At 45.6% G+C, this 266866-nt stretch overlaps 3 protein-coding genes and 1 non-coding gene across 8 annotated transcripts; 3 read left to right on the top strand and 1 right to left on the bottom strand.

The window, feature by feature from the left end:
* Positions 1–8301: 8301 nt before the first annotated feature.
* Positions 8302–25814, top strand: Mettl2a (methyltransferase 2A, methylcytidine). Its single transcript, XM_038326394.1, has 9 exons — positions 8302–8417; positions 8595–8686; positions 10523–10872; positions 12930–12979; positions 15624–15684; positions 16372–16511; positions 19499–19605; positions 24807–24872; positions 25455–25814. Exons 1-9 carry the CDS (start codon positions 8308–8310, stop codon positions 25634–25636), a joined length of 1158 nt encoding a protein of 385 aa, XP_038182322.1. The 5' UTR covers positions 8302–8307; the 3' UTR covers positions 25637–25814.
* A 34401-nt stretch (positions 25815–60215) lies between these two features.
* Tlk2 (tousled like kinase 2) lies at positions 60216–162476 on the top strand. The gene is given in 26 exon segments (XM_038328175.1): positions 60216–60378; positions 62238–62320; positions 85551–85622; positions 86471–86540; positions 87485–87528; positions 88252–88347; positions 99617–99784; positions 115839–115934; positions 117160–117252; positions 122623–122733; positions 123129–123265; positions 129422–129574; positions 132721–132787; positions 134252–134349; positions 136120–136201; positions 138419–138427; positions 138429–138511; positions 146470–146559; positions 149639–149808; positions 150883–151021; positions 156530–156641; positions 159500–159521; positions 159524–159606; positions 161391–161459; positions 161461–161487; positions 161489–162476. Coding segments are annotated over 25 exon segments (2250 nt in total). The 5' UTR covers positions 60216–60378; positions 62238–62239; the 3' UTR covers positions 161567–162476.
* Positions 137227–137346, bottom strand: LOC119813869. The gene has a single exon (XR_005285312.1). It is a non-coding gene; the product is annotated as a U6atac minor spliceosomal RNA (small nuclear RNA).
* A 13370-nt stretch (positions 162477–175846) lies between the features above and the next one.
* Mrc2 (mannose receptor C type 2) lies at positions 175847–234253 on the top strand. 5 transcript variants are annotated; one of them, XM_038326319.1, is made up of 30 exons: positions 175847–176078; positions 208082–208483; positions 210567–210740; positions 210925–211089; positions 211263–211376; positions 211854–212003; positions 214532–214720; positions 214892–215046; positions 216668–216775; positions 218717–218832; positions 219155–219303; positions 219936–220153; positions 221201–221343; positions 222488–222590; positions 222802–222940; positions 223058–223093; positions 223352–223512; positions 223605–223672; positions 225339–225439; positions 225828–225970; positions 229287–229386; positions 229514–229677; positions 229826–229934; positions 230479–230717; positions 230862–231030; positions 231124–231273; positions 231516–231635; positions 231805–231984; positions 232811–232837; positions 232943–234253. In XM_038326319.1, the coding sequence occupies exons 1-30, from the start codon at positions 175955–175957 to the stop codon at positions 233164–233166; spliced, it is 4440 nt and encodes a 1479-aa protein (XP_038182247.1). In that variant the 5' UTR covers positions 175847–175954; the 3' UTR covers positions 233167–234253. The 5 variants fall into 5 exon arrangements, with proteins under 5 accessions (XP_038182247.1, XP_038182246.1, XP_038182245.1 ...); XM_038326318.1 differs by having other exon boundaries at positions 229272–229386; positions 232814–232837; positions 232946–234253; XM_038326317.1 differs by having other exon boundaries at positions 229272–229386; positions 232814–232837.
* The last annotated feature ends 32613 nt before the right edge of the window (positions 234254–266866 follow it).

Raw genomic sequence — 266866 nt, 5'->3', positions numbered from 1 at the left:
GCTCATACATTACATTAAAGATGCACATAGCTGGGCAGTGGTGGCACACGCCTTTAATCCTAGCACTCGGGAGGCAGGGGCAGTTGGATCTCTGAGTTCGAGGCCAGCCTGATCTACAGAGTGAGTTCCAGGACAGTCAAGGCTACAGAGAGAAACCCTGTCTCAAGAAAAAAAAGCAAACACATAACTATAGTTCAAATTTGTGGTGGTATCATGATATTTTGTATTGTGCATGTGTGTGAGCTGTACATGCACATGTGTGAGTTGACCAGGTAGTGTTAACCATGCTGGTGTGTGCAGAGGGGGGTGTCAAGGCATCTTCTGAAATCACTTCTCCATCTTTTTCTGAGTCAGGGTCTCTCACTGAACCTGGAGCTCAACATCTCTGCTAGACTCCAGAATCTACCTGTCACTATCTCTACCTCCATGCTAAAAGCCACCACACTCAAATGTCTGCGTGATGCCAAGGGTTGGAAGTCAGGTCCTCGTGCTTACACAGCAAACATTTTACCTGCTGAGTCATCTCTTCATGCTGGGGTGTCATGACTTTTGTTGTAATAAAACTTAACTGTATAGAACTTATTTAAAATTTATTTAAAAATATTTAAGTGGGAAAGCTGGAGAAATGGCTCAATGGTTAACAGCACTAGATGTTCTTCAGAGGACCTGGGTTCAATTCCCAGCACCCACATGGCAGCTCACAACTGTCTTTAACTCCCAAGATCTGACACTCTCATATAGACATACGTGCAGGCAAAACACCAATGCACATAAAATAAAAATTAAAAAATTATTAAAAATATTTCTGTATCATTATTCTTCTTAGTTTCATTTTTGTAGTTCTTCCAGCATTCTGTGGGTTTTGACAGTTTATCCAAGGGAGGCACATAACTTTGGGATTCTGCAAACACTGAATCTACATTAACCTTTTGATTTATTATCAGGATGGCAAAAATGTTTTATTTGCTCTGCAGATTCTCCCTCCCCTCTGGGGTGAGAGCTACCCTCAGGCTTGATAAATAGGCAATGACAGCCTTGGATTTCTTGATCCCCTTGTCTTCAATTCCTGAGTGCCCGGAGTGTGGAGATCACAAGCGTACTCCACCATGCCCGGTTTATGTGGCATTGGGTATCAAAACCAGGGTGCCATGCACGCTGAGCAAGCACTCTGCCAACTGAGTGCCATCTGAAATCTTGCTCATTCATATTGATCCTCTTTCCCTCCCCCTGCCCCCTGTCCCTCTGTAGCCCTGGCTGACCTGGAACTCTCTTGATCACACTAGTGAAGAATTTGCAGCAGTCCTCATGTGTCTGACCCCCAAGAACTTGTGGCACCTTCATTAACTATGACTGTGGAGCCTACTGACTTGTCAGGGTCTGTGCTGGCCACTAGGTTCCCTCAGTCACTGCTCTCAAGCCCCCTTTTTTCTCCTTTCCATTTAACTCTGAAACTCTTTCCCCTTGGCAGTTTGGAATAAACCTTTCCCTTTTCACCCATGACACAGCTCCTTTGGTTTCTTTACTGGGCCCATTTTCATTCATAGTGTACTGTAAAAGGATCGGTAAGGTCACCAGGCTCTCTATGGACTGTATCTATGATTAAAAGTTTCATTTTGACACTAGAAGAGATTCAAATAAAAAAGGGGGGTTTAAGACTGGGTTTCTCTGTGTAACCCAGGCTGTTCTGGAACTTGCTCTATAAAACAGGCTGGTCTTAAACTCAGAGATCTGCCTGCCTCTGCCTCCCAAGATCTGGAATTAAAGGTGTACGCACCACCGCCTGGCCAAAATCATTATTTTTAAATTAAACCTAACAGGGATGTAACATAAAATCCTAGTCTTATGAAAACTACTAACTTACTGTGAATTGTTAAGACTAATTAAGAAATACAAACTAATGGTTAATCACCTTATAAATGATCAAATTCTTCAATGTCTTCAGAACTACACTTGTAGTCATGATGAGTATTAAGGGGATTACAAAATAAGCCTTACCTAGTCCCCTGTATATGTTTTCAAATTGAGCCTAAAACAAGTAAGTAGAAACAAGCAAAGTTGATCTATTTAGATATACCTAATAGAGTTCCTCAAATACTTCAGAGATCTGAGGAATATGGCATTTAAAATGTTTAAGCTTCCCATAATAGACTGCCCCCTCCTAGTGGAAACCTTTAAGGTATTCAAAAAGATAGCTACGGTACAAGAATCTTCCACATGGATTGTGGTAATGCTAACCACTGGTCAAAACTACCCCATGCCTTGCCTGCTGCCAGGGCTCTGCTTGTGGATACTTTTGGGTTGATTTCCTACTTTAACTGGTCAAAGTAAGGTCAGTCCTCCAAGTTATGCTGTTGCTGGGTCCTAACAGCTTCCTTGAGGCAGGGGGTGAGAAGGCACGGCATCAGTGACACAGATATCAGAAGTCAGGTGAAAGGGAAACACCATGCTCGTTTATTCAGCAATGGAAGGAACCTTATATACCCTCCAAGCACCCAGGTGTTCCAATCTGTTGACATGGAGTGGTAACCCACCCCTCATTGGCTAGGCATGATCGGGACCTCTAACAGCACCAGGCAGGCTCCAGGTTGGCTCATCTCTTGGCCTGGTAGGCCTTAACTTCCTACATTACTCCACTACAAGAAAAATCTCAGACCTGGGTCTAGCAGCCAAAGGCCTATGCTGCTCTGTATGACAGCTAAAGATCTACAACTACTGTCCCCAGTGAAACTATGGAGATCACCAGAGCCTCGGGTAACCTGTCTAAGCAATGGGTCTCTGTCTGATCATTTAGACTATATCACTAATAGGTTTTCTGCACTGCCCCCCATAATAAATTTCTCCGCTGACTCAGTAAGCCAGCTAAGGCAAATTGAAAGAGTATAGCAGCAGGTATATTGAGGACAAAGCAGCTTCCAGGTGGAGTCACTGAGATGGAAGCCAGAGAAGTCACATGCCTGAGCTAAATCAGAGAGTTTTATGGATTGTAGGGGAGTGGTGATGACCTGTCTGCTGCAAGCTGGGTTTGTGCCCAAGTGTGATCAAAAGCTGGGGGATTATGTGGGGACTTGGGCAGCTGCTGGAATCAAAGGAAAAAACTTCAGTGGCTGCCACGAATGTGGAACTGGGTTTTTGGCATCTTTCCTTTGTTCAGAGACTCTCTGAGTGGGTGGGGTTTGGAGAGAGAGAGAGAGAGAGAGAGAGAGAGAGAGAGAGAGAGAGAGAGAGAGAGGAATAGGGCATCCCATGCAGGGGAGAGTCGGAGGCTCCAACCAAACAATTTCCAGTTATTATCTATCCTTCTCAGTTCTCTAAGGATATTGGTTGACTGTGGCTTTAACTACAACCTGAGTTCAACCCCCAGAATCCATATGGTAGGACAAAACCAACTCCTGCAAGTGGTCTTCTGGCCTCCTGAATGCCCAGTAAGTAAATTAAAAGTAATTATGTAAATAAACACAATTTAAAATTAAAAATAAATTTAGCTATTCTTTATAGTTATAATTTTGGGGAAGACATCAATAAGGAACCATATTTTCTAACCAAAGGGTAAGATTAGTAGCTTTGAGAAAATATTTTTATATAACTGTGTGTCTAGGAATATAGAATGTGGATGCCAAGTTAGAAGCTAGTGGTACAGTCCTGTAATCCCCACACTTTGGAAGTGGAGACAAAAAGATAGAGTTCAGGATCATGCTGCAATGTGACAAATCCAGGACTAGCCTAGGCTACATAAGGTCCTGTCTGCAAAGACAGCACCCAGAATATTACAATTACTGCAATGTTTCTTTGGATCAGTGAGATAACAAGACCCTTTTAAATACCTCCGATGGGAAGTGTAAACTGCACAGGAATCCCATCTCCAGGTTACAGTGTTGCACCCTACTGATGGCAGCACCAGCTGACACCCCTTTGCTGTGATACATGCAGGGACAGACATCTCATTCACTCACCAGCTTGCTGAGTTGCATGCTGTCCTACGATCTAGATCTGTAGCAGATAGAATTCCTGAATTCCTCTCTTCAGCCCAGACAGGAAAATGATCAAAGGTATCCAAGTCTAGCCTGATGAATCAGTGAATTTATTGGAGCTACTTACAGGAGTGTGAGAGAGGAATTGCAGACACATGCCGACTAAGCAATTGCATCCCTGAAAAGCCCACCCAGCATGGGTAAGGACTCACAAAAGCTACATCCTAGAGCTCCCGGCCCAACTTTTAGACAGCCTTACCAGAGATGACTCCTCTCTCTCAGGGGCTGTTTGGAGCTCTAACCCACGAGAAGTGGTGTGTGCGTTTTCTGTTTCCTAAGCTTCCTATGTCTTAGCAGCTTCCTTCCTCCCTCCAGGAAGGAAACTTCCACTTCAGAGAAAATAATTACATCAATGTCATTTCCAGATATTAATCCTAAAGAAATAATCATGAATATACAAAATTAAATTACAAAGATTTTATTATGTTGAATTAGGGTCTCATTGTGTTGCCCAGGCTAGCCTTTCATTCCAGGTTCAAGCAATCATCCTACTTTGGCTTCCTAAGTAGATGTACTAATTGTACCATAGCCAGACTTTTTTGCTTGTTTTTTGGTTTTTGAGACAAGGATTCTCTGAGTGTAGTCATGGCTGTACTGGAACTCACTTTGTAAACCAGGCTGGCCTTAAACTCCTGGTTTTTATTGATAAAATTAATTAGATTTTGCTTCAGGCTGGCCTTGAACTCACAGATCTGTAGTGGCACTTCATTTGTATTTTAATAAATAAAATTTGCCTGATGACCAGAGAGTAAAACAGCCCCAATGGTCAGCCTTACAGACCAGGCAGTGGTAACACACACCTTTAATTCCAGTAGCCACACTACTTGCCATAGAAACTAGGTAGTGCATGCCTTTAATCCCAGTGGTTCGTGCCTTTAATCCCAGCCCTAGAAAGGATTATAGAATGGGAGGAGATAGCTCTCAGACACAGTCTCATTCTGAGATTCCTGGAGGCAGGATCACCATTTCAGACTGAGGCAGAGGTAAGAGCCAATGGCTGCCTATTTTGCTTCTCTGACCTTCAGGTTGAACCCCAATTTCTCTCTGGCTTTTTATTACTTGTGCTTCACAGATCTACCTGCCTCTGCCTCCCAAGAATAGGGATTAAAGGCCACCACATGTGCCATCACGCCCGGCTATATTTATTTTTTAATAAGGAAAAATGAAGATGAATCTAGGAATGGTAACACATGCCCAACACATAGGAGGCAGATGATAGGAATCTCAACTCTGTGGTGGGGGAGTAGGAGGAGAGGCAGAAGGGGGAACTGTGGTTGGTATGTGAAATGAATAAAATATTTAAAATTAAAAAAAAATCTCAAGTCTCAGGCCACACAGTGTAGTAAGGAGGCCACTTGTTTGTCCTGGCCACCCAGAACCAAAATAATCACACAGAAACCATATTAACTAAATCACTACTTAGCCCATTAGCTCTAGCTTCTTATTGGCTGACTCTTACACATTAATTTAACCCATTTCTATTAATCTGTGTATTGCCACGTGGCTATGGCTTACTGGCTAAAGGCTCCGGTGGGGCTACATGGCTTCTCTGTGACTCCGCCTCCTTTTTCCCAGCATTCAGCTTAGTTTTCTCTGCCTGCTCTTCCAGAGGTCTTGAGTTCAATTCCCAGCAACCACGTGGTGGCTCACAACCACCTGTAATGAGATCTGGTGCCATCTTCTGGTCTGCAGGAACACATGCAGGCAGAACGCTGTATACATAATAAATATAAATCTTGCCAAAACAAACAAACAGGGCTAGGGCATTAGCTCAGTGGAAAACACTTGCTAGCATACAAGAAACTTTTTTTAAAAAGGCAGTTATGGTGGCACACACCTTTAATCTCAGCACTCAGGAGGCTGGCAGCAGAGGCTGGTGGATTTCTGTGAGTTCAAAGCCAGCCTGGTCTAACAAACGCGTGGTTTTCTGGTCTTCTCTGTCTCCTCTCTGGGGGCTGGAATGTCACCTAGGAGTGCTGATATCCATTAAACCTGGGCTTTTTCTAATTTGCTTTGATTTGGTCTGATTCAGATTATTGCGTCAGCAGAGAGGTTTATCGGGGTGCAGAAACTTTTCACATAGTAACACTCTGTCTCAAAAAAAAAAAAACGAAACTAGAAAAAATGAAAAAAAAAACAGGAAAAACAAAAAGTTGTTAAATCTTCAGCAGCTCAAAGGCTATTGATGGTCTGTGGGACACCAGGACCATTTCCTGGAAGCTCTTATTCCACAGGCCATGCCCCAGTGGCCCAGAATTCACACTGCCTGAAGCTGGGGGCAGAGGAAGCATGGAATGATTGACTGCCCTGTCCAGAGTAACTCAGGGCAGTCTCCTTTAGCCCTCCATCTTTACAAGCATTGGATGCATCCACTGAGTAAGAGTATTCTTTGCTCTCCACTCAGAAGAGTTGGTGAGATGGCTCAGTGGGTAAAGGTACTTCCACCAAGCCTGACAAGGTTAATCCCCTGAACTCACATGGTGGTAGAACAACCCCAGCTAGCTCTTCTCTTCTCTCTCTCTCTCTCTCTCTCTTTCTCTCTCTCTCTCTCTCTCTCTCTCTCTCTCTCTCTCTCTCTCTCTCTCTCTCTCTCTCTCTCCTCTATCCCTTTCTCTCTCACACGCACTAAATAAATATAATATGAAGTACATGTTCTTGGCTGTCTTTTTCATTCTCATGTCTTTGTCTTCATGAGGGGAGGGCTTGGAGCTTGTTCCCATGTCTGTGATGGGAAGATGCAGTCTAGAAACCACTGTGGAATACCAGTGGGCTATGTCTACACTTCACTGACTACAATCTCCTTCCTTGAAGTCTTCCTAACCAAGCATACTTGTCATACTTTATGTTGACAGCATACTTTCTAGTAAATCCTTTTAAGAGTCAGTTTGCTCCTGTGTGTATGTACGACATGAATGGAAATAAGGCTACCTAGGAAAACAAAGGAGACCAATGGGAGTGACGAGGACCAAGAAAAGGGAGGGGGGAAGGATATGGGGGAATATGTCCGATCTACAACACATAATTATTCCAAACTTTAAGATAAATTACTTATAAGAACCAGTTTCCTTGCATATAGTGGTTCACTCCTGTAGTCGTAGCACTTGAGAAACTAAAGTAAGATCATCATGACTTAAAGACCAGCCTGGGCTACAAAGTAAATTCTAGATTATCCTGGGGTAGAAAAAAAAAGTTGTAGCTTGGTACAGTAGCACAAGCCTTTAATCCCAGCACTGGGGAGGCAGAGGCAGGAAGACCTGAGCTCGAAGTCAGCCTGGTCCACAGAGTTTCAAGAAAAACAAAAACAAAAAACAAAATAAAACAAAAAACAAAAAAAATCAAATTGTAGTAATTTAGGAATAAAAATTATAGAGGCTGGAGAGATGGCTCAGCGGTTACGGCCACTTGCTGCTCTTCCAGAGGACCTAGGTTATGATTCCCAGCACCCACATGGTGGCTCACAAGCATCTGTAATTCAGTTCCAGGGAATGCAGTGCCACCTTCTGGCCTCCATGGGCACTGCATGCACGTAGCCCACATTGCACTGCATGCGTGTGGTGCAGACATACATGCAGGCAAAACACCCACACACATAAGTGAAGGGAGAAAAAATTTAAATAGAAAATATAAAGCTGAAAATGCACATTTATTGACTATATGCCATGATCTATCATTGTATAAAAACTATTGATACGTATAATATGTAAATGTACATTATACATTAAAACAGACTATTATATACATATATATTGTATATATATATATACATACATACAAACTATGTGTATGCATGAATTACGATCTTTATTGTACCAGTTAAACCTGCCGATTCTAAAAGGTGTGGCCGTGTCATTTTGCTCGGAAGCTTCATGCTCTCGGAACCCACTGTGCACGCACGCGCTGCCGCCCGGCCGACGGAGGCCTCGCTGGCTGTCAGCACCGGCGGTCTGGTACCGTCTCTTCAGTCAAGGCTCTCCTGGAGGGAAACGGGGGACCTGCTGGGGCTGGAGCCCAGCCTGAACCGGGCTCAAGGAGACGGCTTCTCACTTGCTCCCGGTCCTGCAGGCCCATCACCGCCTCCACGGAGTGATGACTCCTGAGAACTCCACAACTCGGCTCGCCGGCGCCCCAGCTCCGCAGCGAGCATCACGGCAAATGACACTACACGACCCGATCCGCCCCCCCCCCCCTTTTCCCGCGCAGACACCGGTGCTTCCGGAAGGGGCGTGGCCCACAGGAAGTACTGGAGTTTTGGAAAACAGATGCTTCCGTCTCCGGTGTCATGGCGGCCTCCTGCCCTGAAGGCGTGCCGGAGACCCAGGACGGGAAAAGACGGCAGTTCGGGAACCGGTTCCTGAGCGATCCGGCGCGCGTCTTCCACTACAATGCATGGTAACTGCCTTGTCCTCGGAGGCCCGGCCCTCGTCACCCCGAAGGGTTTCGAGAAAGCCCAGCCCGCCGGCCCCTTACCCGCGGCGACAGCCGAGGTGCCCGCCTCCCGGGGACAGCCACTCACTCTGCCCGCAGCCGGCACACGAGGACCCTAAGCTGCCCGTTTGGTTTTCACAGGGACAATGTGGAGTGGTCAGAGGAGCAGGCGGCGGCGGCGGAGAGGAAAGTGCAGGAGAACAGCTCCCAGCGGGTGTGCCCGGAGAAGCAAGGTGCGCTCGGTTCTTCCCTAGTTTGTATCCACAGCCGGCAGTGCAGGGCGCGTCTCCAGGAGAAGACAAAAGAACTGCAGCAACCAGGATCCTTTGATATTGGCATAGAACGGGACCGGGAAGGGACGAGCTAGGAGACAAAGGGGCTGCCTTCTAACAAAGCCTTGGTGAACGTAGTTTTCTACGTCTTTGCAGATTGTTTTTTGAGGTGAACCTTTCTTGTTTTATTTTCTAGTGGCCACCGCCTTAGATCATGTTGGCTAGTGTCATGTTGCTGTGGCGGGCCTGTGACAGCCATGCAGTCGTTCGTTCAGTTTAGTGTAGCGTCTGCAATTCACGCTTTGCTGGAGAGCTTCTGTCAGAGCTAGGCTGGTGTGGTCAGATCGCAAATACTGTGGGAGGAGAGGATTATTGGATGATGTATATGTTCCCGAAGTGACACGTTTGGAAATGTAAGACTTCTACCAAAGAAAGATGGGGGTAGCAGGGTGGAAATGAGTGGTCAAGAAGAGGCCCTTCCTGAAGACAAGAATAATTGCATTATAAAATATCTCTAAAACTAAAGCTGGTCGACCCTATTTCTAAGAGGCATTTAAAAGTCAAACTAGAAGTGTAAGGTAAAAGGCACTGAAGGAGTTTCTGTATAGGAGTAAGGTCCTGGTACAGACCAGGCGGGTACCTCCTAGGATGTAGAAGTGGCTGATGTCTCCTAGGATGTAGAAGTGGCGAGGTCGAAGAAGGAAGACCAGTGGGGTAAAGATCAACCTTGCTACTTCCAATCTGATCTGGGCTACGTGAGTCCTTGCCTCAGAACTAAATATGTTTGTATGTATTCTGGTTGCAAAATGGGCATCCTGCATTGTTTGACAAAGTCTAGATAAAGCAACATAGCGTTGAGAGGGATTTTGAAAATCATGTAGCCCAATATCCTCTTTTTACAGTTAAAGAACCGGTTAGCCAAGTGCAGTGATGCATCCCTATAGGCTCAGCTGCGTGGGAGGCTGAGGCAGAAGGATCACTGAATTGGAGGCCATCCTGGGCAACATAGGGTGATCTTGTCTTCAAAAAAAATTAATCTTGGACCACAGGGCATTAAGTGCTTTGCCTTGAGGTAAGCAGTGAGGCAGAATCCCATTTCTCAGATTTTAATTCTTTCATTAATTCAGGTCAGGTTTTTCATGTTGGCAAAAAGCAGAATATACCCACACTTGCTGGTCTCTCCTCCAGCTCATCGAAACTCTGACGTCAGGAAGGGAGTTTCGCACTGCCTAGTTTCCTTTTAGCCGTACTTTAGTATTTACTAATAATCTTGATTTGTGCCTGGCCTCCACATTCTAAAGAAGCAAGAACATACCTTCTGAAGAGCTGCATGGATGGCAGTCATTGAATCTATACAAACGTCAAAGAACCTGAGACATTTAGCTTGTAAATTATTAAAGATATACCACAGATACCAAAGGATCTGTCTGTCCCTGACAAGGAGAACCTTGCAACTAAGAGTAATTATATTTTTATGTAGTATGTGTGCTTAATTTTACAATTTTCCTATAGTTAAGGGCCATCGAAAGATGTAGAAGGAAAATGACTGGTAGCTAAACTCCCTGTGTGGTGGTTCTGGCAGAAGCTGGGGGGCTCTGGGGATGATATGCAGTTGACATTAATGTATGATAGCTAAGTAGCAAGATGATACCCGAGAAGGCATTCGGTTCTAAGACTGACTCTTAAAGGATATTTTTAGGACAAAGTGACATTTGGTGAAGCAGGACAATTGACATTAGATGTAAATAAAATATTTGACGCTGATTCTTAAAATTCTTTCTTAAATAATATTTACAGTTGATTATGAAGTCAATGCCCATAAATACTGGAATGACTTCTACAAAATTCATGAAAATGGATTTTTCAAGGATCGACACTGGCTTTTTACCGAATTCCCTGAACTGGCACCCAGTCACAATCCCCTGACAGACTTACCCCTGGACAGCCAGAAGAGTGAGGTCTCTAAAGACAGAAGCGGTGAGGATAGACCTGGCTTAACAACAGAGCCCCACGGGTGTTCTTGGACCAGCCATGGATGTGACACTCAGGGGCCTCCTGTGGAAGATACTGTGACTCGGGAGCTCAGTCACCTAGAAATCTGTGCTGATGAATTTCCTGGATCCTCGGCCACCTACCGAATCCTTGAGGTAACTTTTATTTTCCTAATTATGGAATTACTAAAGATGCCCATTTAAATGCAAGGTAAGAGTAGAAAGGCCAGAGTGTCCTGTCTGATGACACTAGATTTGATCCTCAAAACAGCCTGGATCATCTCCATGTTCCTTCTCTTTCTTTCTACTTTTTTTTTTTTTTTTTAAACTGGGAAATTGTCTAGGCGGCTACTATAAGGGAAATTCACAAATAGGGTCTACCAACTTCACTGGAAGCTGATTTTACAGCTGGTAAAATTTGGAATTAAGTTTAATGCCATGGGGCTTGAAGGGGTGGCAATGCTGGCAATTGAACCCAAGTTCTGAAACAGATTAGATAAGCCCTTTACCCCTTAGCTAATCCTATTACCGCCTGTGAGATATTCCATCAACCCATGTCCCATCTAGAGGATTGGGAGCCTCTTGTGTATAGTAATAAGAAGCAGGCAGGCCTGCTTTTTGTCCCGCCCAGCTCCTGCATGGCTAGCTTTACACCCGAAATAACAACACACAAATTGTATTCATTTAAACACTGCTTGGCCCATTAGCTCTAGCCTCTTACTGGCTAATTCTCACATCTTGATTAACCCATTTCTAATAATGTATGTAGCACCACAAGGTGGTAGCTTACAGGGAAAGATTCAGCATGTCTGACCTGGCGGCTGGCTTCATGGCATCTGACCCAGAGAGGAGAGTCATGGCGATTGCCTCACTTCCCTCTTCCTCCCAGCATTCTGTTCTGTCTACTCCACCCACCTAAGGGCTGGCCTATCAGATGGCCAGGGCAGTTTCTTTATTAACCAATGAAACCAACACAAAACAGAAGACCCTCCCACATCACTTGTGTATAAGGAACTTTGAGGTGGTATATGTAAAATGGCTAAGTATGTCTGCCGCATAGCCCTCGGTAAATGTTTACAGGTTTTTTTTTAAGATTTATTTATTAATTATGTATCCAGTATTCTCAGTATTCTGTTTGCATGTATGCCTGCAAACCAGAAGAGGGCACCAGACGTTATTACAGATGGTTGTGAGCCACCATGTGGTTGCTGGGAATTGAACTCAGGACCTTTGGAAGAGCAAGCAGTGCTCTTAACCACTGAGCCATCTCTCCAGCCCCCAAATGTTTACAGTTTTTATTGCTGCGGAAAGAGCTATATTTAGCCCGGTGTTACTATGCAAATATTTCATCCCAGCCTATTGTAGTGACAAGGAGGGCCATGTGCTCACAGAGGAGCACTAGAGGAGCCTGGAATGTTGGCATTCAGGGTTGTTCCTTCAAGGGAAGGGACACAATGCCTGTTACCTGCCCAGAAGGTTGGGAGCAGAAGTGGTTAATAGATTGGCGACCACACCAGATCCTCCCCCTGACCCTGATCGTGAGCTTGTTTTTCTCAGTCTGTAGAATTTATCTTTATAGAAGTTGTCACATATATTTTACAAAGAGTTGCAGGGTACTCATGTTGGATCTTTATTTAGTTTACTTTGTTCCTCAGAGAGATTCATGTATTCATTATTGTGCATGTGGGGCTGTCACCAGAAAAGTTTCCACCAAATTGCGCTATGCTTAAATATGCCTAAAACAAACCACTTGGGGTTAGACCCCAAAGTGTGAGGCAGCACCGGCTATTGAGTTGTGCTGCACTGAGCAGCCTTCTTGCCCGCAGATTGTCTCTGCTGGCCATGGAGGTCACAGACCCTTCAGTCTACCTTTCTAATAATGGTAAAGGAAGTTCATAGGAAGTTGTCTGCTGGTACTCAGAAAGTAAAACTAGCCTCTGCCAGTGAGAGCCCGGGCTCTTGGCTTTTGCTAACCTCTTTAGTTATAGTCCATGAGGATAAGGAAATGTCATGGGTCCTATTTAGTTCTGGTCACTAGACTTCTCCTAGTACAGTTCTTAAAAGCTGGGTGTGATGCCTGTGTCCCAGTACTTGGGAGGCTGAGGCAGAAAAACCGTAAGGTATAGACCAGTCTGGACTCTGTTTAAAAAAGAAGGTGGAAAGGGGGGTTAATTAACAACTTTTGGGACTAATGATTTCACTTCTGTCTGCAGGTTGGTTGTGGTGTAGGAAACACAGTCTTTCCAATTCTACAGACTAACAAGTAAGTATGCTGTCAGGTTTACAGGACGGCAATGAGGAAAACTGAGAGTTTGCTCCTAGAAGCATGAGTTGTTTGGGGTGTAGATGGCTTTGTCACCCTCTTAGGGTGGCTTTAGTTTAGCATTAGTGAAATTAGACTTAACATTAGATGTTCTGTGAGCTGTGAGGAGTGGTCGTTAGGTTGTCACTTCCTGCCCGAGGTCAAGGTGGGATGGCTGGCCTACGTGAAGTTATCTGATTCTGTACCCTCGCACACACAGCACTGTGACACCAGGAATGTGGGGTTTCTCCAAACTAACAAGACCTGCACCTGAAATCGAGGTGTCCTGTGGTTCAATTCCAATACTGTCACCCACTCTGGGGTTAACATCAAATCCCATAGGTTAAAGGCTCAGTCTTAAAGACTATTCCCCCACTTCAGATTCTAGCTGCTAACACAGGCTCACACTTCCAGTATGCTGTGAGCCAGGACAGTCCACAGTGCTCTCCTAGGTTTGGCTGGCTTTACTCTTCATTATCAGGGGTATTGAAAGGGTACAGGGAACAGCCAGATGAAGAGACATACAGGGTGAGGAATAAATCCTTTGGAACTCTCTAATCATGGCATCTGTAAGTGCTGGCCCTCCTGAGGCTACATAGGCCCTAGACACTTCTGCCATTCAGGAAGTCCCTGGTGTTTAGGAGCCTTGCCTGTAAAGTGTGTGTGTGTGTGTGTGTGTGTGTGTGTGTGTGTGTGTGTGTGGTGTTTCTTACCACATTTCAAGGTGCCCTGTTTGCCACTTAAGCCGTGGCCTGGCGGGGCCTCTGGTCCTATGGAGGTTTAAATTAAGTCTCTGTCATTCTACTTATCAGTAAGATTTGGGAGTCAGAGGCTGGGGTGAAAACCTGCTAGCTCAGAGAGATTGAGTAGCTCAGAGAGATTGAGAGAGATTGAGTAGAAGAGACTCACTGGTTATACAAACCACACTTGGGGGAGACTCATGCTCAGCAATACAGAATTAAAACAATATAAATTCAATGGTGCTTTTGGAGTGTTTTGTCTCATAGTGCTTTGTCTGGGCATTCTTTTTAATCTTGTAGGTCTTTTGCTTGTATAATATGTCTCCTAGTGCTGTATTTTAATGGAATTTCTGTGTATACAATGTATACAAATTTCTCTCTACATCTCTATGTGTTTCTTGTGCTTTCTTTTTGATGCTTTTGGTTTTTTTTCTTTTGCTTGCTTGTTTTGTCTTGTTGTTTGTGGTGGTAATGTATGTGTTTTCTAATGAGAGAGAGAAAGAAAGGGTGGGTGTTTAGGTGTGTAGAGAGGTGGTGAGGATCTGAGAGTTATGGTATGGGAAACTGTGATTAGAATATGTTGTAAGAAAAATGTCTATAAAGAAAAAAATAAAAATAAATAAAAATAAAAAATTAAAAAAAAAAAAAGACAGGATTCTTCTCTCATTCCAGAACCCAAAAGAGAAGTTCAGACTCTAGTCCTGCCCTTTCCTTCCTGTGTGTCTTCTCTGTCCAAATTGTTGGCTTCTCTGTGACCAATTCTGGGCCACTTAAATGCTGGCTCTGCTCCCTGATTCAAAGTTTAGCTTTATTGACAAGTCTCGGAAGTGTCAGTATAGTCAAAATATCACACAGTGCAGATGCTCTAAAGAACCCACTGTTTCTCAAAAGTTTCATCTAGATGGTTTTGCCAGTTTAGTTCACAATATTTAATTGCAGCAGAGACAAGCAGATCTCTGAGCCAACCTGGTCTACCTAGTAAGTTCCAGACCAGGAGGATGGCCCGGGAGTGCTTGCTGCCAAGCCTAACAACATGGGTTCAATTCCCAGAGCACAGTGGAAGGAGAGAACTGACCCCTAAGTTATCGCCTGACCTCCGTGCATACAGACACACGCATAACTAGATGTAATTTCTTATGCCGTTTTATTGGCCTGTGGATTTCACACAATTGATGGAGTGCTTGCCTAGCATTTAGGAAGCTCTGGGTTCATAAACTGAACAGGGTGGCACACACCTGTAACCCCAGTACTCAAGAGGCTGAAGTGGGAGGATCATTAAGTTCAAGGTCATCCTTGGCTGCACAACAAGTTCAAGGCCAATCGGGGATGCGAGACCCTGTCTCAGAAACAAAAGACCCAAGATTATTGTCAGAAGCTAACAAAGAATATGCAAGTCTTGGGGCTTTGAGTATAGGAAGAGATTGTCTTGTTCTTGTCTTGTCTCATTCACATTCTCAGTAATTCAAACGAGAGTGTGTCTTAACCTCTCCAGAATTATGTGGGTGCTGGGGTCTGAGCCCTGATCTTCATGAAGGTGCAGCAAGCACCTCTAACCACGGTGGCTGTGCCATTTAACTAAGATTACTGGAACCCACTTGTTGATGTGATATTTGCTTAGAGGTGACAAGATTTCTTACTTTCTTACTGATGGTTTGATAAACTTGGTATTAACCATATCCACGTGACCTAAAAAAGGACAAGGGTCACAAAATTTTAGCCAGAATGCGGGATGTTGTGACTGATAGGTACAGTTGATTTGGATGAGTGATATCCTTTGTCATTTGACTTTGCTACTCTACATAGAGAACAGACATAATGCAGTTTGTGTCCTAATTGTTGTGTTGGTTTTTTTCTGCCCATTTCAGCAACCCAAACCTCTTTGTTTACTGTTGTGATTTTTCTGCCACTGCTATTGAACTGGTCAAGGTAAGTAGGTGACTCCTGCATTGAGCGCCACTGACTGAAGGGAAAGGGGTCTCTTAAAACTCAGAGCATTAACTCGGTGACTGTGGCCTGAAAGTGTAGAAAGTTCGTGAAGCACCTAGACCAGAGAGTTAGGGAAGAATGCCTAATCTCACTTAGCTAGAACTTGAGCACCTAGAGCTCTGCAGACTTTTAAAATTGTGTATATATAAATTATGTGTGTGGGTATGTATGTATGAATGTGTGCTTAGGAGTGTCAGCAGGATCGGAGGCGTTGGAGTCTCTGGAGCTGGAGATACAGGCAGGTGTGAGCTCCCTGGTGTGAGTGCTGGGAATCAGACTCAGGTCCTCTGCAGTAGCAGTAAGCTGTGCTCTTAGCTGGACCATCTCTCCAGCCCTGTCACCAAACATTTTTGTCCTTTCTTTTTGAGACAGGGTCTCACGTACCTCATGATGACCTTGAACTTGCTGTGTAAACCTTGATCCTTCTGCCTCCACCTCCCAAGTGCTAGAATTGCAGGCACGCACCCTGACTAATTCTGACTCTCACACTCTGGGTGCCCCTGGAGAACCTCGCCATGGTGACTAGGAGTAAATTCCTTTTCTGGGAGCAACAGTAGTGGCATCTAAAGCAAGGTCTCTCTGTGCTGTGTTCACATTTCTGACCCATTTGTCTCTCCACCCCTGCAGACAAATTCAGAATATGATCCTTCTCGATGTTTTGCCTTTGTTCATGATCTGTGCGATGAGGATCAGAGTTACCCAGTGCCCGAGGACAGTCTTGATGTCATTGTCCTTATATTTGTCCTCTCGGCAATTGTTCCAGACAAGTAAGTGTTAGGTCCCTTAGCCTAAAAAGCTTTAATGAAGACCTTAAACTCCGATTATAGCCTAAATAAAAATGGTATCTTGTTTCTGATAGACATAAGGACCATGTAACTGTACTGTTGACCCACCTGTTTCAGCCTTTAACGCTCTGCCTGCTGGCTGCGGGCTGCCTGCTGCTCACCATTGAGCTAAGTCTGTGAGCAGTGTGTGGACAGATTCCCACTTCGTCCACTTCACACGTGCTGCTCCGCTGTTGAAATAACACAAAGTTGTGAAATTTACACAGCTAGACTGCTGTGTTCTCTGGTGCTTGCTTTTTTTGTTTTTGATTTTTGTCTTTTGCTTTTTTGAGACGGTTTCTCTTTGTAGTCCCGGCTGTCCTGGACTTGCTCTGTAGACCAGGCTGGACTCAAACTCCCAGAGATCCTGCCTCTGCCTCCCAAGTACTGGGATTAAAATCATGGGCCACCACTGTCCAGCTTTGGCGCTTACATTTTTAGGAAAGCTGAAATACAGCTTTCCATAAAGTAAACTGGAAAGATAAGATACCCTTTAAAGAGTCTGGCGAGGCGGCTCAGTGGTTAAGAGCACTGGCTGCTCTGCCGACAACTCGGGTTTCTTTCCTACACCCACACGGTGATTCGCAGCCATCCAGAACTCCAGGTCCAATGATACAGCATCTACTTGTGACTTCCATGGTGTAGTGATGGGCTGTGGGCAGGCCTGCTTTTCATCCTGCCCAGCTCCCAGCCACCGGCTGGCTTATGCTCCGAAAAAACAACACACAAACTGTATTCATTTAAACACTGCCTGACCCATTAGTTTCAGCCTCTTACTCACATCTTGACTAACCCATATCTAATAATCTGTGTAACACCGTGAGTGGTGTCTTACCGGGAAAGATTCAGCATGTCTGACCTGGTGGCTGGCTTCATCGCATCTGTCTCCCTGAGGAGAGGCATGGTGGTCTGCCCCAGAGAGGCAAGGCATGGCGATTTATCTCACTTAGGAGAGGTGTGGCATCTGACTGAGCCATCTACCTCACTTCCTTCTTCCTATTCTGTCTACTCCACCCACCTAAGGGCTGGCCAAGGCAGTTAGTTTATTAGCCAATGAGAATCCTCCATCACCATGGACACTGTATATAGAAGGTGTATATGCGTGTAAATATCTGTGTACATAAAAGAATGAATTTTTGTTTTTTTGAAAATACTACTTTTAAACTTCATGTAGTATCAGTAAGATGGTTCAGCAGGTAAAGAAACTTGCCACCAGCATGAGTTCAGTCCCCAGGGCTCAGTGGAAGGAGAGAACTGACTATCCCACATTCTTCTCTGATTTCTACATGTGATGTGTGCTTGTGCACACACGTGCTGGGTGGGCAACAGTAAATAAATGTAATACATCTTTGTAAATTCATGTGCAGGTACCTGGCGGTACCGTTCAGTACAAAGCACGTGTTAACATGGGTCCTGAGGGTGTGTGCTCAGTGGTAGAGTCTGTTCTTTCCATTCACAGAGCCTGGGTTCAGATCCCAAACCAAGAAAACAAAAGAACGGAGCATAGTAGCCTGTGCCTGTGGTCTGGGTGATGATACAGAGGCTGAGGCAGGAGTTAACCCTGGAGTTCAGGGGCTACCTGGGCAACATAGCAAGAGCCAAGTCTAAAACCCAAACCCTGTGCATCAGGCAGTCAGTGGCCCTCTGAAACTGTCCGCGGGAGGAGGTGGAGTCGGTTATGAAGGTGATGGCTAGGATGGTGGCACCGTTAACTGACAGCAGAGAAGCTTTGACGTTGCCTGAGCTAGCCCAGTTTTCCTCTAGGTTAGCAGTAAAGCTCTCTGCCTCACAGGAGCAGGATGAGGCTTTGAAATGTTTCATATAGTGTGTGTGCTTCAGTTGCTGCAAATGCTTAATCCTGTACCAGACTTCTGGAAATGCCAGGTGAGCTTTCCACATATTTATATATATATAAAAAAAAAAAAAGGCCCAGCTATGATGGTGCACACCCTTAATCCCAGCTCTTATGAGGCAGGGGCAGGCTGATCTCTGTGAGTTAGAAACCAGCCTATTGTATAGCGTGAGTTCCAGGACAGCCAGGGCTACCCAGAGAAAACATGTCTTCAAAAACAAGATCTCCTGAATAAATTGGGAGCATGGGGACCTTGGGAGAAGGTTGAAGGGGAGATGGGAGCGGCAGGGAGGGGAGCAGAGAAAAATATAGAGCTCAATAAAAATAATAAAAAATAAAGAAAAGAAGCTTATTTTGGCTTCTGTTTTGGAGGTTGGTGGACTTTCAGGCCCTCAGCAAGGTGGCACAACATCACCAATGAAAAATCTCTCATCCCATGGTCGGGGTAAGAAGAGAGGAGGAGGAAGGGGACAGAACCCCACGGTCCTTCCAGAGCACCCACACATGCTTCCTGAGTATCTGCCACCTAGCAGTTCAGAGAAGAGGCCATGCTTTTAGTGTGGGGGCCCCTGAGGAGAAGCACAGTAACAAATGAGAAGCCCTCCCACAGCGCTCATTTGCCGGCTGCTTACAGCACCGTGGCAGTTGGAAGGCTTTCTGTGTGTATAGTTTTTAGGACATTTTCTAAAGCAGGTCTTACTAAGTGGCCTGAGCTGTCCTCTGACTCGGTCCTCCTGCCTCAGCCTCCCAAGAGCATGCAGCATCACACCAGCAACTTTAAACTCTAAAGGGGAGTTTTTCATTTAACAGGAAGAGGTGGTGGTTGATAAGAGTTTGAGACAGATGAGTCATGGGTATTCCCTATGCGATATGGTCAGGCTCCCAGAGAGCTGCAAGAGCACGTGGGGTGGGGGTGAGGGGATCACAGGGCCAGGAGGAAGTAAGCCTGTTTAGTAGTGACACATAGGGACTGGCTTTTTGTTGCCAGAGTTAGGAAGTGTGTTGGTTTGGGGTTTGTGCTATAGGAGGGTGACCTTCTCCCTAGGGAACTTACACTTCACTCCCTGCCACCCTGCAGGATGCAGAAGGCTATCAGTAGGCTCAGCCGGCTCTTGAAGCCTGGAGGGGTGATGCTTCTTCGAGACTATGGCCGCTACGACATGGCTCAGCTTCGATTTAAAAAAGGTACGTGGGGATCCGGAGAGCTGGATCAGGGGTTGAGAGCACTGGCTGTTCTTTGAGAAAGCCCAGCTTCAATTTCTAGCACCCCATGGCGTGTCTCAACTAACTCCAGTTCCAAGGGATCTGAGGCTTTCTTCTGTCTTCAGCAGACACCAGGCATGCATGTGATGCAGAGACATGCGTGTAAGCAAAATACACAAAAGTAATTTTTCTTTAAATATAGAAGAATGCTGGGCAGTGATGACAAATGCCTTTAATCTCTCTCAACACTCAGGAGACAGGGGCAGGTGGATCTCTGTGAGTTCGAGGCCAGGCTAGTCTACAAAGCAAGTTCCAGGACAGCCAGAGCTGTTACACAGAGAAATCCTGTCTCCAAAGACCAACCAGTATATACACATATGACTAGGTATGGTGGCCAAGCACTCAGGAGGTATTGGCAGGAAGATCTTCTGAGTTCAAGTCCAGCCTGGTGGTTTATCTAGTAAGTTTCAAGTCAGCCAGGACTACCATACTCCTTTCAAAAGAGTATAAGTGAGTGTATATAAAGATAATTTGGGGTTGTTGGAGTCCAATCACCGAGGAGGAGTCGCCCCAAGAGACCATCTCTCACACCACAGCTGATGTAAATTCAGCATTAGAGGCCAGAAAGACCCTGAATAGCTGGTATAGGCTACTTTTAAAGGAAAAAGCCACAGAAGCAAGGGGGTTTCTGGGAGTTGTTCTTTGACTATTATGATTGGCTTATTCAAAAGGGCTATTACCAATAATTGGCTGGAGAGTGGTTGCCAGGTAAGAGGAAACATCTGAGGGTCATTTTGACTCCTTTCCCAGGGGCTGAGTCAAATCAAGTCTCTGGGAGGCCTCCCACCTGGCACATACATCAGGAACTTAATCAACATCTTAAAGGTTATCTTGCCCCAAATTCTGGAGAACATTCACAAAGACTCAGGGAAATGGAAAGTTCCTAACATCTCAGTACGTGCATGTGCAGCTGTTAGGTCCTTAGTTCCCAAGTGGGAGGAGCACTAAGGCACAGAGGCTGAGAGGGTTCAGAAATGGCTTCAGAATTGTCTTAAGTTTTACAGGGCTAAGGCTGTAATTTGGTTGGGTGCTGTCTTAGTTAGGGTCTCCATTGCTGCGGCTAAGTTGGGAAAGAAGGAGTTTATCTGTCTTACACTTCAGCATTGCTGTTCATCATGGCAGTCAAGGCAGGAACCTGGAGGCTGGAGCTGATGTAGAGGCCATGGAGAGGTGCTGCTTTCTCCTGCTGGCTTGTTCAGTCTGCTTTCTAATAGAACCCAGGACCACAAGTCCAGGGACGGCCCCACCCACAATGGGCTGGCCCCTCCCCCATCAATCACTAATTAAGAAGATCCCTGAAATCAAAGGTGTGTACCATCACAGCCTGATCTTGAGGGTTTTCTCTGTTGACATTCCTTCCTGTCAGATGTGTATAGCTTGTGTCAAATTGACATAAAACTAGACAGCCCAGTGCCTACTTAGATACATAAAGCCCTGGTTTTGATCCCTCGAATGACATTAAACCAGGTGTGTATACACTTGTCATCCCAGGACTTAGGTGGTAGAGGAAGGAGGGTCAGTAGTTCAAGGTCATTCTCAGCTACAGGACCCTGTCTCAAATAAAAAGTTTATTTTTCCAAAGATATTTTTGCCACTTACGTGAAAACTGGGTTTGCCAGTCAAACTAGACATACTACAGAAAGGTGGGTGTTTTGTTTGTTTGTTTGAAGAGGTGTATGTTTTTTGGTTGGTTGGTTGATTTTTCAAGACAGGGTTTCTCTATGTGCGTAGACCTTACTGGCCTTGAACTCACAGGGATCCACCTACCTCTGCCTCCCGAGTGCTGGGGTTAAAGAGGCTGCATCACCACACCTGGCAGAAGGGTGGTGGTTTTGTTTGTTTCACAAAATAACCAGGGTGGTGGTCCAAGCTCTTAATCAGCAGGCGGATCTCTGTGGGGTCAAGGTCAGCCTGGTCTACAGCACTAGTTCCAGGACAACCAGGGCTACACAAAGAAAGACTGTCTCAGAGGGGGCGGGGGGCGGGAGGGAGGGAAAGAGAGAGGGGGGGGGGGGGGGGGGAGGGAGGAGGAGGAGAGGAGATTGGTTTAATCTAGAAATTATGGCCGGGCGGTGGTGGCACACGCCTTTAATCCCAGCACTCAGGAGGCAGAGGCAGGAGGATCTCTGAGTTCGAGGCCAGCCTGGTCTACAAGAGCTAGTTCCAGGACAGGCTCCAAAGCCACAGAGAAACCCTGTCTCGAAAAATAAAAAAAAAAAAATAATTATGGTCTTTTAAACCATAACAGCCACTTTAGAAAAGTTAATATTTGAAGTACTTGATTACATAAATCATTTTAAATGTGGAACAGGTGGGAAGGTTTGTATGCGCTTGTAATCTCAGTATTTGGGAGGCAGAAGTACAGGGATCAGAAGTTCCAGGCCCTCAGCTACACACTGAGTTCCAGCCCAGTATATGTGTTGATATTATGTCTTAAGAAACAAAAGGGCTGGGAGATGGCGTAGCAGTAAAGAACACTTGTTTTTGCGGAGGACCTGTACCAGTACCCACATGGCAGTTCCAGGGGGCCGGGTGCCCTCTTCTCGTCTCCACAAGGCCCTGCATGGACTTGGTACCCATACATACAGTCAGGTGTGTGCACACATGCACATAAAATAAATACATATTTTTTCATGAAACAGGGCTGGAGAATTGGTTCAGTGGTTATGTATGGGCTGCTCTTGCAGAGGACCCAGGTTTGATTCCCAACACCCATGTGGTAGCTAACAGCTGTGTGTAACTCCAGTTCCCAGAGATGTGATGTCCAGTTCTGGTCTCCAGGGGCACTGCATGCACATTGCACAGACACACTGCAGGCAAAACACCCATGCACAATAAGTAAAAAAATAAATATTTTTAAATTTTTAAAACATAAAATGAAAAGAAAGGTGAGTTCAAAGACACAATCAGACTTGGTGGTGCGTGCTTTTAATCCTAGCATTTGGACAGCTAAAAAACAGTATTTTCATGAGTTGGGGGCCTTATCAGAAGTTACAGGACAGTAAACTCATGAGGGTTAGGTACACAGCTCAGTAGCAGAACACTGAGCATGATCCCAGGACAGCAAGTTAAGTTAGAGAGTTTAGCCATGGAGTTTAGCTCATATGGAGTCCTTCCTAGTGTGTGCAGTGCCCTCAGCACCACAAAACAAGATAGGTAGCAGGTGGCACGGTGAGAAGACATTTCAGTGTTTACGGCAGATAAAGTCTTAATATTTGTGTTTGTCAGGGGGCTATTATGAACTCAATAAGGAAAATATCCATGACCCACCCAAAACGCTAACAGTTCGCAGAAGAGGTATTTAAATGGCCAGTAAGCAAGAGTTCAAGGATGTAAAAGTAAAAGGATAATTCTTCTCAACCCTGTTGCAGCCAGTTCCAGAAAAGAGCTAGATGCCTCTGTTTATGATAAAAATACAAATTGCAGCCAGGTGGTGGTGGTGCACGCCTTTAATCCCAGCACTCGGAGACAGAGGCAGGCGGATCTCTATGAGTTCAAGGCCAACCTGGTCGGTCTATAGATCAAATTCTAGGACAGATAGGGCTTTACAAACAAAACAAAGAATAAATTGCTGGACCTTTTTTAAGCATTCTAATAGTTATTCAGTTCGTCAGTTTTTGAAGAAACTCTGCCAGCATAAAGTAGGTATAAACAAAACTTTGGAAATTGAATGTTTGTGGATAGGGGATGCTGAATCTCAGGTGGTTCCCACAATGGTTTTGGAGAGGTCCCTAGTCTGTATTTCTAGGTGATAGGACCAATGTATAGATGATCATTTTAAGCCTGATTGTTAGAATAAAAGTTCACCAGGAGGAAATAAATGTTGTTATACATAAACGGTTAAGAATGTGTAGCAAGGTCGGGCAGTGGTGGTGCACACCTTTATTTCCCAGCACTTGAGAGGCAGAGGCAGGAGGATCTCTGTGAGTTCGAGGCCAGCCTGGTCTACAGAGCTAATTCCAGGCAGGTTCCAAAGCTACACAGAGGAAACCCTGTCTATATATATATATATATATATATATATATATATATACATATATATATATATACATATATATATACATATATATATATTTTTTTTTAAAGTGTGTGGGGAGGGGGAATGGCTCCAAGGTTAAGAGCACTGGCTGCTGTTCCAGAGGTCCTGAGTTCAATTCCCAGCAACCACATGGTGGCTCACAACCATCTGTAATGAGATCTGGTGCCCTCTTCTGGTCTGCAGGCATACATGGAGTCAGAATATTGTATACATAATAAATAAATAAATTTTCTATTTAAAAAAAAAAGCATGTAGGGAATTACATGCAGGTTGTAAGACTAAACGGATGAGCAGAACGAAGGGAAGGGTTGGCCACGTGAAAACAGTGAGTTCTCACTAGTGTGTGTTTGTGGACACAAGAGCAGAGCCCAGGCAAGTTTAGTCAAGAGTCAGTTACATTTATTGATGTTTTCTTATAACAGGATTTCCAGGCCGAGCTTGGGGGGTTTGGGGTGGGGGTGGCAGTGGCGCACTCTAGAGCTCAGCTAGGAATCACATTATTATCTGATCCTGAAGTTTTGGTTTTTTCCCATGTGCTGCTCTTTGCTGAAGCTTTGTGCCTTTGTAGGGAATTGCAAGTTCTGTGGTGTGTCATGTGTCACCGGAATGCACCTCTGCTTTCTGAATGCCTGTTGTTGTCAGGAAGGTGCTGGGAGTTGAGGTGGCCTGGGACTCTGCCAGTCGTCCTGCCTGAGCCTCCTAAGTACTGCGGTTCTAAGCACGAACCACCACACTCAGCCTGTTGTATATTGCTAAGCCATGAGATTCAAAGTGCTTTAGAGACTGAAGAGAGGTCTCAGCTGTTAAGAGCACTTACTGCTCTTGCATAGGACCTGGGTTCAGTTCCCAGCACCCACATCAGACATCTCACAACCTCCCATCACTCAGAATTCCAGGGAATCTGACACCCCGGGCTCTCTCAGCTCCTGTCTGCGTATACTCTCATTCAGGCACAAGCCTGAGATAAGAAATCTTTTTCTTTTCTTTTCTTTCTTTCTTTCTTTCTTTCTTTCTTTCTTTCTTTCTTTCTTTCATTCATTCTTTCTTTCTGTGTATAATGTATCTGTTTTGTCGTGTAATGCAGGTCAGTGTCTCTCTGGAAATTTCTATGTGAGAGGTGATGGCACCAGAGTTTACTTCTTCACACAAGGTATGACAAAGCTGTTCTTCATTAGCTCTTCCAAACGTCCTGAGTTCAATTCCCAGCAACCACATGGTGGCTCACAACCATCTGTAATGAGGCCTGGTACCCTCTTCAGGCATGCACGTAGACAGAATATTGTATACATAATAAATAAATAAATAAATATTTTTTAAGAAACTGGTCTAGTGTCATGGAGCCATGTGCTCGCAATCCCGACACTGGGAAAGGAGAGACAGGGATCCCTGGAGCTTGCTAACAAGTCCCCTAACCTGCTTGGTGAGTTCCAGGTCAGAGAGGCCTAGAGAATGGCATCCGAGAGTGCCCCCTGACCTCCGCATGCACATGCACCCCCATGTACATGAACACTAAGAGCACATCCATAGCGTTTACCTCAAAACTCCTCCAGGGTTTGGCACCCAAACCTTGACCTGCCATTGCCACATTGTTGGCCTGGAGTGAGTCGCCAGTGCTGTCAGGGCCTCTTTAAAGCATACTGATTGCATTGTCTGGGGCTCCAGTTAGCATGGACAGCCATCAGCAAACCCCTTTCCCCAGAGGAAACCATGCACATCTGCTCTCTCCACACAGATGAGCTGCATGCGCTCTTCACCGCCGCAGGTCTGGAGAAGGTGCAGAACCTGGTGGATCGCCGCTTGCAGGTGAACAGAGGCAAACAGCTGACCATGTACCGAGTCTGGATACAGTGCAAATACAGCAAGCCTCTCCTGCCAGGTGTCAACAGGGAGGTGCCTGTGCCCCACACCACATGACGTCATTGTGTGTCAGGGCTTTTATAAGGAGATATCCATAAATTTTGGCGACTTGATGTTGGACAGTCTGGGAATCCAAGGCACTTGGAACCTTGAACCTGGGAACAACTACTTTCTAGTAACATTGACAATTGTGGTTTTTATTTGTGAAGTCCAATAATATATTTTCTCAAGTTCATTTTTGATTACTGTCGTTTAGTGGAGGCGATGCTGCGATAAATGTGGGGTTCAGCTGCTGCTGCTGTCGATTCTCTCCTTATGTTGGTCCTCAGGTTCAAACTCAGGCTTGGCTGCAAACACCTATGAGCTTTCTCACCAGCCCTCAATTTTATTTTATTTTATTTTTTTAGAATTATTCCATATACAGTATTCTGTCTGCACATGTGCCTGCAGGCCATAAGAGGGCACCAGATCTCATTACTGATGGCTGTGAGCCACCATGTGGTTGCTGGGAATTGAATTTAGGTCCTCTGGAGGAGCAGCCAGAACTGTTAACCTCTGAGCCATCCCTCTGGCCCTAGGCTCTCAGAATTTTAACACCTAGAATTTTACATAATTTTACACTCTGCAATCAAAATGACCTTGAACTTTAGATCCTGAGTGCTAAGGTATTTGCCAGCATGTGTGTTTTATGAGTTAAGAATAACCACCCCCTCCTCCCAAAAAATAAGAATAAAAACCAAGGGGCTGGAGAGGTGACCTGATGGTGAAGAGCACTGGCAGCTCTTCCGGAAGACCTGGATTCAATTCCCAGCACCCTGGCAGCTCACAACTGCCTGTGGCTCCAGTTCCAGGGGAACCGACACTCATGGCAAACACCAGTGCACATAAAATAAAAATAAATAAAATTTACTTTTTTTTTTTTGCAGTTTTTTGAGACAGGGTTTCTCTGTAGCTTTGGAGCCTGTCCTAAAACTACTCTGTAGACCATACTGACCCCAAACTCACAGAGATCTGCCTGCCTCTGCCTCCCGAGTCCTGGAATAAAAATGAATTTAAAAAAAAAAGAATAAAACCAAGGTCGGGCAAGAGTGATGGCTCACAGCGGTAATCCCCGAAGGTGGAAAGCTTGCATAGGGGTCCCCAGAAGATCAAGGCAGCTTGGACTACAGTGTGAAACTGTGCCACAGAAGGCTCAGGAATATGGCTCACTGGTAAAACGTGTGTTTACCTGCACAGACCCTGCTGCCTGTAGTGCTCATCCCAGAACCTGGGAGTCTGAGACAGGAGAATTGCCTTTAGTTCAAGGCCGACCCAGGCTACCTAGTGAAATCCTATCTCAGCACACACACCATGGGACAGTACTGTAGATTAATACTCAAAAGTTGTGTTACTATAAAATGCATTCCAAGTTTTTGGGAACGCCAGTGTCTGTCGGAGCAGCTGTAGTTGATATATAAGGGTCTCTGCTGAGTCATAAGGGAATAGACAACATGATAAGTCACTATTTTAAGAGGTTTTTCTTAGAATTCAAAACGGTGGCGCACACCAGAACTCGTAGCGCTCAGAGCTGGTGCAGGAAGAGCTCCGGAAGTGCCAGCCTGGGCTACGCGGCAAGACCCTGTCTCAAAAGAATGCTACAACCGTGGTAAGTAATACGTCTAGGCCCTTGACGGCTTGCATCCCTTGGATTTATGCGCTTCACCTTCCAGACTGTCTTAGTTGGGGTTTCCATTACTGTGAAGAGACACCATGACTGTGGCAGCTATTACTTGGGGTGACTCACTTACACTTGCAGAGGTCCAGCCCATTATCATGATGATGGTTAGCGTACAGGCAGAAGAGGTGCCGGAGTAGTAGCTGAGAGTCCTGCGTCTTGCAGGCAATGGGAAGTCAACTGAGACACTGGGCAGTATCCTGAAAATAGAAAATCTCAAAACCCACCTCCAGTGGCACACTTCCAGCAAGGCCACACCTCCTAATAGCGCCACTCCCTATAAGATTATGGGGGCCAAATGCATTCAACTACCACACAGACAGCCTAAAGGATTAAGAAGATCCTTTGCTTTTAGCAGAGTGTTTCCTTTTCACTGTGCCCTTAAATACTGCTCAGTAGCAGCTGAGAGAGCAGCTTCCTTGTACTGTTTCCCTTCCCTTGAATGTGGTCCTCATCCCTGTGGCTTCAGTGCTCCCATTTTCCCTTTTGCTTGTGTGTGCATCGCTGGGATGTGTTTGTAATTTTAACAGGGAATTTTCAGATTTTAAACTAAAATGTCCCCTTAATGGCCTCACTGCTGTTTCCAAGAAAATAAGGCAAGGCAGGCACCTTTTCAGGAATCTAAGTGTTTGGAAAATGGGGGTATTTTCCATAAGGTGGAACAGAAAGGTTGAAAGGCAGGAGTAGCTGGAGACGTCTGTGCCCTGTCCGGCCCCCTGGACTGGTTTCTCTCCCACCTGCCAGTACCCGCAGCTGCTTATGAAATAATCATTTGGGGACTTAATATTAATTATAATTGTTTAGCCGATGGCTCAGGCTTCTTACTGGCTAGCTCTACATATAAATTAACCCATTTCTAATAATCTGTGTATCACCATGTGCCCTGTGGCTTACTGGTAATGCTCTGGCATCTCCCCAACTCCGCCTTCTTTCTCCCTGTATTTCTGATTGGCTTTCCTGCCTAGCTGTATTCTGCCCTGCTTTATTCATCAACCAATAAAAGCAAGACATACAGCATACAGAAGTACATCCCACATCAGACAGGCTAAATGTGGTGGTGCACACCTCTAATTCTAGCATTTGGGAAATTGAGGCAGGAGGATTAAATCAAGGCCATCCTTTGCTATACTTAAAAAAAATTAGTCTACTGGTGGTGGTGCATGCCTTTAATCCCAGCACTGGGTGGGGGGTGGGGGGGGGGGGTTCAGAGGTAGGCGGCTCTCTGAGTTTGAGGCCAGCCTAGTCTACAGAGCAAGTTCCAAGATTGCTATAGCTGTTACACAGAAAAACCCTGTCTACAAAAAAAAAAAAAAAAAAAAAAAAGATTAGGCTGAGAATATAGCTCAGAGTGCATTAAATCCTTCCAAACGCGCAGGAAAGTATAGTGCAAGAACACTGGGCATGGTAGCACAGACTCATTCCAACAACTCCCTCTAAAAGCTAAGGCGGGGCGGCGGTGGTGCACACCTTTAATCCCAGCACTCAGGAGGCAGAGGCAGGCGGATCTCTGAGTTCAAGGCCAGCCTGGTCTACAAGAGCTAGTTCCTGGACAGGCTCTAGAAACTACAGGGAAACCCTGTCTCAAAAAACAAAAACAAAAAAAAAGCTAAGGCAGGAGGATTGCTTCCTGGGTTACTGAGTGAGTTCAAAGGCAGCTGAACAGCCTAGACCCTCTCTCAGATAGGAGATCTGGTGATGCAGTCAGTGCTAGTGTGTATGAGGCAGGTCACAGAGAGATGCCGCAGCCCTGGATAATTTGCCCACCTGAAAACATGTCTCTCCAGAGAAGCACATGGTGGCATTCCTGCCACCTCTAGACCGTTCAAGCCTTTCTGACGTCCTCTACACACAAAAACTTTTCCTGTGTGCAGCGAAGTCACTGTGCATGGTTCCCCTACAGCCTGGAACGGTTGTCGCTTCCGTAACCTTGGTGTTGTAAGATTGCAGGCCGACTTTGCTGTTGTTTCCCTAAGAGCTGGTTCAGTTAACCCTGTGGGCAGGAAGTGATGTGTGTTCTGTTGAATTGTATTGGGTCATAAGTACTTTTTAATGTCTTTGTTATTGGAGTTGGCAAGAAGGCTTAGCAGGTTAAGGCACTTCCACCAAGCATGGCAACCTGAGTTTAGTCCCTAGGACCCACATGTGCAAGGAGAGAACCAATGTGTGGTATGGCATGTATGTGCCCTTGGATGTACGCACCAAAGAAATAAATGTAATTTAAAAAATCTCCATTATAGGTGATGTTGCTTAATCAAAATGGTTTTGTTAGGTCCTTGTGCTGTTACGTCTAAATAAGGTGTGAGGGAAACCTGACTGTGCCATCTGCCACCCTATTGACCACCAGGGTGTATTGGGCTAATCTAGCAAGCTAAGCAGGTGTCCCCTTCCTCCTTCACCGTCAAGAGAACAACCTTCCCCAAATAGAGGAGGACTGGTCTTCTGTCTCCTGCCGGAACCTCCAGACAAGCTCTCAGGTTATCACTAAGTATTGTGTAGGCGTGTTCCTTGACATGTCTACTCATACATGTTTCCCATGGTCTCTGGCTGTTGATAGGTTTTTAGCTGAATCATTCTAATAGATGCCGAGTGTGTGTGCTGTGCATATTTGTACATGTGCGGCTGTAAATGTACGTGTGTACACATACATGTGGAAGCCAGAGGTTGATGTCTTTATCATCGCCTTCCACATTTTTTGTAGACAGGTTCTCTTTAGACCTGTGGCTTGCCATTTCGGCTAGACTAGCTGGCTGACAGGCCCTAGGGGCCCTCCTGGCAGCTCTTCAAGCCCAGCGCTAGGACTGCTACACACTGTGCCCTGGCACCTGTTTTTACGCGTGTGCGGGGTTTCAGACTTTGTCTGCCGAGTTGTCTTCTGTCACCCACACTCAACCATCGCTGGTCATTCCCTGCTGTCCTTGCCCTCCTGGTTCCCACCCCTACCTCCTCTCTACTCCCTTGCTAACATCGCCTTGGATTGGCTCCATCACCTGCATTTTAAAAGGTAGAGAGAAGAGAGCTTCTTCCTCAATTGCTAATTTATTTAAAACTGAAAACGCCTGGGTCTCTGAAATGCTTTCTGCCCTAATTCTGAAATGAATGGGTAGCTAGCTGTGTGAGCCACTAACGACCGTCCTTTGGCCTCCTAAGCCTTTCGGAGCAGCAGAAACAGTTTTGATTCCTACTCTGGCACTGTCTTGGGCTTTGAGCTTAGAAGGGGAGCCCTGTCTATTCCCCTCCATCCTCTGGCCTTTCATCTGCAAACCAGGAAAGGACTTTGCACAGTGTTTTAGCCTCAGAATCTCTAATGGTGGACAGAGGAGGATGGCATGTTCAGGGTGACCGCAGTGCCTGGCTCAGCCCAGTGCCTAGGACTGACCCTCAGGGCGTCACACGAGCTGTGCAAGGGCAGGCCAGACCCCCTGCCCTGGCTGACTTGTGTGAAAAGGTCTGTGTCAGGCTGACAAGGTAGCTCCAGGTATGCAGCTGCCCAGAAAGCAGAGTGGGCTAGATGTCTAACAGAAACGCTTCTGAAACCGACTTATCTTCCTCTGTCAAGTGCCTGCCGTTTGGCTGTGGAGATAAAGTCAGTGTTCTTTGAAACCCGAAAGGCGGTTTGATGTGAAGCAGGTACAGTGAGCTGCTGGGGTGGGGCCAGTGTTCTGAAAGACACACCGGGTCAGGGTGTAACGTGGGTCTTCCCCAGAGTGTGGCCTCTATGAGGCAAAGGTCATGACCTTTGATCTTGCATGGCTCACCGAGCCTGCCCTCTCAGTCTTTGGGTGGGCTGGGGGGTCTCCTGTCCTCCTAATGTAGTAGTGTCACACTCTCTTGGTCTCTGTTTGGAAAAGCAGGGCCCTGGAAATTTAACAAGAAAAATAAAGTCTAGTACTGAGACATCTGATATTCGTATAATTGATTCCTATCCATGGAGATGCTAGCAACAGTAGGGGATTCTCCGTGGCTTAAAAGATGAGCATAGTACAAACAGTTTCTTTGACGCTGTTCACAAAGGCCTGTTCTTCGGTTTGTGGCCACAGCTGCTGTTTTCTGGGCCTTGCTGCATGGCGGCATTGCAGGTTTCCGGAGACTGCTGCATCGCAGCATTGCCGGTTTCTCTGCTGATGTAGGTGTGTCTTCTATCTATCTGATGATTTCATTGGATAATTAATAAAGAAACTGCCTGGCCCATCTGATAGACCGGCCCTTAGGTGGGTGGAGTAGACAGAACAGGAAGAAGGAAGTGAGGTAGATGGCTCAGTCAGATTCCATGCCTCTCTTAAGTTAGGCAGACCACCGTGCCTCTCCTCAGAGAGAAGCCAGATGCGATGAAGCTCCAGCCCAAGTTGGACGTATGCTAGAAACTAAACGGTAAGGCACCACTTCATGGTGCTACACAGATTATTAGATATGGGTTAATCAAGATGTGAGTAAGAGGCTGAAAATAATGGGCCAGGCAGTGTTTAAAAGAATACAATTTGTGTGTTGTTATTTTGGGGCATAAGCTAGTCAGGAGGCCGGGAACTGGGCCGCAGGAACGCAACCTGCAGCTCCTCACTACACTCTGCTTCTACATTTGGTCTCAGGTTGTGATTTGGAAGCCTTGGTGACAAGTTTTCCAGGTAGAACCTCAACATGGCACCCTACTGCCTCTCTCTGGGACAGTGAGCATCGAGGCTCACAACTCAGAGGGCTTTTGGCTGTAGTCAGTGGAACCCTACACAGTGGAACATGACAGAGTTAGGGACAAAAAGCCACAGTCTGATGACTTGTTCTACTGGGGGTTTTAAGATCCAGTAGCCAGGACATTCACACTGAGATCAGTCATCCACTTTCCTTTGATCCCAGTGAACAGGGGGCAGTGACAGGCAGATCCCTGTGACTTTGAAGCCACTCCCATCTGCATAGTGAGTTATATTCCATCCAGGGCTAATCAGTGAGACCTATACTCAAAAACTTTAAAAAGATACATGTACATACGTACACATATACATACATATACACATACACACAAGCACACTCAATCTCCAGGGCAGTCTCAGGAGGTAAAGACACTTCTTGCCCTGCTGCCAAGCCTGTCAACCTGAATACCTAAGTTCAGTCACCAGGATGATATAGTGGCAGGAGACACCTCACTCCTAAAAACTGTCTTTTGATCGCACATGTATATGCTGTGATACATGCATGTACACGCACACACACAACCCAAATAAACATAATTTAAAATTAATATATACCCAGGCTGGAATGTAGCCCTCTGGTAAAGAGAATGCCTTGTATTCATGAGATTCCATGTTCAGCCTCTAGCACTGCAGAATAAATGAATAAATAAATTGTCTAAGCAGCCATGGGACTGAGGTTGGAGGGTCCTATAAGCCCCAGAGTTTAAAGCTAGCTTATACAAAACAGTGGAGATTACATTTAAAAAAAAAAGAAAGGAAGGAAGGAAAGAAAGAAAGAGAGAGAAAGAGAGAGAGAGAGAGAGAAAGAAAAAGAAAGAAAGAAAGAAAATGGCAGCCTTCAGTAGCACAAGCCTTTATTCTAGCACTCAGGAGGCAGAGACCTCTGAGTTCAAGGCCAGCCACAGAGCAAGTTCCAGGACAGTTAGAGCTGTTACACAGAGAAGCTCTTGTCTCAAAAAAAATAAAGCAAAAAAAAAACAAAGCTGGGTGCAGAGGTACTTGCCCACAATCTCAGCACTCGAGAGCTTGAGGCAGGAGATTCTTGTTTAGATGGAGCCATACTTCAGACATTCATCAGCAGTAACCTGTTAGAGAAAGACCTAGACAAGGTGTGCAGGGTGGAGACCAAAGCTGACCCTTCCTTGGGGTAACTAAACACCAGCGGAGCAGCAGAACTCCTGACCCAAGGTCCCTGGGCCGCAATAGGACATTCCCTCTCAGGACATTTTCCCTCTCTGGACATTTTCCAGTCAGTGCAAAAGCCTGAGGCTCACAGGCTCCCCGCACTCCCTTGGCAGGGGAAGCCTACATCATGTGCGAACACGTGACCCTTGCTTGCTCTTGATGGATGCATATGCCTTTAGCATGTTTTAATAGAGTGTCGCCCGAGAGCACTGAATGTTACAGATGACTGAGAACAGTTGCCCGGTTCCCGTTGGCCTTAGCATCCAGAGCACGGGTTCCTAGTTCAGCTGGGTACTCTTAACCCTGGTAGCTGCGCAGCTTGAAGCTGCACCTACTTTACAAAGGATTGTTGATCTGGGATCTGAGAGGTGACAGAGTGGAGGGGAACTCCCTGGGAGGAGTCATTGTTGAACTTAGATCAGAAGTTAATGGTTAACACATCAGAGTCCAGGGGGTTGGGTGGGGCCAGAGAAGGTTTGTCAAGCTAAGGCTGTTCCCAAATCTCTTATCTAAAGAAGCAGAGCCCCTACTGAACAATCTACATGTGCTAACACTGCTTAGCATTTTTGCTAGCCTTCATGCACACACATACACGCACAAGCATACGCATACACATGCATGTTAAGCATCAGCCCCAGGGTCCTGCGGCACAAGCTAGGCAAATGCATCCCTAACCCTGATTTTAAGTCTAAAATATAGAGCCAAACTTGGTAACACATTCCTTTAATTCCAGCCCTCAGGAGGCAAAGACAGGTGGATCTTTGAATTCAAGGCTAGTCTGGTCTACGTATTGAGTTCTAGGATACCCAGAGCTACGTAGTGAAATCCTGTCTCAAAAAAACCCAAAAAGACTAAAATGTACGGTGGTACACACCTTTAATCCCAGCACTCTGTGAGTTCGAGGCCAGCCTGATCTGCATAAGAAGTTCCAGATCAGCCTACATAGACCCTTTTTCCTTAAAATAAATAAACAAGCACTTAAAAAAAATCTTCTTAAAGACAAATGCCTTTCAGCCAGGTGTGATGGTGCCTGCCTGTAGTCCCAGTACTCAGGAGACAGAATGGGGGGGGGGGGAGGAAGGAGGGGGGGAGGGAGGGACAGCGCACTTTCCATGTGCTGGAGGTGCAGCTTAGGAATAGCGCTCTGCCTAGCGTGTATAAGACCCTAGTTTTGATCTCTTAGGCCATGCACCAAAAGTCCTTCGTATTTAATCCTTAGAGTTTGCCTGTGCCGTCTGATTGCCTCCCTTGCACAGACGGCAGCACTTGCTCTGCCGAGAGCAAGCAGTTTGCTAGGGTTGGGCAGACAGTGTTAACTGTAAGGAAACCAGCTTAAAGAAGGTGACTGGGGGCTGGAGAGATGACTCAGCAGTTCATAGTGCATGTGGCAGCTCATAGCCACCGGTGACTTTAGCTCCAGGGAAGTAAATGCCCTCTTCTGGCCCCGTGGGGACCCACACACAGACACACACACATATAAATAGAAAAATATTTTTTAAAAAGGCACCTTGCTTGATATGAATACTACCTGACATAATATATGGGCTTCAACATTCTGGGGACCAACCAAGTGTTTTGTATCCAGTATTGGATGAGGACTGACTCCGCCCAGCTGTAACGCTGTTGCCTGGGGCTAAGAAAGGAGGAAATAGCACTGTCTCTCACCAAAAGTCAAACTTCTCTTGTGAGAAGCGGAGACAGTAGCCCGGCAGTGGTGGCATGCCTTTAATTACAGCACTTGGAAGGCAGAGGCTGGCCGATCTCTGTGAGTTTGAGGCCAGCCTGGTCTACAGAGTGAGTTCCAGGATAACCAGGATTGTTAAACAGAGAAACCCTATTTCAAAAAAAACAAGCAAAAGAGGGGACAGCGATTTGAAGTGTAAGAAAACTATCAGAACCTCCATGGAGTCAAACACTGTGGCACACACTTGCAATCTTAGCCCCGGGAGGCAGAGACAAGATCACCTTAAGTCCAAAGCCAGTCTGGTCTTCAGAATGAGTTCCAGGCCAACCAGAGTTCACACACACACATGTGGGCTGATGAGATAGCCCGGCAAGTAAAGTCTCTTGCTGTCAAGGCTGACGACCTAAATTCAGTCCCCAGAACCCACATGGCGGAGGTTGTCCTTTGACCTCTCCACACATGCACACACTCGTATGCACACACACACACACAATCATGTCACACGTATAAAAAGAACTTGGCTAAATTGTGTTTATTTTGCAAGAACCGAACTGTAGCACACCGATGAAAACAGAACAAGGAAAGCATCCCTTGAGCCTGCCCAGGGCCATCTGGGTAAGTCCACTGCAGGAGTCTGAGCCACCTCTTTATGGGCGACAGGCACATGGCTCTAGCTGTGGCCTGCCAGCTGCTCTGATGTCACTGTCCTGTGCCCAGCCCACCAGACTAGTGGCTTTTTACTGAGTAGTCTGAGTTCTCCTTGCTCCTTCTCCCTCTCGCCGCTCCCTTAGGCAAGAGCTATTTTCCCTTTCTAAATTATTTATTTCTATAAGTATGTGTGTGTGTAGCATGTATGTGCACATGGAGGGATGCTCAAGCTGAAGATGTAGCCATCCTCTCTGCCCTTGCGACAGCCTCTCTCATGACTGGAGCTAGACTGGCAGCCATAGGGCCCCATGATCTCCTGTCTCTTCCCTCACAGTGCTGGAGTCTGGGCCAGCACATTACCTCCTGACTTGCTCTCTTCTTCACATAGGTGCTAAATTCTGATCTCAGGTCTTCACTCTTACACAGCAAGGCCCATTACCCATGGAGCCATCTCTCCTGCCCCAGCAGCTAGCTTCTCTTAAGGGTTTGTTGTTGTTTTGTCCTATGTAGCTCAGGCTAGCCTGGAACCTTTTGATCTTCCTGCGTCTGTCTCTTGACTGTTGGGGTTATAAGCCTACACCACAACACCAACACTGTTGCCTTCTTGCTGGATTTTCCCTTTTCAGCAATCTACTGCCTCGTGGCTACCCAGCCACCCAGGAGGTCATCTGACGCCACCCTGTAGATCTCTTCTGTCCCGCTCCTCCTGCCTTGCCTACTCCTTGGCACCCATCACCTGGAGCCTAAACCTCTCCCAACTGGCCCCTCTAAGTCTTGTCTGACCTCCGATTAGTGGCCAGTCTTCTCCAGGTCCTTGGGGCACCATGTTTACAGCTCTGTCTTCCTCGTGACAGCTGCGCCCTGACCTATGCCAAGGCTCGTGACCTCTGACCTATGCCAAGGTTCGTGACCTCTGCCATCGGTTCTCTAGACCATCCTACACCTCCTTTGCACACAGCTGTAGATGGAAGTTTCTGTCCCAACCAGTCCCGCAGCCTTTCGGTTCCAAAGAAACACAGAAACTATTAATTACAACACTGTTTGGCCAATGGTTTAAGCATATGCCAAACTAGTTCTTACATCTTTAACTAACTGATTTCTATTAATCTATGTATCACCACGAGGCCGTGGCTTACCAGTAATGTCTGGCATCTTTCTCCTTCGGATGCTCCATGCCATCTCCTCGACTCTGCCTACTCTCTCCCAGGATCTTTGTTTGGACTTCCCGCCTAGTTTTACTCTGCTAAGCCACTGGCTGAAACAGCTTTAGTCTTTAAAATTACATATTGTTGGGGGCTGGAGAGATGGCTCAGTGGTTAAGAGAATTGTCTGCTCTTCCAAAGGTCCTGAGTTCAATTCCCAGCAACCACATGATGGCTCACAACCATCTGTAATGAGGTCTGGCGCCCACTTCTGGCCTGCAGGCATCCACACAAACAGAACATTGTGTACATAATAAAATAAATACGAAAAAAAAATTACATATTGTTGGCAGATGCCGCTAGTTCATTTTCCGACCACCCTGACGTGAAATAATATTGTTTGGCCAATAGCTTAAGTGTATTGCTTGCTAGCTCTTATATCCTAAACTATATCCATTAATCTGTGCATCACGAGGCCTAACAGCAAAGTTTCAGCTGACTCCAGCAGAGGCCTCTGTCTTCAGCGGCAGTGGCTACATGGCTTCTCCCTGACCCCGCCTACTTTCTCCCAGCATTCAGTTTAGTTTTCCCGCCTTGCTTTATTCTGTTAAACCATTGGCCAAAAGCAGCTTCTTTATTAACTAATGGCAATAAAACATATTCACAGCTTACAGAAGGGAATCCCACATCAACATATACAAAACAGTTACCCAGCAAGAATAATAGTAATAGTTATAGTATTTAGTCTATTCATATCCTGCAAAAGTAAAGAAAATACTCTATCACCTATCTCATCTTTGTGAGTCTAAGGTTTTATATGTAGTTTACCTTCTATCATAACTAAGGAAAACTATAATTCTAACTATCTGTTTTCAACTCCATCAAAGACCCCAGAAGGATATAATATTATCTAAGTAAACAGGAAATGTATTGTAATCAACTTCCAAAACTCTAGAATTGACAGAAACATCTCACTACCTAGACAGTCACCCAAAGTTCTTCTGTAATGTTGGGACATCCATCTTTAGCCTTTAGGCCTAGCATATCTGACAGGCTTTTCTGTGAAGCAGGACATCTGGAGATCTGTCCTGCCTTTTTTTGGCACAGTTCATCAGTTGCTTTTTTTTTTCTGTGTCCTGAAGGATGTCTGGCAGGTTTTTCTGTGAAGCAGGAAGCCTAAAGGACCAATTTGTAGATGGAAGTTTCTGTCCCACCTGGTCCCACAGCCATTCAGTCCCAAATAAACACACAGAAGATATTGATTATAAACTGTTTGGCCTGTCAGCTCAGGCTTATTATTAACTAGCTCTTACAGTTTAAATTAACCCATAATTCTTATCTATGTTTAGCCACATGGCTTGGTATCTTTTCTCAGTAAGACATTCTCATCTTGCTTCCTCTACTTCTGAATGATGGCTGCATCTCTGCCTTTCCTCTTCCCAGAATTCTCCTAGTCTGATCGCCCCGCCTATACTTCCTGTCTGGCTGCTGGCCAATCAGTGTTTTATTAAACTAAATACAAGTGTGACAAATCTTTATAGTGTACAAGAGCATTATCTCACAGCACACAGCCATACTCTAGAGTGGCATCTACCACACAGAAAGGACTTGATAAATATTTATTACCCAGGGGAATGCTTAGAATGTCACCTAGGAGCCGGGTATCTAGAGAATATCAGGAAGTGAAGTTCTTTGAAACAACCCAGTGAGAAGAGTGGGGGTGACAGTAGCAGCCCAGGCTGTGCCTAGGAGGGGTTCCCAGAGTGTCCCAGCAGCCAGGCACACCTGGACAAGGGATTGAGGCCATCAGCTGAAGGGAAGAGGTCAAATAAGTGCAGGGTGCAGTGTGCAGTCCCAGGCAATGGCAAGAGCAAAGAGCAAGGCACTTTAGAACGCTCAGCATCACCAGACAGTGTATAATTCCCAGGTGGGAACTGAGTCCTTGTCTTGGGCCTCTGGTTTATCCAAATAGCTCCTAGACATTTTCCCCCACCCCGACCCCAAGGCCCTCTGGCGCCTCAAATTCAGTCCGTCTGGAAAGCCGTGAGAGCAGAAACTCCACTGAAATCTTGACGTCACCATTTATTCTCCAAGTGGGCTTTGTCAGGTCACTGAGCTCCCATGGCTGGTTTCCTCAGTGGCCAGTCAGGTATCAGCAATGGCCTATAGCAAACCCAACCGCCTGCGAGGCCTCATCTCCAGGGCTGCCTCTGCAGACAGTGGTGCTGGTTCCAGTGTCTGGATCAGCAGGAACCCATAGCCCCATCCGTCCTGGGTACTTCATTTTATGTCCGTGTTCAGCAGTTAGGGCAGCGCCTATCCCTTGGGAACTCAGGCCTGGAGAGAGTAACCAGGCCCAGAGCCTGAGAGTCCAGCAGGTTCTGTTCTGCATTTGCTCAGCCTTTCAAAGAATCTCCGGGTTTGCTCTCAGGCAGGGAGAATACCCGTTAAGCACAGGGCCCGTGTACTTTTAGGACACTCAAGAAATTGTTTTGATCCTCATTTATGTCTATAATTCAGACCTGGGGGCGTGTAGCTCAACTAGTAGAGCGTATGCTTCCCACTTGGAAGACTGTATTCAACCCCAAGCCTAAAGAAAATTAGGATAAAAATGCATAGTAATGAATATATTAATATGTCTAGACAAGATTAGGGACTGCAGGGGGAGGAAGGTGTTTCAATTCTTTTCAGTGAGCCCCAGAGCACAATGCTAAGGGGACATTCTCTACCACTGAGCTGCACCCAGGTCCTCCAGCCTATTTGTCTTAATATCAACAAAGTTGTAAGATACGATCTTCTTCATTTTGTTAACTAATGGAGAGGCCCATGGAAGCAAAGCCTCCCAGGGTCACAGTGTGGCCTGGCCCCCAGTTGGCATCGCCTCTTCCCTGATGGAGTTGATGGAGAGATATCCGGATAAACCCTTCACTCTGTCTCCTCTGCCCAGCTCTTGCCTCCTCAGGAACGTGTGTACTTGTGGGAAGAACAACAGTGGTCTCAGCATAGAGGGTTGGGCTGGTGAGAGGGTGGCTTTGATTGCGGGCATCTAGGGTACTGAGGGACACAGTGAGGACTTTCTGTATTTACTATCTCTCTCTTTTGGTTGTTTGAGACAGGGTTTCTCTGTGTAACAGTCCTGGAACTTGCTTTGTAGACCAGGCTGGCCTCTAACTCACAGAGATCCACCTGCCTCAGCCTCCTAAATGCTGGGATTAAAAATGTTCACCACTACCACCCAGGCTTAGATTTACTCTTAAGGAAATGAACTTCTATCTCTTGGTACTCAGTGTTTTCTTGTTGTCTGTGTGTAAATGTCCTTGTGTATGATCATACACACACTACATACACGTGTATATGGAGACCAGAAAACAACTTGCAGGAGTGGATTCTCTCATTCCACCATGCAAGTTCCAGAGCCTGAACTCCAGCTGTCCATCTTGATGTAAACGTCTTTTCCCATTTTACTTGTGTTTCCTGCCCCAGACCTTGGTTTTTGAAGCAGGGTCTCTCACTGGAGCGCACTGATCTGGCTAGACGGATAGGTCAGCGAGCTCCAGGGATCCTCCTCGTTAGTGTTGGATTACAGATATGCACTGTCATATCCAACTTTCTGTGTCAGTGCTAGGGATCCAAACTAAAGCCTCAGGCTTCCATGGCAAGCACTTTACTAACTGAGCCTTGTCCCCAGCCCAGTTTTTTATTTTGTTTTGTTGGTTTTTTTTTTTTTTTTTTTTTTTTTTGACAGGGTCTCTGTAACCCAGGCTGGAACTCACCATGTAGCCTAGGCTGACCTCAGACTTGGGCAGCCCTCCTGCTCCAGTCTCCCAGGTGCTGTGTAAACTGGCTTTCTTGGTACTGTAAATTGTATCTTCCATCTTCTGTCTCACAGAGAAGAGTGACTTAGGCTGTCGCTGACAGGCAACCCTCAGGCAGATTTGTGGAGGACAGAGACGTCCCTATGTGACAGCACTCGGCTGATGAAATGTGGTTTTGCAAAAATCCACTTCCATGGTGGAGTGGCACGTGCGTGCCAAAGAACAGTACTCAGGGTGTTTGGAATATTAATTGAAGATGCGTTGCATTTGTTTATGCTGTAGCATATGTGTTTAAAGATGCAAAGAGGTACTGCGTTATGTTCGCATTTGTTTAGCTCTGTGACCTTGTCTTACTTCGCCTGCCTAAAATACCTGACTGGTCTAACAAAGAGCTGAACAGCCAATAGCAAGGCAGAGGAAAGGACAGGTGGGGCTGCCAGGCAGAGAGAATAAAAGGAGAAATCTGGGAAGGGAAGATCAAGGAGAGCAAAAGGAGGAGGAGAGGAGGACGTCTGGGACCAGCTACACAGCAAGCCGTGGATTCAGAAGGAAAGAAAGGTATATGGAAATAGAGATAAAAGCCCAGAGGCAAAAGGTAGATGGGATAATTTAATAAAAGCTAGCTATAAACAAGCAAACTAAGGCCAGGCAATCATAAGTAAGAATAAGCTTCCATGTAATTATTGGGGAGCTGGGTGGTGGGCCCCCAAAGAGTAAAGAGTAAAAGAAGAAAAAAGAACTGCAATAGGTCCATTTTAGAAATGCATTCCTGGAGCCAGCCGGGGCGTGGTGACACACGCCTTTAATTGAGCACTCCAGAGGCAGAGGCGGGCGGATCTCGAGGCCAGCGTGGTCTACAAAGCCAGGGGCTGGGAAGAATTCTGGCCTAGCAAAGAGGAAGCCCTGGATTTGACCACCTCCGGCACAATATAAAGCTGGCACGGTGGAGCATGCCTGGAATTCCAGCACTGGGGAGGTGGAAGCAAGGGGAACAGAAAGTCATAGTCATCTTTGACTGGATGTTTGAGGACAGCCTGGGCTTTAAGACCCCTTCTCAAAAAGGATGAAAGAAAAAAAAACGAAAAAAAAAACCCCAAAAAACAAAAACCTCTTTGGAAAGCTTTGGAAAGAGAATGGAAAGGGGAGGGGGGATGAAGAGAGTGGGGGGACAGGGATAAAGGAGGGGGCGGGAGTGAAGGAGAGTGGGGAGGATGGGGGGTGAAGAGAGTGGGGGTAGGGGTAAAGGAAGGGGGCAGGGAGTGGTGGAGAGTTGGGGTCAGAGGTGATGGAGGGGGACAGGAGGCCGTAAAGAGGGCAGGGGGCAAATGAGGAGGGCAGGAAGTGAAGAAGAGAGGGCAAAGGGGTGAAAAGGAGTGGGGACAGGGGGTGAAGGGGGCAGGGGGTGAAGGAGAGGGGGCCAGGGGTGAAGGAGGCAGGGGGTGAAGGAGAGGGGGCCAGGGGTGAAGGGGGCAGGGGGTGAAGGAGAGTGGGCAGAGACCAGCCACAGGACAGGAGGGACAGTGCTGAGGAACTGGAAAGGCAGACAGGAAGAGGACACACCTAACCAGTACAACAGGTAAGACCAGTGCTGGCCACGTGTGAGGAGAGGGTGAGAAAGACTGAGAATACCCTCAGGCTTTCTAGCTTTAGTCAGGGCAAGAAATGCCCAGTTATGGCGTCACCTAGAGGACGGAGTTCTGAGGGCTCTGAGAAAGAATGTGCAGGCTCCAGCCACCCTCGGACATCATGTGGAGACAGAGCCTGGAACTAAGTCAGCCAGCAGGAGGGTTTCAGTGAGGGAGTCGCCAGCATGGTGTCCAAACCATGGAGCAAGGAGCAGGACAAGAGCTGAGGCTGGGGGTTGTCCAGAGAAAGAACACCAAAACCAGATCAACCGTGGTTATGATCCTCCAGTAGTAGAACTGAGGGGGAGAAATATGTATGTCTCCTTCTCTCAGCCCCTCCCCTCGCCTTCTGCTCTTCTCCCTCCCTCTGCTCCTTTAAATAATTTGTTTATTTTTATTTTATGTGCACTGGTGTTTTGCCTGCACGTACGTCTGTGTGAGGATGCCGGATCCTCCGTAACTGGAGTTAGAGACAGTTGTGAACTTCAAGTGGGTCCCCTGGAGGAACAGTCAGTGTTCTTAACCACCCAGTCATCTCTCCAGCCCCCTCTCTTTTTCTCGTCATGGATGGAACCCAGGGCCTTGCTTATATTTGACAAGTGTCCTACTGCTGAGTGGGTCTCCCAGCTCCTATTTTCAGTATGTTTGACTTTTATAGTAATGATATATTGCCATTTTAATAAAAAATAAATCCATCCTATACTGAAAAATTAGAATAGTTCCAAATTGGTTAAGCGCTGCTAAAAAAAGCCAAGGCCATTGAAGACTGGGATTCACAGCCTGCACACCCTTCCTCCAACCCCCAGGTTCTACCCCTAAAGGAACAAGGGCTGTTCTGGTGTTCTAGTTTCTGCCTCTGACTTGTTTTCTGGCTAATCAAGCCCTTTCCAAGGATTCTAATAAACTGGGAGGAACCCATTTCGGGATGTCGGGCTCCCTGCAGTGTGAGCCAGGAAGCTGGTGGCTGCCTAGAGGCCGAGGAGAGGGCAGCAGGGTACAAACTGCAAGTTGAGGTAGAAGCTCGTGCTCAAACAGCCCCCAGGTGGGCTAATGGCAGCCAGCCTGAGCTGGCCAGAACAGCTGAGCGAATTTGGAGAGAAAGGGCAAGGCTGAACTAACTGGGTCCTCTGAGCGCTTGGACACAACCATTACCGTGAGAAGCTTAAGGGGCTTTGCGAAGTGTCCTGATAACACGTGATGATTAATTGTGCGGGCGGGGGGGGGGGGAGGATGCAGGATGAGGAGCAAGGTGGTGGAGGACCCCGGAGGATCCAGAATTGGATCGTGATGGTGGGGCTCTGGGTGAGCAGCAGGTCCTGCTGCTGCTGCTGCTGCTGCTGCTCTTAGGATGGGAACAGCATTGATCGCTTCTGTTCTGACGCACTGAGGGCCAGGTGCACCTCCAGATGGAAATGCCTTAAAGTCCGGAGGCTGGCGGTGCTGGAGGCTCCTGCACACTAGAAGCGTGCCTGTCCTCAGTGCCACTGGCGGTGTTCAAAGCCGCAGGCTTCGCTGACTGCACCTGGGAGGAAGTGAGAATGGGCTTCCACCCAGAAGCCCGGTGGAAACTGTCCTCGTTAGCGCCCTCCAGCTCCCCAGCCTGCCCCACGTTCCACCCCTCGCCATCAAGGATTGGCTGGTCGACCAGTCAGAACGGTCTGAAAGTGGGTGGATCTGGAAGTCAAACTGAGGCTTGTCCTAGGAGCCTAGCCCTTGGCTGAAGTCTGGAGTGAAAAAATAGCCGAGAGGCTGGAGGTGCAGCTCAGGGCAGCGGGCCTCCTTTGCGTGTGCTATGATAGGAGAACCCCGGTCCTTAGAAGAAACCCTTTTCTGCATCATAGACACGGACGGGAAAGTCAAATGTTCCGGCTTTACTTGCTTTTGTCTTAACTTTCGAGGTTGCTCTCACTAGCTCTGCTGTAGACAACACCTCTGGTGTGTGCGTCACGATGGTCATGAAACGCAGATAGCTCAAATGACTTGCCAACACCACCCCCTCACTTGGGCCCAAGTGCCAGCTGGATGCCCCCTTTCATCAGAGAACCTATGGAGCCCCCAGAGGACAAGGACACCACCCTTCTGTCCTAGAACGATGAGGTTTGCACGTGCACAGTGCACAGCGTGGTCCACTGGCAACTCTGCCTAACCTTGACACACCTATAAGCGGAGACTGCTTGTTCGTTTCCCAGCCACCCAGACCCGAAATAATCACACAAAAACTATATTAATTACAACACTCCTTGGCCAATGGCTTAGGGTTCTTATTAAGTAACTCTTACATCTTAAATTAACATTCCTATTTTATATTTTACCTTGAGGCTTATCTCCCTAACCCTGCCTTCTTTTCCTCTATCTCTGCATGGAATTCCCACCTTACCCTATTCTGCCCTGCCATAGGCCAAAACAGCTTTATCATTAACCAATAAAAGCCACACATATACAGAAGGACTTCCCACACCATTCGCCCTTCTTCTCTCAGACTGCCTTGCTTCTCTCCACAGAAGGGCCCTTAAACCCTGTCCTCAGGGAGAGGATTTAAGACAGGACTCCGGCTCCTCACCCTTGGCTGCCTCTAGAAGCCTCTAGAATAAACTCATGCCAGGCGTTGGTGGACTCGAGGCCAGCCTGCTCTACAGAGCGAATTCCAGGACAGGCCCTAAGCTACAGAAAAACTCTGTCTCAGAAAAAAAAAAAAAAAAAAGAATAAACTCAGTTTCAGGGACCGGCACAGTGAGCCAAATAGGCTGTTTCAGTAGCTAATGTTTAAGAATGGAAGAGCAACGTTTCTGAAACTTCTCAGTGGTTCAACAATGCTAAACCTGTACATGTGTATTTACACACAATACATGAGGCATATTATATACACTTAATGGAGACAGGGAGAGAGTGCAAAGGTGGCAAAATTCTGATTAAGAAAAAAAACCTAGACAGAGACTAGTAATTTTTTTCAATTTTCTCTAGGCTTAATTTTTTTCCTGAAAAAAAAAATGAGGATAAAAATGAAGATAGAATTGAATGTGCCCGGGCTTCAGTAGTGGTGCATACCTTTAATCCCAGCATTTAGGAGGCAGTCAGATCTCTGTGAGTTCGAGGCCAGACTGGTCTACAGAGCGAGTTCCAGGACAGCCAGGACTACACAGAGAAACTGTTTCAAAGCAAACAATAGCCAGATGTTCCTGCACACCCCTTTAGTCCTAACAGTCAATAAGGGGAGGCAGACAGATGTCTCTGAGTTCTAAGTCAGCCTGAGTTACATAGTGAGTTTCAGGCTAGTTACATAGTGAGACCCTATCTCAAAACAATAAATACAGAAGGACACTTGAAAGGTGGGTTGCAGTGAGCTTCAGGATATCCTCCAGAGAACAGCCCAGGTGGCCCAGAAGCCCCTGAGGCTTTGGAGAGCCTTGAAAAGGTGTCAAGGTGTGGGTTGAGCATGTGATAGATAGGGTCCTCCTGGCTTTTCCTAGTGACTGCCTCACACAAATGCTTAGCAGTGTGATTAATGCTAACTCGACCTGCATGCACCGGCAACTCTAACATGAAGAACATTCAGGAAATTAAAGACATAGTTACCGAAGACCCCTGTGACATCTGATGGCAAGCCAGTAGCAGATGCTTTAAGGTGAGACCCATGGTCCTTTCCTCAGGGAGAGCTTCTCACTGGCTTCACTACTGATGATGCTCTTCTTAGAGCCGTGGCCACCCATCTTATAGCTGGAGAAACAGCACTGTCGGTGGGTGACAGTGGGTGACGGTGACGGAGCTCAGCACGACTGAGGGCAGAGACTGAGTCTTCCTATGGCTCCCCGTGGCTGTCAGAGTGCCAGGGGAAAGGGACAGGGAGGGAGAGGGGGTTGGGCCAGCCCTATGGTGGCTGCGTGCTGGCTCGCTGAATGTTGTACTCAGATGGTCTCACTTGCTGAAACCTCTGGAGGGTGGGATTATTAACCCCTAGAGGAAACTGAGGGCCGAGAGGTTAACTAGTGTGCCAAAGGTCACACAACCAAAATGAGCTGGAACGTCTGTGAAATAAAAGCATGAGCCCTTGACTGCCTGCCTGTCTGTCCACTGTTTTCTGACAGAGAATGAGTGGGCTTTGGGAATTCTTGAAGCCACCTCCTTTAAAAGCACTTAGCACCGTGGTGAGCACAGATAATTGTGCACGGATGGCTGTCAATGCTAGTGATGAATGAATGAATGAATGAATGAATGAAGTGGAAACTTCTCAGCTTTACTTCAGATGGAAGATTTTCCCCAGAGGTCTTTGAATGCTGGATCTAATTAAAGCAGAAGGGCATTGGCGAATCACTGGGTCTGCCCCTTATTAACTGACAAGTGCAATCTGTAGGCTGTTTATGTGTCAAGGTCAGAGATTGGTCCTCAGCTGCTGTCCTCTCATGTGGCAGAGTGAAGAACCTGAAGTCTATGGGTGTGAAAGCCATCGAGCTGTGACAGGCAGGGCTGTGCAGTGGTGGGGCCAGGGACTATCGAAGCTCTGAGAGCTGCTGTCACCTAGCCTGCTCCTGGCTGGTCAGGCTTCTGGGTGTTCCAGGCTTCCAGGCCACAGACTACAATCGCGTGAGTGGCAGATGCTGGCTTGCCCTGGGCAGCTCTCATGGAGGCCATCAAAATGCCGATGGCGGTGTGTGCCTACCTGGCAGATAAAGCTGCTGTGATCGCCAAGATGATTTTGTAGAGTGAGCCCCATCCACTGTGCTCCCTATTGCGGACTCCCATGATTTCCCAAAATGTGGAAAACCCGGCTGTCATTTGGGGTGGGGGACTGCATCCCCGCTTTCCCCTTTTGGAAGGAGCAACAGAAACAAACAAGCGGCAATGGAGGGCTTTGGAGTTGTCTGTTAATCTGGAAAGAGTGAGGTGGGGAGGTTAAAGAGGGACGGTTTTGAGTCCTCACCAAGCAGCCCCTGCAATTCCCCACTCAGGCAGACTCAGGAAGTGTTTGTTGTCTCTGCTGAGCCCGTGTGTCTATCACACACTTGGCTTATTTTGTGGAGTCTTCAGGATAAAACATAACAAGACCACACAAAACTCAGGAGGCTGCCTGGGAAGTTGAGGCAAGAAAATCAAGATTAGTTTTGGCTACATAGCAAGTTAGAGGCCAACTTAGGCCACATGAAACTATTGCAAACAAACAAACGAACAAACAAACAAACAAACAAACAAGCTCCATGACATTGGCAGGTAGTTCCAGAGGAGGGAGGAGGACCCAGTATCTCAAATCCTTGGGATGGGACAGGACTCAAACATGATTCTTTTCCCTCAGGGAAACCCTGATTCTGCATGATCTAAGAAAGGCATTTGAGGTAATTTTCAATGCTTTCTTTATCCTTGTAACTCAGAAATAATGTTTTCCACAACAGACAACTCTCTGGGTTTAAACCCCTAAATAGTCAGGGATGGTGGTTCCTGTGTTTAATCCCAGCTCTTGGGAGGCTGAAGCAAGAGGATCACAAATTTGAGGTCAACTGGGCTCATACTGAGATCCTGTCTCAAAAAAAAAAAAAAAAAAAAAAAAAAAAAAAAAAAAAAAAAAAAAACAAAACCCAAAAACAAAATAAAAAATTCTAAGTAAACAGCCTGTTTCAAAAACAAATATAACAAAATTAAACAGAACAAACCCCCAACCTACCCCCATTGTATTTTATTGGGAATAGCCCAGGTTCGAGGTTTAGTTGGAACAGGGACTGTCTCCTCTCCAGGTATGTTTCTAGACAGGCAGGGAGTAAAGTCCCTTTGCTCTTAACTGGTGGCCAGGCTGGACTCGGGTTACACGGAACTCCAGAGAGAGCCAGCCTCTGCAGCATCTGGTGGGATCCAGTCTAAGCTCTATCCTCATGATCCCCATGAACTTGAGTGGTTTCTTCTTAAAGGGTACCATGATCCTCCCCCAGAGTTCTGTGAATAAGTCCTAGGCTACAGAGGTGACAGAGCAAGGATCCTGGATGCCCCCACACCAACCAGGCACTGGGTAGCATAACACGATAAATGTGTTCATTGTGGCAGGGAAGAGCAGTCTGACTGCAGAGAAAGGAAGCTGAGAAAGTAGTTCCTGGGATGGGGGTGGAGCTCAGTGATGCCGACGTGGAGGTACCATGTTGGTCAAGTATTCACACAGTCCTGGGTCAGTCCCCCACCACAAGAAAAATGAAAGCTGCTGGGTGGTGGTGGCGCTCGCTTTAATCCCAGCACTCAGGAGGCAGAGGCAGGTGGATCTCTGTGAGTTCGAGACCAGCTTGGCAAAGTACCTGCCTATGACACCCAAGGCCTGGGTTCCATCCCAGTACCACAGAAACAAATCAGCACAGCCAGGTGTAATGATGGGCTCCTGTAATCCGAACACTCGGGAGGTAGAGGCAGGAGGATCAGAAGATACTTAAGGCCAGCCTCAGGTACTTAGTGAGTTTGAGGGCAGCCTTGGTTATATGAAACTCTGTCTCAAAACAGCAAAGCCAAAGCAAACAAAACAACAACAACAAGACATCAATAGCTTTTGGGTTTGGTGTTATAGGCCTTTAATCCCAGGATTTGGGAGGTTAAAACAGGATTGTTATGAGTTTGAGACCAGCCTCGGCTACATAGTTTGTTCCAGGTTAGTCTATGCTATGAAGTAGAAGGTACTGTCTCAGCGACCCAATCACAAAAGAAAAAGACAGGCAAAAATCTCTATTACAGGCTGGAGAGATGGCTAGTGGTGAGGAGGGCTTCCTGGTCCTGCAGAGGACCAGATTTCACTGTCCCGCGCTTACACGGCAGCTCACAACCACCTGTAACCTAAGTTGTAGGGGATCTGCCCTCCTCCGGCTCTCCAGTGCACACAGTGCACATAAACTTGTGCAAACAAACACAAATAAGCCTTAAACACATTAATATCTCCTGGCAGTGGTGGCGCACGCCTTTTATCCCAGCACTCACTCGCAGGCAGATCTCTGAGTTCGAGGACAGCCTGGTCTGCAGAACAAGTTCCAGGTTAGCAGCTCAGGAAGCCTGGGCCTGTTGTTTGCGGAGCTCAAAGACACCTGGTCTGAAACGAGCTATCCAGGTCACAGGCTGGCTGTGACCTGAAATCTCAAAGACCATCCGTCTTTGAAAAGATGAGATGAAATGTCTATACTGGCCAATGATGGTCAGCTAAGTACTTTGGTTCCAGTCTCTGCCCTCTGGGATTGAGGCACTAAATCTTGACTCTCAGCTGATAACTGAACATTGGGCACAGTTCCTTGCTGCCTCACAGCCACAGGAAAGCTGCTCTGCCTCAGGGAGGGCCTGGCTTTTTCCGAGGGTGATCCTGCTCGCATCCAGATGACTCCTGGTCCTCATCGCACCCCACCACAGGCCTCATTATCACAGAAAACTTGTCCCTGCCCCCCTCCTCTGCCGCCCCTGGGGTCTAACACTCTGCACAAGTACCCGGATTTCTATTCCTGCAGAGCACTTACTCCACCTGACACATGACTAGCTGCTTATTGCCCTGGGGGATCTTCTCTTTCTGTGACGGCAAGGCTCTACCTTTGTCTCATGCACACAGGTAGGGAGGGCACGTTCCCTCTGGGGTACCTAGTGCACGGCTTTGTCAGCTAGGGGTTTGGTAGCCAGGCAAAGGGCGGAAAGTGCAAAGGCCCCAAGGTGGGAGCAGGTAGGTGGGGCTCAGGTGCTGGAGTTGGGGGCAGTGGGAGAGAGAATAATTGAAAAGTTTTTTTTAATCTAAGTTATGAAAGAAAAGAATGAACATTTGCTAAACTGAGCCAGCGATGGAAGAGCAGGTTTGCGGACATCAAGGTGGAAGCCCCTCCCACCGGTCAGGCAGTATCCTAAATACTGTATCTACACTACACAGTGAAGAGATTGGGGCATGAGGGGGTGGTGTCATTAAGTCTCAGAGTTCTCTTAAGGGTCCTCCTGAGAAGCACCGGTCACTGAATAAAGAGCAGAGAGGACTTGCTTAACCCTGGAAAGTCAGGAACGATTTGAATAAAATAAACTCCAGTGTCTTCTCCAGGTTTTGGGATGCTGGGACAAAGGCGGCCCTTGCTTTGCCCCAGTTAGGAAAAGCAAAGGCTGCCCACTGTGCATGCGGGAGTGGTATGGGATTGCAGTTGCTCTGTCTTAGTCAGGTCACTGGAGAAACCATCTCCAGATTCATGGAGGCTGCCACAGCAGGGACTTGATTTGTGGAAAGCATTTTGAGGTTACAATCAAGGGGTTACACCCCAGGCATTTGCATTTCCTCAGAAGCACTCACTAAAAGTCCCTTGGCACTCTGCTGTTTTTGGGTGGCAGTAGGTGGCAGCAGTGGTGTAATAGGCTAGGCAGAAATGAAGATCTTTTTTTCTCGAGACAGGGTTTCTCTGTAGCTTTGAAGCCTGTCCTGGAAATTAGCTCTTATAGACCAGACTGGCCTCAAACTCACAGAGATCCGCCTGCCTCTGCCTCCCTAGTGTTGGGACTAAAGGCGTGCGCCACCACTGCCCAGCTCCATTTTTTTTTTTTTCTGTCTACCAGAGAATTGAAACAACAGATCCCAAAGAAATAGGGATTTCCCCAGGCATCCCGTGCTAGGAGAAGTAAAAGGCACCAGTCAGATGTGGGGTGGGGACTGGGTAATATAGCCAGAGGTAGGGTGGAGGGTGGGGGTATGGGAAGCACTTGTCTTTCAGAGAGAGACTTCACACTGTCTCAAAAGTCTTGCCAGACCACCTCGCGGGATGGGACTGAAGCTCAGACAAGGATGGGTCAGTGGTGAGCAGAACCACACATTGACCAGGACTGCTAGGATGTGTGCTGTGGGATAATGCTCTTGTACATTGTAAAGACTTGTCATTCATTTTGGTTTAATAAAACGCTGACTGGCCAGTAGCCAGGCAGGAAGTATAGGTGGAGCAGACAGACTAGGAGAATTCTGGGAAGAGGAAAGGCAGTGAGGAAGTTACCAGCCAGATGCAGAGGAAGCAAGATGAGAATGCCTTATGGAGAAAAGGTACCAGGCCATATGGCTAAACATAGATAAGAATTATGGGTTAATTTAAGTTGTAAGGGGTAGTTAGTAATAAGCCTGAACAATAGGTCCAATAGTTTATAATTAACATAAGCCTCTGTGTGTTTTTTTGGGACTGAACAACTGCGGGGCCGGGTGGGATAGAAACTTCAGCCTACAGATGTGCAAACCTCTGGCCTTCCATTTAAACTTTAGCCTCACTTCAGGGCCCCTAAAATGGACTTGGAGTTCTCTGGAGCCTTTGCCATTGAATAACTCTCCTCTGTCTGCTCCCCACTTTTAGTTGGACTCTGCTTGGCTTGTTGAGGGTGGATGGCTGGACTTGACGTGGGGCTCAGGTTGTGACCTCTACCACCTGAACAGGGAGCTGCAGAAAAGGGACTTACTGACTCGGAACCTGTGTTCCATTACATACCCAAAGGGCAAGTTGTCATTGCGGAGCTTCAGGCCACCGAGAGTGGGATTTTCTTATTTTTTGAGACAGGATCTTACTATATAGCCTTGGCTAGCCTGGAACTATGTAGACCAGGCTGGCCTCCAATTCTCAGAGATCCTCTTGCCTCTGCCTCCCAAGTGCTGGGATCAAAGGCTTCTTTTCCAGTGAGCTGGTGTGAAAAGGAATATGTGACTGTTATAAAAGAATCAAGCTTGAGCTTGGATAATTTTTATATACTTTTCTTATGTCATAAAACATATCTTTTTTCAACCGTTTAAAAATGTAAGCTAGGAATGGGCCTGTTGTCCCAGTTGCTTGGGAGGCTGCAGGAGTTCTGCATCAGTCTGGGCCAAGTAGTGCAACCGTATAAAAACATAATCATTCTTAGCTCAAAATTCATACAAGGACAGGTAGGGCAAAAAGAGCTTGGGGGTTGTAGTTTCCTGACCCTTGGTTCGCATCCCAGCCATTATCATCACCTTATCGTGAGGCAAACAGGTTTCTGCATAATGTCTGGTCCTCCCACTAAAGGTGGAATAGTTTAAACATGATTATGGTTTCTTGTCTATCATAATGTGCACACCCAAGTGTTCCTACAGGTTCAGTTTGGTGTTAGTGGAGACCCCACAACTGTGTAGTTTATAACCGGCCCCCTGCTGTGTGGATAATTAGGAGTCACTGTAGAGCACAGAAGCCAGCTGCTGTTGATAGTGCCATTCACAAGTTACTCTCTGATCACATCAATTGCCCCAATTATTTTTTACAGTACTATTAAAAATTTACAGACCTTGGAGTCTTCCAGGAACAGTTTAGAGTTGCTCTCATCTGCATCACATGATCAATTCTGTTTGTTTCTGAGACAGGGTTTCTCTGTGTAGCCTTGGCTGCCTGGAACTCACTCTGCAGACCAGGCTATCCTTGAACTCACAGAGATCTGCCTGCCTCTGCCTCTTGAGTGCTGGGATTAAAGGCTTGCTCCAGCACCACCCAGCACAAGATCAATTCTTAAAGGGCTTTACTCACACCCATCTAGTGGGGACCTACCTGCCACCGATTGAGGATCTTTCTTCTCTGTGGACATCTCTGCTCTCCTGTGAGCTGTGTTGTGCATGGAGAATGATTGCTTAGCTTAGGATTTAGCTCAGTGGTAGAGTGGTTGTTTAGCATATGCAAGGCTCTGGGCCTGATCTCCAGATGTTTCAGTCTGTGGAGGCCCAAAAATGTGAGCCTATTGCTACCTTGTCTTTGTATTCTTTACTAGTATTTCTAAATCCCCATGCCAGTCTCATCCCCTCTCAGTTTCCGCATCTGAAAACTGTGACTGTGATTCCATGAGCAGTGTTGAAGTTAACACAATATTAGGAACCATCAAATAACTATGTCTGACCGAGAATAGACATGCCATCAATCATCTGCTTGCAGGAAAGTACACGTAGATTAAAATCCCACGTCAGCCTCCCTGAGATTCCAGAAAGAAAAAAAGGTTAATGTAAAGATCTGAGGTGATTTGTGTTTTTCTACTTTGTCGGCTTTTTTTTTTTTTACTTTCAGGGTTTTTAAGACCAAATAAGCCTCTGTTCGGAGCCCTCACTGGCACGGAACTCACTGTCCATCGGCTGGCCCCGAACACAGTTCCTGCCTGTGTCCTGAGTGCTGGAATCACAGATGTGAGCTACACATCCAGCTACACAGGGCTCTTGTCATTGTTTCTCTTGTCCGTTTTGCTGAGAAAGACTAATATGGGCTGGGTATGGTGGCACAGGCCAGTAATCCTGCTACTAGGGAGGTAGAGATAGGAGGATGGGGAGTTCAAGGTCATCCTTACTAGTTAGTGTGTTTTAGGCCAGCCTAGGCTTCAGAAGACCCTGTCTCAGAAAATTGGAGTGTGGGGGATGGGCACAAAGGCCAATATGGATGAGTCAGTAGCTTAGGGACTTACTACCACAGAGTCTGTGCTCTCTGGCATTTCAGCTACTGGGAAGAGGGAACATGACAATGATTTTTAAAATGGGGAGCGGTTAAAAGAGGACATTAGGGCAGGGAGGCTGGCATCACTGGACTGTGGGAGAGTTTGTGCCTTGATAAGTCACACAGCTCTGTCAAGATAATTAGTAAAACAGTTTAAAACCAAATTGCTTAGGGTGTCAGGGGGTTGAGTTCAATGGTAGAATGCTTGCCTAGCAAACACAAGGCCCTGGTTTTGGTTTCTAGCATGGGTGTGGAAAATATGTGTTCAACTCACTTAAGCAAGAGATAGGAAAAAACCCAGAGACCAGAGATGACGGGCAGTGAATCTTAGGGAGCTGAGATCAAGGGTTTTAATCTATAGTGTACTTTCCTGCAAGCAGTTCTCCATTTTGCTAGAAATGGGAAGAAGAGAGGAAATAAAATTTAGTCCCAGTACTTGGGAGGCACAGGCAGGCGGATCTTTGTGAGTTCGAGGCCAGCCCAGTCTACAAAGCAAGTTCCAGGACAGCCAGGGCTACATAGAGAAACCCTCTCTCAAAAAACCAAACAAAAATTGATAGCAAACCCACTGTCAGCCATAGTCACGTGATGGTTGCTGATACTGTGTTAACACTGCTCATGGAACCGCCGTCAGGTTGCAGATGAGGAAGCAGACGAGACTGGAACAGTGTTCTGTCACACCCCAAACACCGCCTCTTCTGCACCCACCCTGAGAACAGTTCCTGTTATCTTTACTGTGTTACACCCTTGGCTGGAGGAGGTATAAGCCCTGGATTCAATACCCAACAACACAAAAGTCTGAGCCTTCTAAATTTACAGGATAGGGGATGACCATAAATGAAGAGATTTTATTTTTTACTGTTTGGATATGTAGTGTTCTTCCAAAGGGCTCTTGTATTTGAGGGTTGGTCTCACTTTGGTGGCACTGTTGGGTGACTGACTTCATCAACAATCGGTCCATATATTAGTTCATAAACAAATGGCTCTTAGGGCCTTGGAAGGAAAAACAGGTCACTGAGGGTAGACCTTTGAAGCATATCTTGTCTCAGGCCACTTCCTGTCACTCCTTGTTCCTATACAAGATGAACACTTCTGCTCCATCCTGCCCTTCTGACATGAAGCATTGGAGCCTAGGACCATGAACCCAATAAGCCCTAGCTTGTGTAAGTTTTCTCAGGTATTTGTTACAGTGACCAAAAATCTGAATAACCACCCTCCAAAATGTAATGCTTTTACAACATGCAATCCCTCTCCTGCTGCAAATGCTCAGTCTGCCGGCAGCCTGTTTTTCCAAACCAAACTATGGAGAAGTGCATGGATCCTCAGCAGAAATGTGAAGTTGTGCTGGGGTCCGTTTATCCAGGGATCACTGTCAGGCATAGAACCTTTCTCACTTAGCCCTCCAGCATTCCCGTGAGGTCGCAACACCATTTCACGGATAGAAAAGCTGAGGCTTAGAGCTTCAGGATACACACCTGTAAGAGCCTGGGCCAGGATCAGAATCAAGGGCTTTTTGGAGGGTAAAGTCTATGCTCCAGGTTATTACACCACAGCCTCTTAGAGGACAGAGGTGGCAGCCGTGCCAGCACACAGGTACAGGGGCACCATCAGCCCACTCTGCCTGATGCTTTCACTTCTGGAGACAGGCTATCGCTCTGTATCTCAGGATGGCCCTGATAACCCTCAGCCTCTCGGGTGCGGGATGTTAAGGGTGTGAGCCACCAGGAACTGGAAGTGCTACAGCCATGGCCAGTGCTAGCTGTTCTGCTTAGTGGCAGCAGTGCCCATCAAACCACCTCTTACCCTTCTGGTTGTGAGCATGGCCTGTAACAGCTGAGCCATCTCTCTGGCTCTGTATCACCATCTCTTGATGAAGATAGGGTGACCATTATGGAAGATTCCAGAACACGTGTGCCAGAGACGGGTGTGGCGACTCTCACCTGTAATTCTAGCACATGGTAGGCACAAGAAGGAGGACCGCTGCATGTTTCTGTCAGCTTAGGGCGGAGTGAGCCTTTGTTTCAAAAACAAAAACACGAAAACAAAACAAAACAAAAAACTAGAAAAATCTGTAGTACTCAGGGGTCTAAGAGGACACATATACAGTAAAAAGGGCTTAACGTACCCTGGTTTTTCCTCAAGGTACTTTTTCTACAAGTTAATTCTTCAACAACTAACCAGATTGCTGTCCACGCTTCCCAAAGCAAATGTCAGGGAAGCATACGAGGAATGAAAATTCTCGGGGGCAGTCCGATACAGAACACATACAACAGACTCCTGTAAGGTGTACAGCAAAGCATTCTGCTGAAGTTTAGCCCATATTTCCCCAATTCTTGGGCAAAGTAACCTTCACTGCCTTTGAAATCTGCACACCAAACCTTGGAGAAAACCATAGCTACTCTCACATATGTCCAGCCAGATGTATGGGTACCCTCTGTGACTTTTATTCAATCTGGAAGACCTTTCCTTCATTCCTCTAAATTTCAGAGTCTAAAGCCAAGGACCAATGAGCCACATGACCACCATGTTTAGGGTTTCCACTCATGGGAACTAGATTCTTTTTTGTCTGTTTAAGACAGGGTTACTCTGTGTAGCCCTAGCTATTCTGGAGATCAGGCTAGCTTTGAACTCACCCGAGTGCTGAGATTAAAGGTGTGTGCCACCCTGTGCACCTAGATTCTTCCACATGGGATAGCATCACTTGCCATTCCCACATGACCAAACACAGTTTATATAAACTGACACATGAACCCTTGGTTAAATTATAATGACAGAATGTTTCAATTTTTTTGAGGTATATTTTCTTGTCTTAGTCGGTTTTATTTATTCATATTTATTTATTTGGGTTTTTTAAAGACAGGGTTTCACTGTAGTTTTAGAGCCTGACCTGGAACTAGCTCTTGTAGACCAGGCCTGCCTCTGCCTCTCGAGTACTGGGATTAGAGGTGTTCACCATCATGCTTGGCTAGTATTGTATTGATATTTTGAATTATATGATGCTTAATATAAAGAAGCACTCAGGGCCAGGCGGTGGTGGCACACGCCTTTAATCCTAGCACTCGGGAGGCAGAGGCAGGCGGATCTCTGAGTTCGAGGCCAGCCTGCTCTACAAGAGCTAGTTCCAGGACAGGCTCTAGAAACTACAGGGAAACCCTGCCTTGAAAAACAAAAAAAAAAAAAAAAAAAGCACTCAATTACTCTAAGCAATTCCTGTAAGCAGTTCCTGTTGGAATGGCTGTTGAGTCTCGGGTAAGGAGACCTGGGATGGTATTAGGTTCTTTGACATGTACAGAAAATTAAGAAGAGTAAAAAAAAATCTCATCTCTGTGTTCTAGTGATTCCTTAAAAAATATACTCAGGGGACTGGAGAGATGGCTCAGAGGTTAAGAGCATTGCCTGCTCTTCCAAAGGTCCTGAGTTCAACTCCCAGCAACCACATGGTGGCTCACAACAATCTGTAATGGGGTCTGGTGCCCTTTTCTGGCCTGCAGAAATACAGACAGACAGCATATTGTATACATAATAAATAAATATTTAAAAAATCAGCAACAGTATCAAAACAGAAATAAAAAAATATACTCAGGCTGCATGGTGGTGGCACCCACCTTTAATCCCGTACTCAGGAGGCAGAGACAGGTGGATCTCTGTGAGTTCGAGGCCAGCCTGGTCTACAGAGCGAGTTCCAGGATAGCTAGTTAGAACTGTTACACAGAGAAATTCTGTCTCAAAAAAAAAAAAAAAAAAAAAAAAACCAAAACCAAAACCAAAAACACACAAAAAATTTGCACTTAGGGGCTGAAGATGGCTCAGAGGTTAAGAGCATTGCCTGTTCTTCCAAAGGTCCTGAGTTCAATTCCCAGCATCCACATGGTGGCTCACAACCATCTGTAATGGGGTCTGGTGCCCTCTTCTGGCCTTCAGGCATAGACACAGACAGAATATTGTATAGATAATAAATGTTTTTTAAAAATTTGCATTTAGGAGACAGGTGTCAGGCCACATGCCTATAACTCTTATCTCCTAGAGGGCTGAAGCAGGAAGATTGAGAATTGAGGCCATTCTTGGCTACATAGACTCTAAAAAAAAACTAATAAGGGTGTGTCTGTGTGCTGGGAATGTAGCTCAGTTGGTAAAACTGCCTAGCTTGTAGCCTGTACTTAATCCTAGCTCTTGGAAGATAGAAGCAGGTGGATCAGAAGTTCAAGGTCATCCTCAGCTATACTGAGAGATCTAGGTTAGCCTCAGGTATATTAGACCTTCTAACAAAACAAAAAGCTCCAAAGGGACCTTTCCATCTAGAAAGGGCACTGGGAATCCTCTATCTTCAGCACGAGGTTGGTGAAACTTGAAACTATTTGATAATTGGCCCAGACAACTTGTATGGAGACCAGCTGGAGAAGAATCCAGCTTCAGCTCTCTCCACTCCTTTCTCTTATGTTCTCCTCTCCTGATTTATGACATCCAGTGTCATCTTAAGGAGTTATTTTTAGGCTGTGCATGGTGGCTGCATGCCTGTAAGCCCAGCACTCTGCCTTGAGGCCAGCCCGTGTTGCACAGTTAAGATGCAGGGCGTGTTCTTCTTGGATTTATTTTTCTTTTTTTTTTTTTTTTTTTTTTCTTTTTTTTGTTTTTTGAGACAGGGTTTCTCTGCAGCTTTAGAGCCTGTCCTGGAGCTAGCTTTAGTAGACCAGGCTGCCCTCGAACTCACAGAGATCCGCCTGCCTCTGCCTCCCGAGTGCTGGGATTAAAGGCGTGCGCCACCACCGCCCAGCTAGATTTATTTTTAATTATGTGACTGTGTGTGCACATGTAAGCGGCTGGAGTTACACACAGTTGTGACCTGCCTCTCATGAATGCTGGTCTCACTCTGGCTGCCCTGGAACTCAATATGTAGACCAGGCTGGACTGGAACTCACAGAGATCCTCCCCCTGCCTCCTGAGTGCTTGGATTAAAAGCACGCATCACTCTGTCCAACTGCTGAATTATTTCCTTGGTCCTCCTACAATGAAGAACGGCCCATTTGTGGAACCAGTGCACCACTATCTTTTCCATGCTTCAGGACACATGCTCCACCTTGCCCCCTTTCCCTACCCTCCGCCCTTCAAAAAGCTATCTTTCCAGGCAGTCTGGGATGTGGAAGCCTTCCGATTTGAGTCTTTCTATAGTGCCTGAATTCTGAAGGGCCGAGAAGGAATTTCCCAAAGTTTGCCCGTTTGGCAGGTCTTTGTCCAGTCGGGATGTTGAAATATTAAGAATAAGGAAGAAATACGAACTCCGTTTGCAGTAGTTGCCAACTGGAAAAGTTCGAGTGGCCGTTCAAAAGCCTGACTTTCTCCTGTGAGTCGCTTGTCGTCCTTCAGTCTCGTTCAGATATCTGGTCAAGGAAGCCTCAGAGGAAAACACAAAGCCGAGCAGTTACTTTGAAGTCAGTGTCCTGGCTTGTGAGACTAGGTGAAGAAAGTGACTTTTTCCCTTCGGCGCTGGGGTCAGAGGGGGAGCCCTTTCCCATGCAGGAAGCCCTCCCATCGCAGCTCACCGTCTCAGCAGACACTGTGGGGGGCAGGCCTGTTTTTCCACGCTGCCATTTACCCTCAGACCCCCCGAGCACCCCGGGAGGCCCGTTCGTCACCAGAGGTTGCAATGGAACCTCCCTCTCGGTGCTCGGAGAGAGTCCCCCGGAGGTAGCCCTCCGCTGCGGAGGGGGGCACACTGGTGAGGGCTCGGCTCCGCTCCCAGGACACCTTTGTCCCTGGAGAACGCGGCCGGTCAGGTACGTGGAAGGAAGGCGGATGCGCTCGGCGAGATTTCCGCGCCTGTGGCGTGGGGTCTGGGGAACTGGACGGTGGCTGCGGGGAATGGCGGGCCCGGCGGCCATCGGGTGGGCACCGCGAACTCCGTGACTCCCCCAACTCGCGCCGGCGCCCCCTTTCTCTCCGATCCGTCCCCGGGCAGAGCAGCCTCACTCCTCACCCAGATGTGTGCAGATCAGGGCCCGCGCGGCGGCGGCAGGCGAGCCGCTCCGACGCTGCTCCGCGACCCGGGACGCAGCCCGATCGCCGGGTACACAAAGGTGGCTCCCGAGGCTCCGGCCCGGCCGCTGCCCCGGCGCCCCCGGGCCGACTAACCGCCCCTCGTGTCGCAGTCGGGCCGCCCGCGCAGCCAGCCGCCCGCCCTCGGCAGCCCCGTCGGGCGCGGCCTCCTCCGCCGGCCGGCGCGGGGTCCCCCGGCTAACCCCTGCCCGCCAGCCCGGCCGCTGATTGGAGGAGGCGGAGCGCCGGGGCAGCGCCCCCCCAACAACACCTTCGCGTCCCCTCCCCCACCGGCGGCCTAACCCCCCCACCTCAGAACCCCCCCCCCGCCTCCCAGCCGTGCAAATCTCGCGAGGAAACACGCGGTTTCACTAGTGTGTTTACACCGATCACTACTAATCCGGACCGAACCGATCCGGATTAAGGGGCCGGAGGCGGGTCCTGGGCACCAGCGGTTCCGACCCCCCCACCCCCGCCCTCGGCGCCGCACCCGAGTGGCCCCCGGCCGAGCGGGCCCCCACTCCCCGGCCCGACCCGGGCCCCTCTGCGCCTCCCTTGGCCTTTGTCCGGCGCCAGGAGGCCGGTCCCGCGCCCCCCGCGGCCGCCCGGGCCCGGGCCCGCGTCAGGCGCCTGGCTCCGTACGCGAGCTCGGGGATCTGCGGCCTCCGCGGCCCCCCTCCCCCGCCCGCCCTCTCGTGGAGCCCGGCGCCGGCGGCGGCTGCCCGGGCAGGGGGGTTGCGGGGCGCTCAGGAGAGGCCCCGGCTCCGCCCCGGGCCTGCCCAGGGGGAGAGCGGAGCGGTCAGCAGCCGGGTCGGGTCGGGGCCCCTCCCGAGAGGAGCGTGGAGCGGCAGCGGCGGCAGGTGAGGAGCCGAGCCCGGGCCGGCGGAGGGCGCCGGGCCTGGGAGAGTAACCGTCCCGGGGACCCCTCGGCCTGAGGAGGCTGCCACCCGGGCCGGCGTCGGGCCGCAGCTCCTTGGCACCGAGGCGGGAGGCGCTCCCCGAGGGCTGCGGGTCGCGGAGGGGCTGTGTCGAAGATGGGCCAGGCCCAGGCCTGGGAATGGGGCGGTCGGCCTGGCGAGAGAGGGGACTCCGGGGAGCCGGAGGCCTCCGCAGCCTCCCGGGCGCCCCCGACACTGTCCCCCGCTCCCTCCTTGACAGGTGGGCCCAGAGTTAGGGGAAAGTTTGGAGCCGGCGAGGGGCGTCGGGACCAGGCCCCTTCGGTCCTGCTTCCCGGGTTGGGGCTGCTGGGAGGATCCCGGTCCCAAGGCTCGCCGGAAAGAGATGGGATGGAGATTTTTCTCAACATGAGTTGACATTAAATGGGATAACTGCTGGGGCCTCCTTTTCCGGACCAGGCCTGGGGATGGAGGTTTGGGAAATGTTTCCAGGGACCTTGGGATTGGGGAGAGACTGCAACCTCTGCCATTCCGACCTCGATTAGGCAGGGCGAGTGGCGAGCAAGGCCACTTACCCACTTAGGGAAAACTCAGTTTTCTTCCCAGTCTTTTTTATTTTAGAGATGCCTTTCTGCCCTTCTAACAATGTCCTAATTCCTTCTCCAACTAGTACTTGCTATGTGTGAGTGAAACTTTGTCACCCTTTGCCCCGGGCTCTCTCAGTCCAGGAAGGGAAATGAAAGTTAGGACTTGTGGAGGGGATGTTACTGGAAATCGTGGAGTTATTAGATTGCAGAGGAGGTTTGATTCATGTTTTCGGTGAACTTTAAAAATTAAGCCAGTCTAACACAGTCGGTGATGTGGTCCAAGGGTTTCTATGACATGATGTTTCCCCACGTTTTACATTGAAGAGCTTTGCTGTGCATGGTGCAAGTGTTCGCTCTTCCAAAGGTTGGCCGGACTGGCTCCGAGTGTCTGCATTATTGGTCGGGGAAGGAGTTTAAAAATGGTGTCGTCCTGCCCCTCCCTGCCTGGGAGTGCTAAAAGCAGACCTCCAGAGTGGAGGGAAACCTACTGCTTCAAGGAGTGGTCAGAAAAAAGATTTTGCGAAGGAATTGTTGCAGCGTTAATATTAATTTCCTGAGTGAATGTAGGTTGACGGTTTATCTTGGGTTCTTCATTAACTTTAAAATGAGCGAATTCCAGTTCATTAGCTCCTATGAGCTGTCAGGGAGAGGGGCTATGCAGTAGGGTTACTTGAAGTTATTTGCAGCTTCTGATTCATTCTGTATTCATTTGAAATTATTAATGAATTATAATTTTAGCTTAAGAACTAGTTCTTATGTGTTTGGGAGAGAAACGTCTGAAAGCACTTAGATGGAAAGGCGGATGGAAAGAGCGGCTGTGTCCAGGTTTGCCCTTCTTTCCCCTCCGCTTACCTTTTGCAGAGATAGTTTGCTGTTTCTTCTTATTTACTTAGTTTTTATTTATGAGACAGGGTCTCATTGTGAAGTTCTGGCAGACTAGGCTGCCCTCAAATTTATGGCTGTATGCTGCTTATATGGGATTACAAGGGTGGGAATGGGTCTCTCTTCCCCAGTAAAGATCAAACTAGAAATTCAGGAAAAAGACCCTCCTAGAAGAGAGCTTGAGCTGCTATGTAATCTAAAATAGCTATTGATAACGTCAGATAACTTTAATGAATATAACACTTGAATGTCTATTTTCTTGGAGGTTTACTAATTCCTGTGAGCTTTCTTACACATGAAACTTTTTCTACCATTTAGTTGTTCATGGCTTCTTGACCCTCTTTCCTCCTGTAGAAATGATGGAAGAATTGCATAGCCTGGACCCACGAAGGCAGGAATTACTGGAAGCCAGGTTCACTGGAGTCGGCGTTAGTAAGGTGAGTACTGGCAAAGACGGATATTCACAGTACGGCTTGGACACATTTAGGAATGGAATAGAAGGTTTGGGTGGCAGGACATGCTGGTTACAGAGGAGATTTGTTTCGTGGACCAGTAAACTTTGAAATCTTGCCAGTCATTCCTATATGTTTAAGGGTTAGTTTGGGAGAGTATGCGTCTTTCCCCTTTGAATAGAGCGGAAGCTTCCTGAGGGACTTGTTGCAAGGATACTGGTTGGATGTGGGTCTAGAGTCTCTTCTGTGTTTTGTTAAAATTTCTCAGTTATTCAGGAAGAAAGTCATTGTAAATCTTTCACCCACTGGGTCTGTTGGGGTTACATACAGAGCACTGTGGGATCTTCACACACGGGGTCTGTCGACGTTACCTACAGAGTGCTGTTGGCTCTGGTGAAATCTGTCAGTTCTCCAAGTCTGCAACTAGCAGATTTCTCCCGGTTCTTTCCTTAGACTGCTTTTTCACTCTCCTTAATTACTACTAGTAAAGTGTTTTCATCCTTTTAATTTGTTTTTTATCTATATGAGTGCTTGCTTGCATGCATGTGCATGCATGTTTAGCGCCTGTAGAGGCCAAAAGAGGGCATCACATGTGCTGAAATTAGGTTTAGAGGGGTGTGAACTGCCATGTGGTCCTGGTACCTGAACCTGGTCCTCTGGAAGAACAGTGTTACCTGATGCACTGTCTGTCTGGTTCCTACTACTTTCGTTCTTGTGGAAGTGTAAACTGAGATCAAGCCCACATCATTGGGCAGGTGGAATGTCGCTCACACTGTTCTGGCTTTCTGTGTGTCTTTCTGTACCTGCTTATTTACCCTCTCTTCTCAAGGGATGGATTTAGTGCGTTATATATGTCTGTTTGTAATGTTTTCTTTAAAAGCTTCGCTCCACCCAAGGTTGTCATTTTACTTGAGCTTGAGATAAGTGATATGTGCATGTTAATCTCTGATTTGTGTAATTGATTTCCGTCTTTTTAAAGTAATGCTGTGTCTTACAGACTTGTTAACTTTCATTCTCTGGCCAGCTGTTTCTTCAACAAGAAGGTGTATGTTAGGTTTATACTTGGAAAATCTTAACTTTGATGGATCACAATTTTAGTGAGCTGGGATAGTTTGGTAGTTTTTACTTATTTGAAAAGCACATAGTACCTGTTGTCTACTGGGCATTGTACAGGTGTTGTGGACGATATCTCAGTGCAGTGCCTTTAAACCTGCAGAAAAGGGAAGAGAAATAAGAAATACTACAATGAGAACTATATTAGAGCTCTGATAAGAAAACACAAGATTTGTTACCTTAATAGCTAATAAGTCTTGGTTTTTGAGATAAGGTCTCATGTAGTTTAGCCTGGCCTGGAACTTGCTATGTAGCCCAGGCTAGCCTTGAACTCTTTGATTTTTTTGCTTCCATCTCTCAAGTACTGGGAGCCTCCCAAGGGTGAGCTGCCACTTCCAGCTTTAGTGGTCCTTTTAGTTTTTGTTTTGTTTTTGAGATGGGTAGGCAAGGTTTGCCTGTGATTGATTACAGGCCACCCCAGGCTGGTAAGCACTGGGATACAGGCATGTACCCTTCTACCTGGCTGGAATTAGGTGCTTGAATACTTAGTCTTCAGATACTCTAGTAACTGACTTTTGGTGGCACTTTGGAGTGGCTAAACCCCTGATTGTTACATACTGAAGATGAACTTGCAGACTTAAATTATTTGTTCAAAGGGAAGTGGCCTCAGAAAGAAGTGCACAGTATTATTTGAATATTAAGTTTATATCTGGGCCAATGATGACACACTTATTTTTCCTGCCCTAGAACTCTTATTGATCTTCCTATCTCAGTTTTCTGGGTGCTGGTACTACATGAGTGACCATACTAGGACTTGTTTCTAATTGTTGATGGATTGATTGATTTTTGTGGTATAAAGGATCAAACCTAGGGCCTTGTATATGCTAGGGAAGCACCTTACCATTGAGTTGTGTCTCTAGTCCTTTGGGTTTTTTTGGTGGTGGTGTTTTTTGAGATGGTCTCGTTTTGCAGCCCTGCTTTCCAGGTGCAGGATTAAAGGCATGTGTCAGTACACCTAGCCAGCTGTTTTTAACTTACTATGTAGCTCAGGCTTGAACCAGTGATCTTCCTGCCTTAGCTTCTTGAGGTCTGGGATTACACTGTTGTATGTGCCTCCCTCTTTCTCTCTCTCTCTCTCTCTCTCTCTCTCTCTCTCTCTCTCTCTCTCTCTCTCTCTTTCTTTCTTCTTTAATATACATTGGTATCTTGCCTACATGTATGTCTGGATGAGGGTGTTGGATCCCCTGTAAGTAGAATTACAGACATTTGTGAGCTGCCATGTGAGTGCTGAGAATTGAACCTGGATCTTCTGGAAAAGCAGCAAGTGTTCTTACCCACTGAGTCATCTCTCCAGACCCTCTCTGTTTTGTCTTTTAACTTATGTCATTTATTTATTTATCTATCATATTTATTTTTATTTTTTTGGAAACAGGATCTTACTGTACAACCTAGACTGTCCTGAAACTTGGTTTGGGCTAGTCTCAAATTCATGGTCCTCTTGTCTCTCTTCAGGTGCTGGGATTATAGTTGTGTTCAGTTAAGGCTCATAATTAAATCTATTCACATGGTTTCCTACTAAGAAAATTTGTATTTAAACTTTGTGTAGTTTTTACTAATCTTTGTTGGGATGGTTTCTTCCCCCCCGCCCCCCCTTTTTTTTTTTGGTTTTTCAAGACAGGGTTTCTCTGTAGCTGTGGAGCCTGTCCTGGAACTAGCGCTTGTAGACCAGGCTGGCCTCGAACTCACAGAGATCTGCCTGCCTCTACCTCTTGAGTGCTGGGATTAAAGGCATGCACTACCACCACCCAGCTGGCTTCTTTCCTTTTATGTGTAGCTGCATAATGGTTATATCAAAGTTTACCTTTGAAATAGGTCCTGGTGATGGGAATGAATGACATCGTGATTTTACTTCCCAGACTTCAACTTAAAATCATGTAAACAAGTTGTGGGGAAACTTTTATGTACACATGGGAAACTGAGGTAGTAAGATCACAAGTTTGAAGCCAGCCTGGAGTACATGGTAAGACCCTGTCCTAGAGAACAGACAAAAACCCAAAACCTCAAAAAATACTTTCCCATATAGTGTCTGTTTGATAGGAAGTTCATCAGTACTCAGTTGCTTTTATGCCATTAATTGTATATTTTGACATGTCTATCATGGTGAGTACACTTATTTCAATAAATGTATTATTTAGTGATCAGCATAAAACAGTTGATTTTTGTCAAGAGACTTGAAAGAAAAGTTACTGCATTGTTTACAGAGACAGGAAGAGGAAAAGATAACTTTTTTTATATAGAACATTTTTTGAGAGAGTCTCATGTAGTTGAGGGTGGCCTTAAACTCACCAAGTAGTTAAGGATGACCTTGAACTCCTGATTCTCTTGCCCTTGCTGCCTTCAAGTGCTGGGATTACAAGAGGGGGCCCCCACATCCAGCAAAGATAGCACTTTCCTTTACTGCTTCTCTTCCTATGAGGGTTAGGGCTAGGCATTATATCTCTTAGGTCATTGATTGAAATGAGGCCGTGGGATTGGGTAAAAAGGAGGCTTTTGGTGAGACTTCTCTTCGTGGTTTTACACAACTTGTTATGGGTCATGCTTTCCCAGTGAGGATGTCACTGTTGTTCATAGCTTTCAGTTTGTTAAGATCAAGAAAGGTTTCCGCCCTTGCTGCTCCAGAGAGAGCAGAGTGATAGCCTGTGATGGTGCCATCTAGTGGGATCTTTGCAGTCTCTTGAGTTCTTCTAAGTGCTCAGGATACTTTGAATACTTCCTGATGCCCATAGTAGGACGACAGTCAGTGCCATTGTAGACTGTTTCCAAATGGCCAAGCAGGCTATAAATTGTTGCAGTATTTGAGCTTTCTGGTTATTGTAGATCTTCTATCATATTGCTTTCACTCCTTTACACCTGAAAGTCAGTATGAGTTATAGAATTTTGGTTAAAACAAAATGGCCAAATTGCCATATTTCTTTCTTATATTCAAGTGCTTCTTGTTTGTATTTTGACATTTAATTTTACAGTTTTTTGGGTTCTTGCACAGCACTCTAATGCATTAATTTTGTCAAAATTATTAGATTTATTTAATAATAGTTAATAAGCCAGAATTAATTTGTTTAGGGTTTGGTATACATTGTGTAGTTTTGGTTTGAGAGATTGATGTTTTCTGTCAGTTGGTAATCAGGAAAAGAAGTGTTACCTACTCCAAGAAGCCTATAGGGCACGTCCTTTCCATGTGACTGCTGCCTTTTTTGGTTGAGACAGGTTTTCCCTGTGTAGCCCTGGCTGTCCTGGAACTCACTCTGTAGACCAGGCTGACCTCAAACTCAGAGATCCACCTGCCTCTGCCTCCCGAGTGCTGGGATTAAAGGTGTGTGCTACCATGCCTAGTTCAAGATCTCTTTCTTTAAGCACTGGATAATTCACTTTTCATAATGTAAAACTGACTATATCTTTTTTCAATTAAGACTTGTCACAGTTTTTATTAATTATTCTGCTCCTGGTTAGCAATTTAAATGTGTGTTGTCTCTGATTCTGGAGATGGAAGGGTAGGTGGATTCCAACCTTTCTTGTACTATTGCTTGTACCTGGTTGAATATACTTAAAATATTTTTCATTACATTTATTTATGTGTACAGAATTGGTGCATGTGCCATTTCACACTTGTAGAGATCAGAGGACAACTTGTGGGAATTGGTTCTCTCCTTCTACCATGTGAATCCCCGAACTAAACTGAGGGCAGTACTTTCATCTGCTGAGCCATCTCCTGACCCCCTTGCTGTATATATTTGTAAGATATATAGAGGTTAATTTATATCTTTAAAAGAGAGATGTTGTTTAACAGATCTGTACTTAACTCAGTGATTTAGTAGATACTCTCCATTCTCTTTTTACAAGCTGTGTTGTCAAACATGGAATTGCTCCCATCAGTTGAGTTATAGACTCGCTAAGGATTACTTTATTACAGTGTGCTTTGTAATTGCATAATATCGATTTGTATAAACAATGAAATATGATTGTAAAGTCAAAGATTTTTTTATTTCTTTGCAAACTAGGTTAACTGCCCCAGAAAGCCTAATTAAGGTATCAATAAGGAGATATGTACACATCTGTAAATATATTTGTATATACATACATACAAGTTGGTTTATGAAGTGATGGGTTCCATTATAGCGATTTCATGCGTGGACACCATTATACTTTGCTTGTTTTCATCTTCTTCTCCAGCTGTAACTTTTTTGATACTTTGAGACAGGCTTTCTCTGTGTAGCCCTGGCTGTCCTGGAACTTCTTATGTAGACCAACCAGGCTGGCCTTGAACGCACAGAGTTCCAGCTGCCTCTGGATTAAAAGTGTGCGTTAGCTCCCACCGCCAGCCTACTGCAGTTTTTTTTTTCATATGGGAGAATCTTCGTTAGGTCTTTGGCAATTATCTTTTACGCTTTCACTTTGCTTTTTAAAGAAATCAAAACTGGAAATTGTAGATAAATTATGGGTGTAGTTTTATTAAGATTACACTTCATGGTTTTTTTTTTTTAAAGATTTTATTATGTATACATTGTTCTGTCTGCATGTGCACCTGCAGGCCAGAAGAGGGCACCAGATCTCATAGATGGTTGTGAGCCACCATGTGGTTGCTGGGTCTTGACTCAGGACCTCTGGAAGAGCAGACACTGCTCTGTTACCCTGAGCATCGCTCCAGCCCACTTCATGTATTTGTAACTCCAAAGGCCTTTCTCAAAAAATTGATAAAAGAATAAACATTTAAGGAGCTTGAAATGAAGCTGAATTGGTAGAGAGCTTGCCTATTGTTTGTGAGGCCCTACATTTAACCTCCAGCACCCCATAAACCAGACATGGTGATACAGGCCCGAGGTCCTAAGCAGTCCAGAGGTGGAGGCAAGAGGATCAGAAAGTTAGGGTCATCTTTGGCTACATAGCAAGTTCAGAACCAACTTGGGCCGTGTATCAAAGAAAGAAAAAAATGTATATTTAAGGTTAGGGATGTAGCTCAGTGGTAGAGTACTTTGCTATCATTTGCCTAAGCCCTGGGTTTAATTATGTTTGTTTTCCATTGTGGTAGCAGAATTACCTGTGAAAAATCGACAGAGAGGAAATATTGATTTCTGTTTACTGTTTCAGTCTGATTTTTTGACTCTGTTGTTTCTTGGCTTATATAGTGCGACAGAACATCATTGTAGAGAAGGCTTGGAGCACAGCTGCTTACCTCATGATGGCAGGAAGCAGAGCAAGAAAGGATGCAGAGACAAGAAACTTGACCTTATTAGCCTAAGTCCCCCATGTTTCTATCACCTTCCAAGAGCCTGTCAGGAAACCATCAGTGATTAAAATCCCCATCCAAGATGACCCAGTGGGTCAAGGTGCTTGCCACCGAGCATGATGGCCTGAGTTTGTTTCTTGAGACTCAGATGGTAGAAGAAGAGAAACAGTTCCCACAGCTTGTTGTCTGACTGCCACACACCCACCATAGCGCATGTGTACCGCCCCACACATGTACACACAGCCTCGTGTGTACATATATATAAATACAGGTAATACATTAAAACAAATAAAAAATAAAACAGCCAAGTAGTGGTGGCGCACACTTTTAATCCTAGCACTTGGGAGGCAGATGCAGGTGGATCTCTGAGTTTGAGGCCAACCTGACTTTATACACACAAACACACACACACACACACACACGTATATGGTTCCAGGATAGCCAGGTCTATACAGAGAAACCCCATCTTGGAAAAAGAAAAACCAAACCAAAACTACCCCTGTCGATGAGGTCAGAGCTCTTTCGATCCACTCTCCAAATCCCCACCTTTGAACATGGCTGAAATGGGTACCAAGTTGTCAATACACTGTTTGGGAAATCTTTTTGGTTCAAATTATTATGAATTCTTAGTATTACCAAAATTTTTTCTTTTGCTACTTTTTATAAAACTTATTTTGCTTAATGTGTTTTAGTGTTTTCCTGCATATGTTGTGAACGGTGTGCATACCTGGTGCCCTCAGGTCAGAAGAAGGCATCTGGTCCCCTGGACCTGTGAGCCACCATGTGGGTGCTAGGGACTGAACCTGGGCTCTCTGCAAGAGCAACAAGTGCTCTTAACTGATGAGCCATCCCTCCAGTCCCTACTTACATTATTTATAGCACAAGGTTCAAAGCAGGATTTCCTGTCACTTAGCAAAATCAAAGGTGGAAGTGTTGAAGAGTTCCTCCCAAGCACCTGGAGGTCGTAAGAACACCCCTTCCTCAGGATGTCAGCTGGGAAATGGCCCCTGACAGAGGCTCCACAGACACTCAGATGCCATTATTCCCCTTGAGGAGAACAGTGAGAAGGGACCACACCCAGCTCTGGTTAGACATTCTAAAAATGCCGGTATTACAGTACTCTTGCTTTAGTGGTTCCCAATGTCCTTTCTGCTTTAAAGGTCTTCTATCCTTTCTGCTCTTATTGCTGATTTTTTTTTTTAGATTTATTTATTTATTATGTATACAAAATTCCTTCCATGTATGTTTGTATGCCAGAAGAGGGCACCAGATCTCATTATAGATGGCTTTGAGCCAACATGTAGTTGCTGGGAATTGAACTCAGGACCTCTGGAAGAGCTGTCAGTGCTCTTAACCTCTGAGCCATCTCTTCAGTCCTTATTGCTGATTTTTACAGTAGTTCCAATATGTGTCTTTATCAAAGTCTGATGTGGTAACACCTTTGCCCACATTTAGACCAGTCTACAACCTTGAAGAGACAGTAAGACCCTGTCTCAACCCATGCTGTACAGCACTCATTGTTGTAGAAAACCAGTGTTCATTTTCTTTAATTAAAAGAAAGTTATGTGTATATGTATGTGTATGTGAGTGCAGCTGCCCGCAGGTGTCCCTAGTGTTATAGTTGGCGTGCCTGACGTGGGTGTTGGGAACTGAACTTGGGTCCTCTGTAAGAGTAGTGCATACTCTAAACCTTTAAGCTGTTTCTCCAGCCTCTGAGTATTTTTATAACCCAGTGTCTGAGAGACAGGAGAATAATTGAGTTCAGGATTGCCATGCCCACTTGTATTTACGTGGGCTAGAGGATCTTGACTCTGTCCATACCCTTAAGTGCTTTAACCTGTGAGCTGTCTCTCTAGCCCCGTGGTTCTCAATTTTACTAATGCAACCCTTTAATACAGTTCCTTATGTTGTGGTGACCCCATTTTATTACGGGGGCTGGAGAGATGGCTCAGAGGTTAAGAACGCTGGTTGCTCTTCCAGAGGTCCTGAATTAATTCCCAGCAACCATATGTTGATTTCTAACCATCTGTAATGAGATCTGGAGCCCTCTTCTGACGTGTAGGTGTGCATACAGACAGAACATTGTATACATAATAAATAAATCTTTTAAAAAATCATTTTTTTGCTACTCTAGTGAGTCATATTGTAACTATCTATTTTCCGATGGTTTTAGTTTCCCCCTGTGAAAGAGTCGTTCAGCTCCCAAAGGGTTGTGCCTCACAGGTTGAGAACTGCTGCTCTAGTCCTTCTTCAGTTTGCAGTGCTGGGGGTGAAAACCATTGAGTTACATCCCTAGCCGTGAAAGTTTCCCAAAATAAAAAATTTTAAACAGGACATGTGGCTAGCAGGCTGGCCCAGCAGCAAGGTCCTCAGCCTGATTCGTTCGTTTCATTTGTTTTCTGTAGTCCACACTAGGGTTTCAGTGTGCTTCAGGCTTCAGGAGAGCCTTCAGTAGCTATGCTGTCTAAAATTTTACAAACAACAAAATTCATTCTTTTCTTGTTATGTAGCCTAGGCTGGCTTTCAACGTAAACCAAACTTTGGCTTCAGACTAAGAGATATCCACCTGCCTGCATAGCTTGAAGGCACAGGCTACCACACCTGACCCAAAATTCATTCTTAATTTTTGAATATTCCACAGCAGGAATATCACCTGTATAACTGGTCTATTTGATCCGTTGTTAAACAGTAGAGATAACATCCTAGAAAATTAGTCTACAGCAGTCCCACCTTAACACACAGGGACAAATGCCCTGGTGGATACCTGAAACCCTTTCTAGCTTACCTGACCACTGTGACTGTTAGTTCTTGTTGTTAAGGTGTGAGAGCAAAACCAGTACCTTTTCCCCCCTTTTTTATAGCTTCATAGGAGACCCATCTTGGCAACCTCAGCATAACAAATTTTAGCAAATTCAGTGTACAAGTTTTTTTCTTCTTTCTGTATTAACTTATGAACTTCACCTTTTCACTTAGAGGATACACTTTACAGCTTCTCCTTGTACCCCAGTTGGCTGACATCATTCCTCTTGGGTTTGGAGCCAGTAAGTAAAATGAGTGAGGAAGCCAGAGCACTGCAGTGCCGCCAGCAGTCAGTGCTCACCGAGAGGACTGCTGAGTAACAGGTGTCGGTGTGAGGGAGGACACAGCTGCTCACGTGCAAGGTAGGACAGACTCCACGGGATGAGATTTCATCAGCTTACTTAGAACAACATGCAGTTTAAAACTTTAAGAATTACTTCTTCCTGGACTTTTCCACTGAATAATTTAGACTATAGTTGAATGAAAGTAACTACGTCTGTGGAAAGCAAAATCATAACTAAAAATAGAAGGTAAGGGGGCTGGAGAGATGGCTCAGAGGTTAAGAGCACTGGCTGCTCTTCCAGAGGACCTGAGTTCAATTCCCATGGTGGCTTACATCCATCTATGATGAAATCTGATGCCCTCTTCTGGACTGGAGGCATATGTACAGGTGGAACACTGTTTATGTAATAAATAAATTCAGAGAGAGAGAGAGAGAGAGAGAGAGAGAGAGAGAAGGTGACTGTGTGCAGGAAGAAAGCAAAAAGCTACTTAGCAATGAGAACCTTGGTAACATGCAAAGTTAATACACCAAACTGAGAAGAAAGCCTTTCTCTGACTCCTAGATTCTGTGACTGCTATAAAATGCAAGAAGTGTGTCCCAGGAGGATCCCATGGCTTGTGTCAGTTCTGTCAGCAAAGGTATACGGTATAGCAGCATGGGTGTGGGCACTATTGCACACTTGGTTGTTGAAAGGGCTTGGGCTGGCTGAATTAGCTCTGCTTCTGTAGGGCTTCATTTCACCCAGTCCCCCAAATCTGCTTACAGTTTGCAGTGGCAGACGAAGCTTTCCAGTAGAGGGGCATAAGGAGTGTCCCACAGTGTGTCCATACCTAGTATACTTGCTTGCTTGTTTTATTGTTTGTCTTGGTTTTTTTGAGACAGGGTCTTTCTATGTAGTCTGTCTTGGACCTAAGTGTGTCATTTTCACTAAGGCCCAAGTGTTTCACACGTTAGTATAATACCAACAGATCTGCTTTTTTTTCTTTTGAGATAGGGTCTCACTATATATCCTCAGCTGGCCTAGAGCATACTGGCCTCTTAACTCACAGATATCCTCCTGCCTCTGCTTTCTAAGTGCTGGATTAAAGGCATGTGCCACCATGCTTGGTACAAATCTATGTTATCATGTGAAATAGTCAGCCTTGGCCTTGGCCATTCTGTTAGGGGAGCAGCTAGGATGGTTTAACCCCCTCCGTTAATCACTTCAACAGCAGCGGTGGAGATTTGTCATAGAGATGACCTGCCTCTGGTTGTCATTCACCTCTCCATGAACTGTTTAGGTTTTTATAACTTTCTAGAAGTTCAGAAGCCTAGATCTGACTTTCCCTAAGAATTCTGGCTGTATATAAATCATTTCCCCCTACTTTTGACACAAATTTTGACTCTTTTGCTATTGAATGACCGGGATACAGATTCCTTGTCTCGTTTCCCTTGTGCAATAATAATAATAATAATAATAATAATAATAATAATAATAAAGTCAAGCCGGAGCCAGGCGGTGGTGGCGCACGCCTTTAATCCCAGCACTCGGGAGGCAGAGGCAGCCGGATCTCTGTGAGTTCGAGGCCAGCCTGGTCTACAAGAGCTAGTTCCAGGACAGGCTCTAAAAAAGCTGCAGAGAAACCCTGTCTCGAAAAACCAAAAAAAGAAAAAAAAAAAGTCAAGCCGGGGTGAGAGAGATGGCTCATTGGTTAAAAGTGCTTACTGTTCTTACAGAAGAACCGGAGCCCACATGGAAGCTTCCATCTACCTGGAACTAACTCCAGTGCCAGAGGGTCCCGTGTTCTCTAGCTTTAAGAGCTCCTGAACATGGTGCACAGGTATTCACGCAAGCTTATAGCCATACACATTCCTTTTAGAAATCTAGAAATAAAGAAATGACAAGCCAGCACCTCAATTTCCTCCTTCCCGTTAGTCACTTTTCCTTTCAAATCGGGCTAGGACGGAAGAAGCCTGCCATGTGTCTGTTCCTCATTGTAATTCCTCCCCTACACAGGCAAGTTTCCTTTAGCCCAGTGACTTTTTTTTTCCAAGACAGGGCTTCTCGGTGTATCCCGGGTTGTCCTTGAACTTGCTCTATAGACCGGGCTGGCCTCGAACTTACATAGATCTGTCTTCCTCTGCTTCCTGAGTGCTGGGACTAAAGGTGTGCACCACCATGCCTGGCTTAGCTCAGTGGCTTTCAACCTTAATGCTACGATTCTTTAATACAGTTCCTCATGTTGTGGTGACTCCCTTAGCCCTAAAATTATTTTCATTGCTACTTCATAGCTGTAATTGTGCTGTTGTTAAGAATTTTAATGTAAATATTTTTGGAGATACAGGTTTGCCATGGGTTGAGAATTGCTGCTCTAGGCAGACAGCTCAGCCTCAGTTGTGTATGTGATCACTAATAGTATGGGCCACACAAGTACTGCCACAGCTTCCTTACAATTTCAGAGGTGCAGTATTTTTTCTAGTCCTTAGGCCATTTTCAGGACATACTTGCACTCATGGTAGACCATGTCACCTCATGCCACTGTTTTTTTTTTTTTTTTTTTTTTTTTTTGGTTTTTCGAGACAGGGTTTCTCTGTGGCTTTGGAGCCTGTCCTGGAACTAGTTCTTGTAGACCAGGCTGGTCTCGAACTCACAGAGATCCGCCTGCCTCTGCCTCCCGAGTGCTGGGATTAAAGGCGTGCGCCACCACCGCCCGGCTCATGCCACTGTTAAGGAAGATGACAGTCCTTGGGATTGACATCCTGACTCCTCTTTGATTCTGTCAGGTTCCTGTTAAGATGCAGGTATTGCCATATTTCTGTTTTGTGACAGCAGAGGTCATGGCAAGCCTAGAGGAAATCGTTATATTACATGTTTAATGAGACGGTGCCAGGGAGCTGGAGAGATAGCTTGGTGGTTAAGAGCACTTGCTGTTCTTGTAGAGGACCTCTGTTTCATTCCTGGCACTTAACAGTTTGTAACTCCAACTCCAGGGGATCCAATGTTCTCCCCTGGCTTCCTGGGCACTGGGTACGCACATGGTGCGTGGACATTCATGCAAGTGAAACGCTCATATACATAGAATAAAATTTAAATGGTGGAATGAAAAGACAGTGCCAGTAGGGACTGGAGCTTTGCTCGTGTGGTAGAGCACTGCCTGTGATGCGGGAAGTGCCTAGAGGCCCAGCACCACAGAGACTGGGCGTCGTGGCCGGTGACTCACAAGTGTAAAGTCATCCTCAGCTATGTAGGGAGTTCAAGACCATTCTGGGCTTCCTGATACCCTGTCTTAAGAAGAAAGTGTCAGGAGTGGTGGAATTCCCCCGTGTTTGTAGCATATGATAGGCTGAGATAGGATTGTGAGTTCTAAGGCCAGCCTAGGCCGCATAGTAAGACCCTGTTTAAAAACAAACAAACAAACAAACAAAAGATTGCCAGACTAGACCATACAGCTCCAGTTGCAGGTTTTTTAATGGAAACCCACATTTTTAGAAATATACTTAAATTTAGATATAAATTTGTTTTATGTTGCTTTTACTTAAGCAGAAAATATAACAAACAGTACTTAATGTAGCAACTACTCTTTTTGTTGTTGTGTTTGTTTTGTTTTGTTTTTGTGTTTTGAGACAAGGTTTCTCTGTATAACTTTGGAGCCTGTTCTGGAACTCGCTCTATAGACCAGGCTGGGCTTGAACTCACAGAGATCCGCCTGCCTCTGCCTCCCCAATGCTGGGATTAAAGGTGTGCGCCACCACCGCCCAGTATTTGGAATAAAATAACATATTGCAAATAACTGTTGGGCCAAAGGGAATAGAACTGAATGAAAACAAAAGGATATTATATCAGAATTTGTGGCTCACAGTGCTATAGAGGGCATTTCACAGTTTCAAAAAAAGGTCTAAAATCACTGATCCAAGACTTTGCCCAGAGCTAGGGATAGAACAGTCTAAACAGAGACATTATAGAGTTGGGCATGGTGACACACTCAGGAGGCAGAGGCCAACCTGGTCTACATAGTGAATTCCAGGCCAGCTAGGATTGTATTGTGAAATGTTGTCTCAATTTAAAAAAAGAAAGAGAAAAGCAAAAGATAAAGTAGTTGGTATAAATGAAACAGAAACCAAGTATGCATAATAACCCTATTTATAGCCAGACCCTATCTCAAAACACAAAGCATGGCCCCTTGAGACCAAGCCTGGGTCTCACTCACATGGTGGGACAAGTTGTCCTCCGACCTTCATCTGTGTTCAGTCTTACACATATGCCCACACCTACAAATAATGCACAAAATAAACACAGTGGAGAAAAGATTTTTATTTTTACCTATGTGTATTTCTTTTTTTTTAAGATTTTATTTATTTATTATGTATACAACATTCTGCCTCCATGTATGCCCGCACACCAGAGGAGGGCGCCAGATCTCATTACAGATGGCTGTGAGCCACCATGTGGTTGCTGGGAATTGAACTCAGGACCTCTGGAAGAGCAGCCAGGTCTCTTAACCACTGAGCCATCTCTCCAGCCCCTATGTGTATGTCTTATGTGTTGGTATGTGCATGTGAATGCAGGGTCCCTTGGAAGCAAGGAGAAGGGTTACACATCTCCTGGAGCTGGAGTTAGCAAGCGGTAGTGAGCCACCTGCAGTGAGTGCTGGAACCAATTTCTGGGTATGGTGTTGAATGTCTCGTGACCCCAGCCCAGGCTGAGGCAGGACGGTCTAGAATTTAAGTCTAGGCCTAGGCTAACATAATGAAACTCTCTATAATCATAGTAATGATAATAATAAAATAATAAATTCTGTGTTTTAAGAGTTTGTACCAGGAGGACTCCTTTATATATGAATGTAATAATTAGATGCTGTCATAAAAAGACCTGACAGGACTGGAGAGCTGGCTCAGCCGGTAGAGTGCTTACTGCTTTTACAGGGGACCTCCAGCACAGTCAGCAGAATTGTTTCAGAGTATAGATTACTCAGGTGTCATTTGTGTGCGCACATGTATACTTACAAAGGCATGTTGGCATGCTTCTAAACAGTTACTTTGTTTTAGTAGCATTTGTGACCATGCAAATCAAAATGCAGCACTGTGGTGACCACAGCTTCCTGCCACCTCTTTGTAGTCATAACTATACCTCTCCTTCAGAGCCAAGCCCTGACCCACTCAGCTGTTTTCTGTCTTCAGTGATTGTGTTGGAGTTAATGTTTAAAATACCATGTGAGGTTTAAATTAAGGCTAACTCTTGCTTTTGGATATCTAAATATTTAAGGACTGTTTACTGCAAGACTTTTATTCTCAATTTCTATAATTAGTCTGTTGAATTGCTTTGCGCTTTTGTCAGAAATCAAATGGTTGCCTTAATATGGGTTTGTTTTTTATCAACTGTGCAAATTAAATAAAGAGCTAAAAGTGGAATGTTGTGTTTATGCAAATGCTGCATGAATGTTGATTGTTAGTGTTATTACAGTAAATGAATGAATGATGGCTTGTTGCTATGCTAAGACTCAGAGTCAGGCCTCATATAGTCTACTATTGCCCTATCCAATAACTTTATATTTTTTTGAGCTTTTACTAGTGTGTATTTGTGCCCATGTGAACGTATGATGCAAGCTTGTGGGTGCCTGTAGAGGGCAGAGAGGGCATTAGAGTCACAGGTGGTTGGTTGTAAGCAGCTCCTCCTCCTCCCCTTCTTCTTTTTCTTCTTGACAAGGTTTCTCTGTCTCAAACCCTAACTTCCTAACTGTCCTGGAACTTGCTTTGTAGACCTGGCTGGCCTTGAACTCACAGAGATCTGCCTACTTCTGTCTCCTGAGTGCTCAGATTAAGGGCATGTGCCACCACTTCCTGGCTATACTTTTAAGTTTGTTGTTTTTTTTTTTTAAGATTTATTTATTTATTATGTGTACGTTATTCTGTCTGCATGTATGCCTGCAGGCCAGAAGAGGGCACCAGATCTCATTACAGATGGTTGTGAGCCACCATGTGGTTGCTGATTCAGGACCTTTGAAGAGCAAAGCCAACTTTCCAGCCCTACTTTTAAGATCTTAAGTAAAAGTTTGAAAAAAAAATTGTGTGTACCCATTAGTGCATATGGTTATGTGTGTCACAGCACATATGTAGAGGTCAGAGGGCAGTTTTGGAATTAGTTTTCTCCTTCCTTTACATCGGATCCACTCTGCTTACCAGACTTGCACTGCAAGTGCCTTTACTTACTGAGCCATCTCCTTGCCCAGCTGTGTAATTCTAGAAGCATTGTAGTTAAAACACACATAGTATAAAATTCTGTGCTTTGGTTTTATTTGTTTATTTTGTTTCTTGGTTCTCTGAAGTAGGGTTTTGTTATTTAGTGCAGTTTGCTTAGAAACTCACAAATAGGCCAAGTTAGCCTTGAGTGAATGGTAGTCCTAATTCTTCAGCCACCTAAGTGCTGCGATTTCAGATGTTCATCACCACACCTAGCATATCGTAGTAGTTTTAAGTACATTAACATTGTTTGCTTTTGAGACAGGGTCTCACTATGTAGACCAGGCTGGTCGCAAACTCACAAAGATCTGCCTGTTTCTACCTTCTAAGTGATGGAATTAAAGGCATGTACCACTAGACCTAGTGTGTTCCAGTTTGTTCTTGCTCTCTGTCTCTCTCTTTCTCCCTCTCACACACGTTTATTTATGCATTTTATGTATATGAGTGCTCTCTGGATGTGTGCCTGCACACCAAAAGAGGGCATCAGCTCCCATTATAGTTGTGGTCAGCCATGTAATTGCTGGGATCTGAACTCAGAATCTCTCTAAGAGCAGCTGAGACATCTCTTCAGGTACACCCCACCCCATAGACGTAATTAAAGAAGTTCATGAGAGCCTGGAATAAAGGATAACATATTATTTGGGGAAAAGCTCACTGTGGGTGCTGGAAGGTGTGAACAGAACTCCGACCATCACCCAAGAGAGAGAGTGAGACACTTCCCATCTATGCTTATCAGTCCAGATGTAGTACCTCAGATCACACCCTAAGTGGCTGGTATCCAAAAGACTATTGGTTGAAAGAATTCCCACAACACTTCTCCCTTTTGTCTAAGTAAGAGGGTTCTAAACATAATATAAAACTATATACAGTAAGAAAAACTTTTGTCTGGGAGAAAGGGCAAAAACATACACAAATAGAACTACAACCAACATGAACAACATCAGGTAAGAAACAGATGCTAAATTTCCAGTCTAAGATAATTAGTAGATAACAGAAATTATTTTAATATTTATTTTATCCTAAGAAGTCTAAGTCTTATACTAAAAATGTCTTGGCTGAGTTATGAGAGGAAAGTAGACATGACCAACTAGTCTTTAACCCCATCAAAGACCTGAGAAGGAAACTAATATTACCTGAGTAAGCAGGAAGTACAAGCAAGTGACTTCCAAAAGGTGCAAGAAATGACAGATAGCTAGCTGCCTGAACAATCACCCAGAGTCTCTTTTGCAATGTTGGGGCAACCAACTTTGGCTAAGGCCTAGAGTATCTGGCCATTTTCAGAAGCAGGAAAATTTGCAAGATTGTCCTACTCTGCCTTGGCAAGGTTTGGCAGGTTTTTTTTTAATATTAATTTATTTATTATGTATACAACATTCTGTCTGTGTGTATGCCTGTATGCCAGAAGAGGGCACCAGACCCCATTACAGATTGTTGTGAGCCACCATGTGGTTGCTGGGAATTGAACTCAGGACCTTTGGAAGAGCAGGCAATGCTCTTAACCTCTGAGCCATCTCTCCAGCTCCATGGCAGTTGTTTTTGCTTGTATCCTGCTTGTCTAGTCTGGACAGCAAGCATATTATCAGTAGTTGAGACAAAGGCAGTTCTTTGCTGAAAAGCCAGTTTTGCCAAGAAGACAAGCTCCAAGTGGAGTGCCTTTGGTGCCTAACATTCTCTCTGGAATAGATTGGTGCTGTCAGGAGTAATCGTGTCTCATGTCAACAGGATCCTAAGTTATTTAAATGCCATATTCTACAGTTCTTTGAAGTGCTTGAAGATTACCTATGTATGTGGAGTACATCTCATTACATAGAGAACCTGACTAACAATGAAAAATATGACAAATATGTGACTATTAACCCATAATTTTTAATGCCTATATAACCTAAAGACTAAAGCTTTACATTATAAAAAATAAAGTCTTTAAACAGATGTACAGCAATGAGGACAATGACCTCTAATTGTAACAATACATATAAATATTTTGATCAGAGGTAGAAATGTATAATGTAATATGATAAAAATATCCTAAAATTGCATTAATATACAAATATCCTAAGCAGTGGTAGAAACATACATACATACAACTTGACGAAATAACTTTTCATTTGTATACAAATATTGTAAACAGAAATAGGAGCATACTCAGTGTAACATATAATTTGAATTTGTATTGATATGCGAATTATCTTAGAAAGTACTAAAAGATAATTTTACATGTGTATCAGTATATAAGAATCTATACCAATGTAAATTGTCTATAACTAATAGTTCTAAAAAGAGTACTGTCTGTAACAATTGTAGACAGTCTCTGAGTAATAGGTTGTGTTTTTCTGAAGTTCTTATTTAAAGTTTTGGCTGGAGTTTGTAAGAAGGTGGACCATCTCAGCTAGCCAAGTTGGAATCATCTTGAGCAGTTGGTAGTCCAAAGCTGATCTTTGGGTGGTATTTATTGGCTCAATGGCATATGAGGTCTAATTGTTGAGGGACCAGGTGGTTAAGTTTGGGTTCTGGCCACGTTGGGTGCCAAAATTTAGGTGTAATGAAGGAAGTACATGAGACCCCAGAATAAAGGATAATAAATATTTATTTGGGGAAAAATTCACAATAAGGGTAAAGCTCTGTGCGTGCTGGAAGGTGTGAACAGAACTCTGACCATCACCCAAGATTAGAGAGCACACATCCCATTTGCACTTAACAATCCATACATAGTATCTCAGACCACATCCTAATTAGCCTGTACCCAAAAAGCTATTGGCTGAGAGAATTCCCACAATGCTCCCCCCACTTTTTTATTTTGTAGACTAAACACTAGGGGTTGTAGCTCAGTTGGTAGAATGCTTGCCTAATATGCACAAAGTCCAGGTTTCAGTGTAAGCACCTGATGTGTGTCTATTGGATTCCCCAGATTGGGTTTATGGATAGCTGTGAAATACCATGTGGGCACTGGGAATCGAAGTTGGGTCCTCTGCAAGAATAACAAGTACTCTTAATCATGAAGCCATTTCTTCATTGGCAGGAATACACTTTTAATAGGAGGGTGTACTATACCTAAGTAATATTCCAGGATGGATAGCTTCCAGAGCATTCATCTTTAGGTATCATTGAACATTCATGCTCATTTTCTGTTCTTTCCATCACAAAGTTTACTGGCAATCTCTTTGTATACAGTCCATATGTAGTTTGTGTATAGGTCAGGGGACAACTCTGGAGTCAGCTTTTTCTATATTACATGTGGATTTGGGGGATCCAAGTCAGATCACTGTGCCTGCACAACAGGTCCCTTAACCCATCAGGCTATCTCACTGGTCCTCAATAATGTTGCTTGTTTTCCCCTTCATTTCTATTTTATGTGTCTTTGCCTGCATGTATGTCTGTGCACTCTGCAGTGTCTGCAGAGGGCAGAAGAGGGCATCAGATTCCCTGACACTGAAGTTACAGGAGATTGTGAGCCACCTAGTATAGAGCTGGGTCCTCTATAAGAACAGCAAGGGCTTGTAACTGCTGAGCCATCTCTCTAACCCTAATAATGTCATTTATAACTTTAATTTTGCTTTTGTGGAGGTGAGACAGTACAGGGGACTAAACTCTGGGTTTTGTGTAGCCTAAGCAAATGTACAAGGTCAAAACAAAGTCCATGCATTGAAACTTAGCTTGCCTTTAGAGTCCTTTAATCTAGTTCAGTTTTCCTTTTTGTTACTGTTTGTTTTAACGTCAGAGACACTTTTAAAACTTAGTACATGTTTTGCCTATAAGCCTTTGGTTAGTTTTTACTAGACAGTAAGCTGCTTTAGGACAGGAGGTGTATCTCAGTGGTTCTTGTTAATTAAATCTAATCTGGTGGCTTTATAATAATATGAGATGATGTACTTGAGAAGAGGATTAACTAATTCTTAATCTTGTTAAACTTTTGGTTATGTACACAGGCCTAAGGGACATTAAGTCGTCTTGTCCCTCTTCAATGTTATTTCAAACAGTACAGTGTCTGCCACTATATATCTATAGTATTTTCTTTTTTTAAAAGATTTATTTATTAAGCATAATAATGTACTGCTGGCAAGGAAGGCACCAGGTCTCATTACATTACAGATGGTTGTGAGCCACCATGTGGTTGCTGGGAATTGAACTCGGGACCTCTAGAAGAGCAGCTAGTGCCCTACCCTCTGAGCTATCTCTCTAGCCCCCTATCTATAGTATTTTCATTGTAATTGCTGAAAACAAATTTTTAGTCCTCTCATCTGTTATTCACCACTTTTGCCGTTGTTGTGTCCTGTCGTGTCCCAGTACCGGTCCCCCCTTTCCTCCCCCGCACTTCCCCTAATCATAGTCAGTGTTCTGTTGCTGGGAAGAGACACCATAACCACATGAACTCTATAAGAAAGCATTTAGTTGGGCTTGCTTACAGTTTAGAGGGTCTGTCCATTATCATGATGGTGGGGAGAATGGTGCTGGAACAGCAGCAGGTAAGAGTTGCATCTTGATCAGCAAGCAGAGAGTGAGGTACTGGGCTTGGCATAAGCTTTTAAAAGCCCACCCCCAATGACACACTTCCTCCAACAAGACCACACCTCCCAATCCTTTTAATCCTTTCAAATAGTACCACTCCCTGGTGACTAAGCAGTCAAATAATGAGTCAGTATGTGTGTGTGTGTGGGGGGGGGGTGATTCTTTTTATTTCTTTAACATTTTATTGATTCTTTATGAATTTTCACATCCTGCATCCCAATCCCACTCATCTCCCCATCCTTCCATATCTGCCTTCTGCCGTTGTAACTCCCCTCTAAAACAGGACAAAATCTTGTCTTAGAAGCTATACTGTGACACAGTGAGTCACACAGTACACCCTTTAGTTCATACGTCTTTACTTGCAAGTGTGTATTGTAGTGAGTCATTGATCTGGTTTCAGGCCTCACTGGGACTCCTCTCAGCTATCCTGTTGTCCTGTGTCATGGAGGTCCTGCAGCTTTGCTTCTTATTCAGACCACAACACTTCCTTTCTTCCTTCCCTTCTGTCTTTTGTTTACCTATCTGTCCCCACCTACCTTGAAGATCTTGCTGTGCAGTCAAGCCTAGATTAGTTATAAGTCATTGTAATCCAAGCTCATCTTGTACTCATTGCCCTTCTGTGGCTGCTTCTTGAGATTGAGATTGCAGGAGTCACTGCACCTGGCTTTACCATTTCCTTTAGAAAATGAGGAATAGTTGGTGATGAAGTAGATAGGATTTTATTGCAGTCTTGGGGGAAATTGAATTTGCAATAGTTATATTAAATGTACATCATGGTGGGGGTGTGGTTCAGTTTTAAAGCACTTGCCTAACATGAGTGCTTTTACATGTGACATGCAGGACCCAGTTCTACTGGTCGGCCCTCACCTAGCCAACTTCCTGACACTGTTAGCTGAAAAAGACTTTCTTCATTGAATGGTTCGAATACCTTTCTAAAAATGATTTGATTACAGTTACAGTTGTTTCCCTAGAGTCGTCAGCTCCACCCACTGATCTGCTCACACTGACTGGTGCTATCGTGTTGCTACCATTGCTTTGTGGAAAGTCTTGGTGTCAGGGAATGTGGTCCCTCTTGCTGTGTTCCTTCACAGATTGTTTTGTCTAGTCTGGCCCCTTGTGATCTCATGTGAAACGTGTGTATTGTCTCATTTACATCAAGTTCTGGAAGTTGAATGTAGGGCTTCAACCTTTACTGCTAAGCCCTCCATACACATTTTAGAATCAACTTAATCATCTCTGTGTGAGAACGTGAGCGTGATGAGTACGGACATGCATGTGTATGGGATTCAAGAAGACAACCTCTAGGACTCATTTCCTCCTTCTGTCCTGCACTCTGGGCATTGAACTTAGGTTGTCGGGCTTGTGCAGCAAAGGATTTTACTCACTGAGCCATCTTGCTGTCCTCAGATTGTTAATATAAGGAAGTTAGTAGAATATTAGGTAGGAGGGGCTCAAAATTGGTGAATCAGTTAGAGGTAGATATTAACATCATAGCAATATTAAGTCTTCTAACCCAAAATCGTATGGGGGGGGGGCAGAGAGAAGTTTCTTTTTCTTTTTTTAATAATTTTTTTAAAGATTTATTTATTTTGTATACAGCGTTCTGCCTGCATGTGTGCCTGCAGGCCCGAAGAGGACACCAGATGGTTGTGAGCCCCCATGTGGTTGCTGGAAATTGAACTCAGGACTTATGGAAGAGCAACCAGTGCTATTAACTGCTGAACCATCTCTCCAGACCCTTGTTTTTGTTTTTCAAGACAAGGTTACTATGTAATAGCCCTGACAGTCCTGGAACTCACTCTGTAGATCAGGCTGGCATCAAACTCACAGGGACTTGCCTGCCTCTGCCTCCGGTTGCTAGAATCCAGGGCATGTGCACAGCCATCACCCATCTATTTGTTTGTTTGTTTTGAGACAGAGTCTCACTCTCTTCTAGCCTGGTTGGCCTGGAACTCTCTACATAGACAAGGCTGCCTGTCTCTGCCTTTCAAGTGCTGGGATTAAAGGTGTGCAATACCACACCTAGCACTTATTTATATTTTAAATTGTTGACTGAGGTTTTATGTCCTGCCCAGTTCCCGCAATCATTATTAAGTCCCAGAGAAATCACACAGAGGTCTACATTAGTTATAAACTGATTGCCTCATTAGCTCAGGCTTCTTATTAACTCTTATAACTTATATTAGCCCATTATTCTAGTATATGTTAGCCACATGGCTCGGTACCTTTTTCAGCGAGGCAGTCACATCTTGCTTCTTCTGTGGTGGGCTCACAACTGCAGAAAGAGCTTCTTTCTTCCCAGAATACTCTTGTTCTCCTTGACCCATCTCTACTTCCTGTCTGGTTGTCCTGCCTATACTTCCTTCCTGGCTACTGGCCAATTAGCATTTATTTAAAATATAATTGACAGAATACAGACCATTCTCCCACACCATTAAATGTCTTTGAATACTTGCTTGTAGTTTTCAGGGTTTATTTTTTTCTTTTTTTGGTTTTTCAAGACAAGGTTTCTCTGTGTATCTCCAGCTGTTCTGGAACTTACTCTGTAGACCAGGCTGGCCTCAAATTCAAAAAGATCTGCCTGCTTCTGCCTCTCTGAGTGCTGGGATTAAAGGCATGTACCACCACCGCCCAACATTTGTTAATCAATCTTCCTTCCTTCCTTCCTTCCTTTCTTCCTTTTTCTTTCTTTCCAATCCCAGTTCCCCTCCCACTTCTCCCTCCCACTCCTCTCTCTTTTCCTTATCCCATTCCCCATCTGCTCCTCAGAGAGGTTCAGACCTCTCCTGGGAAGTCAATTAAGTATTCATTGTTCTTAAAGAATGACTTCAGAACACATGAGCATGCTCTTTAAGGGAAGACCTGTACATGTATGAGGCACATGAAGTTATCAGTAAGTAGAGAGTTCGAACATGGAGGACACAGTGCTGTAGTTGAGTACCTTTCATCTTGGCTTGGAGGGGTTGTAAAGCTGCCTCTTTACTCCTAATCTGACTTAGACATTATAATCAACAGGCCTCAGCATACTTTTGCTGCCATCTTAAATGAAAACTTCTATTTAAAAATCATTTTCATTCCAGGGGCCACTCAACAGTGAGTCTTCCAACCAGAGTTTATGCAGCGTGGGGTCCTTGAGTGATAAAGAAGTAGAGGTAAGGAGCTGTACCTAAACAACGCTGTTCTCGTGTTTATACCTATTGTGTGGACTCAGGTTAGCACATAGAAATCCAGGCATGTTGGTGGAGTTGTGTGCTCTCGTCTTGTGCAGCTTTGACGCGGCCTTGTCGCAGGTTTATTATCATAACCATACCTAGGTCTTGTCTTTGTCCATTTTACTTCTAGTTTTTTTGGGGGGGCGGGAGTTGGTTAGGAGGGTTTAGTTTTTCAATAAAGGTGAGAGATTTGTAGTTCTATGGGTTGACATGTGTCCTTTAAAAATTCTTTTTTTGTTGTTAATTTGAGACAGGTCTTTTTGTTTGTTTGTTTTATTTTTTGTTTTTTTGTTTTTTTGTTTTTTCACTGTAGCTTTGGAGCCTGTCCTGGAACCAGCTCTAGACCAGGCTGGCTTCAAACTCACAGAGATCTGCCTGCCTCTACCTCCCGAGCCCTGTGATTAAAAGATCAAACTGCCCAGTTTGAGATGGGTCTTTTGTATATTCACACAGGCCTTGAATTTGAGGCCTTGCCACTGTTCCTGCTTGTGGGATCACAAGCATGGGCCATGGTACTGCCAAAATATCTTATTTAAATTTTGTGACAATTTTAAATTATTATTGAGTACATTGAAAAGCTGATAATTTAAATAATTTTTAAAGAGTCATTTAGGTTTGACTAAAGGCCCTATATTTTGTCTGTTTCTCTGTTCCAAGAGCAGTACACTGCTTAAAGTTTTGTCTGTGCCAGTCATATCTCTTTTGTATCTTTGATATTTTGTATATACTCTGTTATCCTAATGTGAAAATTTGCCAACATTCTAATTGTGATATATATGGTATTTCAGACTCCTGAGAAAAAGCAGAATGACCAGCGAAATCGGAAAAGAAAAGCTGAACCATATGAAACTAGCCAAGGTAGTAATCATTTCACACTGAAACACAGGGTTCTTGTGCACTTGGAATTGTCTAACTCCCAGCAAGTAATTAGTGTTTATAGAGGGATCCCTGACAACAGAGGTTTATATATCTTAGGGAGTATCTGGCTATTGCAGACTTGCTTTTTGATACATACCTAACAAAACAGAATCAAGTCTTTGGGGACTTTTGTTTTCCCTATGTACTTGAGTGGTTTTTCTCACCACAGGTTTTTCCTCAGACCAGACAAGAATTATGTGGGAAAGAGGGTGCATTGGAGTTTAACTATGAAATTTGTTAGTTGTAGTAGTAGAAGTAGTAGTACTTGTAGTAGTAGCAGCAGCTAGAAATGGTTTCATCTGCAGGACTGCTCTTCCATTGGAGCCCACTGGGATGAAATTTGTAGCAGTGATAGTTCTATCATCAAATATATAATTAAGGAAAGTGTTAGATTTTCCCTGTCTTGTCTAAGGACTGGGATTCCCGATCTTTTTCTTCCCTTTTAAAAATGTATAGGTAAGTCATTCTGTCTTGTGTAAGGGAAGTCTCCCAAAGTGATACAATTATGTGAAGTGGGATCAGCTCTATAGTTCTAATGAATTTGTTTTGAATTTTGTTCTCTTAAATTGGGATGTGGATTATAGAAGAATTTTGTTTCCTGATTTTGTTATGGATAAATATGTATAAAAGAAAGTTTATTGCATTTAAAACAAGCTGAAAAATTCTTCCCATCTGTGCACATTCAGTTACTTTGTATATGGAGGAGGAGGTAGAGTAACCTTAGCGTACAGGTTTTATATGTTTGTTAAAAGTAAAAGTAAATCTGATTCTGGAGTTGACAGCACTGTGGTCAGTTACTGAGCTTTTACTACTTAACGCATTTCAGTGATGATGGCTTACGTGTGCATTGGAAAAACTGTACTTAACTGTGGTTTCATTTTCAGGGAAAGGCACTCCTAGGGGACATAAAATTAGTGATTACTTTGAGGTAAGTTAAATTTTGGGGTAAATAAACAACCTCCAGTGACTTTAAACAACTTAATAATCCTCTTGTTCATTTAAGGCTTTAGAGAGCAGTATTTGCCTTTACTGTGATCTTGCCCTTTCTGTTTCCATCTTCATCAAACTAATGCTGCCCATCTCGTAATATGAAGAAACTGCTGCTGATTTGCTAGGTGTACACTTTGTATCATGTGTCTTGTCTGTGATGATAGAAGAATTCATATATGAAGTGCACTTTCTCTTGGCCAGATTAGGATTTGTGTCTTAGTGACTAAGGTATAATGGCGTGAATATCCTTTGGTCCTTTCCCTTAGCCTAGTGGCATATGTCATGAGCTCAGCAACTCATTGTTAAGTGGTTACTAAAGATGACTAACATCCTCTGCACTACTCTATTTCTGCTTCATGTATTTTGAGATCAAGAAAAAAATAAAGGCATTCTTCTCTCATATCTGTCCAAAACCATGCTTACTTTCAGCTTTCTACCCATGTTTTCTGTATATCTTGTTACATTTCTTTGGGAGCTCTTTCTCAAAAACCTCATTGAAAAGATAGATTTGGCTTACATGGCATTTTCTCTCTAGAATGAGATGTATTGACTTAAAGGGGCCATGTATAATTAAAATCTGTTTGTATATTAATCTTTTACTCTCCTTCTGAAGCATGGTACTGTTTTGAATTATTCATATCCATTTTTCCCTGTTGGCCAGTTTGCTGGGGGAAGCGGGCCAGGAACCAGCCCTGGCAGAAGTGTTCCACCAGTTGCACGATCCTCACCGCAACATTCCTTATCCAATCCCTTACCGGTAAGCACTCACCTGGAGAAATTTGGCACTGTTATATAGGGACCAGCAGCCCAGGAACACTGCAGCCGTCTGTCTTCCATTAATTACCCATGGGGAATGAAGCATGAGGGAGTAAACTTCATACTATTACCTATAAACCACTTACTAGATTCACGTCTTTTATTAGTAAGTCAATTCTGTATAAGAGCTAATCTATTCTTTGATTCTTAAATTGCCTTTAAGCCTGTCTAGTTCACTAGTCTGTCAAGGAAGTCATTTCAAGCCAAACATTGGGTTCTAAACCATTGCTGAATTTGAATTTCTTTTCTTCCTTTAAAAAATTTAATCAGATTCTTATATTCAGATCTTCTAGGCTTACTCACTCATGTGGTAGAAAACCTGATGCTGTGATGTATGTGAGATAGGTTTGTTTTCATCCTTTGAGATTTCAGGGTTTTAAAAGCGTTATACATTAGTTGGTAGTTTTCAGCCAGAGGCAGTTAATGCTCCCTCAGGGGACTTTTGTCGATATCTGGAATCGTTTTGGTTGTCACAACTAGGGCATGGGAAGCATAGGAGGATAGAGGCTAGGGGTGCTGTAAGCATTCCTGTAAAGTCAAGTTAGCACAGCCCTGAGGCAAAGTATTAGATCACCTAAAAATCAGTAGTAGTGTTGATGCTGGTATTTGCTGAACTAGCTAATGTAGGCTTTTGTATTAATTTATTCTAGCACCTTTTGATAATTTGTTGACACTTAACTGTCCATAATGTGACTAGTGTGTTTTTATCAGGGATCTTAGGAGTTGGGGTAAAAGGAAACATAAAGTTGTGGAGGTTTTTTTTTTGTTTTTGTTTTTGTTTTTTTTAAAGAAGTTGGAATGCAACTTTATAGTAGAGCGCTTACCTAGAATTTTCAAGGCCCTGGGTTCAGTCTACAGTATGGCTTTAACTTTACCTAATGTAGTTTTGTAGCTAAAGCAGTTTAATAAGTAAAGGTTTACTCTGCCAAATCCTCGGCAAAACTGAATGGTTTTCTGTAATAAAGTTGCTACATGGCCTAATAGCTCCTGCCTGCTCTTTGTTCCTGCCTACCTGTCTCACCTGCAACTGCAGTCGTGCAGGTTTTCTTGAGCACTGTGAAGCATTCTTCTACACAGGGCCTTTGTATCATTATTCTCTTTTCTAGAACTATTCTTTGGCAGATACCAGCAACTTCTTCAACAGGATGTTGCTCAAAAATGACCTTAACAGAGTAGTCTCCCCTGCCCAGCTTCTCTAAAATAGCATTTCCTCACACATGGTCACTCTGTCTCCAATCTTGCTTTAATTTCTGTGTATGTGTGTGCGCGCGTGTGTGTGTGATATGCATGTATACATGTATGTGTGCATGCATACGTGTACACATGCATGTACTCATGAATGTAGGTGTGCAGTTGCCACAGACTGCAGGTTGTTTGAGATAGGATCTCACCAGCACTACATGTACAGGTTATCTGACCTGAGCTTCTGGATAGTCTGTCCCTGCTTTTCATCTCTATAGGAGTACTGGGATGACAGAAGCTCCTTAGCCATGCACAGCATTTTTGAGGGTATTGGGATTTGAATTCAGGTCATCACACTTGCGTGGCAAGTCCTTCTGCCCATTTAGCCATTGCTCCACCCTGTCTCTGTTGCTCTGTCTCTCAGTTTCTCTCCCTCTACTTCCTTCTTTCACCTCCATCCACAAAGTTTGTTATATCCTTAATTTTTTTAACTGATTTCTATTTTTATAAGAGTACAAATGCAGTAGTCCATAGTTTTGACAAATTGTAGCAGCATAAGGAACCAACCATTACTAGTCTTAAAATATCACCATTGTGTTCCTTTCTCTCCACAGGCATAGCTGTTCTCCGTAAGAGGAGTCATACAATATGAATTGTTGTGTTTGCCTACTTTTTTCAGTATTACCTTTGTGAGATTTATTCATCTTGTCTTGCTTATTGTAGATCATTCATTGTTTTTAGTGTGTAGTAGTACAGTTTTCTATTTTCTCTCTGTGTGTGAGGGTACACCTACTTTTCCGTGTGTGTACATACATGTGAAGGCCAGGAGGCAGTCTTGGATGTATGTCATTCCTCATGTGCCATTCATCTGTTTTGAGACATGATCACTCACTGGGCTGGAACTTGCCAAGTATGCTAGACTGGTTGACAGCGATCCCTCTGTCCCCATATATCCAGTGTTGGAATTACACGTGTGTGCCGCCATGGCCATTTTTACACACACAGGCATGCACGCTCAGCTGTGCACACATGCAGGCACATCACAGAACGTGAGGACAACTTGTGGGAGTTGGTTCTGTCCTTCTCTCCGATGGCTTCAGAAGGTGAAGCTTGGCTTCAAGTGTCTTATGCCTTTCTCTCCCTGCCCCTTCACTTTTGTCTTTTGTGTTCCTTTCTTTCTCTTTAGGGAGCTGGTGAGACACTGTCTCATTATATGGACCAGGCTGGCCTCACACACACTTTTGCCTCCTGAATCCTGGGATTAAAAGCATGTGCCATCATGCCTGGCTGTTTTTGAAGTGGGATCTGGAGATCCACCTCAGGTCTTCATGCTTGCGGCTCAAGCATTTTACCAACTGGGCCTTCTCCTCGGCCTTAATATTAGTATATTTTTATTTGACAGTTTCTGTGTTCTAATTTTTAACCATTAGCTCATTACCCACCTCCTCCTGCTAAAATATTAACCTTGTGAGAGAAGACACCTTGCTGTATTATCTTGTTCATTGCTATTTCCATCTGTTAGTGTTTTATTATATAAAACTAAAGTTATTTTAAACCATTCCTTTTACTTGACATACAAGAGATATCTTGTTCAATTTTTCAGTCTCTAGCATCCAAAAATACATGGGACCCAATGGCTTCTCAAAATTGTTGAAAAGGAAGAGTTGATAAATAAAGTGTCATTTTGTGTTTCCCCCTTTCAATAAATAATTCTTTTGTCTTGATTTTTTTAAATTTGTTTGGGTTTTTTTATTCTCTCCCTCCCTCCCTCCCTCCCTCCCTCCCTCCCTCCCTCTCTCTCTCTCTCCCTTCCTTCCTTCCTTCCTTCCTTCCTTCCTTCCTTCCTTCCTTCCTTCCTTCCTTCCTTCCTTCCTTCCTTCCTTCCTTCCTTTCTGTGTGTGCCCCAGCACCACCCAATTAGATACCCATATTTCAGGATACTCTCCCATAGCCATTGCAGTTGTATACCCAGAGAGTTCCAACACAGCCAGGGCTACTCAGAGAAATCCTGTCCCAGAAAAAAAAAGGAAAGGAAAAAGAACATTGCTTGGTATGCACCAGGCTCTAAATTTGATTCTTTATTTTATCAGTTAAGTATAGGTATTTCTCATTATGATTGTAGTTGTCTGTTTCTTCATGTATTTATGTTAAACTTTGCCTATGTATTAGATATCTTTATTTCCTTGCAGCTATTCAAAAACAGTTTTATTTGTATGGGTGTTTGGCCTGTGTTTATTTTTGTATACCACTGTGTGCTGTTCTGCAGAGTCTAGAAGAGGGTGTCTGATTCCTTGGCCTGGAGTTACAGATAGTTGTGAACTGCTGTGTATTGCTTGGAATCAAACTCAGGTCCTCTGGAAGAGCAGCCAGTACTCTTCACTCCTGAACCAATTCAAGGCTCTTTTCTGTAAATGTGGTCTGTCTGATTTTAGCATATCCAAACCATTATGTGGTCTAAATATTTCTGCTTATATACAATCAACTTTTTGTTAATATATTTCTTGGCCAGTATAATGTGGTTGGAGTTTTTCTTCATGTATTATATAAATCTTTCTTTTAAAGAAACCACTATATTTCATTTGTTTGTTCATTCATTTATTTATTTATGTGGCTATTGATTAATTGATTGAAACAGTATGTCATGTGGCCCAGGCTGACCTTGAACTAGCTATATAGTCTTAGGATGAACTTCAATTGCTGATCCTCCTGCTTCTCCCATATTCTAGGATTCTAGCTATTTGCCACCATGCTTGGCTCTGTGCCTGCCTTTTATTCACTTTTATTTTTCATTATGCTGGGATTGAACCCACGATCTCATGCATGCTAGGCAAGTGCTCTACCACGGAGCTATATCCCCAGCTCTCTGTGGCTGTGCTTTTGGTTTTTTGAAGTTTCAACATGTGTTTTCTTACATTTTTTTCTTCTTGGTCTTGACTCTGGGGTTTTGGAATCTGTGGGTTGGTGTGCTTCTTTAGTTGTGAATAGTTATTGTCTATCATCCCTGCTCTGTGCTGTTCTGCATTATCTCTCTTGCCACTTGACTTCATACTGTTTATTCTTTTGTCTGTTTATGCATCTTTGTAGATTATTTCTTTTTGCTGCTCAGTTCCAGATTGTTTCATTGTCTCTCTTTTGCTGTTAGCTGTATTGAATTCTTAATTTTTGTTACTGCTTCTGTTTGTCTCTTTGAGGTCTTGGGCTCAGCACCAGGACCATGCTGCACACTAAGCAAATGCTCTACTGTGAACTATCTCTATCCTGAGCATGCTACTGCTTTTTTTTTTTTAAGGCTCTGCTGTTTTTTTTTTTTTCTTTCAAGCTTTCTTTAGTCATTCTTTTTATTTATTAAAGATTTAATTTTTAAAAAATATTTATTTATTATGTATACAATATTCTGTCTGTGTGTATTTCTGCAGGCCAGAAGAGGGCACCAGACCCCATTACAGATGGTTGTGAGCCACCATGTGGTTGCTGGGAGTTGAACTCAGGACCTTTGGAAGAGCAGGCAGTGCTCTTAACCTCTGAGCCATCTCTCCAGCCCCCAAGATTTAAAATTTTTATGTGTATGAATGTTTTGCCCATGTATATGTGTGTGAACCCTGTGTGTACCTTGTGGCCCATGTCAGAAGAGGTTGTCCAGTCCCTTGGCACTCGGGTTATGGATGGTGGTAAGCCATAATGTAGGTACTGGAAACTGACTCTGAGTCCTCTGCAAGAGCAACAAATGCTCTTAACTGCTGAGACGTCTCTCCAGCCCCTTTTATTTTTGAAAATCTTTACTGTGATTCTGGGGGTTGAACCACAGGCCTTTCTCAGCAAGTATTTTACCATGAACTCTTATTTTCTCTATATCTTGTACATGATTTTATAGTCTGTTAACTTATACTAGCATTTGAGGTTTTCATCAATTTGTTTCTGCCATTGATTTTCTTACTTTTTGTGGTTTTCTTTCATTTTACTTAGTTTTCTTGTGAGGTACTCAGTGTTAATGAAAATTATTTATGGCTGTGAAGATACAGTTGTTCTTTGAGGAAGAATTTTTTAAGAATTATTTATTTAGTTTTAATAGGTTAGTTTTCCTTTTTCTCTTTGGTTCTTTTTTTTAATTGATTTTTATTGAGCTCTACATTTTTCTCTGCTCCCTTCCTTACCTCTCCCCTCCATTTTTCTGCAAAATTCAAGATGTCGTTATTTTTTTCTGCCGTGTAATACTCCATTGTTTAAATGTACCATATTTTCTTTATCCATTTTTTGGTCGAGGGGCATTTAGGTTGTTCCAGGTTCTGGCTCTGACAAACAAAGCTGCTATGAACATAGTCGAGCACATGTCCTTGTAGCACTATTGAGCATCCTTTGGATATTTACCCAAAAGTGTTATTACTGGGTCTTGAGGAAGGTTGTTTCCTAATTTTCTGAAAAATCGCCACACTGACATCTAAAGGGGTTGTACCAGCTTGCATTCCCACCAGCAATGCAGAAGTGTTCCCTTTTCCCTACAACCTCTCCAGCATTTGTCAGTGTTACTGATTTTGGCCATTCTTACAGGTATAAGATGGAATCTCAGAGTTGTTTTGGTTTGCATTTCTCTGATGACTAAGGATGTTGAACATTTCCTTAAGTGTCTTTTAGTCATTTTAGATTCCTCTTTTGAGAGTTCTCTGTTTAGGTCTGTACTCCTTTTTTTTTTTTTTTTTATTGTATTATGTGATCTTTTGGTGTCCAATTTCTTGAGTTCTTTGTATATTTTGGAGATCAGACCTCTGTCTGATGTGGGGTTAGTGTAGGCTGTCGTTTTGTCTTGTTGACCATGTCCTTTGCTTTACAGAGCTTTTCAGTTTCAGGAAGTCCCATTTATTAATTGTTTCTCTCAGTGTCTGGCTGCTGGGGTTATACTTAGGAAATGGTTCCCTGTGCAAATGCGTTCAAGTGTACTTCCCACTTTATCTTCTATAAAGTTTAGTGTGGCTGGCTTTATCTTGAGGTCTTGATCCATTTAGACTTGAGTTTTGTGCATGGTGATAGATAATGGGTTTATTTTTATTCTTCTACATGTTGATATCCAGTTATGCCAGCACCACTTGTTAAATATGCTTTCTTTTTTTCCATTTGATATTTTTTGCTTCTTTATCAAAGATCATGTGTTCTAAGATGTGTGGATTGATATCCGGGTCTTCTATTCGGTTCCATTGGTCCTCCTGTCTGTTCTTATGCCAATACAGGCTGTTTTCAGTACTGTAGCTCTGTAGTAGTTTGAAGTCAGGGATTGTGATGCCTCCAGAAGTTCTTTTATTGTTCAGGATTGTTTTGGCTATCCTGGGTCTTTTGCTTTTCCATATGAAGTTGAGTACTGTTCTTTTGAGGTCTTAGAAGAATTTTGCTGGGATTTTTATGGGCATTGCATTGAATCTGTAGATTGCTTAGATTTATTTATTTATTATGTATACAGTGTTCTGCCTACAGGCCAGAAGAGGGCACCAGATCTCAGTACAGATGGTTGTGAGCCACCATGTGGTTGCTGGGAATTGAACTCAGGACTTCTGGAAGAGCAGCCAGCGCTTTTAACCCCTCCCTGAGCCATCTTTCCATTCCCAAGGAAGAATTTTTATTTGCTTCTTAGTTCTTAGAAAGTTTACCTTTCTGATTCAACTTTTATCAAATTTAAGGCCTATATTTGTTTGGTTGGTTTATTCTGGTTTGTTTTGTTGTTTCAGCTTTCAAAAAATTGATTTGGATTGTCTTAACATTTCTAAGTCCTGATCTCCTGCATTGCTAAGGCAACTTCCTTGCAGCCACTTGAGGGTGAAGGGAAGAAAGTTTTCTCTTGGTTCACTCTTAAGACCGTAGTTGAGTGCATTGGAGGCCACCTTGCCATGGAAATGGAGAGTGTGCTTCTTGTTGTGTTTTCTGCCTGGGTGAGCTTTGGTTCAGTGGCTGCTTGATATCATGGCGCTTTGGAGATGGGAAATGAGTGTCTGCAAGGATCCTTGAGGCCGCATATGACTTTGTTATTACTCGTGATGTGCTCTTAGATTTTGTCCTAGCAGATTGTATATGTTTTATCAAATCTTTGAAGTTTTTATGTTATTTATCTTGCCCTCTTAAAAAATCTCTGTTTTGATACAAGGTCTCACTATTCATCCCTTACTGGTCTGGCCAGGACCTTGGTGTGGATGAAATGTGCACCCATAGCCTTGTCTGTGTGCGTTTCTATAGCGCACTTAGCTGTGCCCATTGTCTGTGGCGTGTCTTTAAATTTGCTTTCTGAAGGAAGATTTATCCAAGCATTTTAGCCTGCCTTTATCCAGAACGCTTTAAAGACTTTAGACCCTGGCAAGTCTTTTTTGAGTGGAGGGCAGGATGGTTGACTTGGTAAGCATGCTATAGTGACACCCATATCACAGTATTCAAGAGCACCAGCCCAAGCTGCTGTAGTGGTAGGGTAGGAGTGTTGTTGGTCTTGAGGAGGACTAGTTACTTACAGATTAGAAGGCTAAATTTATTTGTCATTAGCATTTGATAAATTTGTTTACTTTTACTTTCTATAAGGAATAGTTAAATAGCCAGGCATTGTGTGCAGCTGTGGTCGCCAGTACTTGTGAAGTTGAAGCAAAGAGGGTCAGTGTTTGAGGTTAAATAACCAGACCCTGTCATAAAAATTAAAGGACTGGAGAGATGATGCAGCAGTTAAGAGTACTTGTTGCTCTTACAGAAAACCCAGGTTTAATTTCTAGCCCTCACACGGGCTCACAATCATCTGTAGCCCTATAACTCCAGGGGACCCAACAGGCATGTATTTATGCACATACAAGTATGCAGACAAAAAACATTCATATATATATATATACACAATAAATCTAAAAATTTGTTTAAAAGTCGGAGTAAGATAAAATTAGATGTGGATTAAAATACATGCTATTATAACTTAGAAATTGTTCCTGGTAAAGCGTGCGTGCGTGCGTGTGTGCGTGCGTGCGTGTGTGTGTGTGTACGTACACACACAAATTGTATTGTAAAGTCCCTTACCAAAACAACCCTTTCTAGAACTGGGGCCTGGCAGTTCAGCTTCTCTGGGGGCCGAGACAACATTGTAAGTTCCAGGCCCACTCTGGCTATAGAGCAAGCTGATGACCTGTGTACCCCATTTAGTGAAACTCTGTCTCAAAGAAAACATAAAAGTGATCTGGGGTGCTGGTGCACTCGGTAGACAGAGGCAGGTGGATCTTTGAATTAGAGGCCAGCCTGGACCATATAGTAAACACCAGGACAGACAAAGTTGTAGCAGTTAGTCCTTGTCTAAGACCCCACCACAAAAAAAAACCCAACAACTGGAGATATACTTAAACATGTGCAGCACCATCCCCCCAAAAGGCAGTTGGTGTTTTTAGACTCTACAATACTCTACGATATATGAATACTAGTTTTTCTTATTCCAGTTGTATTTATTCAATGTCCTATAACTATTTGTATTTTATAAGAAATGTTGCATTTAATTTCTTTTAACAGGTAAGTTTCGAGATAGGATTTCTCTGTGTAACAACCCTGACTGTCCTGCAACTCTCTGTAGACCAGACTGACATTGAACTCACAAAAATCCACCTGCCTCTGCTTTCCAAGTATTGGAATTAAAAAGATCAGGCATTGGTGGTGCATTCCTGTAGTCCTAGCACTTGGGAAGCAGAGATCCAGGAGATCTCTGAGAATTTGTGACCAACTTGGTTTTTATAGCAAGTTCTAGGATAGCCAGGACTATATAAGGAGATCGTGTGTGTGTGTGTGTGTGTGTGTGTGTGTGTGTGTGTGTGTGTGTGTGTGTGTGTGTGTGTAAATATATATTTATGTAAAGTTCTAGAGGAATATTAGCAGTTTGAGTTTCTTAATTTTGGCATAGCCATCTACTGTTGAATTTTGTTACTACAGTCTTTCCAGTGAGAAAAAAATACCTTGATTTAACTTTGATTTTTTTAACTAGGGATATTAAACATTTTTCATATGTTGAATGGCTGTTTCAGTTACTCTCATAATGAGTTTCTGTGTCTTTTGCTGATCTATAGGACTATTTGCTTTTTCTTATTCTTAGGTAGGAGGATATTAAAAGATTCCTACCTCAGTGTCATGTATGTTGTAAATGTGTTTGCAAATTTGTAATATAAGTTTATGTTGTCTTTCCATTCAACAATGTGTCTTTTCTCTTATTATTTTATACATTCTAAATTATTCATTGATACTTTTGTAAAAGCACACATGCATGCTGTGTCCTCTGATGTAAAAGTCTTTTTCACTGCTTACAGCAGCATTTGCTATGTTTCTTGTTACAGTTTTTATATGTAATAGAAAATAGGAAGTTACTGTCTCTCTTTTCCAGATAACTTCAAAAATAGTGTGCCAGTCCTACAAATACATTCCCTTTACTGTGAAATATGCTTTAATCACAAATTATGTATCCATATTATGTGGATTTGTTTCTGAGTTCATTGTTTTTGCTGATGAAACTTTAAAAAATATTATAAATGAGTAGTAAATAGGTAATTTTTTTGAGACAAGTCATCACCCGTATAACTCAAGCTAACTGAATTCAAGCTAACTGAATTCAATGATCCTTATGCTGTATTGTTACAAGTGTTGGGATTACAGGAATGTCGCTAGGAAACAGGTTTTGTTGTAAATTTTGGTATCTAGTGAGGTTTTCCTAATATTCTTTATTAAAAATTATGTGACTTATTTTTATGTAAGCCCTTAATATAACCTAAAAGCCAGTGAGAATTTATCCCTCCCCTCCAAGGCATAGAGCAAGATAAATAAAAACTCTACTGTTTTTAGAGAAAATTGGAATTGGTGCATTGTGAATTCAGGAACTAGGACACCATCATTTAGATTGTCTTTTGCTTGTTTTTTGAGACAGGATCCATATACCTTGGCTAACCTGGAACTTACTATATAGACCAGACTGGCTGTGAACTCACAGAGATTTGCTTGCCTCAGCTTCCCAGTGCTGAGATTAAAGGCATGGGTCATTGGACCAGCTTAGATTGTTTTATATTCATCTGTGAAACTGTTTCCTTTTTTCAGAGTCAGTATTTTACATGTTTTTTTGATGTTTTATTATTTTGAATGTGGTTTTCTTCTATTACTTGCTGATGGTAATTGACAATTGATGTGTAGCTATGCTGTTGCCTTTTTTTTTGAACCGTCTTTTATTTGTCTCTCTTACTGAAGTTTTTTGACTGATTTGTTTGGTTTCCTTTGTGAATAATTATGTCATCCAAAATGACACTTTTAAATATCTTCCAGTGTTTATATCATATTGACTAAATTTTCTGTATTATGTGTGTTACTCTTCCCTTTTCCCAACTTTAATGAAGGGTCTCTACTAATATTTTTAGTGATTTTCAAGAAAATATTCGTTTAGGTATTAAAATGGGATACTTCTGGTTTTTTTTTTTTTAAACATTGCCTGACAATGTACAGATTGATTTTATGATCCAAAAGAATCTATTTTTTTCTTCTATCATCAGTGTAATGAATGAATTAGTTAAGATTTGCTAATGTTTAACCATGAATTTCTGGCATAAACCATATATACTTGTGGCATGTTTCTCCTTTACTATCCTATGCTTGCTCTGCTTGCATTTAGCTTAGATCCTGAGAATAGAATTCAGAGTGCAATAAAGTGTAATAAAGTGTCTACAAAGCCACGCAGCAGTTATTTTAGTTCTTTGTTTACTTATAGGATGGGAAAAACATATCCTGTGTAAGGTTTGAGAGTATTGTGAAGGTGGCTTACTGAACAATACAAAGTCATCTTCATTGTTATGTAAATTGAATTATTAGAATATTTTTTCATCGTCTGAGTAAGGTGTCTGCTCAGGTTTGAACAGTGCAGTGGCCACGTTGTTTTAGTCTGTTTTCAGAGCTGTTTTGTGTTTTGAATCATCCATCTTTATGATACCCATTCTAACTTGTTGCATGTTTTGTAAGCATTCTGGTCATCTTTCTCACGTCATTTGTGTGTTTTCTTTACTGTTTTCCAGCGTCGAGTAGAACAGCCCCTGTATGGTTTAGATGGCAGTGCTGTGAAGGAGGCCTCAGAAGAGCAGTCTGCTCTGCCAACCCTCATGTCAGTGATGCTAGCAAAACCTCGCCTTGACACAGAGCAGTTAGCACCACGGGGAGCTGGCCTCTGCTTCACCTTCGTCTCTGTGAGTAGAAGGCTGCATGTTTAAAAATGTTTACTCTTTGGGATTTCTTGATGAAGCTGGATTATTTTAATAGAGAAGATGATGTTTTTTGTTCTTTAATTGTTTAAAATACTTTCAATTTAATTTTTTTTTAGATATGCTTTTTAAATTATGTGTGTGCCTGTTGGTGGGTATACATCTGTGAGCGAGTACCCAGAGTCCAGAGAGAATGTCAGATCCCCTGGAATTTGAGTTCTAGGTGGTTGTGAGCCGTCCATCATGAGGACTAAGAACTACATTTGAGTCCTCTAAAGAGCAGTCCAGCTCTTCAGCTGCTGAGCAGTCTCCAGCTCTTCTTCATCACTTCTTAAAGCAGTACTTCACCTAGTCCCTGTGGCTGAAGCTCTCAGGAGAGGCTGCTCTTATCAAAGGCTTGAGTGTACAGTGGGAAGGAAAATGTGATTTTAGGTTGACAAAAAAGTAAAGAGAATGCAGATTCCATTCAGACAAAATTTCATCTAACTAGAAAGCACCAATCTCCACCTAACACTTGTGCAAACTAGTATTTGAGTATTTTATTCTGTAGGCAGGCACTCTTCTGAAGAGGGCATCCCTGTATATGTGGGCTGTCTACTCACCCGCCTTCTCACTTTGTAAAAGGAATGTTCTATTTACTCATTTCAACTTCGCCTATGAATATATGTGTGTGTCTCCATATGTGTATGTGTACATGTGTTCTGGTGTACACAGAGCCCAACAGGGAGGGATGCATCAGATCCCTTGCAGCCTATCTGGTGTGTGTCCTGGGAATTAAACTCAGGTCTTCTAAAGAGCATCAAGTGCTCTTAACTGCTTAGCCATCTATCCAGCCCCTTTTTCTCTTTTTAAAGAATATGTATTTAGACTGATATTAAGTTGATAGAGTGTTTGTCTGGCATCCATGATGCCCAGGTTTAGTTCCCAGCACCATATAAAATTGGGCATAGTCACAGTGCCAGAGAGGTAGAAGCAAGAGAACCACAAGTTGAAGGTTACCCTTGACTGTATAGTAAGTTTGAGGCTAGCCTGGGCTACATGAGAACCCTGTCTCTAGAAGAGAGAAAAAGAGACATAAAGAGGAATTCAAATGCTATAAAATCTTGGTTTCTTGTAATTTGCCATAATGTAATTTGAATCAAAACTTTCTATTTTTCTTAGTTTCTGTGTCTTGTCAACTGCCTGTTTTTTGCCAAGGAAGGTATAAATGTACAAAATGACCCTATTTTCTCCTTCCTTCCTTTTTTTTTTTTTTTTTTTTTTTTTTAGACAGGCTCTCACATAGTAGCCCTGGCTGGCCTCAAACTTGAGGCAATCCTGCTTTAGCCTTTTGTGTGCTGAAGTTACAGGTGTGTGCTTCCTGTGGAATATTGAGCAAGACCACCCTGTCTCTCAAAAGAAGTTACCATCAATCCCATTTTTGCCTCATGTCCGTTTTCTGTAGTAAAAATCCCTGATTCTCTGTTTTGTGGAGTATATATATATCACAGCTGTTAACCCACATGCAACTTTATTTGGAAAGGTAGTGGAAGTGTACAGTATCTTTTGTTTGTTTGTTTTTGTTTTAAGTTATAAATGTTTTGCCTCTGTGTTATTTGTGTACCATGTGAATGCTACGTGTATATACCACATACATGCCTGGTAATCATGGGGCCAGAAATAAGTATTGCAGATGGTTGTGACCTACTCAGTGTGGGTGCAGCCAGTGAGTGCTCTTAACCATAGAGCCATCTCTGCAGCCCTGTTGAGTGTCTTAAGGAAAGGAAATAAAAATAATTTAAAAATTTGGATCAGGGAATCATAAATTACATAAATGATAAACTACTTCTTGAAAGCTTGCTTGGAAGTTCTAGGAGAGGAAAGGAATACAATATCTTATGAGTCATTGTTCCAATCTTTAGCTTATCCGATCTTTAGGTCACATGTGTTTCCTAAGTCTCCCTAGGATAAGCTATACTGTCTCTACAGAAAAGGGTTCTCATTCCTTGGATGATTAAACAACTCTGAAAAAAAAAATTAGTATTTTTCTATTCTTGAGGCAAAGTTCCAATAGTGCTAAGAAAGTATTCCATATCATCAAGGCAGTCTGATTAAGAAGTCTGTCATGCAGCTGATGGCCAGGGCTGTAGAGGGCTAGAGGGTAACATAAAATCCTTGCTGTGAGAATGCAGTCACTCGGTGGTAGTGTGTGTGTGTGTAATTCAATTCCACTGTCTATCATTCAAAGATCTCTATTAGATTTTTATTGTAGATCTGACTTTCCTGTCCTTTTTTCTTTTGTATGTGTGGGACATATGTTCATGTATGGATGCATATATAGAGACCAGAGGTCAACCTTAGAGTAGCTCCACTCTACTAAGTGAGATAAAAACTTTCACTGAATTTATCAATTGGGTAGACTTGTTGGCTAGTGAGATGTCCGTCTCCACTTACCCCTCACTGCTTGGATTATAAATACCAATGTGTGCTACTATGCCGGCTTTTTACATGTGAGCTCATCTAGTTTGTCATTAAAACCTGTCACCTGTATACAGAAGATTTTTAAGTTTCTGTCTGTAGATCTCTGCCCTGAATTCCAGACCTGTACAGTCAGCTGCTCCAGTCGTCTCCTTTTTCTGTCCAGTGAGTGTATCAGATGTCAGTGTCCACAGCTGAACTCATCATTCTGATTCTCCACCCAGCACTTATCTCTTCTACAGTTTGACAAATCTCAGAATTGTCTGCTTTTTCCTCTATTACTGGCTAAAAATGTTTATTTTTATCTCTTTATATTTTACCTGACATCCAGAGCACTAAATCGTACTGATTTTACTTGCAGAATATGCTCTGAATTCCTCTACTTAATTCTGTCCACACTTCCACTGTAGCTGAAGTCTGTATCTCCCACTGAGACTTTGTCCTGACTCCTGTTTCTGTGTGTTCCTTTTAATTTTTCTCAGTGGCAAATAGAGGTAGTATTGAAATCCAAGTCCATATGTGGTATCTCTGTTTTAAAAGTCCTTAAAATGGCCCTGCATGGCTTGCTTGCCCCCTCCCCCATCTCTTGCTATTCTCTGCTTTTCTAGCCAGGTCATGTGTATTTTTATAAGACTTTATTAATGCTTTTTTATTGCATTATTTTTCAAGTACTACTGGCTTTGTTCTTTAAAGCTTTTGCACTTTGGGGTGGAGTATGGTTGTAAAACAGTCTTACATATCTCAGGTTGCTGTAGGAAAAACCTTCAGCTAGGAGCCTTTAAGTTACCCACCCACTTGGGCGTGGCCTTTTATACTATAAATGCCATTGTAAAGCGTGCTCCCTCTCTTCAGGCTGCTGGATTCCCCGTTCAAACAGAGGACTGTGATCTGTGAGTCTATTCCTAAATAAATAGCCCTTTATTTATTCAATTCTGAGATAGTGTGGGATTTCTTTTTAGTGTCTCTTTTCAACAGGTTAGCTTTAAACTTACTATGTAGCCAAGACTAGCTTTGAATTCCTGATCCTCCTGCCTCCACCTCTGGAGTGATAGATTTTTAGTTCTGCACCACTATACCTGGCTTATACTTGCTCTTGCTTTAACATTCTTTCCTAAGACATAGGTGTGTCTCCTGTTCTCTTAGTTTTCTGATCTCTGTTTAAATGAACTCTTCTAGAGAGACCCAGCCTGACTACAACTCTTGGGCCCTGCGTTGGTTTACTCCTTAGGCACATCATTACCTTAGCTGTAGTGTAATATACTCTGAATAACTCATTCTTCCCTAGAATGTAAGCTGTCAGGTCAGAACTGTTGATTCTTCATAACAGATTGGTTAAATGAATTATAATACATTCATATGTTGGGATGCTATACAGTTAATAAGAGAAATTGTATTTATCCTAACAGTGAAAACTACATGTTTGTAAAAATAACAGATGACAGAAAATCAAGAGTTCATCTTTTGTTTTTTGTGTTGCTTGGAATTGAATCATGCCTCATCTTTTTGGGTGACATTTTGGGGGGCTGTTGACATAGGGTTTATCATATAGTTCTTGCTGTTTTGAAACTCACTAAATAGACCAGTCTGGTTTCTCACAGAGATCCACCTGCTTCTCCCTCTTGGACTTAAGGTCTGTACTGCCATACCTGTCTATGCCTCATCTTGTTAGGCAAACACTTGTTCACTGAACAATATTCCAAACCCAAAGAGGGATTTTTTTTAAACTTTATTTTATGTGCATTGATGGGAAGGTGTCAATCTCCTGGAACTGGAATTACAGTTGTGAGCTGCCATGTAGGCGCTGGGAATTCAACTTGGATCCTCTGGAAGTATATAATCTTCTAAATTGTAAAAATACTACATTTGCACAATTCACAAGACTTAAATTAGTGGGGGAAATGCAAGTCTTTCTTTTAAGCTCCCTGAGGAGGTAGCCACTGCTGACAGATTGTATTTTTTATTTTCTGGATTGTGTTTAGATTTTCACTTCTGCTTCAAATAATGTGTCTTATATAATCAATCTTTATTTACTTACTTATTTTGGTTCTTTTTCAAGACAAGTTTCTGTCCTGGAGCCCACTCTATACACCAGGCTGGCCTCAGACTCAAAGAGCTACCTGCTACTGTCTCCCAAGTGCTGGGATTAAAGGTGTGTGCCACTACCTCCAAGTAAAGATGTATTTATATTTCGTGTGTTTTGCCTGCATGTATATCTGTGTACCACATACATGCAGTGCCTGCAGCAGACATAAGAGGGCATTGGTTCCTCTGGAAATGGAGTTTAAGATGATTGTGGGCTGCCATCTGGGTGCTAGGAATTGAACCCAGGTCCTGTGGAAGAGCAGAGGACTTAACCAACAAGCCAGCTCTCCAGCCCTGTAATGAGTCTTTAAAAAGGTCCATTTTCCCTGTTATGAAGAATACATTTAATATAATCATATCATTCGCTCAGCCTTTTCAGATGCTCTTACATTATTTGTATAACTTTGTCATTTTAGCTTTAGCTGAGTCTCTTCTGTTGTATAGTAAGACTTGAAACAACTAGGGAATATACAATATTGCGATGTTTCATTGTTGGGCATTGCAGAAGTCTAATGATTTTATTGACTTCACCTAGAGAAACAGTTTTAGTTGATGGATATGTTTCCGTTGATTAAATACTACTTTATTCTTTGTCTGTATATGTATGCATGTCCATATGAGTATATGAAAGGCTGAGGTTGATGTGGGAAAGTCTTTCTTGACTACTTTGTTTTTTTAATTTTTGTTTGTTTTTGAGGCAGGGTCTCTCACAAGACTGATCCTGTGAGCCTCCAGTATCCACCTGTTTCTGCCCCTAGCAATGGGGTTGCAGACATGTTCCACTTAACTTCATCTTCATGCTTGCTATGCAAGCACTCTCTCCTTTTAAAATTCTTAACACCAAGCTATTGTTTATTTGAAAGCTCTTTTAAGACTATGTATGTGTTTGCTCTGTAAAAAAATTTGTTCATGTGTAGACGTGCTTGTATGTGTGTGTGCAGACATGGAGTACAACTGCTGCACCTAGGTGGTTTTTTTTCCTCTCTCCCTCCTCATTTTTTTATGCCACACACGTCACTGAGGAATCCAATACCACACTACCCTTCTCCTTCTTGCCATTTTTGTTATTTCCTTTGAGACAGGGTTTCTCTGTGTGGCCCTGGCTGTCCTGAAACTCGCTCTCTAGACCAGACTGGCCTCAAACTCATAGAGCCAGCCATCTGCCTCTGCCTCCAGTGCTGGGATTAGAGGCATGCACCACCACCACCTGGTATCATTTTAAATTTTAATAAAACAGGGGACTTGGAGAGATGACTCAAGGGTTAAGAGTACTGGCTGCTATTCCAGAGGTCCTTGAGTTCAGTTCCCAGAAAGCACAATAGTGATTCACAGCCATCTATAGGATCTGATGCTGTCTTTTGGCATGCAGGTAATACATGCAGAATACATAGATATAAATTTTAATAAAATAGATAATTTCCTATTATAAAGTACAAAATATAACTTCTTATTATTGATTTTTTGGAAATATTTCCTATAGAAATCAACAGCAAACTTCTGTAACATTTCTGTACATGCAGAATTTCCATCTTTACTACCATTTCTGGAAAATTCACTCCGAGAAATTGTAAAAATAGCAAAAAGTGCAAAACAATAAGACAAGATAACCATATGTCACAACTGAGAATCAGCCAGTAGCATCAAATATTTATTTCTAGTTTTCAAGAGATATTAATGTGGTCCCCCAACTGACCCATACCTGGGCCAGAGAAGGAGCTGCTACATCTCAGGATGTACCATTTGACATCATCCATACTGCCCCAGGCCTTGGCCCAGTCCATGGCCACAGGCTGTCTCAATGGCTGAAGCCTCCATAGCAGTTCAGTGGCAGCCACCTACAAGTATGTGAATGTACAGAAGCTTGACATGGACATGAAGTCTATGACTGACCATGAAGCTCGGACTCTGATGTGGACAGAACTCATCAGAGGACTGGAGCCTGCCTCCATCACCTGTTTATTTGAGGAGGGTGCACTGAGTCCACGCTTCTCTGGAGGAACACTGTATTGCCTGTAAGCTCTGTGAGGCCACTTGTCCTGCATAGGCCGTCATCATTGAGGCTGAGCTGACTACAGCTCATTCTAATGTGTCTCGTCATCATACATATGTGTGTGTATCCATCACCAACGAAGTCCATTAATGAACATTTAACTCACGAAAGTTGTGCTGTACTCTTCATTCTTCAACCCGAGGGTTCCCCTGCCCATTGTTTCTGGTGTCTTTTGTTTTTAGATGTGGATCTCATGTATTACACTTTACAGATGAATATGTAGTATTCCACTTCAAGAACTTTCTATTGTGGTCTTGGCAAGCAGTACAGTATTTTCAATATTTGTCTACACTTAATCAATGCTGGGTGAGTTTCCTGGTATCTATATGCTTATACTCACAAGCTAATCGAATGTTTCAAGGAATGTTGCTCTGCTTTCAGTGTCAAAACTAGTCCAGTGCCGGGCGGTGGTGGCGCACGCCTTTAATCCCAGCACTCGGGAGGCAGAGGCAGGCGGATCTCTGTGAGTTCAAGGCCAGCCTGGTCTACAAGAGCTAGTTCCAGGACAGGCTCTAAAAAAAGCTGCAGAGAAACCCTGTCTCGAAAAACAAAAACAAAAAACAAAAAAACCAAAAAAAAAAAAACTAGTCCAGTGTTGTATTCCCACATCCACCGTGCTTTCGTTGGTCTGTGCTCCCTCATGCCTTGTCATTTTCCCAGGCTCCAAGGGCAGACTTCCTGTTCACGTGTTTCACTGTTGTCTTTCGTCTTCTTGCTTCAGTGCAGTTTGAGCAGTTTGGTCTCTTGATAACCTTGAATCTAATATAGAAATGCTGGTGGCTGGGGATGTGGCCGTGTTCAGACCTAGCATACACGAGGCTTGGGTCAGTCTTCAGCTCTCAACATAATCTCGCTTGGAGTGATTTACTTTAGTTTACCTCCCCCCCCCCCCCCCCACCGCCCTTCCTGCGTTGGTGCTACATGCACCTAGAGCTGTAGTCGACCTTTGGGCAAAGACCAAAATGTATTTTCTTAAATTTTTTTGAAAAGGTTATCGTGTAGCTCAGGCTCATGAGCTTAGACCTTGGAACTCACTACACAGCCAAAGGTGACCTTGAACTCCCAATCTTCCCCTTCCTAAGTGCTGCATTTATAGGTGTGCAGCACTATTCCTGGCTTACCCAGATATCCTTAAAGTTCAATTTTTTTTAATACTAGGAATCTAAATTAGGGTTTTATATGTACTCAACAAGTTTTAGTTGCCAATTTTATTTTTTAAATTGTATAGTTTTGTGTATGTGGTATATGTATATGTTTGTGCATATGTATAAAAAGTATAAGTGCATATGGAGGCCAGAAGTAAACATTGGATGTTTTACTATTTAACTTTCCACTTTATTTTTTTGAGACAGGGTCTCTGAACATAGAGTTTTGCAATTGGCTAGACTGGCTGTTTAGTGATTTCTAGGCATCTGAATTAAGTGAGCACTTTACCAATTGAACCAAACCCTTCAGTGCTCCATTTTAGTTTTTGTAAAGATTTATCTTTATTTTGAATTATATATATGTGTATATGTGGGGTATGTATGTATGCGTACAGGTCCCTGGAGGCTAGAGGTGTCAAGTGTCCTGAAGCTGGAGTTACAAGTGGTAATAAGTTGCCCAATGTGGGTGCTGAGAACCCAGTTCTCACTCTCTGGAAGAGCATACTGCTGAACCATCTCTTAAGCTTTAATTTTTAAAATAAACATTTAATTTTTTAAGGTAGGAAATTGGCTTAGTATTCCCTTCTATAACTATAAATTTAGATCAAGCTGGTCTGGAATTCATGGCCTCTTGCCTCAGCATACTGAGGAATTGTAATAGCCTAGTGAATTTATTTTTATTGTATTATCATGTGTGCATGTATGTGTGTGCTGGGATTAACCCCAAGTCTTGGCACATGCTAAGCATATGCTATACAGTTGAACTCTATTTCCAGTCCTGGCTTTATGACTTTTCATGGATGACCATTAGTAATTGTAACTATCATTTTTGGTGTCCTGTTGACATTAGCTTATTTATTCTTTGAGTAGCTGATGTGGATTTGGATTGTTTCTAGTTTTTGGCTCTTAGAAATTATATTGTTATAAGCATTCATTTAGAAGTTGCTTCTGTATAGGTAGCTTGTTTTCATTTCCTTAAGTATATGCTAAGGGGTGAGATCACTGGGTCATTTGGTAAATACTTTGGAGGAACTGACAGACTTTCCCACAACAGGTGGACCATTTCACATTCCTGTCAGTAAGATATTTTACTTTTCTACGTACTTGTTATCAGTACTTGTTAACTTTTTTTCTTAGCTATCCTTCTAAGTGTAAAATATTTCATTGAGGTTTTCGTTTACATCTCATAAATAACAAATACTGTGCTTTATTTGGTTATTAGTCATTTATGCATCTTTGGACAAATATGTATTGGATTCCATTGCTCTTTAAAAATATTTATTTGTGGGGGTGTGTGGGAGTTTGTACACGTGGGAGACAGTTTAGGGAATTCTAGTCTCTTCTACTGTGTTTATTTTGAGGATGGAACTTACATATTCAGCCTTGGTGGCAAGCACCTTTGCCCAATGAAACATCCCACCAGCCCTCCATTGCTCCCCTTCCCTTTAAAATTAGGTTATCTTTATTGTTGAAATACAAGGGTTCTGGGGCTGGAGAGATGGTTCAGAGGTTAAAAGCACTGCTGTTTTCCCAGAGGTCCTGAGTAACTCCCAACAGCCACATGGTGAGATCTGGTGCCCTCTTCTGGCTTATAGGCATACATGCAGGCAGAAAAATGCATACATAATAAACAAACAAACAAACAAACAAAATATTTTTTAAAAAAGAAACATAAGGGTTCTGTACATAATCTAGTTGGAGACTCTTATCAGAGACCTGTCTTTTCTCTGGGCTGTCACGCTGCCTTCTCACCAGTGTCCTCTTCTTTCTTTGGTGCTCTTAACTGAACCCAGAACTCCCTCATGCATACAGGTCATACTGCTCAGTCCACCTCTGGCCCACATGGCGTCTTCTGGAGTACAGAAATTCTTAATTTAGAACAAAAAGTCCAATACCCATTTTCCCTTTTCCCTTCTGTCACTTATCCGTTTGGTTATTGTTGACGGAGTTTCTCTGTGTCCTGGCAGCCACTCCCCAAATAACCACACAGAGACTTAATTATGTTGACCAAGCTTAAGCTTGCTTTTAGCTAGCTCCTATAACTTAAATTGGCCCGTTTCTATTAATCTACGTGCTTCCCTGAGGCTTGTTTGCCTCCTGTACGTACTTCCTATCCTGCCTACTTCATGGTGTCTCCTCTAACTCCACCTTCTTCCCAGCATTCTTCTGCCCTGAAAATCCTGCCTAGCTACCAGCAAGTCAGATCTTTATTAACCAATGGGAGTAATGCATATTCATATTGTGCAAAAAGATTGTTCCATAGCAATTCCCTTTTTTCTTACTAAAGAGGGAGGTTTTAACTCTAACATAGTAAAAGTATATACAACAAAATAAGTTATCAAGAATTACAGTTTCAATATCCATTCCATTTGTATTTAACAAATATAAAGAAAATGTGCTATTATTTATCTTTGTCAATCTAAAATTTTATACCTAATTTACCTTTTATCATAACTAAGGAAAACTTTAAGTCTAATTATTTAGTCTTTAACTCCATCAAAGACCCCCAGAAGAGTGAAATATTACCTAATGACAGGGACATCAGACTGCCTAGACAGGCTCAAAGTTCTTTTGTAATGTTGGGGCATCCAACTTGGCCTATAGGCCTATTATATCTGGCAGATTTTTCTGAAAAGCAGGGAATTTTGAAGGATTGTCCTACCTTGTGTTGGCAAAGTTTGGCAGTTGTTTATTTTACATCCTACTAGTCCAGTTTGGAGAGTATACTGTCAGCAATTTAGGCAAGGGCAGTTTTTTACCCAGATGCCTAGCTTTTGCCATAAAGAAAGGAAACTCCAAACAGAGGTTCTTCAGTGCCCATCTTCTTTTGAAGTAAATTGGTGCTGCCAAGAGCACACGTGTCTCACTGTCATGAAAAGATTTAGGTTATTAAACAGATTAAATGTCATATTTTGTAGGTCCTTGAAGTGTTTGAAGACACCTATTTAAATCTATCTTTTTTACCTTGAAAACATACCTAATATGACTACAAGTTTGATTATTATATATGACTTACTAACCTGTACTTTTAAATTATAAATTACATTATTAAATGAGTTGCATAAGCATAATACCCCACAAGAATACAAAACACAAGAATAGAAACATACATTCAGTATGGCAAAAATAATTTTAATTTGTATCAATAAACCAAAATTCATACTAATGTAAAATATTTTGAGATTAATAGTTTTTTGGGGGGATTAAAGTCAGTTCAGTGATCTAGGTTTTATCTCATCATTTCTATATCATATCCCCCTTTTTCCTTTAGAAAGAGATCTTTGAACTTGACTCCTTCGTCTAGTTTTTTTTCTGACTATGACCAATAACAATTTGTAACCAAATCCCTTAGATGATAACAAACATTCATAACCATCTTTTGGGAGTGTGGGCATTTTTTTTCCTAAACTGCTTCCTATTGCTTGGGGGCACCTGAGAAAATTTAGGATAATGGTTAAGTCTTGGCTTAATAGTTTATGAGGCTGAACCATCTCAGTCAGCAGTCTTGAAGCTGTTCTTGGTGCGGTAACTGTAATGGAAGTATTCTGAGATGTTGAATCATCTGGGCCTTATCTTTTTATTGGTCAACTTTATCTGAAAATATATAAACATTTAAAGGTAACTTACGTATCTGTATTATAACAAGTATAGACTATTGTTTACAGGGTTGCTGAAGATGATTTTTCATTTTATGTTTGTGAGGATTTTTCAGGGGGTTCTTCCCTGATCAAGCCTGAGCCATATAAACCTCGAATGAATCCACAGACTCTCCTGTGGAAATAAAACCTTAATCTTTACCCCAAAGCAATACATCTTTTGACTTCTGTTTTGAAGTTAAGATATTTTTTAAATATTTAGGTTGGATTCATCTATCAGTTTTTGTAATCAAATGTCTCAGCAGTTATCACCCACTCATTAGCAGTCAAAAAATTTAAATACAACATAATAACATAACATAGGATCCAGACTCCCTGTGGTTTTCTATCTCTGTGTGGTGGCATGAGTGTGTGTGTGTGTGTGTGTGTGCATGTGCGTTTGCGCGTGCAGTACTCCTTTTTAAGGACTTCATTATTTTTAAACTATTTTCAAATCTATGACTACATACACCTTTTTCTTCTTTTCTCTCCCAAGCCTGTGTATATTTTTAAACACACTGTAGTCCGTTTAGAGTTTTTTTCTGTCTAGATCTGTCTTTACTGAACATCTGTATTAGTTTTTTAATTGCATAAATTGAATCTTGAGCTGCTATATCAGCCTCTGCCAGTGCAGCTTACCTTAGTGCATGACACCTGGCTCCTCCCACAGGGGGCTGCTGGGAGATGTGCCTTGGCACTGCAGCCTGCATGGGAGACATGAGAGTAGGAAGCTGTGTTTGGCTCAGTTTTTGTGTGTTTAAGACCTTTTTTAAAAAAGGTTTTACAGGTTTTATGTGGCTGTAGGTGCCTAATGTTTGGGTGCCACATGTAAGCAGAGTTTCTCTGTGTCTCAGCAGCCACTCCAGAATAATTACTCAGAGACTTACTTGCTGTTAATTTTAAATGCTCAGCCAATAGCCCAGGGTTGTTACTAGCTAACTCTTACATTTTAAGTTAACCGTATTTCTTATCTACTCTCTGCCACATGGCAGAGCATGTTTATCTCTCGTTTCATCTGCCTCTCAATCAAAACTTCTCAGACTTAACCCTTCTTCCCAGTGTTCTCTGTGTCTTGCCTCCTAGTTACCAGCCAGTCAGTTATTTTCTTTTCTCTTTTTTCTTCCTTCCTTCCTTCCTTCCTTCCTTCCTTCCTTCCTTCCTTCCTTCCTTCCTTCTTTCCTTTCTTTTTTGGTCAATTCTTTTCTTAAACCAGTTAGAAGGTGAAAGGTGCCTGGGCAAAAATCGCATCTTCACAGTATACAAAATGATTATTTGATGACATTTCCCACATTGGGTGCCATATGTAGAGGGACTTTTCTGTCCTGCCAGCTGCTGGCCTCAAACTCACTGAGATCTGGCTGCCTCTGCTTCCCAAGTTTTAAAAACTGTTTAAGCCAGGCGTTGGTGGCACATACTTTAATCCTGGCAATCTGGAGGCAGAAACAGGTGGATATCTGTGAGTTCAAGGCCAGCCTGTTCTACAGAGCAAGTTCTAGGATAGGCTCCAGAGCTACAGAGAAACCCTGTCTCGAAAAAGCCAAAACAAACAAAAAACCCACTTTGTCTAAAATGGGATTTTGTTACATTCAGTGTGTCTGTGAATTAGAACTAATCAAACTTTTATTTTATTTTATTTATTTTGTTTTTTTAAGACAGGGTTTCTCTGCATAGCTCTGAATGCTCTGGAAGCCCTGGAACTCACTCACTCACCAGGCTGGTCTTGAACTTGAGAGATCTGCCTGCCTTTGCCACCTAAGTGCTGGGATTAAAGGTGTGCACCACCACTGTCTACTCTTGTTATTGAGAGCAATTAGTGTGGATGCACACATCCCCCAGTTCTTTTTTTTTTTATATTTATTTATTTTTATTATGTATACAATATTCTGTCTGCGTGAATGCCTGAAGGCCAGAAGAGGGCACCAGACCTCATTACAGATGGTTGTGAGCCACCATGTGGTTGCTGGGAATTGAACTCAGGACCTTTGGAAAAGCAGGCAATGCTCTTAACCACTGAGCCATCTCTCCAGCCCCACATCCCCCAGTTCTAATGGCTTTATTAATAGCTTGGTAACCTAGGTTTCCTTGTCTGTAAAATAAAAATAACAGTCACCAATTTATAGGAATTTGTGTGTATGTTTGTATGTGTACACATGTACATGTGTGGGTGCTTGTGGAGGCCAAAAATTGACATTGGATATTGTTCCTCAATTGCTTCTCTACCTTAATTTTTTGTTTTTTAATGTAAAAGGAGTAGGAGGCTGAGAAAGATGAGGAGGAGGAAGAAAATATCAATTTCTTTCCATAATTTCTTGTTTTGTTTTTTTTCTCTTTTGGTATTTTTGAGATAAGGTTTCTCTGTATAGCCCTGACTGTCCTTGATCTCACTTTGTAGACCAAACTGGCTTCAAACCAAGAGATCCTCCTACCTCTCTCTCCTAGCTGCTGGGATTAAAGGCATGTGCTACCACTGCCCACCTCTTCCCATAATTTCTATATTTTTATTACTGTTCCTAATACTGTGTTAGATATGACTATCATCTACTGAGCAAACACTTTAAGCTAAATGATTCACCGAACCTAGAACTTACTAACTGGCTAGACTAATGTCTCTTTCCCTGCCCCTTAGTGCTAGGATCACATACTACCAACATGTTCGCTCAGCTTTTCTATAGGGAGATGTGATCTGAACCGTAGTCCTTATATGCTTGCATGGCAGGCACACGTACTTCACCAACTGAGTCATCTTCTGAGCTTTTTGTATTTTTGAGACAGGGTTTTCCTATGTAGTTCTGGCCAATCTGGTAATTGTTCTGTAGATCAGGCTGGCCTTGAACTCAGAGATCTGCCAGTCTCTGCCTTCCAGAGTGCTGGGATTAAAGGTGTGTATGTCACCACACTCAGCCTCAGCCTTTTTTAAAATAAGGATTACATGTTAAATTGGCATTGCGATTGTTCAGTAGATGATATGTATCCAATACTAGTAGCAGCAGTAATAAAAGAGTACGTAGAAACTGTGGGAAGAAATTGGTATTTTCTTCTTCCCTACCTGCCTACTTTCCTTCTCTTCTTCTTGTGGTACTTGACATTGAACTGCAGGCCTTGTATATCCTAACTCTCTATTCTAGCACTAAGTGAACCTCCAAGACTCTTAAGTTTACATGCTTGGAAACACTGCATTCTGAGCTTGTAGAACTGTATTTATCTTGTAATTCTAAGGATATCTAATATTTCCTGGTTTTATATGTGATGAGTTATGTTTTAGCTGTACCTTGATTTAAAGAGTACTGTGAATAAATTCCTGAATTGTTGGGTTATATTACATCTAAAAATTTAAAAATTGCTTTGGACTAGGTTTGTGTGTCAATGGTAAAATACCTATCTACCTAGCACATGTAAGATAGGTTTGGTTTCTAGTATCACCAGTGCACTTCAAAAGACCCCTTTATATGTACACATGCGTGCACGTGCGCGCGCACGCGCGCGCACACACACACACACACACAGTCATTTAAAATTGAATCTGGGGAGGTAGCTCAGTTGATAAACAATGTTCAAGTATGAGTATAGATGTTCAGTACCTATGTAAAAAGCTAGGTATGTGGTACACCTAGAATCACAAAATGGGGAGGCATAAATAGGAGGACCTTCTGAAGCATGCAGGACATCTAGCCTCAGAAAAATGTGTTGGAGAGTGATAGAGGAAGACGGTCCATACTGGCCTGGTGCACACACAGGAACATGTTATACACACATATACCACACATGTACACATAGAAACATGTTATATACATATATACCACACACAAATAAAAATGTATTTGCATGTCAAGTCAGCAAGTAGAAATATCACAGAGCAGCCCAGAGTTTTATATACTTCTTTTTTATGTGTGTTTGTTTGTTTTTGTTGTTTTATTTTTCGAGACAGAGTTTCTCTGTATAGCTTTGGAGCCTGTCCTAGAACTTGCTATGTAGGTTAGGCTGGCCTTGAATTCACAGATCCACTTGCCTCTGCCTCCCAAGTGCTTGGATTAAAGGTGTTTGCCAGCACTGCTCAACTGAGTTTTATATATTTCTGTGCTAATGAATAATATTTGAATTTAAGAGAATTTTATGAATATTTTGCAGTCCTTTTGTGGGGGAGCTTTTTATGACAGGGTTTCTCTGTGTAACAGTTCTGGCTGTCGTGGACAGTCTCACTCTAGTTACAAATGTTAATGAGCCACTTGGTGTGACTGCTGGGAATTGAACCAAGGTCCTGTGTAAGAGCAGCAAATGCTCTTGATAACAGAGCCATCTCCAGCACCACTTCCATCCTTTCTGCTTGGACTGTATGTCTTCTGCATTGTTTACATTACTGACCTTTTTTGACAAAGGCACATTGAAACATAAATGAAAAAAGAAAATAATAGGAATAACTAACCACTCTCTAATTTACATATAAAATAATTTATAAACATTTGATTCTTTAAAGCCTATCTTCAGAAACGTGAAGGTACCACATCTAGTTTTTGGCTCTCATATTTACCTTGTTTTATTTTCCTCTTGGTCATGACTTCTGGCTTGAATTTTAGAAAGGTTTGTTTTATAAAGAGGTAATTGTTTCTGTTCATACACGTTTGTGGAGAAAGATGCAAAACCTTCCTGTGATTGGTGATGTACTTTTATTATAGGCTCAGCAAAACAGTCCTTCTTCTACGGGTTCTGGCAATACAGAACATTCTTGCAGCTCCCAAAAACAGATCTCCATCCAGCACAGACAGACCCAGGTAGGTTGGGGACCAACACACTGCAAAGCTGTCCTCAGGAATAGGCCAAACTACATAGAAAGTCTGTAACTCTTCTCTTGGTCTTCCCTTTACCTTTGACTATACCCCTTTGTGTAGTCTCTTCAGAATTTGTATTACGAGTATTTCAGGTTCTTTGGAAGGTGTTTTAACAGGTCTTTCTTCACCTTTCTGGTCATTAGTAAGATGCGTGCTTGTACTGACTGCAGCGTGGAATGGGAACAAGAACATACATTTTGAAGGTTTCTGGGCCTAGGTTCAAATTCTGTCTCTATTGTTTACTTTTAATATATTGTAAAATTAGGATGATTCCAATTGCCTCAGGCAGTGGTGACAGTGGGCTTTCAATAAATGTTAATTTCCTACTTTAAGAAAGTAGTTTATTTCCTAAACTTGCTTACTTACTCACAAGACCTACTTATATTTCAAAATGTGTTATACCAACCAAATTCCTTCCTTAAGCAATTTTCAGAAGTTTTTTTTTTTTTTAATTTAGAGACTGTTGTAAACTTTAACTGAATGTGTCTGAGAGATTTTCCTATGGCTGTAAATCCCAGCAATGGGAAGACTAAGGCAGGAGAATCTTGGTTTCAAGGCCAGCTCAGGCTGTCTGAAGAAAAGAAAAGGAAAGGAAAAAAGAAGTTATATTTGAAAAGGGTAGTAGATCTTTGCTCCAGCCGTCATGATAAGTTAGTTTATTGGGTGTTCTTGTCTGTGTTCCCCTCAACACAGGATGCTTGTCAGTCAAGAACAGTATAACATCTTAATTTTATTGGAACCACACCAATGTTTGGATATTGAAGAGATAGTTGAGTGCTCAGAACGTTTCTGCCTTTCTACTTTCTCTCTGTTTCCACTAGAGGGCACGCTTGTTCCTAGAGACTTGTGTCCTGTCCTGAAATCCCTTTCTAGTCAAAGCTGGTTTTAGTTCTACAGTGTTACATATTTTTTATTCAATGTACAGTATTGTGAGGATTTGTATAGTTAATTCCAGATCTAATATTTTTGCAGTATGGGTTTAGTGGATATTGCTAAGGTTTGAAGAATGGCATGAGTAAAACAGATTTAATTTCCTGCGTTATCTATCCAGCTATTGATAATAGCAAATGCATCTTCAAAAAGAAAAAAAAAAAGAAAGAAAAGAAAAATGTTATGGCATGTAATGTTTTGTGACTAATTCTAAATTTGTTTGCTTTTGTCTTTGTAGTCTGACCTCACAATAGAAAAAATATCTGCACTAGAAAACAGTAAGAACTCTGACTTAGAGAAGAAGGAAGGAAGAATAGATGATTTGTTAAGAGTAAGTATGAGAGTACTAAGAGACTCTATAAGAACTTCTACATATCTGGGTCCTGTGCATATTGTGGATAAGTACTATAGACAGATAACACAGCAAACAGTGAGCACCTGAGGAGGAACTAGAATCATATCTGCATTCTAAATGACTTATGTTGGAAAATTTATGATACAGCATTTTGATACTTGAATTTATGTTAGGGAAGCAGGTATGTGGAGTTGTAGTCCATGTAGAACTATTGAATTAGGTTTCCCATTTTTACCATTTGAAAATACTCATTTTTATATTCTTGCTTTTTTTCCTTTTCTTTCCTTTTATTTTGAGACATAGTCTTTCTATGGAACTTGGCTGGCCTAGAACTCAGTATCTAGATTAAGCTGACTTTGAGCTGTTAGTGATCTGCCTGTTTCTGCTTCTGCCCCCTCTAACTTTTGTAGTTAACTGTTAAATGATTTACTGGTTGTTTATATATGTATGTGTGTGAGCTTGTGTGAATATATGTGCACCACATATGTGCAGGAGACCATGGAGGTCAGGAGTGGGCATTGGATCCCCAGAACCAGGAATTAAGTGAACCACCATGTAGATGCTGGGAATTGAATCTGGGTCTTCTGTAAGAGTAGTAAGTGCTTTTAACTACTGAGCCATCTCTCCAATCCTATTTTTTGCATTTTAAAAACTTTGTTTACAAGAACCATTCATCTCATTTTGTTGTTGTTTTTTTACCTTCTGTACGTGTGTATGCGTGCACATGTGCACTCGCACATGCAAGCATGCACGTGCAGCATGCATGTACATAACTGAGTCCTATTGTGTAACCTTGACTGACTTTCAGTTTATAATCCTCTTGCCACTGCTTCTGCCTAGCACCCTAGGATATATATGCACATTTACCTTTCTCTCTCTTCTTTCCCTCATCCTCCCCACTTTTCCTTGATTTAGGATCTGATCATTTTTACCTGTTTTTAACTTTTTTCAACTTTATGTATGTGTGTTTTGCCTATTTACATATACTAGCACCACATATATGCCTGGTGCCTTTGGAGGCCAGAAGAGGGCATTGAATCCTCTGAAACTGGATGGTTGTGAGCTGCCATGTGGTTGCTGGGAAGGGAAACTGGATCCTCTGTAAGAGCTCTTAACTGCTGAGCCATCTCTTTAGCCCTTAGTATTACTTTTTTAAGGACAGGGTCTCATGTATCCCAGGCCACATTTGTTACTTTAATAAAAAACAAACCAAAAAACAAAAACGTATTTTGTGTGTGGGTAAACTTTTTGCCTTGTTCTGTGTATAGAGGTCAGAGTACAGCCTGATACTCTTTCCTTCCATGTGAGTCCCAGGGATTGAATAAACTCAGGTCTGAAGACTTGGCATCAGGATTTTTAACCCATTGTACCTTCCTGCTCTTAAAAATTTGTGTTGCTTTTAAAAATTTGCTTTTGTTTTTTGTTTGTTTGTTTTTGGTTTTTTGTTAGTTTTCCAAGACAGGGTTTCTCTGTATAACCCTGGCTGTCCTGAAACTTACTCTATAGATCAAGCTGGCCTGGAACTCACAGAGATCCACCTGCCTCTGCCATCCAGGTGCTGGGATTAAAGGCAAGCGCCACCACTGCCTGGCAAAAATTTGTATTTTTGAGAAGACTCAGAAATAGAAGTTTTAGTGAGGTGCCTGGAAGTTTTCTTTGGCTTCCTTCATTCTCTTGGCCAAAAGTTTAACATATTCTGCATCTTCTTATTTTTCCTAGTTCATTGTTTCTTAAGAATCAGTGTGCTAGTTTGTATGTTTCAGGACACCTAGGGTACCAAGACACTCAATCTTGGGTGCTTTGTCCTGGGCTTCCTACCTTCTCTGTTTTAAAGACTTTCAAACATTATATTAAGAGATATCATCTTCTTTTATCTATCTATCTATTGTCTGTCTGTCTGTCTGTCTGTCTTATCTACCTGTTTATTATTTATATACATTCTGACTCCATGTATGCCTGCAAGCCGGAAGAGGGCACCAAATCTCTATTACAGATGGTTGTGAGCCACCATGTGGTTGCTGGGAATTGAACTCAAGACCTCTGAAAGAGCAACCAGTGCTCTTACCTTCTGTGGCATCTCTCCAGCCCCCATTATCTTCATTTGAGATACAGAATATTTGTAGATTTTGCTAGATCATTCGGGCCCTACAATGAGGCAGGACAGTATCTGTCAGTTCCCAAATGTATATGTTCTTTTTATATAATATCAATAATAATATTAATAACAACAACCAAGCTGAGAACACTCAGCTTGGCATCCACAGTACAACCCAAGCAGATTTGCACTTCCTTTCTTCAGTTCTCCATTTTCTATAACGCATATGTCCCTTAGATCAAGATGCCCTGCTCTATAGGAACTTCTCTGTTGTTCGTCCCAGTGTGAGTTTGAGCTATGTAACCCTTCCATTCTTCCTCCAGAGGTACTTGGCCACACACTTACAGACAGTATGGCATGTCTGGGAAGGAGATGACACCTAGCTTCATCTTGATGAAGCTCAAAATGTACTTTGAGTATGCAATTCGTCATCACTGATCCACATTTTTTTTTAATTGAATGATTGGGCCTCCCTAGTGCTGGGATGAAAGGTGTGTGTCACCACGCCCAGCATTTTGTGCATTTCAAACTGATGGTCCCATACCTCATTCAGAATTAACATTTCTTAGACCTTTTTTTTTTTTGGTTAAGTTTTCCCATAGTTGAAGGAGAAGAGCCATTTATTCTTAATAACAATTTTACTTATATTTTGATAGTTTGCTTGAAGTGTTTTGTGTTTGTGTGTGTCTGTATGTCTTATATGCACATGTGAGGAGGGGATCAGGTCCATGCATGCTTGTTGTATGAGACGGCATCCCCTTTCACTTGAGCTAGGCTCAGGGTTCTTCCTCTGCCCCTCAGTGCTGTTTTCCATAGCTGTGTCTGGTTTTTATGTGGGTGTTAGGATTTGAACTCCATTGTCCTGCTCTTCTACTGGATTCCCTGCTTGTTGCCTTCTGTGGATTGAACTCGCAGCTGCTTCTAGTTCCTTTTTTTGTTGTTATGAAACAATTTGACCAAAAACAACTTAAAGGAGGAAAAGAAAAATATTTTCCTTGTATTCCCATGCCAGTCTAGCATTGAGGGAGTCAGGACAGAAACTTGCAAAACCATAAAGACATGCTGCTTGCTGTATGGCTCTTTGGCACATGATTAGTTATCCTTCTTATATAGCTCAGGACCATCTGTAGGGATGGTGGGGCCCACAGTGGGCTGGGCCTCCTCCATCAAGACAGTCACCCATAGACATGTGTACAGGCCAGTCTCATCTGGGCAGTTCCTCAGTCAAGTCAACTGTCTTTCAGACTTTTTTAGCTGTGTTAAGTTGACAGTTAAGATTAACCAGAACTGGGCCTCTTGCATGCTAATTACATGGGGTCTGCCATTGATCTGCACCCCTAAGCTTTTCTCCTCCCCTTACACACACTCCATCTTTCTTTGAATATAAAGCTATGCCAAAGGAATGGATCCATCAACAAAGAAAACCCAGAAGGGAAACTGCAATTTTTTAAAAAATAGACTAGAAATTGTGGATTTGATTGAAAACACCCCTCTCCCCTTTCTTCAGACATTTTTTGCTTTAGAGCTCAAGCTAGCCTCTGACTCACCCTTCTGCCTCAGCCTCTTAAATGCTGAGGTTATAGGTGTATGCCTGGCAGATTTTGTGTTTCTGTGCTGGAGAATGTTATGGGGTGAAACCACAGGTTTTGTTTTGTTTTGTTTCAATTTCCTTTCAGGCATTAGTCCATTGTTGGGTTTTTCTGTTTTAGTGAAGTGTTGGGTGACTGCATTGGGTATGTCAGCCAACTTCTACTCATAGACTCCTAGAAATGATTGTTAAAAACCATGCTTTAAACTGCCAGAGACTGATTCTGTTCATTCCTCCAGAAACTTTGAGAGAATGCTCACCTTCTAGAAATGTGTTAGATTTAAATACACACTACTTGGTCTTTTCCTTATAGGTTCTTCAGTATGAACTAGATAGTCACACTTCTCTTCCTTTGATAACATGGTCTGAAGGACTCTGCAGTAACAACTAGCAGGAATAATTATGTCTGTGTAGAGACTAGAGGCAGAGACAGGTAGATTTTTTTTTTGTTTTTAAGGCTGTCCTGATCTATAATAGTTCCAGTACATCCTACATGGTGAGCTACTGTCTTAAAAACCAAAAACAATAAAAGACATTGAAGAGATGGCTCAACGTTAAGAGTGGTTAAGGACAGTTGCTATTCTTTAAGAGGACCCAGGTATACTTCCTAACTCCTACCTGGTAGCTCACAAGCATCTAGAACTCCAGTTCCAGGGAGCCTAATACTTCCTTCTGGTTTCAGAAGGCATGCACACAGCACACAGATGTACATGCAGGCAAAATACCCATACATTAAAAAAAAAGCTGAAAAGTTTCAGCATTTTTTTTGTTTGTTTGTTTTAAAAAGTCTTACATCAGGGCTGGAGAGATGGCTCAGAGGTTAAGAGCACTGACTGTTCTTCCAGAAGCCCTGAGTTCAATTCTCAGCAACCACATAGTGGCTTACAGCTAGCTATAATGAGATCTGATGCCCTCTTCTGGCATGAAGGCAGACATGGAAACTAACACTGCATACCAAATAAGTAAGAAAGTAAATAAATAAATAAATAAATAAATGTCTTACATCATTTAGTTGATAAACAAGATTTCCCCACTGTTCAAGAAAGTGATGTTATTTGGCAAGAGTAGAGGTTTTTTGTTTTGTTTTTCTTTTGTTTGTTTTGTTTTGTTTTTAAACAACTGAGGGATAAATTCGGGATTTACAAAGACAGATTTGACCTTGGGTTAGTGGTTCTTCCCTTCTGTGTTATTTTAGGAGCCTTGAATTTTTCAAAGTATCTAACCCATCCTGTAGGCTTCTGACCACAGCTAAATTAACTTAGACTCTCATATTCTTGAAGCGGGATCTTATTTTTGTCTCTTGTAGGCATGGGTGTCCTGGCTGCTCTGGGGACAATCATCCGCGAGAGCTCATGTTCTTTTTCTCTTTAGAAATAAGCTGAGGACATGGCTCCTTGGTGAGCTCACGGCTAGCTGACTTACTCAGGGGCTCGGAGTGGCTCTATAGCACTGCCGAAACAACTTGAAAAACAAGTTGAAAAACAGAAGAGCTTTAACATAAACAGCACTCATATGGTAACACAAAGAATGGTTAAAGGGTTGAATTACTACCTTTATAGAGACATGCTTACTGCAGATAGTAATGATTTTTCTCTCTTCCTAGAAAGTACTTTTTACTAATCTACCTTCCTTAAAACTAATTAAAAATATTTTTCTGTCAAAGGCCAATTGTGATTTGAGAAGGCAGATAGATGAACAGCAGAAGATGCTAGAGAAATATAAGGAACGATTAAACAGATGTGTCACCATGAGCAAGAAGCTTCTTATAGAAAAGGTTAGTGATAATGTAGCCTGAAGTCTGTATCCTAAGATTGAATGTGTGTCATTGTGTAACACCTTAACTGAGATGAAAACATTGAAATAGAGGATTTCTGAGGAATAAAGTTCTAATAACTTGATAGCATGTACAGCACCAGACCAAGACTTCCCAGGTCATAATATGGACATGCTTTCTGGCTATTTATTGCTTTGACTGGGAGGGTGACAACTTGTCCCTGTCGAGTTTATTTTAGGTGTTGGTTGTCTCCTCCACTCCCTTCTTCCTCCTCCCCCGTTCCCTTTTGAAATGGTGTATGATTATCAACAGTATTTTCCTTGATAGTCCTATCGTTTTCAGTTTGTAAAAATTGCTAATTAAAGTGTTGTTTTTGTTGGTGCTTTTACCCTCAGTCAAAACAAGAGAAGATGGCGTGTAGAGATAAGAGCATGCAGGACCGCTTGCGATTGGGCCACTTTACTACTGTCCGGCATGGAGCCTCTTTTACTGAACAGTGGACAGATGGCTATGCTTTCCAAAACCTCATTAAGTAAGTCAACTGTCAGGGTCGAATAGGGAACTTTTAAATGTACTTGAATTTTTAAAGTTTTCTCTAATTATGATCAGTAAAGAAATATAGGATCGGGGCTGGAGAGATGGCTCGGGTTAAGAGCATTGACTGCTCTTCTAAAGGTCCTGAGTTCAATTCCCAGCAACCACATGGTGGCTCTCAACCACCTATAATAGGATCTGATGACCTTTTCTGGTATGCAGAACATTCATATATAAAATATAAATAAATAAAATTTTAAAAAAAGAAATCTAGGATCAGTGTGGTAGTACACACTTGTAATCCTGATACTTAAGAGGCTGAGCCAGGAGAATCCTGAGAATCATGCTTCCATAATGTTTTAAAAAACTGACATAGAAGCCGGGCGGTGGTGGCGCACGCCTTTAATCCCACCACTCGGGAGGCAGAGGCAGGCGGATCTCTGAGTTCGAGGCCAGCCTGGTCTACAAGAGCTAGTTCCAGGACAGGCTCTAGAAACTACAGGGAAACCCTGTCTCGAAAATAGACATAGAAAATCAGAAGGACAAAAACCTGAGTTTTAAGTGAGTTCTCCATTGAACCTAAAAGATTCAAAATTACTGAAGCTAAGGAAGACAGAATCAGGGTTTTACTTGATTGCTTTTTAATTAATAGTGATTTTTTTTTTTTTAAATACTGGTCTCAAACCCAGTGTCTCATGTGGACCTCACATTATAGGCCAGTGTTCTGTTAGACCCTCAGTCTCTGGGTGGTACACTTTGATAAGAAGCCAACTGGACAAAAAGCAGTCTGGCAAGGACCCAGGATAGAAACTCTGGGACTGAGCATCAGTCAAAACTATAAGGAACTTTGTGAAACATGTTCATGGAGTTCTTCACACAGATGGTGGCTAATTATCAGCAATAGTCACTTCCTTGAGGCCAGGGCTCCACCAGTGGTCAGGCTAGTGACCAGCCCTACTGCCCACCTGTCTGCACCTTGGAATCCTGAATACTTCTCAGAACTTTTGGTTTTAAACACATAAGCATTTATTCCAAATTGGGAATTCATGTTTAAATCACCAAATTTGAACTGTGAGTAACTGTTAGCTCAAGATTTGAAAAAGAAAATATGTGGACATATTCTCATATATCTGTGAGTCTTTGTTCCTAAAGTGGTAATATATATCTGTAATTCAGCACTTGGGAAATGGAGGCAGAAGAATTGCCATTAGTTCAAGGCCAGTCTGGGCTACAAAGTAAATTTGGACCTGGCTTACCTATATGATGAGAACCCTGCATCAAAAACAAAACAGACAGTGTGTGTGTATGTTTGGTTGTATATCTATAATGTTACCTTGACTTTATTTATTTTGATTTGTTAGATTAATTTTATCTAAGACTAGAAGATGGGTGAAAACATTGTATTTTTTATTAGTAATTTACTTATTTCCTGTACTTAGGATTGAAACTAGGACCTCATGTCTGCTAGACACTCTTCCATTGAGCTAAATCAACTATTTTTAATCAAAACACTCTCCAACTTTTGATCTCTAGATCTTTCCCATTTTTTCTTTGTTGAAATAGATCGTTTAATGTGAATTGGAAAGCATGTTATTACTTTTAAGCAATAATGAATTATAAATAACAGATTGATCCCTGAAAGAAAACTACAAATATCAATGCTATATATAATTAAATACTTCATTTTAACTAACCTGAATTATACATTAGTAGTAATTGTTTGGTATACAAAGTATCAACCTCAAACTTAGTTCAAGTGTGTTTTTGCTTCGCAAATGTACCAAATGGGTGTTTTGGTTTGTTTTTTAATAAGAGGCTGTCAAATCAGAGAATATCCTGAAAGTAAAGCAGACTTGTGCATCATACCCGGTATTAGGGGTACAGAGTATCGTCTTCGTCTTCTCTATTAGCTAGGCATACCTCTGTAGTTCAAGTGCACTAAGGCAGTTTCACCAAGGCATGCTATCCATGGCACCTTTTCCAAGAAGAACAAATTGCCCATTCAACATTTGTTGTAGTGAAGATCTGCAGGCTGCGTTCCTGCTGCCCAGCTCTTGGCCGCCTGGCTAGCTTATGCCCCAAAATAACAACACACAAACTGTATTCATTTAAACACTGCCTAGCCCATTAGTTTCAGCCTCTTACTCACATCTTGACTAACCCATATCTAATAATCTGTGTAACACCACGAGTGGTGTCTTACCGGGAAAGATTCAGCACATCTGACCTGGTGGCTGGCTCCATGGCGACTGTCCCAGAGAGGAGAGGTGGGGCAATTGTCTGAGCCATCTACCTCAGTTCCTTCTTCCTGTTCTATCTACTCCATCCACCTATGTTCTAACCTATCAGGCCAGGCAGTTTCTTTATTAATTAACCAATGAAACAGCAGATAGATAGAAACACTCCTACATTAATTTGTGGGTGGGGAGATCAGCTGATATTGCTACTTAAAACTTCAGTAGCCTAAGTTGTACAGTATACTCAGACTGAATCCCAGGTAGGATAGTTGTTCTTGACAATGGCTACTTATTAGATGGTAGTAATTTTTGGCTTTGATGCAAAAAACTGGTTGCCATGTATAAGGAAATGAAATAAATTTTGTTTTAAGAAAGAAATATAGCTTTTCCTGATAGCAGCATTTTTTTGTGTCAGCAACCTAATACCTAGAAGGTTCTGATAATTTTATATTGGGTAAAGAGCATAAAAATGATGATTTTGCTATAAGAGCAAAGTGAGATTTAACAATAAAGATTCCAAACTTATATTGGTCCCTTGAGTGGGTAGGTTTTTTTTTTTTTTTTGGATTTAAGTCAACATAAATAGTGGGCTGTTCTTCCAGTCTCTTGGGAAGCTGTTTCTGGCTGATACCCAGTAGTTGTAGGTATTTTATTTCCTAATGTTCTGCTCTGATTGGCCTAGAACTTAGGATCCTCCCACCTCGACCTCTACGGTACTGCTAGTACAGGCGTGTGCCACCACACTGCTCTCACTTTCAGTACAGAGTTGAGATTCTTTAGGTGTAAGGGAGTATGTATGATTGCTTGACAAATGGTGTTTGTATGCATAAGAAACCACATGACTAGCCAGGTGTTCATACCTGTAATTCCAGCAGTTAGAGTCTAAAACAGGAGGATTGCCAAGAGTTCTGGGTCAGCATGGACTACATAGTTTCAGGCCAGTCTTTTTCTTTCTTTATTTTTTTAAATAAAATAAAATAAAAAAGGTAAAGAGTAAGGAAAAGAAAGTAGATAAAGAAATATATACCTTTAATCACAGTGCTTGGAGGCTATGAGGGAAGAGATTTATGAGTTCTAGACCAGCCTGGCTTTATAGCAATACTTGTCCAAAAATGAAAGAAATGTATGTAGCCAGGTGGTGGTAGCACACACCTATAATCCCAGCACTTGAGAGGCAGAGACAGGTGGATCTCTGAGTTTGAGGTCAGCCTGATCTACAAGAGCTAGTTCTAGGACAGCTAGGGCTACACAGAGAAACCCTGTCTCAACCCTCCATCACCAACAACAAAAAGGAATGTCAACTGTGACATATACAGTAGTTTGTGGGTGAAGAAGCTAAATACCACATACCATAACTAGGTTTTATGGGAAGATCTAAACTCCAAAATCATTAGATCTTAAACCTAGAGCATACAGACAGCCTCTACAGAAACTTCAACATAATGTTGACTTACTTTTTTTTTCCTTGTCTCATATTTGAGAGATCTTTTAATTCTCTAAAAGAAAGCTTTACTGTATCAGTCTCATAATATTTTTGGCTAGAATATACTTTTTTGCTTTTTAAAATGTTCCACTCGTTGAAAGAGCATTTTATAGCTCTGAGAAAGATGTTAAATATTATTATTCAGAGTACTGTTTTATTTAAATAAGTCCCAAACAGTCAATGGCAAGACAGTAAAATTTTTTGTGTTGAAATAACATTAAATAAGTATAATTTGACACGAGTGTAAAATTGTGGTCATTTAAGAAGCAGAATGCCAGTGAAGCTGAGCTAAGTTACAGTATTGCCATGCTTGTCTAGGCTTTGCTAGATGTGGAAGGATGTCAGAGCATCTTCTACGGTATCATCTAATTCTCAGGCAGATCCATGCTAAGACAGTTTGTTCTGTTGCTTGAGTGTCATGCTCAGGTGGTCCAGACTCTTCCATGGTTGTGTCTGTGCAGAATATATGAAATCCTGAGAGTATTTTAAGAATCATTTTTGGAGATGTTAATGTGCTATTTGCTATTTGTAGATAATTTTTTTAATGGAAGAAGTTAAAATAATATCTAAAAATTGTTTTTTCAGCTACATCGCCTACTAGTTATTTAGAGTCTGGTTGGGTCTGGAATGTACTTTGCTATTGAAGGTGCTAGTTTCAAAACATCAAGCTTCATGGTTTAAAACAAAAGAGAAATTTTCTTTTTCATACTTCAGGAGGCAAGAAAGTCCCAAATTAAGGTGTAGTAGGCCTAAGCTCCAGAGGTCAGTCAACCTTGGCCCTTCCCTAGACTAGGTGTCCAAGGGCTATAGTTTGTGACTTATAGCTTCCGGTTCTACCTCTGTCTTCACATGGGATGCTCTTGATGTGGCTCTGTTTGCTTCCTCCTGTGTGATGGCATCGGTCATTGAATTTCAGGCTCACTGTGCCAGTATGCCTTGTAAACTACTTCAGTGACCCTGTTTCCAGATAAAGTATTATTCTGGAGTTATTCTGGTGGTACGGCGTATTTGTTACTTTTCTCATTTCCTGTGAACAAATACCTAACAGGTAACACTTGAAGAAGGACAGACTTGTTTTTAGTTCCCTGTCAAGAGGGTATGTAGTTCGTGGTAGTGGGGAAGGCATGGCCACTGTAGCAGCTGGGTTCATTCATGATGGTTATCACACAAACACATATACGCACACACATACACATGTGGTAGAGTGTGTGAATACACTAGCAGGAGGAGATGATACATTAAAAATAGTTGGTAAGGGGCTGGAGAGATGGCTCAGTGGTTAAGAGCACTGGCTGCTCTTCGAGAGCTGCACTCAGGTTCAATTCCCAGCATCCACATGGCAGATCAAAACTGTCTGTAACTCCATTTCCAGAGGATCTGACACCAATACATATACAATAAAGTATATTTAAAAATATATTTAAATATATTTTAAAAATAGTTGGTAATGTCCATTTCCTGTTACAAGACATATTACGATGTGCTGGGATTTTGTATTCCCAAAGTAAATCTAAGTGAAGGACAATGCTTAATTGACCTTATTATTCATATACACAGCTAAACAGTTTGAAGAACATCTAAGGCTGATTATTGCTGTGTCTGCTTTCATGCCTAGGCAAGAGTTCTCAGAATATGTAGTCTACAATTTCTCCGAATATGTTTTGGAATTTATGTACCCTGTGTTTATGGTATATGTATATATAGATGGAAAGTCATGAAAATATGGTGGTCATAAGCCTTCTTTTTTGTTGAGTCTGAATAGATTAAATGTGTGCATTCATAATACTGTATTCTTTTTTTTCTTTTTCTTTTTTTTTTTTTTTTTTTTTGGTTTTGCGGGACAGGGTTTCTCTGTAGCTTTGGTGCCTGTCTTGGAGCTCTGTAGACCAGGCTGGCCTCGAACTCACAGAGATCCATCTGTCTCTGCCTCCCAAGTGCTGGGATTAAAGGTGTGCACCACCACTGCCCAGCATAATACTGTATTCTTTAAAGACATAATGTTGTACGCTGCACTAGGCCACCCTCTGTAGTTTGAGCATTATCTTGTATGGTAATTGCCAGAGTTAGAATGCATGACACTCATGACTTCTGAGAGGCTGGGTGTTTTGTACCAACAATTCCTAATTAAATGCCGATTTAATTTCTTTGCTGGAAAAAAACGAGGGAATCTGAAGGTTGTTCATTTCAAGTCTATAATGTCCTAACAGATACTTATCCACTTTCCCTCACCTTTAAACCATAAGTAGTGCCTTAAAGTACAGGCTCATTCTGAAAACACTCTTCCTGACTGTTTGGCTTTTACATCCTGAAGGTTAACTACAGACTTCTGTCCATGAAGTTGTCAGACATGGAGGTGAAAGTTGTTTATGTTCATTCCACAGCAGTGACAACTAAATTACTTACCTTTTCTGTGCCATATCTTTTATATTTCTAGGCAACAGGAAAGGATAAATTCTCAGAGAGAAGAGATAGAAAGACAACGAAAAATGTTAGCAAAACGGAAACCCCCTGCCATGGGTCAGGTCCCTCCAGCAACCAATGAACAGAAACAACGAAAAAGCAAGACCAATGGAGCTGAAAATGAAACGTATGTTCTTGATGATGCAAAATGAAATGTCCTTTATCCCCCGAATACAGATGTCTTGTTGAATACCCTTGGAAACACCTATAATTTAAAGGGGCCCCTAGAATTTGCACATTTATTTTTGCAGATATATTAATGGATTTGTTTAACTCATATTAAAAACTATATAAAATATATTAGCTGATTTTCCTAGCTATTCACTCGTTATTCAGAAAGTGTGAAATGAGAGAGAAAAGTACTGTTGCTTATAGATAGCATATATTTTGTTTTGTCTGTTCAAAATAAGTTTATCATTATTAATTTTTACTTATGTGTAGCTCTAGGTTAGGATAAATTGGTATCATTTTATGGGAATTGGTGTTATCTTGTGAAAATTATCTGGCTAATAGTATAGAATGTTCTTTACTGTTTAAGAAAAGTACATCGGCCGGGCGGTGGTGGCGCATGCCTGTAATCCCAGCACTCGGGAGGCAGAGGCAGGCGGATCTCTGAGTTCGAGGCCAGCCTGGTCTACAAGAGCTAGCTCCAGGACAGGCTCTAGAAACTACAGGGAAACCCTGTCTCGGAAAAAAAAAAAAAAAGTACATCGTTAACACAAGCTTAGGAGTAAGCCAAAGGTCTGAAGATGACTCCGTGCTTAAGAGCACTGACTGCTCTTGTAGAGGACCAGAGTTCAATTTCCATCTCCCACATGGCAGCTCACAACTCTCTGTAACTCTAGTTCCAGGAGATCTGACGCCCTCTTCTTACTTCCAAGGGCACCAGGCATGTACATGTTACACAGGCGTACATATAGTTAAAACACCTATATATATAAATTTTTTAAAAAAGTAAGCCAAGAAAATAGTAGCTTTTATTTTAGAAAAAGAACATTTTATGATACGACAATTCTTGACCTTATAAGCATTTCCTCACCCCATTACCCCCATGCCCCTGTATCCCATTCTGGAAACTTAAGGAAACCACTAGTCAGCACTTCTCAACCTGTGGGGTCTTGACCCCTTTGGGGGTCAAATGATCCTTTCAGAGGTGTTGCCTAAGAGCATCAGAAAACACAGATATTTACATTACGATTCATAATAGCAAAATTACAGTTATATAGCAGCAACAAAAATAATTTTACGGGTTGAAGGTCAGCACAGCAGGAGGAGCTGTACTAAAGGCTGCAGCATTGGGAAGGTTAAGAACCACTGCTCTAGCATCTTGAGGGATAGTCATTTTTTTCCTGTCAGTCAACAGTTATTACATAGCCGTCCTGCACCAGAGTATAGAAAATCCTGGACTTCATACCTTCCCTCTCCATTCTTTTCTTCCTTTGTCTTTAATTGAAAGTAAATTTCTTGTCCGAAATTAGTACAGACAAACATGGACACAGACAATTATATAACTTATTAATATACGTTTTTTCTTTGTGTGTGTCAGTACACAGAAACACATCCTATAATCTGTGCCAAGTATGCTACTGACATTACATGACAAACGTGTTAAAAGTTGAGGGACTGTATCTGATTAACCATTCCTCACCCCGTGTTAGGAAGTCTGTCCTTTGACATGTGTGTAGTGCAGAACTTGTAGGAAACAGCCCTGTTTTATGTGTTTATATAGGAGAAATGAACATCTGAATAAATATTAAGTATAGTGATAAAATATTCGTAGTAAACAAAGTTTGAGAAACACTTTTTCTCATATAACAGTATTTTTAGAACTAGAATGTTTTCTGTCACAAAGTCCTTGTATTAGATTTAAAGATTTTCTAGACAACCCAAGCCATTTTTTTTCATGAATCCTGTGGTTATTTGCAGAGGGATACCTTCTAGTATTACTTGAAAATTACTTAATGCTGGGGCATTAAACCATTGGATTAAGAATGATAAAGAAGGGGCTGGAGAGAGGGCCCAGTGGTTAAGAGTACTAACTGCTCTTCCAGAGGACCCAGGTTCAATTCCCAGCACCCACATGACAGCTAGCAACTATCTGTAACTCCAGTTCCAGGGGATCTGATACCTTCACACCAATATACATAAGATAAAGTTAAATAAATCATAAGAAAAAAAACTGATAATGAAGGTGTGGAGTGTGTGAGCATGCATGCCACGAGTACACACCACAGAACAATAATTAGAATTTAATCCAGACCAGTAGTGTGTTCATGAGTGGTTACCATCTGGAGTCTTGTGTAAAATCCAAGCTGGAAGGCTTTCAGTCCACTCTGTAATTAAAATGTCTGTGACTTGGCTCTTTCCACTGACCAGAAGCCAAACAAAAACAGGCCTCTAGCATGCATCATTATCCCTTCCTGGTATGGAACCTGTTAAAGGCATGGAGAATTCTTAGCTATCATTTACCTCTTTCTTGTCTGTCTCTCTCTCTCTCTCTCTCTCTCTCTCTCTCTCTCTCTCTCTCTCTCTCTCTCTCTCACCTCCCTCCCTCCTTCCTTCTCTTTCTCTCTTTCTATTTCTCCCTTTTTCACTGGAGTGAAATGGAGTACTAGATACAGTTATTCCTGCAGTTGTGGACTAATTGCAGTAGCCCTAGCAAATGTGCTGTTACTTTTTTACTCTTGTATTTTCTTATAGTTGAATCTCAGAGGTTCGGTTTTATGGCTTTTTATGCTAAAATGATAGTTGTGTTCTCTCTGTCCCAGTAATTTAGTATGCATGCAAATAGTGAAACTTAAAGCTTTGAAGTAGATGAATGTGAGAGAGGTAGAAATGGAGAAAATTCACTTCTTTATTCTTAGGATACAGGATGTGTGCTTGGAGTAGGTGGAACTAAGAATGAGTGTTTGTCCATCAAGTCAGCCCTCTCTTCTGTCTTCTTTTTACATTTTCATTAAATAGTTAAAACATTTTGTTGGTTTTTGTTAGGTGAGTATTATGGCTTATGTAATGTGTTGCCAAATATTTCATAAATAATGTAAAAATATGGCTCATATGTTTTTCTTTTTTCTTTCCTTAAGTTAAACTTACGGGTTTTGAGTCTTCTTCGCATCTTATCTGAAATTTTAATCAGAGGACTTCTAAATAACCTAGGTCTTAATCGTATTGAATATGAAAACCACATATGCCCTAGTAGCATACTTTGAGCATTTTTGTTCAAATAAGCATGTTATTCATATAATTTGCTGAAATTGTGCCATTGTTTTTCAGGTTAACCTTAGCAGAATACCATGAACAAGAAGAAATCTTCAAACTAAGATTAGGTCATCTTAAGAAAGTAAGTATAGTGGAAAAATGTTTTTCAAAAGGTGTAATTTCCACTTTACATTTGATATAGAAATGATTTGGCTGTTTGGATAAATAGAATTGTAGCTTTGTATGATGCAAGAATTCTGCATTGCTACTCTTATTTTCATGGCTTGCAGTCTAGTAGGATTTTTATTTTCAAGTTAATGCAAGCCACTAAGTAAGAGTATGCTTTACCCCAGTGACCTATCTGCTGAAAATGTTTCAATTAATAGAGCTACCCAAGTGACAGTCCTTAAAGCAGAAATTAAATATACAGGACTACTATGTCTGAAATTGATAGAAGGATCCTGTGTTAGTCGAAGTAACAGCAGCTCTTCTTGCCTAAAATAATTAAAGAGAATATATTCCACCATCCATATTCTAACACCTAAAAGTTTTTTTTGGCGATAGTCACTGAGATAGCTTTTCATTGAGGGTCAGAGACATGGTGTCTCTTTGTTTTTTGGGTTTTTTTTTGGGGTGGGGGTTGTTCGGTGTTTTTTTTTTTTTTTTTTTTTTTGAGACAGTCTTGTTACATAGCCCAGGCTGGCCTTGAACTCAGGATCATCCTGTCTCAGCTTCCTAAATACTGGGATTACAGGAACGGGGCAGTGTGTACCGTGCTTATCATTTTCATGTGTGTGATACGAGGTGTTTTTTGTTGGTGGTGGGTTAGGGTGCGTGTGTTCATATGAACCCAAGATACTAAGGATGCTTGACAAGTGTTTTACCATAGATTTAACATCTCTAGCTCCAAATATCATAAATGCAGAATGTAAAAGTTCTTTTTAAAGCTCTTCTATTGACCAACCCAGGTGCTGATGAAATGGCTTAGCTGTTAAGAGTGCTTGCTGCTGTTTTAGAGGACCTGAGTTTGGTTCCCAGCATGCCTGGCTGCTCATTACTGCCTGTAACTTCAGTTCCAGAGATCTGACATCCCTGGCTATCACCTGTACACATGGCATGCATATATGGAGAGATCCATACACCTAAATGAAAAACAAAAACTTAAAACTTTCAGTAGCTCATACATTATTGGTGGATGCTATTTATGATGATGGTGATCAATAAGCATCTAGTAAATTGTTAGTGGTGGTGACTTTTTAATGTCACGTTAGTTTTCATATGTAATACACGAACATATATATGAGTTCTTAGATATTAAATTAGTGGAATTTAAGGTATCGAGCATAATCTATACTAAAAGTAGAGAATCAGACTACATACCAGACTTTTATAAGGGTTTTGCAAAGCCTGTATATATATGCATAAAACATTCCTGGAAAGTTCCCAGAGGTTACATCTAAGGAGTGGGTGATGGAGTAGCAGACTGACTAATCTTTTCAATACAACGTGTCTTCGGTTTGTTTTTTACAAGTGAAACAGATGTCATTTTTAAATGAAAAGGTAAAGTTCGCTGGATTCTGAGCTTTTTTTTTCCCCCCCTTTTCAGGAAGAAGCAGAAATCCAGGCAGAGCTGGAAAGGCTAGAAAGGGTTAGAAATCTACATATCAGGGAATTAAAAAGGATACATAATGAAGATAATTCACAGTAAGCAACTTGGGTTATAATGGGCTGGAGGTTGCTGAGTATTTTATGACTTGTATGGTCCAGAGCAACGTTTTCACTTCTAAGTTTGCCAAATGAATCTAAATTCTATTTAGTTCCTTTTGAACAAAATTATGATGTTTGTATTAAAAAGTAAGCTTATATATGTATCTGTACAGCATTTTACATGAGTAAAGTTTACACAGTAGAGCTTGGCAGCTATCAGGGTGGACGGGGTATGGCATATAGACATAGTCATGGAGCCTTGAGGAATGGGAAGCATTGGCCACAGTGTTGCTGTAGAAGGGTGAGATGACTTCCATTTTCTGAGTAAACTAGTACGACTCTTAAATTTAGCACAGTAATTATAGACCCACACTCACCTTTGCTCATAAGCCATTTATATGACTAAAATTCAGGAAAAGTAGCTTACATGTGGGAAATGGCTCTCATCACTGATTAGTTCTTTCCTTGTGTTGCTGAAGCTGTAACTTTTTTTTTCATGTAGCTACGGCTTGAATATTTTTGTTTGACCATGTGAACCATGACCATTATTCTGTCAAGTGGAAGGTACCAGCACCTACCATTTCTTGTGAACTTGATGTATCAGGAAGGAGTCGTCTAAGTGCCCTTTTGATCTCACACTTAATCCTCATAACAAGTCAGCGATCTTGCACATATCAATCAGGAAACAAGTTAGAGAAATGAAATTAATTTGAATAGAAGCCCAAATGAAGAGTCAAATTTAGAGCTATTTAATTTAAACTTTCATGTAATAATATTACACAGGCACACTGCTTTCTTAAATACAAAATAAAGGAATTTTAGGATTAATAGGGAGATTGTTTTAATTTTTTTTTTTAAAGTACTGGAGTTGGAGTGTAAGGCCTCATGCAAACTAAGCATGCAGTCCACTAGCAAACTGTGTCCCTAGCTGTCTTTGTACTTCTGGTTTTGAGAGAGGGTCTCACTATATAGCCCTGGCTGGCCTTGAGCTTTCTTTCACTTTCCCTCTGCCTCCAGAGCACTGAGATTATAGGAAGAATCTCTTTTGGGAATACACTGTATCCTAGTTTTAGATTTACCATAGACTTATCTAAAGAGGGAAAAAATGAGTTGGGTTGGTTCGTACAAATCTATATGTATTCCAAGCACTTGGGAGGCTAAAGCCAGAGTATTAACGAGACCCTGTCTCAAAACCAATAAAGGTGGGCCATTATGGTGCATACCTGTTACCCCAGTGCTTGGCAGGCTGAGGCAGGAGGATTGGGATTTCTAGGCCAAAGTATGTCCGGTCTCCGAAAACTCAATTAGCTGGGTATGGTGATACACAACTTTAATCCCAGCATTTGGGAGCTAGAGGCAAGTAGATCTCTGTGAGTTCAAAGCCAGCTTGGTCTACATAGTGAGTTCCAGGCCAACCAGGACTACATAGTAAGAACCTGTCTCAGAATGGGGGGGCGGGGAGGATTCACATGAAACACATGAAATGCTTTATTTTTAAGGCAATATAAAAATACCTTGGAACTTGATATAGTTTTAAAACGGTGAGAAAAAGGAATGGGATCAAAAACGGCCCCAAGTTGAGATGTGGCTGCTAAGACTAGAACCAGTATCAGGCTTTAGTAACTTTTACTGTTTATTATAATTGCGCTGTGTAACTTTGTGCTTATAGTTTATTGTATTGGTATCAGTTGTCAAACTCTCAGCAGTGGCTTTATGTGGAAGACTATAGTCTTTGACTTCAGGATGTTACATATTCCGTTTCCACAGATTTAAGGATCATCCAACGCTAAATGACAGATATTTGTTGTTACATCTTTTGGGTAGAGGAGGTTTCAGTGAAGTTTACAAGGTAAGTAGAAACAACTGGGTACAAAGAGAGGGCAATACTGATTTGTAGAAATTTTTAATATTAAGGACTATGTATTTATATCTGTAGGTTTAAATTGAAAAGCTTTATGACTGAGACCTTTAGGAAAATTGCTTCCAGTAAATTTTGTATTTTGTTTTTAAGACATTTTCACACTTTAGCCCAGACTGGCTCTAAATTCACAGTGTGATTCAGGGTGGCTCCAAATCTTGGCAGTTCTCCTGCCTCAGCCTTCCAATTACAGTACCACATCATTTTGAAGTGTATATATCAGTGGCAATAAGGACATTCACAGATGTGTACCTGTCAGCACTGTGGACCATGGCTGTGCCTTTAGGGCCCGGCTGATTAGATTTTCAGTACGTTCTTCATACTTAGTTATACTTTAAAGTCTGTGCTGGTAAATCTTACTGACAGGCACATGGCCACCTTTTGTTTGCAAGTACCATGCTTGAGCTTTGATGACATAGTTATCCTAGCTCCCTAGAAAGAGTTGAGATTAGGGAGGGCATTGCTAGCTTGTTGAAGGTTTTATGTACCTGACTTAGCAAATCACGTGTGTAGTAGCCACTTTGGAAGAAAACTTTTGTCTTTTTTTTTTCTTTCTTCTTTTAAAACAATCTTCTCTCATTTTACATACCAATCCCAGTTCCTACTCCCTCCCTTCCTCTCACTCCTCCTCCTTCCTCCCACCCTACCCCACTCCCATCCACTCCTCAGAGAGGGTAAGGCTTCCCATGGGTAGTCAAGAACGTCAGGCACCCACTTTAAGGCAGGACCAAGACCCACTCCTCTATATCTAGGCTGAGCAAAGCCTTTCTTTTTAAAATCAAACATTTAAAAATGAGTAGTGGTGGCACATGCCTTTAACCCCAGCACTTGGGAGGGAGAGGCAGGCAGATCTCTGTGAGTTTCATGCCAGTCTGGTCTACAGAACAAATTCCAGGACATCCAGGGCACCAGAGCTACACAAAGAAGCCCTGTCTTGAAAAACTAAAAACAAACAAGCAAAACAGTAATTGACACCTACAAAATAGATGACCGTGCCTTGACCAACGCCTGTTACTAGACCTGAGGCTTTTCCATCCTTGTCAAGGGGCCATGCTAACCTTTTCTTTCATAAACATTGTTCCTCCCACAGATAAGTTTGTTCACAGTTTTCTACCGTTTTTCTACCCTTTTTGTTGGCTTTGATAAGCATTAGTGCTCTCACAGACTGTGTGTAGTATAACCTAGTTTTTAATATCTTGAAGTGGTTTTTAGAGTAAAGCCATAATGGTATATCCTTTAGAGCATGAGAGAAGTATATTTGTTTCATTTCTGTGAAGCATGTTTTTTCTACTATATATTCACTTTGCGTTAGCCTGGGTGACAAGTCCCTTATTTCTAATAACAGCCCCCCCTGATTTGGGCATTGCTTTCCTAGAGAAACATTGGGAAGACCTGTGGAACAGTGATAGTCTCGTTCCTGGTGGGCGAACTGTGCAGCTGTGTGTTCATTTGTAAGAACTTGATAGAGAAGCATTGCTTGCTAGGCCCGCCAGCACTGCTGCTCTTCAGGAAAGCCTGTCCCTGTGCAATACTGTTGGGATTCAGATTTTGATTTTACTCAAGTACATAGATGTGGACCTAAATAATAAGGTTGGGATTTTTTATTTTGTTTTGTTTTTGTTTCTGTTATTTTAGTAAACTCAACATACCGAGTTATGGGATACTTTGTGATGGTCATACCAATGATCATATCCATCTGGGTTGTTTTCTGTAGGAAGCCATTAGTGTATGTTTCAAGATTTCAAAAGTAGGGAGATAGTGTTGACACATGTGAGCTCCCTAGGCTCACTGAGGGTGAGAGACAACCTCAGGAGGAAGGTCCTAGATGGGGAGGGATGACGTCCAAAGTGAACATTGTTGGGAGGAAGTGTCAGGGCATGGGCTGGCTTCTGCTTGTGGTGTATTCTTAAGTTTGTCTTATAAATCCCACGGTGCCAGTGTGTCTAGAGACTTGTGAATTATCTAATCACAAGTTTCAAGAGGATGGTTACAAACACTGGAGCAAACATGACATGCTGTCATTGCTGCCTGCTTTCATTTCATAATGTAATTTGTACTTTGTGTTGATCTGTTAAATAAAGCTTCAAGTCAGTTCCCTGTAATTCTTGTTAGTACTTATGTAAAATATAAATATTCCTTTTTTAATAGGCATTTGATTCTAACAGAGCAAAGATACGTAGCTGTGAAAATTCACCAGTTAAATAAAAACTGGAGAGATGAGAAAAAGGAGAATTACCACAAGTAAGTGATGCTGAAGTGCTTGATTTCTCCACCCATTGATGAATAGCTATGATTCGTGCATCATGAAAGAGATTTGGATGAATTGTTGGTTTCTTTCATCTTCCTAACGTCCCAGCAAAGGAAATATTACTCCGCATCTTACCAATGAGAAAACTGTTAGAAAACCAAGACCATTAGAAGCTAAATTTAAATGCAACCATCCCTCAATCTGAAGCCCATATTTCTAACTCCCCTTCTATTGTCTGTAAAGACAGAGCTATATTGAGCAAGGAAGGCACCAGAAGCCATTGTTTGTCTTCAGAAAGTCAATGAGAATGCCCAGTGGTCTGGGAAGGAGACAGTGGGGCTAAAAGGATGGAGTCCTGCTGTGCCTCAGTGTTAGATGCTTGACTTTAGCCCCTTAGTATGGTGTTCTTTCTTTTCCCTGACTTGTCTGTTTGCCCACCTCAAAATTCTCTAATTTGCCAGGCGGTGGGTGGTGGCAAACACCTTTAATCTCAGCACTTGGGAGACAAAGGCAGATGGATCTTTGTGAGTTCGAGACCAGCCTGGTCTACAGAGTGAGTTCTAGGACTGGCTCAATAGCTACTGAGAAACCCTGTCTCAAACAACAACAACAAAAAAAAAACAAACTCAAAAACAACAAAAATCTTCTGTGATTTTCGTGCTCTACTTCCTATGGTTGCCTCTCTTGAGAACATCAGTAAAGTGGTAGTCCTCCTTTGTCCTAGACTGAAGAGGATAAGGGGGCAGTGTCCTCAGGTTAGTACATATGCAGGTTATGCAGTAGCTCAGGTTACTGTGTAGTTACTGCATATGCAGCTGTGTTTTCTTTGATCCACTAATGTTGGGTTTTGCCATAGTCCCTCCCGAGCTTCCGAACATTGGAATTCATGGCTCATTTGCTTTGGAAGCTCCAGACTTAATTTGCTTATTAGATTCCCTACTGAGCAGTTTTGTCTCCTTGTGGTAGATGGAAGTGTTGAATGAGACAGGTTCTGTCCCTAAAAGGAGGAGACAAGCCCCTTTGATAGTAACAAATGGTTCCTGTTATGGAGACAGCCTTCGTGTTTTTGCTGTTTTTTCTTCATAAGACTTTGGAAGACAAAAAAAAAAAAGAAAAAAAAAAATAAGGATTGAAGAAGCCTTTTTCTTAACTTCTGAGTCTTAAAAAGAAAATCAAGTAGTTTCTCAACAAACAGTTCTTTATGTCTGGACTGGGGCAACTCTTGCTTTAGACCTGTTGTTCACCAGGGGCCTGCTAAGTCTTTCTGTTCCACACTGATTGGTAGCAGAGCTCAGTGCTGCGTGAGGAGAAGCCGACTTTACGGAGAGAGAGGACAAGGGGTGATATACGCCTTATGCACAATACCCTACAAGCAGCTGCAGCCCAGATGTTCCTGAGGGAGCCAGATACAATTATTAAAAGTGCATTCCAGTCACTTGACATCAGGGATGAATGGCATGCGTTAGTGAATGCCATAAACACTTCAGAGAAGGAAACTACATGTTCTGGCCAGTTATTAATGAAAATTTTCCTCGCTGTATTGAGACTTGCAGGAGTGGTTAAGGGTGTTGAACCAGAACATGGCACCTTTACAGGTACCCTATAGGTGTTCCTTGGAGCCCGTTCTGTAGCTTACCTGTACATTGGCCTCTGTAAAATAGTTGGTTCTAGGACCAAGTTTGATCAACCTTGAGAACATAATTCTGTGCTGGGACCTGTACATATTTTGCCAAGTTGTAGACTCTAGCTTTTAGGTTGACTCTGACTTTGGAAGGTCATTCAGCTCATCTGGCCATTTGAAATGGATCAATCCGGGGATCCTGGTCTCTCCTTGGCATACTAAGCAGTTTGAGCCCTGGGTGGTTATTGATTGAGATGTTGTTGTTTCAGTTTTACTTTTAGTTCTTTGAGACAGGGTCTCAGACATAGACTAAGTTGCCCTCAAACTCAAAGCGATTCTCCTGCCTCTGTCTCCTGTAAGTGTTAGGACTCTAAACATGTGCTATCATGCCCAGCCAACTGATTGTCTTTCTCTTATCTCTCTGCTGGAAATAGATCAAGTGAGGGGCTGAGAGATGCCTCTGGTTCAGAGCACTTACTCTTCCAGAGATCCTGAGTTCAGTTTCCATCACCATATTGGGTGGCTTACAACCAACTAAGTCCAGTTCCAGGGCATCTGATACTTTCCTCTGACCTCTACAAATGCACACACACATGGAACCACCCCACCCCCATGCACAGACTATCATTCATACATCTAAATAAAAATGAGTCAGGGAGAAGGAGATAGACCGATAAACTGACATTGCTTCCTATGTGTAAACTTTGCTCTATGTCTAACCAGAGCTGGGTGTGGTCCCTTCTCACTGTTCTCCTCAAGGGGAATAATGGCATCTGAGTGTCTGTGGAGCCTCTGTCAGGGGCCATTTCCCAGCTGACATCCTGAGGAAGGGGTGTTCTTACGACCTCCAGGTGCTTGGGAGGAACTCTTCAACACTTCCACCTTTGATTTTGCTAAGTGACAGGAAATCCTGCTTTGAACCTTGTGCTATAAATAATGTAAGTAGGGACTGGAGGGATGGCTCATCAGTTAAGAGCACTTGTTGCTCTTGCAGAGAGCCCAGGTTCAGTCCCTAGCACCCACATGGTGGCTCACAACTACCGGTAACTCAATAAGTAAATCTAATTTTTAAAAATGTGAATTGGTTAAGTGCCATTAGCATCTCTGAACTTGACATAGATCAAGTATATAATAGATTCTGAAGAATGCTTTGATAATATAACATTACGTTAACGCTGAAGAGAAAATATACCACCATGTTGGTAACATCACCTAACCTAGTAAGCCCTTATAAATTCTTCTTCCATTGGGGAGGTCGTTCCCACTTTTGTTTGGAGTAAGATCATTTATTTGACTCAGAAGAACCTCGAAGAAAATAAAATCTTATTTTGTTGAGTTTTGAGATATATTCCTGTCTTTCCCTTTTGGAGTTGAGGGAGGGTGATTGAGGCAGGGTCTTATGTAACCCAGGCTATGTAGCTAAGGATGACCTTCAACTTCTCTTGCTTCCACTTCCCAAGTAAGAATATGATTGTACACAATCACACCCAATTCCTTTCCTTCTTCTATAAGCAAAATATAAACTTGCTATATTATTCTTGCCATATGAACATGACAGATTACTAGATTTCTTTAGTTTGTGTAGGAGTGGGTGAGGTGGAGTTGGGATGGTGGTGGATGTGTGCACATTCGTATGGAAGCCAAGCAGTAGACATCAAGTGAGTGTCTTCTCAGTCATTGTCCATCTGAGGGCTTGTTTTTAATCCAAAAAATCTTAAAATTATGATTGTGAGAGTTTACATGCACACATTAAGCATGACATGATGTGAAATGTTATAAAACAGGCCTTGGGAATAATTTCTCCCTAAGCATGTAGACTGTAGAGACAGAACTCAAGATTAGCAGGTAGCAAATGCTTTTAGTGTTGAGCCATTTCACCACATTCTCTCTCTCCCTCTCTCTCTCTCTCTTTCCCCCCCTCTCCTACTCCCTCCCTCCCACTCTCCCTCCTTCTCCCCCCCCCTCTCTCCCCCTCTCTGTGTCTCTCTCTTTTCCCCCTTCCCTCTCTCTCTCGGAGACAGTATATCTCACTCTATCTGGAGTTTTTGGACTACTGGCTTGCCCACCCTGCCAAGTTCTCCATGTCTCTATCTCCCAGCACTAAAACTCTTGTGTGCTGTGTCTGACTTTTTTTCATAGGTACTGGAGGGTCCCAACCTGGGTACTTGAGCCTGCACAACAGACACTTTACCCACTGAATCATTTCTTCTTCCCTGCTAGATTTCTTTAATTTCCCAAAACATAATAAATTTTACGTTAGGAAAAGTTACATATAAAGCAATCTGTAAATATAATATATATCTGAATTCATGTGCTCTTATTTAATACTCTTCAAAATTTCTAATATAAAAGCAAGCATTCCAGAAATCTAAATTTGCATCATTCTTTAAGAAGACAAAAGATACACTTTAGTGTATAAATTTCTCCTGATTTCTTGTTTAAATAAGTCCTTTAATCTATTGGATGCTAAATAGAATATTGAGTATGAAGGATGCAAGTCAGTCGTGCCTTGCTGAAAGACAAGCAGTGGCTTGTAAGCCTGGCAGACTCTGTTGGGGCTGTTGTTTTAGGTGCTTCTGGAGTTGGTGAGGACTTAGGGTTATTTGTTGGACACAGGATCTTATTCTGTATCCCAGATGATCTTGAACTCATGGCATTCCTCCTGCTCAGCCTCCTGTGTGCTCCTATGATGTGGTTCACTACCACACTTGGCTGAGAGAGAGAGATGATAAAGACTGAACGACGCTTTTCTTTCATTCTTAACTTTCTCTGCCATTTAGTTCCTTGGTTTTCTGTACATTTATGAAGAAATTAGTCTATACTTTGAAATTACTAAATGGAAAAGTTATTCAAAGAGGCACATAATTATTGTTTAAAAGTATGTTCATCCAGAAATTATTTGAACAGTGATCTCTCTCTCTCTCTTTTCTTTTTTTTTTTTTTTTTGTTTTTTTTTTTTGTTTTGTTTTGTTTTGTTTTTCGAGACAGGGTTTCCCTGTAGTTTCTAGAGCCTGTCCTGGAGCTAGCTCTTGTAGACCAGGCTGGCCTTGAACTCACAGAGATCCGCCTGCCTCTGCCTCCCGAGTGCTGGGATTAAAGGCGTGCGCCACCACCGCCCGGCCTTGAACAGTGATCTCTTTAGTCCACAGATTTGTAAGTTTATTTTTTTTGTGTTTTAATAAACATTTTGCCAAAGGTAATATTGCATTGAATCCTGAGTGGAGCTATTTTGGTGAAGTGGGGTTTGAGCCAAAGCTGTTTGTGTTCAGTGCCCACGGGAACACATCTCTATACTTCCCATTCGTGATTAGAAAGCCAGAGTTCAGGGAGCTAGGTCTCCAGTTCCTTACATAGTAGTGTGTGTCTGCTATTCCTTTGCCTTGGTATGGGCCTGTCATTTCTGTGTAGGAGACAGAATGATGAATTAAAGCATTAGAAACAGCAGTGGAGCCAAAAGCACCTTGAAATTAGCCCAAAGTTTCCATTAGGGAAAAACCTTTTGTAATTACTTGGAGGCTTCTGTTCCTCTCTCTTTCCTTTAAATTTTCCTTAAATTTTAATTTAATTTTTTCTCCTTTGAGACAGGGATTCTCTGTAGCTTTGAAGCCTATCCTGGATATAGCTCTTATATACCAGACTGGCCTCGAACTCACAGAGATCTGCCTACTCTACCTCTCAAGCGTTGGTATAAAGGCATGCGCAACTCCCGCCTGGCTTAAATTTTAATTTAATTTTTTTAAAAATAAATCTTTATTTATTTATTACATGTACAGTGTTCTGCTTGCATGTAGCTTGCAGGGCAGAGAGGGCACCAGATATCATTACAGATAGTTATGAACCACTCTATGGTTGCTGGGAATTGAACTCAGGACCTCTGGAAGAGCAGTCAGTGCTCTTAACCTCTGAGCCATCTCTCCAGCCCCCTTAATTTATTTTTTTTTAAGTTAAGTGTTTAATATATACTTTTTGGTATCAGAACATACCAGCTTCAGAAACCATCACTGTTTTTTGTTTTCATTTATTCTATAGAAAATTTCTCTTTTCTGACTTTTGCCTTAAACAAAACATCTCAAATGTACTAAATTACTTAGTTTCTAGTTACTGTCTCTCTAAGTAAGAACCACTTTTAAAACTTTTTGGTATGAGCCGGGCGGTGGTGGCACACGCCTTTAATCCCAGCACTCGGGAGGCAGAGGCAGGCGGATCTCTGTGAGTTCAAGGCCAGCCTGGTCTACAAGAGCTAGCTCCAGGACAGGCTCTAAAAATAAAGCTGCAGAGAAACCCTGTCTCGAAAAACCAAAAAAAAGAAAAAAGGAAAACTGTTTGGTATGTATGTGATATGACCATATTCGTGTGTGTCGGTACTCTGTGTATGTGGTCTGTTTGTCTGTCTGTATATGGATGCACACCTCTTACTCTGTGTGCAGGTGTTCTTGTGCATATAGATATATATGCATGTGTGTGAGCCTACATGTGAAGACTCGAAGATAGCCTCATGTGTTTCCCAGGAGCCATCACTTTGGTCTTTTGTTTGACTTCAAACTCAACGAAGTGGACTAGGCTGATTGACCAGAGAACCCCAGGGAACTACCTGTCTCCATTTCTCCAGCAGTAGGGCCACAACCCTGTGTCATCACACCCAGTTTTTTTTAGCTTGGGTCCTTCTTACTAGCAAGGCAAGTTGACTAAGCCGTCTCCCCCATTATGTGGCTGATACATATTTCACATGTTATATATAGTGCAGTTTGTTCATAGCTTTATTATTTTAATCTAGAAAGGTACTTTTTTTTTCTTTTTTTGAGACAAAGTTTCTTCGTGTATCTGACTGTCCTGGCACTCTGTAGACTAGGCTGCCTTGAACTCACAGATATCTGCCTGCCTCTGCCTCCCGAGTGTTGAGATTAAAAGCATGTGCGACCACTATCCAACTGAAAGATGCTTTATAAAGCTGCTTTTACTCCATTTATTTAAGTACTTATTCACTTATCTGTCTGTCTGTCTGTCTGTCTATCTATCTATCTATCTATCTATCTATCTATCTATCTATCTATCTATCTATCTATGTGTGCCACAGCACTATGAAGATAAAGGACAACTTTTGGAAGTCAGTTCTCTCCTCCCACCATGTGGGTCTCAGGGAGTGAACTCAGATTGTCAGGCTCAGCTGGAAGAACCTTTACCTGCAGAGCATTTAGTGGCCTAAAAAAGAGTTTTTGTTGTTGTTTTAAGTGAAACCATTTGTGGTGGTGCATTCTTATAATGGCAACACTTAAGAGACAGATGTAGGAGGATTGCAGCAAGTTCCGGCCAGTCTCCTTTATAGTAAGTTCAGGCCAACAAGGGCTATGTAGTAAAACTTTACCCCTGAAAATGAGAAATCAAAAATATTAATATGGTCATCCATAAGTATGTGAAGAGGATATGTTCTAGAACCTCCACAGGTACCAGAATCTTCAGATAGCATGTAAAATGACGTACCACACTTAAACATAAATACTGTGTAAATACTGAAAAGTCTGTACATATATCCAATACAAGCACATTTTTAAGTAGTGAAATTCAAAAATAAAAATAGTTGCTAGTTGATTTATCATTTAATACATTAATTCAAGTAGTTTACAAACTTAGTTTAACCCCAGGTTAGCAACATGCAGGTAGGAAATACCTTGTTTTGTTTTCCTTTGTGTGTGCATGCACGTGTGTGTGTGCGTGCATACCTGTGCACATGGGTGGTGTGCATATGACTGTGTGTGCATGTGGAGGCCTAAAGTTGATGTCAGTAATTATCTTCCATCATTCTTCACCTTATGAGATAGGGTCTTAGTCACACCGGAACTTGTGGTCTGGCTAGTGATCTTGCCAGCTTGCTTTAGAGATTCTGTGTATCCATTTTCTGAGCTGGTGTACAGATGGGTATGTGGTACTGGAATTCATACTCTGGTCCTCATACTTGTAAAGCAGGCAGACACTTAAGCCAGCTAGCCATTTCCCCAGCCCCTGGAAGCATCACTTTGGAAGAGAGGGAAAGACTGTGATTTTTCGTACTTGAAGATTAACATGAAAGACTTGTGGTTGCCACAGAAGGGTCTTGAAAGAGATCGGCATCCATTCATTTAAGAAATATTGGAGCACCTTCTATTTGCTCAGTGACTAGATAGAGAACATTAGAGAAAATAGAATGCACAAAAAAAGTAAGTAGGTAAGATGACGAGATGGATCTAAATGGAACAGACAAATGAACATGTCAAAATGGGAAATGGTAGAGAAATTAGGGTGAGTTCTAAAAAGCAGGCCAAGTGCTTTCTTGTTACATTTCTCTTCTGTTTACAGGCATGCGTGTAGGGAATACCGGATTCACAAAGAGCTGGATCATCCCAGAATAGTGAAGCTGTATGATTACTTTTCACTGGACACTGACTCGTAAGTCCTACACCATTTTTCCTTATCTTATTTTCTTGATGTATTAAGTACTCATGGAATGGAGCTTAAATCTGGACCTGGGAAATGCTTTCTGAGTGAACTAAATGTATTAATTTACAGTCAATAGGATGTATCTTTCTTAAAGGCTTATTTATTTATGTATATGAGTGTTCTAGCTACATGTATGCCTTTATGTCATAAGTGCATACCAGATCCCATAATAGATGGCTGTGAGCCACCATGTGGTTGCTGGGAATTGAACTCAGGACCTCTGGAAGAGCAATCAGTGCCCTTAGCCACGGAGCCACCTCTCCAGCCCCAATTTACAGTCAAATAATAATACATTATTCAGATTTGGGTCAGCGAGACATCTGTTTGCTAAAGGACAAGGACCCTGTATGTTAGTAAACATTTTACAATTAGCTTGATGGGGAGGGAGATAAGGTTCATTGTCCATATCTGTGTCGTAAGTACTTCTACTGTGTGCATGCAATTTTAAGGTACCAACTTAAAATAGACTTGATTCTAATTTATATACCATATGATTCACCCATGTAAAGTACACAGTTGAGTGGGTTTTCACGTGTGTCATAGACATACATAGCCATTATCCAAGATCATTTTAGGACATTTTTATTCTCAGAAGAAAGCTGACCGTTTTTACTGTCACTTCTCTGTTTTACTTTCCCTCTATTTAAGCATTATTCTCTGTCACCTTTAGATGTCCTGTTCTAAACTCTATGAGTGGAATCATGTTTGTGGTGTTTGTGATTTATTAAGGTCCACACTTTTATATTTGTGTGTCAGTAGTTCATCCCTTCTTATAGCCAGGTTACATTCTGTTGTATGGATTTATCACACTTTGTTTAGTCTTACAAATATTAGCTTCCAGCTTACAAAATTCCTGAAAATGTAGCAGTCAGTCTTTAGGCATTGGTGCTGACATGCCACTAGCAGGTCTAACACGTATAAACTGTTGAGAGAACTCTGCTCCACTACAAAGACTGATGAATCCCATGAGCCTTAAGTACAACAGTGTCTTGTTACCCTAAAACAAGGATTGATGTGATACATGTAAAGACAGCCCGTGCTGCAGGTTGGAATGCGGGTTCATGGGCATTTAAAAATTGGGATTTAGATTTTAGGATTGGGAGGGGCCTTAGCACTCAGCCTTCCTGATGTGTAGACCAGTTGTTGAGTATCAGAAAAATGAAATTACTTGAGAGATCTTTGGTACTCTTGATAATCCTGTATGTAATATACAGGTCAGTGCACTGCAGAGCCTTTGGGCTTATTCAGGTTTACAGATATTTCAGCATTTGGAACCTTTTCAGACCCGAGTCAGGAGAACATAAGATACCTTAGGTCTGACCTTCAGGTGTTCTCTCAGTCTCCCAAGGCAGTGTCCAGGAGTTTTGGTCTATTCACCCAGAAACTCTCAGCCAGCCAGCCCATGTGTAGAGATATATCCAGGAAATTCCATGTTCCCTATGGAAACAATACTTGTCCTTTCTCCTACATGCTCAAACTTTTCCCTTTTCATTAAGGAGCCTTTGCATACTATACCCCTGTTGTGTGTCATAGGTAGAGCTCAGAAACATAGTGTACTTAGATACCAAGGGTGAGAGCCCTGGTCGAGTCTCCAGTCTGCTGTTACTATTTTGCTTTCAGTAGATTCCTTGAATACTAACTAGATAGACTCTTCTATGAATGTCTATTAAATACTAAAACTATTTTGAAAATAAATATAATGACTTGAATTATCTTTTGGTTTGAATTGTATATACATTTCAATGTGATAATAATTTTATACTACTCTTGTTACGTTTTTCTTATTATGTTTTTAGCTCAAACAAGTCAGATTGTTGTTTAGAACATCTTTTTAGAGTCATTTAGATGGATAAAGTTAGATTTTATTTCTAGCTTGCTTGTGGGTCAAAGAATCAATCCACAATAGTCCAACTTAGATATCAGCATCTCAGTCAGAGAATGAACATTTCAGGTACATGCTCAGGCCAGGCGGTGGTGCGTAGCTTTAATCCCAGCTGGTCTACAGTACTAGTTCCAGGACAGCTTGGGCTGTTACAGAGAGAAACCCTATCATCCCCCGCCCCTCAAACAACTACATGCTCAAGAGTGTCAGCATGCCTCACAGGTTTCATAAAAGGCATAGTTTATTTATTGTTCACTTCTGAGATTCTGCAAATCTTTTTGTAGTCGGTTGTAGTGCAGCTTGAAGTTCAGCCTATAGCAGCTCACTGTTTTCCTTCCTTCCTCTGCATCAGGGGGTCAGTTGTGTCAGTGGGTGGTCAAACACAGAGTTCTAGTATCTCTTGTGACCTACATTCTCACGGCACCAACTTCCTAGGACCCTTGGCTTTAGGGTGCCTCACCAGACAGTTTGTCTTCTTAGAGCTTCAGTCTATGAATTGAAGTTCTTTGGCTTAAGTATTGAAGTGGTTTTTATTACTGGTTAAGTCCTGACTGATAAACCTGACCTAGTATTCATCTTTCAGGAATATTCAAGTAATACATCAGTTTGAACATTTTGGAAGATAGGTTCGTTGCCTGTAGTGTCAACAGTGGTGTGTAATTTTAAATGGGTGTGTGTATGGTGTTTGGCATAAATGAAAGTAAAAGAACCCATACCATATAACAACACATTTGTGTAGTCTTGTGCCAGATATAGTATACAACCAGTTCTTGAGACCTGGGCACTCTCAGGATTATATAAAACACTTGCAAGGACAGTTGTGTAATGACTGTTTAGTAATGAGTACATGGTATGGGTATGCAGTGGAGGCCCTGCAATAAACATGGTTCTTATCAGTGTCCTTAATAGAGATTTGCCACAGTGAACTTGGCACAGTTGATGCCAATGTGGAGATTCCAGAGACTCATCTGCAGGAGAGCAAGCACTTCTCTTCCTGTGAGCCTGCTGGCAGCTGCTGCTGGCTAGAAGAGTGTTATGGAACATGGAGAGTGAGACGCTGTGATACCTGAGTGTTTGCTGGCAGTGGTTTAGATAGTTTAATCTGCTCCTTACTCCACTGGTAAATGCTGGTTTATGTGTCTTCAGGTTTTGTACAGTATTAGAATACTGTGAAGGAAACGATCTGGACTTCTACCTGAAACAGCACAAATTAATGTCGGAGAAAGAGGCCCGATCCATTATTATGCAGATTGTGAATGCTTTAAAGTACTTAAATGAAATAAAACCTCCCATCATACACTATGACCTCAAACCAGGTATGCCTAAATTTTAGGAGACATTATTAATAGATTTGTAAATATATTGCGTCAAAGAATTTGACAGGAGCCAAGAAGGATGCCTGGGTAGGTGTGGGAAGAAAGGAGTCCTGGCCGCCCAGTGCTGGGTGTAGGTGGTAGGTGGGTGGGTTGGATTAAATTCTCTGGAGAAACAATGCCTTTGTGTGCTGAACCAGGAAAACTCATGATGTCATTTAGAAACAGCTGTTTTTGCAAGTTCCGTTTTGTTTTCCCATTGCTCACACTGTGAAGCAGTTCCTTTGTCTCGGATCTCCCTGATAAGAACATGTATGCCTCATTCCTGAAGTCCCAGCAGTTCTCCACCTTTTTAATTATCATTTAACTTCGTAGTCATCAGGAAAAAGCAAAGAGCGTTTTGTCCCTTATTTTTTGTTATCTTCAGCTGGCGTTTTTTGTTGTTGTTGTTGGTTTTGGTTATATATGCCTCATGTAAATGGCTGTCAAGTGGAATATGAGTATTAAGAACCTAGTTCCCATTGTCTTCTTTAGGCGGGGTTGTGGAAGCCTTGCTCTTCTGGTAGCTGTATATAAAAGCTCACCACTCCCTGCCCTTTATGTTGTGTTCTGACATAGTTGACATGTTCGGAAAATCATTTATAGTAAAGAAATTTTGTTGTAGAGATGGCTGCAATCACTGAAGTCACCACATTTTCCTGCCACAGGAGCAGGTGGCGCTGTGGCACCATGCTTCGTTCCCAAGCATATTTTCTTTGTATCTCCTCCACCCCCACCTCCCTGACATTGCTAGTCTAAGCTTGCTAGCCCAAAGAGCACATAGAAAGTTCATGTGAAATTTTCCCACCTTTTGTTTTTTTAAACCAAACAGTGCCCAGAGTGGGTTTTGGCACATTAAACAGGCAATTCTTAGAAAATAGAAGTTTCTGGTAGACACTGAGGATTCTCCCTATGTCCAGAGTTAGATTTACTTTATTTCAAAGGTTTAGTGTTCACATGTTCCCTTCTTACGTGTCTTTTTTCTTAATAAAGAAGTCTCTGTTTATTCATGAAGGTTTTTTTTTTTTATCTTTTTAGGTAATATCCTTTTAGTAAATGGTACAGCATGTGGAGAGATAAAAATTACAGATTTTGGCCTTTCCAAGATCATGGATGATGATAGCTACAATTCAGTGGATGGCATGGAACTAACGTCACAAGGTGCTGGTACTTATTGGTAGGTATTCAGGAGATCTGCCAAGTTGGCTGGTGGATATGTGGTTCTGTTGGATTGATTCCATGGTGGTTAATCCTTAATCCTATGTAGTCTGCTAAAACCAAAAAACCTTGTCTTTTTTGGCAGTTTGACTTTTTGTATTAATTTGTATTATTTTCTTTCTGCTCTTAAACCCTTGAGAAAGCGCTGTGTATTCTGGCCTTTGGAGTTGTATATATCTTACCCAGTGCTGGCCGTACAAGCCAGTAGAGACCGAGATTGTTTATGTGTCTAAAAGAATGGCCCTGAATTCTTCACAGTTCAAGTAGAACCCTCTCCTTGTGTTAATGAGATGAGGCATTTGGTTCCAGATGAGCAACTGTGAAGTCAAGAATTAAGGAGTTGTGAAAATCAGGATGGGAACAAAAATAAAGTAAATGCACGGTATTCCATAAAATCTCCATTTGAAAAGTGAGCACAGTTTAACAGAATTGTATGCATGTCTGTTAGCCATCTCATTCTGAGGTGCTTACACCATATTCTGCTTTAAGTGATTAACTTAGAGATGTCTCCATAGCACTACAGGAGAGATAGGTAACATGCTGTTGTAGCCCAGCCTCAGAAGGCCCTGAGTTTAGAATTCTGTCTAGGAACAGGGAGCTCTATGAGGAAGCAGACGAAAGAGGCATGTCATTCAGAACATGAGGAATGACCCTGTTCTCCTTAGCTGAGCCTGCTGATTGTTAGGTGGGCAGTGGACTGCTTTCTGTTGTTCCATGTGCTTGTGGAAATGGTATCTATAGTCAAGAGTCAGTCCTTAAATTAAAACTTTGAAATTCTAGGTTTAAAATAGAAGTTACATTTATAGTGTTTACTCACTATAGTGGTTATTATGGAGTAGTCTCCCTGTCACTAAGCGACACAAAAATTATATACAGTTGGTAGTTTGGGGGAAGAGGTTTGTATCTCTATTATATGAGTTCTGTTGGCATAAGTTTCCCTGTTCTGGTAGTCATTCTCGAATTAACAACTCAGAATCTTAATACTAATTACTCAGGCTTGTTACTAACTAGCTCTTGCATTTTAAGTTAACCCATATTCATTATTTATGTTCTGCCACATGGCAGTACCTTTGTATGACACATTCATCTCCTGCTCCCTCTGTGTCTGGCTGGCGACTTCAGACTCTACCCTTCTTTCTAGAATTCTCCTAGTCTGACTCTCCTGCCCAGTCTCTCCTACCTAGCTATTGGCCTGTCAGCTTCTTAATTAAACCAATAACAGCATAATTTGCACAGTGTACAAAAGGATTACACCACAGGAAAGTTCATTGGAATTTTGAGTTTTATGCTTGTAAGTTTGTTCTTTTTAAAAAATTGTCTTCAGTCTGTCTCACATACTCTTTTCCTCACGTTTAAATCGCTATTAAAAAATAATAAAATGTGCTGAGTATATTAATGTGCACTTTAATCCCAGCACTGGGAGCTAGAAGCAGATAGATCTCCATGCATATAAGGTCAGCCTGGTTTACATAGTGAGTTTCAGGTTATCCAGGCTACAGAGTGAGACCCTGAGATCCTGACTCAAGAAAAAAAAAGGGGGGGGGGAGGAAAACAAAACGATGATGTCACTGTGTCATTGCTGTCTGGTACTATTTTTGCTAATCTGTAGAAATTCAGAAATTAAAGTCTCAATAAAAATCATACAATGTTTTCCCCCAAAGTAGCTTATTAGATGATGTAGAAAGCCATTACATGGCCATTGAAAATATGGTTACTTGGTTGGTTGAATGTTCTTTCTATTTTAGTTACATTTGAGTATTTTCTATAATGAAAATTAAAATAAATGAGCTGGCTGTAGTGGCACATACCTTTAATCCTAACACTCAGGAGGCAGAGGTAAATGGTTTTCTCTATGAGTTTGAGGCCAGTTTGGTCTACATAATATAGTTTCAGGATAGCCAGGGCTATGTAGGAAGACCCTGTCTCAAAACAAAACAACAAAAAAAAACTCACTAAAACAAAACAAAGTTTAATAACTAAGTAAATGAAAGATAGAGTGTTCTGAGACTATTAAGTTTTATCAGTTTCTATACAGGTTTTGTTTTGTTTTATTTTGGGGTCGGGGTTTCTCTGTGTAACAGTCCTGGTTGTCCTGGAACTCGCTCTGTAGACCAGGCTGGCCTCAAACTCAGAGATCTGCCTGCCTCTGCCTCCCAAGTGCTGGGATTAAAGGTGTGTGCCACCACTGCCCGGCTGCATAACTTTTTAAAGTGTGTATTGGTATTAATGGTGTCATAATCACCAGCCTCAATATGTTATTTTTTTAGGATGATGACCCGGAGAGATAAAAGTACCCTGGGGAGCAGGTTTAGAACATTTTAAATAAGGCATTGTAGGTTTTAGCTATTCCAGAATTCTACATTAAGATACATGAGCTGGGGGTTTTGAGAGATGGCTTAGTGGTTCAGACGGCTTTCACTGCCAGCTTGAGGACCTAAGTTAGGATTCCAGTGATAGCCAGGTGTGGTGGCACATGCCTTTAATCCCAGCCCTTAAGGCAGAAGCAGTGAGTTTGATGCCAGCCTGGTCTGCATAGCCAGTTCTAGGTCAGACAAGGCTACACAGTGAGACCACGTCTCGTAAGAAGTGTGGGAGGAAGAGTAAGTGATAGAGCAGGACTGCATAGATAGGCTTGTGTGAACACCATACATACATCCCAACATGTGCAAGCTAAATGAGTAGGGCGTAGAGGTGCATTCCTTTCATTGCAAACTTTCTCCCACCCCCCGAAAGCTGAGGCAGGAGAATTGAAGCAAGTGTTACATAATGAATTCTGTGCTACAAAGTGAGACCCAGTCTCAAAACAGACAAACAAAATCAAAACAAGCAAACAAGAGCTCACATTATGCTTTGAGCATCATCTCTGAGCTCCATTTCTGCTGTATGAGGACTGGTGCTATGATGAAAATACAGTGTGCTTGTTGGCACTGTTTGTTATCATAGGCCTGTCAGGAAATGAGAATATTTACTGTTGTATTATTTGTATGGAAAAACTAGTTTATTCCTTCATTTATAGATGGAGAAACTGAATCTGAGTTGATTTACCAAGCATGTACTATCAAGCTGAAGTATCTTTTACACTCTAACTTTTTTTTTCAAGATAGGGTTTCTCTGTGTAGCCCTGGGTGTCCTGTAGACCAGGCTGACTTTAAATTCACCGCTGCCTGGCTACATTCTTAAAAATCTTAACAAATTACCACTCTGCCCGTTGAATAAGTTCACCACCCCTGTTCTTCCCTGCCACCTTTGGGGGGGGGGGGAGATACATTTCAGTGGTCATTTTTAGAATCAAAGTTATGTTTGTTATTTATGCAGAACCATATTTAAGTTGATGTGTATTAAAGAACTAGCAACTGTGAAATCAAAGGTCCAGGAAAGTTTGAGTGCTGCTTGGAAGAGCTGTTCTTAAAGTTATTTTCTTGTGTTTACATTTTTATTTCCTTACCCCTCTCTTTTTCCTTCATAGGCTATTTTGTTTATTGCAATTTTTAAGGTAGTTTGTTTGTTCTGTGTTTTGCTTTGGCACTGGCGATCCAACCCACACCCACAGCCCCTACACCTTCAGTGTGTGTTGAGCTAGAAGTATTCATTGTGAAATTGTCCTAGCTCTGGCTTCCAGATGTCTGCCATGGAAAAGACAAGCTTGACAGGGATGGTAGATGAGTGAAGAAGGATTTCAGTTTAGATTTTTATACCGGGACCACAGCAGGGACCACGTAAAAGATTTTCCATAGGCTGGGCTTTACTGACCCAAGTCTACAGAAACTCATCTATCACAGTGGCTTCCAACCTGTGGTCGTGACCCTTTCACAGGGGTTGTTAAAGACCATCAGAAAACACAGATGTTTATGTTACAACTCATAACAGTAGCAAAATTATAATTATCAAGTAGCAACGAAATAGTTTTATGGTTGAGGTCACCACAACATGAGGAATTGGTATTAAAGGGTCACAGTGTTAAGAAGATTGAGAACCAGTGCTCTAGTATCTTTAGAATTCTGCCTTCCAGCTGAGCTGTGGCTAGGATTCAAGCATATTTATTTGGTTTCCTAAATGCTCAGAGGTTCTTACCTTCCACACCATACAATTTGTTGTAACCTACTGTCCCCTAGATTCTTCAGAGACCAGTGGTGGGGAGAGAAGGAATTTAGATAAGGGTCTTATGGGCTTTTACTGTGCCTAATTGTTAGTCTTTCAGCAAGCTATCTCACCCTTAATGTAGAAAATAAAACATTTTCTGTTTAACTTGGACTTTAATGTCTCTCTGGATTTTATATTGAATTATTTCTGGGAGAGGTTTCCAAAAGAAGTTGCTCTCAGAGATCTCTAGGTCCTGAATGCATTTGGACTTTAAAACAGATTCAATATTTAGCACCCCAAAAATTGATTTTAGAAAAGTCTAAGTATAGGGGCTGGAGAGGTGGCTCAGCAGTAAGAGCACTGACTGCTCTTCCAGAGGTCCTGAGTTCAATTCCCAGCAACCACATGGTGGCTCACAACCATCTGTAATGAAATCTGGCGCCCTCCTTCAGGCCTGCAGGCTATATGCAGGCAGAACCCCTGAATACATAGTAAATAATTCTTTTTTAAAAAGAAAGAAAAGTCTATGTAATAATGTGGGCTGAGTGGAGTGTATAGTTCCATGGTAGAACATTTCGTTCTATGCATGAGACCGTTGGTGTGGTCCCCATTTTTAAAACACTACGACAACAAAGTGGTGAATGACACTTGGAGTTGGCACAAACCTGATAAAGGAAGCGGGGAGTGAGCTAAGTGAAATTAGAGAGGATACTTACGTCTCCATAAATCAAAAAATAAGCCGGACAGTGGTGGCTCACACCTTTAATCCCAGCACTCAGAAAGCAGAGGCAGGTGGATCTCTGTCAGTTTGAGGCCAGCCTGGTCTACAGAGCAAGTTCCAGGACAGATTTATTTATTTGTTATATTTACAGTGTTATGTCTGCATGAATATCTGCAGGCCAGAAGAGGGCATCTTATTACAGATGGTTGTGAGCCACCATGTGGTTGCTGGGAATTGAACTCAGAACCTTTAGAACAGGCAGTGTTCTTAACCATGAAGTCATGTCTCCAGCCCCTACTTGTGCATTTCTAAGCTGATGGTTGAAACTGAAGTGTTATGTATGCATGCATGTATGTATGTATGTATGTATACACACAGACAAATGTACATTTTTATACAATCACACACACTTGTGGGTTTTTTTTTTTATTTGTTTTTTGGGTTTCTTTGAGAGACAAGGTCTCTTTCCTCAGCCCCAGCTGTTCTGGTAGTCACTCCTCGCTGAGATCCATCTGTGCCTCTGCCTATGCCATAATTAAAGGCGTGCATCGCCATGCCTGCCTAAGTGTTATATTTTTTAACAAGGTCCTTTATTTTGCTTTTTTGTGTATGGCTTGAGTTATAGATTAATTTTCTTGAGTGTTTTTTATTTCTGTTTTCTCCTAGGTATTTACCACCGGAGTGTTTTGTGGTTGGGAAAGAGCCACCAAAGATTTCAAATAAAGTTGACGTCTGGTCAGTGGGTGTGATCTTCTACCAGTGTCTTTATGGGAGGAAGGTGAGGAAGAAAGCAGTGCAGCAGCCTGTGGCCACGTCCACCCTCAGTATGGATTCTTCTTTGCAGTTAATCACTGGGATCCTGCAAGTACTGCTTTCAAGAAAATGCAGGGTTCTCAGTAAATGCTTTGTGTATAACTAGAAATTCCAGGCTGGAGAGCATCCACTGAATTCTCCCAAACCATCAGAGGCATGCATGGTGCTGTTCTTAAAAATGAAACATTTGACTCTGATATGTCTGTGAACTCAGTGTAAAACAGGGTGGTTTGGTTTGTTGGTTGGTTGGTTTTTATTTTGAGAGGTTTTGCTTTATAGCCGTGGTTGGCCTGTATATAGTCCAGGCTAACCTCAGAGTCAAGGCAATTCCCCTGCCTCAGCCTCTTGAATGCTGAGATTATATCAATATTTGTCTGGAAATCATTTAATAATACGAACAATCTGCCCAAGATCCATTCTCAAAGTTCTAATAAGATCTGAAACTTGAAAAAAATCCTAGATTTTATTTTTAACCACCTCATCAGATAAGCTGGTGTGAATAAAAATATACCATGCTCTTGTGCATGCTGTGAAGGCTGGAAGTCCACCCTCAGGTCTGTCCTTTAGTACAGAAAATCTCTCATTGAACCCAACTCAGCTAGGCAAGCTGGCCAGCAAGTCACACATTCTGCTAGCCCAGTCATTCCTGTGCTAGGAGTCCAGGTACATGCTGCTACAACTGGCTTTTTTGTGTGGGTGCTGGGATCAAACTCAGGTTCTTGGTGTTTTTGGTTTTTGGTTTGGTTTGGTTTTTTTTTTTTTTTTTTTTTTTGGTTTTTCGAGATAGGGTTTTCCTGTAGTTTCTAGAGCCTGTTCTGGAACTAGCTCTTGTAGACCAGGCTTGCCTTGAACTCAGAGATCCGCCTGCCTCTGCCTCCCAAGTGCTGGGATTAAAGGCATGCGCCACCACTGCCTGGCCTAAGTTCTTGTTTTTTATAGTAAGTACTTTATCCCTTGCCCCAGGCCCCCTATACTTTTTTGTTTGTTAATGTTGTTTTGTTTTGTTTTGTTTTGTTGATACTGGGTCTCACTCCATAGCCCTGACTAATTTGGAGCTCTCTATGTTTAGATCAAGCTGGCCTCAAATTCACAGAGATTGCCCTACCTCTGCTTCCTGAGTGAGCACTGAGATTAAAAGAATGAATCACCATATCTGGCAAAAATTAATTTTATTATTTGTGTGTGTGTGTGTGTGTGTGTGTGTTTGCCCGGGGAGACTGGAAGAGGGTGTCAGATACTCTCCTAGTTTGCTTCTATTGCTGTTGATAAACACCATGACAAATAACAATAACAACAAAATAGCAACAACACGAGGGGGTGTTTGGCTTATGTATCTGATCACAGTCCACCGCTGAGAGAAGTCAGGGCAGGAATCATAGGGACTACTAGGAATCAGCCAGGACTACTTTCCCAGGGTGGGGTGGGCCCTTCCATGTCAATCTAGATTCAGGAAAATGCCCCACTGACTTGTCTCCAGACAGTCTGATGGAGGCAATTAAGGTTCCCAGATGACTCCAGCTTGTATTAAGTTGACACAGAACTAACCAGCCCAGAAACCTTATGCTAGATTTATGAGAGGTTGTGAGTTGATTGACATGGGCATTGGGAGCCAAACTGGGGATCTCCACAAGAGAAGATAGTGCTCTTATCTGCTGAGCCATCTCCCCCTTTGTGTGTGTGCGCGCTCATGTGCTGAGAAGGTGTTGTCAGAAAGTATCCCTTGGCCAAGTATGGTAGTTCATACCTTTAATTCCAGTATTTGGGAGTCTGAGACAGGAAGACATAAAGCAAATGGGAGTTTTGTAGCTCCTGTGAACTCTTAATATTTTGATGAGATTTCCAGACCAAACTCTTAACACAGACAGCACCTTCCTCTTTAACCTCTTGCTTTCTTTATCTTCCTCTCCAAAACAAGAAAACTATGCAGAACTAGTGGAGCATAATTATTTTGTGCACTGTCTAAGAGTTGAGTTGTTGCTAATATTATAGGCATTATAGTAAGCTTGAGCCTGTTTTTAAAAGTTTATCAGGAACTTGAAGCACAGTTAAAACCCCTAAGTGGTCTCAGCACTTTTTTGTTTGTTTGTTTGTTAGGTTTTGTTTCTTGAGGTGGGATCTTGTTATAGAGTCCAGACTGGCCTAGAGCTCACTGTGTAGCCTTCACAGGCTTTAAAGTCGCAGTGATTCTCCTGTGTCAGCTTTCAAAGCGATGAGATTGCAGGTGTGAGTCACCACTCTATCCCTCATACTGGGGGTGAGGAAAATTGTTCTCTCTTTTTTTTTTTTTTTTTATAGCATTTTTTAAGATTTACTTTATTTCCTTGAGTGTTTTTCCTACATGTACATGTGTGTACTTTCTGAGTTTGGAAGAGGGCATTGGATCCCCTGAAGCTGGAGCTGCAGATATTTGTGAACCTCCATGTGGGTGCTGGGAACAAACCCCAGTCCTTTGCAAGAATAGCCAGTGCTCTCAGTTGCTGCACCATCTCCAGCCTCCCCTTGATTTATTTTTCAATCCGTTTTTAGTGCACCTCTTGGGTTGGCTGGCACATAGATAAGAGTAGTCACCTAAGATGTGACTCAGAGTTCAAGAGGCTGCTCATTTGTCTGCTGAATCTTTCTTTGCTGTGCTGTGAGGAAAGCTAGAGATAGGAGAAACTGCTTCTAGTTCCTGTTCTGCCTTGGCCTGGCCTTTAAGCTTTGGACCTTCCCCATTAAAGTCAAAGGTGAGAGTTAAAGGAGAGCATCCCCAGAGTGTGAAGACTTCTGTAGTGCTGAATTGTGTAACCAGAGGCCATCCTTTATTTTGTTTTTATTTGACAGCCTTTTGGCCATAATCAGTCCCAGCAGATATTCTACAAGAAAATACTATTCTTAAAGCTACTGAAGTACAATTCCCGCCAAAGCCAGTAGTCACACCTGAAGCAAAGGTAAGCTTGATTCATTGGCCAATGGAAATGGCTGGCTGACAGTGTCAGTTCTTTGGGTGGTAGTAACTGAATTGTTAAATGTGAAATTCAGTTATTATTAAGTAGCAGAATGGGGACAAATTACTATTCTTAAGAACAGTGAGTAGAAGATTGCTTATAGTCTGCCCACCTCATCCCCAGGTTCAGTAAAAGTAATTTTCACAAGCAGATTGTAATCCACAATGGCTGTGTGAGACAGGACAGGGAAGGATAGGTAGACTCCAGTAGAGTTACATCTGCAGATGCATGTAATAGGAAGGATACCCAGTTTCATGCCTGTCTGGGAAGCTAAGACTTACATTAGAGAAATGAAGTAGGAGTACTAAGGTAGAAAGGTGATAGCCTCTCTCCGTTTTTTATGGCATGGTTGGGGTAGATCTCAACGATGAAATGCTATTTGACCAGTAGCTTGAACGATATTTACGGCAGAGCCATGTGTAGATTTGAGGGAAGTGTGTTCTGCAGAGAAGGAAGAGAATTGTAGAAGAGGGCAGAACCATTGTGAAAAGCAGAAGGCCATGGTGTGGTCATGGCAACTGTGTGGTCCGGTTTTAAGAGCCTGCTCTAGCAGCTCTGTAGAAACATCACATTTATTTGATCACGTTACAACCTACGAGAATCTGTTAAAACTCTAGGTTTGCGTATCTTACTAGGAAAAGCTCATTTTCAAAGCCAGGAGTTCTTTGTTCATTTCTGGGAATGTCTCTTAGCTTCCAAGTACTTCAGTCAAGCAGATACCTGTGTCTACACTTTTGAAAAGCCAGAATTGCTCTTCTACTTTTATATTTTTTAATTAAACATGGGAAAAGAAAATCACTTTTTTATGTTTTAGATTTTTTTTTGTAAATAAACCTACTTTTTTTTTTTTTAAATCTATGCTGAAGTCTGAATGCCAGGCCATTTGCTTAATGGGTAAGCACTCTACCTCTGAGCTCTATCTACAGCTAGATTTTACTTTTTAAAGCAGTTTTAGGTTCAGGTTTGTAACAAAATAGAAGAACAAAAATGAAGAAGATAGTTTCCATATATGTTTCTCTTCCTGCTCTATAACCTCCCCTGTTCAACATGCCATCATCAGGCTAGGATGTGTGTTGTCATCTGTGAGCCTGCCACACACATCATTATCAGTTTACTATGAATGCAGATATGATGTTTTAGACTTTAAACTGATTCATTGGGGCTGAGGATATAACTAAGTTGATAGAGTGCTTGACTGGTATGCGCAAAGCCCTGGGTTCCATCCCTTGCACTGCATAAAGCACATGTTGTTGGGTACACAAGTGTAATCCTACCACACTAGATGTGGAGGCGAGAGGATTGGAAGTCAGGGTCATCCTTGGCTACATACTGAATTTGAGACCATCACGGGATATAGGCTAAACAAACAAGTTGATTCATTTAAACAAATTGCATTATAAATTTGAATAAATTGACTTTCTGATCTAAAACTATGAAGCCAGAAAAAACTTAAAAAGTCTTTTGATAAGAGTCTTCTGACCGGGTGGGAAGGGAGCTTCCATTTTGATAGTGTGGTTGAAGTCAAATCATATCTGTAATATTCAACAAACCCCAGTACTGGCATTGGCCCTTGTCTTTTCTGCTCTGCCTGATGGATTTGGGAAGGCTATAAACCTTTTCTGAGGGGGTGTTTGTTCTGTCTAGCAAGTGGCATGGGTCCTCAGATTCCTACTGGTTGATACCAGGATTATCTCCTTCAGTCTTTTGTATGAAACTTCCTTTTATAGGCATTTATCCGGCGATGCTTGGCCTATCGAAAGGAGGACCGTATCGATGTCCAGCAGCTGGCCTGTGATCCCTAACTTGCTGCCTCACATCCGGAAGGTCAGTCTCTACAAGTAGCCCTGCTGGAGCTGCTATTGCATCAACCTCTGGGGCATCCAATAACAGTTCTTCGAATTGAGACCAACTCCAAGGCCACAACTGTTCAGCACACAAAGTGGGACACATGGCATCAGCAGTGGGTTTGGAACATAGTGAATCCGAATGGATCTCATGAAACCTGTACCAGGTGCTTTTATTTCTTGCTTTTTTCCCATCCATAGAGCAATGACAGCATCGATTCTCATTGAAGAGAAGCCTTGGGCAGCTCTGGCCAGGCCTCATAGGAGAAGGCCCTGCCCGAGGTTCCGGCGTCAACGGTCACTGTGTGTGGCTGCTCTGAGTGAGGAAAAATTAAAAAGAAAAAACTGGTTCCATGTACTGTGAACTTGAAAACATGCAGACTCAGGGGGGGTTCCCTGATGCAGTGCTTCAGATGAAGAATGTGGACTTGAAAACACAGACTGGGCTAGTCCAGTGTCTATATTTAAACTTGCTCTTTCTTTTAATAAGTTTAGGTGACATCTCCTGAAAAGCTTGTAGCACAGAGGCTCAGCTGGGGATGGTGTTTGACTTCGGAGGAAAAAAGTTGCTATTGCCCATTAAAGGCACTAGAGTTAGTGTTCTATCCCTAAATAATTTCAATTTTTAAAAAACATGCAGCTTCCCTCGCCCCTTTTTTATTTTTGAAAGATTACATTTGGTCATAAAGTGAAACCCATATTAGCAAGTACATGGCAATGTTCATTCCAGTCAAGATGCGGCTCCCTCTGTCTGGTCTCCACTGGGGAGGGCTTCCCTCACCTCCTTGGGAGAGATGGAGTGGGGGCTCTGAGATGCCGGGGCTTTTGCCATCAACAGAGTGAGGGAGAAGACTGCAGCTGGGGTCTCTAAGTTTTCAGACTTTCTTCAATTGAACACTTGACGGTTGTCCCTTTTAATTTATTTGAAGTGCTATTTTTTTAATAAAGGTTCATCTGTCCATGCAGTCAGTCCTCCTGGATTCTCTGAGGATAGGGACTATCGAAACTGCTTCTAGAGGTAGACAGAAGGCCGGGGGGGGGGGGGGGGGGAGGCAACTTCTGCCCCAGTCCGTGCTTGCTCACAGGTTGGGCTACATTTCTTGTTAACCATGTATTAGCTTGACCAGCCACGTGAGCCTTCCCCCTCTTAGGTCTTGGGGGAGAAAACAGCCTCTCCCAGACATTTGAATTCAGTGAATATGCACTGGTGTGTGTATCTGAGATGTATGCTCTTCTAACTCACTTTGGTAGATTCATCTAGAGGAATTAAAAAAAAGAAAACATCTCAAGGAATATAGGTATTTCAGGTATGAACTTTCTTCTGAAGCTTTTTTTTTTTCTGAGATATGTGATCAGCTGAAGATTGAGCTGAAATGGGAGCCGTCTGGCCCCACTGTGCCCTTGGAACAACAGAGCACTCTGCAGGAGAGGGTTGGAGGCCAGGGCCTGCACATGTGGTAGCCAGCTTGGAATGTTACTGACATGTGGCAAGAGGGCCAGCCAGAAATACTTAAAGATGCAGAGTTCAGAGCGGGGGCGGGGAGTCAGGGAGGGCAGAGCGCTCTTAAGCAACTCATGACTCTAGTGCTCTGTACATGTGAGAATGCGCCGAGAATGCATTTGCTAAGACCCTGTGTGTTTTGTAGTCCTGCCCCACTTTCCTCAGAATCAAGTGATCTTAGAGGAAGGCAGAGCATTCCAAACCAAAGGAAATTTGTAGGCAGGTCTTGTCACATGGCATTTTGAAGAAAAAGCTCCTGAGGCTTTGATATCCCCAGCTTTTAAGACAACTATTTTTTTTTTTGAAATACAAATTTTGTGTGTACCCATCACCTGACCAAACGCTAGGACTGAAGCCCAAGGCCTAACATATGGCCAGGCAAGCAAGCACTCTACAGCTAAACTGCTAGCCTCCCCCGCCCAGTGACTGCCTTCAGGTAGCTAAGCAGAGTGCTCAGCGATGATGGGATGGTGTCCACGCGGATGAGGAGCGGCTGAAGCAGAAACCATTTCAGCTAACTCAAAGGAACTCGGTTTGTACCTTTTACCCTTCATCTAGTAATCCTGCAGGTTTTAATGTTTGACTTGGTTTGGGAAAGGATGCTGTTTCTTTGGGTCTTCCCTCACTTCCTGCCCCATTTCCTATGTTCTTATCAGTGTGTGCTAGGGCTTGCTTTATGGTCTGCTTCTCCTCTCTCATCCTGAAGAAAGGCACCCTCTCCTCGCTGTGGTTCAGTCTGGCTCCTGGCCAGCCTGACTGGAATCTGGGCACCCAGGGCATCTTCCGACTGCCTGGAGCAGCCCCAGAGGACACACAAACTGACCTCTTGGCTTTGAAGGAGCAGGTACAGAGGGGTTCTCTAGTGTAAGATGAGTTTCTCCTCCTCTAAACTTCAGTCCTTTATTGCCACAGTGTTGATTTACTCTCTCCAGGACATCCGTCCCTTTAACACCGAGATGTGACTGTCAGCTACAAGTATGCTGGGCTGCACTCATGACTGTCCCAGGACACATGTGGCCCATGGTGGGACTCTCCTGCATACAGTGACCAAAAAAAAGTACTAATTTATGGCCAGGCAGTGGTGATGCATGGCCTTTAATCCCAGCACTCAGGAGACAGAGGCAGGTAGATATTTGTGAGTTTGATGACAGCCTGGTCTACAGAATGAGTTCCGGGACAGCCAGGACTATACACAGAGAAACCATGCCTCGAAAAGACAAAAAAAAAAAAAAAAAAAAGTACTAATTTATAATTAAGCTTATCCAGACTGTTTTTGGCTTTTCCCAATAAAGGATATAGATTAAAAATAAATTATAAGTGAATTTTAGGGTGATGAGAAAAAACTGACTCCTACAAATTGTCCTCTGACCTCCACATACCTACCTTGGTACCACCATAACCCACACACAAATAAATAAATGTAATTTTTTAAAGAAATTAATTCCCAGCCTCTTGGTTTCGTTCAGATTCTCCAGCTTCACACAGGACCCTCTCTTACCATCAGAAGGATAGCCCTGGGAATCTTGGTAGCTGGTGGGGTTCCCACGGGTCCTACAGGCGTATTGGGAATGTGTTGATTCATGTACTCTGTGCTTCTTACATGCCAAGAATTAACCTTGGTGGTGGAGATATGGCAGTGAACAGCATACTGGATGAAGGCCTGGTTGTGGGCTCACAGTCCCATGAGAGCCTGGGCCTAAGAAGAGACAGAATATGGGGGCCTCAGGAAGGAGTTGGGCTCTTAAGCTGTAAGAACCCCACTGTTGTGACTAACTGCAACACTGGCTATCTTTCGGAGACAGTTCCTTCCTATCTGTTCCTTCACTAGTCTGGGTGGGGCAGGCTTTCTTCTAGCTGAGATTAGCAGTTAGAGCATTGTGTGTCTTAGTTTAGAAAACAGCTGTCTGTAAACAGTTATCTAAGCTGCTAGAACTAGAAGCAAGCACTGTGGTGTCCTTCTGAGAAGATGGCATGTAACTTGGCCACACTTTGATTTTATTTTCTTTCTGAGATGCCGTTCTTCTCTCCCTTACTGACAGCCCAAGCGTCTCCTCTTCCTCCTCTTCTTCGTTGGTCCTCTTCTGTCATTCTTCAGACAAACTCAGGCTTTAAAGTCGGACCTGAATATCAAATCTATCTTTGCAAGCCTCAGGGATATCTTGTACGTGTAAAATAAGTTAGATAGAAGGTAGGTAATAGGCCTGATACACAGCACAGGAGCACCATAAAAAATATTTAAGAAAGATGACAGACCCTATAAGAGGAGCTGAGTGTGAACCCCTGAGTTCACTGGTTTCAAGTTCAGAACCTTCTTAGCTACATTGGCAGAAGATCATTGGGCCATTCAGTGTCAGTCAGTCTCATTCCGCCTGGAAGATGGTTTTCGGCTGAATCTGGGAGCATCAACACTGGGAGTTTGATGTATAGTCTGGAGCCCCCATCCCACCCACTGTCAAAAACTACTGCCGGTAGAGGCTTAAATTTCTCCATTACTTCTAGGTGGTACTGATCAGCACATGTTGAGAACATAGCTCTGGACAGTTAGGACACCCAGGGGCAGGATGAGCCTGGAACGGTGCTGTTTCTGCCCACCTGTCCTGCCTGCCCTGGGAGTGGCTATGGCAGGGTCATTGGAGAGGATGTTGTGAGCCTCTTAGCAGTGCCAGTATGACCAGCCTGCCTGGTGTGAGGATATATTAAAAAGACAACCGTCCCTCTGTTTGATTATGGGACTATTTAGCAACAGATGCACCCAAGAAATCTGATCTTCCCCAAGGAATCTTATACTTAGAAAGAAATCATCTAAAGCCTGGGCTAGTCAGAACCTGGAAAAAGATTTGCAACTTGTCATAGATAGCGACTTAGAGGGAGACAATAATGGGTCACTGGCAGCAGGGGCCACCTCTGGACCAGGACTGCTTAATCATGCATATCTCTTGGTTTCCGTTTAAAGCTTAAATCTCACACTGGGCCTGCCAAAGATAGGACTTGGATGGTCGCTGCAGCTCCTTGTTGCTCTTCACAATGTGGCTTCATTGAATAAACCTCCTTTTTTCTGCTTCTTCACTCTTTTCAGCTCTTTTAGTTGGCCCTGTTAAAGATGGGTGGCAGACTCTGGCTTACTGGAGCAGCCAGGTGGAACCCACGGCATTGCACACAGTAGGTTTCTGGCTTCTTCGGAACCCACCCAGCTGCAGAGGAGATGAGTCCTGTTTTATTTTTATCTTTGGGAATCAAGTCTAGCTTAAGCTCAGGACCTCTGGACTGTTGTTACACACCGTGTCACTTCGGGGAACTGCAAGAAGGCCCTAGACATAGCCCACTGCAGGCGCCATAACAGTACTCAGGCAGACTGCTCACCTTGGAAGCCTCAAACCCTGAAGCCATAGGTTATCTTCCGAGTTAGTTCATGGGGTTTCCTTATACCTGAGGGGCCCAAGGGGCTACAGGAGAGAGATGGCTTCAACGGGCGGTCTGGATCAGGGTGAGCACAGAGGAGCTGCAGCTCTTTGGAGGGGTGAAGAGGGTTAAAGAGGGAGAGGCCTGAGGATTGAGGGAACCTGCCAGAGTTTGGGAAAACAGGCAAGTCTGGGGCCAGGTGGGGGCTGGGAATACAAGAGTGCTTTTGTGCAGCGGAGCCCAGCAGGGGCCTTAGACAGACTGGAGTCTGCCAGGGATGTGTGTGTGTCTAAGGCTCTGGGCAGGAGACCCCATGGTGAGAAGGGGTCAGAGAGCAGTGGACTGGCGGGTAACTCGACCCCACCCATCTGGCCCTGGGTCAGGCCCCTGGGTGTGGTAGTTAAGTGTCCAGTTAGAAGACTTAACCTCAGGTCTGCTAGCCTCAAGCTTTCTTTCCCTGGAGACTGCTTGGGGGAGGAGGCAGTGTAGAGGGGAAGGGGCCTTAGTTTTGTTAGGGACTAAGAAACTGAAGCCCGGAGCCATTTGGTGACAAGCAGTAAATGGAGCTGTAGTAATCAGGAAGGCTGCAGGTTGAACTTTTGTTGAGCTGGGATCACTGAGTGCCATGTTTGTGCAGAGGTGGCAGTAGGCTTCCAGACACACAGAAGCATATGTTTGTCCTCATCAAGGCCACTCCTACGCCTGCCTTGTTTTGTTTAAATCCTGCCCTCCTGGCTAGTAGTCCTCAGGAATCTACGAGCCCTGCTTCTGCCGTCCTGGGCTAGAGGGGACCAGCAGGAAGAGAATGGAGATGTGGCTTCGTGGAACATCACTCGGGTTCCCTTGTATCTAGTCCTGTCATTTTTGATTTATATGTATTCTTTCAGAATAATTATGTGTGGTGTATGTGTGTGTGTATATGTTCTGTGTATTTATGATGTTAAAGATGTATTCCTTTCTGGCCATATTCAAGTTGACTAGCATGTTTTACCACCCCTAGTTTGGTCTTGGTTATCTTGCTTATAAATCAGGAAAGCCATAGGGCCAGCCTAGAGAGATGCCTTGGTTTGGTAAAGTGCTCGTGAGGCAAGCATAGGATTGAGTTTAGATCCCCAACCCACATGGTGGTGCACACCTGTAATCCCAGCACTTGGAAGGCAGAGAGAGATCTCTGAGTTTGAGGCCACCTGGTCGATAATGAGTTCCAGGCAAGCCAGGACTACATAACAGCCTCTGCCTCAAATAAATAAACAAGGAGGAGAGCAAATGAAGAAGACCCTTGATGTTGACCTGGCTTCTGCTCACAGGGCAGCATACATGCATGCATGTTCACCCAAACACATGAGCACATATACACAAAGATCTAGAAGGCATAGTTCTTCCTGTCCCACTCCTAGAAACTGTCTTAAATGGATAAATGGTAACGATCTCTCTGCCTTGAGTTACTTGAGGTGATATAGCTTGAGGTGGCATGGGGTGTGTGTGACAACAGGTATGGCTAGTTACTGTCTCTGTCACTGAGCAATTCCCCTAGGGTAAGCTCTTGCCTACGGGAAGATAAGAAGGTGTGTCCCTCCAAATTAGCTTCAGAAGCCATGGCTCTTTGTGTTGAACAGTCTTTGCTTTGGTTTGGGGATTGTTTTGTTTTGTTTTTGAAAGAGGGTTTCTCTATAATAGCCCTGGCTGTCCTGGAACTCACTCTGTAGACCAGGCTGGCTTCTAACTCAGAGATCCTCTTGCCTCTGCCTCACAAGTGCTGGGATTAAAGGCCATGCACCACCGCCACCCACCTGTGTCCACAGACTCTTTAGAGCTTCCTGTGATCTCAAAGGAGTTCCTGCTGCCTGGGCCCTGCCCACGTTTGCTGGTTAGTATTTTAAACCTGTCAAATTGAACAGAACCCAGAATCTCCTGGGAAGTATTAATGAGTTATCTAGATCAGGTTGCCCTGTGGATTTGGTTGTGGGGATGTCTTGACCTGCTCGCTGAGGAAGATTCGGACCATTGCGTTAGCCAGACAAAGCGTGTCCAGGCTTCTTAATTTGTAGAACAGTGACAGCAGAGCTTCGTGTGAGATTCAGACCACCACTCTACAACTTACATCAGGGCCATGACGCCACGTGGGAAAATTTCTCATCTGCTAAAGACACATCTATGGAGGAAATGGGTATCCATCAAACACTGCTCTCGGAGTATGCTGAATCCCATACATGAAAGATGCAGATCCTGGGAACTCGAAAGTGTGCCTCTGGGCTCTGGTGATCCTTAGCCTTCTGTCCTCTCTCCACCAGGTTGCATAATTGCACCACTGCCTGCTGAGTGCCTTGAGGGGCAAGTCAGGCCTAATAGGTGGGGGAGGGGACCTTGGTGGTAAGACCAAGATAGCATATTTAGTCAAGGATTGTATGGGGAGCCTGAATTGGACAGGTCAGATCCTGAATGCTTGTTCAGATTCCGGATGCTGCTGGGGGTGTGCAGGTCTGTAATCCAGCACTTAGGAGACAGAGGCAGGTAGGTGGATCTCTGAGTTCATGTCTATAACTACAGAGTGAGGTCCAGAACAACCAGGGGCTGCATATGTGAGACCTGTCTCAAAAACAAAAGCATCTAGAAGATGGAGCATACCTTTAATCCCATTACTAGGAAGGCAGAGGCAGATGGATCTCTTGAGTTTGAGGCCCGCCTGGTCTACAAAGTGAGTTCCAGGACAGCCAGGGACTACACAGTTGTCTTTAAAAAGAAAAAAAAGTCAAGGGCTAGAGAGATGGCTCAAGAGTTAAGAGCACTAGCTGCTCTCATAGAACCCAAGTTTAATTCCAGCATCCACACAGAGAGACAATTGTCTGTAACTTCAGTACCAGGTTATTGACATTCTCTCTGGCCTCCACAGGTACCAGGCACACACATGCACAGGCATACATATAGGCAAAAACACTCATACACATTAAAAATTATTATCACTTTGGGATCTCCACTCAGTTTCCTCTCATTCCAGACCCTGCTCCTCAGAAAGCCTACCAAGGGTCACCTCCTCCCCTGGAGCTGCTCAAGACCATATCTAAAGGATATATTTAAGACCTGGTCGCCAGAGCTGTTTCTGAGAGTCACCCGGAGTTGCTTTGCTCTATTTATTAAATCTGGACTTACTAATTCTGTTCGATTTGACTTATTGCATCAGCGGAGGAACCCAATAACTAGGAATTCAATACTTATCAATTATCATTTCTTGTTTTGTTTGAGACAGGGTCTCACTATATAGCTCTAGCTGTCCTAGAATTCACTTTGTAGACCAGGCTGGCCTTTAACTCACAGAGATCTCATGAATACAGAAATTAAAGGATACACCACAGCCAGGCAGTGGTGGCGCACGTCTTTAATCCCAGCACTCGGGAGGCAGAGGCAGGCGGATCTCTGAGTTTGAGGCCAGCCTGGTCTACAAGAGCTAGTTTTCAGGACAGGCTCTGAAGCTACAGAGAAACCCTGACCCGAAAAACCAGAAGAATGAATGAATAAATAAACAAAGTGTGAGCCACTACAGCTGACTAAAATTTAAAAACTTTTATTTAGTTATTTTTCTGTTTGTTTTTTGGGGAGTTTTGGGGAGAAGATGGTTTTTGAGAGTTTTTTGGTTTTTGTTTTTCAAGACAGAGTTTCTCTGTATAACAGCACTGGTTGTTCTGGAACTCACTCTGTAGACCAGGCTGACCTCGAACTCACAGAGATCTACCTACCTCTGCTTCCCGAGTGCTGGGATTTAAAAGCGTGCACCACCACACCTGGCCAAAAATGAAAATCTTGTGAACAGAAAAAAGAAAAAGATTTCTGGATGGCAGCCCACAGCCTGATCTAACTACCATCTCAACCCAGTCTACATTCCACAGACTAGAACTTAACTCACTCAGTAAACACCTGGAGAACAGACCCGAGCTCTCCAGGTGCCCACTCGAGGCTGGGGAAGAGCTGGCCAAGCTCTTGGGCCTGGAGTGGAGACGCTGGGCCAGCTGGACACAGCCACTTGGTTCCTATTGGTCTAGGTCTCTACTCCACTAAAGATCAAGGGTGGATTGGAGTAGTTCAGTATTTTGAACTTTCCTTTTATTTTTGGGCCACCGTTGAAGGGACTGGACCCAGTCTTGCTTGAAACAGGATCTCATTCTAACTGAAGCTGACTTGGAACTCGCTGTAGAGCAGGCTGGCCTCGCAGTCACACAGGGTCTCTTGTCTCAGTCTTCCGAGTTTGCAAGCGGGGACCAGAGGAAAGGAGAGCAGAAGTCCCAGAGGTGAAGTGGACGCCTTTTTCAGCCTGTCGGCGCGGAGGCACCACACTCCAGGTTGGGGAGGCCTTAGAGAGCGCCCAGGGTGATACCTATGCTCCCGTTGGGTGACAGAAAGTTCTGGAGACTCCGTCCCACCCAACTGCAGTTTTTTCTTCAGCTCATTCCTTGGTCTCCTCCTTTACTTGCTGTGGTGCCTCAGGCAAGCCTCTGCCCTCCCTGAACTCCATCACCAGCTTGTATCTGAATCCTGTTGAATCCTAAACTGAGCTAAGGGCAGTGAGCCTATGAGACGTGAGCATTCGGATCCTGTGGCAGCCTGAGCTCTCAGTCCCCTGTCTGTCTGCTCTGAGCTTACTCCAGGGGCCTGCTGACAGCTGGCAACATTCCTGTGGCTTCTCTAAGTAGGAGTTTGTATCCCAAACTCCTGGGAGTCAAAATCTGGACTCTAGGCTTGGGGAGGAAGTCTGCTCCTCTTGCATCCTGGAAGGGACTTGCAATCATCTCTTAGCCTCTGGGAGCTAAAAGGCAGGTTGGGAGTCAAAGGAGCAGTTTACACTAACACAGACATACAGGGAGTCCTTCTGAAGGGAAGGACCTAGGGACAGTAGACAGAATTCTCAGGTGGCCATGATGGGATAGGTCAGCCAAGAGACAACAAATGCCACAGTGCTCCCCAGTAATGGGACAGGAGAGGGATGGTTCCTTTAGGTTAAATGATAAATTTCCTAAAACCGCACAGCCTGCAGCCAAACTCAATATAGTTTCTTTATTCCTTTCTTTAGTCCACTTGCTCTGGGGCCTTCTCTGAGCTGTAGAAGGTCTGCCTGAGTAGCCTTTGGGGGAGATTGCTGTGTCAGAGTCAGGAGATAGAAAGGGTGAGGTTCACCCAGGTCAGTCTGAGCTGGGCAAGACTCTGACTTGGAGAGGGTGGAGTGGAACAGTCCCATGTGCCTCTTTGGGCTCACACTTGGAGCTGCGTGGAGCAAGAGCTGGCCAGGTCTTGTAAGCCTCCTCCCAAGTATCCAGTTACATCCCCACGGTCCCTTGTCCTCTTTTTCCTAAGCTTTCGCTGTGGGTCCCGGCCTGCTAGGCTAGAACTGCTTCCCTGGGGCATCACTGGCTGCTGATGGTTGCTGAGAGAGTGCAGACAGCCCTTAAGTAACGTGAGGCAAAGACACCAATATGTTTGTCTCAGTGTCCTGAGACTTGGAGAGGAGCCGTGACTGTCAAGGACGTGTGGCTATGAACGGAATGGGGGGTGGGCACTCAACTGTCCTTAGACACCCATGCCCCAGCTTCTGCACCATCCACCCAGTGGTAGTGTTATGAACCTGCATCCATGCACTCATCAGCCAGCTACACCAGGCATCAAGACACTTGTATTGGGACTTTGTTTACACTTCGGATGCCATCTTTGTACAGTAGTTTAAGTTGGCAAAGATTCAAGATGATGGGGGCGGTGGGGGGTTATATTTTCCTCTTGTGTGCACCCGGTATCTCAATCATGATTAATGGTGGCCTGAACAGATCTCATGGGTACTGAGAGGGAACAAGGCAGGCAAGGCGAAGGGTCAGCGAGTAAGGGAGACCCTGATGTCCAAACACAAGAAGCGACAGGGAGAGCATTCTATTTCCTGAACGGCTGCATAGACTTGGGGTTGTGCCGTCCCTGAAATGTAAATGTTTTAAGTCTTAATACTGGTAGGAATCATGGCCCCTTTGACCCGTCACCGTGAGCTCAAGGAGCAGAACCGCTAGGGGTCCCAAGGTGTGAATGGAGGAACCTGAACTCTATTCAGTTTGGGCTCCAGTTTGGGCTCCTCCCATCTGACTTCTCTAATGAAACCACCTGGCCATGCCCATTGTGGCTGAATTAGCCAACATTTGAAGGGCACTGTGAGAGGCTGAGGAGCCGATTCCCAATACCCACTTTACCATAACAGACCTTCTGATCTGGGGGCTCGATACTAAGATACTCCACATAGGTAATAGGTAGATTAGTGTGAATTTATTAAACGTTTGAAGATACATCTTAGTATCAAGTCCCCAGACCCAGAAGGAGATGCTCTATGTGCCAAACATCTAGCGAGGAACTTGGCACGTAACAGGCTGTCAGTTGGGAACTGCCCCACCTCTACATACTGAGTAAGCCACCGGCACAGGCTCTCGTGCTTTTTTATGAGAAGATGAAAGTCTGGATGCTGAGTGCCTCAAATCTCAGCCCTCGTGACACCTGGCACTCCTGACAGCCTGTGATCATATTCTGTTGATAGCTGAGCCCCAAGATCCTTTTGTTTTCTCTTTGTGTCTGTGTGTGTGCACGCGCACGTGTATAAATGTGTCTGTGTGTATGTATGTGTCTGTGTGCATGTGTGCACACACGTAGCTGCCAAAGCATGCTATACTGTAGCATGCGGAGGTCAGAGGACAGTCACCTTCCACGTTTAAGACAGGATACCTTTTTATGTTGTTTGCTATTGTATATGCCAGGCTGGGTAGCCTTGGAAACTCAACCGACTCTACTGCCTATCTTGATGTAGGAGCGGGAGGACCACAGAAGTGCCAGGGCCCCCTCTCAGCCTAGGATGAGTTCTAGACCCTAGCTAGGTTGGCCGTTTTTTGAGACAATGCTTCACAGTCTAGCCCAGGTGGCCTGAAACTATGTAGTCCAGGTTGATCTTGAACTCTAAGCAATCCTCCTGCCTCAGCTTCCCAGATGCTTGAATTATAGCTATGTACCACCACAGTTGGCTTCACAGGGTCTTTAAGCCATGGAGAACTGGGACAGAAGTCAGTGTAGGACAATTTCCAGTTTTGATTGTGCTCTCTGCCAAGAATCTAAGCCAGGTAGTGGTCACAGACATGGCAGATATGACCAGTTAACATACAGGGAACAGCCCTGACTAGAACAGACTTGAATGAGACTCTGCTAGTGTGTTGCACTTGCTGGCTTCTTGCCCCCCCCCCCCCCCCGCAAGCACTCTCCTCAGCAGGGAATATGGCAGAAAGTAGTTTTTATTTTTCCATCAAATGAACCTCACGAGACTGCAACTGTGAGCATGTCTTTGTTTTCCCAGCAGGTGGCACATGGCGATGCTTGATGAGGGGACAACAGAGGACTAATGGTGCCCCTCATGTTTACACACAGTGGGTCCTGTGCTGGCTGGCAACTTGATAGAGCCATGTCACACTCTTGATGTGGGGTATGCGCCAGAGAAGACTTCTCGCGGACATGGGCTTAAGCCAGCCCGCGACTACACTGGATATTTGGGATCCCATTATAACCCCCAGCCTTTCTCTGGGTGAGCTTTTAAGCACAAAAAACATGCCCTAGGTTGACACACTTCAGTTAACAAGAACAGCTAGCCAGAAGCAGAACTACAGAAGCCAACAAAAAGGTTAGTACCTTTAGAGACTTTCCCAGAACTATGGACTTTGTTTTTGTTTTCATTTGTGGCAGGTGGTGGCATTCCATCATGGAGTCAGTTGTGCTAAGACCTGGGGCCCTGTTACAAGGGTGTTGGTTTGTACTCTGCCAACTGAGCAGTACCAAAACGTCCTCTGACTGGGGGAGGAGGGATCCAATTCTGTTCCAGAAGCATCCGTGATTAGGCTGTTCATTTAGGGAGACACAGCTTAGCTATACTTGGCAGATTCTCATAGTCCACAAAGGTGACAAGATTTGTAAGGAGGGGAGCTATCTAGAGAAGGCAGCCCCAACATGGCTAGGTGTGTATAGGAGCCCCAAGACATGTGGTACCAAGACGGTAAGCCCTAGGGGGCGGTTGCGTGGAGCAAGGGGCTTCCTTCCCTTGGCAGACTGTAAGGGCTGTGTGGCAGTGAAACCTCCCCAGGGGCCTGCAGGTGCTCCTTTCCGGGGCCCCACAATCAGTGGGCTATAGTAAGCCAAGAATCTGAGCTGCCAGAACTTGGAAGGGCCAAGGAGCAGAGCCTTATTACAGAGATAGGGAAAGATTACCCACAGCAGGAGCCAATGAAAAGTCACATTTGTTATTTCCAAAAAGCTCCACAGTGGAGTGTTCAGGAAACAATAAAACGTATTACAGTTTTACAGTGTTTTGATCACTTGTGATAGGAGGGGGGTGAGTCTTTGTGCTGTCTCAGCCCTGCCCCAAGTGACTCTTCCAAAGCTGTTTGGGAAATCAGGTATGCACTGTCTTCCAAAATTCAGACTCTTGAGTCCAGTGCTCTGCGTTGCCATCTGACCCGTTGCATAATACTAAGTAACTGGATTGATTGTCTTCGCGAAATTTCCGTTTTGTTCTGTGCTACCGGCCAGCACCCCAGCTGGTGGGAATGATGTAGGTCTTCTGGGACATCCAGTGGGCTGTTTTTGTCTCAGGTCTCTGGATGCTCGCGGGGTAGGGGGGAATTAACTAAAGTGTTACACACACACTTTGTGCTGTGGACACTGACACAGGAGTCACACACATGAAGAAACAAGATGATTAAGAATAGTTTGCGCTGCTCACAGGCAACGGGAGCCCTCCCCTCCCCCAGTCTCTGCGAGGGTGGCGGAGTTCTGGGCTCCTCCTCTTCCCCACCAGACCAGGGGAGAGGGTCCTCTTAGGAAAGAAAAGTTTAGCGGCTAAAAACAGGCAGAAGAGGCAGGACGGAGCGGGTGCTGGCGACCCAGGTCTGGCCACCTGAGTCAGTCGCGCGCCCCAGTCCTTGGTTGGCCAGGCCACGCAGCAGTCCAGATCTCGCCACGCGGTGAAGTTCTGCGGAAAGTTTTTGCAGTCGCTTTGCAGCCCGCGCCAGCAGGAGAGGCTGTGACGCAGCGTCTGGGGCTCCAGGCCCGGGCAGAAAAGAGAGGGAAGACGAGGCGGAAGGAATTAAAAGCAGAGTGGAGGAAGATAAAGAGCGCACGTTGGGGATGGTCCTTCTGGACCACGCTGATCCTCCTCTCCTGCTCATTCCCCCCCTCCGAATCCCTCCAGACGCGCGCTCCCCTACGGCCGGGTCCGGAGCCCCCGCGCCCCCGCACCTCCTCCTTCTCCTCCCACGCTGCCCGCTTCCCTTCCCCTCTGCCCCTCAAACCCTCCTCCCGGGTTCGGCGCTCCTCCCTCCGCCCTCCCTCTGCGGGGCCTGCCTCCTCCCTCCTCCTCTCCGGGAGGCATCACTTCGTCCCGACCCGGAGGAGGACGCGAGCCCCTCGCCGGCGATCATCAGAGCCCAGCATCAGGGCTGCCATCGCGCGCCACCGGGCCGTGCGCCCTCGGTTCTCGCGTCCTCCGAGTGCCGCAGGGATGGGGCCCATCCGACCTGCCCTCTCTCTCTGGCCTCGTCACCTGCTGCGCTGCTTCTTGCTTCTCGGGACACTGCATCTCGGCCACCCTGGGGACGCCGCCATCGCCCCCGCCGCCCTCCCGGGTAAGGCGCTGCCAACTTGGCCAACTTCGGGGGCCAACCCAAGGGAGAGCGGGGCCTCTTAACTTTTCCTTCTCTCTCTCTCTCTCTCTCTCTGCTCTTCCTGACTCCCTTATTTTCTGGAGAAAAGTTGTGTGCGTGCGTGTGTGTGTGTGTGTGTGTGTGTGTGTGTGTGTGTGTGCTGTGTGTGTGTGACTGGGTTTTTAAAAATCGTCTCCGCTTTTCTGGAAGCGAAGGAGATGGGAGGAGGAGCGCGCCTGGAGGTGGGGGAGGACCTGAGTGGAACCAGATGTGGCAGGCGGCGGGGGAGGGGATACTGGGCATTGCGGCCTGGGAGGGAGAGGGAGGGAGATGGAGGACTGGCGACTCGCGTCCGGGCCACCCGGACCCCGGTGTCCGCCCCAGTGCTGGTCCGGGTATGATGGGATGCAGCCGGAAAGCCAGAGGCGCATTGTTTCACACTCTGTACGTGAGGGGTCAGCCTCCTGGGCAGCGTCTGGCAGGGTCTTTACATTTTCTTTCTTGGTCTTCAAGGACGGCTTGTGGTGTGAGACTCCTGCACCCAGTGAGACAGTTTTGTGTCCGTGTGCGGCCGTGTGTGCGCGCCTGTGTGTGTGTGTGTGTCCGTGCTCTCACTTGGTGTGAGCAATTCTGGCCAAACTGGCACATCTCCAGAGCTGCAAAAGAGTTTCTAAAGATGCAAAAATCACAACCCTCAGAAACCAATCACACAAGCTCCGCATACTATACCCTTCTCTTTTCCGCGCTCTCTTTCTTCTTCTTTTCTCAAGAAGTAACTGAAGAGTGAGGTCAAACAGGTCCCTCTTGAGAAGAAGCTGAACATAGGTGGCATTCAGAAAATCCCCGAGAGAATTTTCAGAAGTAAAAGAAAAAATGTACTGGGTGCTGCCTCCACATCCCCTTTTATTTAATTTGGGCTGGGGTGAGTGGAAAGGGTTGGGACAGCATCTGCACTTTGGGCTAGGACCCGGGACCCCCGGAGAGTCTGAGGCCTTCACCGTGGCGTGGCCTGGTGTGCTGTGGGCATCTGCTAAGGGGAAAAGAAGGGTCCAGGTGAGCCACAGTCACATAGAAGACCTGCCTCCCATCCAGCCTGGACCTGGAGCCTGGGCAGACAGGAAGGAAGCAGGCATGTGCGGCCTGTCTCTCACCTCTGGGTCTTCTCTGCTGTAAAGAGTACAGGACCGCAGGATCTGAGGGAGGAGGGAAAGGGTGGCCATTCCAAGAGCCCTAGACTGGATTTTAAAGCCAGGCCCTGGGAAAGAGCTGGGCCAGAGAATGCTGACTCGGTCTTTTCCCCCCAGGGAGCTTTTGACAGGGGGGTGGAGGTGCCTGATGAGGGGCCCAGTCAGGGAGAAAAAGGAGGCCTACAGGGTCCCTGTGATTCCTGGTCTCTGCTTCTTCTGTCCCTTCCTGCTCTCTCAGGCTGTGTCCTACACACAAAATACCCATAGCCTGGGCTGTTGCCTTCTCTGGATTACCCACCTCAGCCTGGCCTGGGCTAGGGCAGCTGGGGATGAGGAGCTGCCACCAAAGCACCTGAGCAGGAGGGTGACATCACACAGCTTCCCTGTCAGTGCACACAACACGTCCAGCCAAATCCTGGAAGTGGGTAGGATTAGGGCAGGAGCATTCAACTTCCATGGGTCCCTTGTCTGGAAAGCTGGTGCAGGGCCTGTGGGCTCATCTCTACTTCCTCAGGGATCCCATAAAGCATGCTCCCGCTGCAGTGCTGGTCCACTCTCCGTGGACACAGCACCAAGCCGAGTGCGTTAGAAGAGTTGAGATGCGTCCTTAGAGAAAGTGAAATCCGTCAGGAGAATGACAGCAGTTGAGTGTGGGGTGAAGGCTGCTCAGTGAGTGCCCTTTCTCAGCCTAGAGACCCCGTTTACTGCCTAGCGTCCAGTTTCTCATTTAATGCTGAGGTAAGTGTCGTTGGACCCATTTTGTAGAGTAGAAAATGGAGTCGTAAGAGGAGTCTGGTGGTTTATTTTGGGCACATCTAGTAAGTGAGAGGCTGGGCCCGGGGATGCTTGCTGAGTAGAAACAGGAGGCTGTGGTCCAAGGGGGAGCAGGGATGCTCAGAGAGAGCAGGCCAGGAAGGGGCGGGTGCGACTGAGTATCATGTGGAGGCTTCCTAGTTCCTGAAGGAGAACTGGCCTGGTGCCTGAACGGCCCCGATGAAGACCCCACTTGCAGGCTGGCCGTAGGACTCCAAGTGCTGAAGGTTTCTTAGAACAAGATGAGCTCTGCATTGGAGCGGGGGATCTGCTGTCCAGGTGGAGCCATCAGGAGGCCTTGGGAAGTCCTACTGTGGCGAAGGACTTCTGTCGAAAGGGCACTCAGAGGAAATGGCTTTCCATCGGAGAGGTATTGGGTGCTTGTCATTGCCAACAGAGTCACTAGACAAACCTCTGCATGTCCAGCCAGAGCCCCACTGAGACCGTCCTTCCCCATGAAGCTCTGCCTTCCTGGCTTTAGCAAGCTGCCAAGGCCCCTGTGCTCTGCGCTGGGTTTCTGTTGGAGCCTGAGTTCACCTGGGCAAGGTGTGTGAAATGGGTAGGAAGCCTGGGTTTGCCAGGTCCAGTGCTCACAAGTTGGCATGACTGCGGGATAGGATGGAGAAGCCTTGAACTTCTCAGGTTCTCCATTTGAATCCATCACCAGTGTGAACATCGGGGAGGGGCGAAGTGACCACAATAAACGCGGTTGTTTCTATGGTGGTGGCTGCTCAGAGCTCCTAACCCTGGGAAGACCTTACCCTGGGAGCCAGAGTGAAAGCTGGTCAGTGATTTGTCAAGACCTTACCCCTAGAAAGTGGGAAATGGAGCCGGACGCAGGTGAGGCAAGAGCGAGCGCCTAGACCTCGCAGTACCGGACTGAAGCAGAAGCGCTGCAGAAGGCAGGAAAATTGCCCTGGAGCACTAATCTCAGAGTACCGCCGTACCAGTGTTAGCTAGCTTGTCACTATGACTCAGTGCCTTCATCTAAACAACTTAGGGAAGAGCGGTTTATTTTGGCTCTCAGCTGCTAAAACTTCAGCCCGAAGTCAGCTGATTCCATTGCCCTCAAGCCTGTTTGAGTCGGAAACCTAACAAAGGGTCGCAGCCGCAGAGGAAGGCTGCTCTGCTTATGCCAGCCAGAAAGATGGCGAGGCACCAAGGACAAGCAAGGTACACCCTTCAAAGGCAGTAGGTCCCAGTGACCTACTTCCTCCTACCGGGCTCTAGTTCCTAGTCGCCCGATAATACCCTTACGTTATGACCCCATCATTAGATAGAGGGGTCCATCCATCCATTAGGTAAAGCCCTTATGATCCAATCAAAAGACTCCCTCCGAACATTGCCCTGGAGACCGGGCTGTCGTATCCAAACAGAACACCCACCCGTGTGTCCTCTTGAGAGGGACAGTGAAGAAAAGAGTGGGTGGACAGCCCTATGTTGTCAGGTGGTCCTCACACATCTCCATGGGCCACGAAGGCAGAGACTAAGTTCCCTCTCCCTGTCCTTGGGGTCCCTGAGATGTTCCTCCCCAAGGAGGTATTGATAAAAAGTGCCAAATGCCTAAAGGTGCTTCAGCCAAGCACCTCAGCTCCTCGAAGTCAGGATTTCACATGTTCATTTGTTCATTTCTTTCATTCATTCATTATTTCATTCATTCATTCATTCATTCATTCATTCATGTATGTTTCCCGAGCCTGTTTGGTGATGAGATCTAAAGATGACTAAAGCCTATTCTTCCTTTGAGTCTAACCACCCCCGTCCTGCATGGCTCATGGGGTCTCCCCTGGACTTGGGGGGTGGGGGCTTGGATATCACTGGCAGGAAATGTGTCTTCCTGTTTACACCTTTGTGAGATGAGGAGGGCCCCTTTCCCATGACAGAGCCCTATAAATCTGGGTGGGGTTGGGGGGCCACTGGAGTTGTGACATAGCTTTTGGAAGTCACCCTGAGTTCTGCAGATTCTAAGATTCTAGTTACTCCTCGATAGGCTACAAGGGGCTGCATGGTGATATCTGTGGTCCAGGAAAGACTGGGGACAGTCAGCTCCAACGCCCTAGCAAGTAGACTGGGCTGCGTTCTTCGGCCAGCTCCTCGTGGCTCCAGCTGGAGCACTCATGGTTGGTTTCTTTCTGCACCTAGTCTTCAGGACCACTCTGTCCTCTCCTGGGGCCCTTGGCTTTGCACCTTCAAAATACAAACTCTCGAAGCTGGAAAGATGGCTCAGTGGTTAAGCGCGCTCTTCCAGAGGACCGGGTTTTGATTCCTAGCACCCATAAGGCAATTCACAGCTGTCTGTCGCTCCAGTCCCAGGAGATCCGACACCTTCTGGCCTCTGAGGGCACCAGGCACACACATGGTGCACAGACATATATTCAAGACAAAACACTTGTACCCACAACAATTAAATCTAATTAAAAATAAAAAAGACAAGTCCTCCACTGGCTTGACCCACCATGCTTCCTGACATCCCCTGTCCCCTTCAGCTCTTCTGGCATCTGTGAAACCGCAACCGCTTTCCAGCCCCGAGCCTCCCTGTCACCTTCCCAGCATGCTCTGCTTCATCCTCTGTGAGTCCCCCTCACCTCCAGGCCTTTGCCCACTGAACCTTCTGCCAAGCAGGTCCTTCCCGAGTTCCCCTGAGCTTTCTCATAAGACTCAATAAATCCTGAGAATTCCCAGGAGGGGAGACAACCCCAGACATCCCCAACAATGTAAACCTAAGAATAGCGGACGGCACCTCTTGCGCTTCTTGGGAAGCGCCCCGAAGAGCTGTAGCGGGTTGTCCATGATGGGCTGAGAGTTGTGTTAGTTTCTTCCTTGCTGTGGTAAAATACCCGGCATAGACAAAGAGGAAGAGAAAAATTACTTTGGTCCCCAGTTTCTGGGACCAGTCTGTGGTCACTTGGTCTGAGTTGCTTTGAGCCTGAGGCAGGGTCAAAAATCATGGTGGAGGGACGTGGCAGAGAGCTACCAGCCTCGTGGTGGCTGGAAAAGCAGAAAGAGGAACAGGCCAGGGAGCAACTTTTAACCTCTCTCCACCCCCACGCCCCACTGCCTTTAGTGAGGCTCTACTTCCCGTGTGCTGGGTTCAGCAACCATGCATCCATTGATGAGGTTTGAGACCTCAGAATCCAGTCAACTCCCCAGAAGCCTATCAATTTGGCAAACAAGACTTTATGTGACACAGGAGCCTTCAGGGACATTTCAGGTTCAAGCCACACTATTCCCTACAGGAAAAACTCTAAGCCAGATTTTGGTGTCCACAAGGCATTTAGAAGGATAATTGGTGGGGTATTGTCTGAGCAGTACTGACTGAGCAGGGGTGTAGGTGTCCAGCCTGTCCCCTTTCCCTCTCAGTCCTCTGGAACTGTTAGTGGCACAGAATCCTTGAGGCCAGAATTCATGGACCAGCTGTGTGACCCCAGGCTCTGGTTCTTCTGTCAGGTGAGAACAAGAACACGCCACCTTGAGTGGGTGCAGGGGAGTCACACGTAAGTCAGATTATAGATGCCTGAGGTACATGTCCGGTATGCTATCAGGCACTAAGCTACTGTGGTTTTATTGCTAATAGAAAACCCATGAATATCAAGGGACTCAAATATGATAAAATTTGGTCCTCGGCGCCCTCAGTCCTGGGCTGGAGAGATGGCTCAGCACAGTTGAACATGCTCACTGCTCTCACGCCCAGGTGTGGTTCCCAGCGCCCATGTCCAGCGGCTCACTACCATCTGTAGCTCCAGTTTCTAGGGCATCCAGTGCCCTCTTCTGGCCTCCGTGGGCACCAGGCACACATGTGATCATCCTGCCCCCTCCTCCCAGCACTGGGTTGCAGGTGCGGCCATCACTCCACATCCAGATGGTGTGCTTGGCGCCCAACCTCAGGTCCTGGTGTCCCTGCAAGCCTGTATGCATCTGAAAGTCACCTGTAAATATAAAATATAAAAAGTAACCAGGCGGTAGTGGCGCACGCCTTTAGTCCCAGCACTCAGGAGGCAGAGGCAGGCGGATCTCTGTGAGTTTGAGGCAAGCCTGGTCTACAAGAGCTAGTTCCAGGACAGGTTCCAAAGCTACAGAGAAACCTTGTCTCGACAAAACCAAAAAAAAAGTAAATATAATTACCAAATTGGAGATGGGGAATCCCACCCTTGGTGGCCCTGTGTCCCTCAGGTCCTTATTTGCCACACTTTCCTCCCTGTGATTTCACTTTCTTACTTAGCCCTCATTGTGGGTGCCTGGAGGACTTTTTTGTCCCTGGAGTGGGCAGTGCTAAACCCAAGGCTGTCCCAGACTGCCCCTAAAAGCCAATGTGCTTGCTTTCCTCAGAGCCTGTGCTGGTGGCTTTCTGCAGGTCTGTCTCTGTGGCTTGCTTACATCTGAGCGTAAGTGCCTGAGGCTGGACGGTCACCTTCAGCCAGAAGCTTCCTCTGAATCTTGCGGCTGCCACCTTCCCCAGCCCTGGGGTGGCTGCTTCCTCCCTTGCTAGCCTAGAAGCAACTCTCTCTCAGCAGCATGTTTTGAAGGAAGAGAGCATTCTGGGAGTCTGTCTGAGGGCTTACATATACTAAACACATACTTGTCCCTCAAAGCTGTATCCCACTTTTTAATTCCCGCACGGTGGGGCGGGTTCAATGCCTGAGACACGGTGGTGTTTAGTAGATATTTATTGAGTTGGAAGAAATTAAAGCAAGCGCACAAAGTGTCCCCAAAGACAATAAGGACTAGTTGGATGATGTCATTGTCATGAAGCGCATACGGCATTGGGTTAAGATAAATGGTAGAAGTCTAATGGAAGAGGCTAATCTCCAGAAGGAAAAGTTTTGAGCTCTTGTAAAAACGCAATGTGAGACTCACTGGGCACAAACTTTGATAGGAAATGAAACCCTTACTTTTAAATGTTGGGAAACTACGGATTTTACAACTAGAACATGCTGGGGGTGGGGGGGGGACATTCAGTGGTGGAGAACATGGTTAGCATGTGAGAAGAGAGGACCAGGGTTCAGCTCCCAGCTCTACACCTCCCACCAAAAAGAAAGAAAAAGAAAGAAAAGGGAAATTTAATTTCAACTTGGAGCTAAACACTCCTGAAGGAATTCAGATGATGTACTGTTGTGTAGAAGGTTCAAAGATGACGAGAAATTAAATTAATTTTCGGAGGGGGAGGGATGGCTCAGTGGTTAAAAGCATGTACTGACTGCTTTTGCAGAGGACCCAGAAGAAAAGCTATTGAGCAAGACACGCAACAAGAATCTCTGGCCTGCACACATGTGTATCCATACACACACATATGTGCACACACAAACATGTGCATGCCCCAAACCAAGGGTCAGATGTTCACCAGTTTTATTTTATGTGACATTTATAAAGTGCATTTCATTAAAAGGAACAAACAAAGCAGGCCGCTCTGAGATCTCTGGCAGGAACACTCTGCTGACAGCTAAGACACCCTCTGAAATGCATAGGAAAATGCAGACAAATGAATTCGAGAGTAAACATACAAAACAGTTGGCTCCGTGTGAATGAATGAGCCCCAGCTTCATGCAGCAGCTTGCGGGAGGGTCCTAAGGACATAAGGTTGTGTGGGAAAATGTTTCAACATGTTCTTTTCTCAAGACAACATGTTCTTCCTCAAGTCATGGGAAATACAACATTTCATATCTAAATACTTAGCCGCTCGTCAACTGCAAAGGCCTTGTCTTAGTTCGGGTGAGTATTAGCTGTGACGAGACACCGTAACCAAAGCAACCTAGAGAGGGAAGGGTTCGTTTGGCTCACACTTCCACGGCAGTGTTCATCACCAGAGGAAGCCACGGCAGGAGCCTGCAGGCAGGAGCTGATGCAGAGGCCAAGGAGAAGTGCTACTTACTGACTGCTACCCATGGCTTGTCCAGCCTGTTTTTTTTTTTTTTTTTTTTTTAATAGAACTGAGACCACCAGCTCAGGGATGGCACTACCCACAATGAACTGGGCCGTCCTGATCAGTCACTAATTAGGAAAATGCCCCAAAGCAGTGGTTCTCAACCTTCCTAATGCTGTGACCCCTTAATACAGTTCCTCATGTTGTGGTGACTCTGTGGTGGTTTGAGAGAAAATGGAAGTGACTTCGTTGGCATAGGTATGGCCTTGTTGAAGGAAGTGTGTCACTGTGGAGGTGGGCTCTGAGAGCTCATATATGTTCAAGCCACACTGGTGTCTCAGTCCACTTCCTGTTGCCTGAGAGATATAGAACTCTCAGCTACCTCTCTAGCACCATGTCTGCCTGCACATCGCATGCCCGACCCTGATGATAACGGACTGAACCTCTGAAACTGTAAGCTGCCACCTCACTTAAATGTTTTCTTTATGAGAGTTACCGTGGTCATGGTGTCTCTTCACAGCAGCAGAAGCCCCAACTAAGACAGCCCCCCGTCCATGACATTATTTTGTTGCTATGTCATTCCTGTAATTTTGTCACTGGTGTGAATCGTAATGTAGATATCAGACATGCAGGATATCCGATATGCGAGGCCCAAAGGTTAAGAATTGCTGCCCTAAAAGCTTGCCTGCCGCTGTATCTTACGGAGACGTTTCCCCAGCTGAGGTTCCTTTCTCTCGGGTGACTTCAGCTTGTGCCTGGTGAACAGAAGATTACCCGGTACAGACATAGCCATATGCAACCATGATATCTTCACACCTGAGAAATGATATACGGTGGGCTTTTTTCTAGATATGATATGTAGTGGGGTTTTTCCTAGTATGTAGTCCATGTTTGGATTTTCCAGTTGTCCCATTAATGTGTGTGTGTTGGTTTTTGTTGGTTTTTGTCTTTTCAGACAGGATCTTCCTAAGTTGCCTTGGCTGGTCTGGAACTCACAAAGATCTGCCTGCCTCTGCCTCAGCTTCCTGAGATTTAAGGTGCATGTCACCACACCCAACTTTTATTTGCTTCTTTGTTTTGAGATCCCATCTCACTGCGTAGCCTGGCAGGCTTCAAAGTCTCCGTCCTGCCTCTGCCTTCTGAGCATTCAGATTACGGGCAGTTGTCACCATACCCAGCTCCCAGTAATTTTTTTCTCTTTTCCTTCTTCCCCCTCCTCCTTCTTTCGAGTCAGGGTCTTGACACATGGCTCTGCTTGTCTTGAATTCACCGTGCAGTCTAAGGTGGCCTTGAGATCATAGCGATCCTCTGCATCCCTGTAACATGCTGTTTTGTTTGAGACTAGCTCCCATGTAGCCTAGGCTGGCCTCAAACTCTGTAACTGAAGATATCCTTTAATTTATCCTCCTGCCTTTACCTCCCCAGTGCTTGGATCACAGGCACCACCAGTTTCTGCAATGCTGGGGATGATCCAGGCCTTGTATCAGACAGGTGCTCCACCGACTGAATCATGTCCCTGGGCCTCACTGATGTGTTTTTTTCTTATAAAAGAAAACATTTAATTGGCTGTTTTACAGTTCAGAGGTTCAGCCTGTTATCATCATGGTGGGTCATGGCAGTGTACAGGGAGAAATGGTACTGGCAAGGCAGCTGAAAGTTCTACATCTTGCCTCATTAGTGGTTTTAAAGGCTGCTTTAAATTTAGATGTCATGTTTCTGCATTTTCCTTCGCTCTGACATCGTTGCTTGGCTGTTCCGTTTGTCTTGTCGTGCTGCGCTTCTGAGTTCTAGGTCAGCTGTCTTGTAAATGTTGCATCTGCATCCCTTACCCATTGCTGGATTTGTCTTCAACATTTTTGTGGGGAAGGCTGCATGGATGTGGGTCCTCCCACTGTGTCACATTGGTGCCAGTTTGTCCCTCTCCCCATGTTTGTGTGTGTGTGTGTGTGTGTGTGTGTGTGTGTGATGCTGATTGATAGAGAATCTCCTTTGGTATCTATCAGACCCCAGGTGCTCCACTCCTCACCCAGGTGCTCCACTCCCCCAGGTGCTCCACTCCCCCAGGTACTCCACTCCCCCAGGTACTCCACTCCCCCAGGTGCTCCACTCCCCCAGGTGCTCCACTCCCCCAGGTACTCCACTCCCCCAGGTACTCCACTCCCCCAGGTAATCCACTCACCAGGTACCTTTTCTTTTGTGTAGTTTGTAGATAACCTAAGGAATTTAAACTACATTTGTTTTTTGTTTTTTAAAAAAGCAAAATGCTGATCGCTGCACTATTCATAAAAGCCCAAAGTAGGTGGGCCGTGGTACACACCTTTAATCCCAGCACTCAGGAAGCAAAGGCAGGCCAATCTCTGAGTTCGAGGCCAGCCTGGTCTATAGTGTGAGTTCTAGGACAGCCAGGACTGCACAGAGAAACCCTGTCTCAAAAACAAACAAACAAAGCCCAAACTGAATATTAGCCCCAAGTGAAAACTCCCGAAAGGGCTCTCCACAGGAGACTGGTGTTTTCTTGCGGTCTGTACTGTAATGCACAGTAGCGAACGAGCAGCCTACAGCTTGCTACAGTGGTGTGGAAGAAGGCTCCCCAGGGTGCTGACCCAGAAGCATACACGCGACCCCTTCTGTCGCAAACACGGAAAAGGACTCAGAACTAATTTGTGCTGTCTGTAGTCACAAGAGCAGGGAAGGAAAAGAAAGAGGGTCTCTCCTCCAATAAAACTTAGATGAGCGATGAATAAGAGCTCTCTGTGACACACGTGGCTACGAGCTCATAACCTGACGGATGGCTTCTAGTACTGCTGAGGCTCCTACGAGCTGAGCAGGTAGGACTGAAAGATGCAGACAGTCCACACACACACACACGCACAAACCAGCCAACAAACACGGACCACACGGAATGTCTGGCGAGCCTATGGAGAATTGTTAAAGTCATTAGCAATCACAAAACACAAGCAAAGGCCGAGCCGGGGTGTGGTGTTGCGGGGCTGTTACACAGAGAAACCCTGTCTCAAAAAACAAAAACAAAACAAATAACAAAAGAGAAGGCTGAGACTAGCTTGGAAGAGTACCTGCCTCGCATGCACAAAGACCTGCGTCTTGTCCCTGGTACCGCCTAAACTGGGCATGGTGGGGCACTCTTGTAATCCCAGTACTTGGGAGGTGAAGGCAGGAGATTCAGATGTTCAAGGTCATCTTTGCTGCCTTGTGAGTCTGGAGCTAGTCTGGGGTACGGGAGACCCTGTCTTGGAACAAAAACAGAAGCCTAAGCAGGATACTGTCTGTGTGTCTCCAGGTCGTTTCAAGAAAGACTGACCCAATAATGTGACTGTGGGGTACTTATCAACTGTGGGGTGTGAGATAAGCTCATTGTAAGTCACTTACTGTTGTTGACGTCATAGTTTAGCCACACCATATGTAAAGCACTGGCTGTTTCCTATGATGGTTGTCCTATAGAGCTGTGGTTCACTGTTGTCTAGTGCGAGACAGAGAGACGTAGCACACACTGCCCACCAAGGAAAACGCGGAAAGTCAAATTCAAAGCTAATGACTTTAACAATTCTCCATAGGCTCGCCAGACATTCCGTGTGGTCCGTATTTGTTGGCTGGTTTGGACTGTATAAAAAGTTGAAACAAATCTTAAGATGGGGATCACAAGCCTCACATGCATGTACGATTAAGAAATTATATTCACTAAATCAGGTGTGGTACACACACCTTTAATCCCAGCACTTCAAGTGAAAGGCAGTGGCAGAGGCAGGCTGCTCTATGTGAGTTTGAAGATAGCCTGGTCTACGTGGTCAGTTTCAGTCCAGCCAGGGCTACATAGTGAGGCCCTATCCAAAACAAATAAAAATAAAAATAAAAAAGAAAGATTTTATGAGTTAAAGCCATAACTAAGGAAAAAGTAAGTGATATATGGTGTATCATACAGGAAGGCATTATGTATATTATGTACATATGTGTATATGTAGGCATGACAGACAGCCATGCCATATAAACATATGGAGTTCAGAGAACAGCTTACCAGGGAGCCCTCCTCCTTCTACCATGTGGGTTCTGAAGATCGAACTTAGGTTGGTGGCCTTGCCTTTACCTGCTGAACCATCTCTCAAGCCTGAATTTAGTATAAAATGGTTTGGCTTCTCCCCACCCCCAATATTTTAAAAGGCAATACTTTCAGTGCAGAATTAAATATGGAAACAAGATTCTAGAACATGGGTTTTTTGTTTGTTTGTTTGTTTGTTTGTTTGTTTGTTGAGACAGGGTAGCTTTGGAGCCTGTCCTGGAACTCGCTCTGTAGACCAGGCTGGTCTTGAACTCACAAAGATCTGCCTGTCTCTGCCTCCCGAGTGCTGAGATTAAAGGCGTGCGCTACCACCACCTGGCTAGAACATGTTGTTTATTTTCTTATGTTATATCTGTACGTATGTATAATCATACTTGGGTGTGTAGAGAAGATAAGATAGAAACACGTCACCCACATTTAGCAGTTTCTCGTACACTAACCTGAATTACATGTTATTTAGAAAACATGATAACTGTGGGAGGCTTTTTCTTAAACACAACTACATTTTAGGTCAGAGGGTGGCAACTCTCATTCTGCCAACTGTTCAGTCAAAAGATTCCAGCAACCCTTCCTTTGTGCCCCAAATTCCTTTGTGTAACTGGTCCAGACCAGCAGAGCATGACTCCACACAGCTCCTGGACTATGCCCCTCATCATGTTAAATGTTTTTGTTTTATCATTTTATGTGTATGAGTGTACATACGCACACCATGTACATGCTTGCTGTCTGTAGAGATCAGAAGAGGGTGTTGGATTTCCTGGGGCAGGAGTTAAAGACAGTTATGAGCCACCATGTAGGTGCTGGGAATCAAACACTTGATTCTCTTCTGGAAGAGCAGCCAGTGTTTTGCGTTTTTTAGATTTTGTTTGAGATAGGATCTCTGCGTATCCCTGACTGTCCTGCAAGTCACTAAGTAGATCAGGCTGGCCTGGAACTCGCAGAACTCCTCCTGTCTCTGCCTGCGGAGTGCTGGGACAGCCAGTGCTCTTATCTGCAGAGCCATCTCTCCAGCCCTCACAGAGATCTGCCTGCCTTTGCCTCCCGAGTGCTGGGATTAAAGGTGTGAGCCACCACTGTCTGGCTTGGTTTCACATTTCTAATTCTTGGAGTATGGCACAAACACAGACATGTGAGCACAGTGTGTTCACTTTGATTAATTTTCCATAGAGCACAACCCACAGAGCCGACCCTCGGGTTCAGAAAATATCATCCCAGTATTTCCAGGGCGTAGAAGCCTCTCCACAGGCTCGGTGGTGTAAGTCTTTAATCCCTATGAACTGTTGTTCTTCTTCTCTATCATGGTATCTGTCTGGCCCTGGGCGGCACACGATTCTCATGTCTCTGCTTTTCTTGTGGCTAACTTGAGCTTATGATTTTTCCCATTTGGGGTTCATTTAAATGTTTATATTAATAATTTATCCACTTTTATTCTATGTGCATTGATGCCCTGCATGTTTGCAAGTCTGTGTGAGGGCATCAGAAGCCCTAGAACTGGAGTTACAGACAGTTGTCAGCTGCGAAGTGGGCGCTGGACTTGAACCCGGGTCCTCTGGAAGAGCAACCAGTGCTCCCAACTGCTAACCTATGTCTCCAGCCCCCATTTAAAATTTTTATTTGGTTTGCTTGTATTGATACAGGTCTCACTGTGTAGCCCTGGCTGGCCTGGAACTCTTTATGTAGGTCAAACTGACGTTGAATTCACAGACGTCTGCCTGTGAGGACTCTTGAGTGCTGGAATTAAAGGCGTGTGCTACCATGTCCATTTTACATTTTTTATCTGGGAAGCATATATTTTCTTCACCTTTTCCCCTATGCCATTGCCCACCCCCTCCACTTTTGGGTCCAGGTTCTGACTATATAGCTCAAGGTGGCCCCAGACTCACAATCCTCCTGCCTCTGCCTTTTAAGTGCTAGGATTGCAGGTCTGTCTTTTACACTCACTTTGACCGTATTTGCTACAGTTTGTAGAAGACACCTTGATCTTAAATTTGGTTCCCTCTCTAGGCCTTCAGCAGCACAGTTTAACGTCTGCAGGACTGCAGTTAACCAACTATAAACAAAACTGCAAAACGACAAGAAGAAAACCATACATATCACATGGTCTATATCCCAGGAGCACCGAGAACACGGCCCAGTGGGTCAAGAACTTGCTGAATAAGCATGAGATCTAATATGTGACTCCCCAGCACCCGTGTGAATGCTGGACAGGTGTGGTGGCCCACCTGCAGTCCCAGCCCTCAGAAGGCATGGGACCCCAAAGCAAGCAGGCTGGTCAGATTAGCTCAGTGAGTGCCAAGTCCACACGAGAGACCCTCCTCCACATAGACGGTGGAGATTGCTGCAGAAAGACATCGACTTCTGGTCTACACATTCGAGTTTATGCACATACACACATGCACACCCATCCACACATGTGCGTGAATACCCAAACACACATGCACACCACACGGATAAAAAAATACTTAAAAATTACTTTTATTTGTTATTAATGGGGATGGTGCTGATGGCACGGCACACACATAGAGGTCAGAGGACAGCTTTGTGGAGTTGGGTTCTTCCACCTTGACGTGGGCTTCACAGACCGACCTCAGGGCATCAGGCTTCTGCAGCAAGCGCCTTTACACGCTGAGCCATCTCACCAGTGCAAGACCATACTTTTATGATATAAGAAATTATACCCCCCCCAAAAAAAGAAATTATACCTATTCATAGTAAACAGCTCAAACAATGAAGAATGCTCCATGCGCCGGGCGGTGGTGGCGCACGCCTTTAATCCCAGCACTCGGGAGGCAGGGGCAGGTGGATCTTTGTGAGTTCGAGGCCAGCCTGGTCTACAAGAGCTAGTTCCAGGACAGGCTCCAAAGCTACAGAGAAACCCTGTTTCGAAAAGCCAAAAAAAAACAAAAAACAAAAAAACGCTCCGTGCACTCTCTGGAGCGTGCCTAGCTTGAGGAGGTTTGAAGTCTTGCGTACACCACATAATGAGACGTCTTGAGGGTGGGACAAAGTCTCAGCACAGTCCGTTTATGTTTTGTATATGTCTAACCGGAAGACAGTATTTTTTTTTAATCTTCTGAAACTGGAGTCCCAGATGGTTGTGAGCTGCCATGTGGGTGCTGGGAGTTGAACCCGGGTCCTCTAGAAGAACAGTCAGTGCTCTTAACCTCTAAGCCATCTCTCCAGCCCAAAGTCAATATTTCCAATGCAGTTTTTTGTTTGTTTGTTTTGTTTTGCTTTTGTTTATTTGGAGTTTTGTAATAGGATCGCATCTGTAGCCCAGGCTGGCCTCAAATTCCTGGCATTCCTTCTGACTTAGTCTCTTAAGTGTGAGGATTACGGGACTTGAGCCTGTGTTTGGAGAGTGACCGCGTGACACCTCACATGGGATCACATGTGGAACTTTCCGCTGTGGTATCCTGTCAGCGTTCAGAAACTGGCACCGGAGAGGTGGCTCGTTGTCTGAGAGCTCTTGCTATTGCAGAGGATCTGGGTTGAGTCCTCACACCCACGTGGTGGCTCACACCATCCATAACTCCCATTTCAGGGGATCTCATGCACTCTTCTGACCTCTTTGGCCACCAGGAACATACGTGCTGCTCTGTCATACATGTAGAAAAGAACCACTCACACACAAAATAAATAAATCTCTTTTTTTTAAAAAAAGAAGCTTTCAAATTCTGGAGCATTTCAGGTGGTGCCCAAAGGCAGTGTCCCCAAGCAGGAGTTCCAGGCAGCTATGATCTGCACGATGTGGAACTGGGGATTGAACTTGCGTCCTCTGCACGAGCAGTGTGGCAGCTGCCCCATGGTGGCACACACCTTTAATCCAGCACTCGGGAAGCAGAGGCAGGAGGATCTCTGTGAGTTTGAGGTCAACCTGGTCTACAGAGTGAGTTCCAGGACAGTCCTCAAAACTACACAGCTACACAGAGAAACCCTGTGTGGAAAACTGCTGAGCTCTCTCTGCTGTCCCAAAGATCTATTTCTAAACAGCTTGTGATACAGAGGGTTCGGGACCTGTCCACACAGAACACAGAGATGTCAACACTAAGGAATGGCTCATCTCTGCAACTGTCTACTGGGGAGACAGATGTCCCCAGAGATCTGCCAGTAATCCTGTAGATCCCCCCGTCACCTGTGAGAGAAACTGGACATGCTGGCTTATACCAAACCCAGCATTAGGAGGCCAGCCTGGTCCATAGAGTGAGTTCCAGACCAGCCTGGGCTACAGAATGAAACCCTGTCTCAACAAAACAAAAAATTCCTGAAGAGGCAGAGGTCGCATTTCTCAGTTTAACTCACAGATAAGAAAACAGAGCGTATCCCTCCAGTCATTAGGATGTAAATAGCCAGGAGAACCTGGACTCCAAGGCTGGAACTGCCTTGTATTGCCGCGAGTCCCCATGAAGGTCCCCTGCTTACTCCTCCCGTCCCTGGGTCTGCTCTGCCTAGGGGTGTAGGCGGCGCCCCATCTCCTTCCACAGGCTCTCTTCCAGCTGTGCTTGCTCCCTGGGACTTCATTTTCCCCTACAGCTGCCTTCAGAGTTCTCTCTGCAGAGCGAGGATGTGGCAGAGAGGGAAAGCATGCCGTGGTCCCTGACCCTTCCAGAAGCCTCCTTTCCCTGACACACTCTCCTCCTTGCACGCCTTTCCAGAGAGACCTGAGAGAGTCTAGCAGTTCAAAGAAAGCCAGTGATGGGTTCTCGGGCCCCAGTGCGCCTGGGAATTCTGGGAGAGGGCTCTGCATCTGGACCGTGGGTTTATTTTTCTTTTAATTCTTCTGAAGAGTAAACACTCTAATCTGTAGTTATTTCCTCTTATCCTTTCTTCTTATCCCAGCTACATCTACAAAGCCTGTTTCCCAGGCCCCGTGTGGTAGGAATGCAAACAGATCCTGTTGTCTGAATGTTGAGGCACAGTAGTGGCTGCCCCTCGAGTGGTGCCTGGGTACGGGAAGGCATTGTTGGCACTCCTTCCATATGGGACAAGGGTTGGTACCCTCTCCAAATCAAGGCTCACAGTCCCAGGCAGTTGGCTCAGGGTCCAAGGACCTAATCAGGGATTTGAACTTGCGGAGTCTAAATTCCAGAGTGACCCTTCTGTGCCCTCTCTAACAGGGCCTTCCAGGGAAAGGTGGGGAAATGTCTCCTAGCCTTGCCCTCATAGAAACTGACAAGTGGTTAGGTATAGCAATAGTTTTAAGGAAGATTTTTTTTCTTTTTAAAATTGGGGGGGGGGGTCTTTCTAGGTAGCCCAGGCTGGCCCCAGAAACATACACCCATCCTCTACCCCAGCCTTTCTAGTGCTGGTGTAATGGGTGTGCACCGCTAACACCCAGGTGTCGAGAGGATTCTTAACATTCACGGGCGAGGAAAGAGTCTAAACTCCCTGGATGTAGAGCCACGCTGTGCTTTTCAAACCAAGCAAATCTTCCTTGAAGTTGGGTCAGGAGCTTGACAGTAAGGAGCGTGAAAAGCTCATTATAGGAGTTGTCATGTTTTCTTAGTCATTTTGTGCAGACTTTGAGACACGAATCACGAAAGGAATGCAGTGTGTCACCGAGAACGCAGAACCCCTCCTCTCCACTTCTGTCTCCCTCTCTCCCTCTCTCCCTCTCTCTCTCTCTCTTTCCCTCCCTTCCTCCCTCTCTCTCTCTCTTTCTCTCCCTCTCTCCCCCTCTCCCCCTCTCTCCCACACCCCCTGTCTCTCTCTCCCTCCCTCCCTCCCTCCCTCCCTCCCTCTCTCTCTCTCTCTCTCTCTCTAAGACAGGCAAATAGAAATTTGAAACAAGCATGGGTTTTGTTGGTTTGTTTTCTGAGGATGCAGTATCTCCCCGTGAGCATGAGTTAGGTTAGCACCCTGGATCCTCTGGAGCTGGAGTTACAGGTGGCTGTGAGTCTCCCAGCATGGATGCTGGGAACTAAATGGTCTCTCGGGTCTCTCGTAAGAGCAGGGGGCACTCTTAACCACTGAGCCATCTCTCCAGTCCTCCGAGGTCTTTTGTTGTTTTTTAATTAAAAATTTAAAGACGTATTTTTATTTTCCACGTCCGTTTTTCAAATAGCACCTGAAATCCAGGGTAGAGTTTCACAGCAGTCTGCACAGAGGTCCTTATTGTCTGATAGGCACCCGAGGGCCTCCATTTCCCAAATGCTGGGGTCACAGGGGTGGTACAGCACGAGTGGCCTGTGGTGGTTATTAATATTCAGAGACAGGACTCTAAAGACCGCTTCATCACTCGGAGAAGCAGCAGTGCCGGTATGGAAATATATGGTGTAGTTTACTGGGGTGGGGGGGGCGGGGAGGCTAGTGGCCCTGCATGTACAGCTTCACTCAGTTCCTGTGACTGATTCCTGGCAGGCATACCGGCCCACTGTTGCCAGGCCTCTGAGAAAAGCTGGAAATTCACATTTTCATGTGAAATTTCTCGAGTTTTAAATGTTGGTTGGCTTTTCTTTCCACAGGCAGCGAAGGCCAAACACAGCCGGCCTGTGAGCTATCAGTTAAAATACCGCAGCAGCTATGTTAAAGCTAGACTGAAGCCCGTCTTCCCGGCCTCCACACTAAGCAATAATCCCAGCACTTAGAAAACTGGTGCAGGAGGATTGCCGGGACTTCAAGGCTAGCCAGGGCTACAGAGCAAGACGCTGTCTCAAAATGAAACAAACAAAAATTGCCATTAAATGTATCAGTTTCATCATTTATCAAATAGAGATAATAATTTTACCTAGCTCTTGGGGTTACTATGAGAATTTACAAGCAAGTGCATGGTAAACCTTGACAGATCATGCTGTGCCCCAGTCCACAAATGCGGGGGGACCACATGTTTGCCCGGGACAGTCCTGGTTTCTGTAGGTTGTACTGGTATAATTAGTACGAATTCTCAATTTTATTCCCATTATTGAGCATCAGTTTTATAGGGACAAGGCAGATGACTCGGTGGGTATGAGTGTTTGCTGCAAAATTGTGAGGACCTGAGTTCAAATCCACAACACCCACATCTTAGAAAATCCAGTGTGGCTGAACCCGGACCTGTAACCCCGTTGCTCCTGGGGCGGAGGGTGGGACAGTGGAGATGAGAATTGCTGGCCACCAGCCTGGCTCCACGTTCAGAGAGAAACGTTGCCTCGGGGGACTACGATGAAGAGTGATCAAGCAAAACATCTGAGTTCTCCTCTGACTTCCTCACCACAGTCCCCACACATACAACAGATACACACACATCACACACAAAAGTCACGTGGTCACACCCCTGTGCTGTGCCGGTTAGAACAGTAGTAACTATCAGATCTATTAAAAAGACCAACATTAAAGCCAGGCCGTGGTGACACTCGCCCTTAATCATAGCACTCGAGAGGCAGAGGTAGAGGGATCTCTGAGTTCCAGGCCAGCGTGGTCTATAGAGCGAGGTCCAGGACAGCCAGGGCTACACAGAGAAGCCCTGTCTTTAAAACAAAACAAACAAAAAACAATCAAACAAAAAGACCAAGATTCATGGCTGGAGAGATGGCGCAGCAGTCAGCAGTGAAGAGCACGCATTGTTCTTACTGAGGACTAGAGTTTGATTCCCAACACCCCTGTCAGGCAGCTCACACCTGCCTATGACTCCAGGTATAGGAGTATCTTACTTCTCTGGCCCCTTTGGGCACCCCCCCCCACACACACACAAACACACGTACAGGTGTGCACGCGGGCGCACACACACACACACACACACACACACACACGCATTTTAAAAATTTTAAAAAACAAAAACTTTAAAGGCCCAGAGTCCACTGTTTGCGGGCCCTTAGCAATCATTTAACCTTGCTATATGTTCCTTCTGGTTGCTAGGGAGTGATGGTGCCGTGATTTTTAAGCCCTCTCAATTCAGCTGCTATTTAACAAAATCTCCTCCTGACCCCAGGACTCAGAGAAGCCAGGGACAGCACCCAAGCCCTCAGGGACCAATCAGCCAGCGAAGATCTCTGGCAGGCAGCTGAGAATTTCTGCCTTTGCGTTCAAGTGGTAATAATTTGGAATGCTCCTACCCAGGAATTGAATGGAATGTTAATATCGAAAGCCTTAACTTCTCAGTAACACATCATTATGTTTTGGTATAATTCTGTATTTCTTTGGTCTCCATGCATGTTTCTAAATTTTTTTAAAATTTGTGGGGGCTGGAGAGATGGCTCAGCAGTTAAGTGCACTGACTGCTCTTCCAGAGGACCCGGGTTCAATTCCCAGCACCCACATGGCAGCTCACAACTGTCTGTAACTCCAGTTCCAGGGGACCCGACACCCATGGCAACACCAGTGCACATAAGATAAATAATTTAAAAAATGCTCTTTGTGTGGGGGTGTGCCTGTATGCATGTGTGGGGGTGTGCCTGTATGCATGGACACGATTTTGTGAGTACCCACAGAGGCCGGAAGCATGCCTGATCTTGTGGAGTTAGTTACAGGGTTCGTAAAACACTGCTTGACAGAGGTGCTGGGAACTGAACTCAGGCCCTCTCCAAAAGCGGCAAGTGCCCTTAACCCCTGAGCCGTCTCTCCAGCCCTCCTGAAATGTTTATTTGGCATTCCATGGAAAACTGGAAACCACAGGATGACCCAAAAGAGAGCCTTATTTCTGTTGTTGCTATAGTAAGCAGGAGGGGCCCTTCTCATATTTCTAATATTTTTTTCATAGAACAGGCCTTGAGTTTTTATTACTTAAAAAACTTCATATTAATTTCCTTTTTCTGACTCTATGTTTGTGCCTTCTGTGTTTCTACAGTGATTTTTATGCTCCTCGATATAGGAGGCACGCTTGACTATTATAAGTTCCTCTGAGCACCATCCCTGGGAAGAGGAAAAATAATATTTCTAGTGTTTTAGTTTTCAGTCATTGATGCCCCACCTTCAACAAAAGTCAAAATCAAATTTAAAGAAACACCCACTTTCCTCAAATTTGTGTGGTTGTCTCCAAATACATTCACTCTGCCATTGATCCTCTGTCAGTTATGTGGGTGTCTAACCTGGCACGCAGACTGGGACCCGGAGAGGCTCCTATCAATGATATTATGAAATAATATGCTCACAGTTGCCTCCCACACACGCTGGCTCACAGGAGCCTTGGGGACCTGCTTTAATAAAGTAGTGACCGTTGGTGGTGGTGAGGTCCTAGCAGGGGTGCCAAGGGCATCCACTTTGGTGTGGATGTGTTCCACCCACGCGTGTCCGGGTCTGGATTCCAAGTTTAGCCTGGGGCGACGGGGTTGGACTTCACTGGCCCAGAAAACCATTTCCTGCCGTCATAGGATCCGTGGTTGTGCAAGTGCCCTCATCGGGAAGGAAGTGGCTGTTGGGCTGTTTATTTTGGCTGCGGACCCACAGACGGCCTCTGGAGAGAGGTCCTGGCGAGCTGGGTGAAGATCTGGGTGGTGCCAGGCACCCCTGCAGATGCAAACCCTCGTGGGTGTGGTGGGCTCCTGGGATGCTTGTGGATGGAGGGCTGGGTCCTAGTGAACCGGAAGGAGCTGTTCCGGAGGGGAGCAAAGAGTCTGTCTCTAGGGTTCCTCCACCGCTTCTGTGGGCTCTATATGGCTGTGCTCTTGGTCTTGGAAGATAAGCCTGGGAAGGAGCAGGCTGAAAAGGATTTTAGTGCCTGGTTCTGAGAAAACAAAGGCCATCAGAGTGGGCGGACTGTGTTCCAGACTCCCCGCCCCCTCATGTTGTGTGTGTTTCTTGAAGTTGCTTTTTAAAAAACAAATAAAAATTTATGTGTGTGTATATGTGTTTGTGTGAATGTGTGTTGTGCGCACAGGTGCCCTAGGAGATCAGAAGAGGGTGTCAGATCCCCTGGAGCTGGAGTTGCCGGCTGTTCTGAGCTGCCTTACATGGCCACTGGCAAGTGAATTCTGTTCCTGTAGAAGAGCCGTGAGGATCTCACTTTGTAACCCAGGCTGGCCTATCTGTCAATCATCCTGCCTGAGTGCTGGGCTTGCCCGCATGTGCCACCATACCTAGCTAAGATCCAACACACCCAACAGCAAGGGAGAGAGCCAGGGTGGTGGGTGATCTGTGTTCCCAGAGAACCCAGGATGCAAGCCCCACTGAGACCTTTTCCTGGGGACAGTACCTGCAGATCCCCGGGGAAGCAGGAAAGCATTGGAATCGGGGCTTCCCGCCGACTCCTGCAAGAGCTCTGTCCCGCCACTACACCCGTTCCCGTCAGACGCAGGATGGCACACTTAGCAACCCATGTGGTAAAGCAGAAAGAAGTGTATGTCTGGAAAGCAGTGAATTCCGCAGTACTGGAGCAAGGGACTGTACCCTAGCCAGGGTGAGCGTTGTGGGCAAAGGCTTAGGCGTACTGCGCTTGAAGCCGCGACTGCCAGCAATTCGGACAGACTGGAACTGACAATGACTGCTGAGCAAGAGAAAGGGAGAGGGAAGCCCACTCCAGGGTTTGGATAGGGTGCAGTGGGGGGGGGGGGGGGCTGGGCGCCTAGACGAAGGGGATGAGGATCAGTGTGTCTACAGGTATATGGGCGCAGGCTAGCAGAGGGAATGTTGAGTGAACTGCTGGTACCCACGGTTGGCCCCTTAGCAGGGCGGAGCTGGCAGCTTCTGCTGAGTCAGGGAGACATTTCCAGGCTTGGCCTTAAGGCCAATTGAAAACAGCTGTTTCACTTGGCTAGCAGCCCTGTGGCCAGCCTCTGGCTCTCCCTGGAATGACCCCTCACCTCTGCCTCTGTGTGACCTGGGGAGAATAACAAGAGAGAGGTTGAAGGGCTGGAGGCCACCCTGCAATGCCTTCTCTGGGTCATAGCTCCCTCCCACCCCAAAGTCACCAGCTCTCTAAAAGCTAAGCCAGATGGGTGCCGGGCCCCCAATTTCAGATTCCAGAGTCTGGCCTTTGCTCCCGCGCGGTTCCCCAACTTGGAACACCCTTCTGTCCTTGCCTGTGCTTGCGCCTTCAGGGTTTTCTTGGACATGCCTTTCGCTCCACAGAGATTGCCTGAGAATCTGCTGCGTGCCAGGCGCTGTGCTAGAATTAGCTTCTCCGCTGCTTCCTTCAACAGTGATGTCTTCAGCTTGTCAACTAGAGCAGCTGGTTAGCCAGGGCCTCAGCCCTCTGTCTGGGTCTGCTCTGGAGGAATCCAGCAAGCTGTAAGAGCAGAGAGGAGGGTTTCTGTAGAGAAGCAAAACCCAAACTTTTTGACCCGGGACTCCAGCAGAACCTTGGGGTGGGGGGTGGGAGAGAAGGAGAAAAAGAAGACAGGCATCTCTTCAATCAAGGCACATTGCTTTAAAATCCACTTGCCAAGCTGGGCAGCGGTGGCACACGCTCTTAATCCCAGCACTTGGGAGGCAGAGGCGGGTCGATCTCAGTGAATTCAAGGCCAGACTGGTCTCAAAATGAGTTCCAGGACAGCCAGGACCATCCCATAGAGAAACTGTGTCTCAAATAACCCACTTGTCTCTGTGTATGGGGATACATTTTCCACAGCAATGACCTGGTCATCCATCTGAGATGCCAAAAGAGTGGACTACAGACTTTTGTCTGGTCATTGCTTTGAGGTCTCTGTGGCAGTACCGGAGAGATTCCTGTTAGACTTCAGTTACCCAGAAAGCTCTTTTCTATCCAGCACCTCCATTCCAGCTGTGCAGTCTGACTTCAGGCTGGCTGATTTGCGCACGTGTTGGTGTGTGGCTTGTAGCTTTTTCACAAATTGCTTCAGGATGCTCCCCTCCAGGTTCCTTGTAAGCAGCACGAGGGCAGAGGCCATGCCATCTCCCTCAGGTCTAATTGCCCTCTGATGCCCGGGACAGTGCTTCACACAGGCCTGTCATCAGCATGGGTTGAGAGGGCTGGTGGATTAGGGGAGCAGCTGGAGGGTGGTCAGGAGAATGCACTGGGGGTCCAGCCTCCCCTGGAAGGACCTACCTACCACTGCTGACTCAAGAAACTGGTCTGGCAAAGGCAGAGGGATTTTGAAGCAACCACCTCCTGGCACGTAAGAAGGTGGGCTCTGGTCCCAACGATTCGTAAAATTAACAGAATAGGAGCATAAAGCAGGCAAGTTTAGCACAAACCGAGGGTGTGGTTCAGTGGCAGAGCGCTTGCTCAGGGTGTGTAAAGACCCCAACAGCAAAAAGAACAAAGGTCACAGAATGGGGGCAGAGCTCAGGGGAGACACAGGAGCGCAGGGCTGGAGACTCGATACCCAGTGTTAGCGGAGCGTGCTCCTCCTTCCAGTATTCAGCTCTGTTTCTTTTTATGTCCACCCGTTCAGGATAGGCAACCTGATTGTTGGCAGCCTCCATCTAGAGATCTCTACAAAAAGAAAACTTTCTTTATTCTTGGATCATTCTCTGCCTGGCCCGGTTTGAGTTCTGTGTCACATCACGGTGGCCAAGGGGATTGGATACTCTGTCGTCAGTCGAGAGTGAGCCTTGTGTCCACCCGTGTAGCCATAGCTTATTGTTTATATAGAAAAAGGCGGGGAGGGGGAAGGGGGGAAGGAGAAGAAAGGGGAAGCTTGCTAAGCAAACAAAAGCAAAGGGCAGGCGGCGTCACTGAGGCTAGGGATTCGGCCATCATCTCCATTCCTTAGTTCAGCAGACTGTGAGGAGGGCTGGGATCTGCCGCTGTGTCCTCAAGACCTGGCACCTGTAAAACTCCTTCCTCCTCCCTGTTCCTGTTCTGTTTTTAACCGAGTTTCATGTAGCTCAGGCTGGCCTTCAACTTGCTATATAGTTGAGGATGAGCCCCTCCTGCCTTCAACTCCCAAGGCCTGGGATAAAATGCAGGTATATGCCTCCATGCTGGGTGGATATGCTTGGATGTTTCAAATATGAAAATACTGGGTTCTGTGTGTGTGTGTGTGTGTGTGTGTGTGTGTGGTGCTGGCAGTAACACAGGGCCATGTACTTGCTGAGCAGCTTACAACACAGTTACATCTAGTCCTGACAGTCCTAGCAAACATTTGCTGAATGAATGCATGGCTTACACCCAACTACTGCCCAGTGTACAGGTCACTGACTAGCTTCATTGATTTATTCATTCATAAATACGTGTTGAGCCACAGCTTGACAGGTGGCACTGTCCCAGCATGAGGTGATTGACAGCAAACATACAAGTGGTCACTTTGTATTGGGCAGGACAATCTGACACCTGGTGTGTTGGGGGTTGGAATCTCTGAGAGGGGCACTGGCATCCTGTCCTCCCAGGTGTGGGGGTGTGCACTGTGGGAGGAATGAGGCTGGAGGGGCTCTTTTGGGGCATTAGGTCTCTGCACCTCGAGTTCCCCCCACACCCCAGCTGCTCAGTATGAGATAGATGAGAACACGGGTTCAAAGAACTCGGAGTGGTTCTCGGCCAGCCTGCAATTCCCTTTGCTCCCTGGCCCGTGATTTCTGCTCTGCCAAGGCTATGTCCCTGCACCATGTCCAAGTGCCCTGGCCCCTGGCTTGGCTGGGTCCCCGAGAACCACCTACGGGAATTCTCTCCTCCGCCTCTCCTCTGCTCTCTAGTTCTCCTCTGGTCTTTGTTCCTCGTCCAGGGTCTGTTTTCAGTCACTGCCATGGCAGCTCATGACCTGCAGTTTTCTCCTCTGCCTCCAGGTCTTCAGGTTTCCAGAGCTCCGTCCTGAGCTGGCTTTCTGTCCCCGAGAAGGCAGCTAAGATCTCTCTCATAGCCCAACCAGACCCCTGGAATTTAAGGGCTTCTTTGTTCCAAGTCGCTGTCTTTGTCTAAGATTATAGATCCCAAGAGGGCAAAGATGGTGGTAGGTGCTGGGAATTTCCTTGGGGTCCGTCGTTGCTTGAAATGTGCTGTGTACCTTGGCAAGTACTCCAGGAAGTTAGGTGGTCTTGAACCCAGGAGCAGGGGGTCATAGGAGGCATGCACCCATGTCTCACGAAACAGGAGGGAACCCAGTTCCTGAAAGGCATGGTTGGGCATCCAGTCCCTTCTCATCTGTCAAGTGAATGGGGCTTGGAGTGGCTTTTGCCGATTGGTGTGGACCTCTTTTGCTCTCTCTCTCTCTCTCTCTCTCTCTCTGTTTTGTTTTGTTTTGTCTTGTTTCTGAGACAGGGTTTCTCTGTGTAACAGCCCTGGCTGTCCTAGAACTCCCTTTGTAGACCAGGCTGGCCTCGAACTCACATGCCTGCCCCTGCCTCCCGAGTGCTAGGATTAAAGGTGTGCGCCACCACCGCCCGGCTCTTTTGGTCCTTTCACCAGACGTTTGTCACCACAACTTCGGTCTGACTGGGACTGAGCTGGTATGCCTGTGGATTAGCTGGCTGGGAACAAAAGACACCGCCCCACTGGGGACCCACGCCAGCCAGAAGTTTTGAGCCATTTTGTCCACTCCTCCCTCTGGAAAGCATTTATAAAAGTGAGCAATATCATCTCTCTTTTCTGCTCCCAGGCCCTTTCCGTTGCTGTGGCCGCTTTCATTTGCTGTTGTCTTCCCTGGAGTGGAATTGTAGACACCACCATAGCCAGCCTAGGGTTTGTGATGGTCGTTCAGTGGGTAAGAGGGCTTGCTGTGCAAGCATGGGATCCTGAGTTCAGTCTCCTGTGTCTATGGGTGGGTGGAGCCAGGTGTGGCCGTGCGTGCACCTCGGCCCCTGGCACCGTGTGGGGCAGAGACAGGAAGATCTCCGGGGCTTGTTGATTGCCAGCCTAGCTGGTTCACTGTCTCAAGAGAATAAAGCAGAACATTAGCCTCCAAACATGGCATGTGGGCTCATGCACCCATATGCATGACATGTGCATACATCATAACACACACACATGCAAACACATACACACATGAACCTGCATCCCACAAAGATACTCAACCTTAAAGGAAGATTGGGGTAGGTCTGTATCAAATCCTCGTTCGAGTTATATTTCTGTATTCCAGAAATAGGGAGTCATTTGTGTTCATCACAAAACATTACACTTAGGAAGGTTATAAATAACAGAGACTTGTTTGGTTCCGGATTTGGAAGCTACAGAGTCAAAGATCATGGCGTCGACAGCTTCAGTGTCTGGTGAGACTCATTCCTCCCACACAGCCTTCTTCTCACTATTACCTCATAGGTTGAAAGGGCAGTGGAGAGTCAGTTAGCTCAGGATGGCCCTGGAGTCCGTTATGTAGCTGAGGACGACCATGAACTAATTCCCCTACTCCTACCTCCTGATTGCTGGTGCTGGGGTTACAGGCATGCACTCACTATGCCTGGTTTGTGTAGTGCTGAGGACTGAACCCAGGACTTCGTGTGTGCTAGGCAAGCCCTCCATTAACAGAGCTACATCCCCAGCCCTGCCCCAGGGAGTCTTTTATAAGGGCATGAATCCTGTTAATTAATGTGATTACCCTTATAACCGCAGCACTTCCCAGAGGCCCACACCCTAACACCCTCACCCAAGGGTTAAGATTTCAAAATAGATGTTTGGGGAAGGGTGTAAATACTCAGACCGTAGGAGGAGAAGAGCAGATCAAGGGTGGACAGCCAGTGACAGGAAGTTTAACTGTGGCAGCCACCCAGATGGTACTGAAGGAAGCTCACATGCATCTTTCCAGAGAGGACCCCCCCCCCCCCCACACACACACACCGTGCTGTTCAGGATAGAGGGACAGGGCCCCACTGGATTTCCTACTATTAGTATTTTGACAGGAGTTTGTGGCACTACGTATTAGGAAAAACAAATCTAAGCCAGGTGGTGGTGGCGCAAGCCTTTAATCCTAGCACTTAGGAGGCAGGAGCAGGTGGATCTCTGTGAGTTCGAGGCCAGCCTGGTCCACAAGAGCCAGTTCCAGGATAGGCTCCAAAGCTACAGAGAAACCCTGTCTTGAAAGAAAAAAGAAAAAAGAAAAAAGCAAATCTAGCAGCTCGGATGAGGAGTAGAACGGCAGGCTTGGTTTTAATTATGACGTAGGTGTGAGATTTATTCGTGCATGCACACTTGCTACCCAGTGTGTGTTGAGCACTGCTGTCTGTCAGGGTTATAGGAGCTAGGGGCACAGCGATGGAGAAGGCACAGAAAGTTCTCGGGAACTTAGAAGAAAGAGGGGAAACAAGAAATAGAACATGTGGGATAGTAAATCCTGCTTCTAGCAGTGGCAGACTAGTTTGTGGACGTCTAACTCTATGACCAAGAATGCATAGAGACTAGGAATAAAATGTATGACATGACCGTCTGACGGCAGTAGAGAGGACTAGCACACGGCAGATGTGGAGAGGAAAAGATCTTTGAAAGAAAAAAGCAAGGAGGGGGCTGGAGAGATGGCTTAGTGGTTAAGAGCATCGCTTGCTCTTCCAAAGGTCCTGAGTTCAATTCCCAGCAACCACATGGTGGCTTACAACCACCTGTAATGAGGTCTGGTGCCCTCTTCTGGCCTGCAGACATACACACATAAGGGTGTGCACTATCATCACTTGGCTAGAAAGTATAATCTTAAAAAGAAAAGAAAACTAAGTGAGTGGTATGTTGAGCAACCTGAGCACACTGCTGAGCTTGAGGTGCTGACTGGGGCTGCAGAAACAGAGACCTGAGTTTGGGGTTACTAAAAAGGCTAAAAGCCAACAGGGAAGGTTCTAGACAGGAAGCAGTCATAGAAGTTCTTCCGACAGAGGAGTCAGAACCTCGGTGGTTCCTAAATTGTCATATGCAGGGAAAGGCCCCAGGTCGCCACATCCAGCCAGAAGCAGCAGCTGGAGGCAGAAGTCTAAGCTATCTCCTGAACAGAGTTCGCAAGAAAGTTCCACCAAGTCAAAGGGGTCTACGCTCATCAACTGAGGTCGTCATCTGAGGTCTTCTAAAACCCCAGTGGGGCCTCACTTCAAGACTGAGTCCAAGGCTAAGGGGTACACCCCAAGACTCACGGCACGACAAAGCCTAAGTCCACCTTCCACAGGACCCAAGTGATCCAGTATGAATGTAACTGCCTGTCCAAACAGCACTCGGCAATCTTTACAGGAAATTATAAAGAATCATATCCACAAGAACATCATCCACAAGACCCATGATACCTGATATATAATAGACACAGGGGCTCGAGAGATGGCTCAGCTGCTAAGAGCACTTGCTGCTCTTCCCGAGGTTCAGTTCCCAGCACCCACATCAGACAACTCACAACTGTCTGTAACTCCGGCTCCAAGGGATCCAGTGTCCTCTCGGGTATTGTTTAGGCACTGCATGCGTGCAGTGTACATGCATACACTCAGGTACACACATATGCACAGTAAATAAAGATGTCTAAAACAATTACTAGACATGATTCACAATGTCTAGTAGAAAGTAAAACTTATCAGATACTGCAGGCATCGGGCTCACAGATAATTCAAATGTAGTGGGGGAGAATCAAAAGTAAATATTGAAAGGAAAATTATCAATCAAACCATAAAATAGAGCATATCTATGGTTTATTAGATTAGTGAGGGCTCTGAAAATCTGATTTTTAATTTATTAGTAGTATTTTTGGTATTCTGAAATGTGAGTTGTCAGGTAGAGGAAATGGTGCAAAGGCTTGGGACTGGGAAACAACCTAACAGGGACATAAACTGGGCACAGCAAGAAATTAATGTTGTGTCTTAGGGTTTCTATTGCTGTGAAGATACACCATGACTATGGCAACTCTTGCAAAGGAAAACATTTAATTCATGTGGCTTGCTAATAATTCAGAGGTTTAATCTGTTAATGACATGGCCGGAAGCTAAGCAGCCTGCAGAGAGACATGATGTTCCAGAAGGAGCTGAGGGTTCTGTGACTTGCAGGTAACAGGAAGTGGCCTGAGACACTGGGTGTTGCTGGGGTTCAGCTTTGGCTCTGGTTCAGGTTCTGAGACAGGCAAGGGGTGTCCCAGCAAGGAAGAAATCTGACCACCAGGTGGATTGCACTCAAGTGGCCCCGAATAGCTCTGGTCATCTTTATTTATACTTAAACAGGGTTTTTCTTACCAGGGTCGCATAAATAGCTTTACTACTGGCTGAAAGACATCATATTTTGAGAAATACATCATAATCATTATAAAGCCCCCATTGTTCCCTTTTGTGCTTTCCCAAATACACTTCCCCGCCCCTACATAACCTTACTCTAGGCATAGAGTGCAGCATTTTTGCAGGTTTAACTAAATATCAGCCAGACACACTCTGCTCTTGCAACACTGATGTCAGCTGGCAGCTACTTGTGGTGACAAAGTTAAGGGGTAATTGACATGGGCACAGTGCTGTAAAGGACAACAATATTCTGATGTGGGATTCCCGTCTGTGTATTATGAATATGTTTTTATTGCCATTGGTTAATAAAGGAGCTCTTTTTGCCTATGGCAGGGCAGAATATAGCAAGGCAGGAAATCCAAGCAGAAATAGAGGGGGAAAGAAGGTGGAATCAGGCAGACTCCATGTAGTCGCCCAAGAAGCAGGAGGTAACAAACCACAAGCCTCATAGTAAAATATAAAATAATAGAAATGGGTAAATTCAAGACTTAAGAATTAGTTAATAAGAAGCCTGAGCTAATAGGCCAAACAGTGTTGTAATGAATATAGTTTCTGTGTGGTTGTTTGGGTCTGGGTGGCCAGGAAATGAAACGCAGTCTCTGGTTACAATATTCAAACCCACAACAATTCTTTCATGTCTGCAAGATAAGATACAGTTCTCTTTTCTACAAAAGGATCAAGGCAGACATTGGTAAGGCGTTCTTTCCCCATCCACCATACCACGCTCCTCCCACCAATACAAGCTCCTGTGTATGGTAAAGATGGAGCTACCATCCCACATTTTGCATCACATTTTTCCTATTAGAGCATACCAGACCCTACCAATGATACTATGCTTGGCGTCCAGGGAACTTACTCTCAACAGCTGACACTATGTGTACTTCCGAGGCCTTTCCTCTATTCTGTGTGTGCATGCCCTACTCTCCTTTCCAGAACCGTGAGACATGGTTAATGCTCCAAGTGTTGTCTTGTCATATGCACCTCACTGTCTCTGTTGACTCAGAAAAGCTCCCAGGGCTAGGAGTTTCAGTTAATAATTCCAGATAAGAAATTTGAGAAGCATTAGCTCTCTGCTGATTCTAAGGGGGAAACGTTTGAGAAAGAACAGACATTTCAGGGAAAATTGCAGCTGTGGCATGTGTGACTGACAGAGTAAAATGAAAAACCGCCCAAAGAATCACCAATGTGATGAGAAAGAGAAGAGCCCACAAGCTGCATGAATTCAGTGAGGTCCTGCACTGTGCAGGCCCGAGGTCCACTGGTCCTTGCCGAGTGTGAAAGCGTCTTCCGTGGGCTTTGCCTCTTGGAGACCAGCTGGACAAGCAAGCACTAGACTGCCCTGCTTCCACAGGGTGTGGCTTGAACCAGCTATGAGGCCTCAGAGCCCACCCCCACAGTGACACACTTCCTCTAAAAATGCCACACCTACTCCAGCAAAACCTCTTACCAGTGCCACTCCCTTTGGGGACTATTTTCTTTCAAACCTCCACGGTAAGGAAATAGGACAATTACAAAAATACCGTAATGGCAGTTCCTTAAAACTTAGGGATGATTTATCTCTAGAATTTTCCACTTAATATCTTAGGATGGCAGTTGTCAGTAGGTAACTACACTAAAGAAAACAAAGCCAGGGGGCTGGAGAGATGGCTCAGAGGGTAAGAGCACTCCCGAGTTCAATTCCCAGCAACCACATGGTGGCTCACAACCATCTGTAATGTAATGAGACCTGGTGCCTTCCTTGCCAGCAGTACATTGTATGCTTAATAAATAAATCTTGAAAAAAAAAGAAAAGAAAACAAAGCCACGGACATGTGTATAAGGGATGGATTGCTCTGGAGAGTTGGGTGTGAATGTAGAGTTGGGCAGAAGCCTGATCCTGCTTTCGGGTGGTGATGAGGCTGAATGAGAATGGGCTATGCCATCTCTGAATGCAGAGCATAGCAGTGCCCCTCACCCTGCCTTGAACTGTGACAGAGAGGACCAAGCGACTTGACACCCGAGAGAAGTGCTGGGCCGTGGTCAGGGCCTGCAGGCCTTTAGCAATCATCAAGGCCAAGGTTGTGATGACTTCCTGTTCTGTCTTTCCTTCCAGAACCTGATGTCTTCCTCATCTTCAGCCAGGGGATGCAGGGCTGTCTGGAGGCCCAGGGTGTACAGGTCCGAGTCACCCCAGTGTGCAACGCCAGTCTCCCAGCCCAGCGCTGGAAGTGGGTCTCCCGGAATCGACTCTTCAACTTGGGTTCCATGCAGTGCCTGGGAACAGGCTGGCCAGTCGCCAACACCACGGTTTCCCTGGGCATGTATGAATGTGACCGAGAGGCCCTGAGTCTTCGCTGGCATTGCCGTACACTAGGGGACCAGCTGTCCCTGCTTCTGGGGGCCCGTGCTGGCAATGCAACCAAGCCTGGCGCCCTCGAGCGTGGTGACCAGACCCGCAGCAGCCAATGGAACATCTATGGCAGTGGAGAGGACCTGTGTGCTCGGCCCTACTATGGTGAGGGGCTGCTTGCTGGCAAGAGGTGCCAGAGGAACAGGGTTAGGGTAACAAGGCCTTTGACAGCTGTGGACCCTTGGCAGTCACCATTTAACAGAAGAAGTTTTAAATAATTAGGAAAATTAACTTCAATGCCTTAATCAATGAAGTGCTTGTCACACAGGTGAAATCCCCAGAATCTGCATATAATCCCAGCACTGGAAAGGTAGACACAGGAGGATCCTTGGGGCTCTAGGACTCTTTAAGCCCCAGGCTAATAAGAGACCCTGTCATAGAACCCAAGTTGCAGAGGCAGAGGTGGCGCACACCTTTAATCCCAACACTCTGGAAACAGAGGCAGGTGGATCTCTGAGTTCGAGGTCAGCCTAGTTTACAGAGCAATTTCCAGAACAGCCAGGGCTACACAGAGAAAATGTGTCTCAACTCCCCCAACCCACACACTCCCCCCCCACACACACACACACAAAGGGGGGAAAGAAAAGAAAAGAAAAGAAAGAAAGAAGGAAAGAAAAGAAAAACCCAAAGTGGGTAGCTCATAGATAACCTAGATGGCAAAAAAGATCAGAAGTAAACACTGGAAAGAAGATTATATAGAGGATGGCTGGTTTCTTAGGAGACTACAGGGGGCCTTTCTGAAGATGCAAATTTGTTCTTTTTCCTCTGAAATGTGAATTGTCAGGAGGAGGAGACATGCAAAGGCCTCGAGACTGGAAACAACCAAACAGGGACATGGGGGTCAATGCTGACATCTACTTCCATGTGCACATGTGCGCCTGTGGATACATGCTTGCGTGTATATATACACACACCTTTGCATGAGTGTGCACACGCATAAAAATAAAACACACTAAATAAACAAAACGCAATGAAAATTTAAAGATTAGAAAGTAAAAATAATGAAAATTTCAAAATTAGCTTGCACCATCCCATAAAGTGACGGAGAACCTGCAAGATTAGGATTCATGCTCAGGGAAAGTGATTTACAACAGGAAGTGTAGTGGCTGTGGAGACTAATCTGATTTTTCTGGGAAAAGGCTAACCCTATAAGGAGGACAGCGCTATTGTGCTGAGGCTGAAGCCTGAAGGATCTTCAGCCTCGCTAAAGATCTTAGAGTGCGGCCTGTGAAGACATGGGAGCTTTTAAGGCAGGCACGGCTCAGGTTTGCACTCCCCATACTGGGGCAGTGGGGGCAGGAGGACTAAGGCTAGCCTTGGCTACACAGTGTGTTTGAGGATAACCTGGGCTATGTCAAAGAGAGGCAGTGGGGGAGGAAGTGCTACAAGCATTTTGAGCTGAAAGGAGATAGGAAAAGGGGCCAAGAGAGCCACTCCAGGTTGCATTAGTTGTAAGACAATAGAAACATGACATTGTTGCTGGTGAGCCGGCTCCGTGGGTGAGCGCACATGTCTGCACCTGTCAAGAAACCTGACAACTTAAGTTCAATCCCTGGGACCCACATAGAGGAAGGAGAGAGAGAACCAGCTCCTGTAAGCTGTCCTCTGACTTTAATATATTGTGTGTGTTCCCCACCACCTAAATAAAATGCCATCGGTTTTAAAAAATCCTGATAGCATATTAAAATAATTAAAAGAATTGAAGGTTAATATTGCTTATAAAGACTTAAAATGAATATCCTAAAGTTAAATGACATATCCCCCTCCCCCACCACTTTCACTCCCCAGAGGGATGCCATGGTAACAGCACACAGGTTTTGCAGGCGGTTAATGGGAACCTTAGTCACTCAAGATCTTGTGACCAGATCCATCTTTGGAATTCTTTCCTGGAAGGACACCCATGTTCCAAGATAGAACGTTTAGGGGTAGCCTGGAGCCTTGGTTGGCTGGCTCAGCCCTCTGTGACATTGGGAAGATATTGGAGGGGTTGGAAAGCCCTTGTCCCACCTAATGGGGTGTCAGTAGTCCTGTCCCATGTCCCTAGCTAGAGTTGGTTCTCTCTTTAAAACCATTGTTGGTTACCATGGCCCGTATTCTCCTGGGTTATAGTGGCTTTTCCCTTGGGGTGGGGTGGGGCAGACAGTCTGTGGGGGTCCAGGCACCAAGGCATGGCTCTCTTCCCCTGTAGAGGTCTACACCATTCAGGGAAACTCCCACGGGAAGCCATGCACCATTCCGTTCAAATACGACAACCAGTGGTTCCATGGCTGCACCAGCACTGGCCGGGAAGATGGGCATCTGTGGTGTGCGACTACCCAGGACTACGGCAAAGATGAGCGCTGGGGATTCTGCCCCATCAAGAGTGAGAAACAGACAGAGTGGGAGAGCCCTGGAGGGAGGCTCCGATGAGGGACGGGAAGATGGTGTTGGTGGGCGGACGGACTCAGAGAGGGCTGAAGAGCTTTCGGGACCGGAAGTCCCTCTTTCGTGGTGTAGCCTGTGCGGGAGTTGGCGAGGGACCCACAGTCCATCTGTGGCCGTGGCAGGTAACGACTGTGAGACTTTCTGGGACAAAGACCAGCTGACTGACAGCTGCTACCAGTTTAACTTCCAATCCACGCTATCCTGGAGGGAGGCCTGGGCCAGCTGCGAGCAGCAGGGTGCGGACCTGTTGAGCATCACGGAGATCCACGAGCAGACCTACATCAACGGTGAGGTGGAGGGCAGCCTCCTGTGGCTCAGCCAGAAGTCTGACCCGTGCTGGGGGTGGGGGGACACCAGCAGTCTGGGATCAGCCCCTGCTCCCACCACCAGGCAGGACCTGGACTCTTCTGGCATGGGAGGGCCAAGGAGGGCATTTCTCAGTGACCGCTCTTTCTACCAGGGCTCCTCACGGGCTACAGCTCCACACTGTGGATTGGCCTTAATGACTTGGACACCAGTGGAGGTTGGCAATGGTCAGACAACTCGCCCCTCAAGTACCTCAACTGGGAGAGCGGTGAGACATGGGGACACCCCGCTCCCCTCCCCATGCTTGGCTTCCTTCTACCCTGCTCTGGAAGTGGGAAGCCTGCTTTTCTATCCCCTCCTGGAATGTACCCAGTGCGTTGGTGTGAAGTGGGAGCTGCCGGCACCCTACTCAGTCAAATGAGTCCTGGCCTAGTCTAGGTAGGGGTCGAACCCAATTTCAGTCTCTAGTCACAGTTTTTAGACACACACAGCTCATCTGTGTACCCGGGGAGGGAGGGGCTGAAATAAGCATTGTTGATTAGGGTGTTTAGCATGGTGTGAGCCCAGGCTACAATGCAGGGTGACCCGGTGGTGGGATGGACAGAGATATGGAGGGCTGGGCTTCTGTGCTAAAGCAGACATCCAGGGAGTGAAGGGAGACAGGAGGTTCTGAAGAGGGCCCGGGGTGGGGGTCACAGTATGAGCTTCCCTCTCCTGGGGTGCTGGCACCCCACCTGTCCCACAGATCAGCCGGACAACCCAGGTGAGGAGAACTGCGGGGTGATCCGCACCGAGTCCTCTGGTGGCTGGCAGAACCATGACTGCAGCATCGCCCTGCCTTATGTTTGCAAGAAGAAGCCCAACGCCACGGCCACAGCCGAGCTTATCCAGCCAGGTGAGCCGGTCACAGGGGGCCAAGGCCACCCGGGACACAGGCCAGTACAGTCCTTCTCCTTCTCTACCGACACAAGTGGCTCTGATTCTCTCTCTCAATTATTCAGCTGGGTCTGGAGAGATTGGAGTGTGCCATTAAGTCATTGGGTGAACATTTTGTTGGGACTTGTGATAAAGGCTGGCAGTATTCACTAGGCTCTGTGGCGAGCGCAATCCCCTGGAGGTCACAGGCGTCTTAGTACTTAGAATACGGCGAGCTATGGGCTATGAAAATATGTAATAAATATGAGGGGGAGAGGGATTGAGCTTCTGAGAGTTGAGGGATTTCGTGGATGTGATGTTGGACTTGCGATTTTCAGGTTGATAGCAAGTTTAGAAGGGCAGAAGGAGGGCTGGGGTGGGGGGGGCAGTAGCTCAGTAAGACCTGCGCGCAATCCAAAGCACCCAGATTAAAAGAAAAAGCCAGGTGTTGTGGGGTGCATCTGCAATCCCCGTGTTGGGGAGGCAGAGACAAGAGGATCGTGTGGCTCACTGGCTCCTGGGCTGGCCCACTAGTTAAGTTCCAGGCCAGCAAGAGACTTAAAAAAATAAAAGTGACTGAGACCTAAGGAGAACCCAAGGCTGTCTTCTGGCCTCCACATGCACGGTGTGCACCTGCACGCACAAAGCGGAGAGAGGTGTGGGAGGGGAGCGGTTCTGGCAGCCGCAGCTACTGGTGGGAGGTGTGGATGCCTGCAGCGCTAAGGGCTAGAGCCCTGTACTTTAGAGGGAACCAGACACTAGCCCAGCAGCCTGGCAGCACCTGAAGCCTGTTAGCAAAGCAGACTGGGAGGCCCCGCCCAAGATTAACTGAATCAGAACCTGCATTTAGCAAGACACCCCCTCCCTCGGGTGATTCCGAAGCAGGGCGTTTGACGTGAGTGCAGAGAGGCAGGTTGCAGCCAGTCTCCGAATTCTGAGTGGGGCTGGGTAGCCCTTGGGAGACTTCTGTGGGCTTTTAAGCCAGGGAGTGTCTTGCTGGAAGGTTTGATTCAAAGAGATAAATCTGGATGCCTCCTGGGAGAGATGGAGTGTGGGGTGATGGGCAGGGCCTGCTTTGGGGACTGCGCCCCCCCCGCCCCCACGGCATGTGGCCTTGGACATGCAGCTGGGTTTTTAAGGTGTAGAAACCTCACTTGCTAATTGAGAATGGATGCATTTCCGTTTGCAATGTTAGTGTAAGGCTGGAGCCCTGGCCTGGCCTGAGGAATGTCTCTTTGGTTGGCATTTGCTGATATAAAGCCATGTTGTCCAGCTTGTGTAGCTATGGGTTATTAAAGTAGGGGTTTACCCATGGAAACCTCCACAGAGAGGGAAAGGGAGGGGACCTTACAAGGACCGCCCCCTCCGCCGCTGCGGGCCCCATGGTTCATGTGGGGAGCCCTGGTTTAGCCTCTCCTGCCCCTATTCAGCCTCCGACTGTTTGCAGGATGCCTAGTTTAGGCAATAGGACAAGTTCTGTGTTCTGGCCAGTCTCATTATGAAGGACATGTCATTTCCAAAGCAGGGGCCACATTTCCAGAGGACCCTTCCTTCCCTCAGCGCCCCACAAGCTACTAAAATCTATTTTGCCCATTGGCTAACAGAAGATGATTGACATCTCTTGCGCCACAGAGCAGGCTTGTTCCCTTTCTCAGCCCACCCCCTCTGAGAAGTAGGGCGGGAGCACCCCCACAGCTGACCTGGATGGAGCTGCTCTCAGAAGTCTAATCTGGAGCAATGCATAGGATGGGCCCACATCCTCACTCTTGCCGAGACTGAATCCTGCCTGAGCCTGACTTTGTGGGTGTTTGAATAAAATTTTGTTTTCTTTTGCCAAGACCCAAGTGAGGACTTGTTTGCTCAGTGCCCTCAGACCCCATTTCTTAGCGGACAAACCTAAAAGGCACCTCTGTGGGTGCAGGAGAGGGCCTTCAGAAGCGAGAGGAGGTATGGAGAGGGGAGGAACTGGCGACAGACCCTGGCAAAGTGATGTGACCGGTCTGCCAGACCTGAAGTACCCCGTGATGTTGCTAGCTGCTCACCCCATCTCTGACAAGGCCCCTCACTCACTCAAGACTCCTCCCCTCATTTCTTTTACCCAAGATTTCCCAGGCCAACAAAGAGGGGTGCTCCGTGAATGTTATTTGATGGAGGTTTCATTTAATAAGCAAAGGGGCTTCGGGATAAGTTTGATTCTCTTAGCAGGGAACCCTGTTTACCAGTGATCCTGGCTTAGGATGCTAGTGTGTTCCATCACCTGCCCGTCTCATCCAGAGAGGGCCTGCCCTGTTGTGGTTACACTGTGCTGCTACCAAGTCCCTGCCCCCAGGCCTCCAGTGACTATGGAGGATTTTTGTTTTAAGTATCTTAAGGCTCTTGTCATGGGGAAGGCAGATGTGTGACAGGTTGGGGAGGGTGTGTGTGACACCCACTGGGTGATGTATGTATGTATGTATGTATGTATGTATGAATGTATGTATGAGCACATCCATGTGCCTCTCTCCATAGACAGGTGGGCCAATGTCAAGGTGGAGTGTGACCCCAGCTGGCAGCCCTTCCAGGGCCACTGCTACCGCCTGCAGGCTGAGAAGCGCAGCTGGCAGGAGTCCAAGAGGGCGTGTCTACGGGGTGGGGGTGACCTGCTTAGCATCCACAGTATGGCTGAGCTGGAGTTCATCACTAAACAGATCAAGCAAGGTAAGGGGCTGCCTGGCAACCGTGTTGGGCAGAAGGGAGGGAGAATCTATATACCCAATCCCTTCCTTTTCAGGACACGCAAAGGAAGTTCTTTTCCTTTGTAGCTGGAGCGAGGCTGACCTCAGTGTCTTCTTTCCTCCTCTCCCTCCCCCCCCCCCCGTTGTACCTCAGAGGTGGAGGAGCTATGGATTGGCCTCAATGACTTGAAACTGCAGATGAATTTCGAGTGGTCTGATGGGAGTCTCGTGAGCTTCACCCACTGGCACCCCTTTGAGCCCAACAACTTCCGTGACAGCCTGGAGGACTGTGTCACCATCTGGGGGCCGGTGAGACTCCCCTTCCTCATCACAGCACCGTAGTGCCCCCTCCACCTCCACTTTCCGGGTGCCCTCCCCTCAGCTGAAATACAGGTGACCTACTATTAGTACACTGAGCCCCTTCCTTCCACAGGTAGGGTTTGAACCCCACTTTCACCTCCATAGCTAAGTTACTGGCAGGGTTGGAAGAGAGAATTCTCCAGAAATCTTAGGCAAACTGGCAGGCCCATTCTTGGTCTCCTGCCAGCTGTTCCTCCCCACCAGCAGGTGGCACTGGAACCTACACAATGGCGAGGTTGGGCAAGCAAGAACATTCTCTGCCAGCCCTTGCCCTCAGCTCAGGGTTCTGTCTTCTCAAGAAATCATGGGTGATGATTGCTTGCCATGCCTTGATTCAGACTCAGGGTGGATGGGAGAAGGAATTGAGGCAGGGTTTTGACAGAAGAGCCCAGCCCTGAGCATAGATTATTTCTCCTGCTATCAGATGTAGCCATAGAGCTAAGTAACAGATCCATCTGCATTAGGGGATTTTGTTTAAACATTTAAATGATTTGGTGAGTGTCTTCTGTGTGCCAGGCGTCTCTGGTGTACTGGGATGCATACATGCTGGGCTGTCATGGTGGAACCTAATGGTAGACTCGGTGCTGGCTGGGTTGCTGAGGTGGGCTCAGGTGTTCCTCCTTACCATCTGAGATTCAGGCCTGGGCACACCTGCCTTTACTAGCCCCGGTTCTTTAGTAGTCCCAAGGGTAAGACCCATGTGTTACAGGATATTTGATCACACTGTGAACCCCAAGATTGTGTTAATTCAGTGAAATCAACCTTGGGTCAAGAGGCAGAGCCAGCAACTAGTTGACAGGAAGTAGCCATAGAGAGTAAGAGGAGTTAGATAAACGGATAGAGAAATGGACAGGAAGCAGTAGGGAGGGACTTTGAGTGTGCCAGGCTTTTTTGGTTGGGATAGTGGAAGAGAAGCTCTTTTTTCTAAGAAGTTGGCTCAGAAGGAAGGTCCGCTGGTTGCTTCTCGGCCTCAGCAGGTTTTCGCAAGCATTTAAGACTCTCTGGTCTTTATTGGTACAATCGTAAGATTGATATTTAGTTTACAAACAACACCCATGAACTCAGTTTTCACAGTTCAGTCACCCAAGGCTACCCACAATCCAGAGTAATTAGAGGGACATTTTCAGAAACTGTTCAGAGGCTTGCAGTAACTTTTTTTTTAAGTTTACATTTACATGTATGGGTGTTTTACCTGCACGTGTGTCTGCATCCCACCTTCATGCCTGGTACCTGTGGAGGTCAGAAGACAGCACTGGATCCACCGGGAACTGGAGTTATAGACAGTTATGAGCCATCTTGTGGGTGTTGGAAATTGAACCCAGGTCCTCTGAAAGAGCAGCTAGTATACTTAGCCGCTGAGCCATCTCTCCAGCCCCTCAGCAACTCGTTCTTTCATTTACCCGTGAAGCCCATTGAGCTAACCTGCTCCTTCTGTTGAACAGCCTGGGGCAGAGAGAAATCAGGCTGTTTGCTAGGAATCTCACAACAGGCAAGAGACAGATTCAGATCTAGAAACAGATTTGTGGGGAGGGTGGGATTTGGGGTGAGGCTTCCCTCTCATGTGTCCTAGGAAGGACGCTGGAATGACAGTCCCTGTAACCAGTCCTTGCCATCCATCTGCAAGAAGGCAGGCCGGCTGAGCCAGGGTGCTGCTGAGGAGGACCACGGCTGCCGGAAGGTGAGGGTGTTTTTGGAACTGCCCCAGGTGGGGTCAGCCCCGGGGGCTCCAAAGGGCTGGGGGTGGGGGAGGCAGAAGAAACCCTGCAGCATCTTTCTGTCCTCTAGTTTCCTAACTGCTCCTTCCTGAGGGGACAGTATTAGGGAGAGCTGGGAGGGGAGCTATGGGGGGGAAATGTAGGGCCCCACCTACCTTTGAGTCTCTATAAGGAAGCTACTTCCTGTAACAGCCAGGTACAAGGAGGCCAAACAAATTGTGAAGTGTGTTCTAGTCATGGTAGGAGCAGGCTGTGCAGGGGCTGCTCTGTGCTGTCTTTAACTCCTCAGTCTGACAACAGAGTGTGTTTGGCTGCCCCTCTGGTGGAGAGAGGCCACTCGGTGTGGATGGCCTTCTCTTTCTTGTCCTGCTCACTGGGGTCTAGCGGAGTTTGGGGGAAATAAACAGGGGTGGGGGACTGTGAGTTGTGAAAGAGGGTATGTGGGTGATGGACCACCCCACCATGTTTTGCCATCTCAGCACGGCAGGGGTGTGAGTGGAGTGGGTGTAGGGAGGCCGCCCATAAAGCACCCTTGGTGGCCTGCGTGCAGCAGCTCCTGGATGCAGGGTTCACTCCTTGGTGTTTTCCTTTGGGCTAAACTCCTTCCACAAGCCCAGCCCCAACTGAGCCCTCCCTGAAAGGCATGATGATCACAGTTGCTGCAGGAGAAGCCCAGCTGAGGAGTCTGGGGTCAGTGAGCTCAGGGCTGGGCTCTGTCCTGGTGTGAGTGCCGTGGAGTAGGACACCCCGAGGCCAGCCTGGAATGTCTGTGTGTGGACACTGTGTCCAGTGGGGACACTTGGATAGCCAGGGGTCTTTGTCTAGGCCCTGCTTGGCATCTGGGTGCCTCCGGGACATTATCTACTTCTGTCTTGCCTCCTGCCTCTACTCTGGAGCAGCCACTGCACCTGAGGTGGTCACTTCTTTCTTTGATGAAGGTCTGCCTCTGCCTCCCTCCCACCCCAGGGACCTTATCCCAGACTCCACTCTGCTGCCTCCTGAGGATCACGCAGCCCCCGCTCCATCCTGCCGCCTCTGCATAGCTCTTCAGCCCTGGTGGCTGAGCCAGCTGCCCTTTTCTGTTAATGCTGACTGTTTAGTATTATTTCTATTTCTCATTCCTGTCCCTGTGTCTGTCATATGAGTGTGTGTCATGCATGTGTCATAGTGTGTGTGTAGAGCAGAGAATGATTTTGGGGATCAGTTTTCTCCTTCTACTGTGAGATCCGTGTGCACATGTTAAATGCTTATGTGTGTATGCATGCACATGTGTATTTGTGTTCATGCTGGGAACAAAGGTCAACCTCAGGAGGTTGGCCTTCTTGTTTTGAGACTAGGGACCCCCCCCAATAAGTTAGATTGGCTGACTAGCAGATCTGCAAGACTCTGCCTGCTTCCTGCTCCTCACAGCTGAGATACAAAGCATGTGCTGCCATCCCTGTTTTTTGACATGAGTTCTGGGGATCTGAACTCAGGTCTACATGCTTGCATAGTAAGCATTCTACCAACTAAGCAATCTCTCCAACCCCTGATTACTTTTGGTTTTGTTTTCCTTTTCTTAGTACTGGGGACTGAACCCAAGGCCCCACACATGCTAGAAGTCTGTTCTTGCCACTGAGGTATATGTTCAGCCGCTGTATTTCTTGGTTAAAAAGCTACGTATTTATCAACTGTCTGCAGCAGTGCCCCTGCCCGGGTCCAACAGTTGTTGGTTGTGGTAGGGAGAGCTGAGAGTAGTCGGAGGCAGAACATACTACAGGCACTGATCTCCGGAGCCAAATTAGTCCCCTCTGTCCTGCACATACCCAGCCACGTCCTGATGTCACTGCTGCGCAAGCGCTGGCAGCTAAGGGTGGAGCCCTCCTCCCATAGCCACCCCCGTCCTGTCTTTTCTCTCGAGCCAGGGTTGGACATGGCATAGCCCATCCTGCTACTGGCTGGGAGAGGACCAAGTGACCTACAGTGATGCCCGGCGGCTGTGTACCGACCATGGCTCCCAGCTGGTCACCATCACCAACAGGTAGAGAGGACGGACAGAAGTCCCGGCCAGCCCTCTCCTCTGACCTTGCCTGAGTCCTGTGAGCCTTAGTGGGCTGATGTCTTGTTACAAGAAAGAGTTGTGTGGTTAAGGACCTCATAGTAGAGAAGGAGAGGTTTGGGCTGGGTGCCCAAGACATAAAAATATGGGCAATAGAGTGAGCCCGGATACTCTGTGAGTCCACAGGCACCCCCATTTTTCAGGGCACATTACCTGAGTTTCTGGGAGGGGTGTCCAGCCTGTGGTACAGGGCTTAGGGGAAGCTTCTACTAAGCGACCTGCCTTACCTGGCTTGTTTCTGAAGATTTGAGCAGGCCTTCGTCAGCAGCCTCATCTATAACTGGGAGGGCGAGTACTTCTGGACAGCCCTGCAAGACCTCAACAGCACAGGCTCCTTCCGCTGGCTCAGTGGGGATGAAGTCATATACACCCACTGGAACCGAGACCAGCCTGGTGAGCCATTAACCCCGTATGGCTGACTGGAAGCAGGGGCTGTGGTAGACCCACCCGTAGCTGCGTCAATACTTAGTGCGAGGCTTTCCCAGTCAGCTGTTCCTTTGTACCATGTGACCCATTAGCTCTGGAGCCTGCAGGCCTGCTCAGACCCTTGGCACTCCCATTTTCTAGCTGAGCCTCCTCTGTTTCTTTATCTTCACATGGGGTACATTGCTTATAGAGTTGGCTATAGTGAGGCTTATATATATATTTAACCCATGGAAAGGGATCACCTATGTATGTGCACACAATAGTGAACATAATAGATACTTGCTATCTGTACAACAATAATGTATTTCATATTTATTTTTAGAGAAAGGGTCTCACTATGTAGCTCACACTGACCTTGCAGCAATCCTCCTGCCTCAGCCCCTGAGTACTAGGGGTTATAGGTGTGTATCACTACTCCCAGTTTCGATACCATTCTTAACCTTCCTATAACCTAATGGGGTACATAACGAGATAGGCTCAGAATGGCTAAGTATCCCCTACACAGCCATGGAACTGGGACTGTGCCTCATGCCTTCCCCTCATTTGGTGCTGGCCCCCAGAGCTCGTCCCTGTAGAGATAAGCTCTTCCTCCCTTTCAGGGTATAGACGTGGAGGCTGTGTGGCTCTGGCCACGGGCAGTGCCATGGGACTATGGGAGGTGAAGAACTGCACGTCATTCCGGGCTCGCTACATCTGCCGACAGAGCCTGGGCACGCCGGTGACACCAGAGTTGCCTGGGCCGGACCCCACACCCAGCCTCACTGGCTCATGTCCCCAGGGCTGGGCCTCAGACCCCAAACTTCGACACTGCTATAAGGTGGGATACCCCAGCTGGCGTGGTGGAGGGAAGAGGGGGGCAAGAACACCGAGGTAGCCCAGCCAGGAGGACCTGGGGATGGACTGTCGTGACCCTGGGGTTCCAGTCTAGACTACAGACTAGAGTAACTGCTGATGAAGAATTTGTCAGTGGGTTCTGAGGTCTGATGCGTAGTAGGTGCTTAACCAATGGGAAGAGCTGAAGGAGCTGGACCCCAGCATGTTCTTTGGGGTCCCCTGGGAACACTTACAAAAGGAGAATCTGCTAGTGGAGCACGTACAAGGCCCTGGGCTCTGTCACTAGTGCATCTCTGGCTGCCACGCAGAGGTTGGGATTCGGAAGGTCTGGGTAGGGCCTGGTAATCTGACAAGCTTGGGAACCACCAGTTTGCTTTGTTGTTTCCGATTTTTGTGTTTGTTCTTTTTTGTTTGTTTGTTTGTTTTTCGAGACAGGGTTTCTTCTGTAGCTTTTGGAGACTGTCCCGGAACTAGCTCTTGTAGCCCAGGTTGGCCTCGAACTCACAGAGATCCGCCTGCCTCCGCCTCCCGAGTGCTGGGATTAAAGGCGTGCGCCACCATCGCCCGGCTGTGTTTGTTCTTGTTTGTTCTCTAGCTCTTGGCAGTCCTGTTTCAGCCTCTCAAGTGCTGATACAGGCTTAAGCCATTATGCCCAGCCTGGCCTCAAACTCACCATATAGTTGAGGAAAACCTTGACCTTATGACCTTTGCCTCTATTTCCCAAGTACTAGGTTTGTATGCGTGGCTTCTGAGGCCTCTTCTTCCATACAGAAACTGAGGTCCAGTGATGGGGGAGGCGGAGCCTGTCCTCAGTCAGCTGTGGCTCTGCTTGGGTTAGCATCCCAGTCTGAGGATGAGGTGCGGAGGGGCTCTTGCCAGGAGCTGACGGTGTCACCTGCCCTCCTGAGATGATAGGATTGTCTTTAGCTATCGCTGTCTGGTGAGGCCACAGCACCTCATCCTATTGCTGCATTGAGAAGGTAGCAGATGCCCATGGCCACAGCTTAGACAGCTGGCTTTGCTTCTGCAGGTGTTCAGCTCAGAGCGGCTGCAGGAGAAGAAGAGCTGGGTCCAGGCCTTGGGGGTCTGCCGGGAGTTGGGGGCCCAGCTGCTGAGTCTGGCCAGCTATGAGGAGGAACATTTTGTGGCCAACCTGCTCAACAAGATCTTTGGGTATTGAATGGGTGTGGTGGCCTGCACTTGGGTGGGGACAGGCTTGATTGCTAGAGTCTTGGTTCTGTCAGGCTCAGGGTGAGAAGGTAGACAGATTAACAGTGCCCTCAGAGGGTCCAGCTGGGGCTTAGAAAGGCCTGTATCTGTGAGTATTGACAGAACCATCCTGCTGTCTTCAAGTTGCCATGGTCTCCTGGAATCTTGGGTGAATGCACAGGGGTGACCCACTCACAGGAGACCCTGCTGATAACCAGTGTCCCGTAGCCAGCAACGTCGGTTCTTGTCTCTCAGACAGAGTTCCCTTTGCAAATTCCTGCACCCACTCCAACCCACCTCCACCGCTGGCAACATTTCATAAGAACCCGCCCCTCTCTAAACCATCCTGAAGGACAGCTGGAGAAAAGCTGAAAGTGCTCAGGAATGGATAAGGAGCGTGCCCACATCCCATCTTTTCTCCGTAGGCTCCGAGGACTGTAATTTACGGCACATGGCATTGTAACCATTTATTATTGGTGAAAAAAACAACAAAAAACAATAACAAGTGGACCCAGGCTTCCCAAGATCTTAATTTCAGGGTTATCTCCTCCTAGCAGTCAGGATTTTATCAATTGACTAGTAATTACAGCAGCCCGTGTTTGCCATCACGTGTGGGCTGTTGGCGTCCCTCGGCACCCTGCCTGTCACACAGTCCCATGCTCACGTGTGACTGTTGGCGCCCTCGGCACCCTGTCTGTCATACAGTCTCATGCTCAGCTTGTACTGATGAGGTAGGTTGTCTGCCCAGTGTCACATGGGTCCTTGATGAATCACTATTTGAATCTGGGTGTTTTGAGCTCCAGATCCTCTGTTTTCTCCTACCTACCCTCCCATATGTTCACCAACTCTCTAACCTCCCCAAGTGAGAAACATGCCAACTTCTTCTAGCCAGGGTACCCAAGAAAGAGGTCAAGGCCCAGGCAGGCAGGCTGTGTTTTTTGAGTTAAACAGGGCACCTGGTCTGGCTTTCCTTGTCTCTAGGGAGAGAACTTTCAGCAAACAAACAACCAAACAAATCCCACAGTGCTTTGGTTCATTAGTTTGCAGCATTGATGGCGAGGTTGGTGCCAGCCACTCTTACCTCCTCTCTCTTCTGTCCCCACCCAAGTGAGTCGGAGCCTGAGAACCATGAGCAGCACTGGTTTTGGATTGGCCTGAACCGCCAAGATCCTCGGGAGGGTCAGAACTGGCGCTGGAGCGATGGTCTAGGGGTGAGGAGCCGTGGAGGAGGCAGGCTGGGGAGGGGCGTGGGCTGGGGCCTGGCAGGGCCTGGCATGGGCAAGGATTTTGACCAGTGTGGGTTGATTAAAAGCAGTCAGGTTAAAGACCGGATGCTCACCCAGCTTGGCAGGCCTCAGCTCCGACTGACCTTCTCGGCCGCCTGTCATATATCCCACTTTCCGTCTTTGTCTCACTTTCTAGTTTTCCTACCATAATTTTGACCGGAGCCGTCACGACGATGATGACATCCGAGGCTGTGCAGTGCTGGACCTGGCCTCCCTGCAGTGGGTGGCCATGCAGTGCCAGACACAGCTTGACTGGATTTGCAAGATCCCAAGAGGTTGGATGTGGTAGGAAATGGGGTGGGGTGGGGCAAGTGCTGGACACGGACCTTGAAGTCAGGAATTTGGGGGATCCGGCCCCCCTCTCCCTTGACATTTTTGACTCTGCTCTGTAGGTGTGGATGTGCGGGAACCAGATGCTGGTCCACAAGGTGAGGCCCCCAGGCTACCTGATCCCTACCTTGGCCCATAGCAGGTCAAGGGTTCCACCCCAAGGGGGACTAAGTTAACTAGCACTGGATGCTACTGCCCTGCTTCCATGGTGTGGAAGGAGGGTCAAGCCAAGGGCCTGTCCCAGGTTCATCTTTGCAAGTCACTTGTTGCGTGCTCTGGCTCTGTCCAAGCCCAGAGCTTTCCAGGGCCTGTCTAGCGGCCTGGCGCCCGCTCCCACCCCTGCGCTGCTCCCGTAGGCCGGCTGGAGTGGCTGCGCTTCCAGGAGGCGGAGTATAAGTTCTTTGAGCACCACTCGTCGTGGGCGCAAGCACAGCGCATCTGCACATGGTTCCAAGCAGAGCTGACCTCCATTCACAGCCAAGCAGAGCTGGACTTCTTGGGGCAAAACCTACAGAAGGTGGGCATGAGAGACAGCGAGTGGTTATGGGTCCGGAAAGGGCAAAGGTTGAAGACACGAGGCTGCTAACCTCTGCCTGCTCTTGTCCCCAGTTCTCCTCGGGCCAGGAGCAGCACTGGTGGATCGGCCTGCACACCTTGGAGAATGACGGACGCTTCAGGTGGGAGCGCTGGTGGGCGGCATGTGTGAGGGCATGCGTATGCGTGCGTGCCTGCGTGCATGTGTGTGTATGGCTAGCTGTGTCCCTAGGCTAGAGGTGTCGGGGCTGACCAAAGAGGCAGATAGACCTGCATTTGAGTTCAACTCTGCTCCTAACTGACTACAGGGCCTTGAACAAGGAAGTGACCGGTTTCTGGCCTTTGTTTTCTTATCTGAAGGTGACAATAGTGACATCTGCCTCCTGGGATTCTTGTAAGGATTAGTAGTAGCAAACTGAGGGGCTGGGGATGTAGCTCCGCGTTCTTGAGACCCTGGGGTTGATTCCTGGACTACAAACAAATACTCCAAAATGCCAAAAATTTTATTTCTATAAATAAATACATCAGTTATAATTTAATTTAGGTATTTATTTTTGAGACAGGGTCTCACTGTATAGCCATGGTTACCTATGTAGACCAGGCTTGCCTTGAACTCACAGAGATCTCCTTGCCTCTGCTTCCCCAGAGGGTTGGAATTAAAGTTGTGTGCCGCCATACCCGGCTTCACTTTATTTTTAAAGGTTAATTGTTAACTTTACTGCAGTATTCCTTTCATCATTTTTAATTTTTGAAAGACTTGAAAATTTATGTATGTGTATGTGTTTCTGTGTGTGTGCGCGTGCGTGTGCTAGTACCTCCTGGAGTTATAGGTGATTGTGAGCCACCCACGTGTGTATTGGGAGCTGAACTGTAGTCCTCTGGAAGAGCAGTACACACTCTGAACACCTGAGCCATCTCTCCAGCCCCTCGATGCCGATCACTTTTAGGCTAGTTTCTGACTAGGTATAAATACCACATAGTATATTTTACAGAGTGGACCAGTTTGCCAAGTTTCAGATGACAAATTGCTAAGCTGTTGCATCTGCTGTGGTCCACCTCGTTGTGGCTTCCTGCTCTGGAGACTCTGGGGGCACGTGGTGTTGACAGGTCACCATGCCACCACCACTTCTCAAACTCAGATCCACGAAAATAGAGCATTCACGTCGTTAAGATACAAGACCTAGGGGGCTGGAGAGATGGCTCAGCAGTTAAGAGCATTGCCTGCTCTTCCAAAGGTCCTGAGTTCAATTCCCAGCAACCACATGGTGGTTCACAACCATCTGTAATGAGGTCTGGTGCCCTCTTCTGGCCTGCAGGCACACACACAGACAGAATATTGTATACATAATAAATAAAAAAAAGATACAAGACCTAGCAAAAAGCCACTGGATATCACAGCGTTCTGTTTGATAAACAATTTTAAGTCCTTACTACAGCATCCAGCAATCGCTGAGTGTTACATAGTGGTGACACTTCCCCATTATAGCTGGTGTCACATTGTGGACAAAACTGGCCAGGACATGGACAAAGCATGTATGCTAGTTAGTTCCCAGGGGACTCCAGTCAGTGCCTGCCGTGCATGAATTAGGGAGCCTGAGGCAGAAAGACTAGAAGTCAGTGGTGATCTGGGCACTTCTTGGCTGTAGGGTTTTCAGGCATCTCAGAGAGCTGAGTGCATGCTGGGAAGGGCTTTACTTAGAGGCACAGGCTTGGGGTCTCTGGATGCACTGGGCCCCATTAGTGCCTCTGTTCTGTGGCCTCCAGTGCTGGAGATGGAGGAGGCTGAACCTGAGTTCTCTGACTCTGTAGGTGGACGGATGGCTCTGTTATAAACTTCATCTCTTGGGCACCGGGAAGACCTCGACCCATCGGCAAGGAAAAGAAGTGCGTGTACATGACAGCCAGCCAAGGTGAGGATGAAGAGAGCCAGAAGGACATTGTCAGCATTAGGGGTTAAGGTTGGGGGTATCCAGGTGGGACTAGGGGGGTCATTAGTCTCCTCTTTGTGAGCAAACCCAAGAAGGGCTGTATCCAAGGAGCAATGGGTGAGCCCATGGCTCCAAGGGCACAGAGGGCTTGAGCTCAACCTGAGTTCTCAGAGCAGCCCCCTCCCCCCGCCGCCCGCCCCTCCCTACCCCACCCTGCCCCGCCCATCCCCCCACCCCAACCTGCCCCGCTCCACCCCACCCCACCCCGCCCCGATAGCCCCGCCCCGCCCCGCCCCGATAGCCCCGCCCGCCCCACCCTGCCCTGCCCTGCCCTGCCCTATGGCCGCAGTTTTCTTCTCCCCCTTCACAGAGGACTGGGGGGACCAGAGATGCCACACAGCCTTGCCCTACATCTGTAAGCGCAGCAACAGCTCTAGAGAGACTCAGCCCCCAGACTTGCCACCTTCAGCCCTAGGAGGCTGCCCCACTGGCTGGAACCAGTTCCTTAACAAGGTAGGCAGTTGGGAGGGGACATCAGGAGAGCCAGGGGAGAGGATGGGAACAGTGGGATGGTTGAGCCTCAGGAGCCTTGGCCGTTTGGCTTGTCTGTCCCCACCAGCCTCTCAGTGCCAGTGGGAGCGAGGCTCCTTGGGAAGTGGCTGGTGTATAATACCAGATCTACCAGGGAGTGAGGTTTCCTAAATACTTCTACGAGTTTTCTAGATCAGTAGTTGTCAAACCTTTTGATAATGAACCTTACTAATAAAACAAAATATTCAGCATTTATACTCAGTCTGTATGTGTGTATATATTATTTATGTTTATGTATACAAACAAAAAAATTTAGAGTTGCTTCTACACCCATGAGAGTATCATCACATGGAGTCAGCCATGCATAAGAACAGAAGTGAAAACAGAGATTAAAGATAGTATCTTTAGAAATTCTTTATTAGGGGAATGAAAATACATTTGGGCCACACAACCGATCAATTATAACAATATTTATGCATTTTTTTTTTTTTTTTGGTTTTTCGAGACAGGGTTTCTCTGTGTAACAGCTCTAGCTGTCCTGGAACTAGTTCTTGTAGACCAGGCTGGCCTTGAACTCAGAGATCCACCTGTCTTTGCCTGGGATTAAAAAGGTGTGCTGCCCAGCTCTATTTATACAATTTTAATAAGACCATATGATTGCATATATTTCATTCTCTTGTTTTGCAATATAAAAACAATTTCTTTATTTAAATTTATTTTTTCACTGGTACATAAAAACATAAAAAGGATAGCTACTTAGGGGTTGTCATGTAATGCTTTGGTACATTCATGTATTGTATAATGCTGAAGTTGGGGTAGATGTATCTGGCTCCTTGAAGGCATATTCTTGCTCTAAAGGAAACCATCCCAAGTCCTTCCTTTGAGTTGTCTGAAACGCTCAGTGCATATTGTTCTGCGGTCACCTGACGGTCACTTTACCACTGTGTGTCACCTATGACACAGTCATCTCATCCCATGTGCACCTTGCTGCACCACAGCACCAAACAGACTTGATCTTACATAATTTTACCTTAGTGCTCAGTACGGGACTTTCCCTATCCCTCCTCCCCTCCTACCATCCCTAGTTCCTACCACTCTATTCTCAACTCTTTGTTTGATGTTTTTAGATAAGGTTTCTCTGTGTAGCCCTGACTGTCCTGGAACTTGCTCTGTAGATCAGGGTGGCCTCGAATTCTGAGATCCACCTGCTTTTGCCTCCCGAGTGCTAGCCAGGATGAAAAGCATGGGCCACCACTACCCTGCTAATCTCAATTTTTATGAGATTAACCACACACACACACACATACACACACTTTTTGAGATAGGGTCTCATGGAACCTAGATCAATCTTGAACTCACTATGTAGATGAGGATGACTTTGAACTCCTGAAGGCCCAGCTGCTGAAGGCTTATGCAGTCTTATGCAGTGCATAAGCCTTCTGTATGCCAACTAAGCTGTATGCCCAACCAGAGATGAACTTTATTTTCCACGTTTGTATGTGGGTGGTACATGTATGTGTGTGCACAGGCCAGAGGTTGACCTCGAGTGCTTCCTTAATGGCCCTGTACCATCAATATAGAGGTAAGGTCTCTCACTGAAGCCCAGGTCTTGCTGATTTGGCTAGCCTAGCTAGCCAGTTTGTCCTAGGCATCATGTCTCCGTCTCCTGAGTGCTGGGATTACGAGTGAGCCACCATGCTTCCAGCATTTACATGGGCGCTGGGCTCTGAGCTTCCGTCCTCATGCCTACCCAGAGAGCGCCTTACCCACTGAGCATCTCCCCAGTAACCCAGCTTTTATATCCACATATGGACGAGGCCAGGGTGTCTTTCTGTATTCTTTTTTTAATCTTCTTTTTTGAAGATTTTTTTCTTTATTATGAACACAGTGTTCTGCCTGCATGCGTGCCTACATGTCAGAAGAGGGCACCAGATCTCACTACAGATGGTGTCAGCCACCATGTGGTTGCTGGGAATTGAACTCAGGACCTCTAGAAGAGCAGCCAGTGCTCTTAACCTCCATTTCGTCTCTCCAGACCCTCTATATTCATTTTTAAAAATTCTTTTGCTTCATTTTTATTTTATGTGTATTTTTGCTGGCCTGTATTTCTGGGTACCACATGTATGCAATACCCATGGAGACCAGAAGAGGGCGAGAGATTTCCCCTGGAGCTGGAGTTCCAGACAGTTGTGAGCTGCCATGTGGGTGTTGGGACCCAAACCCAGGTCCTCTACAAGAACATGGGTGCTCTTAACTGCTGAGCCGTTCATCCCTGCCACCCTAGTTTTCTTTTCTTTTTATTTAGCAACGTTTAGAGAACTGTCTTTCCTGGTGTTTTGAAGCTGGGCATGCAGGTGTACACTTGAGACTCAGACCTCAGAGGCTAGAGGATGGTGGGAGACCAGGCCAGCTAGGGCCACACGGATAAACTTCTCAAAACAGAAAGTTCAAGCAACCACAGCAAAACTTCATGAAAACAAAACAGTGGGAAAGGAGTTAGGGGTTTGGCTCATTGGTAGAGTGCTTGCCTAGCATGTGTGAGACCCTAAATCCAGTACACACACACACACACACACACACACACCCAAAACAAAACAAAAATAGTGTTAGGAGATAGCTCTGTCGGTAGTGTTGGCTCTACATGAGACCATGAAGACCTGAATATGATCCTCAGAACCCACAAAAACAAAACAAAAAGCCAGGCAGGTTGAACACACCTGGAACCCCAGTGCTGGGGAAGCAGAGGCAGGAGAAGCCCTGGGATTCACTGGCTGGCCAGCCTAGCCTAACAGTGAGCCCAAGCCAATGGGAGACCTTGTCTCAGAAACCATACAGAACCAAGGCAAGCGGCAGCTGAGGAACGACAGTCCTCTGGCCTCCATAAGCACACACACACATGCGTGCACACCCACACATGTACACATACACAACCAAGCTGGGTATGGTGGTGCACACTTGCAATCCCAATATTAGGGAGCTGAGTCCAGAAGACCGTAAGTTCCAGACCAGCCTGGGTTACATAGCAAGACCCTGTCTCAAACAGTATTAAGCTCCTTCCCCATCCTGCCAAATCCTCCCAAAACAGAACCTGGGCTTTTGTGAATCCTGTAATAGGATGAGAGGGTGGGGCTTTGTCCAGGGAGGTCCATATGCCCTGTGCCTGGTATTACTGCCTCAGTCTGAAAGCCCCGGGCATCAGCTGCTGAGGGGCACCCAGCAGGGCTTCTGGGTTTGTGGGACGGAGATGTAGAGCTGGGTATCAATCACATCCCCTGCCCCACAGTGTTTCCGAATCCAGGGCCAGGACCCTCAGGACAGGGTGAAATGGTCAGAGGCACAATTCTCCTGTGAACAGCAAGAAGCCCAGCTGGTCACCATTGCAAACCCCTTAGAGCAAGGTAGGGTCAGCCTATGGGGAGGCACTGATGTCCTCCACGACAGTCGCCCCACAACGGGGCTGGAGCAGAGCAAACAGGGATCAGCCCATCACTCCATCACTCTTGCCTTTCTTCTGGGGGGGACTAGCCTTCATCACAGCCAGCCTCCCCGGTGTGACCTTTGACCTTTGGATTGGACTGCACGCCTCGCAGAGGGACTTCCAATGGATTGAGCAGGAACCTCTGCTGTATGCCAACTGGGCGCCAGGAGAGCCCTCCGGCCCCAGCCCTGCTCCCAGTGGCACCAAGCCGGTGAGGACACTGCTCTCTTTCCTCTGTCCCTGTGGCCTCCGGTGCTGTCCTCTCCCCTGCCTCACCTGTCTCCCAGCCCCAGCCACCTTTCTATGGGGCAGTGGTATCAAAAGCTCCGGGATTTCCCTGAGTAGCCCCTTCCCCCCAGACCAGCTGTGCGGTGGTCCTGCACAGCCCCTCAGCCCACTTCACCGGCCGCTGGGATGATCGGAGCTGTACGGAGGAGACGCACGGCTTCATTTGCCAGAAGGGCACAGGTATGTATGTATGTATGTATGTATGTATGTATGTATGTATGCGCCACTGCTGCCCGTAGCCACTCCAGCGCCGCCTAGCGGCTGTGGGCCAGGCCAGAGGGGACCAAACATTATTCCTTTGTCTTCGAGGGTTCTAGAGGTCCCTCCAGAGTCATGTATCTGTTTGGGAAGCGGGTGGTCTCAGGAGGAAGGCTGCTGGGAGCCAGATATGGGGTTGTGTGACATACTGGCATGGTTGGGGTCAGAACCCCCTAAGGCTCAACATCAAGGCATCTCCAGCTCCTTGCATGGCTCCCAGTTCCTCTGCCATGGGTTCTTTGGACAGGAGTCTGTCAAGGCCCTAGCTCTTCTCTGAATGTTAATTAATGAGCAAATGAAGCTCATTAATAAGAACAGGGGCTGACACCAAGGACTGATCAATGCAAGCAGGCCCAGCCGAGACCTGCCCTCGGCCCGATGTCTGATTTTCCCTGGCCTAGCCTCATACCTGGGGATGGGGTAAGGCAGGCAGAGCCCAGCCTGAGCCCTGCCCCCTTCCCCGTAGACCCCTCCCTGAGCCCATCCCCAGCAGCAACACCCCCTGCCCCTGGCACTGAACTCTCCTACCTCAACGGCACCTTCCGACTGCTGCAGAAGCCACTGCGCTGGCAAGATGCCCTCCTGCTGTGTGAGAGCCGAAATGCCAGCCTGGCACGTGTGCCTGACCCCTACACCCAGGCCTTCCTCACACAGGCCGCCAGAGGGCTGCGGGCGCCACTGTGGATTGGGCTGGCCAGTGAGGAGGTGGGCTGCCAAGTCAAGTTTCTTTTCTCTCCTGCCCCACCCTACCTTCTGCCTTGGTTTCCCTTCCTCCCTCCTGCCTTGTCTGCCCCCACCTTGCGAGTCCGTCCCTTTTTTTTTTCTCACCTGTGGCCACCTGATGCCCAGGGCTCACGGCGGTATTCCTGGCTCTCCGAGGAGCCTCTGAATTATGTGGGCTGGCAAGATGGGGAGCCTCAGCAGGTGGGAGGCTGTGCCTACGTGGACGTGGATGGGACATGGCGCACCACCAGCTGTGACACCAAGCTGCAGGGGGCAGTGTGCGGGGTGAGCAGGGGTGAGTACCACCCGCTGGGGCCGAGGCTGGGGCATGTGCCCGGTGGTCCTGGGAGGTTGCTAGGGCCACATCCTCAATCCTGCACTCCAACAGGGCCCCCTCCTCCCCGAAGGATAAGCTACAGCGGCAGCTGTCCTCAGGGGCTGGCTGACTCGTCATGGATTCCCTTCAGGGATCATTGCTACGCCTTCCACATGGAGCTGCTGTTGGGCCACAAGGAGGCGCTGCAGCGCTGCCAGAAAGGTGGGTGAGAGCAGGCCAGCCTGGCTCCCAGACTCAGACCTGGAGAAGGGACTTTCACCTCTGCCTATAGGTAGCACCTACCCCCAAGTTCTCCCTTACCTTTTACTACCCAGACCGTACTGTGACCTGTAGCCAGTGGCACACACATACCGAGACTCGGGCTGCTGTAGATGGGTGTGGGTGGGGCACGGTCAACATAAGGAGGCACTCCTTGTCCTAACATGGGCTTCCTCTGTGTCCAGCGGGTGGGACCGTCCTGTCCATCCTTGATGAGATGGAGAATGTGTTTGTCTGGGAGCACCTGCAGACCTTTGAAGCCCAGAGTCGAGGAGCCTGGTTGGGCATGAACTTCAACCCCAAAGGTGGGTGCCCTGTGTGAGGTAGGGGGAGGACCAGGCCTCGGGCTGCAGGAGAGATGCCTGCCATGATCTCTGGGCTTGGGAAAGAGGAGGAGTTGGGGAGGTTCATGAGAGAATGTCTGCTCCCTCCCACCTATAAAAGCCCCACCTGTTCCCCTTCCCACATCTGCAGGAGGCATGCTGGTCTGGCAAGACAACACAGCCGTGAACTATTCGAACTGGGGACCCCCTGGCCTGGGCCCTAGCATGCTGAGCCACAACAGCTGCTACTGGATCCAGAGCAGCAGCGGGCTGTGGCGCCCCGGCGCCTGTACCAACATCACCATGGGAGTTGTGTGCAAGCTCCCTAGAGGTGAGCCAGGCTCTCAGAAGGCATGTGCTCAGCCCGCCATGCCCACAGCTGGGCCTTGGTGCACAGGGGCAGAAGCTTTGGGTGGGAAGGCATCGGGTTTGTTAGTCTGTAGTGAAGACTGAACCTGAGCCTTAATTTCCAAAGTAGACAGCAAGCGCCAGAGGCCAGCAAGCTCCATCATTCTCTGTTAGTTAAGGACAAGGGATGTGGTTCATATGAATCACTTATCAGCTCTGCCTTCTAAGGTCTGGAGGGGGGAGGATGGTCCAGTAGGTACAAGCCTGAGACTGAGTTCAGATTCCCAGCACCTGGATAGAAGCCCAGCATTAAGTGCACATGTCTGTAACCAACCCCAGGACGGGAAGGGGTATATGTGTATGTCTGAAATGATAGGTTCCTGGAGCTCGTTGGCTGGCCAGAAGAGCCGACTCTCATAAGCTGTAGGTTCAGGTACATAGACCCTGTCTCATAATAATAATAATAATAATAATAATAATAATAATAATAATAAGGAGAGCCATCAAGGAAGACACACAATAACAATGACCTCTGACCTCCACATGCATGCACATGCTCAGTGCTCTCACCTATAAGAACACATACATAGACCACCCCACCCACATACATACCTGTTCCATCTGAGGCAAGTCTTTGAATTTCCTCATATCTGAAATGGGAGTCATGGTAGCCGGGTCACAGAGTCATAGATGGTTCAGTGAGTTTGCAGAGTGATGTTCAGAAAGCACTTCACAGGCATTTGCTTAAATTATGACCGTGAGTCCCGTGAGGACTGATTGTGATTGACCGGCTCTTCCCTCTTCCGCAGCAGGAGAGAACAGCTTCTTGCCATCAGGTGAGCAGAGCTGACAAGCCCAGAGCCTGGCTCTTTCCCTGGCTCCTCTGTGGCCCGCTGGTGGGCGTGGCCGTGGCCTGAAGTGCATTCCCCTCCTTTTCTCAGCAGCGCTTCCTGATAACCCGGTGACCCTGGTTGTGGTGCTGATGGCTGCGCTGCTCCTTCTGGTCTTGGGGACGGCAGCCTTCGTCCTGTACCGGCGCCGGCAGAGCACAGAACGTGGGTCCTTTGAAGGGGCCCGCTATAGCCGCAGCAGCTCTGGCCCAGCAGAGGCCACCGAGAAGAACATCCTAGTGTCTGATATGGAAATGAATGAGCAGCAAGAATAGAGCCAAGGGCATGGTCAGGGTGGGGCTGGAGCTGGGGAGGCAGGGATTTGGGTTAACAGGTCCCCATCACCCACCAGTCCCGTTGGTCTGTGGATCCAGGGGCTGAGCATGCAATGGGGTGGGAGTACCCAGCCTCCCACAAAGGCTAGGCTGAGACCTGGCTGAGCACAGCGGGGCATTTCCCCTTTCTCCTGGTCCTGGGACCTTGTCACTTGGGCCTGGACCCCCGTGGTAACTGGAGGCATCATGAGAAGGGAAACAAGAACTTATTTCTGCCTCTTTCTCCCCAGATCTCGGAACCTAAGCCTGCTGACCCACAGCCTATGACTCTTTTCTATTTGCAGACCTGGAAAGCCTGCCCCGTCTCTTGGGGTGGCTTTCTGTCGCTTCTCTCTGCCTGCTTGACCACATCATTTCTGTCTCCTTACCTTGCGCTCATGCCTGTTCTCACCCAGTGCCTCCTTCTGAGCCAAGGCCCTGGAATCTTTTTGTTGGGGGGATCCTCTCTCTCTGTCAGTGGGGGTCAGCTGAAGGGGCCAAGCATCTGTCAGTCCTGTGCCTGCTGGAATGGACCTAGGGTATGGCAGGAGGGACCTAGGTGGCTCAGGTCTAAGAACCAGGACACCAATGTGGTGTTTGCTGGAGTGGAGATGGGACCAGGGAGGGACACCTTATCCATTCAAGGGGGTGTCCATCTCCTGCTGGTTGGGGGAGGGCTCTGTCCCTGAAAGAGTCCCCTGTGGGGACCAAAATAAGTTCCCTAATATCTCCAACTTCAGGCTCTGCTTTGGAGAGAGCGAAGAGGGTTGTCAGGGACCCTGGAGGAACAGTAGCCTAGGACAGCAGCAGGTGCTACCATCTGCTGTGACCTAGGGGAATAGCGCCCAGCTCCAGGAGCCACTCAGCACCTTTTCAAGAGGAGGGACCCAGCCACGATAGAGAGCACCACCAGTCCCCTAGTCCCAGTGCGGGGCAATGTGAACAAAAACTCAAAGACACAGACCCTCTATTGTAGTTCTTGATTTTCTAAATGTGCTATTATTGTTTTTTAAAAAAGAAGAAAATAAAAAGAAAAGCAAATAAAACACCTTCCAGAGGTTTGAGATACCAGCGCTCTTAGTCCCTTGTCACCCTCATTCCCATGTCCCTTAGAGATAAATGACAGCTTTGCAGCCTCTATGGTGTGGTTTCTGTAGCCTGCCATTTTACCTTCGAACCCTTGGGGACATTTCCTCTCATCACCCTTCTGGCCCTGCTCATTCCCTCCTCTTGGAGAACTCAGGAGCCCGGCCGGCAGTTCCTGCCTGTAAGTGTGAGCATGAGGAGGTGCAGAGGACCCATCTCCTCGGGTTGGGCTCTTGAAAGGATGCTTAAGGATGAAGGAAGAGTGTCCTCACCAAGTGCCTTTGAGTGCATACAGTAAGCGCTCCCCGTAAACGCTAACTGCTACTGTTAGTGTGTGTGTGTGTGAGAGAGAGACATTGGTGCAGCCCGTATGTGGCGGTCAGAGGACAGTTTGCAGGAGGAGCCCGTTCCCTCCTTCCACAGTGTGGGTCCCAGGGATCAAATGCAGGTTGCCAGTAGTGGCAGCAAGTGTCTTTACCTGCTGAGCCATCCTGTCAGCGCCCTGCTGCTGGTATTTTCTGGGCTGGGCTTTGAGGAAGGAGGGTCCTAGTCCAACTCTGAGCGGCATTTCCTCAGCATCTTCCTCTCAATGCTGTCTGTTATACCTGCCTCCTGCCCGCTAGAAAGGTCTCTTATGCATGGGCACTTGGATTCAGCAGGTGTTTGAGTTGGTGGCACTTAAACAAAGGGAAGGCACACAAGTTCTTCACAATGTCCACACTGACACATGGCTTCCTGGTCTTCACCTACCCAGCCACTCTCGGTCAGCCTGTTGGTCCCCTGAGACCCAGACCCTGGCCCAGGTATTGACATTGCACCCCCTTCTCCTTCAGGCTCCATGTCACTCCCCATGGTGGGAACCTCCCCACTTATCCCATTCATTAGTCTCTCACCTGACCTTTTGACACCACCATTGTGACTGGGGTAAGGGACTTAAACAATGGATGGGAAATGGGGAGTGAAGGCAGGAAGGCCGCGCAGAGGAAGTTCCCCTAAGAATTCAGACTCCGAGAAGGGTGGTTAGTTTGGGCCGGAATGATAGCCACGGTTAGAAGCATTGTGTGTTCTTAGCTTGCCATGTTTGTGACTTTTTATATCTTACTTAGTTCTGTGGGGTTTTTTTTTGTTGTTTTTTATTTTTGTTTCTGTTTTTTGTTTTTTTGTTTTTTTTTTTTTTTTGGATAGGCAATGCGGTCTTGTGGTTCAGAGCCTGAAGGACAGAGAAGGCTGCATAAAGACACACATTGAACGTTCTCCCTCATTCCCCATCCTCCCTGCCCCCATGCACCCTGAAGCCCTCTGCCCTGTTAGTTTCCAGTGTTTCAAGAAAAAAAAAGAACTAAAAAAAGACACAAGGAAACACGAGTGCTGGATTTGCCTGAGGGGACGTCAGCTGCTCTCTGGGGGATCAGATGCGCCTTCAGCTAGGCAGCCGTGTCAGGAGGTTCCAGAGGCTTCCATCTAGGACTCCAGGGTGAACGAGGACTGCTGCCTGAGAGGGGACTTCCCTGAGTGGACCCTCCTCTTGCGGACCCTGTTCTGCAGCTCTAACAGCAAGACCCATGGGAGGCGGGTAGACTAGCCACTTAGGAAAGGGAACCCTAGTCCAGACTCAGGTCCTTAATGATTAACCCACTTTACCCTCAAGTAATTTGCTCTCCAACCTGAGGCCAGAATAGCCCCTTTGTGAGTCAAGCACTCCACCAGGGGCCATGGCTCAAGGACTGCTTGACAGGCTGCTGGGGGCCACTCTGGGGGCAGAGGTTCCCCTTGGATACTGCTGACCCCTGTCCTGAGAGAGAAGAAAGCAGGGTTGTGGAAAACACAGTTTGTGGGATCTACTGGGTCCTTTGAGTAGCTGAAGGAATGAGGCCCCAAATGTCCAGGGCCAGCCAAGGGTGGTGTTTGACATTTATTTTCTTGAGTGTGCGTATGTATGTCTGCTTGCATGTATGCATGCGTGCATCTGTGTGAGAGCGTGTGTGCGTGCGTGCGTGTGTGTGTGTGTGTGTGTGTGTGTGTGTGTGTGTGTGTGTGTGTGCGCGCGCGCGCGCGCGTGCGTGCGTGCCAGCAGTTGACTGGGTGAGCAAGCCAACTGGTCCTAACAGCCCCAGGAATCTACCTATCTCTGTTTTTAATTTTTCTCTTCTTTCTCTGCTGACTGGAGGTTTCCCAGAGCCCACACTCATAAGCAAGTTTGTCCGACAGTGTCTTGGGCCCTAGGGCTCCCAAGACACCATGTTCTAAGCCTCCCTCCTGATGGCCCAGTCTGCCTAATGGCGAGTTAGAGTACTTCTGTAGTTCTCTGAAGGATCAGGAAGAAAGTTCCGGGCCTGGCTCCTTGCCCTCTGGAACGCAGGTTCTTGTTCTGGAGCATTTGACAGTCTCCTATCTTCTGGCGGGATTCAGTTCAATAAACACGAAGTGTCTTCTCTATGTGCCAGGCTCTTTGCTGAGCCTCCCAAGTGGCAGCTGTCCCGAGACCTGTCCCAGGCCTGGGTGAAGGGCGCTGTCTACCAAACACAGAGCCCAGCCTTCACTCAAAGGCCCGGAGTGGTCTGGCTTTGGTCACCTGCACATTCAGTAACAGCTCAATGGATCCATGAATGAACGGGCAGACGGGGCGGCTCTCCAGAGAACAGCATTCCCTCAGTCGTCAGAGATGGCCTCCTCCCAGGTACCCTGGCAGAGCTGGACGGGCCCAGTGGGCAGCTCTCTGAGGCCGCAGGGGCGAGGAGCCAGCCAGCCTCACCACATGGCTATCCTGGAACAGAACTGCCCAAACCTGGCCAAGCTGCCTGGAGCAGTGGGGCAGGAGACTCTGGCAGACACAGGTGGGGGAGACTAGCAAGGAAGACAGTCAGGGAAGGAAGGAGCTGAAGAGGGGGCCTGGGGTCGGGCCTGAGATAAAAGTGTTCAGAACTCCGGCTGGCACAAGTTCTTCGGGAGGGTACTGCCCAGGGAAAAGCCATCTCCCTTCAGAATGAATTCCATCCAGGGGGAGGGGACAGATCTTAACCTTCCTTGTGTGGAAAGCAAGCAGTTACCAACACTAGAGAGAGGAGGGAGTCACTGGCAGGCTGTTTATGGTCAACGTGGCGTCAGGGTTCAAGGCCATGTACTCAGAGGGTCAAATACTGGTCTCTTATCAGCTGGTAGAAGACTTCAGATTTAGCCTTTTCTGGGGATCCCAGTCAGTGATTCTTTTCCAGTCCCATCCATATTGTCTTTCTCACTTCCAGACACCTCTGAGATCTGTGGGGTGTCTAGTCTAACCATGCAGTGTGGGGACACCTGGCCTTCTGCTACTGTGGGGTGTCTAGCCGTACAGTGTGGGGACACCTGGCCTTCTGTTACTGTGCTTCCTGTTCGTGTCTACAGAACCTTTTTTTTTTTTTGATCTAAGTTTTGTTTATATACAAATTTGCGCTGTAGTTCCCTCCCTGGAGTCCAGGGAACACGCATGGTGTTCTCCATGGTAAGGACAACAAAATAATAAGCACAATCTTCCCTTGCTGTTCCAGGCCCTGCTGCTGCTTTCTATATCTAAAGATGCCCGAGTCCCTTGTATAAGACGTATTTTATAAAGTCTTTCATGTAGTGTTCCATACAGTCTCCTTTCTCTCATATGTGTTAAATAATTGCTAGTACATGCGTTCTCCCTGCTCAACGGCCTTCTCATTCTTTTTAGTTCCCCTCTCCTGGACTCCACAAACTACCAAAAATTCCTTCTCTCTTCTCTCTTCCAGGACCTTTAAAAAAAGTATATGGGTGTTTTGCCTGCACATGCTTGTGTACCACATGCATGGCTGGTACCCACAGAGGCCAGTAGACTCTGGAAGAGAACATCAGATAGCCTGGAACTGGCATCACAGATGGTTGTGAGCTGCCATGTTGGTGCTGGGAATTGAACTCAGGCCCTCCAGGCAGGCAGCTAGCACTCAACCACAGAGCTGTCTCTCTAACCCTTATCTAGTTTGTTTTTAAGCATGCCTGTCCCCTCCTCCATGGTTCTTAGTGTCAGTTCTTAGACAAATCCTCACTCAACCTTAAAAGGCCCATTTTTCTCTGCAGCTGGGAGCTCCATGCATGAACCTAGGCACTCGGAGCCTTGCACTTTGTTTAGGTCATGGAGCTACTGTCAACGTCAGTGGGTTTGTCTAGGGTCTACTAATGAGCAAAGATGCTCATCTTTGCCTCTGATGTGGGGTCTTTGCCGCTTGGCTGAGCCATTTATTTCCAGGGGTTCTATCACTTTGCTTAAACGGGACGCGTCAGAGGAATGAGTCAGGATTTAGGTAGCCGGGACTAGTTTTCCTAAAACGTCATTTCTCCCATCATTCATCTCTAGGCTGCAGTGTCGAGAGCCCCCAGGAGATAGCCAGGCTGGGAACCAGCTAAGAAGACATTTGTTTGAGCTAAGTTTTGTTTATTTACGATAATACCAACATGAACCTATTGTTTTAGTTCGGGTTTTATTGCTGTGTAGAGACACCATGATCACAGCAACTCTTATAAATGAAAATATTTAACTGGGACTGGCTTACGGTTCAGTGGTTTAGTCCATTATCATCAAGGTGGGACATGGAGAAGGAGCTGAGAATTCTACATCTTGATCCACAGGCAGTGGAAGGAGACTGTGTACCACACTGGGTATAGCTTGAGCATATGAGACCTCAAAGCCCACCCCCACAGGGACACACTTCCTCCAATAAGGCTACACCACTCCAAGAAGGCCACACCTCTTAATAGTGCCACTCCCTATGAGTCAAACAATCAAACATATGAATCTATGGGGGCCATACCTATTCAAATGACCACACCTATCATTTAAACAATTTTTCCCAAATATTACTTACTTAGAGCTGGAGAGTTGGCTCAGCAATTAAGAGTGTCTGTTGCTTTTGCAGAGGACTGAGATTTGATTCTCAGCATCCACATGGAGGCTCACAAATGTCTATAACTCCAGTCCCAAGGGATTGGATGTCTTGTTCTGCCTCGGCAGGCACCAGCACACACGTGGTACACAGTACATGCATGCAAGCAAAACATTCATACAATTAAAATAAATGTAAAAAAATTAAAAATAAATGATGGGCCAGGCAGGGTATGCACAGCTTTAACCCAGCACTCGGGAGGCAGAGGCAGGTGGATCTCTGAGCTTGAGGCCAGCCTGGTCTACAGAGCGAGTTCCAGGACAGGCTCCAAAGCTATACAGAGAAACTCTATTTCGAAAAAAACAAACAAACAAACAAACAAACAATAAATGATGGGTCCATTATGGTGCTATCCCACAGATGCACATGTATGCACAAACATACACGTGTGTGTATTTACACTTTATTCTTGTTTCCAGTCTCTTTTCTCTTGACTGTCTGTTTTTTTGACAGAGTCTTATGTAGCCCAGTCTGACTTCAAACTAAGTAATAAGGATGACTTTGACTTTCTGGTCCTCCTGCCCCTGCCTCCTGAATGCTGGGCTCACAGACAAGCATAATCACACATCATGCGTGTGGTACAGACGATGAACCCAGTGGCTCTATCACTGAGCTCTATCCTCAATCCTCGTGTCTCTTCATCTTAACTTTCTCTTTTTCCTCCTCCTTTTCCTGGCCCGTCTCCTATTTTTGAAGACGTTTAGGGGTGCACACCTACCCTGATGGGGCTGTCATACTCCCACTCGCAAACACGCAGTTCAACGAACTTGAGCGAATTTGTCCCCTTCTGTGACTGCCATCATGTGACCACTCTCTGACACCGTCCTCACCTCTAGCTTCCTTTTCATCTCCCAGAGCTCACAGCCTGGCTTCCTGCCTCTGTAGTTTTGCCTTTCCTAGAAATCACAGTGAGAAGTCTTCAGGATGTGGTTTCTTTCACTTAGCTTGCATCTTTGAATGGCACACTCTCCTTTCCACCATTTTTTTTGAAAGCCTGTTTTTGTCTGTTTTTCTCTCTAGATTTTTGAGACTAGGTCTTGCTATATATAAATAGCCCAAGCTGGTCTCCAATTTATAGCCCTCCCGCCCCAGTGCTGAGACTGCAGGAATGTACCACCAGGCTTAGCTGGTGATCTCGTCTTTTTCTTCACGCCCTCCAGCACCACACACAATTTCCCTGCTACCCATCTCCGATTTTCTTTTTAAATCACCCCAAGTCTCATCGGCCTTTGATTCCTTAGATGCAACGAGGAGAAAGATCACGAGTCCACACCCACAACTGATCCTAAAAGGGATCCAGCTTGCCCCAGCCCATGGGAGCCTGAGATGTGTCAGCTTCTGGTGGTGGGCAGCAAGCAGAAACGAGGTGGGGTGGGCGGTGGGGTGTGGCTCAAGACTGTCAGCCTTGGAGGGAAATAAACACAGCACAGAATGGGAGAATAAAGTTAGTTTACTGAATGCAAGGCTCCACTCCACGCAGGGTGGGCTGAGGCCTGAATAGGGACCCTCAGCAGTAGGAGCCCAGGCGGTTGGGCTGCTAATGTTGCTGGGTCCACTTGGGCTGCTGGGCTGAGGGGTAGCAACAGGGAAGCCCACTCGGGACTTGGCAGTTTTGCTTGTCTTAGCTGGGACGAGGTTAGTCCCCGTGGCTGCCCGTGGATGCTCAAGCCTGACCCCTGAACGGAGTGGCGCAGGTGAGAACGGTAACTATGAGCACACTGGCTTCAGTTTCAGTAAAGAGGAGGGAAGAAGGGAGGCACAGGGGAGCACAGGAAGGGCTTCTGGGTGGAGAGGTCTCTGCTGAGCTCCACGACCAACTCCCTCACTAGATGACCCCGGCCTGGGTAAACACTGCTTTTCATTACCATCTCCAGTCTCGGAACCTAGAAAGCAAGACCATCTCTCAGGCTCCAGGGCCACAGCGGACTTCAGGATCTGCCACACAGGCCACGGCACCACCGCCCTTCCTTCTCCTACCCTGGCCCCAGGGGCCAGCCACACACACGGAAATGGAATACAGAACAGTATGGGGGAACAGACACTTTAATCCGGGGCTGGGGAATTCTAGACCGGCTGCACCGGGGCTCCAGCGGGTCAGGGGCAACTGAACGGCAGGCTTGCTTTATGAATTTATTTCAGCTGTCTCTGCCAGCCAGTCTGGCGATAACATTTGTAGGCTGAAGAGCTGGCAGAGCCTTTGCCTTTTCTTGGGACGAGGTTTCCAAGTTAACTCTACTGCCTAACGTGATTGGGGGTGTGGGGGTATGATGGCAAGGAACAGGGCAGGGTGGCATGGGGGGGGGTGGCCAAAAGGTACAAGAACAGCAAATAGAACAGGAGAGGGGCTCCCTTATTCTGGGGGAAACCCTTCTTCTAGATGCTTCTTTTGGTCTTGGTGTGAGGAAGCATTCCCGGACTGTGTGGAAACACCTTATCACAGTTGAAGCAGTGCGAGGGACAGGAGGAGTTGACACTTTGCCATTCATACCCTGACCCTCTTCCCCTACCCATGCTGCACCAGTTGGCTTTGTCTGTGTTCCGCTCACCACCTTTATGCATATCAGCCGGTGATGCGGTCTCTTCCTGGCCTTAGTCATGGCCATTTGTGCCAGCTGGGAAGCAGCTGTAGGAGAAGCTGGGTCGGGAGCCCTACAACAGGTTGGCTCACACATCTAAGAATCTGCCTGAGATGCCCACGCCTCAGTGTTACTGGGAAGGGGGCCGGTCTTTGGTTCAGTGAAAGGTACCCAGGAAGAAGGCTGGCGTGGGCACCACAGGGCCACAAGGCAGCTGGCACCCTCTGTGCCACCCTCCGTGCCTGATGTTTTGTCCATTCCTTCTGTGTTGACATGAACTGAACTGGGGTGGCAGGTCACAGCCATGACTCAGTGCTGGCAGGCCATAGTAACCAAATGCTGCCAACCAGGTGAGTCACACCCGCCTGTGGGGGCCAAAGGGGGAGGGCTGGCCTCCTCTGACTGCTTCTCATGCCTGACATTTGTCTCGATAGTAGCTTTGGCGCAGAGACAGGGTAAGGGCTGCCGGTGGTCACTCATTGAGGACAGCATGTTGGTCTCTTTGTCCTGGGCTCTGCACAGCCTGGACTAGCTACCCTCTTCCAGTATTTGGGGAGTGTACAGGACTAGGGGCAGGTAGAAGGAACCTGGCCTGTATTTCCAGGAAAGAACCGGCCAGCCCTAAAGGTTGCCTGCGAATGGTCGATTCTGGAGATGGGCCAGCTCCCAACTGAGATAGCGAATGAGTGGCAGACAATCAGAGGGACCATCTGCACGAGAGCAACGGAGAGGAAAGCAAATCTCCTTCCGTCTCAATGGAGACTTATTTTTGTTGTTAGTGGTTGAGACAAACGCCCTGAACCTCACTATACAGTGCAGGTTGGCCTAGAACTCGCGGCAAACTGCATGGGCTACCACACGGGTTGATATTCCTTTCTAACCATCCCCTAGGGAGAGCAGCCTCCTGTGAAGCAGGCATAGAAGCCAGGGCTGCTCTTCTGGTCCTAATCAGTGCACAGACCTTGGGTCTGGGGGGAGCCCTCCGCGGCTGCAGGACACAGCGGTGGCAAGGGGCACTAGGGGGCGCCCCTGCCCAGCCGAACCTTCTCAGACGCGCCCGGCCTCACAGGTTCCGAACCGGGTAGCGCTGCGGGCGCCCCCAAGGCGGGGCAGGGCCCCGGGCAACAGGACCCTCTGCAGGTCTCCCAGCTGGGGATCAAGCCCTGCAGCCTGTCACGTCTTGTGTATGAGCACAAGAGCCTCGCCGAGGCCACGCCGATACCCGTGTGCGGACGCCTGGCCGAGCGGTCCTCGGGAGGCGGTGCGTGCGGGCGGCGACACAAAGGTCTTTTAGACACCGCACCGCCGCCTTCCCTGCTGCACCCAGGCAGCAAGCTGGGGTCTGAGGACGACTGCTCGAGCGATCCTGGGCTTCACTCCAGGGACCTTCAGGCCGTCGGGCAAGCTGATTTGGACCCCGCAATCGCGCGGGTATTGGGGCTCCAGCAGCTCCTTTTGTATTGAGAAGAAAGGGCCTTTCCCATCTCTGAGCACTGTGAGCCTGGCTCCCTAGGACTGCGTGCCCTGAATAGCAAGCTGGCTTCTCTAGGGTTGCAGTCGGGGCCCCACCCTGGGAGCTCTAGACTGGTGCAATGTCTCTTCTGGTCAGGTATTTATGGGGGGGGGCGGGGAAGGGGCCCACAAAGCATCCCGGCAATGGGCTGCATCAATCCTGTCCGTGGGCTGTGCGTGAAAGACACATTCCAGAGCCCCACCCCATCGCTGGAGTGGAGTCTGTGGGAGGGCCCAGGAATCTGTGTTTAGGGTAAGTTCTCGAGATTGTTGATGTCAGCGTGGGAGTCACTCTCCTAAGCTTTTGGGCAGGGTAGGCTGTGGTAAAATTTCTCCTCCGAGAACCCAAAGAAATCCAGTTGTCACATCCCTGCGACACTTTCTCTGTGGATAGAGTCTTAAGGCTTGCCTCAGCGCCCTCTGCTTTAATTAGGCTCAGTCTTCTCTAGGGAGACTTTCTATGGAATAAGGAACCTGTCTGAAAGGAGACGGGAGACCTGTTGGCTTTGTTCAACCTCGAAATCCAACAGACCTGCTTGATGGTACTCAATGGCATCAGAAATCCAATCAAAACGCTTGCCTAGTAATGGCTAACCAGCCTGCTTTTAGGATCTGGGAAGGAAAATCCCAGACAGGATCCTGGCAGGAAACAAAAACAAAAACAATCCCAGAAAACCTCATCAAGTGCTGAGTGGCGCAGGGTCCTGTGGAGGAAAACACTCCTTCCTCCTAGCTGACCCTTTTCCTTGGCTTCAGGATGAATTAAAATTCTTATCTGTTCCACATCCAGCCTTCCTGATTGATTGTTAGTGAAGGCTAGAGTTTCCCAAGCCTTGTAGGGTTATTTTTTGCCTCTGGGTGGTGGTCATGACTTCCTTCCACAGCATTGGGCTCAACACAGAAGCAGAAAGAAATGGCTTAGCAGACACCCTTAAAGGGGCAGGACAGGAGGACCCCCAAACCTACTTTCATTTTCTTCCGGTCTGGGTTGTGGGTAATTTCTTGACGACCTAAGAGAGAGAAGACAATGAGACATGAATTGTTTTTACAATGGCAGTTGTGAACAGATGTATAGCTCCCCTGGCCTCAGGCTGTCCTAGGGGCTCCCTGCCCTCTCCCTCACCAAGGTGCTCAGGACTGGGGCTGCTATCCTGCCCTGGTGGAGCTCAGCCTGGTCCGAGGACAGCGCAGCCAAACCCAGGTCACCTTTGCTGTTTCGGGGCTTCTATATTTGGCAGTGTGACAGACTTGCTTCCTTTTAGCAATTGATCTGAATAGCAGAATCCTTTTCTGATGGTCCCGGCACAGTTTCCAGGCTGTGCTAATTGGCCACTGGCCCTGCCACTGGCTTTTAAACAATCGCTTGTATTCTCTGCCTGGCAGGAAGCTGCCGACCCATCCAGGCCCTGGGCTCTCTTTGTTCTGACTTTATGGCATTTTATGCCACAATAAGAAACGCTGTGTGCTCTATGGGAGCCCATTGTGCCAGGCTGCAAGGATGTGGGCCCTGTTGTATTGGGTCTGGTGCTATTTCCCCCTGGGAAGAACAGGGACTTTGTGACAGACTGGGGGCAAAACAAGGGGTGCTGGACACTGTTACTGGGCAACTCCTTGGGCTAGGCGGAGGTTGTCCACAGGCTCTTGTCTGTGCCCAAGGGAGGGCCAGCGGAGAGATAGGATTTCGTCTATAGTACCAGGTCCTGGCTATCTGTGAATTATACATCAGGACTGTGCTAACCTCCAGGGCTACAAGCTCTGGGCCACTGGGGGGCCTCACCCTTCCTCGAGATTCTGTGCTAGCTGCTCATGTCTATCAGCCCTCACACGACACTAGGGATCCCTGTCCTGGGGAGCAGAGGTCAAAGGGTCATACCTGGGCTTCCCATGTTTTGGGCAGATTTGACCCCTTGAGGCAAGAGAAATAATATAAATGGGGATGGCCCACTGAGGCAGTAATGGACCCATGGCGCCCTACCTGCCTCCTAAGCCGGTCACTGTGCTCCCTGACTTCTGCCACTAGCCTGGCATTTTGACTATTAACAGCACACCTGGGGCAGAGGACGAAGAAGGGCATTCTCTCCTGAAGACACCAATAACCAGAGACAAGAATCAGACCAGGAGGCACGTCATGAAGGGGGTTCTGGGGGAGCTGACCCTAGATGACAGGGCATCCCATGTGGGTATAAAGTGCCCATCAGACTAGAGGGTGAACTAGGCAGCATCAGCCAGTGGTCCCTGGAGATGCTCCCACCACAGGCACCTGACACGAGGAAAAGAAGGGCCAGCTGGCTGTCAGGCACCTTCATGGACTAATATCAGTGCCTCCTTCAACTGGTCCTCTACACACTCATGCGCGTGTGCACAGGCGCGCGCGCGACACACACACACACACACACACACACACGGTGAGGGCAGGGTATTTATCATCCATGCTTCATGCTGGACCCTTATCTCTTCACACCACCGCAACATCTGCCAGCTGGCTCTTCCAACCTCCACTCCAGGTGTCTACTGCACTTATCACCCAGATACCAGAATGTCCTTGTTTGTCAGTCCCAGACTGGAAGCTGTCCAGTAGCCTCCAGAGCCACACCCCAGCCTTCCAGCCAGCACCCTGCCTACACCTTGGGCTCACTTCCTGCCAGCCCCTGCCGTGAACCTTCTCCACAGCCTGAATGTGTGGCGTTTTACACATCTCCACGCCGCCACATCTTCTTCTGTGTGGAGTACACTTCCCCAGCCACCCACCGGAGTCCATCTGCCACACTCTCCAAGATTCAGTGTAAGCATCACTCTCCTTGATGATAGCTGACAAAAGCCAGCGTGACAGCAACATTGTCCAATAGCAAGGATTGAGGGCAAAGGGCAAAACCCCCTGCTGGTCAAAGGCGGGGCTCCCCCAGCAGCAGCACTGGAGAGCCTGGTTGGAGCTCTGCCCTGGAGGAGGGAATGAGAGCCCCTCATCTCATCTCCTCATCCTGCGCTTCCTCCAGCTCCGTTTCCTATCACAATACAAATGGGTTTGGGATCCCCTTGGTCACACGTGTGTGCTCTCAATTAAGTTAAAGATTTGTTTTATTTTTAAAGTGTGTGTGTGTGTGTGTGTGTGTGCATGCATGAATTCAGGTGCCCTTGGAAACCAGAAGAGGGTGTCAGATCCCCTGGAGCTGGAGGTACAAGGTTACGCTGGTAACCCACACTTAGTCTCTGCAAGAGTAAGACTCCATGGCCGAGCCCATCTCCAGCCTCACGCGTTCTCTCTGCAGCTGCCCACCCCAATATGGCAGCATTTGTCTTTATCACCTCTGCATTCCCAGGATATGATTTAAAACCCAGCACATAGTAGGTGTGCAGGATAAATGAGTATGCTTTGAAGTCTCTCTACAAATTTTGCTGTCCCTTTCTCTAAAATGACACTCAGATTTGCTACGTGAAAGAAAGAGATTTGATTCAGGAATTCCTTAGACACTGAAGCCCGACTAAGCTTTTCTTATGCACCAGACATTTTCCAGGCACTGCAGAACTGTGGTTCCATGCTCAAGTTAATAAAGAATAACCACAGCCCCATCCCCACCCCCACTCCCCACACGCACACAACACCATTTTATTTGGCACCCAATGTCCTTGGAATCCATGGTGCCCAGTGCACACTCTCCAGTCAAACATAAATCACCCTATGTCTCAATGAGAGGCAGGTCCAGAGGCCTTGTTTTATCTTCAAACAGCACAGAAACTCAATGAGGAGACTGTCTGTTGCTGGGACCTTTGAAAACTCAGCAAGTCCCAACTAGGGAAGGTGTGGTATTTATTCCACAGCCTCTCTGTGCTCACTGGACCTGTGGGTTCTTCTACTCATATGCTGTTTTCCAGTTATTATTAGTATTAGTATTTTGGTTTTGTAAATATGTGAATCTTGTTTCTCAACTGTAAGCTCCTCAAAGAAAGGGGACATCATGGTATCACATCAAGTCATATAGTCACTTTCTTTGATTGAGTTCCATCTGTGAAAGGTAACTGCCTTTGTCAGCTTGATCACATTAAGAAGCACATAGGGAGCCGGGCAGTGGTGGCGCACGCCTTTAATCCCAGCACACGAGAGGCAGAGAGAGGCAGATCTCTGTGAGTTCGAGGCCAGCCTGATCTACAGTGCAAGTTCCAGGACAGGCTCCAAAGCTACAGCGAAACCCTGTCTCAAAAAACCAAGAAGAGGGAGGAGGGGGAGGAGGAGGAGCACATAGGGCTGTTAATGAGGCGCACATGAATGTGTCTGTGAGGGCTTTTCCAGAGAGTGCGAGGGAGGGAGGAAGACCCACCCAAAATGTGAGTGGAGCCAGGACTAAATAAAGAAGAATAAAAGGAGAAGCCAGGCATGGTGGCACACACCTTTACTCCCAGAACTTGAAGTGGGAGAGGCAGACATATCTGTGAGGCCAAAGGCCAGCCTGGTTGGTCTACATATTGAGTTCCAGGCCAGCTGGGGATACATAGAAAGTTCTGGTCTGTTAAGAGAGTCAAAAGGGAAAGCCATTTGAGTGCCAGCATTCATCTACATGCTCCCTGGTCTGCTGAGACGTGAGTGGGCCTCCTCATGATCCCGCCACCACAGCCAAGCTGGTCACGCCAATACGCTTTTCCTGCTGTGACGATGTATGTCCCCTCAAACTGTGAGGCAAAGTAAATCCTTCCTTCAGGTGTTGATTTTTTTTTTTTAATATGCTGTATCACAATGATAAGAAAGTAACCACCTCAGCGCCTGGTATTGCGAGTGCATGCTGGAGTGAGGGATGATGGGCAGCGCCTGTCACATGCTGGAGTGAGGGATGATTGACAGCCGTGGCCACTGACAGCGCCTGTCACAAGGTCTCTCGTGAGACACAAACCAGAAGCCTGATGGGAACGGTTCCTCCCATGCTGCTAGCAAAGGAGTGAGGTTTCTCTTCCAGATCAGTGCTTCTGTTTTGGTAAATGCTACCCTCAGGTTCTGGGAATCCTGAGACAAAGGTGGTAAGAGGTGGATTTGACACTTTCTACTGCCTCCAGCTTTCATGTAGATGTTTCTTTTTCTAAAAGATTAGGAAAAAAAAAAAACCTTTGAATCATGTAGGTATGTGTGTTTGGGTGTGAAAATGTGTACGTGAGTGCAGTAACCATGAAGGCCAGAAGAGGGCGCAAGGGCGCGGATCGTCTAGACGCTGGAGTTACAGGCTGTTGTGAGCCCCTGGTATTGGTGGTGGGAACGGAGTTCAGGCCCTTTGCAAGAGCGGCAGGAATTTTTAACTGCTGAGCCCTCTTTGCAGCCTCTGTGGAAGCCTCTTCTTCGCTGGCTATTTATAACCCTTAGTGCTTTGTGCTGGGAGTGGGTGAGGCGTGCTCCAGGGTTTCCCAAGTTATATGTGAGCTGAGGGCAAGAGCAGAGAGTTGCTTGCCCCCTTCTACCCCTTCTGCTCTGGTTCCCAGCACACCTCTGGCAGAGCTCACTCCTTTTCCGGAACAGACTGGCCAGGAGTTTCCTGGGTGGCAATGCTTGTAGGACCTCGGTTTTCATTCATGGGACTGTGCTGTCTGTATTCTCGTGTGTGCTTCGTAGCCTCGCTGGCTGATGTTGCTTGTGTTTGCTGGCTCACCAGGGCCATCTGTAACCCACATCAGTCCCGAGGCTTTGAAGTTCAATGTGAAATAAAAAGTCCATTAAAAATGCGGGAGCATGAAAATGAAGTTACAGAAATATTAACAAAGGACCAGTTCCTGCTTCCAGTACTTTTCCTTCTTTTTCTTTTTCTTCCCCTTTTAAGTATTTCTATGAAGGATTTATGTCACCATTAAGACCATGAGGAAGTTAAGAAAGGGCAGGCCTGGACCACAGAGAGGGTGACAGTCCTCAGGAGACAGGTTGGCGACCCAGCCTGTTGTCTTCATTGAGCACGCAGTGTATGAGGGAAGAATTTAACTGAACAAAAATAAATAAATAAATAAATAAATAAATAAATAAATAAATAAATACATACATAAATGGGTCTACAATTCCTGTGACTAGCGGTTTGAATTCAGCCTTGTCTCTTTTGAGAGAGGCCCTCACATCCTGGGCCTGCCTTGAATTTGCTAGGTACCTGAGGATGACCTTGAACTTCTGACCCTCCTGCCTCTGCCTCTCAAATGCTGTCAAGTGTCACCAATCCTGGCTTTCGTGGTGCTGGGATCAAACGCATTGCTTCATGGACGCTAGACAAGCACTTGGCCAGCTGAGCTGCATCCCAAGCCTCCAAATCCAGCATGGGTTTTTGCTGTTCTGATTTTGAAATGGGGCTTCACCACATAGACCAGGCTGGCCTTGAACTCATCTGCCTCTGCCTCCCAAGTGTGGGGATTAGGGGCGTGCGCCATCACACCTGGCCCTGCATCCAGTGCTTTTAGTGGGAGGGGTAGTGCAGAGAATATCGAGAATGACTGTGCTCCAGCCTTCGGCAGTGGTGGTGTAGGGAGCTGTCTGGAGTCCACTCGAGGAAGACAAAAGCAGAGATGGCAGGAGAAAGAAGGGAGCAAAGAGAAAGAGGGGTTCAGGGCTCGGAGGGCCAACGACTGAAGTTCCTGCTAGCACCACCAGTGGCTCGTCTACTGCCACACAGGCTCACCCTCCCGTCAGGCCCCGACAGGAGCAGAGGTCAAGAGCGAGGCCTCCAGGGGTGTCCTGCAAGTCCCAACACTAGCCCCTGGCATGACTGGGTGACTTCCCTTTCCTCACGGAGTTCTTGTTTCATGTGGCATAGGAAGCCATTTGATGAAGTGGGAAGCTCCAGAGGGTTCAAGCTGCTGAGATGTCAGAGGTCCAGTCAGTGCTGACCTTGCTAAGCGGCAGGGCCAGGCTTCTCCCTTCATCCCGTGTTATTATTGCCGGCCCCACCTTCTTATTAAAGAGCAGCCATTTTGTTGCATGGTGATTTGCCAAATGGGGTCATTATCAACACCGTTACTTCCTGGCAGCCTTAGGGACGCACACACACATACAGAGGTATATTGTACCCATGGCATCCTTCAGGGACACACACAGATACACAGACATACAGATACACACACACACACACACACACACACACACACACACACACACAGAGGCATGTCGTACTGGGGTATAGAACAGCAGCCAGAGCTGACATCTCCGAGTATGACCGCTCACTAGGTCTCAGGTGTGGAATGCCCTGCTTTTGCACAGATTCTTTTTGCTTGAGCAGAGCACACACCCTCACAGAGCACACATTTAACAGCAGCAATTCTCGAACACCTCCATTTTGCAGGGCAGGTCTCCCTAGAGACTCCTTCACTTACAGGGCCACCAACGACCACTTAATTACTGTTTGTATTTGACAGTAAGCAATGATGTGATTATCCCTGCCTTCAGCCAGAGGTCACTGAACATACCCTTAGTAGCTACTAAATCTTAGGCCTAACAGTGACAGTCCCGGACCTGGTCAAGTGACCGTGAGGACTTCAGGAGATTGCGTGTCTAAGAAACGGCCTCACGTGGCATTCTGAGCTGTGCTGCCGGGCTCCTCCCGTAGCTGGACTTACCCTCTCTCTGGAAGCCCGACTGTAGTTGAGTGTCATGAGTTCTGCGAACCTCTGTTCGTACAAGTGAAGCAGCAGCACCAGGTACAAGCCGGAGTTCATCAGCTCACTCTGTGCCTGTGTGTGCAAGAGAAAGTCCAGAAGTTCAGGCGGAGAAAGGCCTGCCTGGGGACCAGCAGCCAGAGCAGGAGGAGGCCGGGCTAGGGCAAAGGAGCACAGCCACCCTCCTGTAGTTCTCTGGTAGCCAGGGGAGGAGGCTGAATCCCAACCCGCCTACATCTGAGAGGGTTCGCTGAAGCCAGTGCTGTGGGGTGGGGTGCACAGGGCAGAAAGCCACAGAGCTTGCTGGTGGGACCCAATCACCCCATGTCAGGGAGAGAGCTCACAGACAACTATGGCAGAGGTCTGCTGAGGGCAGGAGAGCCGGGCTAAGCCACACTGGAGGGAGAAGGTCGTGATGGCAGGTGGTGGGAGGGTGTTAATGACAGATGGGGTGTGTGTGTGTGTTAATTTGTGTGTGTGTGTGTAGAGCAAGTAGGGCATGCAGTGGGCAAAATTCTCTACTGGCTGGTATGACTACTGTATGTTAGGAGGTGTTTGTTTTGCATTTTTTAAAAAATTATTTATTCTTTGAATATTTCATACATGTATTCAATATATTTTGCTCATGCCCATCCCCCCACTCTCCTCCTCCCAGACCCTTCCCCATACCCTTTCCCAGCTTTATGTCCTTTTTAATTTTTTTTATTTATCTTTTATAACCCACCGAGTCTTTTGTTCCTTAGCTGTGCTACCTACGGGGGCCCTTCTTGAGTGGTTCCTCCCAGGAGCACTAGTAAGGACTCCCCTCTGTGAGGGGAGGAGGGAGACACCCTTCTGTCTTCCCACCCAATCCCATGGGTGGTGGGGTTCCAGGATGGGCCACCCAGACCCTGCGGACAGAATTCCTCTGCGGGGGGTCAGGACCCTTTGCAGCATCCTTGGGAAGGGTCGGAACTGATGACCGCGCCTAGGCTGACAGGGTGGCCACGTGGGGCAGCTCATCTTCTTCCTGCCGCTGCAGATGTGCTCCCGGCCGTCCCCCCTGTTCCCAGCTGATCAAGGGCAGCTCAGGAAGTTGGCGCAGAACTCAAGTCTCCCAGGACCCAGTGGCCTCCAGGAAAGGCCGGCTCAGAAGCCAAGCAGGGACCGACGTGCCCTTCCTTGTGTATTGGCCATCTCCGGTGCTTGGTGTGACAAGTGGCCTCAAGGTCACTGTGCAAGGCCTCTGTACTGTACTGTCTCTCAAGACTGAGACTCGCTGTTCAAAGCACTTAGACTCCTATTTTTAGCCTTTGAGTGTGTGTGTGTGTGTGTGCACGTACGCGTGTGTATGTATGCGCACACGTGCACATGCACACGCATGTGCTTTTCTGACCTTGACTCAAAACAGGCATCCCTCCCCACGCCCGCCCCCATTTTCTGTTTTATATATCTCCTTCCGTTTTCTGTCCACAACACCCACAAGTCGATGCCTACTGCCTCCTTTCAGGACTATCTCCAGAGCCACCTCCTCCAGGAAGCCTTCCTAGTGTGTGCTCCAGTCAAACCACCTTACTCCTCTCTCCTAGAGGGTTTTCTCTCTTTGCCAGGGGACGGGGCTTTCCAGAGCACTCTCTGGCAAGAAATGGCAGAGCGACCAGCTAGAGAACGGCTCTGAGCGATTGGGTTTGCCAAAGCATTCAGGAGAATCATTTTTTTATTTACGACTCAATGAGGCCTGGAGGCATGCAGATGGGAAAATTCCCACTGCTTTCTGCAGATAATTGGAAAAGTCACTTCTATTAGACCATGCCTCTCCTCTGTACCCAGGAAGGAAACCTGTTGTGTGAGCCATAGATACCCTTGCATAGGAGCTGCCAACACGGTTGCTGCTGACCAATCAGAGGCCCGGTGGCAGGTGACTGGGAGCCAGCCTTCCTGTCCCCTGCAACAGTGTGCTTGCCCGGGGTTTCAGGGAACTCTGTGTGAGGGGCAGAGCGAGATGTGGTCGGTGCCGTTTTTGACCCACTCTTCCCTTGACCCAATGACATCTCACTCTGCCCTCTATGGAGTTCCCTTTGTCACCAGCCTGAAAGGAGGGCAGGGAAGGGCAGGGGAACTGCAAGAGGGGGTGGGGATACTATGGACAGGCAGTCTGAGAGCTTCTTTGCCTACTAGCCATTTTCTTTTTTTTCCCTAGCTCTTATCTTCTGGTTTCTTTAAAATGGACTAATTAGTGGTTGCATGTGTTCTCTTTTTCCACCTTTGTGTGTATCTAGAGGTGGAACTGAGGTAGCTCGGCTTGAGAGATTAGCCACCACGAGCCACCCAGCCTGCCCCCTTCCTTTGCTTAACAGTCCTTGTGGTCTAGAGATTTGCTCTGACTGTGTCAGCATCTAGATAACGCACGGCAGAAGCTGGTGTTTTAGGAAGCCTTAGAGAAGTCAGCCCTGGGTCTAAAAGTGATTAGGGCCTTGCACGTGTCCAAGGACATCTGTCTTTGGCTGAAGGTGAAGCAAGGTCAAGCCCGAGCTACAGAGAATTGACTGCCAGAGGCTGCGTGGCTCTATGTGCCAGATCAAACATGGCAGGGGTGTGGCTCTGGGAGATGGTGGTGTGGTTCTGCCAGGGCTGCAGGTAAGATGGCAGCCCAGGGCCATCTGACACTGTTACTTTAGGTAAACAATTTTAACTGTATAGTGCCAGGGTGACTCCAGTTCATAAAAGGGGACAGGTAACCTCTCTTCTGCCTGTTTCCTGCAGGCGTTTATGCCAAAATTGAGCTAACACAGGTGGCCTTGATATTTTTGCAAAACAAACACATCTGCAGGAGGCAAGAACTGAAAGTGGGATTTCGTGGGCACCGTGTCTGAGGTCTGTGGGACAGCCCCTTTGCACCTGGACTCCCGGTGTCTGGCCTGGTGCCTGGGGGCACAGTGTGTGCTCAGTAAACACACACAACAGGTGAGGTAAGACTGCAACCCGGGCTTTTTCTACGACTTCCGTTCCGACCCTCCTTTGCCATACGATTCTCACTCAGGTTCCTCCTTGGAAGGCGGTTGGTTGTGTTGGTCTCGGGTACTCCTCACAATCCCAGCCACTGTGCGGGGCATACAGTAGCCGCCCCATCGAAGCTCCGAAAGCTAACCTTTTGTATGGTGGATATTTTCCCACAATTGAAAATAAATGACACCTGTCTCTATCCCAGGCCAAGGAAACTTCTGGGAGTTTCACTCCCGAGTTACACCTGGGAGTCAGCATTTGAGCAGGAAGGAAGCCTTGCGGTTGAAGGTTACAAGCTGTCATGTGGAGTGGTAATCCACGGGGGCTTTTGGCCTGATTTTGTTGTTGTTGCTGTTTATGTGAGACAGTCTGCGTAGCCCACGCTGGTTTCAAATATGTTATGTAGCTGTCAAAATGTTTGCAGAAAAAGGTCTGGATACAGGCTAATGACGTAAGAGTCAAACTGAGTCCCACCCAGGGGAGACATTTGGGTTAACAATGATCTTATAATTTTAAAATTATGTGCTTTGCAATCATGGTTATAATATTTTTGGATCATGTTATAAGGGAGGGCAGTTTTAAGTTTATAATGGTAATGCCAGGACAATTCATGTAACAAATATTTATTGACTATTTACTTTATAATAATGAATATTATTATCTGCTTCTAGATCAGAACCATACATTAGGATACAAATCAAGGCACAAACGCAAGCCACATATGCAATTTGAAAAATTATAGCACTCACGTGAAAGTTTTTTAAAATCAGTGAATTAATATGAATAAGGTATTGTGTTAACCCGGTATATCCCAAACATTATCCCAATGTATAATTACAGCTATATGTTGCTTAAGTACAGGACACATTCTGGGAAATGTGTCACCAGGCAGTTTCATTGTGTGACCATCAGAGTGTACTTACAAAAACTTAGATGGCATAGCATGCTAAACATGGAGGCCTCATGGAATGCAGCGTCCAACATGCAAATCTATGTTTTGCTGAAGGGGGCACTAGGCAGGGGGAGGAGGATAACCCAAATGATCAGTGTGACACTTATTTACTCATCAGCATATGTGTGGGAGTGAGTACCACGGCAACACAGGAAGGGGCAGGGACAACTTTTGGAAGTCAGTTCTCTCCTTCCCATGTGGGTCCTGGGGTATTGAACTCAGGTTTGCCAGGCTTGCTCTGCAAGCACCTTTACCCAGTGAGACATCCCACTGGCCGCAGGGTATGTTTTTTGTTTTTGGGGTGTTTTGTTGTTGTTGTTATTGTTTATTGTTTGTTTTTTTACATTAATTCTCCAAGAGAGTCTACATCTTGCTTCTAGTTTTGAAGAAGAATTTTACAGGGTATTGTAGATGGAAATTTCTGTCCCTCCGGGTACAGAAATCGAGTCGTTCAGTTCCAAAGAAACACAGAGGCTTATATTAATATAAACTGTTTGGCCTATTAGCTCAGGCTTATTATTAACTAGCTCTTACAACTTAATTCCATAATTCTTATCCATGTTTAGTCATGTGGCTTGGTACCTTTTCTCAGTAAGGCATTTTCATCTTGTTTCCTCTACGTTTGGCTGGTGACTGACTCTCTGCCTTTTCTTTTCCCACAATTCTCTTTATATGGTAGCCCTGCCTATACTTCCTGCTGGCTGCTGGCCAATCAGTGTTTAATAAACTAATACGAGTGACAAATCTTTACAGTGTACAAGAGCATCATCCCACAGCAGGTATAGATTCTGGCTGGCTTCTTAAGTATTCCATTCCACTCTTACATGGTTCCTGAGATGTTGGCATAAGCTTTATCTTTGCCTTTTAAATTTTTAAAAATGATTTATTTTTATTTTAAGTGTGTCTAGTTAGGGTTTTTATTGCTGTGAAGAGATACAATGACCACGACCAACTCTTATAAAGGAAAACATTTAATGGGGTGGGTTATAATTTCAGAGGTTTAGTCTATTATCATCATGGTGGGATATGGCCAGTGTGCAGGCAGACATGGTGCTGGAGCTGGGAGGCCTACGTCTTGACTCCTAGGCAACAGGAAGTGGTCTGAGACACTGGGCATGGCTTGAGCATATTGAGATCTCAAGGCCCACCTCTACAGTAACACTTCCTCCAACAAGACCACACCTACTCCAACAAGGTCACACCTCCTAATAGTGCCACTTCCTTTGGGGCCATTTTCTTCCAAACCACCACAATGTGCATTGGTATTTTGCCTACATATATGTCTGTGTGAGGGTGTCGGATCCCCTAAACTGGAGTTACAGAGTGGTAAACTTCCCATGCGGGTGCTTGGAATTGAAACCAGGCCCCTCTGGAAGAGCAGCCAGTGCTCTTAACCACTGAGCCATCTCTCCAGCCTCTGCTTTTTAATTTTTAAAGACAGACTTATGTGTTTTGAGTGCTTTTGCCTACATGTATGTATGTACAACTATATACATGAAGTGCCCATGGTAGCCCTGAAGAGTGAGCCTGATTCCCTGGAGCCAGACAACTGGGAGCAGTCACGTGGGTGCTGGGGACCGAAGCCTGGGTCCTCTGAAAGAGGAGAGCTATCCCAAGGCTCTTCTGGGAAGCCAAATCTCCCTTGCTGTGGCGTGTTAGTCTTGGTCCCCAGGGCCACACTGTTGGGAGGTGAAGCCTTCGGGAAGTGGAACCTAAGGAGGTCCTCGGCCACTCTGTGCCCTTCTTGAAGAGAATGCTGAGTAACCAGAGCCGCCTCCTTTCTCCTTCTGCTTCTTGGCTCCTGAGGAGAGCAGTTTGTTCTCCCACACTTCTGCAGTGTGCTGCTTTCACCAAAGGCTCCAAGTAATGGAACTCGCTCAACCTGAGACCACAGTCTCCAGAGCCAGAAGCCAAAGCAAATCTTCAGGTATTTCATTACAGGGATGGAAGCTGACTGACATACCCACTGTGAAGTATGAAGGTGGAAACCTTACCCAGGGAGGGGAGGGGATGAGTGAGCGGTGAGGGAGGAAGGGACAGGTCAGGGTACGCAGGAGTCTCTGCTACCCTCACGGCCAGCAGAGCTGCTCACGGGGGGGGGGGGGGGGGGGGGGGGGGGGACGGGGTGAGTGGTGGGGGTGGGGAAGGTGGGAGGGGGCAAGAGGGCAGATCAGTTCCAGACAACTCAGTGGCCAGTATTGTTTCAAACTCTGGAGTCTGACCCCCCCCCAGTGGTTTATTTTTGTAGGCATATTTAAGGACAGCACGAGTTGGTAAAACATTTTTTGGTAATGATTAACTCAATCTCGCATGCCTCAAAGCACACAAATCTCCTTGAGGAACAAAGGAAGCTAAATATAGATCAGTAGTGACTACATCAAAACTCTGTAAAGGCCATAAAGATGGGAATCTACAGATTGAGAAAACAAGCTTCCTGTCAGGGTCTGGGGAGGGTCGGGTGCAGATAAAGTCTCTGGTCACCAGGCTAGAAAGCACATCTGCCCCAGCCTTCTGGGTGGATGACCAACATTGCATTCCTTCCCTTGAGGGAACAACCCTGTGTGTCAACATCCCAGGCTCCCCTAGTGCCCATCACAGCACAAAGACCTCTGTGACTTCCACAACGGTATGTGTCAATATGACCAAAGAACAGTCATACATGTATGAAAATGTCATAATAAAACCCATTGTTTCTTTTTGAAAATTTTTTTTATTTTATGTGTATCTGTGTGTGCCCACATATATGTCTGTGCACCACATACATGCCTGGTGTCTGCCGAGGCCAGAAGAGGAGGTCAGATCCCATGGAACTGGAGTTACAAAAGGTTGTGAGGTGCCATGTGGGTGCTGGGAAATTGAACCTGGGTTCACTTCAAGAGCAGCCAGCGCTCTGACCCCTGAGCCATCTCTCCAGCCTCCAACTGTTGTTCATGCCAGGTGAAAATGCTAATAACTTAAAAATCCACAAAAAGCTGGAAAGATAATCTAACCCTACTGTTTAAACAGAGTCTTTAGGAGGGAAGAGGCTTAAATCAGGACATCAAGATGAGGGCCCATGATTGCATCGTGGCGAGAACACACACATGCACACACATGCACACATGTGCACACACACATGTACACACACTAGCTACCTGTCCCTTTTCGTGTGATGCATGTCCTGCTTCAGGAATCGGCCAGCAAGAAGATCATCACCAGATATGGGCCCTTGAACCTAAGAACACGACCTACACAATAAGCTTTCTCTGTGTGTGTTTGTGTGTGCTCCGCACGGCAGCCACTGCCCTTGTAGCTTAAAGCCTGTTTTCTTAATAAAGTTGCACAGTTTCACACATTTTGTTATAAAACTGACAAACAGATAAAGGAAGTGTTCGGGTTTCTATTGCTGTGCTGAAACACCATGACCGATAAAACGAGCTGGGGAGAAAAGAGTTTATTTGGCTTACACGTTTGTTTTGCTGTTCATCACTGAAGGAAGTCAGGACAGGAACTCAAACAGGATAGGAACCTGGAGGCTGGAGCCAATGCAGAGGCCATGGCTTGCTCCTCATGGCTTGCTCAGCCTGCTTTCTTATAAAAACCCAGGACCACCAGGCTGGTGATGGCATCACTCACAATGGGCTGGGCCCTCCCATATCAATTATTAATTATGAAAATGCCCTACCGTTGGATCTTATGGAGGCTTTTACCCAATTGAGGCTCCCTTCTTTCAGATGATTCTAGCTTGGGTCAAGGTGACATAAAACTAGCCAGGACAGTAAGTATAAATTTAATATAAAGATGTGATTTTTTTTTTGGTATCTAGTATTTGATTTGGTGGTATTTATCATCCACAACATGTATTGATTAGAACTAGCCAACTCCTCATTAGTCACAAGTGGCTTGTGGCTTCTCTATTGGAGAGTGGAGCTCTAAATAGGAGTTTGTTTGCTGAGAATTAAGTGATTAACTTTGCCTTGGGCATAAATCACCTTCCACCCGAGGTTAATTAACTTTTTCACATTCTCAGCAATGTAATCCGAATGCCCCAGGAGAGTTTCCTCCACTTATCCCATCCCCCAGGTCCCCGGGTGTCATAAGCACACAGTAAGCGTTTACTTCATGCTTATTAGCAGGTCCTCGTTACCCAGAATACTTAATGTTTAAGTTGGGGACCATTTCCCCCAAGACCCTGAGTTTATTTTCTGTTGTTGTTATTAAATTACTCCAGCAAATTTGGAGCCCAGACTTTCTTGCTGTTTCCATGGGTTCAGTTGACTACACCAGCCTCCCCATTTTGTCCCTAATAGCAGGTGGATGTCAACCAGAATGGCCAAGACTTCTCAGTTCTCTAGTGTCCCAATTTAGTGACATCCCTTCTCACGAAGAGAAACATAGAGACTCAAATCCATATCATGCTTGGGCTTTTTACAATCCTTAGACCAAGGAGCTTAAGTTGCTTTCTGCTGGAACCTCTAACCTACTTTTTTTTTAATTTATTAAAGATTGGTTTGTTTAATTTAATTTAATTTCTGTGAATGAGCATGTGCCTGGTGCCCACACATGCCAGATGGGAGCAGTAAGTGCTCATAGCCACTGGGCCATCTCTCCAGATCCTCTGCCTATCCTAGACCAGGGAGAAGGCAGCAGGGACATGTCTTACCCGGGATTGCTGATGCTTGCGGTAGAAGTCGGTCATGTTGAAGTCATCCAGGTCAATCAGCAGGCTTTGTTTACACATCTCACACGTCTTTACAGTACCCAGATCTGCTCCTGGAATCAATGTAATAGACTCATATGTCAGAGAGTATAGTTCAGAGGTTCTCTCCATGCAAACACACACACACACACACACACACTTTTTTTATTCCTGCATTTTATGTATATGAGTGTTCTGTCTTCATGTACACCAGAAGAGGGAATCAGATCCCATTACAGATGGTTGTGAGCCACCATGTGGCTGCTGGAAATTGAACACAGGACCTCTGGAAGAGCAGTCAAGTACTCCTAGCCACTGAGCCGCCTCTCCACCTGGCCCCCTCCACCCCTCCCTTTTGTCTGTGCTGGACCATTGGACGGGAGGTCTTTTGAGACTGAGCTTGTGTGTGTTACGAATCCCAAGCTTGGGTGATTTTCAGAGTCAGTCATCTTCTGGAGAAAATGACCTTGAATCTGAGCTCTGAACATCTTTTTCCCTTTGTGGTCATTTATTACTGGCGCTTCAGGCAGGTGAACTCTGCATGGCCTTTAAATAATAGGTCTTGTTTCTATCTAAATATGTAAACATAATGGTTCATAAAATTGGAATTGCTACCGGGAAGCGAAGTCTCTCTGGCACTGGCCTTTGCAGGAGGAGTGACCGCTGGACCTGTAGTCTCCCCTGTCCCTTGCAGACCCAACAGCTGTGCAATAAATCAATTAATACCAAATCCACAGGAGAAGCTATCCTCAGCCAGCAGCTCTGGCTACCAGCCTTACCTTTGCTCCCACCCGAGGAAAGGGACAGAGCCGGGAGAGAGGGCCCAGGTGTGGATTCCAGGCACAGCAGGATCTGGGTTAGGCCCATTTGGGAAAACTAGAAGGTTCCCTGTGCTGCTGCCCTTATGAGACCGCGACCAGCTCTGCTTATGTCCGGTTTGCTCTGCTTCCCCAAGGCAAAAGCAGAAGCTGCAGAACCATGGCTGTTTTGTGGAAATAAAAATGCTGCACACCCCCACCAACCACCACCACCAGTGTAGCTGCAGCATTTGTAAATGTTTCTTACTAGGAAATATACCGGTTACCTGCATCTATTTATTTAGTGATCAGAACCCTGGTTCCAGTCGTCTACTGTGGATATGAAGAAAGAGTATCACAGAGACTGTTAAGGGTGGGGTAAACAACAGGTCCATTTCCCCGTGCTGCGTTTGATTTGCCTGCATCTTCTTTCTCCCCCCCGCCCCTCCACCAGCAGCAATGCTATTGGTGACTGGACATCCCATGTATCTTCTATTCTAATCCTGCTGAACATATTCAAGCTCCAAAATAGCATTGTGTTTAGCTTTTTTCTTTTTCTTTTTTTTCCCTTTTTCTTGCCTTTGCTAAATGTTTAATTGGCTTGGATTTCTAGTAAGAGAGAGCCTTTGCATGGCTGTTATAGAATTTGATCCTCTAAACAACACAGTCACATGGTTATCAGATTAGCTGTGCCTGCTTGCAAGAGTCCATCACAGTAGACAGGGCCTGTGGTCTGTTGACAAGGAGGTAGTGGGGAGAGTCACCAGGCTTTCAGGCACTCCTCCCAACCGTCTGGATGCAGTTCTGCCCTGACCGCATGTGGCTTGAGGGTCTAGAGAGGTCCTAGAATATACAGTGTGGGGGAGCTGAAGTGAAGAGGGGTTCCAGTGCAGCTGCTTTGGGGTCCCCCACGATCCTGCCAATAACCCCTCATTCATGCTCTGTGAGTAAGCACAATAAACTCATTGGTTCTCCAGGTTAAACTTTGGTGGAATCATACTCTGGTTTGTCACCTTATGAAGAGGCAGACACTGTGTCTCCCCAGGGAAGGAGCAGCCACAGCGACGGCAGCAGCACTAGCTATTAGCCTACCCCCCCCAAGCACCTCCTTCCCAAGAATTGCGTTCTTGGCTTGTAGATATGGATTTAAGCATTTGGGGATTGATTTTGTGTTTCTTGCGGGAGGGAGGATGCATCCATGGAGAGAGAGTCAGTTAATATGATTACCCCGATGACATAGTGAGGGCATATGGCTACAACCCATGGGGGCAGGGTAGAGCCCTAGGTCTGCCACTTGGGCCAGAGACAGATAAGGATACAGGAGAAGGGAGAAACAGGATCTGGCTGAGGAGTACCAACGCCAGGGAGGGTGGTCTGAAATACACAGTGGCCATTTTCTACTTGATGACGCTGATGGAGCCCCTTTCAGTTACCCTCCCCCAGCCGAGATATGCCAGCTCCTCCCTCATTATGCAAGGCAAGCTCTACTCTCTGCCAAGCACACTACAGTCAACCTCCATGTGTCTATTGAGGTTGTCACTTCCTGTGAGAACTGAGAGGGGGCTTCACACCCAGCTACGAGATGTATCTGACGAAGCTGTCGTATGCGAGGCTCTTTGACATAGATCTAGAAAACCAGAGTGACACGCCATTCACCCCTCTGGCAAACAGGCAGCTTCGCTTGAGTGTTTTTTAAGAAAGATTTTTATTTGTGAGAATGTGTGTGCGCATACATGCGTGAGTACCTACAGAGGCCAGAAGGGGGCATCAGATTCCCCAGAGTTGGAGTTACAGGCAGTTATAAGCTGTCCAAAGTGCGTGTTAGGAACTGAAGTTGGACTCTCTCTGCAAGAGCAACAAGTGCTCTTAATCACCGAATCATCTCTCCAGCCGCCACTGGGCTCTTAAGTAACACCCTGCCCCCTGCAGATGAAGTAGGTGTGTGTGTGTGTGTGTGTGTGTGTGTGTGTGTGTGTGTGGTCTCTCGTGATGGACCTTTTGGTGCTGCTAACTGGACAGGACTACCATAACTTGCTGAGGGTTTACTGACCACCCATGTTGTCTTCTTTCCTCATAGGAGATGAGTTTATCATCTTGTCTAGGCCTCAAGTGGGAGGAGAGTATGCTTCCAAGAGTCTCTCAGATGTAAACACACACACACACACACACACACACCCCACATCCATTTACCCTCCATCACAGCATTTAGAGACAGGAATCCTGGCTTTGGCCGCATTTCCCTGACGGTGAGCCGTTGACAAGGCCCCTGGCCCGCTCTGGCATCTCAGACCAGTTCTACGCTGCAGCAGGCTTGCCTCTCTTTCTTCCCCACCTACCTGACGTTATCTTCACTTCCAGCCACTTTTTCAGGCATTCTTGGTGAACGAACTGCAAGCTTCCCACACAGCCGCAGGGCTCCAGGAGGGGGTTGGTCGGGGAACCCCCGGCGATCTGACAGATGCGACACAAGTCTCCCTCCTCCTCCTCCGAGTCCTCCTCCAGGAGACTGAACAGAAAACAAGGCCTCGTGACCAGAAGCCCTCACATTTGCTGGTTCTCTAAACACCATTTCCAGAGGTGTTCATGGGAGAAGGAGGGAGGACAACTCCCCACGCCTGGTCTACAAGCCTGGGCTTCTGACTCTGTGAGGATTTCTCCAGATGGAGTTATCGATCACCAATGCACACATTCTTATATTGGGCTCCTATGCAGCCACTAATAAGTGTGAGCTCCATGGGAGGACAAGCAAAGAAGTCAGCAGCAAGACGGGGCATGTAAGTCAGTGGTCACATGTTTGTCTAGCATGCGGGAGGCCATGGCTTCAGTTCCCATCAGTGGTGGTGGGGGTGAGGGATTAGGCCGGGAGAGCCCCCTCCTCTGCCTTAGCCACCCTGAGGAAGCTGGCTGTGTAATTGGTAATTCACAGTCACAGTCAGAGCTCCTGGTTCAAAACTAGTGCAGAAGCTTCGGAGCTATGTTCAGAAAGGTAAACTAGAACGAAAATTTAAAAAAGCCATGTCGCCGGGCAGTGGTGGCGCACGCCTTTAATCCCAGCACTTGGGAGGCAGAGGCAGGCGGATCTCTGCGAGTTGGAGGCCAGCCTAGTCTACAAGAGCTAGTTCCAGGACAGGCTATAAAACTACAGTGAAACCCTGTCTCGAAAAAACCAAAATAAATAAATAAATAAATAAATAAATAAATAAATAAATAAATAAAATAATAAATAAAAAAAGCCATGTCATTAATCTCTATGCCAACCTCTCCACCTCCCTAATACTGCGACCCTTTAAGACAGTTCTTCATCCTGTGGTGACCTCTCTAACCATAAAAGTATTCTGTTGCTACTTCATAACTGTAATTTTTGCTACTGTTATGACTCTTAATGTAAATATCTGATATGCGACCTCAAAGGGGTTGTGACCCACAGGCTGAGATCTGTTGCTCTACACTGTATAAAATAAGAATATAAAAATACTAGAAGAAAATGATTATGATTACCTGAGTGATCTTTGCACCGCAACAAATGCAAGAGCTATGGGACGGTATTCCAGGGATTATGTGAAGTGTGTCTGCGCGCGCACATGTTTGTGTATGCACCCATGTGTGCGCATGTGTGCGTGTGGCGGCCAGAGGCTGATGTTGGGTGTGTTTCTCTATTGCTCTTCACCTTCTACCCCACCCCGCCCCGGGCCCCGAGACAGGGTCTCATTGTGTAGCTTGTCTGGTGGAGAACGTGCTACATAAACGAGCTGGGTCCCAGACTCACAGAGACTGGCCTGCATCTGTCTCCTGAGTGCTGGGATTGGATGCACTCACTGAACCTGGAGCTCACCAATTGGCCAGACTGGCTGGCCAGCAAGTCCCAAGGATTCTCCTGCCTCAGCTTAGATTTTTATGAGGATGCTGGGCATCCAACCTCAGATCCTCATAAGACCACAACAAGCACTGTACCAAATAAAGTGTCTTCCCAGATCTAGAACTTTCTTGAAAAGTGACTTTATAATGCACATTATGAACCTTAGGCCTATGTGTTCCATTGATCCGCAGGTGTGTGTTTCTAGATGCTATTAAAGGCAAAGCAAGTGGGGCTATGCCCTGAAAGGAAACTCATCAAAAGGCAATAAACATTTAATATAAAACCAGCCATCCTTTAAAATTGATATAACACTGTAAGATTTAAAACAGCATTAAAAATATACAGTTTGAAAGGAGAGGAATGAAAATGTTCCTAGTCAAAATTATTTTCTACATAGAAAACCAGAGCGGTGTAAAGACAAAGTACTGTACACAATAAGAGACTCGAACAAAACACAGAGAAAATAAAAATTATAGTCAATTGCATTTCTATACACGAGACACAAAGAGTTAGAATTGAAAATATCATTTCAATAGCAAACAGCAGCAAATGAAGAACTCCAGATGACTCGAAGGGCTTTTGTAAAGAAAACGACAGAAGTGCGTGAAGACCCAGAGGAGGGAGCAGCCATGCAAATCAAGAGTTAGTGTTTCAAGGCTGTCAGCATTGCTGAAATAGCCCGTAGGTTCAGTGTAGTCCCAATGAAAGAGCCCCAGCAAGCAGACCCTTAAGTGTGTAGCCAAGGACTCTCTAAAGAACGTGGGAAGGAAGCCTTACACTGTCCTTTGTCACGGCCTCCCAATGCTGCAGACATTAGGATGCTGTCACCAGGACAGGGAAAGACAGACAACACTAACAGCAGAAGAGACCCTGCCACACAGATGGATCTGCTCAGTATCTGTCGAGCACAGGACACATGACACAGGCGGCCGTGTAGACCAGCAGGGGCAATCTTTGCCAAACTACACCAGAAGGACAACTACTTATTGTGGGGGCGTGTTGGGGAACCCCACAAATGACCAGCATTTGGGAGGCAGAGGCAAGCAGTTATGAGTTTGAGGTCAGCCTGATCCGCAGAGTGACTTCCAGGTCAGCCAGGGCTTCATGGTGAGATGCTATCTCAAAATACATAAATAAACAAATCTTCATTTACAAACATTTCCTAAAATGGACATTTTTGAAAAGATAAATATTAAGGTTTCTTATGTACAGAAAAAGAAAGCACAAACACTCATGAATGATAGCTGTTTAATGCAGAGGCCCATGTCTACAAGCACATGCATTTTAAAACAAACTGCTTTGAACCCAAGGACATTATGTCAGGATGGTTGGAGCCCAGACATCTGATAAGCAAGCATGTCTGAAGCTTCATTTCGGGCCTGGTGAAGATGGGTGGGTGTGATGTCTTTTGGTCTTAACCATGGATCGTGGTCTTGTAGCTCGTTTAACTAAGACAAGACACTGGCAACTAGAAGGCTCTTACTTAGCAGGGTAGCCATGGAGTCGCCTGTAATCCCAGCAGGCGAGGGGCAGAGATGGGGATCTTGCTGGGAAAAGCTGTGGCTAGTAGACTAGCAAGAACTCTGATTTAGTGAGAAAACCTGTCCCAACAAATAAAGAGGGGAGGCTGAAAAAGGCACCTGATACCAAGTGCAGGCCTTTACATGGCCACGCATACACAAGCAGGCACACACATGCGCGCGCGCACACACACACAGAGATGTGCACACAGAGGCATGCATGCAGACACACATGTGCACACATAGCTATGCATGCACACACATGTGTGCACACACATATGAAACAAAGAAAAGCAAGCTCTTCTTTCTGAAGAGGAGTATATACAGTCTGCTTTATTCTCCCCTTCTTTCTCTATTTTTAATTCATCGTGGTAAAATTTTTCTGCTTGCAAATGGACATCAATAGGGTAATTAATGGCCCAGAGAAGCCATACTAACAGGCACAAAGAGAGCTCATGTTCCAAGAATCAATTTCCAGATCTTTAAGCCAAGATTTGGGCACAGTAAACACCCATCATAAAAGAGATGGCAGGATTCTGACAGTGTTTAATGAAGGCTTTAAAAAGTATCCTGTTTCATAGCTGTGAAATATCCCAAACTCACCTCCAGAGAAAGGAAAGATCAAAGAAAAGGGCAATTCAAAAAAGGATCTTGTTTTTCTCTCTCATGCATGAGAGAGAGAGAGAGAGAGAGAGAGAGAGAGAGAGAGAGAGAGAGAGAGAGAGAGAGAGAGAGAACTTAAAATGGAGGCTGTAGTTACTCCAGCCCCACCCTTCAGAGAACTGGGGTAACTATGGTAACTGTTTGGGAACGGTCTTTGGGTTTGGAAGGTTTAAATTCTCGAACTGTTGGTTGGATTTGCAGTAAGTCTCAGGAGGGAGGCCTGTGAACTTCAAGAGCTGAATGGTTCTGTCTCTGGGGAGTTAGCAACCTTTTCAGAAAAAAAAAAAGATCCTAGCTAATTGCTAGGGAGAGAGGGGAGAGGCCCTGTGTGTGTCACCAGGTGTCCCTGTATCCCTGGAAATCTGCCTTTCTGTTTCCCCCTTATTTTCCTTAAAAACAAAAAAACAAAAAAACAAAAAAATCGTTTACACCTGCGCGTGCATGCATGTGTATGTGTGTGTCTGTCCTTGTGTGTGTATTTGTGTGTGTTTGTCTCTCTG

Source organism: Arvicola amphibius, chromosome 4 (genome assembly GCF_903992535.2).
Source record: "Arvicola amphibius chromosome 4, mArvAmp1.2, whole genome shotgun sequence".
Lineage (NCBI taxonomy): Eukaryota > Metazoa > Chordata > Mammalia > Rodentia > Cricetidae > Arvicola > Arvicola amphibius.
The sequence above is the reverse complement of the archived record's forward strand: the minus strand, read 5'-3'. Positions and strand labels throughout refer to the sequence as shown.

What these genes read in the sequence shown, in the direction of transcription:
- Mettl2a (XM_038326394.1), top strand. Translation starts at nt 8,308, where the DNA reads ATGGCGGCCTCCTGCCCTGAAGGCGTGCCGGAGACCCAGGACGGGAAA. An exon ending in CCACCTACCGAATCCTTGAG is followed by an intron (nt 10,873 to 12,929) that starts GTAACTTTTATT and finishes TTCTGTCTGCAG; the next exon opens with GTTGGTTGTGGTGTAGGAAA. An exon ending in AGTTTACTTCTTCACACAAG is followed by an intron (nt 24,873 to 25,454) that starts GTATGACAAAGC and finishes CTCTCCACACAG; the next exon opens with ATGAGCTGCATGCGCTCTTC.
- Mrc2 (XM_038326315.1), top strand. Translation starts at nt 175,955, where the DNA reads ATGGGGCCCATCCGACCTGCCCTCTCTCTCTGGCCTCGTCACCTGCTG. An exon ending in GTGTGCTCGGCCCTACTATG is followed by an intron (nt 208,484 to 210,566) that starts GTGAGGGGCTGC and finishes CTTCCCCTGTAG; the next exon opens with AGGTCTACACCATTCAGGGA. An exon ending in TTGGGCTGGCCAGTGAGGAG is followed by an intron (nt 230,718 to 230,861) that starts GTGGGCTGCCAA and finishes CCTGATGCCCAG; the next exon opens with GGCTCACGGCGGTATTCCTG.